This window comes from Staurois parvus, unplaced genomic scaffold, assembly GCF_062004578.1.
Source record: "Staurois parvus isolate SC_StPar_1 unplaced genomic scaffold, SC_StPar_1.0 ptg000151l, whole genome shotgun sequence".
In the NCBI taxonomy this organism is placed as follows: Eukaryota; Metazoa; Chordata; class Amphibia; order Anura; family Ranidae; genus Staurois; species Staurois parvus.
In genome coordinates, this window is record NW_028317947.1 from 1,992,022 (window position 1) to 2,252,181 (window position 260,160).

A 260,160-nucleotide genomic window follows, 5' to 3' on the forward strand; every position below is an offset into this window, starting at 1 on the left:
CCTAAATGCGGCCACAAAGATGTGAACCAAGGGCTTGTTTACATGTGAGGTTGGGGGGGCTATTAAACCACGCTGTTGAGCTTTTCTTTACTCCCCCCACTGCTTCCCCTTTAGCTGCAGAGGCAGCAGCTGGGGTGTATACATGCTGTGGCCACGGCGGGAAGTATACCCCCTGGTGAACGAGGCTGCACTTGTAGCAAGAAATTTAATAAATCTCCCAATAATGCTATAACTAGGCTGCCACTAGAGAGAGCTTTAAATGATTTGTAGTGTGACTTTAGGAGACTAACAACCAACAAGCTCATATTAAATACAGGATGAGCAAGTGAGCAAAAGTGTTGATACAGATACTGCAGGTTGCATCTCCTTCATACTTCACACTCAAATCGCCGATAATCCTGTAATATTTGGGGGCCAGTTACTGGAACCGATCCCCTGTATGACCCTCACTGCAGCAGCTGAAAACCAAAGAGAGGGAGATGAGAAGAAGGCAGCTTTCAGCTACTGCAGACAGAGTCATTAGCGGGTCAGTTCCAGTAACTGGCCCCCCATCCTCCCTGCTCACATCCTATTCATCCAGATGCCTGTGCCCCCCGGCTGGCCTAGGCTCCATACAGGAGGACTGGTGGTATCCCCTTATCCACAGCCCTGAACAGTAGCATTGTCAATTTACATAAGTGACAAACATTTTTTTAAGCAGTTACAAAAACATTTTTTTGTCTTTTGGGATAAAGATTCTGCCAAATGGAATAAAAGCTGACCCCCATTGTAAGCACCCCTTGTCAGTGTTTGTCTCAGCTTTCTAACTCCCACTTTTGCTGAAAAGCTTGGTCTGTTTAAATGACATTGAAAAATAACCGACTTACTGTGAGGATCAAAAAGCAAAAATAAAAGAAAAAAGCCCAAAGAGGAAAATGAAGGATAATTTCACCTTTTACAGAAAATAGTCTATGCAATCAAGGGACCCCAAAATATATTTTTTTAAAAATGTGCAGCTTTGTACAATGTTTTTTTATACATGTAGGCCATTTGAACCACACTGGAAGCCTGTCTAAAGAATTCCCAACTAGGAACCCCCATGCCCTGCCTTGTTGCTTTTTTCTTGTGTACAAAAATATAAACTCTTTGCTCCTTCTTTAATAGTATTGGAGGAATGTCGTACTTCACTTATGGTGATTTCAGTTCTTTATTTTGAGAGGCTTTGATTTTGCCAAAAGTATTTTATGGTTCAAAATGTAAAAATAACCAGTAATATTAACCACTTTACATCTGCCGTATAGTAGTTATACTGCTATAGGGCGGCACTCCTGTGCAAAATCACGTATATATGTGTGTGTCAGGAAGTCCATACTCAAGTGCATGGTCAAAAGAATTTCCATGTTCAAAGAAATGCCTGTGCTCAAAGAAATGCACATACGTGCAATAGAACTGTGCATAGAATTAGGACTCTGCGTGCATCTACACGCGCATGTGCACCTACACGCACCCGTAAGCATTAGCATGAGCATGCTTGTTCTGGCGCCCAATGGCCTATTTCAAGCCCTGCTGGACTTAGGATAATTGCTGAGTGGTTGTCAGCTCCCTTTTCTTGTGACCTGATCCTGTGTACTCCTGTATTCTTGCTGTTCCTGAACCCCTGTTGCTGACTTTGGCTTTTGATCCAACCTTGCTTTGTTTCTGTTGTTCCAGTACCCTCTCTGCTCATCTCATGATGACCTTGGCCTGGCTCTGACTCTGCTCCTGTTTCTGATCTGGCACTCCTGCTGTCTGGTTGTTGCTGACCTCTGCCTGTCTGACCAAGCATTCGAGATCCTGTGCCTGCCTGCTACCAGCTGATCTTCTTCAGCTCTGCATCTGCTATCAAGACATCGCAGATCCCCTGCAGGCACCCGCCCCATTCTGTGCTCTGTTATACCCTGTTACCATTCCCAGGGGAAACAGGACAAGAGGTGTAAGGGCAGCCCTCTCGTCAGCTAGGCCTCGACCACATACGTGACAATGTGATTTTGCAGTTCCACCTCATGTGGGCTGGCGTACACTTCTGGCAGATCGCTTCTGCTGCGAACTGTCACAGCAGAAGCTGATCTGCGAGTCCCGGCAAACAGATCATCAGCGGCACCCGCAGATTGTTGGGCAGGGAGGAAGAACAAAGCTGCACAAATGTTTACATAGGTACAGCTCTGTTGTGACAAGGGAAAAGTGATGAATCATGTGTCCCTGCAGAGCTGGGAACATGATCCATCACTTCCTCTTGTACCAGCACCACCTAGTGTACACCAGCACATAGCTAGGCACACATTTAACCCTTTGATCAACCTGGATGTTAACCCCTTCCCAACCAGTGTCATTAGTATAGTAATCAGCTTATATTTTTATCACTGATCACTGTATTAGTGTCACTGGTTCCCACAAAGTGTCAGTTAGTGTAAAAATGTCCACCACAATATCGCACTCCCAGTATAAGTCGCTGATCGCAAGCCATTACTAGTATATATTAAAAAAAAAATTCCAGTATATGTCTCATAGTTTGTAGACACTATAACTGTGCAAACTAATCAATAGTTTATTGGGATTTTTTTTATCAAAAATATGTACCAGACTACATTTTGACCTAAATTTATGAAGAAATTCAATTTTTTAATAAAAATTTTACTGGGTATGTTTTATGGCAGAAAATAAAAAATATTGGGTTTTTTTTCCAAAATTGTCGGTCTTTTTTTGTTTATAACACAAAAATTAAAAATCGCAGAGGTGATCAAATACCACTAAAAGAAAGCTCTATTTATGAGGAAAAAGGACATACATTTTATTTGGGTACAGTGTTGCATGACCGTGCAATTGTCTGTTAAAGTAACGCAGTGCTGTATCACAAAAATTTACCTGGTCAGGAAGGGGGGTAAATCTTCCCGAGCTGAAGTGGTCGAGTGACAAACTTAACTGAAAAGCAATTATTTCTGATCTTTAAAATATGCCCCCTAATGCCTAAAATAAGCCACGATATATATATATATATCCAGTGCTCAGCATAAATAAGTACCCCCCAACATTTATCAGAAAACCTTTACTTTCGTTTCAGAATCAACATTTTCTATGGGACACTATATTACAAAATACTCCCACAAATGCAGGCCATTGATTGCAAACAAGATTTGTTAATTTGCACACAGAAAAAAGTATTTTTCCTAAGAAATTAATTCAAGACCATGTTGCAAAAAATAATACACCCCAATGATAGTCTTAGGAGCAAAGCTAAATTTTAGACAACAAAATCCTAATGAACAAGAATTCAAATGCAGGTGAGTCTAATTATTCATTAAACAGGTTTCCAGCAGACAGCTGATTATAAAAGGGCATTACTGAAAGAAAACCCCTTCCCATTATATGCTGTCAGCAATGGCAGCACATGGAAGAGAAATGTCACAAGGCCTGAGAAAAAAAATCATTTCTTTACACAAGAAAGGTGAAGGCTACAAGAGGACCAGCAAAGCTTTACTTATCAGTCAAGCTGTAGGAAAATTGATACAAAAATTTAACAAAGATGGAACTGCAACCATCTCACAGAGATGATCAGGCCGTCCACGGAAGTTAACACCTCAGCATCTTCTGATGAGAGGGGTTGAAGAAAATCGCCATGCAAGTACACTGCAGTTAGCTAAGAAGTAGAAAGTGAAAGTGGCGTACACTGTCAATGGCATGCATGGGTGTCATCCACGAAGGAAGAAAAATGCATGGTGCCCACAGTGAAACATGGTGGTGGCAATGTCCTTCTGTGGGGCTGCATGAGTGCTGCTGGTGTTGGGGAGCTGCATTTCATTGATGGTATCATGAATTCACAGATGTACTGCTGTACATTGAAAGACAAGATGCTACCATCGCTCTATGCCCTCACTCGTCGTGCACTTTTCCAACATGACAATGATCCAAAACACACATCTAAGGCCACTGTTGCATTTCTGCCAAGTTCCTTCAAAAACTGTGTGCAAGTGTACCTAGAAGAAGGCAAAGGGTGGTCACACAAAAATTTATTTGATTTGGATTTCTCTTCTGTTTATTTACTTTCCATTTAGTTACTTGATGAAAATAAACTATTAACACTTCTATTTCTGAAAGCATTCTTAATTTACAGCATTGTATTCACAATTGCCTAAATCTTTTGCACAGCACTGTATATACAGTGCATTCATAAAGTATTCAGACCCCCTTCTTTTTTTTTTTTAATATGTTTTGTTGCAGCCTGATTCTACAATTGTTTAAATTTTTTGTCATTAATCTAAACTCAGTACCCCATAGTGACTAAGTGAAATCAGAATTTTATGTGTAATCTCATTTATTGGTGTTGCAGTCATAAGAAAACATATGGACAGATGCTATATAATACAAACAGATCAGAGGACCATTATCATTAGAGATGAGCGAATTATTCAAAAATTCGATTCGGCTGATTCACCGAATTTGCGGGAGAAATTCGATTCGATGCGAATTTATTCGCCGCGAATTTAACTTATTTAAAGGGTTTCTAGGCTTCAGAGAGCCTTTATATTAGTGCAGAACACTGTACCTTTAATTTAAATGCCCTTGGAGTCTGCTGGGGAAGAGAACTAATACTGTCAGTCAGTATGACATGCAGATGAGTGCCGTCGATCTTAGAATCACCGCACACTTCACTCATTTGGGCAGTCACGGGGCACGACGAAGAAGAAGAAGAAGAATGAAAAGAAGAATGAAAAGAAGAAGAAGAAGAATGAAAAGAAGAAGAAGAGGAATGAAAAGAAGAATGAAAAGAAGAAGAATGAAAAGAAGAAGAAGAATGAAAAGAAGAATGAAAAGAAGAAGAAGAAGAATGAAAAGAAGAATGAAAAGAAGAATGAGAAGAATGAAAAGAAGAATGAAAAGAAGAAGAAGAAGAATGAAAAGAAGAATGAAAAGAAGAAGAAGAAGAATGAAAAGAAGAAGAAGAAGAATGAAAAGAAGAATGAAAAGAAGAAGAAGAAGAATGAAAAGAAGAAGAAGAAGAATGAAAAGAAGAATGAAAAGAAGAATGAAAAGAAGAAGAAGAAGAATGAAAAGAAGAAGAAGAAGAATGAAAAGAAGAATGAAAAGAAGAAGAAGAAGAATGAAAAGAAGAAGAATGAAAAGAAGAATGAAAAGAAGAGGAAGAAGAATGAAAAGAAGAAGAAGAATGAAAAGAAGAATGAAAAGAAGAAGAAGAATGAAAAGAAGAATGAAAAGAAGAAGAAGAAGAATGAAAAGAAGAAGAAGAAGAATGAAAAGAAGAATGAAAAGAAGAAGAAGAGGAATGAAAAGAAGAAGAAGAATGAAAAGAAGAAGAAGAATGAAAAGAAGAATGAAAAGAAGAAGAAGAAGAATGAAAAGAAGAAGAAGAAGAATGAAAAGAAGAATGAAAAGAAGAAGAAGAATGAAAAGAAGAAGAATGAAAAGAAGAATGAAAAGAAGAAGAATGAAAAGAAGAATGAAAAGAAGAAGAAGAAGAATGAAAAGAAGAAGAAGAAGAAGAATGAAAAGAAGAAGAATGAAAAGAAGAAGAAGAAGAATTAAAAGAAGAATGAAAAGAAGAAGAAGAAGAATGAAAAGAAGAAGAAGAATAAGAAGAATGAAAAGAAGAAGAAGAATGAAAAGAAGAAGAAGAATGAAAAGAAGAAGAAGAATGAAAAGAAGAATGAAAAGAAGAAGAAGAAGAATGAAAAGAAGAAGAAGAAGAATGAAAAGAAGAATGAAAAGAAGAAGAAGAAGAGTGAAAAGAAGAAGAAGAATGAAAAGAAGAAGAATGAAAAGAAGAAGAAGAATGAAAAGAAGAAGAAGAATGAAAAGAAGAAGAAGAAGAAGAATGAAAAGAAGAAGAAGAAGAATGAAAAGAAGAATGAAAAGAAGAAGAAGAAGAAGAATGAAAAGAAGAAGAAGAAGAATGAAAAGAAGAATGAAAAGAAGAAGAAGAAGAAGAAGAATGAAAAGAAGAAGAAGAATGAAAAGAAGAAGTATTCCAGTACAGCAAAAAGTGTATCTGCAGAGAGCTCCGCTATTTCTGACAGTTCTCTGACAGTTCCTTCACATTTACAGCGGTTGAAACATTGTATCTATTTATTTCCGAATAAAAACATCTGTATCCTAAATGGAAACAAATAGATACAATGTTTCAACCGCTGTAAATGAACTGTCAGAAATAGCGGAGCTCTCTGCAGTGACACTTTTGCCGGCTGATCGGGAAAAATTCGATTCGTGCACCCGAAGTTGGCTAAAATTCGGATTCGATGCGAATCGAATTTTTCCCGATATTGGAAACGAATTCCACTTCGCCTGGTTCGATTCGCTCATCTCTAATTATCATATCTGGGCTTTCACATTTGGGTAATGCATATTAAGGGTACAAGTATCAAGCACAATCAATCCACATGTACATGAAGTAAAACATGGAAAACACCCCCCCCCCATTTCATAATACAATAAAAAAACAAACAAGATATGAAAACACGGATCATAAAAGCAGGTGGGAGAGCAGATCCATAGATCTGGGTGACTGGGGTCAAAGAGAAGGCAAATTTATTTAATGCCTTCTTCAGCTCTTTGTATACAAAGGAGCATGGGGGAGCTCTTGTCCATAATGAGCATGGTATTGACACAGCTCCAGATGATCCACATTGGCTCACAATAGATATGATCCAAAAATATTTAGACAGATTAAAGGTGAATAAAGCACCTGGACCGGATGGCATACACCCACGGGTCCTTAAAGAATTGAGCTCTGTCATTTCAAAGCCATTGTTTCTAATTTTTAGGGACTGTTTAATGACTGGCATAGAACCACTGGATTGGTGTAAGGCCAATGTGGTGCCATTATTTATAAAGTGGTCAAAATCTTTACCAAGTAATTACAGACCTGTTAGTTTAACTTCTATAGTTTGGAAGATACTGGAGAGTTTAATAAAATACCACATAGATGAGTTGTTGCTGGAAAAAAATATTTTAAGCAACAGACAACATGGATTCATGAAAGACAGAAGTTGTCAAACAAATCTGATTTCTTTTTATGAGGGGGTGAGCAAAACCTTGGACAGAGGGGTGGCGGTGGACGTGGTATAGTTGGATTTTGCAAAGGCGTTTGACACAGTTCCCCACACAGGGCTAATGTGTAAGGTAAAGTCTACAGGCTTGGAAAAATCTCTATGTAAATGGATAGAAAACTGGCTTAAAGATTGTATTCAGAGAGTAGTGGTTAATTATTCATACTCTGAATGGTCTGGGGTCATCAGTGTTGTACCCCAAGGTTCAGTGTTGGGACCCTTACTTTTTAATATATTTATATATGATATAGGGCCTGGGATTAAAAATCCCATTTCAGTCTTTGCAGATGACACCAAGCTGTGCAGTGGAATAACGTCCTTACAGGATGTCTCCAACTTACAAGCCGACCTCAATGCACTGTTTAATTGGGCAGCTATGTGGCAAATGAGGTTTAATGTTGATAAATGTAAGGTTCTGCACTTGGGGGCTAAGAATATGCATGTATCATACATACTAGGGGGGGTACAACTCAGGGAATCAATGGTGGAGAAGGCTCTGGGAGTTCTGGTAGATAACAACCAATGCCAAGCTGCGGTTTCTAAAGCGAGCAAAATCCTCTCTTGTATTAAAAGAGGTATAGACTCCAGAGAGAGATATCATATTACACCGGTACAAATCATTAGTAACACCTCATCTGGAATATGCAGTTCAGCTTTGGGCACCAATTCACAAAAAAAATTGGAGAACTTGAGAATGTACAGAGAAGGGCAACCAAACTGATAAGAGGCATGGAGGAGATCAGCTATGAGGAAAGATTAGAGGAACTGAATTTATTCTCTCTTGAGAAGAGGAGATTAAGGGGGGATATGATCAACATGTATAAATACATCAGTGGTTCGTATAGTGAACTCGGTGTAGAGCTATTCACCCTGAGGTCATCACAGAGGACAAGGGGGCATTCTTTACATCTGGAGGAAAATAAATTTAATCTCCAAACACGGAAAGGTTTCTTCACAGTGAGAGCTGTGAAAATGTGGAATAGACTCCCTCAAGAGTTGGTTCTGGTCAGCTTAGTGGATTGCATCAAAAAAGGTCTGGATTGCTTCTTAGATACACAGAATATAACTGGACACTAACATTTATAGGTAAAGTTGATCCAGGGAATATCCGATTGACTCTCGGGGGATCAGGAAGGAATTTTTTCCCAGCAGGAGCAAATTGGATCATGCTTTGCTGGGTTTTTTTTTGCCTTCCAATGGATTAACTGTGGGCATAGGATTATAACTTTTTTTTTTGTGGTTGAACTGGATGGACTTTTGTCTTTTTTCAGCCAGACTTACTATGTAACTATGTAACAATATATCGAGGGTGGGATATTAGCATAGATAATCCTAGAAATAGAGCACCTCTGAAATCTAGTATAATAACAGCTCAGCAGAGAGACCAGGAGCAGCAAAAGAGGAGGGGAGAGAAAAAAATGAAATAAAATTTGTGTGTGTATGTGTGTGTGTGTGGAGGGTTGAGGAATAAGAGGCCATGAGTATCTACAGAGACAACAGTAGGCGACATAAGCTGATGAGAGGATGCTGGAATAGCTCACCAAATTAAATCACGGTGGAGGCAAATGTATCGAAGGCAGATGAATACTGGAAATGGTTCCAGACAGTCCAAATGAGACTGAGAGTCAGATTTGTCTTCATCCCAAGCTACCATATTTGAAAACAGAATTTTAGAAATGTTTGCAAATGTATGAAAAATAAAAAAACTGTAATATCACATTGGTATAAGTATTCAGGCCCTTTGCAACATGAAATTTACCATAGGCGCCTCCCATTTCTCTTGATCATTGCTGAGAGGTTTCTACACCTTGATTTACCACATGTGGACATAATTTGGAAAGACACAGACCTCTCTATAAAAGGCATCAAAGCTGATAATGCATACTGTATCAGAACAAAAGCCTGCAGAGCTCAGAGCCAGGATTATTGCAAGGCACAGATCTGGGGAAGGCTACAAAAAAAATGTCTGCTGTACTGAAGGTTCCCAAGAGCACAGTGGCCTTCCTAAATCCCAAATGGAAGAAGTTTGGCACAACCAGGTCTCTTCCAAGAGGCGGTCACCCAGCCAAACTGAGCAATGGGAAGATAAAGGCCTTAGTAAGAGAGGTGACCAAGAATCCAATAGTCACTCTGACTGAGCTCCAGAGATTCTGTGTGGAGATGGGACAACGTTCCAGAAGGACAACCATCATTACAGCCCTCCATCAATCTGGGATTTATGGCAGAGTGGCTAGATGAAAGCCTCTCCTGCAAAACACAAGAAAGCCTGCTTGTAGTTTGCAAACAAGCACCTGAAGGACTCTCAGAGAGGAGCAGGATTCTGTGGTCTGATGAAACCAAGATTGAATTTTTTGGCCTCAATTCTAAACATTGAAGCATGATGGTGACAGCATCATGTTGTGGGAGTGTTTTTCAGCAACAGGGACTGGAAGACTGGTTAGGGTTGAGGTAAAGCTGAATGGAGAAAAGTACAGAAATATCCTCAATGAAAACTTGTTCCACAGCACTCAGAACCTTAGGCCGCAGATTCACCTTACAACATGACAACAATCCTAAACACACAGCCAAGACAACACAGGAGTAGTTTTGGGATAATGCTGTGAATGTCCTAGAGTGGCCCAACCAGAGCCGTGATTTAAACTGTATTGAACATCTCTGGAGAGACCCGAAAATGGCTGCTCTCCAACGGTCCCCATCCAACCTGACTGAACTGCAAAGAAGAATGGCAGAAAATCCCCTAATCCAGGTGTGCAAAACTTGTCATGTCATACCCCAAAAGACTCGAGGCTGTAATTGTTGCCAAAGGTGTTTTAACAAAGTACTGAGCGATGGGTCTGAATACTTACAGTGCCTTGAAAAAGTATTCACCACATTTTGTCATGATACAGCCAAAAAACGTAAAAGTATCATATTGGGATTTTATGGGATTTTTTCAGATATTTATTTGTAAAAAATGTTGAAAACCATTTATCATTTTCCTTCCACTTCACAATTATGTGCTACTTTGTGTTGGTCTATCACATAAAATCCCAATAAAATACATTTACGTTTTTGGTTGTAACATGACAAAATGTGGAAAATTTCAAGAATACTTTTTTAGGGCTCTGTAAATACATGTGATATTTCAGTTTTTTCTTTTTAATAAATTCACAGACATTTCTAAAATTCTCTTTTCACTTTATCATTATGGGGTATGGAGTGCATATTAATGAGAAAAAAATTTGAATTTAAAAAACTGTAGTATCATGCTGCAACATCACAACAGTGAAAAAAGTTAAGGGGGTCTGAAAACTTTATGAATGCACTGTGTGTACAGTATATACACACACACACATATATATATATATATATATATATATATATACAGTGAGGAACAGAAGTATTTGAACACCCTGCGATTTTGCAAGTTCTCCCACTTAGAAATCATGGAGGGGTCTGAAATTCACATTGTAGGTGCATTCCCACTCTAAGAGACAGAATTTAAAAAAAATTCAGGAAATCACATTGTATGATTTTTAAAGAATTTATTTGTCTTGCACTGCTGAACATAAGTATTTGAACACCTAAGAAACATCAAGAATTCTGGCTCTCAAAGACCTGTTACTGTGCCTTTAAAAAGTCCACCTCTACTCCACTCATTAATCTAACTTAGTAGCACCTGTCTGAGCTCTTTAAAGACACCTGTCCACCCCACAGTCAGTCAGACGCCAACTACTACCATGGGCAAGACCAAAGAGCTGTCAAAAGACACCAGAGACAAAATTGTGGACCTCCACAAGGCTGGAAAGGGCTAGGGGGCAATTGCCAAGCAGCTTGGTGAAAATAGAACAACTGTTGGAGCAATTGTTAGAAAATGGAAGAGGCTAAAGACGACTGTCAGTCTCCCTCGGACTGGGGCTCCATGGAAGATCTCACCTCGTGGGGTATCACTGATGATAAGAAAGGTGAGGAATCAGCCCAGAACTACAAGGGAGGAGCTGGTTAATGACATAAAAAGAGCTGGGACCAGTTTCAAAGGTCACTGTCGGGAGAACACTATGCCGTCATGGTTTCAAATCATGCATTGCACGGAAGGTTCCCCTGCTCAAGTCATCACATTTCCAGGCCCGTCTGAAGTTTGCCAATGACCATCTGGATGATCCAGAGGAGGAATGGGAGAAAGTCATGTGGTCAGATGAGACCAAAGTAGAACTTTTTGGTCTAAACTTCACTCGTCGTGTTTGGAGGAAAAAGAAGGATGAGTTGCATCCCAAGAACACCATCCCTACTGTGAAGCATGTTGGTGGTAACATCATGCTTTGGGGGTGCTTTTCAGTGAAGGGGACAGGATGACTGCACTGTATTAAGGAGAGGATGAATGGGGCCATTTATTGTGAGATTTTGAGCAACAACCTCCTTCCCTCAGTCAGAGCATTGAAGATGGGTCGTGGCTGGGTCTTCCAACATGACAACGACCTGAAGCACACAGCCAGGATAACCAAGGAGTGGCTCTGTAAGAAGCATATCAAGGTTCTGGAGTGGCCTAGCCAGTCTCCAGACCTAAATCCAATAGAACATCTTTGGAGGGAGCTGAAACTCCGTGTTGCTCAGCGACAGCCCCGAAACCTGACAGATCTAGAGGAGATCTGTGTGGAGGAGTGGGCCAAAATCCCTGTTGCAGTGTGTGCAAACCTGGTCAAGAACTACAGGAAACGTTTGACCTCTGTAATTGCAAACAAAGGCTTCTGTACCAAATATTAACACTGATTTTCTCAGGTGTTCAATTACTTATGTTCAGCAGTGCAAGACAAATAAATTCTTTAAAAATCATACAATGTGATTTCCTGAATTTTTTTTTAAATTCTGTCTCTTAGAGTGGGAATGCACCTACAATGTGAATTTCAGACCCCTCCATGATTTCTAAGTGGGAGAACTTGCAAAATCGCAGGGTGTTCAAATACTTCTGTTCCTCACTGTATATATATATATATATATATATATATATATATATATACAGTGGGGAAAATAATTATTTGATCTCCTGCATTTTTATCATAGGTGTATTTTAACTGATAGAGACAGAATATCAACCAAAAATCAAGAAAGAAAACATGATACAAATGTATTTGAAGTAAATTATTTGATCCCCTACCAACCAACAATAATTCTGGCCCCCACAGACCGGCTATATGCTCATGTGGTACACAGATTAGTCCTGTCAAGAAGGTGCTCCTGAAGACAAGTCGTCATGTGTATAAAAGACACCTGTCCACAGAATCTCTTTTTTCCATTCAAATGCCCATTCCATCATGGGCAAGACCAAAGAGCTGTCAAAGGATGTCAGGGACAAGATTTTAGACCTGCATAGGGCTGAAATGGACTACAAGACCATCAGCTAGAAGCTTGGTGAGAAGGAGACAACTGTTGGATCGATTATTCACAAATGGAAGAAATACAAAATAACCATACATTGCCCTTAGTCTGGAGCTACTTTCAACAGTTCACCTCATGGGGTAAGGATGATCATGAGAAAAGTGAAGGATCAGCCCAGAACTACAAGGGAGCAGCTTGTGAATGTTCTCAAGGCAGTTGGGACCACAATCATGGATTGAAAATCCTGCAGTGCCTGCAAGGTCCCCAACCTCAAGAAGGCACATGTACAGGCCCATCTGAAGTCTGCCAATGAACTTCTAAATGATTCAGAGAAGGATTGGGAGAAAGTTCTGTAATCAGATTAGAACGAAATTGAGCTCTATGGCATTAACCACTTGCCAACCGCGCTATAGCTGAATGATGGCTACAGCACGGTTGTCCAGTTCTGGGAGGGCTTCATGTGACGTCCTCCCAGAACGCACCCTCCCACAAGCCCCCAGGGGCATGCACCTGGTGATCTCCATAATCGCTGTGTCCTATGGACACAGCTGATCACGTGATGTCGTAAAAGGCCAATCACATCGACCTTTTACTACATGATCAGCTGTGTCCAATGGCACAGCAGATCACCGGGTAAATGCAGCTGCCGGTTATTGGCTGCACTTTCCTCACATTGTCACAGCTTTAGGAATGTACTGCTGATAACCAAAAATTGTCAGAGGACCGATTGGCACCAATCATCAGGGCACAAGTGCCCTGATGTGCCACCCACCTGTGCCCATCAGTGCCGAGAAGTGCTACCCACCAGCGCCCATCAGAGCCTAGTAGTGCCACCCACCTGTGCCCAGCAGTGCCACCCATCAGTGCCCCCCATCAATGCCACCCATCAGAGCTGCCCCTCAGTACCACCCATCAGTGCCGGCAGTCAGTGCCCAGCAGTGCTGCCCATCTGTGCCACCTATCAGTGCCCATCATTGTTGCATATCAGTGCAGCCTCATCAACGCACATCATCGAAGGAGAAAAATTACCCTTTTGCAAAATTTTACAATAGAAACAAAGAAAAACTTTTTTTGTTTTCAAATGTTTTGCTTTTTTGTGTTTTTAGCGCAAAAAATAAAACACCCAGCGGTGAGTAAATACCACCAAAAGAAAGCTCTATTTGTGTGAAAAAAATTATAAAAATTTCATATGGGTACAATGTTGTATGACTGCGCAATTGTCATTCAAAGTGCGATAGCGCTGAAAGCTGAAAATTGGCATGGACAGGAAGGGGGTATAAGTGCCGATAGGAGAGTGGTTAACTTTCATCAATTCCCTCTCCACCTGTCCTCACCGGCTCTTCTCCACTTTCAACTCCCTACTCTACCCCCCCCCCCCACCTCCACCCAGTACCTCACTCACCGCCCACGAGATTGCCAACCATTTCCAAAACAAGATCAACACAATCTGTAAGGACATCGCCAATGCTCAATCTACCTCCCCACCTAGCCTCCCTCCCAATATAACCCCTGCAACTCTCCCCTCCTCTGACCTCGCAATCGCCCTGACCCCCACCACACCTAACAACCCGCACACTAAAGCCTCCCCAACACTCCACTCCTTCAGCCCTGCTACCACCGAAGAGGTCACTAAGGTCTTCACAGAAGCCCGCCTCACCACTTGCCCCCTTGACCCTGTTCCTACACAACTCCTCCGGTCACCCTCCTCCACCATCCTACGCTCCCTCACCCACATCTTCAATCTCTCCCTCTCTACTGGCGCATTCCCCTCCCCCCTAAAGCACGCGCACATCACCCCCATACTCAAAAAACCCTCCATGGACCCCTCCGACCTGAGCAACCTTAGACCCATCTCCCTGCTGCCATTTACATCCAAGCTCCTTGAGCGCTTGGTCTACAATCGCCTAAGCTCCCACCTCAATGACAACCACCTCCTCGATCCACTACAGTCTGGCTTCCGTCCCCTACACTCCACCGGAACCGCCCTACTCAAAATCACTAACGACCTGATAACCACCAAAACTAATGGCCACTACTCAGTCCTCTTACTCCTCGACCTCTTCGACACAGTTGACCACCCCCTCCTCCTTAATAAACTATACTCCCTTGGCATCAGAGACTCCACTCTCTCCTGGCTCTCCTCCTATCTATCCCAGCGCTCCTTCAGCGTTACCTATAACGCTACCACCTCCCCCTCTCTCTCCCTCTCTGTTGGAGTTCCCCAAGGCTCTGTCCTCGGGCCCCTTCTCTTCTCCATCTACACCTCCTCCCTTGGCCAACTGATACACTCCCATGGCTTCAACTACCACCTCTACGCCGATGACACACAAATCTACCTCTCCACCCCTCGCCTCACCCCCTCAGTCTCACCCACCTACTGAATGACATTTCAGACTGGATGTCGCTCCACTTCCTCAAATTAAACCTTTCCAAAACCGAGCTCCTAATTTGCCCCCCCAGCCCGCGCCCCCACCCCCACCCTCTCCATCACGACCAATAACGCCACCATCAGTCCCACCCCGCAAGCCAAAGTCCTAGGTGTCACTCTAGACTCAAACCTGTCCTTCCAACCCCATGTCCAATTGCTGGAAAACTCATGCAGGCTCCACCTCCGCAACATCTTCAAAATACGCTTGTTCCTAACTCCAGACACTACCAAACAACGCATACACTCCCTTATTATCTCACGACTCGACTACTGCAACTCCCTCCTCATCGGCCTACCCCAACACAGGCTATCCCCGCTTCAGTCTATCCTGAACTCAGTGGCCAGACTCATCCACCTTAGCAACCGCTCCGCATCTGCCACCCCCTCTGTCATTCCCTCCACTGGCTTCCGATTGCCCAATGCATTAAATTCAAACTACTAACACTGACCTACAAAGCCATTCATAACACTGCCCCGAACTATCTCACCGACCTGATACCCAAATACCACCCAACCCACACTCTACGCTCCTCACAAGACCTCCTACTTACTAGCTCCTTGATCTCCTCCTCCCACGCCCAACTTCAGGACTTCTCCAGGACTTCCCCCATCCTCTGGAACTCACTATCCCAATCCATCAGACTGTCACCTACCCTTCTCACCTTTAGGCGCACTCTGAAAACCCATCTCTTCAGGGAAGCCTACTCCACCCTCACCTAACAGCCGATCTCCTCCACTCCTCCTACCACTCCATCCCCCACAGCCACTTCCTCCTGTGTCACTATCCCCTCCCTCCTAGATTGTAAGCTCGAAAGAGCAGGGCCCTCGAATCCCTCGTATACTATTTTGTTACTGTATTGTCTCTTGTACTGTCCCCCACTACTCTGTACAACGCTGAGCAAACTTTCTGGCGCTATATAAATACTGTATAATAATAATAATAATATCTGTTTGGAGGAAGAAAAATCTGAATATGACTCTAAGGAAACCATCCCTACAATCAAGCATGGAGGTGAAAACATTATGCTTTAGGGCTGTTTCTCTGCTAAAGGTATATTCCAACTTTGCGCATTCAGGGGCCAATGGATGGGGCCATGAATTGTAAAATCTTGGATGAGAACCTTCTTGCCTCAGCCAGAACACTGAAGATGGGTCGTGGATGGGTCTTCCAGTATGAAAATGACCAAAAACATACCACCAAGATGACAAGGGTGTGGCTCAAGAAGAAGTACATTAAAGTCATGGAGTGGCCTAGCCAGTCTCCAGACCTTAATCCTATAGAAAATTTATGGAGGGAGCTGAAACTTCGAGCTGCCAAACGTCAGCCAAGAAACTTTAAGAATTTAGAGAAGATCTGTAAAGAAGAGTGGACCAAAGTCCCTCCTGAGATTTGTGCAAACCTGGTAACCAACTGCAAGAAACGTCTTACCTGCATGCTTGCCAACAAGGGTTTCTCCACCAAGTACTAGTCATGTTTTGCTTGGGGATCAAATACTTATTTTACTCACTGACCAGCAACTCAATTTATAACATTTGTATCGTGTTTTTTTCTGGATTTTTGGTTGATATTCTGTCTCTATCATTTAAAATACACCTATGATAAAAATGATAGACCCTTCATTTCTTTGTAAGTGAGCAAACTTACAAAATCTGCCAGGGGTCAAATAATTATTTTCCTCCCTGTGCTTGGGAATACTTATTTTACTCACTGAACTGAAACTCAATTTATAACATTTGTATCACGTGTTTTTTTTTTTCTGGATTTTTGGTTGATAGTCTGTCCCAATCCTTCTCTGAATCATTTAGATGTTCATTGGCAGAATTTAGATGGACCTGTACATGTGCCTTCTTTGAGGAGGGGGGACCTTGCGGGCACTGCAGGATTTCAATCCATGGAGTTGAATTGTGTTACCAATGATTTGTTTGATGACTGTGGTCCCAACTGCCTTGAGATCATTCACAAGTCCCCCCTGTGGAGATCTTGGCTGATCCCTCACTTTTCTCATGATAATCCTTACCCCATGGGGCAAAATCTTGCATGGAGCTCCAGACCGAGGGCGATTGATGGTTATTCTGTATTTCTTCCATTTGTGAATAATCGCTTCAACAGTTGTCTCCTTCTCAACAGCCTTCTTGTTGATGGTCTTGTAGCCCATCTCAGCCTTATGCAGGTCTACAATCTTTTCCCTGACATCCTTTGACAGCTCTTTGGTCTTGCCCATCATGGAATGGGCATTTGAATGGAAGAAAGAGATTCTGTGGACAGGTGACTTTTATACACATAACAAGTTGCCTTTAGGAGCACCTTCTTAAATTGACAGGACTAACCTGTGTACAACATGAGCACATAGCTGGTTTGTGAGATTACAATTATTGTTGGTTGGTAGGGGATCAAATACTTCACTTCAAATACATTTGTATTGTGTTTTTTTCTGGATTTTTAGTTGATATTCTGTCTCTATCATTTAAAATACACCTATGATAAAAATGATAGACCTTTAATTTCTTTGCAAGTGGGCAAACTTACAAAATCTGCAGGGGATCAAATAATTATTTTCCTAACTGTGCTTGGGGATCACATACATATTTCACTGAACTGCAACTCGATTTATAACATTTGTTATCATGTGTTTTTTTTCTGGATTTTTGGTTGATATTCTGTCTCTATCATTTAAAATACACCTATGATATTATAGACCCTTCATTTCCTCGTAAGTGGGCAAACTTACAAAATGTGCAGGGGACCAAATATATATATATATACACACAGAGAGAGAGAGAGTAATATAGGTGGAGTGCACAACGATGATCAATCAGAGTGCATAGCAATCAGGCCCTTCCATAGCAAGGATACAGCGAGCACTCAAAACAAAGTAAATGAATAGATAAATCAATTAAAATTGTAACCAGCTGCATATGCACCAACGTAGGAACCCTAAAACCTCCCATAGGCCATATATAGAAAAAAGAAATTGGATTGCTGCACATAAAAAACTTATTTTGTTTAAAAATCACCATACAAAAAGGTGATCCAAAAAAATGGACAAAGCCATACATCATAGTGTTCAACTAACAACTATGAACACTATGATGTATGGCTTTTTCCATTTTTTTGGATCACCCTTTTGTATGGTGATTTTTCAACAATAAAATTTTTTTATGTGCAGCAATCCAATTTTATATATATATATATATATATATATATATATATATATATATAAAATTCCCTGTTTCATTTTACATTCTTAATATGTATATATATTTATATACTGACCCTGTATATCTCCTCTTGTTACTCCTCATATTACCGGCGGATTGCCTGGAGCTGCCGGTAACCTGAGCAGTTACTTCCTGCACATGTTGCACACTACACCACAAACACACACTTCAAAATAAATATGCTCAAAGCACAAAATGCCTTCCAGCAGAGACACATGCTCGGGGATATAAACATGAATGACATTTTGTATCTGCACGCTGCTTGCTGCCTGTAGCATGCTGGCCGACAAGGGCTGCCCTGTCACGGTCTGCATGCTATAGGTTTGTAGTGCTTGTACATTTTGCTGTTGGCATGTGTTTATACCTTTTTGTATTTTTTTTTTTACATGCCTATTATAGGTTGTAGAAGGGATACGAAGCTGACTCTGTAACTGTGCTCTTTTGCAGGTGGCCACCCAGTGAATGTGACGAAGAAACTTTTTAAGGCTCAGCCACCTCTGTAGGCAGTTTTAAGGGGGTGAACTGAACCAATCAGGGAAGAGTTAATTTCCCTGTGATAAAAGGCTTGAGGTGACAGAGCGACAGACTGGCAGAAAGCAGGCTGTGGTAGAGCAGAGTGACATAAAAAGACAGTGACAAGTGACACCTGCAGAAGATCTATAGTTATGAGTGTAATGGATACATGTGGAAATAAGGTGACAAGGTTACGCTAAGGAGCTAGAACGGTATGAGCAGAGAAAAATGAAGGACTGAGCACTTTGGGGTTCTAGAAGAAAGCCTCCAAGTTGAAACTGTGTCGAGGAATGAGTGACATGTGCCAAAGTGATGGGGAGATAATGACAGGTGCATAGGTGGAGGAAGGACATCCTCGCACGTGACTCTTATGTGACATCCACCTGGTGTCACAGTGACACCGGAGGGGTAACTCTGAGACACTTCCATGGGTGCAGCGGAGCATTACGCATCAGAATGCACAGAGGAACTCGAATGCACAACTTACCAGAAGAGAAGCACATGCAGTGCACAGCTGAACGACACAGCACATCGAGCATGCCAGGCATGGTGAAAGTGCTGAGCATAACAGGGGTTCAGAGCAAAGCACGATTGCAGAGGCCAACGGATATGCAGAACACAGAAGAGATAAACAGCGGAGCGCCGATGCAGAGCGAAACAGATGCGCAAAATATGTTGAGTAAGAAGAGCGTGATAGGGATCCAAAGTGACAAACTTATTCAGAGAACTGAAGAACTACATAGCACAGCAAGTGAGCAGAGCCTTTCCACCAAACTGCAACATAAATTTGATCATCTCGATTCTGGGGATGAAAGCTTACCTGCTAATTATACCTATCTCCACGGAGCCCGTCACGCCGCCACCGCTACCTGCCCCTACAGACAAGACTGTGACCCTGAGGTTGTAGAAACCGAAAGTTACCCCCAATGTGATGGACATCTCTCTTACCCCGTAACCCTAACCCACCCCTTCACTCGTACCCCTAGTCCAGGATGCCAGAGTTCAGAGAAGATACAGGTCACCCTAGCTAATCACCCCCTATGGAGTAAATTTCACAAGCATCACACAGAGATGATCATCACCAAACAAGGCAGGTAAGTAATCCCTGTTCTTTTTTAAGTAAATGTGTTATTTTATATTTAATGTACATATATATTTTTTTTAATAAAATTCTTTTTATTGAGTTTTACGTATGTAAACAAACACATACAGTGCGTATGCAAAACACATAACCAGCAGCCTCACAGGGCCAGAACCGGAAATAATAGCGTAGACCTTACTAATATTTAATGTATATTTAGTATTTATTTTTTATATAATTAAAGTTTTCTTAAAGAACATACATACATACCAGTGGGCCTTTTTAAGCTAACTTAACCTTAACCTAATTTACCCTACAGGGAAAAGTTGCAGTAAATATATTCAATAATAAACAAATGCTTTTGTAAAAAGTGATTATTTATTCATAATAGTAATATTGGCCCAACTGGTATCTGCAACTAATCGATATGCTGCCGATGGTATATATAAAATGTTTAAGTTTTAAGCCAATTACTGTCACACATACAAAACTTTATGAAACAACCACAAAAACAGTAACAAAAGTTGTGAACTCGCAAAAAAAACAAAAACAACAAAGATCGAAACTATAAGACAATAATGGTGACCAAGTCCATACCTGGGTGTCTGTTTTCTGTAAATGACAGTTATTTTCAGATATTAAACTATATCATTTGTACATTGATTCTGTTCAAAATATATACATATATATATATATATATATATATATATATATATATATATATATATATAAAACTTGCATATAGATAGATAGATAGATAGATAGATAGATAGATAGATAGATATCTATGTATGGAATTATATATGATATATATTATATATAATTAAAAAAATGAATAGATATTCACATATATTCATTTCTGCAACTTTAGATAAATATTCAATTTGTACTGCAACTCCTTTTTGGCATATTTCTGCATATTAGGCCATAGGCAGGGCTCTGGTTGCTGGCACCTATTATATTATAGCAGGTGCTGTTCACCTAACAATTGGCACATATATTTATATACACATACTGTGTATATATATATATATCTCAAGCGAACATGTATGCAGTAATGTTTCCCACAAGAACGCTCCAGCTGAGATTGGTTGACGTGACTTGTTGTCAGAATGATCTTAATTCTTACGTCATATCGTCATTAGATATATTTATTTATTTATTTCCATATGTTCGCATGCCATTTATTTAAAAAAATATATTTTTCCAACACAATTTTAACATTTTCTGTTCATTATGTCTAATCTTTTATGCAGCAAAACCAGCAAAAAAAAGCTACATAGGCTAAATTAGGGTAACATAAATAACCTCCTTTCAATTTGCTGGTAGGTTTCAATAATTATGAGTCATTTTTGGTTGTTCACTGTAAAATTCCATACAAGATCTGTGGTATTTTTTTTCTATGAACCTTTGCAAATTTACTGAAATCTTGCAGGGACATTTGAGGTTTATGTAAATCCTAATGGTGGTCAAATGTATACAATAAAAAAAAAAAAATTAAGAAGGCTAACTAAACTGGTGGGCATTTCAAGCATTTATTAATTATTAACGTTGTGAATAGGACTGAATAAAATCTGTAAATGGCAAGTACATTTTGTATGCATGTTTGCATTGGCTGGACTGAACCCACAAGATGAAGGAAAATAATTAAAAAGCTGTAATAGTGTTGTTTAGTACTAGAGTCTGCAATAGGCTATAGCTCTTGGTGCCAACACACAGCCCAGATCACACCATTAGTTATCAGCCTAGTTTAAAGAGTCTCATAACATATCCATAGCTTGTAACTGAGAAGCATCAGGATAGATTGTCCTCTGTTGAACCCAAATCCACCCTCCCCAACCCTCCTGAACAATTGTCCCTCTTATGTATACATTTGTATATGTCTGTGTATTATCAAAAATCAAGTTCATTAGACTCCCAACTTTATTGCGGCTTATTTTCAAAGACTAATATAAAGGAAAAGTATTTTTGAACAGCAACTGGCCAGAAAATTATTTTTTTAACATAAAAAATAATATTTAATTGGTATGGGCAGTACAAGCTTTTCATGTGTCAAGGGATTTGTGTTTTGGTTTTCTATGCTGTTGTCTAATACAGGAATTTATTAAGACTTATGTAGGCAGATGTTTTAAGGGTGTTCAGGCCCCGGGGTATGGGTCCTCTTCCTAAAAACTTTGGTGCTGCAATATGTCCCTCTTTTCCATCTTAAGAGTTCGGGAAGTAGGCCCATGCAACCCATAGCTCCTTCAAAAGACTGCACTGCTTTCCGAATTTAAAAAAAAAAGGATGGATGGCAATTTAGAGTATACCAACTGTTCTAATAAGTAACAATCACAATAGTAGTTCACCTATTAGTAATTGGTTATGCTAATGTCTGTTGTTTCAAAAATTCCTTGATTAAATAGAAGCAACATCTATTGCGATTCTGAAGTAAGTGGAGGACAGAAAAGACAGGGCAGAAGGTCGCAGGCCAACCTGGTAGGCCAGGCCCCAAATACTCTGCACTAGATAACCTTCGTTAATTGGTGGAAACACTATACTGAAAACTATAAACTATTTGTTTTATTCAGATTACATAGAACGCTCTTTATCACACACAGGCACATACATGGGTGCTTATCTGGTGAAATCAAAGACTTTTATGTGTGATTGTGACACCTACACCCTCACCCCAGTTGCACGCATGACTGTTATCACTTTAAATGATTATTTATTTATTATAGACAAGTAAGTACAAAGTATCTTCATACACAACAGCATAATAAAACCTTTAGGGCAACATTACAGTCTATATGAAGCATTGAATAGTTAGCCCATACCATATTGTTGACCAGAGAGTCAAGAATTGCATGTAATGAGCAGTCTTTTATAGAGTTAATAAATCTGCCCTTTCTAGGTTTTTTGCTGTTTTGATTTTCATGTATAAGGTTCAAGGAACTGGGGAGGGAGTCGTATGAGAAAATTGGGGAAGGGAGGAGACAGGGGAAAGATGAAAAAGAAGAGAAGCCAGGCTCACAACGAACGTCCATCAGGTCACCATATCATTGTGATTAGTATATAGTTTGGAGTTACCTTGAGGGAATCAACTTACCCGAGGCAAGCACCTCCAAGTATTCGATAGTAAACGGAATTTAGTTTCAGTAGAACCACTTTGTCCAAAGGACTCTTCTTTACCATTAATAATGGGTGATAGATGTAATGTCATTTATTTGTGCAAACCACTGATTCAGGGACAGGAGGTCTTGCCTACTCCAATTCACCGGAATACAGATTCTTGCTGTCTTTTCTAATGAGAGAGTATTTTTTTAGGCATAGTATTGAGGACATTTTTATTTTTTAACCTTGCTCAGGGGCATGTTCTAATTTGGCAGAGCGTGTTCTTTAACCAGCAGAGGGAGTGAAATGTATCAAGCTAAGATCTCACAATGAACTTGTCTCAGATACATTTCTATAACATTTTTGCATTGCTTTTTTGTGGGCCAAATGTTATAAGTTTTCTTGACATACGTTAAATGCTCTTTATTAATTAAAAATATAAAATGCCAGGAAATAGTGCACCTTTTTAATCATAGTGCTACTTAACTGGATTTTGCATGGACACAAAGTGTTATAATTTGGAACACTATGTTGGTGGATCATTAATGTACTTTCACTCTATATATTTTTCTGAGGTCAGTATACATGATGGCAAGAAGCTGAGCTGGGTTGTAGTTGGTTAAAACATATTACTGTAAATATGTTCAAAAGTTTCACACAATACAAATAGGAAACAGAGAAAAAAAGTTTTCTTCTTTAGCCTTTCATCTGACTTCCTGGTGGTCTGGTGGTTTGGACAAGCTGCACCCTTAAGAAAAAAGTATTTGCTCTGCTATGTCCATTGGTAAATGTGACATTTGCCAAATTATTATTAATATTTATTATTATACAGGATTTATATAGCGCCAACAGTTTACACAGTGCTTTACAATATATGGGGGGGGCAGCACAATTACAATACAATTTAATACAGAAGGAATAGGAGGGCCCTGCTTATGAAGCTTATAATCTAAAGAGTTACAAAACAAGCCAAATAAATTGTTACGTTCATAATACAATATTAATATTTTGTTTTAAATCCTGTAAGCAAAATAGAGATTATGTCCAAATTTGGTTTGTTGTCAAAAAGTTCAACTGTAATTGAAGGGCATGAATACTTTCAAAAATAATCATCCATGTTTTAACTCTCGCCTTGACTCTTTGGATGGTCCTTTGTGTAACACCACCGCAATTCTAAAACGCCTAGGATTTTACAAAAATATATTTTTTTTTTTATAAAAAAGTAATTATTCCAGATGGACAGTTACTGTTAATTGATTTTCAGAAGTGATTCTTGTTGCTGTGATTCTTAAATAAGTAAATTAGTGGTCCTTTTTTTGGACCCCTGTGATCCACATGAAGATATATCTAGCGTTAGTGAGTCACACTAGGCATAAAAAAATATAAAAGTAACACTGTGGTTAATATAAAACATAAACATTTATAGGGATGCGGTGCTATTTGTACACCTTGTCACCCACTTGCCACTTTCTCTTATCTAATAAAAAACATATTCAAAATAGTATTATTATAATATTTTTGAATTGGGTAAATTCTGTTTGAATGTATGGCTATCAAAAACACAATCAAGCTGGTTTCCAGGCAGGCTTGCTACAAACCACATCAAAAGATGCTAAGGGTCATTAGGTTCATGAGCGAAAAGCTGAGAAGTATAATATATATATATTCCTGGATATGAATCACTAAAGATATCCTGGGTATTATATAGAATATATAATTCTATATTTTTAAATTGTTAATTAAATTAAGTTAGGAATTTGGCGGAGACAAGAGTTTTCCATTTTTTCCTATATGAATACATGTGGATTTTTAAAAATGTAAAAAAGGAAAGCTGTAACATTTCTTTTGCACTTTTTATTATTGAAAAAAAAACATGTCCTGCAGTAGACAGCTGGAACTATAATCAACCTATTATGTTCTTACTATATTTAGTATCTCACATACAGAATTACAAAACTTTGCTGGGACTTACTTCATATTACAGCTGCAAAGAGCTCAAGTGTATATAACCAATGACAGCCAAATTTGTTTAAACTAGTCTATGATGGTTATTGTAGAAAGAAAATGAGCAATAAACCATTGAGATGTGATACTAATAAGCCAGTCGTATGAAAGTTCTAACACACCTAAGCAAAAATATAACCAGAGAAACTGTTGTGAGGCACAACAGAAGAGCGGGGTCACTATCCGACTGGAGAAGAGCTATTCACAGCTCAGATACTTTCTATGTACCAGATTGCTATGAACACAGTAGGTGGCACATCCAAGTTTGCCAAAGGCAAGTTGATTTCTAATGTAAATATGATTGTCCAAGTCAGTATTTCTCAACCAGGGTTCCGTGGAACCTTAGGATTCCTCTTGAATTTGCCAAGGGTTCCTTGAGCAATGAGCAACGGTGGACTGATTTCCAACGTACACTTATCCGCTGACCATCAATGTATGGGGGCAATTTTCCTCTAACTACCAATGTAGGAGCCTACTTCTACACTGACCACTAATGTTAAAAAACACCATATTTTTGTACATTTCTGTTCTGCAGTTATTTATATCAAGAATATTACTGAAACATTTTTTGTATGGAGTTGGTAACAAAATGAAGTGCCTGAGTGTCAAATACACTAGGTATGCTGCATTCATTATTCTTATTTAAAACTTTCTTCAAGTGATTGATCACGTTAATGTACCATGAGCTATAGGCAGGGGCGGACTGACCATTTGGAAATTCGGGCACTGCCCGAGGGCCTGGGGTCAGTAGGGGGCCCCATGAGATGCCCCTGGTACCTTTTTCATAGGCTTTTTTCAGTTTGGGCAAGGACACAGGGGCCGCATGATCCCCTATTGCCCCATGAGTTGTCAGTCCGCCCCTGGCTATAGGTATTACCTTCTTTAGCAAGGGTTCTCTAAGTACCTGAACATTTTTTCAAGGGTTGCTTAGCCGTAAAAAGACTGAGAAAGGCTGGTCTAAACCTTTGTGTATTTGTGTTGCTTGGACTGAGAAGAAGGAGATGGTAGACCCCCGAAAGCTGGTTCTGAAAATGTATCACGAGTATTACCCAACTGTCATGTGAATGCCAAAATTGTGCACTGTTAAAAATGTCACAGTCCTTGTCCTCGCTAGGTGACTCCTTGACAGTGGTGCATTGCAGTGCACGGACAGTAAAATGTTACTAATCCTTTTTCTATGCAAAAGACTGATTGATGTTCAGTTATAAAAAAAAAAATCAACATGCCATAGAAGCTCTTTGAGAAACAACAAGCACTTGCGAAGTTTGGTAGCACGTGCTATGTCTGGCTGAAAATGTATTGAAAGTGCAACTTTTTAATAATTTAAAGGGACATTCCACTCCCAGCAAGAAAGTGAAAACTCCTGTAATATTTAGGGCTATGTTTACCAGTGGGAGTCTCCTTCATAGTTTAGGAAAGTTTCTAAATGACAACCATGTTACCTACGGAAATTCTAAGTAGCTACTGCCGTGCTAATATCCTGTGTGGAAGGTTTCTATTTGGATGGAAGTAGAAAACTCATTCAGTAGTTGTTAAAGACTTTAGCACATTTCATTGTTTTCATGTTCATTTTTTTTACATTGTACAATAATTATTATTATTATTTTTACACAGTATTTATATAGCGCCAACAGTTTGCTCAGCGCTGTACAATAATGATATATTATGACCATGGAGCTCAATACCTTCTTTCTAGAAAGAGTTCTGGCTTTCAACCATGAAAACATTTTACTATTACAGTAAAAAAGTAATCTAGACATTGACAGACTCTTTGGTAATTGTGGAAGTATACATTACCAAAATTTTACAAAATGTTGGGGTTTTTTTCTTCCCAACAGTGCATCTAAAAACAAAAAACAGATACATAAAATTGATTTTCAGATGACCTCATATAACTAAATATGTTTTTTAGTTACTTATAGTTAATAAGGTTGATAGAGTTCAATTGATTGTAAATCTGTGCTCTCTAGGAATTCCTTGAACCACAAGCACTGTAAATCCATAATAATGTATTATCCTGTTTAAAATGTTGAAACATTTGTTCTGAATAGTTTTGGCAACACAGGAAAGCCAAGGTAATCTGCTATGAAAAATAAAGATTTACAAAATAAACTTTGCAAAATAAAATGCGGGGTGCCCAAGGGCTCTGTCCCGGACCAATTCTGTTTAACTTGTTCATAAATGATATAGAGGTTGGAATAAATAATTCAATCTCGGTGTTTGCTGATGATACAAAACTAAGCAAGGCAATACCTTCACAAGAGGAAATAGCAAATTTACAAGAAAACGTTGATAAAATAGAAGAGTGGGCAGCTAAATGGCAGAGTAGGTTTCATATTGAAAAATGTAAAATAATGCACTTGGGAGCTAATATGAATGCAAGTTAATCACTAGGGGGAGGACCTCTGGGGGAATCAAGGATGGAAAAAGACCTGGGAGTCTTAGTAGACCACAGACTCAGCAATAGCATGCAATGCAAAGCTACAGCAAGCAAGGCCAGCAGACTACTAGAATGCATTAAAAAGGAGACTAACTCAAGAGATAAAACTATAATTTTACCACTTTACAAAACTATGGTTCAACAACATCTTCAATATGCTGTCAGTTTTGGTCAGTGACCCTCAAGAAGAGGATTGCTTGATGTGCTTGAACTGGAGAGAGTCCAGAGAAAGGCAAAATTCTAATAAGGGGACTGGAGGACCTCAGTTATGGAGAACAACTACACACCTCAAATGTATTCTCCAGGGCTTTTTTTCTCAGAGAATTGGTGGAGGTACTCCCTCCTTCCAGGTAACCCTTTGTCTCCATCCCTTACCCACCTTGAGACAACATCCTTTGCATCCAGCAATAATAGACCCCCCCCCCGGCAACAATACATCTCCAGCCGGCTACAATAGACGCTCCCTCAAAAGTAGACCCCTCCCAGCAACTATTGACCCTCTAGCAACATAGGATTCCTTCAGCAAAAATAGATCTCCCACCAGAAACAATAGAGCTCTCCAGCATCCCCCTATTTTACCAATGATCGCCTGGTGACAATAGACCCCCCCCCCCCCCAAGTAGCCAGCATCAATAGACTCTCCAGCACTCCTTGCCATTACATACATTCAGTACAGAAAAAAATCCCTGGTATTCTTCCTGGAGAAAAGACGATTAAGAGGGGATATGATCATAATATACAAATCTTTAAATGGTGACTCTAGCATCAAAAGGAAATTGTTTAACCTAAGTGCTCTATAGAAGACATATGGCCACACAATTAAGTTGGACAAGAGGTAGTTCATTCCTAAAATATATAAGGGATTCTTTACTGTGAGAGTGGTATGGAGGTGGAACTCCCTTTCACAAATGGTGGTGTCAGTGGGGAGTGTAGATACATTTATTAAAAATTAAATTAAATTTATTAAAATTAGATGTGTTTCTTAGCGAAAGCAATATAGAGGGATATAGAGGGACATAAATACACACACTCAGGTTGAATTGAATAGACCAGTGTCTTTTTTCAACCTTATTGTTCTGTTTCTCCAATCTAAGCATTGATAGTGTGATCTCTGTAACTTACAGTTGTGATGAGATAGCGATAACTTCAACCTCAGCTGGATACCACAGTCAGTGACTCAATCGATAAGACATCTTGTAGATCTTGTGAAGTTTATTCCATAAACTGGGAGCATCTTACAACTATGAACATTCGATAGGTCAAAAGATCATAATGTTTCCTGCTCCATGACATGAGGCTAGATCTGCAATGCATTACTGGGAAAGGGGGAGGGCTATCTATACAGCATTAACTAAAGCAGAGGAAAGGGAGGAGCAGAAACAAAATATAGAAACACTTAAAGGCATATTGCAGTCAATATGACAGTCATATGAAACATGACACTTACCAACTGTGTAACTATGTAGGGGCACACTTTAAAGTAGAATAGTTTGATAGTCTAAACAAGTTCTAAAAGTCAGTTAACAGTCACAGTCAAAGGGTTTTGGCAACAAAGACAGCGCTCTCAATTAAGTGCTGTCAGGTGTTGATTGACAGGCTAAACACTACATGTTTGTTATTCGGTTGGGACAATGCACAGCCTACATGAAAGTGACAACTCTGCTCTGAATTCAGGAGCAGTGCAGCATTGTTGCCACATCACCACAAGAAGCTGCATTAAGTGGACCTCACCAGCAGTCCCATCAAGCATTTGTGCAGCAGCATGTGTTCAAAGTTTGCCTATACACAGGTCTGAGACTGAGACTAGGAGAACTACATGAGAGACTTTTTTTAAATGTAGAAATTTGAAATGTCATATTTTTCCTTCACAGCACCACAGAGGATTAATTGTTGAGAGATTATTTTAGAGTAATCTTACAGGGTATTCTAATATCGGGAAAAATCACCCAAAATTTAAAGTGGAGTTGAATTAAAAAAAAAGTCAGCAGCTGCAAAAACTGTAGCTATTGACTTTTAACCACTTCAATACTGGGCTCTTTTACCCCCTTCCTGCCCAGGCCAATTTTCAAGTTTCAGCGCTCTCACACTTTGAATGACAATTGCGCGGTCATGCAACACTGTACCCAAACTACATTTTTATCATTTTGTTCACACAACTAGAGTTTTCTTTTGGTGGTATTTAATCACCACTGGAGTTTTTATTTTTTGCTAAATTAACAAAAAAAGACCGAAAACTGTGAAAACAACCCCATGTTTTTCTTTGTTTCTGTTATAAAAGTTTGCAAATAAATAATTGGTCTTCATAAATTTACACCAAGATGTATTCTGCTACATTTCTTTGGTGAAAATAACCCAAATCAGTATTTATTATTTAGTTTGCAGGAATAGAGGATATATCTGAAAATTGATCAATCCTGAAGTAGTGACAGCCAATCCAATTTCTTAAACGCCCAAAAATGTCAGAACAGTACAGATATCCCACAAATGACCCCTTTTTGCAAAGTAGACAGTCCAACGTATTTCATAGGAGGCATGGCGAGTTTTTTGAAGTTGTAATTTTTTTGTAATAATTTTTTGGAAAATGAAGAAATTAAAAAAAATATTTTCACAAATTATTTTTCACATTCTGTCACCAGTGCAGTACAGCATCATCATATAACTGATGTGGCAGTGATCAGGGACACTGACTGGTGACCGTATGAAAAAAAAATTGATAATTTAAAAAAAAAATGTTTACATTTTGTAATTATTTTTTTATTTATTACATTTTTTTCTCTTTTTTTAAGATTTTTTTTTTCATATTACATTATGACCAAAGTAGTATAATGTTACCAAAGTAACACTGTACTACTGATTGGCCCAGCCTATGCATGTGATCACTGTGACCATTCACAGCTTGACACACTTGTATGCAATGGATGACATGAAAGGAAGCTATCCATTTTTTACAACTGTCATGTGACCCGCTGTGATTGGTCACAGTAAGTCACATGGTACTGGCAACGGGGCTGGTACACAGATCTGTCATTGGCCGTGTCCAAGGTACACAGCTGGTGACAGATCTCACCACAGCGCGGCCCTGTGGGCACGCATTCGGTGCGATTTCGGGAACGATGTCATATGACGCCCTCCCTGATTGATGAAGTGGTTAAAATACAGACATTTACATGTCCCTCGGTCCAGCGGTGTCCTCACCACCGCTGGTTTCACTGGCGATCTTCTCTCCCTGGTGCCGGAATCTTCAGTGTGGTCACCAGGTTGTGACAGCTTTACAGCCAGGTGCCCACTGTGCAAGCGCAAGAAGTGCTGCACTTCTGGGACCTGTCACGTGTCCTAGACTACGGGGAGGGAGGTGGGGAGGACGACTTCCTTAGGCGATTACACCGAAAGTGGTAGCAGGTACCTGTCCAATTTCACTTTAAAGCTTTTTCCCACACTCCCCGTTAAGGATTGACACCTTTGGGAAGCGGAGACAAAGCCTTAAAGCGGAACTTTAGTGTGGAGCTCTGCTTTAAGTAATTTAAACATCTAATACATTAGTGGTTCATATAGTAAACTCAGTGTAGAGTTAGTCACCCTGAGGTCATCACAAGGGACAAGGGGGCACTCTTTACGTCTGGAGTAAAAGAAATTTCATCTTTAAACACGGAAAGGTCTCTTCACAGTAAGAGCTGTGAAAATGTGGAATAGACTCCCTCAAGAGTTGGTTCTGGCTAGGTCAGTGGATTGCTTTTAAAAAGGCCTGGATCCTTTCTTGGATAACAGAATATAACTGATTACTATCTATAGGTAAAGTTGATCCAGGGAATATCCGATTGCCTCTCGAGGGATCAGGAAGGAATTTTTTCCCCTGCAGGAGCAAATTGCATCATGCTTTGTTGTGTTTTTTGCCTTCCTCTGGATCAACTGTGGGTATAGGATTATAACTTTTTTTTTTATGTTCAGTCTCCTGGCCGCTCCACTATAGTCCTCACCTCTTGAAAACTGTGTCTGCTCTTCTCTCACTTGGCCTACCAGATAAGTAATCAATCATTCTTAAGACCCCAGGGTATATCAATCCACCAGGCACAGCTCTGAGCCCTGGCAGCCCTCATGCAGGTGCTGCAACTATAGCCTAAGGCAGTAGCCTCCAAACTGTGGCCCATGGGCCAGATGCAACCTTTTTCTTGTCTTTACATGGCCCTTGGAGCACTAATCCTCCCACTGATATGAGGCACTATTCCTCCCACTCATATCAACAGTGGAACACTACTCCTTCAACTAATACCAACAATGGGGCACTATTCCTCCTTCTGAAACCAACGATGAGACACTATTCCTTCCACTAATACCAACAATGGGGCAATATTCCTCTGGCTGAAACCGACAATAGGACACTATTCCTTCCACTAATACCAACAATGGGGCAGTATTCCTCCCACTGTAACCAACGATGGGACATTATTCCTTCCACTAATGCCAACAATGGGGCACTATTCCTCCCACTGAAAAAAACACAGGGACATTATTTCACCCACTAATACCAATGATGGGGCAATGTTCCTCCTCCTACTGACCACAGGCACTATATTTTTTTAACCCCCACTGACCACCAAGCCTGAGACCTTGCCTACTCCCACTGACGCTAAAGGTATTTTTTGCTCCCACTGGCCACACTGGACAAAGCACTCGGGACAAAATGTATGTGAAATGGTTTGATACAGTAATGTTATACTGTGTGATTTTAGTGTATTTAGTGAATGTCACTTTTTCACATTTTTAACTTTCCTGCCGTTCCGTCCCTGTACGTCATGACGTCGCAGGGAAAGGAACCCAGAAGACAGATGCCGGAATCCGCCGGGGACACTGCAGGAGGGACATCGCGGGAGCGCAGGACAAGGTAAGTGAAGAAGAGATCCCGGAACAGAAGAGCTGTATTCCCGAGTGTAGCTTGGGGTTACCGCTTGTGGTACTGAAACTTTACCCCGAGCTACACTCGGGAATACCTCCAGGGAGGTTCAACTAAACCGATTGTTCCTCTCTTTTCTTTTGGGAATAAACCTCCCAGATACAAGCTCTCTACTCTCACCAGATCAAAATACTTCCTTGCTGCCCAACTGGCAACTGCACACTGGTGGCTACAGCTTGACTTGACCAACACCTCTGTTGTCCTGGAAGCAGCAATTTTGCAATCCTTGAAGGCCCTCCAGTCCATGTGTTCAGAGGTTTAAAATCGCCTCATAACCTTACTCCATCCATGTGTACCACTCTTTGGGCTTGGAGAGCTGGGCTTCGATTGGAATTGCTCCCTACCAGTACCTTATCCCCACATACTCTACTTTGGCTGAATCCTTCCCTTTCCCACAAAATAAAAACCTTGGAACATATCATTGGACATAATGGTTTACTCCCCTTCCCAATTCTCCAATCTAAATTTAATCTATCCCGGCATTATTACTACTGATACCTTCAGGTTTCTCATGCCTTCAGAAGCCAATTTCCAGGACAACAAATATCTCTCTTATACTCTGAGTTGGAGGATATCCTTCGAGTGCCAAATTTGGAGAAACCCACATTGGAGCTGTACCGTTATCTCCTAGTGGTGGCTAGCACAAAGCTACAGCTCTAAAGCAAAAATGGAGGGTGGATATCCCTCGCCTGGACAATGATGACTAGTCCAAGATTTGGGATTCTCCCTTTTCTCCCCTAGTCTCTGCCAGAGGTAAATTAAAACAATTTCAAATTTTGTACCAGGCCTATTTTGCCCCACATTTGCTGCACAGAATGAACCACTCACTCCCTTCAACCTGTTGGCATTGTTCATATCATACTGGGGAATTCTTCCATATATTTCATCCTGCCCTGCTATTGTGGTGTGTTGACAGGAGACGCTACAAACTATTGGAGGTATAGCACAAACTACAATACCCTTGACCGAAAATATTGCCTGTTGGGGCTGGTGAAACCCTTAGCTCCTGCAGCTGCTAAACATACCTTCCTTAATACACTGTTGTTTTATGCATATAAGACAATTTCTTTTTGTGCTGGAAGTAAGCCTCTCCTCCTACGACAAATTTCTGGAAGTGTTTAGTAAATTCCAACCTGACTATCACGTACCTGGTGATGGAGGCCAATGGAGAGAGGGCTTCCCTTGTGGCTAAGTTCCGGACTTCCCTGAGAGTGGGACAGCGGGAGTCTGGCCCAAAGTTGCACAGGTCACCTGTAGGAGTGCTGGTTGGTGGTTCACTCAGAAGCACAGCTGGTGCACGGAGATAGGTCTGCAGACAGGAGGCGCTTGTGCGTGGTACGTAAGCCCTTTCCGGGATTTAGATGTTTACTGGGTAGTCGGTTTAAGCCAAGGTCAGATACCAGATGGGATAGCCGAGATCATACACAGAGGAGTCAGAGAGAGAGTATCCGTAAGCCAAGCCGAGGTCAGATCAGGGGTAAATCAGAGTAGACAGGTCCAGGAGCAAGCCGAGTTGGTAACAGGAAATAACAGGTCAGAATCACAGGAAACAGGAACTGGGCACGGGGAGCTAGAGATCATCCAGCAACTTGAGGAAGTGAGGAGCCTCCTTATTAAGGCCGTCTGGCACCAAACTGAGGCTAATGTGTACTCCTGCGGCCATGCAGAGTACTGGCAGAAATGCCAGATCTTCCAGAACTTCTGCCATGGACAGGACCCTGACACTGACTCTATATCAAACCACCTACGCTAATAGAGGGTGCCCCCATAAATTTCACAAATGTTGGTCCTGCTGGTTAGATAATGCCTCCACTGCCACCATGGTGGATGATAGGAGGGCTTAGAAATGTGTGTATTTACTTGGGGGTCCCTTCATTATTTCTGAATTTAAATGTGTTCGTTTAAGCCTTGCATGTTCTGTGACTCCCCTCACCCCTCCCGGGTCTAGTTTTAGCTGTTTTCTGTGTTGGTTCTGTTGGGCTAATGGCCCTGCCCTTGTGTGGGTACTGTTTATTTTTCTTTTATTGTATGTGTTCTCTGTTAAACTCAATAAAACATTTTTCGAAAAAACAATTGGCAGTACACTCTAGCAGGAGCATAGAGAAAAGAAGGGCTCTTACCTAAAAAATAATAGTAAGAATTTGGCCAGGGGGCAATTTTAATCTCCATTTTAGAGGGCAATGACTTTTCAGGCTGCACCTGGCTACAGTTATTGCTCTTTCCTCTAAAATGCTCTCTATGATCTGACTCTGAGTAACGTGCTTCTCAAATGGAACTGCAATGTGATTCAGGCTCTGAAACCTGAAACCCTATGGTTTACCTCAGTCAGCTTGCAGCGGTCACAGTTCAATGTTTTCACGGGGCCAGCTTTCTGTGAATCTGACAAAAATAATTCAGCAATAATTTATGAACAACTACTGTATATGAGGTAATTTGAGGTAAACTTATATACAGATATGTGGGTATGTTTAAATTTAAAGAGAAGTATTGCATTTATCAAAAAACAAATGATGTACCTTGCTAAAGAGGCAACATTCTGGATGAAGGTGATAATGGATACCATGTTTGTTTACTGCTTCCTTTTCGTAGTTCTCCATTTTTTAGACAGTGTTAGAAATTTTACCAAAATTATATATCTAGAATCTAATCAGTTTTGTTTTTCCCCATATGTGACCCTTTTAGTTTTGGTCCTTTAGACACAACAGGAAGTGAGAGAAAATCTCTCTGATGTTAGGGAAATCCCCCGTTAGACAGCTGTCACCATTAGAAGATTTTACTTAACATAAAAATTTGCAGGCAGGCTTTTTATTCCAGAAGATGCATACTATGTGGAGCATAGTATGTAGGTTGCTAGATAGGTTAGGTAAATTTAGTTCTTTTTGCCCCCCTGCCCCCCCTTCCACAATCAGAGGAGCGATTTGTGATTGCTTTGGGCTGTTCTGGGTTTCACTGGCTGCAGGTTCAACAGCTTCCCCCTGCCTTCTGGAGGATTCTGGAATGTAGTGGGCTAGAGAACTCAAATTCACAGCCTGAATAAATATTTATGCAGTCCCAGACAATTCCTGGGGGAAGATGCCCAGTAGGTGGCTGGGGAGTGCATAAATAGTCCAGGCCCTGAGGCAGCCCTGTTCTTGTCCAGGAGGAGAGGCTCCCAGCCTGAAGAGCTTCTACCCTTCTTGAGCTTCTATCCTTCTTGAGGTCCCAGCTTCTACCCTTCTTGAGGTCCCAGCTTCTACCCTTCTTGAGGTCCCAGCTATGCCAAAGCTACCGGGGGACTGTTCTGCTGAAAATTGCTGGAACTAATTAAGGAATTTCATTGAGGATCAGGTCACGGGAGAAATGTCTGTCTAATATTGGAAGGAGGCATCCAAGTACCCAGAAACATTGTGAGCAAAGAACTGAGTGTAGGATCCTAGTGACTGATGCTACTATCCCTTGTGCACCAGAGCCAGTGCTTGCATGGATTTGGACATTCCTTATGGTGTCTCAAGTGCTGCTCATTCCTAGAAGGACTGTCCTAAGAAGACTCACATTTATGCATTTGTTTTGGGTGTTTGGAGCGTCATACATAGGGCAGTCCATTCACTTGAACAGGCTGCCCTACATGCAACAATTGCCCCGGAAAACTCCAGAACATTTTTAGAGCGGAGCCTAGTGCGTTACTGAAATTCTTGTAGTGTTTGCAGCACTTGCGGTGCCTTTAACATGTAATGGTAACACAAACACGATGCATATTTGCAGCATGTTTCTGAAACGCATGGCAAAGCGGGCATTTTCTGTGCAGATAGCCGTGCATTCGGAAACACACAGATGTGAATGGAGCCTCTTTGTTCTGTGTAAATGTTCCAAAATTAGTAAGATTCAGGCCCCATTCACACTGAGAGTATAGGGAGCGCATGTTTTTTGGCTAATTTTCCAGTGACGCACACAGGACTTCAATATATTGATTTCAATAGACTGCACTACACGTTGCAAAGTAGCTCATGGGGCATTTTGGCGTGATGCGTGTTGCACATTTTTTACTGTGCATTTTGCTGCATTTGTCACCCATTTTTTTCATGTGGCAAAATGTGAGCTTGTTTCTGTGTTTGGTGTGCCTTTAACAATTAGTGACAGTGAAAGTGCAAATAGGTAATTTTAGGTATATAAATGGGGCCATACACTATACAATCTGATTGTACAATCTCTGTACAATCTCCTTTAGATTTACCAAAAATATATAATAGGAGGACACAGCATCTATTCAATCACTCTGTATCCAATCAAGCAGGCCCTTGCATTACATCAGGTGTATCCCGTGGGCTGCATGTGGCCTGAGCCTGTCTGAAGGAACGCTGGGGTAGCCAGGCAAATGCATGTGGGTAGAGATCCCGGGGATGCTGTGAAAAAATAGTTGATGGGTGAAGGGTGTGTACTAGTGAGGTCAGTGCAGGATGTGTGTGCTATTGAGATCAGCTGGTAATCTGCATCTGGGGTTCTACTGGCTCCTCTATCTACATTTCAGGAATTTAAAAGCTTTCTAAGAAATTTACTAAGGGCTAAGGTGATCAAGAGAGCTTGAAAATTTTTGCAACTGAGGTACATTAATGGTACATAAAAAAGGTGAACTTAGCCTTTAAATGATTCAGATCACCAAACAAATTTTAATATTACACAAAGATAACCCAAGTAAATACAAAATGCAGTTGTTAAATGAAGATTGAATTTATTAAGGGAAAAAAACTGTCCAAACCCTCTTGGCCCTGTGTAAAAAAGTTATTGCCCCCTAAACCTGATAACTGGTTGTGCTACCCTTGGCACCAACAACTGCAAGCAAGTATTTGTGATAACTGGCAATGAGTCTTTCACATCGCTCTGAAGGAATTTTGGCCCGCTCTTCTATGCAGAATTGTTTTTATTCAGCCACATTGGAGGGTTTTCTATCATGAAAGGCCTGTTGAAGGTCATGCCACAGCATCTCAATGAGATTTAGGTCCAGACCTTGACTAGGCCACTCCAAAACCTTAATTTAGCTTTTTATGCCATTCAGAGGTGGACTTGCTGGCGTGTTTTAGGTCATTATGCTACTTCATTGTGTGCTTGAGCTTGAGGTCACGAACTGATGGCCGGATGTTCTTCTTCAGATTTTTCTGGTAGAGAGCAGAATTTATGGTTCCATCAATTATGGCGAGTTGTCCAGGTCCTGAAGCTGCAAAGCAGCGCCAGACCATAATACTACCACCACCATGTTTCACTTTTGGTATGATGTTCTCTTTATGAAATGCTGTGTTAGTTTTATGCCAGATGTAACGGGCCCGTTACACACACCTTTCAAAAAGTCCACAGAGTATTGGCGATAATCAAGATTTGTTTTGCAAATATGAGATAAGCCTTTGTGTTCTTTTTGGTCAACAGTGGCTTTCTCCTTGGAGCTCTCCCATGGATGTCATTTTTGCCCAGTCTCTTTTTTTATTGTTGAGTCTTGAACACTGACTTTAAATGAGGCAAGTGAGGCTTTCAGTTCTTTAGATGTTGTTCTGGGTTCTTTTATGACCTCCTGGATGAGTTGTCATTATGATCTTGGAGTAATTTTGGTAGGCCAGCCACTTCTGGAAAGGTTTACTACTGTTCTAATTCTTTTCCGTTTGTGGATAATGGCTCTCACCATGATTCACTGGAGTCCCTAAGCCTTAGAAATGGCTTTGTAACTCTTTCTAGATTGATACATGTCAATTACTTTGTATCTCATCTGTTCTTGAATTACTTTAGATCACGACATAATGTGTTGCTTTTTTAGATCTTTTAGCATGCTTCACTTTGTCAGATGACTTCTACTCAAGTGATTTCTTGATTCAACAGGTTTGGCTGTAATGATGCTTGGGTGTGGCAAGTGAAATTTAACTCAGCTTTCAAAAAAATGGGGGGGGGGGCAATTACGTTTTCACACAGGGCCAGGTAGGTTTAGAAAGATTTTTTCCCTTAATAAATGAGATCCTCATTTAAAAACTGCATTTTGTACTTATTCGGGTTATCTTCATGTAATATTAAAATATTTGTGATGATCTGAAACATTTAAGTGTGACAAATATACAAAAAAATCAGGAAGGCAGCAAATACTTTTTCACAGAACTGTATTTACAAAAAAAGTGTCAAATTATTTTTTCATAATTAAATTGTGCCTTGAATTCTTCTCGGCTTGTAAAATGAATAGTAACTCTGAGGGGTCACATTCTTGTTTTTATGAGAAATCATTAGTCAGGCTACCATGATCCTTTGCATAACTTGGCCTTTATGCTTCCTGGTGGATTAAGTGATGATTTGTGATTACACCTGCCAGTAGAGTCTTCCGCTATGTAAAATAAGATCAGCTAGTAATTCCTTTCTCAAGGCAACGCTGCCTCGTAGTTGAAGGGAAAACTTTGATCATGATTCTGCAACATTAGAGCCTGACGGGTACAGTATTTCACATATCACAGGTTATTTAACCAAGAGAAAAACAATATATAATATACTGTATATATGTAGTATATTATGATTATTTTTTCACAGGCATCCTTTTCTTATAAAGATACAAAGGCAATGATAATCTTTGAAATGTTCTACTTCCTAGCAGGCAATGAGATTTCAGATTTCAATCAATTTAAAATTGCTGTATTAAATAAGCCAGGCTACTTAATATGTGTTGTTATTTATGATTCCAAAGTTAATCATCCCACTGTTCTTATGCTTGAAAATTTTTATTAGGTGACTTTTTTTATGGGCTGGGGACATTAATAACCGAAGTTATCAAATTTCATTCATTTAAGCCAACAAGTAATTTGCCTTTCCTCTTTTCTCATATACTACATACCAAAATAAATATTCATTATTTTCTTACTAGAAGGCTTCTAATAATAACCCATATGGCATGACATGAAACAACAAATAATATATTTTATTGTGTCGTATAACATTTTATACTTGCTGCTTAGTTATCAAGTAACATCATAGAATAATACTGGGTTGATTTTACAACTATCACTACTGGTATATGATTCACAGAATCTACTTATTCTAAAAATAAAATAAAGCTTTGATAAAAGCCAGAATACTTAAAGCCTAAGTTTACCTAAAACAAAAAAAAGAAAAACAAAAAAGAAAATCAACACAAGGGACATTATTTACCTTGGGGGAGTTGTGTCCCTTGTGCTGCTGTGTCCTCCTTTTACCAAAACCTAACTGCTTCCCTACCCCCATCGCTGTAATCTTCCAGTGCAGCAGGGGTTATGCCTTCCCTTTGCAAGAAGCTGTTCCATTCATAGAAGGCATTACAGCTCCTATGAATGAAACACGATCTATGAATGGAGTGGGTGGACTTATCAATTATCTGCCTGTTGTCCATTCATAGATTGTGTTTCATTCATGGAGCTTGAGATGAAGTAGTTCTTGCAGAGCCCATACAATGGCCAGGTACTGGCGTGTGCCACCTCCCAGTCCCTCTGCTTTCTGTTAAGAAATGTGATAAGTTGCTCCTCTCCAGCCTTGTTTACCTGGCTGAGAATGGCCCAAATCCATATGTAGAATCTTCTAGGTCACAGGTGAAGGTGTCTTCTAGCTTTTCGAAGTCTGGCAGGTCGGGGTCCAAGTCACCAACTTGGGCATGGTCTTCTTGGTGAGGTCCTTCAGAGGATTTGCTATTGTGCTAAAAATTAGGAACCAAGTTAGCAGTGCTCAAGAAAGCCAGGACTCTCAGACTACTCTGAGAAATGGGCCAGTCCCTAATGGTTTCTACGGTAGTCGGTTCTAGATACAGGCTTATTCCTCCACTTGGTGTCCTAAGTAATGCATTTCTGCCATTCCTATCTGGCACTTATCTGGTTGGATGGTGAGCTTGGCATTTCCAATTTCATCTACGATACTGCTCACAAATAGGAAGTGATCACTAAAGATGGGAATATCATTGAGATGGTTGCAGGGAAAGTCCTAACAGTCATGTAACAGCTGATGGACGGTTTGCTAAAAGGAGACAGGTACATTTTTCATTCCAAAAGGCATGCTGAGGAAATTACTTATCATCTGAAGGGGTGCATGAAGGATAAGTATTCCCCATTCTCTGCTGTTTTTAGACCTTACATAGGTCTAAAGTAGTGATATAACAAGCCCCAGCCAGATGGTTTATCAGGTCATCGACAGGTATGAACTGATTGTTTGGTCCACATGTAAGTTCGGACCAAACGCTTACTGTTCTGGTGTTTGTTTAGGACATTTGGCATGGATGAACATGGCAGCATCTAGTTGACAATGGTTGCTAAGGAAGCCACAACCTTACCTTACCCTTACGGATGTCATCCAGGTTATTCACTGACATGTCTGGGAATCCCCGGCCACAAAAGCAAATGGGCAGGTACCAGAGGAGTTATATTATTATTATATATATATATATATATATATATATGCGTACCTCGTTTTACAAACGCCTTGGGTAATTTTCGATTTACAAATTAAAATCCATTGAAAATAAATTTTTTCGCAATACGAGCAGATTAATTGGTTTTCAATGCATTTACAGAATTTTTTCATCATGTCCCTGTACAGTACTATGCCTTTAAAGTGCACTTTATAAAGAGTTTTGAACAGATAAGATTGATAAGATCAACTTCCTTGATTGGTGGTCAGTGATATGCTCCCTTATATTGGTGGTCAGTGGAGAAGGGCCCTCTTAGATTGGTAATTTTTGGGAAGAATATCCACCTTCAGATAGTGGAAAGAATTTTAGTGTCAGTGGTTATCTATTGGAAAATACAAACTGCTCATTGCTCAGAGAACCTCTAGAGCAGTGATCTCCAAACTGCAGCCCGGGGGCCGGATACAGCCCTTTGCTTGCTTTTATCCAGCCCTTGTGCCACTTTTTGCCCCACTGTCAGCAACAATGGAGCATAGTTCCTGTCCTTGACACCTACAGTGGGGCATTATTTCTCTCACTGGCACCAAGGATGGGGCATTATTCCTCTCATTGACATCAAGGATGGGGCACTATTCCTCCCCCTAATACCAAAAAGAGAACACTCCCGCTGACACCAAGACATTTTCTGCTCCCACTGGCCACAGTCCGGCCCTCCTAAAGTTTAAAGACAGTAAACTGGCCCTTTGTTTAGAAAGTTTGGAGACCCCTGCCCTAGAGGAACCTTAGGGTTCCATGGCTGGGAAAGGCTGTGCTATGGGATGATGTTGGCCTAGAATTGACTAATCAGTCAGATCAACAATTCTTGTAATACTAAAGGCAATAACTTTTTTTAAATTCATTTGAAAGATCATGTTGTTTCAGAAAGATCATGTAATAGAAATAATGTCTTAATCCTCAATGGTTTACTGGGTTACAGTAGGCTCAGTACTATGCAAAGTAAAAGTTTTTTCCTGTACATATTTTTCTGCTTTCATCTGGGTATAGTATGCTGTACATAAAGATTTTCTATGTAATTATTTTTTCTGTTGGTTGAACTAGATGGACTTGTGTCTTTTTTCAACCTAAATAATTCTGTATACTTATCCAGGTTTCAGTTGTCTATTTTTTTACACACTTTTTCTTTAAGGGGGGAGGGGGTTCTGGATCAGGTAAAAAAAAAAGGCGTAAAAAACAAAAAATAATGCTAATTCATAATAATAAACATCAATCAATCCATAAAGAAAAAAGATTTTTCTCCAAATAAAACGTTCATATCAAAAGCCCACGTAGGAGAGTGCTATGTCATTCAGAATTTTAGAAGCTGTGGGTGGGTGGATTATTAGGTTTCACATCTTGTTGGCTGAAACAGCTTTCACAGAAAAAGAAATGAGGAATGTGTTGCTGGGTTCACCTCACTGCCCCAACTGACAGCTCCAGCTCACAGCTGTCATCTCAGGTGTTCCCGTACTTATTTACAGGTACCAATTTTTGCAGACAGAGCAGAAGATCTTTCAGAATGACCAGACAGATCCTGCTCTCTTTGAGATAAAGATATTAATTACAAAGTAAATCTCATGGATATTCTTTGCTACTTTAGAACAAAGAGTGCATAGCTGTTTTTTTTTACTAGTTAGTGCAACCTAGGTTGCCACTCCATCACTATCCTGCAAGATTAATTTTATTACGCTGCCCCCCCAAGGGATGTCTTAATGCATGGGTACTGCCCAGGGGTTCCCAGTGAATGGGGACCCATGATAATCTTGCAGTACATGATGTGTAGAGTAACATAATAAAGTGCAAACAAAGTCCAGAACATCTTAACCATGACTAACTGTCTGTTCAGTGACGTTTTTATATGATTAAAAAAAAAATCTGAAGAATATATTTAAAAAAATATATATATTTTAAAAAATTATATATTTTTTAAATATATTCTTCAGATTTTTTTTTACAAAAAAAAGTAATTTCAACATATAGTTTTACATATAATTGTAAACGCATTCCAAAAATGTAGATTTGTACTTTTAAAGACATACAGTATACCGTATTTGCCGGCGTATAAGACGGCTGGGCGTATAAGACGACCCCCTACTTTTCCTGTTAAAATATAGGGTTTGAGCTATACTCGCCGTATAAGACTACCCCTCTTCCAACGCGCCCCATCATTGGTGTCAGTGGGGAGGAGGAATAGTGCCCCATCATTGGTGTCAGTGGGGAGGAGGAATAGTGCCCCATCGTTGGTGTCAGTGGGGAGGAGGAATAGTGCCCCATCGTTGGTGTCAGTGGGGAGGAGGAATAGTGCCCCATCATTGGTGTCAGTGGGGGAGGAATAGTGCCCCATCATTGGTGTCAGTGGGGGAGGAATAGTGCCCCATCATTGGTATCAGTGGGGAGAAAAGTGCCCCATCATTGGTGTCAGTGGGGGAGGAATAGTGCCCCATCGTTGGTGTCAGTGGGGAGGAGGAATAGTGCCCCATCGTTGGTGTCAGTGGGGGAGGAACAGTACCTCATCGTTGGTCTCAGTATGGAGGAGGAATAGTGCCCCATCGTTAGTGTCAGTGGGGGAGAGGAGCGGCTGCTCCTTCTTTCAGTTCGGCCGCTTGATTTTCGCGGGGCCGTTCGGCTCCGCCTCCTCGCCGGTGATTGGTCGCCTGTGTGCCTTTCCAGTGCTGGCGCCCAATCACCGGTGAGGAGGCGGAGCCGAGCGGGCGGCGGGACCATCGAGTGGCTGAACTGAAAGAAAGAGCAGCCGCGCTTCCTGGACCGGATCGTCGTGGGACCGGGTCCGGAGCCAGGTAAGGTACAGCAGCCCCTCTGCCCACCCCTGTACTTGGTGTCCGTTGGAGGAGGAGGGGAGGCGGCGCCGCCCCTCGAAAAAGTGCCGCCCTGACACCGGCTCGCCGTATACCGGCGTATAAGACGACCCCCGACTTTTCAAAAGATTTTCACGGGTTGAAAAGTCGTCTTATACGCCGGCAAATACGGTATTTGAAATGTATTTTTAAAAATATTTTTCATATATTTTGTAATATAAACGCATTTCAACATACAGTATATGTATATATATATATATATATATATATATATATAAATATATTGAATATGGCCAAAATTGTAGCATTTCAAATATATGTCAATATATTTGGGAAGAATATTTTACAATATTTTTAAAATATATTTTTCTTCCAGATGGGCCACAACTAGATGCCCAATTATTCACTCATCAGGCTGATTATTGGCAATTTGGCACCATTCACAGATATCAGTTCACTCCATGAAGTGTACGCTTCCATGCCTTTTCAAAAATAACACTTTATATGCATGCTATTACTATAAGCCAAAAAGTTGTCTGACACCACTTTACATATTTGTGATTATTGATCATGTCTGCTGGCATTTGTAACATAGGCGTGTATTCTCTCTTACAGGCGCATGTTCCCATTCCTTTGTTACCGCGTGGTGGGTCTGGATCCTCTTGCTCAGTATACGTTACAAGTGGAAGTGGTTCTGGCAGATCAAAATCACTGGCGATTCCAAGGAGGAAAATGGATCCAATGCGGCAAAGCTGAGGGTAACATGCCAGGTGAGAAATAAAATACAACTTTGAAGGCCACTTGTCATAGGAAAGTATAGAGGTTAACTTCCCTCTGAAAATGCTATTTGCCTGGCTGCCATACTGAATCAGTGGCCTTCTAAAACACACAGATTAAAGGCTATTTCTCAGGTCTAGAAGGAAGGGGGCGGGGATCTGACGTCACATATTGCACATCATAGAACAGGGAGCTAAGTGTAATCTGAGAACTGAGTGGAAGGAGTGGACACACCCGTTTACACAGTTTCATAGAGACACATGCACAGTTGAGCTGTAAATCAACTTCTGTGTGCTGGAATGGACTACCCCGCCCCCATGTGAATGAGTCTGGGGTACATAGTACCCCTACTCATTCACCAAAAAAGTGTCAAATGAAAAAAAACAGCTTTTGACAAGTCCTTTATTTAAAAAACCCCAAAAAATAAATGTCGCTCCAAGGTAGATACAATGTATGAATGCTGGCCAATGTATGAATGCTGGCCGCTCACCCACACAATAGAGATATCAACAGGTGACTCTGCCATATATTAACTTGTCATTGAGCGAGTGTCTCTCCATAGGACATTTCACTTGCCAAATGACAGGGGATGGGGGTCACCCGATGATGTCACCGGCTTACCCCTGCCCCCGTGTTTACCTTTCATTTGGCAAATGACATGTCCTGCAGAGAGACACTCGTTGAATGACAAGTAGACATGGGGGCGGGGTCACCAAGTGACTCTGCCCCCATGTTTACCTGTCATTCAGCGTGTGTCACTAGATGGGACACGTCATGCTCGGCAGGCAACATGCTCGGCAGGCAACGGGGTTTTTCTTCTTTTTTTTCCGTCGGCATTCATGATTGATGTTGGATTTACTTGGGGGGGGGGGAGAGAGAGACATATTTATTTATTTAATAAAGGACTTGTCAAAAATTGTGTGCTTTTTTCTTTTTACTTTGGACACTTTTCATGAATCAGTAAGGATACTATAAACCCCATACTCATTTACATGGGGGGGTGGGGCATGATCTGGCTGCCCCCTTGTTAAACGGGGCTTCCAGATTCCAATAAGCTCCCTGCTTGCATACCCCCACAATCAGCGCCCAGGGTTGTGGGGAAGATGCCCTTGTCCCCATCAGATGTTAAAAAAAATCTGAAGAATATGTTTTAAAAAATATATTTTTAAAAATATCTATTTTTAAAATATATTCTTCAGATTTCAGATGTTAGATGTGGGATGTTAGATCTAATAAAGTTTTCTTTTTTTTTTTCTAGGGAACCGAATTTATCAACATCCTGATTCTCCTAACACAGGTGCCCATTGGATGCGGCAAGAGGTGGCATTCAGCAAACTCAAATTGACCAACAACAAAGGAGCCTCCAGCAATATGACGCAGGTATGCATGTATCTGTCATGTGACAGGCATATGAGTAATAAAAACACACGTCATGAAGCACAGGTTCTTCCTGTGTATCGCAAGGAAAATATATACCATGTAAAATGTGACATTTGAAATAGAGGTGGAATGTCTTGGTCCCCCAGTGGCTTCTTATATTTATTGGTGGTAAAATCTTCCAGCCAATCCTATCTGCATTTTTTCCTGTCCACCATTGGATTTTTGGACGTTCCCACCCACTTTGGGGTGTGCCCACTCTTCTTGTTACATTCCCAATAACATAGGATAGAACAAAGAGCATGTCATAGTATAATAATATAATATACCGTATATACTCGAGTATAAGCCGACCCGAATATAAGCCGAGGTACCTAATTTTACCACAAAAAACTGGGAAAAACTATTGACTCGAGTATAAGCCGGTGGTGTCAGTGGGGGGAGGAATAGTGCCCCATCGTTGGTGTCAGTGGGGGGAGGAATAGTGCCCCATCGTTGGTGTCAGTGGGGGGAGGAATAGTGCCCCATCGTTGGTGTCAGTGGGGGAGGAATAGTGCCCCATCGTTGGTGTCAGTGGGGGGAGGAATAGTGCTCCATCGTTGGTGTCAGTGGGGGGAGGAATAGTGCCCCATCGTTGGTGTCAGTGGGGGGAGGAATAGTGCCCCATCGTTGGTATTAGTGACACCAATGATTGGGCACTATTCCTCCTACTGACACCAACGATACTTACCTTGCTGACCCCTGCTCCAGCCTGGGCTCGCTCGCTCCCTCCCTCTCCCATGGTACACACTTACCGGTCAGATGTCTTCCTTCTCCGGCCGCTCTCCTCCTCTTCACTCGCTCGATCTTCGTGGTGCCGCTTGGCTCCTCCTCTCCAAGCTCCACCTCCTCGCCGGTGATTGGGCGCCTGTGTGCCTCTCCTGAGCTACAGTTCCGGCGGCCAATCACCGGCGAGGATTGATCCCGGGGGTGTGTCCAGATGACAGGGACGGCATGTCATCCCGCCCACACCTGGAGACGGATAGAGGAGCGGTGTCTCGGTTCCTAAGGCAATCGGAAATATGTGTTTTCCGATGGTCTTAGGTGACCCCTGTGAAAGTGTCGTTCAACCCCCAAAGGGGTCGCGACCCACAGGTTGAGAACCGCTGCTTTAGAAGCAGCGCCCCCTGCTAGACATCTGCAGACGTTGACTCGAGTATAAGCCGAGGGGGCCGTTTTTCAGCACAAAAAATGTGCTGAAAAACTCGGCTTATACTCGAGTATATACGGTAATACTTTTTTCTCTGTCAGCTCTGACAGTCCAAAAGGGTGTTTAATTAAACATCTGTAGAAAGACATCCATAGCGTTTCAGGGGCTTTATCAGGACTTGTTTTATTTATAATCTATAAAATGTGGCTGGATCTTTAAATGAGACTGGGCTTCATACTGTACAGACTGTCAGTAGCAGAAATTTGTTAGACAATATATAACATGTGTTACTTTTCAATGGAGTCCAGCCACATTTTGTAATTATACAATACACAAGCCCTGATGAAGTCCCCCTCATTAACTATTACGTTGTACAGTGACCTTTCTGAGTCTATTAAGGATAGTATTAGGGATAAACAAAAAAAAAAAAGTTTTGGCACCAATGACATACCACATTTTATACAATAAAACAAATACATTTTTATAAGACCAAAAAAAAACAAAATCACACTTATACAATAATATGAAGTGACCTGAAACCAATAAAAGCAAAGATTACCATTGGTCTAAGATATTTCATTCTGAACTCTGAAAATGGTGGTCAGGTGATCAGAATGAAATATTATAGTGCAGACCTCTGCAAATTTTTTTTCTTCTATTGGTGTAAATGTTTTTTTTGTATGGATTTCAGGTCACTACATCCTATTGTCTATCTGTGGTGGTTTTGTATTAATTAAAATGTATATATTTTATAGGTAAAAATGTGATATGTGATAGGCTCTATAACCATAATTACATAGTTGAAAATATTTAATAAGGGCATCAGTCCATCCAGGTCAACCTGTGTTACTGTGTGTGTATTTGTTTATGTCACTACCATTTCCCATATCCCTTGTATATTGCATTCTCTAAGATGCCCATCTAACAGGTTTTTGGAAAATACTGACACCACCTCCGACTTCCAACTGTGGAAGGGAGTTCCACTTCCTTAAATCTTTAGAATCACTTTTTAAGTTCATCTCTAATTTTATATACACTGCTCAAAAAAATTAAAGGAACACGTTGAAAACACATCAAATCTCAATAGGGAAAAATATCATGTTGGATATCTATACTGATATGGACTGAGTAATGTGTTAGGAAGGTAAGGATGCCCCATCGTTTGAAGGAAATGATAATTATCAATCTACAGAGGACTGAATTCATAGACACCCCGGAAATGATGCAGCAGGCTAGTCCATTTTGTTGAAATTTCATTGCAGCAACTCATAATGGTACTCAGTAGTATATATGGCCCCCACATGCTTGTATTCATGCCTGACAACGTCGGGGCATGCTCCTAATGAGACGGTGGATGGTGTCCTGGGGTATATCCTCCCAGATCTGGACCAGGGCATCACTGAGCTCCTGGACAGTCTGAGGTGCAACCTGGCAGTGTCGGATGGACCAAAACATGATATCCCAGACGTGATCTATTGGATTTAGGTCAGGCGAGTGTGGAGGCCTTTCAATGGTATCAATTCCTTAATCCTCTAGGAACTGCCTGCATACTCTTGCCACATGAGGCCGGGCATTGTCGTGCACCAGGAGGAACCCAGGACCCACTGCACCAGTGTAGGGTCTGACAATGGGACTATGGATTTTATCCCGATACCTAATGGCAGTCAGGGTGCCATTGTCTAGCCTGTAGAGGTCTGTGTGTCCTCCCATGGATATGGAAATTTAAAAATTGCTTTAGTCCATGGGGTATACAGGCATGGGAGCTCAAGTGGTAACTGTAATTTTACACCAATCAGCGATAACAATATGACCACTGCAGGTATAGTGAATAACATTGATTGTCTCATTACAATGGCACCTGAAAGTGGGTGGGATATATTAGGCAGCAAGTGAACATCTCCAAATTATCCCGAAAGTTGATGTGATGAAAGCAGAACAGGCAAGCGAAAGATTTCAGCGACTTAGACAAGGGCCAAATTGTAATGGTTCGGTGATGGGGTCAAAGCAACTCCAGGGATTTGAGAAGTAACCGGTCTGCAGTGGTAAGGACCTATCAAAATTGATTCAAGGAAGGAAAACTGGCAATAAGGTCATAAGCAGACAAAGCTCATTGATTCATGTGGGCAGCAAAGGTTGGACCGTGTAGTTAGATCCAATAGAACAGCTACTGTAGCTCAGAGTGCTGTAAAGGTTATTGCTGGTTGCATTATAAATGTGTCAGAACACACAATCCACAGTTTATTGCATATGGGGCTGCATAGATGCAGACTGGTCAGGGTATCCATACCTACCTGTGTCCACAGCCAAAAGTGCCTACAATGGGCATGTGAGCATCCAACCTGGACCACAGAGCAATAGAAGGTGTCTTCGAGGTGTTGATTGGCCTCCAGATTCTACAGATCTCAATCCAGTCGAACATGTGGGATGTGCATGTGTCAGATCCAGGGAGGCCCCACCTCACAATTTAGCGCCCTTCAAGATTTGACTTTGACTGCACTGCAAGGGCGTACTTACAGGGATCGCAGGAGTCGCAGAGGATGCAGTTGCGACCCAGCCCCATGCTCCAAGGGGCCCATGCAGCTCTCCTGTACACGTGGATAGGAGGGGTGGCAGGGGCAGTGGCATATAGAGGATCTGATGCCCTCCATTTTCCTCCTGCATCCGCTGAAAGCCTGCTTCTCCTCCTCTCACTCCTGCAGGTATTCAGTGGCTACAGGAGGAAAATGGATGGGATCAGTTCCTCTATATGCTGTCTCCTGGCCCCTCCTATCCAGGCCCTGCTGCCCGTGCCCCCTGTGTGCTCTCCTGGCCTCCCCTCATTCCCCCCCCCCCCCCCCGCAGTGCTAGAGTCCCCCTCTCCTCTTTAGCAGCTGCTGCGGGGGATTGTGTCTGGCTAAAGAGTAGGGAAAGGGTAGGTAAATATGTAATTTACCAGCCCCTTCCTTTTCTGAATGGGCAGAGTCGACTCACCAATTAATGATTCTGTCTATTCATAACTGAAGCATAGTAAACTATATTTATTATGCTTCTGTTTGTGAATGGATGGGAAGCTCTGTACAGAGCTATTCCTGTCTATTAATTCTGTGTTTCAGAGGCTGCAGAGGTGAAGATTGAAGGCTGCGTCTCAAAGGTGAAACATCAGAGGTCTGTTTAGACCCCTGATATCTCATCAAAGCCCCTAAACATTTTTTAAAAAGAAAAAAAATGAAATTGTAAAATAAATAAAATAGTAAAAAAAAACAAAATAAACAAAAAAAACTACTGACACCAGTGGCGGAAATACTTGGCATTCGCCTTGGCATTCCGCCACTGGGAGGAGGGGGCCCAAGATGGCAGGAAGGGGCCCCACTACAGAACATGTGAAACAGTCCGGCTGTGGGACTGTAATAAAGGTTCCTAAAATGGGAGTAAAGGGCCCCAGGATCAGTGGGAAAGACTCAGGGGGGCCCTTCATGGTTTCTTGCATTGGGGCCCTGACAGTCCTAGCTACACCTCTGCTGTGCTGTGTGCACTTACATATGTTTTATCCCTTTAAAAAAAAAAAAACAGCAAGTACAAAAATATCTGTTGATCTTGATGGAAAATTCACAGCATTTCAATCTTACTGTGCTGCAATGTTGTCAGCCCTGCTTGAGTTCTGTTCTGCTGGACTACAAATTTAGATTAGTCTTCTCTGTACTTCTCCACATGCATACATTGATTTATTTCTCAGCAAAATAATTCTGCTGTTCTTACTCCCAAAAGTCCACCCACACACTGTTCAAAAATTAATTAAAAATGTAAAAATGTTTTTGCACATTTGCCAGCCTACAATAAAAACAGAGCAGGTTTTTTTTTTAAACATAAAAGTAAATGGTTTAAATGTCCTAAATACAATATATACATATTATTTAGGCATGCATATAAGTCAAAGGGTTATTTTCAAGTTTGGTTTGGTTATCCAGGCATCAATGACCCCTGGTTATTAAAAAAAAAAGGTTAAAAGGAAATCGCATTTAAGGGTCTAGTAATGGTTTTGGAGGGCAATACACACTTTTTTTTTGATGAGGGCTTGCTAACTGGAATTTAAAGGGAAAATACATGCAAAAAAAAACAAGATCAAGTGGTCACTCTTAGTTCTGCAAATGCTGTTGAGTCACAGTCTCTGGTATCCATAGCCCTTTTCTCAGCTCTGAACCACTGGACCTCCGGTCAGCTTCAGCTGCTGTCCTCATTCACTCCAGAGGCTGTCTTTGAGCAAGCACTGCAAACTGATTATGTCTGGAGAAACTCTTACTGGGCCCATGAAATGCTGTACAGGGAGCATTTCTGGCCTAATTGTACAGATATAGCCAACTACTTTCGATCATGTGATAGCTACCAGCAGGTTGGCAAGGCAGGAGACTTTCATAGGACTCCACTTCAACCGTTCTTGTAATTGTTGAGCCTTTAAAGAGGGTAGTGGATCTCATTGGCCCACTAGCCATCTCCAGCAGTTCAGGTAAACAATACATCCTGTAAGTAATGGACTTTGCCTCCAGTTGCCCAGAGGTCATGGCACTATTCTCCCCGAAGGGTGGACAAGGTACTTGATGCCTTGCTGGGATCTTTAAGGGCATAGGGTTAGCTGCAGGACTCCTCACTGAGCAGGTTTTACCCAACCTCATGCATGTTTTTGCCAGGAAATACAGATGATGCGTATTGAGGCTAGCCCTTACCACCCACAAATAAGTGGCCTCTACAAGAATTTCAATGGGACTATGAAACTAATGCTGTGGAGGTTTGTGGGAAAGGACTGTGAATGATATTTGCTCACTTGCTGTTTGCCTACAGAAAGGCAACCCAGGAGTCTTCAGGCTTTTCACCATTTGAAATGCTATAGGGAAAGAGGACTCTTGGACTTAATCCAAGAGTTGGAAGGGCAAGATTGCTGTCCCTGAGGTCTCTGTGGTGTGTTATGCACTAATGTATTAATGTTCTGGGACTAAATGGAGACACTAGTTGGGATTGTATAGGAGAACATGATGCAGGCTTAGGTCAAGCAATAACACTGGTATAGTCAGGGCTGCTGTTAGACCTCATGTACACTGCTGCTCCTAAATGTGGAGTTTACTGTAGGATTTTTTTGCCAAAGACCCTGAACTCAACTCAATAAAAGCCTACGTGTTCATGCACACATAGGCTTTTATCAGAGTTTACCAGCAGCAGCGCTGAGGGGCAGTTAAACATCCCTTTCCTAAATACAGAAGAATTGCATTCAGGAGAGGAACGTTTTGGCCAAAACAATGCAAAACATGACAAAAACGTGTGTTAACGTTTGGACGTTTATTCATTTCAATGGCAAATGCTCTGGCCAATGAAATTAATAAACGCCCGAGTGCTATATGCAGCTAAATGTGGGTAAATGCGGTTAGGCGTGTTACCATGTTTACACACATTTTACCGCGTTTAGTGTTTTTCAGTGTCCAGGAGAGCTGGGCATCCAAGGGAGCTTCAGCGCACATGTAGCCTTAGAAACCACAGGCCCCAAACAGCCAACCTGAGAGATTCCCCCCCCAAAGAAAATCAGTTTACTATGCTTTAGTTATGAATGAACACAGTGAGTGATCGGTGTCCAGGAGAGCTGGGCGTCCAAGGGAGCTTCAGCGTACATGTAGCCTTGAAAACACAGGTCCCACACAGCAAACACGTATGGTGTACAAAAAGGGTGATAGGTGTGGTAGGGGGGCACTTACTGGAACCGTTCCTCTATATGGCTCTCTCTGCAGCAGCTGAAAGCCAGAGGGAGGGAGAGGAGAAGATGCCAGCTTTCAGCTGCTGCAGAGAGGGCAATGCAGGGGATTGGTTCCAGTAAGTACACCTTGCTGATCACCCAGCTGCCTGAACCCCCTGCTGGCCTGGGCCCCATACAGAAGGACTGGTGGTACCCCCTTATCCACAGCCCTGAGTGCAATGCCAGAAAGTAAACTTGCAACGTGGATCAGAAAATGTATGTTCTACTCCTGATGTGGCAGGACAAACTACAGGCAGCATTAGAAGGGCCATATCCCTTCACAAAATGCCTTGTAATGTAATGTATCTTGTAAGGTAAGTTTGAGAGAAGGATGTAGATGACAGAAAACATTCAATATGTACATCCTCAAAACACACCATGAAAGAAGAGCATACGTAATGCCAGTTTGCAGCCAACCTGAACAGGAAGAGGCAGGCCCACTGTTCAACTTGTTAGCTGAAATTCAAAAGTTAGAAGCAGACCTCAAGATCAATTCACACCTCTCATCCACACAGAAAACTCAGATATTGGAGGTGTTTGCGGCACACTGTGACCGTTCACAGGGAAACCTTCCATTTCACAAGGTAGACACAGGGGGAATCCTTCCATCAGTCTGCCTACTAAATCACACTGGAGGCGCAAGCAGATATGAAGAAGAAGACTAAGGAGATGCTGCTGTTAAGGGTCATTCAGAAGTCCCAAGGTGCATGGGCATTACCAATAATCATGGTCCCCAAAAAGGATTAGACGGTGAGGTTCTGCATAGATTACATATTAATAAATGACTACCTACTTCATGTCCAGGGTCGATGAGTTGTTGGTTAAACTGGTGGTGTCCTGCTCTCTAACAATCATGGACCTGAGCACCAAGTACTGGCTAATTCCCTTAGCACCTGAGGCTTGGGAGAATCAGCCTTTATCACCCTATTCAGATCATATGAGTTTATGGTAATGATGTTTGGGATATAGAACGTGCCAGCCACCTTTTAGAGGGCCATGAATCATCTGTTGTAAGCATTTGCAGTAACCTAACTAGAAGATTCTGAAGTGTTAAGCCCTATCTGGAAAGAACATCGTGTGCACCTGTCACAGACATCACATTGTGAGAAGACTTTCCTAGCCTTGGAAAAGACACTGGCCAGTGCTCCTATACCACAAGCTCCAGATTTCAAAACTTTTTTTATGCAAACCAATGATTCGGCCTATGGCCTAGGTGTGGTCCTGAAGCAGGTTGACCAGTTAGAGGAGGAACATCCATGGCCGGTACTACCACTAGGAGAACTAAGCAGCCGCCTACGGTGTACTGCCACCTAGCCATGGCCACTGGTTTCCCTACTCTCTGCCATCACAGGCCGGTCTTTCCATGGGTGCTGTGTCTGGCCACTGAATGCCTCACAACTGAGACAAGGGGAGAGCAGCCTGGAGCAGTGCTAGGAGGAAGGGTTGGAGGGGAGTTGTGCTAGGAGGGGGAATTGGGTGGGAATTTGTGCTAGGAGAGAGGATTGTGTGTGGATTTATGCTAGGAGAGAGGATTGGAGGGCATGTTAAGATGGGGGATAGGGGGGAAAAATTGTGCTAGGAGGGGGGAAAGGGAGGGGTTGTGTTAGGAGGGGAAAATGTGTGCTAGGAGGGGGGGATTTAGGTGGGAAGGAAAGATTTGTGCTGGGTAAGGTCATTTGGAGGGAGTTATGCTAGAAGGCTGGATTTTTGCTAGGAGGGGGGATTTAGGTGGGGAGGAAAGATTTGTGCTGGGTAAGGTCATTTGGAGGGAGTTGTGCTAGAAGGCTGGATTTGTGCTAGGAGGGGGGATTTAGGTGGGGAGGAAGATTTGTGCTGGGTAAGGTCATTTGGAGGGAGTTGTGCTAAGAGGCAGGATTGGGGGGATTTATATAAGAGAAGGGATTTAGGGGAGGTGAGTTGTGCTAGGGTTGAAAATTTGAGGGGAAAAACAATGTGTGCTAGAAGGGATAGTAGAACTACAGGTAAAGTTTTATTTTTTGGGGGAGGGGGGGGAATAATCTAGCACTGGCCCTGGAAACATCCATACTCCACCTGAGCAGGAAGCTAATACCCAGGGAGTTAAAATATGCCACCATTCAGAAGGAGTGCCTTGTGGGCACTACAGAACCTGCAACAGTTACTATATGGCCACAGCTTCACAGTGATCACCATCCACCCATTCGGTTAACCCTTTGAGGACCGTAAGATTTTGGAACGCCAACAGAATCAATTTTTTTGTTTTTAAAGTTCGTACACTTCAGTTGCTGTAACTAAGCCATTTCATGAAATAATTGGCAAAAAGATAGATCAATTTGTTGTTTGTTGATAAGAACTAAAATTTTGACTCAAACCAAAAAAAAAAAAGAGTTTTAAGTTCTTAATCAGATGATACACACAATTAAAAACATGGGACAAATACGTCCCTTGGTCCTCAAAGGGTTAAACCTTCTTGCTGGGGAGAACAGTAAGCTACTTTGTTGAAGTTTGATTCTCCAGCAATACAATTTTAACAGCACAAAAAGGGAATTACCCAAGGCAATAGGGATGGATTATCCCAGCAAGCAGAGACAACAAAAGTTACAATGCATGAAGTTAAAAAATCTCCAGCCGTTAGAACTACTTTAAAGTGATATATACATTATATTACCAGACGTATTGGGCCAGCCCTCCAAATCATTGGACGTAGGTGTTCCAATCACCTCCATGGCCACAGGTGTATAAAATCAAGCACCTAGGCATGCAGACTGCTTCTGCAAACATTTGTGAAAGAATGGGTCGCTCTCAGGAGCTCAGTGAATTCAAGCGTGGTACCGTGATAGGTTGTCACCTGTGCTATAAGTCCATCCGTGAAATTTCCTTGCTACTAAATATTCCACGGTCAACTGTTAGTGGTGTTATAACAAAGTGGAAGCAACTGGGAACAACAGAAACTCAGCCATGAAGTGGTAGGCCACATGAAATGACAGAATGGGGTCAGCGCAGAAGCGCAGAAGTCGCCAGCTGTCTGCAGAGTCAATAGCTAAAGGCCTCCAAACTTTGTGTGGCCTTCAGATTAGCACAACAACGGTGCATAGAGAGCTTCATGGAATGGGTTTCCATGGCCGAGCAGCTGCATCCAAGTGCAATGCAAAGTTTTGGATGTAGTGGTGTAGAAGCATGCCGCCACTGGACTCTAGAGCAGTGGAGATGTGTTCTCTGGAGTGACAAATCACACTTCTCTGTACTTGGCTGACTGCATTGTGCCAAGTGTAAAGTTTCATGAAGGGGGGATTATGGTGTGGGGTTGTTTTTCAAGGGTTGGGCTTGCCCCTTAGTTCCAGTGAAGGGAACTCTTAAGGTATCATCATACTAAGACATTTTGGACAATGTCATGCTCCCAACGTTGTGGGAACAGTTTGGGGATGGCCCATCAGTGCCTAACCTCACAAATGTGCTTCTGGAAGATTGGTCAAACATTCCCATAGACACACTCCTAAACCTCGTGGACAGCCTTCCCCGAAGAGTTGAAGCTGTTATAGCTGCAAAGGGTGGGCCAACTGAATATTGAGCCCTACGGACTAAGACTGGGATGCCATTAAAGTTCATGTGCGTGTAAAGACAGGCGTCCCAATACTTTTGGCAATATAGTGTACTGCACTGGAGTTTTGGTATTACATTCATGGCACGTGGAAGTATTGATTGAGTGTGTTTGGAGTCACAATGCACAAACTCTTCTTTTTGGGACTTTATTATGCATGATCATTTTCTGTGACATTTTTACCATTTATGAATTTGTTAAAAAAGGATTTGGTGTCAAATTTGCATATATTAATCACTTCACTACCAGGCACTTTCACCCCCTTCCTGCCCAGGCCAATTTTCAGCTTTCAACATGGTCACACTTTGAATGACAATTGTGCAGTCATGCAACGCTGTACCCATATGAACACGGTGTGCAGTCATGCAACACTGTACCCATATGTACCCATATTATTTTTTCAAACAAATAGAGATTACTGTTGTTGGTACCAACGGCGGACTGACAACTCATGGGGCAATAGGGGATCATGGGGCCCCTGTGTCCTTGCCCAAACTCAAAAAAGCCTATGAAAAAGGTACCAGTGGCATCTCATGGGGCCCCCTACTGACCCCGGGCCCTCGGGCAGTACCCGAGTTTCCAAATGGTCAGTCCACCCCTGGTTGGTACTTAATCACCAGTGGTGAAAATTTAATTGAATTAATCTTTCTTCATAAATTTAGGATGCTACATTTCTTTGGTAAAAATAACCCAAATCAGTGTTTATTATTTAGTTTGTAGGAAAGTTATAGAGTCTACAAACTATGGGATATAAATCTGAAAATCATCAATTCTGATGTATTGACGGCCTGATCTCATTTTGTGAGGCCCAAAAATGCCAGGACAGTACAAATACCCCCCAAATGACCCCTTTTTGGAAATCAGACAGTCCAAGGTATTTAGTAAGAGGCATGGCGAGTTTTTTGAAATTTTAATTTTTTTGTCACAATTTTAATAGTTTTTTCATTTTATTTTTCACATACGGTCACCAGTACAGTACAGTGTCATCATATAACTCGTGTGACAGTGATCAGGGACACTGGTGACAGTATGTAAAGAAAAAAAAATGTAACAATTTAAAAAAAAAATTTTTTTTCCTTCATATTAGATTTTTGTTTTTTTACTTTACTTTTTTTTTTAAACACTGTACTACAGTGGAGAGGTGATAGTGTGTATATATATATATATATATATATATATATATATAGTTTTTTTTTATTTTTTTAACACTATGATTGCTTATTACTAGTAATGGGCTGACCCCCCCTTCCCCTACCCATTATGAAGGCTTATATGCAAGTTATTGGCCATTAAAAGGAGTATGAGGACTCAGGTACTGCCCTGAGGGACATGGATCAGTGGAAAAAAAATACTATTTGTATAGGGGCAGTAATTCTTCATTGCTTAAAGTAAAAAAAAAAAGATAAATTCCTTTAAATATCATGCTGTGGGGGGGGGGGGTCCCCTTAAACTACCTGCAAAGTTGGACATCTGTACAATGTATAGAATCTGCTGCAGCAGGACTGACATTTTTTTTTAAATGACATGTTTATTAAAAAACAAAACAAAAAAACAGTAGGGGGTTCCCTTTAGGTCTGGTAGGAAGATTAGGAGGGACCCCACGGTAAAAATATGTTTTTAAAAAGTGAGGGGTTCCCCCTAAAAGCCTTTTAGGCCTGGTAGGACTTTTAAGGGGAACCCAATCCCCCAAAAATGGGGGGGAAGCATGGGGTTCCCCTAAATTCTCACCAGACCCTTGATCCAAGCACAGGGCTGGCAGGACAGGAAAGGGGGGGATGAACGAACGCCTCCCCCTCCTGATCCATACCAGGCCACATGCCTTTAACATGGGGTGGCAGGGGGGCTCCCCCCCAGAGCACCTTCTCCCCATGTTGATGGGGACAAGGGCCTCTTCCCTACAACCCTGGGCTGTGGGGTGACTTATCAGAATCTGAAAGCCCCCTTGTCAAGGTGTGAGGTCAGGTTCAGAGACCAGTAGCTGTAGCAGCAGACCAACCAACAAGATAGGTAAACAAGCAGGCCACCCTTGGAGATGACGCAGGCTCACCTAAGGTGCGGGGTCTAAGCACTAACTGATATTCACCAGAGCTCCTGATGGTGGAGATGGGTTTTGCTGCGTGTTAGTACCAGGTCGCAGTTCTCAGTCTCACAGCGACTTTGAAAAAATTCTTGAACTACTTTGATGCAACTTGAGTGCCAGAGAGTGTTAGTCCCCCGTCACACCTCTGCGTCTTGTCATGCGGTTTGATAGTTTCAAATCACATGACAAGTTGCACCCTATTGTCCACAATGAAAGCAGTCAAATGAAAGTAGTTCATGCACTACTTTTTACAAATTTAGGTGTGACTTGCAAAGACATCTCAAGCGAAGTCGCATGACTGAAGACTAAAGTCCCATCAAATTCACACTCAATGCTTTCCTATTGACAAAAAAATTCAAAACACATAAAAAACACTCCACTTGAATTTTTGGTGTGGTTCCATTGCAATCTGCTGTGGAAAAAAAAAAGTCCCTGACTGTTTCCAAAGAAGCAGCGGCCAAAAATGCACAGATGTGAACATTTCCCATAGGAAACCATGTTAAATGGACTGTAGTGCGTTTCTGCAAAACGCACTGAAAAAAATGCATAGGTGTGAGCCAGGCCTTAAGGAGAATTTGGTTTGCTTTTTCAGCTTTCTTTTTTCCTTTAAATTTTCAGGTATTATTTTATGGTGGTTTGGGGCAGGTTTGATTATAAGTACTACCTACCTTCTTGTTATCCACTTAGTCTATAGACCAACTGATATGATACATGCACACTGTCAACTCTTTGATCTCGAAGAAGTGGTGGTAGACTTCGAAACGCTTCTAGAAATTAATATCAGTTTGGATCTAGACTTACATTTTCAAAATTTTATGTATTTGCTATGTGTTTTATGTGTAACACTGTGCATTGTTACAGTGAATGCAGATTTGTATTTACCCACAAGATGGCAGTGTTTGGCACTTTTACACATCAGAGCCTTAGTACAGGTGTTCAGAGAATTCTGGGAATTGTAGGCTGAAAGCAGAACTTTATTCGCAGTTAAGCTGAAATTAAACTACAGAGCCCATGAGCAATCACTAAGGGGTGAGTGTGACAAACGCGGTGACCCAGTGGTGGAACTACCAGGGTCGCAAAGGTTGCACTTCTGGAGTAATGCCACTGTGGGGGGCCCCAAGAGCCCAGACTGTGGCTCCACAGCTGCTGGCTGCACTTGTGAGCAGAGAGAACTGACAGCTTGCCCCCTCCTCCTCTCACAGATGAGATCCTCCTCCTTCCACCCCTCTCCTACTGTGTGCTCCTATGGCCCCATCCACATTCAAATCTCAGCAGCACTGTGCTTCACAAAGGGGATGAGTGGGTGGGATTGGGAAAGCCCAGCAGCTAGCAGGTAGAGAAGAGGAAATGTGCACCCTGCCTGAACCTCCTTCCTGGGGTGAGGGATCTCACCATCCATGGTGTTTGTAATGTCCCCCCTCCCTTCTCTCTCCAGGCTCTGAATACACTAATGTAAGGGGAGCTCTGTGGACTGTAATGTAAAGGGGGACTCAGATGTAAGGGTGCTCTGTGGTCTCTGATGTAAGGGGGCTTTGATGAGCAGATACTCTCTTACATCAGAGTTCTCCTTAACACCAGAGGCCACAGCATTCCCCCTTCCATTAGAGCCCCCCTCAGGGTTCCCAGAGCACCCCTTACATCAGAGTTCCCCTTTTCATTACAGTCCACAGAGCTCCCCCTTTACAGTGTAGGTGGAAATTGTGCAGACTCTAATGTAACAGGGCTATGGGAACCCTGATTAAAGGGGAATGCTGGAAAATTATATAATTGGTGACCCCCTTATATCAGAGTTACCCTTTACACCTGAGTCTGCAGTGTTCCCCCTAACATCAGAGTTTGCAGTGTTCTTCCTCAAATCAGAGTCCTCAGAGTTCTCTCTTACATCAGAATTCCCCCTTACAGATGTTCAGATGTAAAGGGGAACTCTGCAGATTCATATTTAAAGGGGAGCTCTGTGAATTCAGATGAAAAGGGCAGCTATGTGAGTTCAGATGAAAAGGGGAGCTCTGCGGGTTCGAATGTAAAGGGGCACTCTGAGAATTCAGATGTAAAGGGGCACTAGGAGAATTAAGATGTAAAGGGGCACTCTGAGAATTCAGATGTAAAGGGGCACTTTGAGAATTCAGGTGTAAAGGGGAACGCTGCATGTTCAGATGTAAAGGGGAACTCTGCGAGTTTAGATGTAAAGAGAACTTTGTAAGTTCAGATGTAAAGGGGAGCTCTGTGGATTCAGATTTAAAGGGGAACTCTGTGGATTCAAATGAAAAGGGGAACTTAGTGGATAAAGATGAAAAGGGGAACTCTGTGGGTTCAGATGTAAATGGGGACTCTGTGGATTCAGATGTAAGGCTTAACGCTGCAAGTTCAGATGTGAAGGGAACCTCTGTGGATTCAGATGTAAAGGGGAACTCTGTGGATTCAGAAGTAGAGGGGAACTTTGATGTAAGGGGGACGATTGTCATTAAATCCATGATTGGAAGTATTATTTAATCACAAAATGTATGTGTAAGGGACCGCCTGGCGGTACCACTAGCACTCCACTGAATAGGCGTCCCCAGCGCACGGAATCTAAGTCCCAGGGTGCTTGTTCACCAGGGCCCCTGATGGTGGGGATGGACTTGGAGCCCCCCGAGACCAGGTCGTGGCTACTGGGTGCGTCCGGCAGTGGTAGTGGTATGCGCCAAGGGCTCCCATGGGGAAGAGTCTGATGTGAGGAGGTCAGAGGACCCCACTGCAAGGGATGGATGGATGAGCAAGGTCAGACGGGCCGGGTCGGTAACAGAGAGGACGGCAAGGTACAAGGCAGCGGGCATAGAATGGTCGGATCACACGCCAGGTCAGCAACAGCAGGTCAAATCCAATCAGGGGCATTCAGGAGAGAGGTCAGGCAAAGCAAGGGTCAGGATAGGAGAAAACAGCAAGGTCAGGTACAATCCGGGTCACAACTTACAAGGTACAGGTTCACAGGTTCACAGGTTCACAGGATGCAGGGAAGACCAGAAGGCACTGAATGACAGCTCAGGGCCATTTAAATATCCCGCCCTGCGCTGCCATTGGTGCCCAGCGGGCGGCCGCGGCTTCTACTGCGCATGCGCGAACTCGAACGCCGCGGCCGGCCCGGAACTAGTGCCCGTGTCCCTGCACAGGGCGGTGCACTGCGCCTGCGCCGGGACCATCGCGGCGGGGATCGGAGAGATCCCTGACATTGCCCCCCCCTACGGGCAACCTCCGGATGCCCACCCGATCTCTCCACCACGGGTGATCGCGAAAAAACCTCCGGACAAGTCTGGGTGCATGGACATTATGGGCTGGTTCCCAAGAATTGTCCTCAGGGCCATAGCCCTTCCATTTGATAAGGAATTCGGTCTGGCCTCCCCTCCTTCGACACTTCGGGATTGTTTCAACCTCAAATTCTTCTTCTCCCTCGACCGTTACGGCTTCCGGGGGTCTAGATTCCCGGTCAGGGAAGGCATCAGGGACTACTGGCTTCAGCAGGGACACATGGAAGACTGGGTGGATCTTGAGTGTGTCAGGAAGGACGAGTTCGTAGGCCACTTCGTTAACCATCCGTTTAATGCAGAAGGGGCCTATAAATTTGGGTCCCAATTTCTTTGACGGGCAAAGCATTTTTAAATTGTACGTCGCTAGCCAAACCTTCTCCCCAGGCCGCAACACCAGATCTCCTCTCCGTTTCCTATTGAATGCCTTCCTGTAGTCTTCCTGGGCCCGACTGATGGCCTCTTGAAGCTTCTTATTGTTCGCGGAGAAGAACGTCACCACATCTTGCGTTGCTGGTACTGGGCATTCCGAGACCAAATCCGGGAGGAAGACTGGGTGAAAGCCATAGTTGGCAAAGAACGGGGACTGTCCCATCGCTGAGTAGCGGGCGTTGTTGTACGCAAATTCCGCTAGGGGTAGAAGTGGCATCCAGTCATCTTGAGTAAATGAAGTGTAGCATCTTAGGTATTGCTCTAGGGTCTGATTGGTCCTTTCGGTTTGACCGTTAGTTTGAGGGTGGAACGCAGAGGAGAGAGACAATTTGATGTCCAGGGCTTTGCACAGTGCTCTCCAAAATCTGGACGTGAACTGGACCCCCCGGTCCGAGACAATGTCTTCGGGGACCCCATGCAGCCTTACTACCTCACGAATGAAGACTCGCGCAGTCTCGGCCGCCGAGGGGGTTTTCTTCAACGGGATGAAGTGGGCCATCTTGGACAAGCGGTCCACGACCACCAGGATTGCCGTGTGATCTAGTGATGGCGGAAGCTCGACTATAAAATCTAACGAGATCTTTTGCCAAGGCCGTTCAGGAATCGGTAAGGGTCGCAGCAGACCCCAAACCTTGTTTCTTGCTGGCTTGTTCTTCTGGCAGGTGATACAGGACCTTACATAGCCCTTACAATCTTTAGCCATGTCCGGCCACCAGAATGAGCGTCGGAGAAGTTCCAGGGTCTTTTCTGGGCCAAAGTGCCCCGCCATCGGGTGGTCATGGCAATGCCCCAAGACCAGGGTTCGGGCTTCCTCCGGCACCTCAATTCGATCTTCCCTCCATAGGAGTCCCCCCTTGTTCTGGAGCGGCCCTCCGCCTGGGGTAGAGATGGTTGTGGATGCCTCCATTAACTTGGAACGAAGGTCCGACTGAAGGGCCAAGAAGTTACCCGAGGACAGGATGGTGTCGGGTACTGGGATCTCCTTGGCGTCCTCGTACATACGTGATAACGCATCGGGCTTAGTGTTCTTTGATCCAGGCCGGTGCCTAATGTGGAAGTTGAATCTTGAAAAGAATAGTGCCCATCTTGCCTGTCGCGGGCGAAGACGCTTGGTGGTTCTCAGATATTCCAAGTTTTTGTGGTCAGTAAATATTAAGATGGGGTGCACCGCACCTTCCAGTAGGTACCTCCATTCCTCTAACGCCGTCTTGATCGCCAGTAGCTCTCGATCCCCGATATCATAATTCTTCCCTCTATCTCCTCTTTATCTTCCCCTTCTCTCTCTTTTGCTTTCTCACATCGTATGGGACTGCACACAAACACCTTCTCCAAGGGCTGCTGATCTCCGGGCAGCAGGAAGGGGGGTTGCAGCCCCATACGATCCGTCAGTGTAGGGAGGGAGGTAGGGAGATCCCAGAGAACACAGCACAGCTCACCTGCTCCGGGCTTATTCCTCTCCGACACTTCTCCTCTCCCTGCTCCAGGCTGTCCCCTGGTCCTGGCTCATCAGCTGCTGGAGGGAGAGGTACAGAAGCATTGCTCTGCAACTGCCCTCCCCCGCATCAATTCTTCTGCTGTTCGGGCCACTGCAAGGGTATCGGTGCCCCTGCCCTGGGGGACACACTCGCCCCCACCATAATTTCCACTCGCCATTGGCGAGCAGGCGAGTGGAAATTTCAAGCCCTGGTGTAAGTGTTAGTCAGCATGGACAGTAAGGCACAGATAGCAGTTAAAACTAGGTCAGATTTTCTAATCCTTCCCAACTCTGCTTAGCATATGGTTCTTGTTCTTGACTATGTCCCCTGTGAAGGGGTTTTCCATCGCTACCTGCGATGAAAGTGAGGGACCTCCCCCAATAAAGGCAATAAAAATCTGAAAGAGACTCTAACCCTTTCTTTCTCTATCTAAAATAAAATATCATATCTTGGGCTTTAAAAGACTTCTGATTCTGAAGACTGTAAGGGACCGCCTGGCGGTACCACTAGCACTCCACTGAATAGGCGTCCCCAGCACACGGAATCTAAGTCCCAGGGTGCTTGTTCACCAGGGCCCCTGATGGTGGGGATGGACTTGGAGCCCCCCGAGACCAGGTCGTGGCTACTGGGTGCGTCCGGCAGTGGTAGTGGTATGCGCCAAGGGCTCCCATGGGGAAGAGTCTGATGTGAGGAGGTCAGAGGACCCCACTGCAAGGGATGGATGGATGAGCAAGGTCAGACGGGCCGGGTCGGTAACAGAGAGGACGGCAAGGTACAAGGCAGCGGGCATAGAATGGTTGGGTCACACGCCCGGTCAGCAACAGCAGGTTCAATCAGGGGCATTCAGGAGAGAGGTCAGGCAAAGCAAGGGTCAGGATAGGAGAAAACAGCAAGGTCAGGTACAATCCGGGTCACAACTTACAAGGTACAGGTTCACAGGTTCACAGGATGCAGGGAAGACCAGAAGGCACTGAATGACAGCTCAGGGCCATTTAAATATCCCGCCCTGCGCTGCCATTGGTGCCCAGCGGGCGGCCGCGGCTTCTACTGCGCATGCGTGAACTCGAACGCCGCGGCCGGCCCGGACCTAGTGCCCGTGTCCCTGCACAGGGCGGTGCACTGCGCCTGCGCCGGGACCATCGCGGCGGGGATCGGAGAGATCCCTGACATTGCCCCCCCCTACGGGCAACCTCCGGATGCCCACCCGATCTCTCCACCACGGGTGATCGCGAAAAAACCTCCGGACAAGTCTGGGTGCATGGACATTATGGGCTGGTTCCCAAGAATTGTCCTCAGGGCCATAGCCCTTCCATTTGATAAGGAATTCGGTCTGGCCTCCCCTCCTTCGACACTTCGGGATTGTTTCAACCTCAAATTCTTCTTCTCCCTCGACCGTTACGGCTTCCGGGGGTCTAGATTCCCGGTCAGGGAAGGCATCAGGGACTACTGGCTTCAGCAGGGACACATGGAAGACTGGGTGGATCTTGAGTGTGTCAGGAAGGACGAGTTCGTAGGCCACTTCGTTAACCATCCGTTTAATGCAGAAGGGGCCTATAAATTTGGGTCCCAATTTCTTTGACGGGCAAAGCATTTTTAAATTGTACGTCGCTAGCCAAACCTTCTCCCCAGGCCGCAACACCAGATCTCCTCTCCGTTTCCTATTGAATGCCTTCCTGTAGTCTTCCTGGGCCCGACTGATGGCCTCTTGAAGCTTCTTATTGTTCGCGGAGAAGAACGTCACCACATCTTGCGTTGCTGGTACTGGGCATTCCGAGACCAAATCCGGGAGGAAGACTGGGTGAAAGCCATAGTTGGCAAAGAACGGGGACTGTCCCATCGCTGAGTGGTGGGCGTTGTTGTACGCAAATTCCGCTAGGGGTAAAAGTGGCATCCAGTCATCTTGAGTAAATGAAGTGTAGCATCTTAGGTATTGCTCTAGGGTCTGATTGGTCCTTTCGGTTTGACCGTTAGTTTGAGGGTGGAACGCAGAGGAGAGAGACAATTTGATGTCCAGGGCTTTGCACAGTGCTCTCCAAAATCTGGACGTGAACTGGACCCCCCGGTCCGAGACAATGTCTTCGGGGACCCCATGCAGCCTTACTACCTCACGAATGAAGACTCGCGCAGTCTCGGCCGCCGAGGGGGTTTTCTTCAACGGGATGAAGTGGGCCATCTTGGACAAGCGGTCCACGACCACCAGGATTGCCGTGTGGTCTAGTGATGGCGGAAGCTCGACTATAAAATCTAACGAGATCTTTTGCCAAGGCCGTTCAGGAATCGGTAAGGGTCGCAGCAGACCCCAAACCTTGTTTCTTGCTGGCTTGTTCTTCTGGCAGGTGATACAGGACCTTACATAGCCCTTACAATCTTTAGCCATGTCCGGCCACCAGAATGAGCGTCGGAGAAGTTCCAGGGTCTTTTCTGGGCCAAAGTGCCCCGCCATCGGGTGGTCATGGCAATGCCCCAAGACCAGGGTTCGGGCTTCCTCCGGCACCTCAATTCGATCTTCCCTCCATAGGAGTCCCCCCTTGTTCTGGAGCGGCCCTCCGCCTGGGGTAGAGATGGTTGTGGATGCCTCCATTAACTTGGAACGAAGGTCCGACTGAAGGGCCAAGAAGTTACCCGAGGACAGGATGGTGTCGGGTACTGGGATCTCCTTGGCGTCCTCGTACATACGTGATAACGCATCGGGCTTAGTGTTCTTTGATCCAGGCCGGTGCCTAATGTGGAAGTTGAATCTTGAAAAGAATAGTGCCCATCTTGCCTGTCGCGGGCGAAGACGCTTGGCGGTTCTCAGATATTCCAAGTTTTTGTGGTCAGTAAATATTAAGATGGGGTGCACCGCACCTTCCAGTAGGTACCTCCATTCCTCTAACGCCGTCTTGATCGCCAGTAGCTCTCGATCCCCGATATCATAATTCTTCCCTCTATCTCCTCTCTATCTTCCCCTTCTCTCTCTTTTGCTTTCTCACATCGTATCGGACTGCACACAAACACCTTCTCCAAGGGCTGCTGATCTCCGGGCAGCAGGAAGGGGGGTTGCAGCCCCATACGATCCGTCAGTGTAGGGAGGGAGGTAGGGAGATCCCAGAGAACACAGCACAGCTCACCTGCTCCGGGCTTATTCCTCTCCGACACTTCTCCTCTCCCTGCTCCAGGCTGTCCCCTGGTCCTGGCTCATCAGCTGCTGGGGGGAGAGGTACAGAAGCATTGCTCTGCAACTGCCCTCCCCCGCATCAATTCTTCTGCTGTTCGGGCCACTGCAAGGGTATCGGTGCCCCTGCCCTGGGGGACACACTCGCCCCCACCATAATTTCAACTCGCCATTGGCGAGCAGGCGAGTGGAAATTTCAAGCCCTGGTGTAAGTGTTAGTTAGCATGGACAGTAAGGCACAAATAGCAGTTAAAACTAGGTCAGATTTTCTAATCCTTCCCAACTCTGCTTAGCATATGGTTCTTGTTCTTGACTATGTCCCCTGTGAAGGGGTTTTCCATCGCTACCTGCGATGAAAGTGAGGGACCTCCCCCAATAAAGGCAATAAAAATCTGAAAGAGACTCTAACCCTTTCTTTCTCTATCTAAAATAAAATATCATATCTTGGGCTTTAAAAGACTTCTGATTCTGAAGACTGTAAGGGACCGCCTGGCGGTACCACTAGCTCTCCACTGAATAGGCGTCCCCAGCACACGGAATCTAAGTCCCAGGGTGCTTGTTCACCAGGGCCCCTGATGGTGGGGATGGACTTGGAGCCCCCCGAGACCAGGTCGTGGCTACTGGGTGCGTCCGGCAGTGGTAGTGGTATGCGCCAAGGGCTCCCGCGGGGAAGAGTCTGATGTGAGGAGGTCAGAGGACCGCACTGCAAGGGATGGATGGATGGATGAGCAAGGTCAGACGGGCCGGGTCGGTAACAGAGAGGATGGCAAGGTACAAGGCAGCGGGCATAGAATGGTCGGGTCACTCGCCAGGTCAGCAACAGCAGGTCAAATCCAATCAGGGGCATTCAGGAGAGAGGTCAGGCAAAGCAAGGGTCAGGATAGGAGAAAACAGCAAGGTCAGGTACAATCCGGGTCACAACTTACAAGGTACAGGTTCACAGGTTCACAGGATGCAGGGAAGACCAGAAGGCACTGAATGACAGCTCAGGGCCATTTAAATATCCCGCCCTGCGCTGCCATTGGTGCCCAGCGGGCGGCCGCGGCTTCTACTGCGCATGCGCGAACTCGAACGCCGCGGCCGGCCCGGACCTAGTGCCCGTGTCCCTGCACAGGGCGGTGCACTGCGCCTGCGCCGGGACCATCGCGGCGGGGATCGGAGAGATCCCTGACAGTATGTATAGTGTATACTACAAAAAAAATTTTGCAGTCCACCGCTAAAGTGTTCGGGTTTGGCTTGAAGAAAAGGTGGCAACCCTACCCAAGACAGCAGGAAGGGATCCTGATGCACAACATGTGAAAGAGTCCCAATGCGCAACCATAATAAAGGCCCCCACGACGGGAGTAAAGGACCCCAGGATCAGTTCTAAGGGCCCGGGCTCAGAGGGAAGGGTCCTGGGACCAGAGGTCAGGTCATTTTAGAATAAATATCTGTAAAACATGTGGTCACCACAGACAGCTATATATTCAGAGATTTACTCTACAGTAGCACTCGTCAAGAGACAGAGATTCTTTAAGTTTGCTATAGCGCATTAGAGATATTTCAAAATGTGGTCAAGTGGATTCACACGTGTGGTGTGAAGTAAAGCTCCGTTTTCACAGCTAATTGACAGAGTAGTTGTTCAGCCGTTCACTGACATGTGCAGTTTAGGAACGGTTCCCATAGAAGTCAACAGCGTGTATTCCGCACCTGAACCGGATCACACTGCTCAGAAATCGGACAGGACTCTTTTTCAATCCGCACTGCCAGTGCACCAGACATATATGAACAGGAACCATAGGAAGCAATGTTATTTGGCATGTCATGAGGATTGGATGCAGTTCAAACCACATCCGACTAGCATATATGTGAAACGGCACTTAATATTGAAAAGGTCAAATCAAATATTACAAACTAAGAGACAATAATGCAACAGAGAAATACAAAGGAGTTGAGGGTGAGGATACTTAACAATGTCCTGGTTCAGGAGAGTCCAATCAATCAAGTAAGGTGGTACATTGGCTCTCATATGACTTGACAGGTGTTCCTTGGTTTGCAGTTAATCAAGAGCTGACAACTTGCAGGCAGCCTCTTTTTCTTGCTTGCGAGGGGGGTGTTGTCAGAAATTATCTGACTAATTAAGAGGCTGAGGGGTGGCCATAGGATGTCTCTGTGTTTATGATCATGCCACAGATCCAGTTTTCTATAGATATTAATATATTAAAATACCTACATGCTACAGTCTGCTAACATGCATATTATTGTCAAGCACTGAATTACCTTCAGAATGAATATACTGTAGATCAGGGGGTCTCCAAACTTTTAAAAAAAGGGCCAGTTTACTATCATTTAGACTTTAGGAGGGCTGGATTGTGACTAATGGGGGTCAAAAATGTTCTGGACTCAGCATCAGTGAGAATTAACCTTACCTCAGGGTTAGTAGTCAGTTACATAGTGCCCGTGGTCAGCAGAAGGAGGAGATATAGTAGCCCATTATTGGTATTTTTGGAAGGGACTGTACCCCATCATTGGTATCAGTGGGAATAAGAGTACTCCAACATTGGTATCAGTGGAAGAAACAGTGCCCTATTGTTGGTGTCGATGTGAGGAATAGTGTCCCATAGTTAATATCAGTGGGAGGGATAGTGCCCCATTATTCCTATTAGTGGGTTGAATATTGCCCCCATCATTGATATTACTGGGAAGAATAGTGTCCCATCATTGATACTAGTGGGTTGAATATTGCCCCCATCATTGATATTAGTGGGTAGAATAGTGCCCCCATCATTGATATTAGTGGGTAGAATAGTGTCCCATCATTGATACTAGTGGGTTGAATATTGCCCCCATCATTGATATTAGTGGGTAGAATAGTGTCCCATCATTGATATTAGTGAGTTGAATATTGCCCCCATCATTGATATTACTGGGTAGAATAGTGTCCCATCATTGATACTAGTGGGTTGAATATTGCTCCCATCATTGATATTAGTGGGTAGAATAGTGTCCCATCATTGATATTAGTGGGTTGAATAGTGCCCCCATCATTGATATTAGTGGGTAGAATAGTGTCCTATCATTGATACTAGTGGGTTGAATATTGCCCCATCATTGATATTAGTGGGTAGAATAGTGTCCCATCATTGATATTAGTGAGTTGAATATTGTAGTGGGTAGAATAGTGTCCCATCATTGATATTAGTGAGTTGAATATTGCCCCCATCATTGATATTACTGGGTAGAATAGTGTCCCATCATTGATACTAGTGGGTTGAATATTGCTCCCATCATTGATATTAGTGGGTAGAATAGTGTCCCATCATTGATATTAGTGGGTTGAATAGTGTCCTATCATTGATACTAGTGGGTTGAATATTGCCCCATCATTAATATTAGTGGGTAGAATAGTGTCCCATCATTAGTGTCATTGGCAGGAATTATGTTCACTGTCGCTATTAGTGGGAGGAACAGTGTCCCAAGGGCTGAATAAAGACTAGCAAAGGGACGCGTCCAGCCCTTGGGTGACAGTTTGGAGACCATTGCTGTAGATAGGCAGTTTTTCGATGCCCAGTTTGCCTAGTGGAGGAATTGGTCTGATTCTGCTCCCAGTACTCCAAGAGTAACAGTTTTTGGACTCAAAATGTTACAAATGACTCGAGGGATGTAAATACTGTATGTCCTTATTCTGGCTGTACTGTTAATATTTTATTAACTTAATTTAATAATGATTTTAAATTAATAATTAATTTGGTTATGAAATACACTGGGATTATGGATTCTACCAAGAAGAGACAGGAATGTGTATCACTAATCCAGCTAAAGACTGTTAAATGACTGATGTGCCTGAGACCAGACCAAGCATCTGTTGAAACTCTAGTTACTCAGGCTGACAGTTTTATGAGCTACTGAGATGTGTATTGGGGGTTAGATTCTGCTTGTCCTATTAACAAACTGATAAGGGGTGTCAGGCATGCAGCTAAAAGGTTGTTAATTGTATAAACTGAAGGAGGAGGAAGGGCAAAGGTGACTGCAGCTATGTCTCTCCTTACGACAAAATGGCATAGTAATTTGGGACCTCAACAAGCAAATTGGCTTTTCGTGTGCTCAATGCGCACAACTATTGCAGCAGGTGCATATAAAAAGAAAAGCCAGGGGAGACATTGGAGGAGTGGGAAAGAGACTGTGTAGCTAGAAGGAGCATGTAAGAGTTCGTTCTAAGCCATGCTGTTCTGGTCCGGAATGAATTGGGTCAAAGAATACAGAGTAGCTGAAGAAGCTGAAGAGACTACAGTCAAGATAGTCATTCGTGAAAGAGACCATCCCAAGGAGACCTGTTAGCCGTAGGAGCACAAGAGTCACCACCATCACATCCACATCTCCAGTTAAAGGGCCCTCCCCCCACCATCGGGTGCCCATCTCTTCGCTGGTTGCTATACAAAGACTGGGTGAGAGAGTCGCCGACCTACATATCGTATTCAGTTACAATCAGAGTGCTGTCATTCAAGTTTTAAAGACATTCTTCTGCATAGGCCTTCATTGAATGACCAGTACACTAGTGCCCTTTATTGCTGCAGACTGCCATCACTCATCTGCCATCATGATCTCTGCCTGCAGGTTGCTGAGTTAATCCCTTGCTTCATGATAGGCAGATTGTGCTCCTTGTGACTTTGCTGTTAAGACCGAGTTTACCTTGCAAAGTGCATCAAGCCCACAGATTCACTTCCTTATAGTGACTTTGCCACACCGTAAAAAAAATTTGATCTACAGCTCCACATCCTAGAGTGACTTTTGTTATCAATTTTATATTTCTTAAAGTGACATTTACCTGCAATTCCCTATTGTAATTGAACTGTGCCAAAACAGCTTCATCTCTTAAAGTGACCTGTACCAATAATTGTGCCTCTCGAAAGATAATTATCCTGTTCACGCCACTTCTTAAAGGGAGAGCATTTTGTATTGCGCGCCAACGTCAGGGCCCCAACTAAGCCGGGCCTAAGAACCAATTATTTAAGACTGTTTCACATTCAGGCTCCATGCACACTGGCTTAAAAATTGCTGCTTCTACAGGAGTTTTCTGTTTTGCCTGTAGAAGCAGCTCAGTGTTATCCTATATGTTCATGAACATTAGGGCGATTAGAGACATATTTTACACTCCACGTTTTGAGGCAGGAAAAAAAAACTTTTTGTTTGCGTTTTTGATTGGTGCTTTCTGGCAGAAAAAATGCTAAACTCCTAAACTGTACAGAAAAACGCTCTATATCAGTGTTTTTTTTCTGCCAAAGGAACTGAAGTTTTTTTTAACTGCTTTTTTTTCTGGTTCACAGGGGATCTAGTAGATTCTCAGGCTTAAACCTACACTCTCCCGACTGAGAGCCCACAAGTGAGCTAGTCAGATTGATTCCTTGTTTATCCATACATGTCTCACTTGGGGAGCAATCTTCCAGTCTGAGAGCTATTGTTTATGTCCTTGGTCCTACAGGATATACTGTAAGTGGTCACACCCTAAAGGGCATTTTACAGCACTGTATTGCTACTGTCCTTATTTACTGTGCCTATCACATAACCCCTAAACTGTTACATTATTTTGACATTTTATTGCCACTGGTACAACCTGGTCATTTATTTTATCCCAGTTGGTGTGTATCTTTCTTCTGTAACTACCGAGAGTCTCCCAGGTCAGGTACTCTTGTGGTGACAATAAGAGTGGGGCTCCTGCTAGGTCCAAGGAAAGAGCAGAGGACCCAAATCTACCAGCGACTCCTTCGGAGGTAGCGCTACATATGGAATTGATTATTATCCTATTTAGCAATAATAAGAGAGTACATTCTTTAGGAACATACAAATACGATGTTGTAATTTTGGATCATTGTCTTCCACCTTGGTATATTTCACATCCTGTTATATTTGGTGGATATTTTTATTTATAATCAATAGGTATGGTACTGTTGAGGAAGTAAGTTGTTTCTAATTCTCCTTTATTCCAATATGTAATATATAATAAGGCCATATATAGAACTCTTTAATATTCTTTAAATCAGAAGCAATTCTGTCAGCAGTCACGGGTGTCAAACTGGCAGCCCTCCAGCTGTTGAGAAACTTCAAGTCCCATCATGCTTTTGCCTTTGGGAGTCATGTTTGTAACTGTCAATCTTGCAATGCCTCATGGGACTTGTAGTTTGACAAAAGCTGGAGGGCCGCCAGTTTGACACCTGTGATCTACTGTATATGCAGGGCTTTTTCCCCCAGAGAATAGGTGCAGGAACTCCCCCCTTCTGAGTCACCCCTTGTCTCTATCCCCTACCCACCTACTCACCATCCTTTGGTTCCACTGCCTACCCACCTACCAGTACCACCCCTTTTAGTGAATACAAAACCAAGTATACTTTTGTGGTGTTAAGTAAATTGTACGGAATATACTTAAAAAAACAAAAAAAAACATAAAAAGCAGTAAATAAGATCCCCTGTTGCCAGCAAGAAAAGCACACCCAGCAACAATAGAGCCACTCCTGCAACAGCAGACCCCACTAGCCACAATAGATCTCAACACACCCTTCCACAACAGTAAATCCCTTCCAGCAACAGTTGACCTTTCAGCAACAATAGACCTTTCCCTCCTCAAGAGATCCCCCCAGCAACAATAGATCCCCCAGCAGTGAGCATCAATAGACTTTCCAGCACATCCCAGCACTCACATACTTTCAGTGCTGGAGGTGCCGTAACTGCGTTCCCGCTGAAAAAAATCCCTGTGTATATGTATTAGCAGTCATACAACAGTGATGTGTTTAGGCTGCTCTCTACAACTTGCACCCCAGCTATAATATACTGGTACTTGGCAGGAGGTATGCTCTGGCTGTATATAACCCACCCTTGACAGCAGTGATAAGAGGAGTCAGTACATACAGCTCCTATTTTTTTTTATTCTTCCATGCATTCATCGCTTTTAGAAAAATGAGGACTCCATGAATAGTATGTTTCCATTAACCAGTTAATATGAGGATAAATTACATTTATTCTTTCATTTGACAGATGGTGGTACTGCAGTCCCTTCACAAGTATCAACCACGTCTGCATGTGACACGAGTGATGGAATCAGGAGTCGCAGAGAACCATAGTCATACCTTCACCTTTCCAGAAACCCAATTCATAGCTGTCACAGCTTATCAAAATGCTGAAGTGAGTACAGTCCCAATATTGGGACACATAATATATATTATCTTAAAGTGGTTATAAACTTTAATTTTTTTCCTTAAAAATACTTACTTACCTCTGCTCCTTATCTCCTTGTCGACTCCTCCTCTTAGGCTTTTAAAGCATGGCCTATGGAGATATTTAGGTACCGTCGCCATTCCACGGGTGTGGGCAATTTTAAAGCACGACATGGAAGTAGCTTTTTACTTGGTGTAACGTCATCTTTTATATTTTACTAAACAATTGAGTATTATAATATGTTTGTGCACACTAAAATTCATGAATGTTTTTTTTTTTAAATTTGCTTTTAAAAACCGGTGTAAAATGACGTGACAGAAAAAATTTAAACCACCACTTTTTTCTCCAGGGCCTTTGCTTTGAGAAAATATATAATGCTTGGGGGTTCTAAGTAATTATCTAGAAAAAACATGTATGTGAGAAGTGTCAGAACTGGCTTGGGCAGCAAGTGGATGAGGTCATTACAAAGGACAAGGGGGGGACTCTTTCTGTCTGGAAGTAGAGATTTAACCTCCAAATATGTTACATAGTTAGTCTGGCTGAAAAAAGACAAAAGTCCATCCAGTTCAACCAAAAAAATAAAATAAAATATATATATATATATAATCCTATACCCACAATTGATCCAGAGGAAGACAAAAAAAAAAACAGCAAAGCATGATCCAATTTGCTCCTGCAGGGGAAAGAATTCCTTCCTGGTCCCCTGAGAGGCAATCAGATATTCCCTGGATCAACTTTACCTATAAATATTAGTATCCAGTTATATTCTGTGCATCTAAGAAAGAATCCAGGCCTTTTTTTAAAGCCACTGAGCTGGCCAGAACCAACTCTTGAGGGAGTCTATTCCACATTTTCACAGCTTTCACTGTGAAGAAACCTTTTCATATTTGGAGATTAAGTCTCTTTCCCTTCAAATGTAAAGAGTGCCCCCTTTTCCTCTGTGATGACCTCAGGGTAAATAGCTCTACACCGAGTTCACTATATGAACCACTGATGTATTTATACATGTTGATCATATCCCCCCTTAATCTCCTCTTCTCAAGAGAGAATAAATTCAGTTCCTCTAATCTTTCCTCATAGCTGATCTCCTCCATGCCTCTTATCAGTTTAGTTGCCCTTCTCTGTACTTTCTCCAGTTCCCCAATGTTCTTTTTGTGAATTGGTGCCAAAAACTGAACTGCATACTACAGATGAGGTATTACTAATGATTTGTACCGGGGTAATATGATATCTATCTCTGGAGTCTATAGCTCTTTTAATACAAATAATAAAATATAGTTCTGGGCAGCTCAGTAGAGTGTTTAGAAAAAGAGCTGGATGTGTTCCTAAATACACAAAATATAACTGGATTCTAATATTTAGAGGTAATAACACCAGGGTTAGTTGATCCAGGAAATATCCGATTACCTCCTGGGGGATCAGGAAGGATTTTTTGCCCTGCTGAATAAAATTTGATAAAGAAGACAGAGAGCAAATAGGCTCTGGTGCAGTACCTTTTAATATGAACAATAAGAATTAAAGACTTAAAAAAAACTTAAAAACTCACACTTGTTGTACAATGACTTGTGCATGGCATGACATCCTAAGAACATCGCCGAACTGCAAGGTAACCAAGTCCTCTCATCGTATCCTGGGTAAAGCTCATATGACAGTATGGATGGTGTAGTTTATTTATTTTCAGGTACTTATATAGCACTGTCAATTTACGCAGCGCTTTACATATATACACTATGTTGCCAAAAGTATTGGTCGGCCTGCCTTCACACGCACATGAGCTTTAATGACATCCCAGTCTTAGTCCGTAGGGTTCAATATTGAATTGGCCCACCCTTTGCAGCTATAACAGCTTCAACTCTTCTGGGAAATCCTCAAGGTTTAGAAGTGTGTCTATGGGAATGTTTGACCATTCTTCCAGAAGCACATTTGTGAGGTCAGGCACTGATGTCGGACGAGAAGGTCTCGCAGAGAAGGCTCGCAGTCTCCGCTCTAATTCATCCAAAGGTGTTCTATTGGGTTGAGGTCAGGACTGCAGGCCAGTCAAGTTCCTCCACCCTAATCTCACTTATCCATGTCTTTATGGACCTTGCTTTGTGCACTGGTGCAGTCATGTGGGAACAGGAAGGGGCCATCCCCAAACTGTTCCCGCAAAGTTGGGACCATGAAATTGTCCAAAATGTCTGACGCCTTAAGAGTTCCCTTCACTGGAACTAGGTGGCCCAGCCCAACCCCTCAAAAACAACCCCACACCATAATCCCCCTTCACCAAACTTAACACTTGGCACAATGCAGTCAGACAAGTGCCGTTCTCCTGGCAACCGCCAAACCCAAACATGTTCATCGGTTTGCCAGAGAAGCATGATTCCTTACTCTAGAGCAGTGGAGACATGTTCTCTAGAGTCCAGTGGCGGCGTGCTTTACACCACTGCATCCACGCTTTGCATTGCACTTGGTAATGTAAGGCTTGCATGCAGCTACTCAGCCATGGAAACCCATTCTATGAAGCTCTCTATGCACTGTTGTTGTGCTAATCTGAAGGCCACATGAAGTTTGGAGGTCTTTAGCTATTGACTCTGCAGACAGTTGGCGACTTCTGCGCACTGTGCGCTTCAGCATGCATTGACCCTGTCTGTCATTTTACGTGGCCTACCACTTCATGGCTGAGTTGCTGTTGTTCTCAGTTGTTTACATTTTGTTATAATACCACTTACAGTTGACGGTGGAATATTTAGTAGTAAGGAAATGTCACGGATGGACTTAAGGCACAGGTGACAACCTATCACGGTACCACGCTTGAATTCACTGAGCTCCTGAGAGCGACCCATTCTTTCACAAATGTTTGTAGAAGCAGTCTGCATGCCTAGGTACTTGCTATTATACACCAGTGGCCATGGAGGTGATTGGAGCACCTGAATCCAATGATTTGAAGGGCTGTGACAATACTTTTGGCAATATAGTGTGTATGTATATATATATATATATATATATACACATACACATATTGTACAGTCACATCAGTCCCTAACCCTCAAGGGGTGTACAGTCTAAGGTCCCTAACTCACATTCATACATACACATACTAGGGCCAATTTAGACAGGAGCCAATTAACCTACCAGTATGTCTTTGGAATGTGGGAGGAGACCGGAGTACCCGGATGAAACCCACGCAGGCACAGGGAGAACATGTAAACTCCAGGCAGGTGGTGCCGTGGTTGAGATTTGTACCAACGACCCTAGTACTGCCAGGCAAAAGTGCTAAACATTTAGTTTGTATGTATTCTGTACGAGCAGCCTCCTCTCCTCCACTCACACGATGACAGGTCTCTGTAACAGGACCTCCTCCGGCACCTGGATGGACCGGCGCCACCCTCTCTGGCACGTGGGACGCGGTACATTACGCTGATTGGATGGCATTGCTGTTGTTATGACATGTTTTAGAGGGCGTGACCTCCTTTATCAAGTCCACCCACCACTCACCTAGTCAACCCAGGTCTCCGGGAAATTAACCCCAAATTGACTCCCTATAGGAGCCAAGTGTCTTCTAGCAACTTCTAATAACCTGTGTTATATCTCTTCTGTATATCTTTATAACATTAAAATTATCCACTGAAAAACAATGATACTTTTACATGTACATATGATTGATGTCTGCTACCCTATACATATTATTTGCATGCTAAAAAGAAGTATAAAATGTGAACAATAATATATGAAAAATAAAAATAGATAAGATAAAATAAGAAATAGACAATTATAATAGTGTAATTCACAAGTATGGCATTGCAAATTAGATAAAAGCGAATAATAAAAATTACTGTTGTATCAAAATCAAATTTGATCATGCTTTAATGTTTTGGGGTTTTTTTTTGTCTTCTTTTGGATCAACTGTGCTATACAATTGTGTATATGGAGGTTTTCTATTTGTTTTGTTTTTTCTGTTGGTTGAACTACATGGACTTTGTCTTTTTTCAACCTAACTGTAGGGTTCTGTAGATGTAGGCTATTTATTTTTCCATTGGTTGAACTAGATGGATTTGTGACTTTTTTTTCAACCTATGTAAAAAAAAAATCCAGCCAGCCATTTTTCAATAAGACTGACATTCATTTCATTGTTTTCTGCTGCAGATCACACAGCTGAAAATTGATCACAATCCATTCGCTAAAGGATTCCGGGACCACTGTGAAACACAAACAGGCACTGAAATGATGGGGTTAGTAGACATTATAAAACTCTGTAGCCATTTCCATAAAGGGAAGAGCCATTCAATTAACCTTGAACGTGACTTTTCAGAGCCAAGAGTCTGTAGTGCATTCTGTGAACCTTTAGTGTCCCATAGAGTTCTTAGAAGCATAATGTGCAAATTCTATTTATGTACACTAGCAGTAATATTCGTGCTGGTTTTGTGGACTGACAATAAATAATTTTTTTTCTTCTGGTAGGTTGTGTGTCCCATCTGTTGAACGCCAAACACCATCACCACCTGTCTGCTATCCTAATCCTTTCTTGCACAACCCTCTGCAGACGACACGTCTCTACTCTGTAGAACAGAAAGAACCACCACCTTGGTACTTATCGTCTCAAGGTATTGCTCCACCTCGGGACTACGCACCTTATGAAACCACAGGCAAAATGGCTGCAGCCTATGCTATGAAGTGTTATACCCAGCCACCTCCTCTGGGTTATTATGCAGATTCCTTGGGTTCAGCCTGGGCAGGACCAGCTCAATACCATCCGAAACCCAATCCTACACCGTCTACCTGGGTTTATCCCTTTCTAGATAACCGAGAAAAAGAAGAGCAATCTAGTCTTTGGGGAGACCATACAACGTATGCAGAGGACAGCAAAAGGCGGAGACTGTCACCATATAAACCAGATGCATCCCCCCACATGTATGACAGAGACACAGACTTGCCATTCTGTGGATTCTACAGCCAATAACATTACCGAGAGCATGAAAGTTACCACCAAACTACAAAAGAGAACAGTGCCTTGGGCAAGGGCATTGCTAATTATGTATGGACCCTAGTGCAAATTTTGCCCCATAATGGTGATTGTGATGTCACATAACCAAGGGCAGGGAAGGTATAGGGTGCTTCCAGAGCACCGCTCCCCAACAGCTCTGCCTTGAAAGACATTTTGCCAGCACTTGTCTGCTCAACATGTCCTGCAAACTGAGCAGGGCCCTGTCTGCTTCAAATGCAGCCCATTTGACACTGGCCCCATAAGTTGTGTACATTGACAAAGTCTTGTTTTTTTTCCACCTTTCTCAGTGTGCAACATGCAAATGTAGACAACTTCATAGGGGCCTGGCCACATTTCAAGGTAGAGCATATTCAGCTTCATAGATGCTAAAGTCACCAACTCAGAACCAGCATGTTGCCTATTTTATTTTTTCCCATATACACAGTTGTTAGAAATAGGATTTATACTCAGTAATTGCCTGGAAATTGAAAACAAGAACTCCCAAAATGTGGTCCATTCTTTAATTCCCAGTTTAAGTAGATTATATTTTGTACTACTAACACACAAACAATTGTACTCCTGTACGAAGACGTTTTTAAAACTTTCAATACACTGGTGTTTGTGTTATTTCTTACATGAAAAGTTTTCTTTGGGCTTATCATCTCAAAGGAGTTGAGGTTTGGTCTCTGGCTTCACAATTGCACAATATATGGTGAAACTCATGCTGAGCATCACTAGAGATCCCACACATGCACCAGGTTCTTCTATAGGAAACAATGGCCATCTTTGGGAAACCTTTATGGCCTACTGAAATCCTGGGCCACTGCCTTAACATCTTACTGTAAAATGTATTAATTTCATTTTTATTTGTTTGCTGTAATAGGAACGCAGCCCCAAACTATGATGCTCCTACAATGCTTCATGGCTACAGTGAGGATCTGGTGTTTGGTGCTTTATGTCTATGTACATCAAACTGTCCACAAAGCAATCACCTAGAAGCACTTTGGAATATCTAGCTCAGGGATGGTCAACTGGAAAATTATAGGAGGGCCTCATGTGTGGCCCCTCCAACACCTCCAGAATGCCAGCATGAGTTCAAACTTCACTGCCCAAAAATGTTGATTCTGCTGCATTACTTGCAGTGTATTGCAATGCACACTGAAGAAGTTGGAGTTTAATATGTCTAGTATTGGTATAACCCCCAACATTGGGGTCAGTGGACGCAACAATAACCCCCAGCATAGGTGTCAATGGATACAATAGTAACCTCCAGCACTAGTGTCAATGGACACAATAATAACCCCCAACATTGGTGTCACTGGATGCAATAACAGCCTCTTGCATTGGTGTCAGTTGATGCAATAGTAACCGTCAGAACTGGTGCCAACGGATGCAATAATAACCCCCAGCATTGGTGTCAGTTGACACAATAGTAACCTATAGCACTGGTGTCAATGGATGCAATAATAACCACCAGAATTGGTGTAATGGATGCAATAAAAATCCCCACAGGTAGCAATAATAACCACCACCACTGGTGTTAGTACTATTAACCCCCCCTCCCCCCACACACACACTGGTGGTAACTGGCAGTCAAATTTAAGTCTCCAAGCATTGGTTTCAATGGATGCAATAACAACACCCAGCACTGGTGTCAGACGCAATAATAACCCCCAACATGGCTATCAGTAAATGCAATAAAACCCCCCGCAGCACTGGTGTCAATACTATTAATCCCCTACACATTGGTGGTCACTTTTGAAATGTAACCCCCCCTTCCAACATTGGTGATCAGTGGCAGTGAGAATTAACCCACCCACCTGGATGGTCACTGGCAGTAAAAATTAAACCCCCATCCGACTCTTGCATCAATGGTTATGGCAGTGAAATTTAACACCCCAACCCCTCCTCCTGCATTGGTTGTCATGGCGGTGAAAGTTAGCCCCCCCCCCAAATTGGTGATTAGTCACCTATCACAGGCTCCCAAGCCTCTCCTCCCAGGCCAGGACTTCTTGGTTTCTTGGACTGTGGGCGGAGTTAACTCTTCCCAAAGCATAGTCTCTCTTTTAGTGCTGGAACACAGATCATTGCAGCCCCCATCTGCTTTCTATACCTGCAGGCTGTTGGGCACTAGGGACCTAATTGGTATTTAGCAACACAGTCGCTAAATGGTTAGCACTTCTGCCTAGCAGTACTAGTGTCGCTGGTTCAAATCCCAGCCATGACACCACATGCCTGGAGTGCATGCTTTCCGTGCCTGCGTGGGTTTCCTCGGGTACTCCGGTTTCCTCCCACACATGCTGGTAAGTTAATTGAATCCTGTCTAAATTGGCCCTAGTATGTGTATGAATGTAAGTTAGGGACCTTAGATTGTATGCCCCTTGAGGGTTAGGGACTGATGTAAATGTACAATATATATGTAAAGCGCTGCATAAATTGATGGCGCTATACAAGTACCTAAAATAAGTAAATACAGTTTCCAGAGTTGAGAAGTGCAGCATTTACTTTTGAAGTGTAGTAGATTCCCTTGTGGAGTCCTTTCATGTATGTTCTTGTTCAGTGTTCTAACACTGGATAAATGAATAGAGACTTTCACAAGCTAAGGGATTTCTGCAGCGGCTTTACTGTTCCCTTACAATTGTTTCATCACTTTCACCATTTCCAGGATGCCCACCAAAAGGGAGAGTAGTAACTGCCCTATATTTTCGTTATTTGAAGACAGTTTGTATTTTGTGGCTCGATGAACACCCAGGTCTTTATAAATACATGTGTACATTCTTTCACATCCTTGGATCTTGGCCTAAATTACATCAGCACAACTTTCTTGAGATGACCAGACTATCAGTAACTAAACACGGTGTACTTTTTTTTTTCTTCCCTAAATCAGGTAGGCTGCCATTACCACACCCTTAAAAACTGACTGACTCAAATACCAATGTACCTTATTTTTTAAATGTCATTATCCTGAAAGGTCAACTTTCAATCAAGGAACTTGGCTTTAAATGATTGGTTTAGTAAAGATAGGACCATGTAAAATAGTGTATGTTATTTGTTAAATAGGACTGTCTTATGCATTAGATGAGGGTAAGCCATATTTTAGGAGCCATTCCTACAGCAATCCAGCTAAAGATAGTTCAAACATTTTTTTCCTGCAACTGTACAATGCACTAGGTGCTGTATGATTCAAGTTAGGATTGGACTGGCTGTCTATTAAGGTGTTGAGATTAAACTACAATTGCTGTGCATTAAAACCGTTCTCAGGGCAGATGGACTGCTAGTCTAATACGGATGTTACAAACTGAACAGGTGTGCCATTCTATATCAAATGTAAAATAAGGATCATATGTTCTGATTGATCATGTCAATAAAAAGCATTTTATAGATACGGTGTTCACTACATGCAATTTTATTAAAAAGTCTTATCAATAATAAACAGGAGTTCCTCAGTCACTCTTGACATCCTCCTTGCTGTGCTGCTCCAGCAGCTTGGACAGATGTGATGAATGATGTGTCAACAAACAAGATGTTTGAGAAGTCATTGTTGTCAGTGTACCTACAAGCTGGCCCTGCAGTGTTTCCTTGCTAGGCAGCCTGGAATAAATTACCATTCCTTGTGGGCTCATCAGTTTGTTTTCAACACAGGCTCCTGAAAAAAAAAATACATAAAATATTCAGAACATCTTGTAACAGTAAGTATGCAGGTGTATATAAAACAAACAAAAAAATGATATATATATATATATATATATAAAATGTTTGGAAAGCACCTTAAAAAGTGCACCTATGCTTGGTCTATGGATGGAGGGCTGCTGTCCAAGACAGACTAGAAGGGCTTATTGTCATCGAAGAACATAGAACAGAAATGGGAATGTTCTAATTTTAAAAGACTCTTTAAAGTGATACTAAGCCCAAGAAGGTTTTTCACCTTAATGCATTGCTTGCATTAAGGTAAAAAAAAGTTCTCAAGTTCCCGGTGTGAAGAGGAAGAAAGGGGAGAAGAGATCAGCACCATGCATAGCTGCACCTCTTCTCCCCTCGCTTCCTCTTCACACAGGGACTAACAGCTGCAGGAGTCACTGGCTCTTGCTGCTGTCAATCAAGTGTGGTGCAGAGGAACTGGGGGCGGGGCTAAGTCCCGCTGTGGGCGTCTATGGAATGCAGTTCTGTAGACACCCAGGTCGTGAGTGAGCATACATTTGTCCTCATAGAAAACAACTTGCTATGGGTACACACAAAGAAGAGGAGGAGCCATGATCCCTGGCAGGGGACATAAGAAGAGGAGGATCGAGGCCCCTCTGTGAAATACAACTACACAAAACAGGTGAGTATAACTTGTTTGTTATTTTAATTTAAAAAAACAATTCTGCCTTTAGTAACACTTTAATGACTCTACCAACAGATTGGTGTAAGGCCGATGTGGTGCCTATATTTAAAAAAGGATCAAAGTTTTGACCAAGTACCTTCTTCAAGTAACTTCTATAGTTGGGAAGATACTGGAGAGTTTTATAAAAGACCACATAGATGAGTTTTTGCTTGAAAACAATACTTTAGGCAAGAAACAGAAGGGATTCATGAAAGACAGAAGTTGTTAAACAAATCTGAATTCTTTCTATGAGGAGGTGAGCAAAACCTTGGACAGAGGGGTGGACGTGGACGTGGTATACTTGGACAGAGGGGTGGCAGTGGACGTGGTATACTTGAACAGAGGGGTGGCAGTGGACGTGGTATACTTGGACAGAGGGGTGGCAGTGGACGTGGTATACTTGGACAGAGGGGTGGCGGTGGACGTGGTATACTTGGACAGAGGAGTGGCGGTGGACGTGGTATACTTGGACAGAGGGGTGGCAGTGGACGTGGTATACTTGGACAGAGGGGTGGCAGTGGACGTGGTATACTTGGACAGAGGGGTGGCAGTGGACGTGGTATACTTGGACAGAGGGGTGGCAGTGGACGTGGTATACTTGGACAGAGGGGTGGCAGTGGACGTGGTATACTTGGATTTTGCAGAAGCGTTTGACACAGTTCCCCACACATGGCTAATGTGTAAGGTAAAGTCCACAGACTTGGAAAAATCCAAACATAAATGGATAGAAAACTGGCTAAAAGATTGTATTCAGAGAGTAGTGGTTAATGATACATACTCTGAATGGTCTAGGGGTCAGTGGTGTACCCCAGGGTTCAGTGTTGGGACCCTTACTTTTAAATATACAGTTAGGTCCATATATATTTGGACACAGGCACAATTTTAGATTTTTTCAGGTATCTACCAAAACATATTCTAGTTATATAATGGATATGAGCTGAAAGTGCACACTCTCAAGTTTAATTTGAGGGTATGTACATCCAAATTGGAGGAAGGGTTTTTTTTTTTTTAAAAATACAGCTCTTAAGAGTAGCCATCGCCCCTTTTTCAAGGGTCCAAAAGTAATTGGACAATTGAATCAAAAACGGTTTCATGGCCAGGTGTGGGCTACTCCTTTGTTACTTCTTCATCAATTAAGAAGGTAAAAGGTCTGGAGTTGATTCTAAGTGTGGTATTTGCATTTGGAATCCATTGTTGTGAACCTACATCATGCGTTCAAAGGAGCTGTCCATGCAAGTGAAACCGGCCATTGTAAGGTTTCAAAAATGAAACAAATCCATCAGAGATATAGCAGCAACATTAGGAGTGGCCAAAATCAACTGTTTGGTACATTCTGAGGAAAGAAGAACGCACTGGTGAGCTTAGCAACATAAAAAGGCATGGACGTCCACGGAAGACAAAACAGTGGTGAATGATCACAGGATCCCCTTTATGGTAAAAAAAAAACCCATTCACAACATCCAGACAAGCAAAGGACACTCTCCAGGATTTGGGCGTCACGAGAGCAAATACAGAGGGTTCACCACAAGGTACAAACCATTCATAAGCCTGAAGAATAGAAAAGCCTGATTAGACTTTGCCAAAAAACATCTAAAAAAGCCAGACCAGTTCTGGAAAAGCATTATTTGGACGGATGAAAAGAAGATTAATCTGTATCAGAATGACGGGAAGGAAAAAAAAAAAAAAAAAAAAAAAAAAAAGTGTGGAGAAGGCTTGGAACAGCTCATGATACAAAGCACACAACGTCATCTGTAAAACATGGTGGAGGCAGTTTAATGGCATGGGCATGCATGGCTTCCAGTGGCACTGGGTCATTGGTGTTTACTGATGATGTGACAGAAGCAGCCGGATGAATTCTGCAGTGTTTAGAGATATACCGTCAGCCCAGATTCAGCCAAATGCAGCAAGGTTGATTGGACGGCGCTTCACAATACAGATGGACAATGATCCAAAACACACTGCAAAAGCAACCCAGTTGTTTTTGAAGGAAAAGAAGTGGAATATTCTGCAATGGACAAGTCAATCACCTGATCTCAACCCAATTGAGCATGCATTTCACTTGCTGAAGGCAAAACTAAAAGGCAGACCTACAAACAAACAACAACTGAAGACAGCTGCAGTTAGAGCCTGGCAAAGCATCAGAAAGGAGGAAACCCAGTCTTTGGTAATGTCCATGGGTTCCAGACTTCAGTCATTGCCAGTAAAGGATTCTCAACAAAATATTAAAAATTAACATTTTATTTATGATTATATTCAATTGTCCAATTACTTTTGGTCCCTTGAAAAAGGGGGGATGGCTGCTCTTAAGAACTGTAATTCCTAAATCCTTCCTCCAATGTGACTGTACATACCCTCGAATTAAACCTTAGAGTGTGCACTTTCAGCCCATATCCATTAAATAACTATAGCTTGGATATGTTTTGGTAAATACCTGAAAAAAAAAAACAAAACTAAAATTGTGCCTGTGTCCAAATTTATATGGACTTAACTGTATATAACATGATATATGGACCACATCATTTCAGTACTTCGGGAAATGTTTAATGGCACCTTACCGCATTAAAAATTGCAAATTGACAATTGTTCCAAAGTGCCATTATCATTTTCTGGAATTAGGTAGGTGCAGCCTCAGATATATTGTGGTGCCCTCTCTTTGGTCTACTCTAATCTAATTTAGACATGCCTGGTATAAACTAATTGGACCTAAGTAAGTTGTAAGCAGCCACCCTCCTCTTGCTCGCTCCTGAGATGGACTATGGGATTTTGTGTGCACAGAACAGTGCAAATGACTGCAACCAACGTGCACTTATAGCTCATGAAGGATATTACACGAAGGCAGATAAACACAGTAAAAAAAGATCACATGAAAAATAGATTACAGGGCCATTAAAATGGAACTTTAGTCAGAAAATTAAGTACTGATAGATCACTTCAGGCTGGCCCTTTGTGCAGACATAACTATGTAAAACATTAAAAATAAGTGCTTATACTGTCTAAAATCCAGTAACACACTGTTGCACCCTACTCTGCACATGCTCAGTTGTTCTCTATTTTTAGGCACGGTCATAAATGATCTGCAGACAGCCTAAAGATTTACTGCTGCTCAGGACTCTGGGCTTCAGCAAAATGGCAGCCTCCAGAAAGAAGGAACAGGACCAATGCTGGAGGCAATTTGCAGAACACACCAATTTTGGTAGCATAATTATTATTGAGGAATGTATGTTCCTTGCCAAAAAACATAACTTTTTATCAAATTGTTATGGGTAAAGTTCTGCTTTAAATTGTGGATGCGTATGGATTATTTTTGGAGAAGGATATAATTTAGAGTAACTTTAATGGAAAAAAGATACTTGATATACTGTATATATGATAAAATAATATTAACTCCTACTAGCAGCCACCATATAGCAGAAAGTAAAAACGTATCTTCAAATCTGGCAAGAATAATGTAGCACTGTGCAGTAAACCACTACTATCTGATAAAGAGCAAAGAAAACAATAAAAAGCTTGGTATCCAAACTCTCAAACTGTGTTTAAAAAATGTAACTATATTTGATGCAAATCCTGACTATGACTTCTCCACATACATCAAAGAGAGCATTTAATCCGCTACCACCACTATTCATCAACCCACTGGAGCATTCTTCTCCTACTGAAAATCCCTGGGGCAGACATTCAAACATCAAAAAAGTTCAAACTCAGATAAAAGCAATCTGGAAAAACAGAGGGACTGATGGCGAAAAATTGTTCATTAGAATGCTTCATAAAAACAAATGCTCATTTCTCTCACAAGAATCCCAATGTGCTAAGACTCGTGTGGGACACAAGAGCAATGTAAGATAAGAGCTGCAGTGGATGGCAGATTCTAAATATTCTGAATAAGTACCCCTCTTTGTTGCACAGAGAAACTCATTTATTTCCACCATCAACACAGTGTTGATGGGGAAATGTCTTCCGCAGCTCTATTGTGTTCTGCTGGCAGGGGGCGAAGGCGGGGAGCCTTCCCGAAAGGCAGAACATGCTGCATGTAAAAAAAAATCCAACAGGCTTGTTGTACCCAAGTCAACCGATGGACAGACTTGGGTACAATTAGCCTGCCCAAACATGGATCAAATTTTGGTTGGTCCCAGCTGAACTGGCTGAATTTAGATCCATGTATGGCCAGCTAAACCGCCTCCCGCCCCCCATATAAGGAAATGATGGACAGGTGGCGGTTATCTTGTTCTGGGAGGACGTCATATGACGTCCTTCCACTCCAACCGTACGTGCATGCCCCCGGGGGCACGCATCACGGCGATTGGTGGTGCGCTGTGTCCCTGGGATCAGCGGATCACCGATCAGCGGAAAGAGCCAATGACATCAGCTCTGTCATGTGATCAGCTGTGTCCAATCACAGCTGATCACATGTAAACAAGGAAACGCTGACAGCTTGTGAGGACAGGAGAGCCAGTAATTGGCCTTCCTCAGAGGGGACATCTACAATGATCATCAGGGCACTGATGATCAGTGCCCTGATGATCAGCGTAGCCCCATCAGTGCCCATCAATGCCACCTGTCAGTGCACATCAATGCCACATATCATTGCCCATCTGAGCTACCTTTCAGTGCCACCTATCAGTGCCATTCAGTGCCACCTATCAGTGCTGCCAATCAGAGCCCGTCAGTGCCGCATAACAGTTCCAATCAGTGCCGCCTATCAGTGCAGCCTCATTAGCGCACATTAGTGAAAGAGAAAGTACTAATTTACTAAATTTTATAACAGAAACTAAGAAGAAAAAAAAACTTTTTTTTTCAACATTTTCAGTTGTTTTTGGTTTGTTTAGCAAAATATAAAAAACCAGATACCACCAAAAGAAAGCTCTGTCTCAAAAAAATTATAAAAATTTCATATGAGTAGTGTTGCATGACCATGCAATTGTCATTCAAAGTGCAACAGCACTGAAAGCTGAAAATTGGCCTGGGTATACAAGTGGTTAAGAAACATACAAGCTCTGATAGGCCTAAATTAATTGTGTGGTCCCTCAGATATCTGGCAATTGCTGTCTTTGTATGATGTTGATGGATGGGTCACACTCAAAATTTGTGTTGTGAAGATCTCACATTTACAGTACATACATATACCAGTAGAAAATTATCTTTTTATGTTTTTTTAATCTTTAAAATTTTTTTTTTTTTTTAAATGCAGAGTATCGGTAAACTTGACTGCAAAACTGCACATTATTCTGATCCAGTGTTAAAATTAAAGTTAAAGGATAAGTTCATCTTTTAAAAAAAAAATGTGCATTTATTATTTTTTGTTTCTGGAGTCTCTAAAGCATTGCATCAGCGATCAGCTAAACGCTGGTGCCATGCAGGTCTCCTGCAGACCTGTCAGTATATCTGCTTGTCCGTACGGGATGTACGGGCAAACAGATATACTGACAGGAAGAATCTTTGAACTACTACAGCGCAGCGGTAGTTCATTGAGAACTACAAGCCAACAGATACTAAGGTCATGTCTTAAAATTGCATGCACCCAAAACCTATGGTGCCCAAAAATCACCATAGGCGACACTTCAAAAGCCTTTGCAGCTTATCAATTTAGCTTTAACTAGGACCTCTTGTGCTAGAATTGTTCGCAACAACATGTCATACGTGTGCTATGTGCACACCCTGGGATTGTGTTTGCGCAGGTGTACGGAGCAATGGGGGTTACAGCAATTATATATATATATATATTTTTTCTTTATTTTTACTTGATTGCCATCACAATGGGTCAATAAATATTAGGGGTCAAATAATCCCCAATGTCTCCCTTGCAACTTCACAACATCTAACAAAACACAGATCGGTTTGGTTAGATGTGTCCCCTGGCTGTACTGGCCAGGAAATGGTGCATCTGACACAGGAAGTGGCATCTCTTTTCCGGTTTCACTGTTTGCATGTGAGATCGAGGCATGGATTTGCCTCGGTCTCACAGTGCTCTCCTTCCCCTAGCCGGAGGTTGTGTCCACAGCTACAGTAAGAGCGGGAGACCCAGTAACCACAGGAGGAGGGGGCTGCCGGTGGGAAGAACTGCACTGCCGGCTCTGTGACAGTAATCAGCAGCTATGGAGCTGCCGCATCACTTTCAGGCCAGGAGGCGGCTCAACAAAAAGCTACTGCAGCCATCAGCATGGGATTAAAGGTTCACTCTTTGGAGCTGAACTGGTTAAATAGTTTGTTTGGGCCAAGTTCTCTAGAATGTGTACTGAATGTGTTATCAAAAGCCTCAAATGCTCAAAAGTGTTATTCCATCAGACATTTACTGGTCACTCACCTAAAAGCACTACTTGTGGCACTGCCCTTGCAGCCTGTATCATCTCCTTCACCTTTGGCTGGGGACTCACCACTAGAAAGGTACGTCCAATAAATAATGGCAGCAGGCCTTGGAGTTGGAACTGGACCAGAACCTTTTTAACAACCTGGGGACAGGGACAAAATCAAAGTTCACAAATCCATATTCCCCACCTTCCACACTGCATGTAAATATTTTATTTTTCATCAGTACCTGATTAGGAAAAATTTTAATATGAACGTTATGCTTGAATAGTCTGTGTCGAAAAAGTAAAAAGTCTTCTGATCTGATTGAATTGCGCTGGAATACTGCAATCATCTTACTGTCCTGGAAAACCGCACTTAGCTGGTTATACAGAAATTGTTCGTATAAGTTCTCCTAAAAAAAAAAAAAGCACACATCACTTTATCACACAAATACCTGCAACTAGGCTAAAAGAAATGTAATCTCTACAAATTAAAGAGTATATAAAAAGTCTTGAATGCAGTGCAGTGTGTACAGCAAGCTTTAAGGAATCTTTCAGCAAGCTTTTTCAATCCATTTCCAAAGCTTTCAATAAGCTTTGAGCACTTTTGCTGAAGCCTTCAAGGTGCAATTCAAGAATGTGAAACACAGATCCTAATTGGAGTGGTCACTTTAAACAAACTGTCAGCAGGTTTAAGGAGGCTTTAAGTAAAGCTGAAAGAAGTCTCGCGAACCTTTGACCCCCCCCCCCCCCCACTATCAGACCACAATGCTAGCAAGGAGACAAATAACTGATGAATCTTGATTGATGGCACTTGTCTCTGGCTACATGCGCTTGACTGTTAGAGGCGTTGTCAATAGAAATGAAGAGGGAGGAGCTCTGTTCCATCCATTCTATTTGGTTGCAAGGACATCAGTGGCCAGCCGTACAGCATCCTTGGTTGCTAGGACGCAGGCAGCCGGGCTGCACAGTGCCCTTTGTTGCTAGGATGCAGGCAGTCAGTCCACACAATGTCATTGGATGTTATGGTGTAGGCAGCCATCTGCACTATAACAACCAGTGATGTGTGGGCAGACTGCCTGCATCCTAGCAACATAGGGCACTGTGCGGCCAGGCTGCATCCTAAAACCAATGAAAATGCAGCTAGAAAGAAGAAAAACAACTTGTCTTGATTATCAACACTTTTCCCTGGCTCCTTGTGCTCACCCATCATAAGAAACATCACTAGAAATGACAAGGAGTGGGGAGTGCCAGTTCCCTTTTTCCATCCTCTCTTTTTCATCATCAGTGCTAGGATGCACAGTATCACTGATTGCTAGGATGCCGGTGACCAGACTGCACAGTGCCACTGGTTGCTAGGATGCAGGCAGCTGGGCAACATAGTGTCATTGGTTGTTATGGTGCAGGTGGCTGCTTGCAACATAACAACCAATGATGCTGTGTAGCCCAACTGCCTATGTCCTAGCGAACAATGATAAGGAAAAGGGGTGGAGCATGGGAATGCAGTGGGAGCCTTCTAGCTTTAAGTGCACTAATTCTTTAAAGGATTCCCTGGCTGCCAGCCATCATTCAACCTAGTACTTCGGGAGGGCAGGGGGAGGTTGTTGCTTTTTTTTTTTAACCACTTGCCCTCCTGAGGATTTACCCCCCTTCCTGACCAGGCCATTTTCTGACTGACGATTGCGCGGTCATGCAACGCTGCACCCAAATTAAATTTACGCCCTTTTTTCCCCGCAAATTGAGCTTTCTTTCTGTGGTATTTGATCATCTGTGCAGTTTTTATTTTTTTGCACTATGAAAAAAAAAGACTAACAATTTTGACAAAAAAACATTTTTTATTTTTTAAACAAGTCCAGTAAAAAAAAAAAAAATTAAAATCTAATTTCGTCATAAATTTACACCAAAATGTATTCTGCTACGTCTTTGCTAAAAAAAATCCCAATACGTGTAAATTAATTGGTTTACGTGAAGTTATAGCGTCTACAAATGGTGGTATATATAATGGAATTTTTTTTTTTCATTTTTTATTTTTACTAGTAATGGCGGTGATCAGCGACTTATAGAGGGACTGCGGCGAACATTCTGACACTGGCGGAACTGACTTGATGTCACTGACATCCCCAGTGAAACCAATACAGTGATCAGTGCTAAAAAAAATGCACTGACACTGTACTAATGGCAATGGGCAGGAAGGGATTAACATGAGGGGTGATCAAAGGGTTAACTGTGTGCAGGGAGTGTTTTACTAGGGGGCTGTGTCAGTGTGCTTTACTGTAATCACACTGCTCTGGATGGCTGTGCTGTGCACAGCCATCCAGGGCAGTGTGCCAGAGCGGACAAGGAGGAGGATTGTTAGTAAACAAAACAGTCCTCCTCCCCATTGGAGATCTTCGGAAATCACTGGGCGCCGGTGAGTAATTACCAGCCGGGACCCAGTGATTGACAGCTGCGGCTGCGAATGGCAGCACGGGTAGGGATCGGGTGCCCCCTACCCGGAAATGCAAAATCACGTATATATTCATGATTTTGCGCACCCGTGCCGACCTGTAGCAGTATTTTTGCTATAGGGCAGTCGGGAAGCGGTTAAGTTGCAAGGAAGAATTTCTTGAGCTCCAGGTGAATGACACTGCCTAGGATAAATTGATACCATCAGTCTGCTGCAGTCCACCCTTACCCAGTGATAACTCAACATTGCAACATTGTTAACAAGTCACAAAATTAGAGGCTGCAACAGGGGGCTGGTCTGTGTCAGTTATTTGTGAACAAAGCCAAGAACTGTGCTGTCAGATGAGACTCTAACTTGATGTCAGATGATAGACTCTAAGTGTGAATTAGAGACTGTAAGGGTCTGCAACAGAGGGTGAAAAAAGCATTTAAGGCAATAATCTCACTGATGCACACCAAAGACTTGTTAATTTTCATGCAAGGAATAGTTTGCTGTATGACTTTTTAAAGTGTATATCCAGCCAAAAATGTTTTCTTGATAGAGTGGTTAAGCATTAGAACCCACATCAGTTTTTAAATGCCATCTGGGACTCTATCAGAGTAATCCTGCTGACAATATTTTATTAAACAGGAAATTAGGGGAACTCTTCAACAGCAGCACAGACAAAAAATGATTTTCTTTATCAGAATAGGGGAAGGTTAGAATCCTGTTTCATTTGTATTTTTGTCAGTCTCTGATTTTCGTTCACTTTTTAACTAATGAAACTGTTGTCAGCAGGACAGGAAGTGAGGGTAGATCTCTAACGAGGCCCCAGACAACAGTGAGAGCCTGAAAAAAAGAAAAGGAGTTCATATCCTTATCCGCTCTATTTGAAACCAAAACAAAGCTGCTCCTGTCACCACGGTGACTCAAGGGCCCCCATGGGAAGGGGGCCCTTAGTCTACATTGGTATTCATGACACCTTAAAGCAGTGGTTCTCAACCTTTCTAATGCCGCGACCCCTTAATACAGTTCCTCATGTTGTGGTGACCCTCAACCATAAAATTATTTTCGTTGCTACTTCATAACTGTAATTTTGCAGTGGGAGGACTAGCGCCCCATCACTGATGTCAGTGGGATGAATAGTGTCCCATCGTTGGTATCAGTGGGAGGAATAGTGCCCCATCGTTGGTATCAGTGGGAGGAATAGTGCCCCATCATTGGTATCAGTGGGAGGAATAGTGCCCCATCATTTGTGTCAGTGGGAGGAATAGTGCCCCATCATTGGTATCAGTGGGAGGAATAGTGCCCCAACATTGGTGTCTGTGGGAGGAATAGTGTCCCATCATTGGTGTCAGTGGGAGGAATAGCGCCCCATCATTGGTGTCAGTGGGAGGAATAGCGCCCCATCACTGATGTCAGTGGGATGAATAGTGTCCCATCGTTGGTATCAGTGGGAGGAATAGTGCCCCATCATTGGTATCAGTGGGAGGAATAGTGCCCCATCATTTGTGTCAGTGGGAGGAATAGTGCCCCAACATTGGTATCAGTGGGAGGAATAGTGCCCCATCATTGGTATCAGTGGGAGGAATAGTGCCCCAACATTGGTGTCTGTGGGAGGAATAGTGTCCCATCATTGGTGTCTGTGGGAGGAATAGTGTCCCATCATTGGTGTCAGTGGGAGGAATAGTGCCCCATCATTGGTGTCAGTGGGAGGAATAGTGCCCCATCATTGGTGTCAGTGGGGGGGAATAGTGCCCCATCATTGGTGTCAGTGGGGGGGAATAGTGCCCCATCATTGGTGTCAGTGGGAGGAATAGTGTCCCATCATTGGTATCAGTGGGAGGAATAGTGTCCCATCATTTGTGTCAGTGGGAGGAATAGTGCCCCATCATTGGTATCAGTGGGAGGAATAGTGCCCCAACATTGGTGTCTGTGGGAGGAATAGTGTCCCATCATTGGTGTCTGTGGGAGGAATAGTGTCCCATCATTTGTGTCAGTGGGAGGAATAGTGCCCCATCATTGGTGTCAGTGGGAGGAATAGTGCCCCATCATTGGTGTCAGTGGGGGGGAATAGTGCCCCATCATTGGTGTCAGTGGGGGGGAATAGTGCCCCATCATTGGTGTCAGTGGGAGGAATAGTGTACAATCATTGGCGTCAGTGGGAGGAATAGTGCCCAATCATTGGCGTCAGTGGGAGGAATAGTGCCCAATCATTGGCGTCAGTGGGAGGAATAGTGTACAATCATTGGCGTCAGTGGGAGGAATAGTGCCCCATTGTGGGTGTCAGTGGGAGGAATAGTGCCCCATTGTGGGTGTCAGTGGGAGGAATAGTGCCCCATTGTGGGTGTCAGTGGGAGGAATAGTGCCCCATTGTGGGTGTCAGTGGGAGGAATAGTGCCCCATTGTGGGTGTCATTGGGAGGAATAGTGCCCCATTGTGGGTGTCAGTGGGAGGAATAGTGCCCCATTGTGGGTGTCAGTGGGAGGAATAGTGCCTCATCATTGGTGTCAGTGGGAGGAATAGTGCCCCATCATTGGTGTCAGTGGGAGGAATAGTGCCCCATCATTGGTGTCAGTGGGAATAGTGCCCCATCATTGGTGTCAGTGGGAATAGTGCCCCATCATTGGTGTCAGTGGGAGGAATAGTGCCCCATCATTGGTGTCAGTGGGAGGAATAGTGCCCCATCATTGATGTCAGTGTGGTGGAGGGGGGAATAGTGCCCCATCATTGGGGTCAGGGGGGGGGGGGGGGGGATAGTGACCCATCATTGGTGTCAGTGGGGGGGGGGGGAATAGTGTCCCACGTTGGTGTCGGTGGGGGGTGGAATAGTGCCCCATTCTTGGTGTCAGTGGGGGGAGGAATAGTGCCCCATCGTTGGTGTCAGTGGGGGGAGGAATAGTGCCCCATCGTTGGTGTCAGTGGGGGGAGGAATAGTGCCCCATCGTTGGTGTCAGTGGGGGGAGGAATAGTGCCCCATCGCTGGTATTAGTGACACAAATGATGGGGCACTATCCCTCCCACTGACACCAATGATACTTACCTTGCTGACTCCTGCTCCAGCCTGGGCTCGCTCTCTCCCATCTACAGCCTGCATACCTGGCTGCAGCAGCAAAATTTGCACTAACCTGTCAGCTGTCTTCCTTCTCTGGCCTCTCTCTTCACTTGCTCCTGCAGCTCCCTCGATCTTCTTTGATCTCCGCGGGCTGCCGCTCGGCTCCTCCTCTCCAAGCTCCACCTCCTCGCCGGTGATTGGCCGCCTGTGTGCCTCTCCTGAGCTACAGTTCCGGTGGCCAATCAGCGGCGAGGAGGCGGAGCTGTTGAGTGATCCTGGAGGTGTGGCCAGGTGACAGGAGCAGCATATCATCCCGCCCACACATCGCCTGAGACAGGAGCGGTGTCTCGGTTCCTAAGACCATCGGAAATATGTGTTTTCCGATGGTCTTAGGCGACCCCTGTGAAATGGTCGTTCGACCCCCAAAGGGGTCGCGACCCCCAGGTTGAGAACCGCTGCCTTAAAGAATACAAAAGTAGACTAAGTGCCCCCTTCCCACGGGTGTTCAATTTGTCCATTTTTTTACCTGTTCATTGTTGGATGAAAAACAAACAGCAATTTATTCCTATGTGCTTATGGATGTAAGCAAATGATCATGTTTTTATCCGCCTATATCCATGTCCATCCAGAGCCAGAGTTTTGTCTTAGATGGATCTGAGTGGATGTAAACAGATGCCGTTCTGTTCTGCTTATGTCCATTTTTAGGCAAGAAATACTTTTTTTTGTGCATACAACAGCAGCTAGAAAAAAAAAAAAATTAAAAAATAGGTACAAATTGATGCAAACTGAACCAAAGACAGATGCACAAAGTGATGTATCCATCCGTTTTTTGTAGCAAAAAAAAAAAACAGTTACACTTACGGTAACGCCTTTTCCTGGAGTCTTTCAGGACAGCAACTTGATAGACCTCGGCTCCTCCCCACCTGAGGAAACACCTCCACCCAGAATAAAAGTACAGCCTCCCCACTCCAACCTCAGTTCACGACTTAGCACCTCCAGTCACTTGGGGAGACACAATACAAGGCACAAAAAAAAAAAACCTATACCGTATAACCAAATGCTAAAAATGAGTGGGTAACTGGCGCTGTCCTGAAAGACTCCTGAAAAAGGTGTTACCGTAAGTGTAACTTTGCTTTTTCCCTTCCTCGTCTTTCAGGAAAGCACCTTGAGAGGATAGGCGACCACTCACCCCAAGGATGGGACCACCGCTTGTAGAACCTTGCATCCAAAGACCTGCTCCTCTACAGAGACCAGGTCAAGTTTGTAATGCTTAACAAAGGTGTTGTAATTGCACCAGGTAGCAGCCCCACAGATCTGTCCTGGGGTTGCACCAGCCAGCTCAGCGTATGTGGCCGCCATGGCCCGGGTGGAATGCGCCACGATGCACTCCGGGACTTCCAGACCCTCGGTCAGGTATGCCTGTCTAATTGCCAGTCTTAGCGACCTAGAGGCTTTACAACCCTTGCTTGCTCCTGAAAAGGGAATCTGACTTCCTGAATACTTTAGTTCTACCTAAATAAAGAACACCTCCTAACATCCAACGTGTGAAATTTCCTTTCCTGGTCACATGAGGGGTTAGAACAAAAAGAAGGTACAGTAATTTCTTGGCCTCTATGAAATCTCAAGGGCTATCTTGGGTAAGAAGGCCGGGTCTGTCCTAAACGTTACCCTATCCGCAAAAATCTGGAGGAAGTGGGCCCTGATTGATAGTGCTTCCAACTCACTCTCACAGAGACTTGCTTTGAGTCCCTCCCTGTCTGTTGACATACGCCACAACGGAGGAGTTGTCCGAGAGGATCCGCATGTGTTGACACTGCTTTGAGTTCTTTTCAGTTCGAGGATCTGTTCCTCTCTTCTGGTAGCCAAGAACCCTGCGCAATGGACTCCTCTAGGTGTGCTCCCCAACCTCTGGCGCTCGCATCCGTCGCAACGTCCCTGGAGATGGGAAAGGCCCAGAACAGCCCCTGGGCCAAGTTGGCTGACCTCCTCCACCACCAGAGAGTACCTGTATCAAGGAATCTAAAGACTCCTGCCAGCGATCCCAGACGTCCAGAATGAACAGCTGGAGGGGCCACAAATGCAAATCTGTCCACTGTACTGCCAGGATGGATGAAATTAGCAGGCCCAACACTGACATGAATTCTCTAAGGGACACAGCTTGGTTCCCTAGCAGCTGCCTGATTCTCCTGTCTAACTTTAGGATTTTCTCCTGGGGTAGAAAGGTTTTCTGAAGGGAGGAATCCAGTTCGTAGCCCAGGTACACCATCCTTTGGGCCGGGACCAAATTCGACTTGGATAAGTTTATTAGCCAGCCTAAATTTTCCAGGTGTCTCATTACCAAGGTTATGTCCCGCGACAGCTGTTCCTCTGAGTCTGCAAACAATAGGAGATTGTCCAGGTAAGCCACCAGCGAGACTCCCCTTAGATGAAGAGAACTGGGAACTGCGTCACCTGCCTCTGCAGGATGCAGCCCTATGACAACGCTAAGCTCCGCCGGAAGCCACGTCCCAGGATGAAGTCCCATCCCCTCCACCAGAAGTGACGTCCCCCGGCCCGGCCTCAATTGCCGGCACATTGTGGGGCAGCAGCACCTCTCCCTCCCTGTCCCCACCAGAGTAAACACCGTTACTGAGGTCGGAATGGGGAGGCCGTAGTTTTATTCTGGATGGAGGTGTTTCCTCAGCTGAGATCTCTCAAGGTGCTGTCCTGAAAGACAGGGAAGGGAAAAATAGTGTGAAAAGACCCTAAGGCTAGGTTTAGACATTAATTATTACAGGTACTTCTATAGCACCAACAATTTACACAGCTCTTTATGTACACTATATTGCCAAAAGTATTGGTTGGCCTGCCTTTACACACACATGAACTTTAATGGCATCCTAGTCTTAGTCCGTAGGGTTCAATATTGAGTTGGCCCATCCATTGCAGCTATAACAGCTTCAACTCTTCTGGGAAAGCTGTCCACAAGGTTTAGGAGTGTGTCTATGGGAGTGTTTGACCATTTTTCCAGAAACACATTTTTGAGGTCAGGAACTGATGTCGGGCGAGGAGGCCTGGCTCGCAATCTCTTCACTCTAATTCATCCCAAAGGTTATCGGGTTGAAGTCAGGACTCTCTGCAGTCCAGTCACGTTCCTCCACCTAGATAGTCGGGTGGCACTAAAAATTACTCAACCGCATGTTTTTAACACCTTCCTAACTGCTAGTCTAAAGGGGAATTTTACCAAAGTGGCTTCTTCTGCCTAAGCTGAGGATTTAGGTTAGTGTGAGGCTCATTTTATGTGATTATTATTATACAGGATTTATATAGCACTGACATTTTGCTCAGCGCTTTACATTATGGTGGGAGACAATACAGTAACAATACAGTTCAATACAAGAGGGATTTGAGGGCCCTGCTCCTTGGAGCTTACAATCTAGGAGGGAGGGGATAGTAGTACAAAAAGGTAATAACTGTGGGGGATGCAGTGGTTGGAAGAGTAGAGGATTCCAGTATTAGCTGAGGGGGGGTAGGCTTCCCTGAAGAGATGGGTTTTCAGAGTGCGCCTAAAAGTGAGCAGAGTAGGCGATCGTCTGAAAGATTGGAGTAGGGAGTTCCAGAGGATGGGGGACGCCCTGGAGAAGTCCTAGAGACGAGCACGGGAGGAGGAGACATGGGAGCTAGAGAGTAGGAGGTCTTGCGAGGAGCGGAGAGTATGGTTTGGGTGATATTTAGAGACAAGATTGGTGATGTCATTTGAGGCAGTGTTATAAACGGCTTTGTGATTGGTTATGAGTTAAGCTGACCCTACACAGTAAGTTTTGTTTAGCCAACAGGCTGAACAATAAAAAAAAAACAAAAAACAAAAAAAAAAACAACCACCCAAAATTCCTCAATAAATGATTTGGAAGGATTTCCCATCCCCCTACAGAGACATTGTATTATGACAGCGGGACCTGCCAATGTGAGAATACACTGATCAGTGGCTGCAGCTGATTGGCTGTGACTGATCGATGGAAAAATTTCCAAAATGTCCCTTCGAAAAGAAATTGATTGAACAATTGACTTCTGTCAGGTGTGGAACTCCACACACTGATAAACTTTAGCCGGTCCCTGCCGGACAGGCCAAACTTCAATTAGTGCATGACCATCTTTAGAGCTGGGGAAGCAGGATGGTAAGGGGAGTGTTAGGGCTTGCATTAAAAAGGAAAAGTTAAGGGTGAGGGTCTCAAATGAAGAAGGTAGGCACTGCACTATTCATATTGGAGCTTGTTTCAGAGATCCTTACACCAAGGTTCCTTGGGCTGAAAACTAATGCATCATTTTTACATACCTGTCTGATGATCTTTTTATAGTTTACTATTACCTTTTCAGTGTCTTCCGGTTTAAGCTTTGGCTTGAAACACTTGTCGTTGGAGGGTTTAGGTGGGATATACTTTGTAAGTGCCATAATCTTTTGCCTCTCAAAGTGCATAGCCTTCTTATGACGGGTAACTGCTTTGGAGCCATGGCGGACGCACTGCAAGGACGGAAGCCAGGCTGAGGAGAAAAAAAAAAAGTATACTGTTAATAATTCATTAAACAAGGTTGTAGCCACTGCAAAGTAAAGAGGGTTTTAGTTGGAAAACTAGAGTTTACATGTAACCAATGCTAGCCACTGAGAGAGGGTAACAGATACAGGGGAAGACAAATGGAAAAATAAAAAAGGAAACGTTTCAGATTCCTGAAAATGTCAGTCAGTAAAAATCTGACAGTGGTGCTGGATGGTGCACTGGAGCAAAAAATGCTGAGATCTCATCCACAGGCACTAAATGCCAAGCTTGCATGAGGTCTAAATGGTTGGAGCAGACACATATCTGAATCTGAATGAGTGAACATGTTAATGTATAAATAAAGCTAACCACAGGAACTTTGCCTTCAATCCCTATGATCAACGCTATGAACAGATCCTCCCATGTGTAAAAAATAATATACAGACATAGGAGTTGGGATTTGGGATGTATGGTGTTAACTCAACACAAAATGTAACTGCTAATGCTTAATATTTACACTGTATATCTCCAAGTAAAGTATCTGTGGGAGGTTTGACCATACCCTTTTGATTTAAATCAGGGGTGCTCAACCTGTGGCCCTCAGAGCCCTCTGATGTGGCCCTTGACCTCAAACCAGGGAAGTATATTTATATTTGATATCCTGCTGGTTTGGTGCACTTTCAGAAATTGCACCACACCTGCAAGATATTATAGAAGTATACAGCAAAACGCAGCTAACCCTCTGCTGCACTGACTGCACCTGCGGTGTGGGTAAAGAGCAGAGTATCAGTGAGAAAGCAGCCCTATAGGGATCTCAGGACAGTAAGGGCTCATTTACATTTGCAGTTTGGGGGCAGTAAGACTCCACAGTTGAGATGTGTTTTTACCCCCCCAACCACTGGTGTAGCATCAGGGGTGGCAATGGTGACCCCGCCCCATGCTCCAAGGGGGCCCATGTGGCCTTCCTGTCACATTCTGTTTTACAGTTGAACAGGAGGGGGTGGCATATACAGGAACCGATCCTCGCCATTCAGCAGCTGCAGGACGGAAATGTTCATTATGATATTCAAAATCCATTGTGTTGTCCCAGCAGGAAGGGGGAAGCAGGGCGGGGAAAGCTGTCCCCGCCAGAAGACAGTGATTACTGCTAGTAGCTATACCAACTGCTAGCGATAATCACATGCAAAATCCGGTAGGCTGGTTGTACCCAAGTTGATCAATTTGATATTACCGCAAAATGTTAGTAAAAAATACAAGTTAGCTAATTTTAGGGCACAAAAAAAGCAATAGATTACCCTATTTTTTTGTAAAATATAAAAGATGAGGTTGCAGTGAGTAAATAGATATCCAACTTGTCAAACCTTAAATTTGCGTGCGCTCATGAAATGGCGACGAACTTCAGTGCCCTATATTTTCTATAGGTGATGCTTTTAACCACTTAAGGACCGCCCTATAGAGCAGATATACAGGGCAGCACCTGTGCGCAGAATCACGTATACATAAGTTATTTTGCATTTCCAGTTAGGGGGTGCAGCCGCACGCCCTACCCGTGCCGCCATTCGCGGCCACGGATGTCAATCACTGGTAATTACCAGTGATCACCAATGAGGAGGAAGATTGTTTTGTTTACAAACAATCTTCCTCCCTGTCAGCTCAAATACACTGCTTGGGATGGCTGTGCACAGTACAGCCATCCCGATAGGTGTGCTTACAGTGAAGAACACCCCTGCCCCCTACTGAAACACTCCCAGTGCCCCTCGCATTAACCCCTTCCTGCCCAGTGCCATTAGAACAGTGTCAGTACTTTTTGTTTTAGCACTGATCACTGTATTGGTGTCACTGGGGTGTCAGTGACACCAAGTTAGTTCCCCCCCCGTATCAGAATGTCTGCCGCAGTCCCGCTAAAAGTCACTGATCGCCGTCATTACTGGTAGGGGGAGAAAAAAAAATCTCATTATCTAAATCGCCATTTGTAAACACTATAACTTTCATGTAAACCAATTAATTTACACGTATTGGGATTTTTTTTAGCAAAGACATGTTGCAGAATACATGTTGGCCTAAATTTATTAGATTTTTAAAAAATTTTTACTGGACATGTTTAATAGCAAAATCTCCAAAATATAGGTTTTTTTCTCAAAATTGTAAAAATGTTATTGGATATGTTTTATAGCAAAAATATTGTTTTATTTTTTTTTTTCAATTGTCGGTCTTTTTTTTGTTATAGCGCAAAAAATAAAAAATGTACAGACGATCAAATACCACCAAAAGAAAGCTCAATTCATGAGAAAAAGAGGACGTAAATTTCATTTGGGTGCAGCGTTGCATGACCGTGCAATCGTCAAAGTAACACAGCGCCGTAACGCAAAAAATGGCCTGGTCATGAAGGGGGGTAAATCCTCTGGAGGGCAAGTGGTCTGGTGCTAGAATTATTGCTCTCATTCTGGAGTGCGCGGCGATATGTAACATGTGCATTGCAATTGATGTTTTCATGCGTAGGAGCCCTAGCATGTGTTTTTATGTTTGTATGTGAGTATACGCGGGGGGCTCAATTTATTTTGGAGGGGATATTATGTGCTTGGGTGTAACATTAACTTTTTACAATTTATAACAAAAAACTTTTTCTTTTCTTTTTACATCACATACAGGACAATGTCCTCTATGTGATTTTTTTGGTGACAGGTTCTCTTTATTGAGACATCCAAGGTGTAAAAGACCCTGCATGTCTCCCGTGTGCTCCCCTGAATATAATGCAGTGCACATCGCACCGCATTACATTTTTTCCCGGCAGGCCTCAATTGCCAGGAATCTGTAAATGGGGACAAGCAGGGGAGGGGAGAGGACGTGTCCCACAGATGTGCAAGCGGAGCCCGGGAGACCGTGGGTGGGGGCAGCTTCGCACGGGGGGGGGGGGGGGGGAGAGGCTGGCACTGTGTGGAAGCATTTGGGCGGCATCGCTGCCGCCCGAATACTTCCACCTGACAGGTGAGCCCTGCTGCTTGAGTTCACATATATGCAGTGCCGTAAATCGCATGTGACACCGCACAGGAACCTCACCGCATTCCTGTGCAAATCACATGCGAATTGTGTGCGGTGTGATTGGAGCCGTACATTATGCATGGCGCTAATTGCACCACACCAAAAACATTTTTTTTTGGTCCGCACTAGAATCGGATCGCATGGGTATTCAAACCTATGCAATCTGATTCTGCACATTGCACCGCGTTTTGCGGACCGATTTCGGGGTCTTGTTAACATACACACCCGCAGCGGTTCGCATGAACGGGCTGCGATTCTGATGCGGTGCGGAATTTCACATAAAACGCTGCAAATTCCACAGAAAACGCTGCGAATTCCACACCACATCAGTGTGAACCAGGGCTAAAGGTAGCAAAAAAACTATCCCTGCCCCAGATGTCAACCCCTTCCTGCCCAGTGTCATTAGTACAGTGTTAGTGCTTTTTATTGGCATGTCAGTGGCAGCTAGTCACAGTTAGGTCAGTCCCCCACCGGTGTCAGAATGCCCACCGCTATAAGTCGCTTATCGCCGCCATTACTAGTATAAAAAAAAATAAAAAAATTTCCAGGATCTATACCGCCATTCGTAGACGCAATAACTTTCACATAAACCAATTCCTTTACACGTATTGGGACTTTATTTAGCAAAGACGTGTCGCAGAATATATTTTGGCCCCCAATTTATAATGTAATTTGATTTTTTTTTACTGGATATGTCTAATAGCAAAAATTCAAAAATATTCTTTTGTTTTTTTCAAAATTGTTGGTCTTTTTTTTGTTTATAGCACAAAAAATAAAAAACGCACAGGTAATCAAATACCACATTTGGGTGCAGCGTTGCATGACCGCGCATTTGTCAGTTAAAGTAACGCAAAAAATGGCCTGCTCGGGGGGGGGGGGGGGGGGGGAATTTCTATGGAGGGCAAGTGGTTAAGATCTGTCAGGTGTTTTAGTGTGGCACAATATAGACAAAATAAAAAAAGGGGGGGGGAGGTCAGACTCCTTTTGTGCGATTTCTGTCCCTAGGTGAAGAGAACGCCTTAAACACGATGAGCAAAATTGCGGAAAATTAAGCGCACCGCTGTGCCTGCGTAGATTGGAGCCTAAGTGCGCATTCACGAACTGTGCTGAAAACATGTTTTCCGTCTGCGGTGGTTAATGGCACCCCAAACGCAAAAAACAAGACGCTCAAAAGAAAGAAAATGGTGTTCTTGGGGCATGCCATTGAAATAAAAGCGTTGCTCTATGTCTGTAGGGCAGAGGTGACAGTGTGAATGGGGCCTGTCATGAGGAGGAGAGTTCAGGCTGGAGCCCCTACAATGCCATGTACTGCCAGCCATTACCCCACAGGTGACGCTCTACCCCATACTACACACACCCTAGAGGAACAGAACATGCACCAACACCCCAATATCATCGGCACACCCGCCACCGCTCACGTGACCTCCGTCCTCACCTAACTGCCGGGCCACCGACCTCACCAAGGCCGCAGCCGCCATCTTCCCGGAAGTCGCTGAGAGAGCAGGCGCACGGGATGACGGGAGCCGGCCGTATCCTAGCAACTGAGGACGCGCCGAGAAGTCAAAGAAGAGAACATTTACAGCGAGCGATCCAGGATGTCTGGAGGTGAGTGGTTCCTACCAGGGGCGGACTGACCATTCGAGCTCTCGGGCACTGCCCCATGAAATGGGCCTGGTACCTTTTTATAGGCTTTTTTTGAGTGTGGGCAAGGACACGGGCCCCATGATCCCCTACTGCCCGGGGGCCCCATGAGTTCTCAGTCCGCCCCTGGTTCCTACCCAGGGACCGTGTATAGGAGAGTGTACCCTGACTGATCGTCTACTCCTCTTCTACAGGCAGGGGGAACGGGGACACACCGCCGATCCTGGCCGCCATCCTCAGGAGGAATGCCACCCCCACCATACATGAAGCCACACAGGACGACTTGTGAGTGCACTCGGCCTTCCCAGTCTATGGGGGATATTTACTAAACCTGGAGAGGGCAACATCTGGTGCAGTTGTGCATAGTAACCAATCAGCTGCCAGGTTTTATTGCCAAAGCTTAACTGAACAAGCTGAAGCCAGAAGCTGATTGGCTGCCATGTGCAGCTGCACCAGATTCGGAGTGCTCCAGTTTTGTGCATTACAGCAGGAATCTGATCACAGTGAACCAGTGATGTACACATGCTGGCCACACTACAGGTCCACTTTAAAGTCTACCTAACCACTTGCCCTCCAGCGGATTTACCCCCTTCCTGACCAGGCCATTTTTTGCGATATACAGGGCTGCATTACTTTAATGGACAATTGCGCGGTCATGCAATGTTGCAGCCAAATGAGATTTATGGCCTTTTTTTGCTACAATTGGAGCTTTCTTTTGGTGGTATTTGATCACCTGTGCGTTTTCTATTTTTTACTTTATAAACAAAGAAAAACTGACAATTTTGAAATAAAAAAACAATATTTTTGATTTTGTGCTGTAAAACATATCCAGTAAAAAAGTTAAAAATGCTTCACCCAACTGAAATTTACGTCATTTTTTTCCCCACAAATGGAGGTTTCTTTTGGTGGTATTTGATCACCTGTGTGGTTTTTATTTTTTGCGCTATAAACAAAAAAAGACAAAAAAAGACAATTTTGAAATAAAAACAATATATTTGACTTTTTGCTATAAAACATGTTCAGTAAAAAAAAATGTAAAAAGTAAAATTTCATCATGAATTTAGGCCAAAATGTATTCTGCTCCATGTCTTTGCTCAAAAAAAATCCCAATACATGTAAATTAATTGTTTTACGTGAAAGTTATAGCGTTTACAAATGGCGGTATGTATACTGGGATTTTTTTTTATTTACTTTTTATACTAGTAATGGCAGCGATCAGCGACTTATTGCAGGACTCCGTCGGGCATTCTGACACTGGGGGGGAACTGACTAACTGTCACTGACATCCCAATGACACTAATACAGTAATTAGTTCTAATTAAAAGCACTGACACTGTACTAATGGCACTGCGCAGGAAGGGGTTAACATCTGGGGTGATCAAAGGGTTAACTGTGTGCTGTGTGTGTGCGTCACTGCAAGCACACTGCTTTGTATGGCTATGCTATGCAGAGCCATACAAAGCAGCGTGCTGGAGCTGAAAGGGGAGAGATCTGTATTGTTTACATACAGACCTCTCCCCCGTCAGTGATACTCTGCGATCTCCAGGTGCCGGCGGGGAATCACCAGCCAGGACCCGATGACCGACAGCTGAAGCCACCAATGGCGGTGCAGGTAGGGCACGCGCACCCCCTAATCGGAAGTACAAAATCACGTATATATAGTAGTAGTAGCTCTGCTATAGGGCGGTCGGGAAGCAGCCAAAGGCCAAACATGTTATTATTTTGGATAGAATAAGGAAGGGTTAGAACCCCTGTCAGCATCTGTGTCCCATTGCAGAGACTTTCCTTCACTTCCTGCCTCATAACTAAAACAGGCAGTGAGAGGGAATCCATGCTTGTCACCAGAACTAGTGTCCCCATTGGAAGGTTTCCTCTCCATTCCTGTTCATGTGTTCCTTGGGATTTTCTTTTACTCTAATTTGTAATGATAACAGTGAACAGGACCTCCCATTGTTTGTTTGTGTTTTTTTTTTGAGCTAATGGGAAAGTATGACGGTTCTGTTCATGTAGTGCAACTATGATGTGAATTTACACTCTCTGGCATTCAAGTCGAACTATATGAACAGAACCGTCATTCTTTCCTATTAGCTCAAAAATTTAAAAAAAAAAAATTCAGATGAATGTTAACGTTCTATAATTGAAGGTGGCGAGGTCGTGGGGTGACGCCACAGTCTCCACCTCATCCAATCAGAGGACACCTTGTATTCATTGAAAAAAAAAATTCAAGGTGTTCTGTGAATAGCACCTGCACCCAGCAAGCGCCCCCCCCCCCCCCCCCTCCCCATTTGTTCACCAAGCAGCAGAGCAGCCGCTTGGCATAGCACATGGAAGATAGCAAGGATCCTTGTAGTAGCAGCAACTACCACAGGGATTGGCCAGGTATGGAATATGTCTACTTACAATGGTTCAAAGTGGACTATGTAACAAAGCAGGAAAAAAAAGGATACCCGGAATCCAGCTTTAAAAAAAATTACATTTAGTAAAACTTTTTTGGGCATACAACATCAGTGTGACAATGCGCCTCTATTGATGTGTATCTCATGTTCTGGGACAGAGGCACTGCATGGGGTTAATAGCCGCAGCTGCAAATGAGAAAAGCTTCCCATATGGAAGAAAAATATATTTGAAATATATTTTTAAAATATTCTTCCCAAATATACTTGAAATGCTACAATTTTGGCCATATTCAATATATTTCAAAATATATTTCAATATATATACAGTATATACACACTGCATGTTGAAATGCGTTTTTATTACAAAATATAGGAAACTTTTTTTTAATATACACTTCAAATATACTGTGTGTCTTTAAAAATACAAATCTACATTTTTGGAATGCATTTACAAATATATGTTAAAATGACTTTTTTATATGTTAAAAAAAATCTGAAGAATATATTTTAAAAAATATATTTTTAAACATATATTTTTTAAATATATTCTTCAGATTTTTTTTAACATAAAAAAGTTTTATTTTAACATATATTATTACATATATTTGTAAATGCATTCCAAAACTGTAGATTTGTATTTTTAAAAACATACAGTATATTTGAAATGTCTGTTTAAAAATATTTTTCATATAATTTGAAATAAAAACGCATTTCAACATGCAGTGTGTGTGTGTATGTATATGTGTATATATATATATATATATATATATATATATATATATATAATTTATTTTTTGTTTAAACATATTGAATATGGCAAAAATTGTAGCATTTCAAATGTATGTCAATATATTTGGGAAGAATAGTTGTAAAATATATTTCATATATATTTTCTTCCATGTGGGTTGTATCACTTGTCCTCCTCTTCCTGCCCCAGTAATCTCCCAGAATGTTTTGTTAATGGGCAGGGGACTTCCTATCATTCACCTGCCCCTCCTCCATTCACAGAACATGTTGCAACACAGCTGCCCCCATGGAAATATATCAGTACATAGAAAATATCTAATAATGTTGTGTACATTAAGTGGATCTCTTTCACTTCTTCATCTAAAAAGAAAATTGAGTCTGTGCATGTCTTTCCAGGTCTTCAGAATTACAATGCCTGCAAACGGTGAGACTGGACAGAGAGGGGATCACCAAACTGAGCAATCTGGAGGCTGTAAACAAGGCGCACAGCCTGTACCTGCAAGAGGTAACCCAGTTAATGACTTCCAGAATGCAAAAACAATGTACTTGCTATATGTGTACACCATTTGTAAAATTTTTTAATTTTTTTTTTAAAATTCTATTTATAACATTTTTGTTGGATAACATATTTATGCAGGCTGGATACAGTGCCTTGAAAAAGTATTCATACCCATTGAAATGTTCCACATTTTGTCATGTTACAACCAAAAAACGTAAATGTATTTTATTGGGATTTTATGTGATAGACCAACACAAAGTTGCACATAATTGTGAAGTGGAAGGAAAATGATAAATGGTTTTCAAGCTTTTTTACAAATAAATATCTAAAAAGTGTGGTGTGCATTTGTATTCAGCCCCCTTTACTCTGTTGACACTGAACTACTCTGATGACAGTATGTAAAAAATATATTAAATGCAAATCTTAAAAAAAAAAAAACAATTTTTAAAAATTAAATACAAATTATTATTATTTTTAACATACTGCCACCAGTCAGTGTCCCTGATCACTGCCACACCAGTCCTATGATGTACTGGTGACAGTATGTAAAAAAAAAACTGAGTAAAACTATTCCAAAAAAAAAGTGACAAAAAAAGTACAACTTCACAACACTTGCCATGCCTGTTACTAAATTCCTTGGAATGTCTACTTTCCAAAAAGAGGCCATTTGGGGGGTATTTGTACTGTCCTGGCATGTTAGGGCATCCATAAATACATCCGGACTGATTGATTTACAAATATATATACCATAGTTTGTAGACTAACGTTCACACAGACTGAATAATATACACTGATTTGGGTTATTTTTTTACCAAAGAAATGTAGCAGAATACATTTTAACCTACATTTATGAGGAAAAATTATTAGTTTGCAAACTTTTACATTGTGCTTTTTTTTTCAGTTTTTTTAGAAATGGTCAGTCTTTTTTCATTTGTATAATAAGAAAAAAACCTAGTGTTGATCAAATACCACCAAAAGAAAGCTCAATTCTTCACCAAAGAATGTAGGAGAATATATTTTGGCCTAAATTTATGAAGAAAGATTAATAAATTAAAATTTCAGTCTTTTTTTGTTAATTTAGCAAACAAATTAAAACCCCAGTAGTACCACCCAGTACCACCGAAAGAAATCTCTATTTGTTTGGAAAAAAATGATACAAATATAATTTAGATACAGTGTTGCATGACCGTGCAATTGCCAACTAAAGTAGTACAGTGCTGAATAGCAAAAAAAATGCCCTGGTAATGAAGAGGGCACAAACTTCCAGAGGTCAAGTTGTTAAAGTGCTTCTCCTCCCCCCCCCCCCTTAACCTAAATGGGCAGTTAACCCTTGCAGTGTGGGTGCAGCCCACTGCAAGGGATAATCTTCACATTTTCCAGATTTGGGCTATTTTAGCCATTTCCACCTTTATCCACCAACATAAAATAATTACTTTTCATACCCTTTAATTAATCTTTTTGCTCACAGGACATTTGGCTAATACAGAAATCTCTGTTTAAATATTTCCTTAGCTGAACGTCGCGTACTAACTTGTCCTTTATTTACTGATCATTCATTTGACCATTCCTTCTTTTTTTTTTTTTTTAGAATCAAATAAAGACCATTGAAAATGTAGAGGTTCTCCAGGATCTGCAGTGAGTGTAATCAGCAACCTCTATATCCGCTCACTAGTGGATAGCGGCGTGATGGTCGTGATGGTCGTGTTTATCTGTTTGTAGCAGCCTACCCGTTGCTTAGCATAACTTGATATCTGGCTGACATTGCTGTCTATTGTTCACCACAGATGTGATGGCACCTGACTGCTTCCTACTTTGATAGTATCTATGCAGTACTTCATTACAGCTGACTAGGATTTCCTTTCTCTCTTTACTTCTCCAAACACTATGATAAAAAGGTGGAAACATAATCTGATCATTTATCCCCAGCACGTGATCTCTATCTGCTATGTCAGATTCTGAGCCCTATGGTTATGAAACTGGTTACTTGTCTGCATAATGTAGTATTGGGGTGGAAATCAGCACAAACTGGCTGTCTAAGGGCCGCTTCACACCATAGAAATGCAGTCTGGATGTTCTTCTGCATGCGCGTTTTTTATGTGGTTTTTTTTTTACATGTTCATGTGCATTCCAGATGCTTTTTTTTGTAATTTTTGGGTCATTTGGGGTCCATTGTGTTTTTGATGCATTTACATTACAATGCATTTTTGATGCGTGGTTTTTATGTGTTTTTTTTACATGTTCATGTGCATTCCAGATGCTTTTTTTTTTGTAATTTTTTTTGGGTCATTTGGGGTGCATTGTTTTTTTGATGCATTTACATTACCGTGCATTTTTGATGCGTTCCGGTGTTCTACTGCATTCCAGTACAGGTCTGTGCAGGAAAAATGCAGCATGTTCTACTTTTTTTTTTTTTTTCTGGAACTGGAAAGCACTGGAACTGCATGCACTAGTGTGCACCATGCCATTGACAACCATGTAACCTACTTTCTGTGTGTTTTGGATGTGGAAAAAAACACTCTGGACTGCATGTAGTGTGAACCAGCCCTAAAGCTGGATATACACTGGTAGAACTTTGTTCGAAATTACTTGTTGTAAGAACCTTCTTGTTTCTCTAATCATTAGTGGGGTCAAATCAATGTTTGTTTTTGACCGCAGTGACAAGAAATTTTGAAGGAGCAGAATGGAAAACTTTTCTTGAATGTATGAATTTCTAAAGGTGTACATGATTTTTTTTTTTTTTTGTTTGGTAAAGTCCATTCATTCCAAAACTGATTTTTTTTAAAGCAGTGGTCTCCAAATTGTGGCCCTGGGGCTGGATGCGGCCCTTTTCTTGCGTTTATCTGGCCCTTGGGGCAATATCCCTCCCTTTGGCACCTACAGTGGGGAATAATTTTTGCCACTAACACCAACAATGAGGCACTATTCCTTCCACTGACACCAAGGATGCAGCACTATTCCCCTTACTAACTCCAAATACTCCTCCACCTGATACTAAAGATTGTTCATTGTTTACTCTCACTGATGCCTGGACATTTTCTGGCCCCCCAAAAACCTTATGGACAGTAAACTGGCACTTTGTTTAAAAAGTTTAAAAGCAAACAAAATCTTGACTTACTTTTGAATGATATTCGAATGATATTCGAATGTATTGAGGATTTTTGTGCAAATGTTCATTTGAAATTTTACTAGTGTATGGCCAGCTTAAAGCTGTATTTGAGCTGAGCGTCTTTTGTTGTTTAACATGTTTTGGGTTTTTTTTTTAGCATTTTCACATGCATTTTTGCTTGTTTGTATTTTTTTATATATATATTATTTTTTTAAAAAATGTTTACGTTTTTGTTTAAATTTTTTATTTCGAGGGTTCTTCAAAAAGTTTGAGCACTTTTTCATGGGTAAAAGTGCATAAACGTTTTGAAGACCCCTCATATTTTGCTTTATCTGTCATTTGAGGCTTGAGCATCATTTTTTAAAATTATTTTTAGCCAATGAAAATCAAGTTACATAGTTACACAGATAGGCTGAAAAGAGACACAAGTCCATCAGTTCAACCAGAGTTCCATGGAACCCAAGGTTTCCTCCAGGAGGTTGCTAGGGGTTCCTGGAGCAATAAGCAATTTCTGGCTCACAGATAGGTTGCCACTGACACCATTGATCTTTTTTGATATCTATAAGGGCATAATTCTTTCCAGTTCAACACAGGGTTTCTCAACTAGTGTTCCTCTAGAGGTTGCTAGGGGGTCCTTGAGCAATGAGCAATTTCTGCCTCTCAGGTAAGTTCCCACTGACACTAATGATCTTTTTAATATCTGTAAGGGGGGTAATTCTTTCCGATGACAAGTGTAAGGAGCATTCTTCCCACTGATCATCATACTAATATATCATGAGTTGTAGATATAGTCATTTTAGTAGGGGTTCCCTGAGACGGGAAAGTTATTACAAGGGTTCCTCTGTGTTGAAAAGGTTGGGAAAGGGTGGTTCGGCCAATTAAAAAAAACTCCAAATACAAAATCCTATACCCACAGTTGATCCAGAGGAAGGAAAAAAAACCCCAATAAAGCATGATCCAATTTGCTCCAGCAGGGGAAAAAATCCTTCCTGATCCCCCAGGAGGAAATTGGTATTTGCTTGGTTAACTACCCCTGGTCAGTTACCAGGAAAAAAGTGTGCAATATGCATTTTTATGCAATTTTCATGCATTTGCACATTTTTCGTGGTGCTCCCATTGAAATCTATTTGAACCAAAACCAACTGAAGCTTGTAACTCATATCTGATTGCCTTCTGCGGAATCAGGAAGGAGCTGTAGCAAATTGGACCATTCTTTATTTAGGTTTTTTTTTGCCTTCCTCTGGATCAAATGTGTGTAGAGCAGGGGTAGGAAAACTACAAGCCCCATGATGCATTGTAGCCATAAGCATGACTCCCAGAACTGGATGCATGATGGAACAACATGTTAGGCAACAGTCAAAGGGCCAAAATTGTCTACCTCTGGTGTAGAGGTTTCTGTAAATGGAGGATTTCTATTTATTTATTCCTTATTTTTCTTGTTTGGACTGGATGGACTTGTGTTTTTTGTTTTTTTTTCAACCTGGCTAGATGTGTAGCTCATGTACTTTTTTGAGCTCTAAGCTTCAAGCGACACTAGGCTCAGGTGTGAACAGGCACAATTGAAAACCATGGGATTCTGGATGTTGATGGTTTTGGAGCTACAAAATGCTCAGCTGTGAATGGCGCCCTAAAAACACTAGATGTGACACATTCAGTTTTATATGAGCAACATCAGAAGTTCCCAACCTTGTTGGCTGATATAGCTTCTTGCATGTCACCCCCAAGTTCAAGAGCCTCCTAAGAATTTATAAACTTAAAATCTTTTTTTTTCTCATTAAAAAAAAATAAAAAATGAGCAGCTCCCAAATAAGAAAGCAACAAATTCTGATCTGTCCTGTTGTCTGTACTTGTGAACACTGCTTCTTTGAAGATCTAAGCTTTGCTGAAGAATGCTAAGTATTAGATCAGGGCCGTTTTAATAGCATCATGGGCCCCTGGGCAAGGTAATGCACTGGGGTCCCTACAAGCCTGCCCCAATTTACGCACCTACTCTCAAGAATTAAAGTATAAATAGTTGATATAATTAAACAAACATATATTCATTAGTACTTTCAATAACATTGATTTTAAAGAACACGAAAACATGCCATAATCAAAAACTAATCAACACAAAGGGCACAGTATTGGGGGTGGGGAGCAGAAGGGCACAGTACAGGGGGAGGTAGGAGGGCACAATACTGGGAGATCAGGAGGGCACAGTACAGGATCTGGGATGCTGCCCGGGCCATTCTGGAACAGCTTGGTAAAAACCATGAGTATCCAGGCAAATTCAGTTGGCAAGTATGATGTAATGCAAAATAATCATGTGGCCCCCATGCACCTGGGGCCCCTGGGCACTGGAGTTTTTTGATAATGGTGCAACATGCTTAAAGAGGTTGTAAACTCTTACATATACCCAGTGAAGTGACTGGCCTCAGGCGATACAGAGAGATGAAACAAATCCTCCTACATATGTTGTAACTGTTTATCTGCAGTCTTCTCTACATCCATTCAAAGTGCTGAATTTATAAGCTTGTTTAAGAGTTCACAAAAAAGGGAGCGGAGAGCTCAAGTTACACTCTGCAGAGCTCAGTGAGGAGAGCTCTGAGATCTGATTGGAGAGAAGGGACTCACTCCCTTCACACAGCACACAGGAACAGAGCTGAAGCTGTCAATCTGCTGGAGCTTCCTCCCCTGTCACCATTTTTCTCTTAGTGTCAGGAAAACTTGTCAGAAGTGATTCATGCTGATAGCAGAGGAATGCATCAGCAGCCAGAAATGATACTTAATGCTCTTAATTGAGACAAGTACACACTATAGAGGGATATACTTTGTTCATATTTCATGTCTGAGGTTTACAACCACTTTAGTGATTGTGTAATGGGATTATTCTGAATTGGTTTGCATTTACATACACTTTATATTTGTCTGTATGTCTGAGTTTATTTAAATGCTGTTTGAATGGGTCGCGTTCAGAGTTGATATTGTCTGCTGAATGCAACATGCCATTTAATTTTTTCTGAAGCCACAGCATAGGTACAGCCCTGAGTGTCTGCATGCCCTTGTTTAGGTGGCCGTTTGGGTGGGGGTGGTGGTGGTGAAACCATGGCTTTTTCTGCCTCCTGCCTGCCTGTGTGAATGAGCCCTAACACACAGCAATTAATCAGATTTCTTCTATCGTAGCTAGAGTTGAACATAACAATCACAAATAATTGATGGTGGACTGTGATGAGTGCTACACCCTGTCTGTTTGACTTAAGCAAGCCATAGATTGTACAATTTGTCTTTCCTTCCACCACGGCTGGCTTAAGCCAATAAAGTTAACAGCATTTTTGTTATTTAACAGAGTTGGCATTTGTATGTTCGCATTTGTATTTCAGGTTCCTTAATCTTTCTGGGAACAAAATTGAGAAAATCCAAAATCTTCGCTGCTTACAGAACCTGCAGTTCTTGGCCCTATCTAATAATTTGATTCAGAAACTTAATGCTGGTGAGGTTTATAAAATGTTAACATCTCCTTGCGCTTCAAACTTTATGATTTCAGTGACCATGTGCTTTTGGATTTCAAATGCCAACTTCTCTTATCTGAACAGGGGAATTACCCCAGAGTCTCCTCATCTTAGATCTGTCTGGCAATCCATGTACAAAGACAAAAGGTTACAGGTGAGATATTGGAGGTATATCATCAAACAGTGTATAGAACCATTTTGTGTTTAGAGCTATCAGAATGTTCTCATCATTCTGTGCGAATATGGGGGAAAATAAAATGTTCTCGGGCTATATTATCTGCAATTCGAATGTATAAATGCAGAAAACACTGTATTATGGCCAATAGATGGAGCTGAGGAGCATCCTTATTTCCTATTATAGCTAGTGCCATCTAGTGGCCATAATGTGGTATTGTATGCATTCACACATTTGAAAGGCTGAGAACATTTGACTTTTCTCCATTCGCACAGAATGAATTTAGATGCAGTTTCAACAGACGAACAGCTACAGGGAGGAAAATAATTATTTGATCTCCTGCAGATTTTGTAAGTTTGCCCACTTACAAAGAAATGAAAGGTCTATAATTTTTTTATCATAGGTATATTTTAAATGATAGAGACAGAATATCAACCCAAAATCCAGAAAAAACACATGATACAATTTGAATTGCAGTTCAGTGAGTAAAATAAGTATTTGATCCCCTACCAACCAACCAACCAACCAACCAACCATCCAACCATAATTCTGGCTCCCAGAGACTGGCTATGTGCTTATGTGGTACACAGATTAGTCCTGTCAATTTAAGAAGGTGCTCCTAATGACAACTCATTATGTGTATAAAAGACATTCATCCACAGAATCTCTTTCTTCCATTCAAACCTCACCATCATGGGCAAAGAGCTGTCACAGGACTTCAGGGACAAGATTGCAAGTGGAAGAAATACAAAATAACCATCATTCTCGATCTGGAGCTCCATGCAAGATTTCGCCTCATGGGATAAGGATGACCATGAGAAAAGTGAGGGTTCAGCCCATAACTACACAGGAGGGGTTGTGAATGATCTGAAAGCAGTTGGGACCACAGTCACCAAACAAACCATTTGGTAACACAATACGCCATCATGGATTGAAATCCTGCAGTACCCGCAAGGTCCCCCTTCTCAAGAAGGCACATGTGCACGCCCGTCTGAAGTTTGGCAATGAACATCTAAATGATTCAGAGAAGGCTGGGAGAAAGTGCTATGGTCAGGTGAGACCAAAATTGAGTTCTTTGGCATTAGCTCGACTTGCCCTGTTGAGAGGAAGAAAAATGCTGACTATGACCCTAAGAACACCATACCTACAGTCAAGCATGGAGGTGGAAACATTATGCTTTGGGGCTGTTTCTCTACTAAAGGTTCAGTCTGACTTTGCTGCATTGAGGGGCCAATGGACAAGGCCATGTATTGTAAAATCTTGGATGAGAACCTTCTTCTCTCAGCCAGAACACTGACGATGGGTCGTGGATGGGTCTTCCAGCATGACAATGACCCAAAACATATGGCCAAGGCAACAAAGGAGTGGCTCAAGAAGAAGCACAATAATGTAATGGAGTGGCCTAGCCAGTCTCCAGACCTTAATCTTATAGAAAATTTATGGAGGGAGCTGAAACTTCGAGTTGCCAAGCAGCAGCCAAGAAACCTTAAAGATTTAGAGATCTGCAAAGAAGAGTGGACCAAAATCCCACCTGAGTTATGTGCAAACCTGGTAACCAACTACAAGAAACATCTTACCTCTGTGCTTGCCAACAAGGGTTTCTCCACCATGTACTTTGCTTGGGGGATCAAATACTTATTTGACTCACTGAACTTCAACTCAATTTATAACATTTGTATCGTGTTTTTTCTGGATTTTTGGTTGATATTCTCTTTATCATTTAAAATACACCTATGATAAAAATTATAGACCCTTCATTTATTTGTAAGTGGGCAAATAATTATTTTCCCCACTGTATGTGATTTTAAAAGTACCCCATATCGTTATCCAGGTGTGAGTGAAAATACTGGCAAAAAGTGTACATTCACATGTTGCAAACAAAACAGCATTTTCCAAAGAAAGATTGCGCTCTGGTTGGTGCTGTTTAAACAAAGTCTAACAAGTAAGCAGCAGTACTTGGTGCCCTTGTTGAGTAATATGTAAGAGATTAATTAGTTCCCACATTATACTCCTCTGAAATGCAGCAACGGGGCTGATGCATGAAAACTGGAGAAAAGAAAACAAGCACAAAGATGGAATTGTTGTTAAAAGCAACCAAGCAGGTTTCGCCTTTCATTTTATGGAGAAATGTAATATGAATTCTGATTGGTTGCTGGGTGCAACAACTCTCATTTTAGATTTCTTTCCACTTTTAATGCATTGGCCTTGGTGTTTCACCTGCCATTGAAAAAAATAGTAGCTGAGCGAATATTCCTAGTAAGGAGTGAATCATTTTGAAAATCAGACAAATTGGGAAATATCAACTTTTTGTTCTCCTAAAAAAAAATGCTTCTTGGTTTGTCCAAATCTGCAGAAAAACATACAATTAATGAATCCTGATTTCCTGCTGTTCTGATTTGCAAATCAGGAACATCCAAAAATGATACTTCTGCAATTCTCCTAATATAATCCACATCCACCCTAATCTGTAACTTTTCCTGCCCTTACCCGAATCGGTGTTCATCCCATAAAAGCTTTTTATTGGACTGGACCTGGACTTTCCCCTCCCTTCCTCCACAACTTGTCTGTTTAAAGAGACTCTGTTATATCTTTGAAGGTTTAGGGCTTATGTACACAGGGCGTTTGGAAAACTCTTCTGAACAATGGAAACTGCTGGAAAACGTAGGTTAAAAATAGTCAGTTTAGCCGCGTTTGCATACCGCATTTATGCGCGTTTGCGTTTAGAAGCATTTTTAAAAGATAACCTCAGGAGACCTTCCCAAATGCCCAGAATGCACTGAAAAATAGTAAATAATTAACTATTTCAGACATTTTGATTGAAATGGAGAGAGAAGAAGCAGAGAGAGCAGTGTGTGTTGAGATTAGCTGTCTTTTCTGGTTGTATTCACTATGGATCCCATCATGAGCATAATGCGGCACGTTCTACGATTTTTTTCCTTCACGCGAAACCTGGAACTGACTGTGCTAGTGTACCGGGTCCATTTGAATACATGGGAAATGCTTTGCATGCATTTCCAAAGATGAAAAAAGGCTCTGGACAGCATCTGGATATGGAACAGTTAGAAAACGCTTAACCATGTTTACAAGCGTTTGAAACGCCGGTAAAATCTACTCCTGAACACAAGTTTGGTGCGTTTAAAAAAACGACTGTAAACTCAATTGCCTGTAAATGACTGTAAACGACTATGTGTACATGGACACATAGGAAAACATTAGGGAGAGTTCAGGGGCTGCTGAAAAAAATGCTGAACAGCTCCTGAACATCAGTTTAGCAGCTGCAGTGTACATGAGCCGTTAGTGTCAAATGCCAAAAGATGCTCTACAGCGCTGCTGCACGGGAGCAGAAAAGAGGTAGGACAAATTAGCCACTAGAGAGGCAAGTATATGATATCTTCAGGCAGGGGATAGCCTGATTTTAAACATTTAGAGATATGACCGTGTCTCTTTAAAGTAAACCTGTTATGCAGCTAGCTTCTTCTTTAAATGCTAGTTGCTATGCTTCAGCACACGTACAGGGTCTGCACATAGTAATGTAGGTGTCATCTGTCTGGGACCATTTAAAGTTGTGTGAAAATGGGATGGTCCCCATCTGCGCTGGGTTCCCTTGCACCAAGCCCTGTAAAATTGTCTACGGTTGTAAGATATGCATTTATTCACAGACAGCAAGTACTAGATGCCTTGCCCCTCCTGCAAGAACTAGACGGAGAAACTGTAAGAGCCCCAAACAGCCAGCAGTCTGTCAATGAAAATGAAAAAGATGGCAGTGACAGTGATGACTCCAGCCTACTGTCTGAAGATTCAGGTACAACAAACTGTTCTAATGATGTGACCTTGACAATCATTTTTTCTTTACAGAAATCCCTTGCAAAAATAGTAAAAGAGCCTCAGCTATGACAAAAGGATTTATAAATAAGACAGTGGTTTCATCAATCTCAACATTTTCCTTGGTGATCAAATGCAGAAACTGTCATATTAACTTCTATCTCCTCTATTTCTGAAAAAGCATAATAATTGTATAAATACATAACACATAAGGTGAAATACAAATCCATTTATAGGACTGTTTATTCCGGTATAAGTTTTGCTACATTGTTCCAGTTAAAGAGACGGTCCATCTTCCCCCACAAAAATTCTAAGTCAGTAGCTACAAATACTGTAGTTCCTGACTTTTAATATAAGGACACTTACCTGTCCAGTGATCCAGTGATGTTCTCCCTGAGCCAATTCTTCAGTCTGCTTCAGGTCCAGGTCTTGGCATCTTAACTAAGGGAAGCCAGTAGTGAAGCCTTGTGACAGCTTCCAACTTTAATAACATTAAGAAAGAACTAAACTCTTGAGGCTGTACCCCAAAAAAGGCAAGCATAGGATAAAGGACTAGTCACCATTATTACCCGTGATCTACCTGTAGCTGATCTTTTCCCCATCACTGACTTACTATGCCTTGTTCTGTTCTGTGCCTTTCTGTGGAGGCCACCATCTTGGTAGAGTCAGGGCTGTGTGTCCCCATGTCAGAGACTACAGCAAAAAGGGCAGTGAGTAATGAATCTCAGTCAGATGCAGCAATGCCTTAGATCTCATACTGCAGATATAAAGCTACAGACACAGGATTACCCTCACATAGCAGGAAGTGTATTGCTGTTTCTTAGGAGTAACTTAACCCAATGGGTACATTTTCAGGGTATTGTTTAGGCACCGTGAACATTTCTAAATGTTAACTATGACACCGCAGATCTTTGTTTTTGTGAGATAAATTTGGAGGCTGTCATTGATAACTTATATCTAAAATGCTAGCTGCCCGACTTTCATACTAGTTTAACTGATTTCAGTACTTTGACGAGTTGACCTAGAATGAGGTTTTGGGGTTGATTTACTAACACTGGAAAGTGCAAAATCTGGTGCAGCTGTACATGGTAGCCAATCAGCTTCTAGCTTGTTCAATTAAGCTTTGACAAAAAAAAAAACTTGGAAGCTGATTGGCTTCTGTGCAGAGCTGCACCAGATTTTGCACTCCCCAGTTTTAGTAAATCAACCCCTTTGACTTTACTGGCTGCATATTTGTTCCAGGTCAGTGACATGAAAAGCACTGAAACAGGTATAACCAAGCAATGATAATTTTTACAAAAAAATGTCAGCTTCCAACTTCTCCTAGTATGGGACAACTTTCTGTATTTAAACTTCCCATATTTTTGGTTTGTAAAATTAATCTACACATCCTTGTTTTTTGCATCCACTGTATGTTGCATTTGCAGCCTGTGTCCCATTACATTCATGCCTAGAACAAAACTGTGATCACTACTGATAAACGGTAAAATATTGTGAAAGGTATTAATGAACTGAGGAATACTGTGAAATATTCTTCCCTTCCAAATCCCACACTTCTCTGTTCATTGGCTGAGCCAAGTGCTGGGCACCGTTGATATCAGAAATTCTAGGTAATGTGAGTATAAATAAAGAAAATGTAAATTTAAAAAGTTATATATACTCACAAATGGTAAACGGATTTGGGAATCCAATTATCACAAGATCACTGTCTGGCTATATGGACTGTTACTGAATCTGCATCACAAAATGTTATGGCCCTCAAAGTGAATTACAAAGTCCTTTTGCACTGGAACCTGCCAGAATATCCAAATACATTCCCCTTTATCCATTGGTCGGTTTCTGTGGTTGTGGAAATCCATGCTACCACCTTCATATCTGGTGGTCCTACCCCATTGTTAGTGTTATCTGGGCAGACATTTTTTGGATCATCTCTATTCTGTTCAGGCAGAATGTGGCCCTTGACCCATTAGTGGCTCTTATGAACATAAAGCCTGATTGTCTCACCAAAAAACTGTTTTTTCTTTCTCTTCAAGAAGCAATGGCTGCTAAACAAATCATAGCCTGTCCTGGAAATCTTTTAAATTGAACCTCATTGAGGTAAAAAATAAAGTGACACTAGCTGTGATCCATGCCAAACTGGAGGCTGTTCTGAGTGTTAAAGTGACATGATACACTCAAATCTGGTAGCCGTGGGTGGATCAGTATTTTCCTCCACATTCTGACACCACTTTTTTGCTCCCTTGTTGACGGCTCCCTCCTACTAGATGTTGTGCCTCAAATTGACATTGCCTTCTGCCTAACCACCAGGATTCTGACCCTATCCTTTTCTCATCCCCCTTAAGCTCTCCTCCCACCTCCTTTCTTTCTCTCTCTTTTTAGTTCCCCTTAATTCTCACTCTATTTACCAGTATTTAGACATCTGGAGTTCCCCTGGATAAGCACAAGTTATCACCATTGGTAACTAACAGTGTTCTGCCTTCTTTTTCTCCTGAACAGTTAAGCTCCCACGTTTATATTTGTTATCCACATTTGAGCAATTGATCAACAGTTATTTTTTGGGCTTAGGTGTAACCTGTGTACCATGGCTTATTACTTGCACCCTTGTTCGTTATGTTTGACATCCATGTATTGTACAAGGTGGAAACCTTTTTCAATAAATATATTGAACAAAAGTTATTTATACCATACTTCATAAAATGATTAAAATGATGGAGTACTGAAAATTAATATCACCACAGTTATTTTTTATTAAAATGGGTCTGTGGCCCAAACTAGTAATTTCTATTGATTAGGAAAGAGGTGCAAGTCACACCTATCCCCAGAGTCACTATGTAAAAATTCACTGTTATTAATTTCTTATGCCCTCCTCTCACTGCATTAACACCTTTAATGGGCTGCAGAACTGTAATATTAAGTGCCTTCAACAAGTGGCATAACGTTGTATATCAATGCCCGGGCCACGGCAAGTAATTTGCACCCCCTAACAAGAGAAAAAGAAAGCAGTGCTCTGATCACATCCTCCGCACACCGTCCAATGTTCTCCAAGGACCTGACCAGGATCAGACTGGTGGAATGTCTGGTGTGAGCTGTGTGCCACCGCCTTCTCCTCCTCCCCCCTTCTGCTAAACATAGCCGGCTCCTCTCCCTACACGTGGGCCAGACAGAGCAGGGAACTGCAGAGGAGCCGAAACTGGGATTGCTGGGGCACCGGCTGAAAGCCTGGCCTGGGGTGGAGAGGGTGGCAGCACAGCGCCAGGCAGCCAATGCCATGATTGGACAAAGGATGACAGTTGGTCACAGTGTGGCACTCAGGACAGTACGGGAATAATTTATACGCCCCTTTAAATGTTGCGCTCAGGATGACCACCCCCAAACCACCCCTCTACACCACTCCCTTCAATTCCTTTAGTTTGTGAAACTTGACTTGCCTAAAGTTTGCTTCTAACCCACTTAATTTTAAAACTCAATTCGTTTTACCTATTTGTAATATTTTTACCCCATTGTTGTACCCCTTTTCAAACACAAGTTGATTCATAATGCTGACTGTGCAACCATTTATCCCATTCTATTAGGATTTCTCTAAACTGTGGCTCACTTTTTACATTTTGTACCTAACTTCTCAGTTCAAACTTTTTATATATTTTTAAAATAACCTATTATACTGCTCATTTATCTATCTTTTAAAAATGCATAAAGAAAACCTTTTAGAAAGGGAAGAATGGTTGCACAGCTGGCATTATGAGTTGGCATGCATATGAGATATACAGAGTTTGGACAAAAAAATGGAAACTTTACATGATTTGCAGATGTGAAAGTGATGACATGTTTGGCGTTGAAAGCTGAAGTGATGTAACACTCTTTTTCTTCCCCTGTGCAATGAGACGCCTATCTAACAGGTGGGAAGCCTCACTTTTCTTATTCACTGCGTGCGCTGCTAGTAATACGGAGTCATGTCAGAACTTACTGGGCTTCAAAGAGGACAAATTGTTGGTGCCACTTAGCTGGTGCCTCTGTGACTAAAGTTGCCAATTTATAAGCCACGTTGTGAGGTACAGTATCAAAGGTTGTGACAGCATATACAGTCATGACCAAAAATATTGGCGCCCGTGCATTTCTTTCAAATAATGCACCACTTCGCCAAGAAAATTGTTGCAATTACAAATGTTTTGGCATTCTCATGTTTATTTCTTTTGTTCGTATTGGTATGGCACAAAAAGGTAGAGAAGCAAAAAGCCAAATCTGGCACATTCCATGCAAAACTACAAAAATGGACTGGACAAAATTATTGGCACCTTCTCAAAATTGTAAGAAATAATTGCATTTCAAGTTTGTGATGCTCCTGTCATTTTGTAATTAAACTCACCTGTATTAACAGGTGCTGGCAATATACAAATCACACTGGCAACCAGTTAAAATGGTGAAAAATTGACTCAATCTTTCTGTTGTGTGTCTCTGTGTGCCACATGGAGCATGGAGAAGAGAAAAAGCAGCAAAGAATTGTCTGAGAATTTGAGAACATAAATTGTGGAAAAGCATGGGCAATCTCAAGGTATAAATCCATCTTCAGAGATTTTAATGTGTCCTGTGTCCACTGTGTGCAACATTGTCAAGACGTTTACAGCCCATGGCACTATAGCTAATCTCCCTGGAAGTGGACAAAAGAGAAAAATTTATCAAAGATTGCAATGAAGGTTTGTTCAAATGGATAAAGAAGCTTGATCAACTTCCAGACAAATTCAAGCTGACCTTCGGGCAAAGGGTACAACTGTGTCAGCTTGCACTATACGTCGGCATCTGAATGAAAAGGGATGCTATGGTCGGAGACCCAGGAGGACCCCACTGCTGACACATAAAACAAAAAATCCAGATTGGAGTTTGCCAAAACTTACCTGAAAAAGGCAAAATCCTTTTGGGAGATGTGCTGTGTACAGATGAAACAAAATTATAGCTTTTTGGTAAAGCCCATCATTCTACTGTTTTCAGAAAAAGAAATGAGGCCTTTAAAGAATACAGTCAAACATGGTGGAGGTTCACTGATGTTTTGGACTTGCTTTGCTGCTTCAGGCACTGGATGTCTTCACCGTGTGTGGCAGTATAAAATCTGAAGAATACCAAAGAATTCTGGGCTACAATGGAGGGTATGTGTCAGAAAGCTGGGTCTCCGTCAAAGATCATGGGTCTTACAGCAGGACAATGACCCAAAACAAATGTCAAAAAGCACCCAGAAGTGATTTTAGACAAAGTGCTGGAGAGTACTGAACTGACCAGCAATGAGTCCAGATCTCAATCCCATAGAGCACTTGTGGAGAGATCTCAAAACAGCAGTTGGGAAAAGGAACCCTTCCAATTTGAGAGACCTGAAGCAGTTGGCAGAAAAAAAAAAAAAAAAAGAGTGCTCCAAAATTCCAGTAGAGAGGTATAAGAAATTCATTGGTGGTTACAGGAAGCGATTGATTTAAATTATTTTTTCCAAGGGGTGTGCTACCAAATATTACATTGAGCATGTCAATAATTTTGTCCAGTCCATTTTTGGGGTTTTGCATGGAATGTGTCAGATTTGGCTTTTTGTTTCTCCACTTTTGTGTGTCATACCAATACAAAACAAAAGAAATAAACATTAGAATGTCTAAACATTTGTAATTACAGTAAATTTTCTGGGCAAACTGCAGGGGTGCCATTTTTTTTGGCCATGACTGTATACAAATTTTACATATATTTTTCTAATTTGTGGGCTGTTGCACTAGTTTAGGTCAGTGTTTGTCAGGAATGGACTGGCCAGCAATGGTGGGACTCACCTGCCTTATGAGCTGCAGTACCAGGGCTGGCCAGCGGGTGCTCCCAGCAATCAGAGACTCAACCTTGCAGCCAGTCAAACACCTGGAACTGATTATACTGGTGTATTTAAGGGATGGCCAGACCTGCAGACTCTGCCTTGGTGTGTGTTTTTCCTGGGCCCTGTATCCTGTTCCTGTTCCTGTCTTGTCGCTGACCCTGCCTGATCTGACCTCTGCTGACTTCTCCTGCTCTGACCCCGGCTTGTTCCTGACCATTCCTCTGCCTGACCCTCTGTACCACGCTGCCTGCTACCTGCTGAACCTGGCTTGTGACCCCGACCATTCTCCGCTTGCTCCCCCTGTACCTACCTGCCCGATTGATATTGACCCGGCCTGCCTGACGACGCTTGCACTGTATGTACTGTTATCTGTGGGTGGTTTGGTTTGTTTGCACTGTGTTATGTTTTAGTATTGTACTGCGTTTATGTTTGTATTGTTAGTGTCAATAAATTATATTGTTTATAACATATCTGAAGTCTGCGTTTCCCTGCGTCATTCACACACCTCTGGTCATACCCGGGAGCCCTGACAGTGTTTCTCAACCTTTTTTCCAGTTGCGGCACTCCTATGTATGCAAAATATCAAGGCACCCCAGTCTAAAATGTAATCAATGTAAATGTTACTTCTCAATAGGAAACCTGAACCTGCGATGATGCATACAACCACCTTAATGAAAAAACATTAGAAGCCCCCCTTTACATCAAATTCCCTCCATCATATCAGAGTCCATCAGAGACCTTCCTATACATCAGGAGCCCCCATCACATCAGAGTCACCCCATCTTAAAGTTCTCTTGTCATATCAGAGGCCCCCCCCCCCCCAAGTCACACAGTCCCCCCCATCAAAAGGCTCACCAATCACACACTCCTCCCAATCATCCCCCCTCATCATGAGAACCCACCAGTCACACACTCCCCTGTTCACATCAAAGCCCTACCTTTTTTGCTCTGGCAGGAGACGGAGTAGGTCTGTAGGAGGTGGACCTCTAAATGCTGTGGGCAGGCCTGCATAGCGCCTGCCCAGGATCAATGTCATGCATTGCCATGGTGCACGCAGGCCATCCTCCAACACCATAGCACGGAATAATGGCATGTTTTGTGGCCCTAGAGTATCAATGGTTGTTATGGTGCTGGTGGCCAGGCTGTCTGTACCATGGCAACTCAAGTTGCCAATCCAGGGCAAACTGGGTCCCATACTTGTGGCACCTGGTTGAGAAACTGTGGCTTAGGTATATGTTTAATTCTTTTGATGAACAATGATTTTTTAAATAAAGCAAATCTATACAAGCTGTAGTAGGAAAATAGCATTCAGGTTCCTAATGGACATTTACACTTAACATTTGAATTCTCTTCTCAGACAGTCTCTCAAATCTGACTCAGGACATGCTGCAAAGGTCTCATCAGAGGAGGCAGAGGGCACTGAGAGAACATGAGGATCGTCTGGCAGAACTGAATGAGAGCAGAGATGGCCAATCCTTGGTTTCATCCCAGAAGCTGTGCAGTGCTGAACTGCCTGGAACCTCTCCTCATAAATTAGACTCACAGGACAAAACCTCTTCACAAACGCAGAACACCATTAAAGCTAACAAGGACCATCAGACTGCCTCTTTACTTGAAAAGAATACCAAAGATCTCCGTAAGGTTGGCAAAGTTGTATCTAAGAATCAGACAACAGCACCTGCTACTGCTGCAGTTTCAGCTGAAAAAAGATCATACACAAAAACTATCACAATTAAAACAGCACCATCGTCTAACAACCAATCAAAACTTCAGCAAACAAGTAAGTGTTCCGCAGAAATAACACGAGGTTCAGCTTCTTGTAGTCTGAAAGAAAGACAAACTACACAGAAAATACCACGGCACATCTCAGAGAAGGCCACAACTTCTAGTAGATCAGCCATGAGTGCTCCAAATCAGAGAAGAGCGGTCTCATCACAAAAATTGTAGACTGAGAAATATCTGCAGTCTATACAGAAACCAACCAATGTAAATGTCTGCATGCTAAGAGAAAATGAAACATCATGCTTGCCACAACAGTTTGGATTTGTTGATTGCTGTAACAACATGTTTATTGAAAACATTTACTATTGCTGCCATTAATTTGGAGAATGATGTTAGACGGGGCAGTAATGCACTTGAGGCAGGCATGGTTCATAAACTGTTAGTGGTTGAACTCTTTGTATAATGCGAGCTCTTTCTCCACGCTGAGATGAAATAGGTCAGATAGTTCCATAAAGTCAGGGTTCTTGGATCCATCAAGTAAGTTATTGACCACTAATAAATTCTCCTTCTCTGTTTCTCTTTGTTTCTTCTGTAGTGTCTCTAGAGCCTCCTGTACATATAAATAAGGCTTATATTAGAACAGAACAAAAGTCTTTATAATAACTTGCAGCACAACATAAGCACTGCATAAATGTAGTTCAAATATCAGAAAGACATAGCACCGTCCCAGGCCTGAATCTCTCACTCGCTAAGTACGGCCAGGGTGCCTGCTCTAGATGCCCCTCTCCACTCAACATGGAAGAACACTGATGAATGATTGGTGTGCGGCTCCCATTCATCAGTGTCCTACTGCATAAGTATAATTTGGTAAAACACAAAGCAAGCATCAGTTGAGGAAAACTAATTTTTCCAAAGCTTCCAAATAAAGTGGCCATTGTACAAATTTTGGCCTCTTACTTAAGGCAGTAAAACAAATGGTCAGCTTCAATATAAGTAAAATGTTTTCCCCGCACCTAATCAGCTACTGGAAAGACAACAAAACAGGAACACAGGTTCCCAATTAAAATTCACAGTAGTATTTATTTAAGAAAAAGCACACTTACATCTAGATCATCTAGGTAACCGTATATCAGCAGGGAATGTAGAGACCGGGATGTCAAATCAAGGAGACTGTAAGGAGCAGCAGCAGCGAACTCAGAGGGACCTGCTCAGTGTAACCAGATGTCTGCCAAATTACAGCGCCCACTGCCACCGTGCTGCCTCGTGGCAATGCTACATTCCCTGCTGATATACAGTTACCTAGATGTAAGTGTGCTTTTTTGTAATTTAATAAATACGACTGTGAATTTTAATTGGCATCCCACGCTCCTGTTTTCTTGTCTTTTGAGCACTGGTGGATCTGAAGGAAGCTGCACGACTGCTGAAATTCACATTATTTGGCTATCCCCCTGCTCCCCTCTGGACATATCCCTGTTGCCAAGTTTATTTTCCTGTTGTCAGGCTTATACAGCGACTATTGGAAGCTGGGACTGATTGTACGTTTTGGTGGGTTTTTTTTCTGTAGTAGGCTGCTGGGGAGTATGAAAATGCTGCTTTTAACAAAGGCTTCTCAGAGTGGTGTTCTTTGTAAAGCTTGATTTTCCTCCCTATACATCCATGGAGTCCCAGAGCATTCTTTTTTTCCCCAGAGATGGCTTGCTCCCACACTTTATGATTTCTAACATTGCCCTAACATACTGTACTTCTAGTTTCTGGGGACAGATAAGACTTTAATATGGTAGCAGATTTGGGTGGATACACTTTTATTTCCTAGGTTTTAATTTGCAAGAAATTCGAAAAAACATTTCCTAGTAGTTTTTCTCAACACAACTTTTCTGTAATTTGCACATCCTCAGATACTTGCCCTAAAATATCAACAAGAAAAACTTTTGATAAACTCATAACATAAATGAGATTTTTATGAAACATAATTAGTCAGGTTGAAAAAGCCCATCTACAGTAGTCCATATCGTAGATTGGTGGAAGCTTGTGTTTTAAATTAGGAGAGTTTTTTTTTATATTTTTGATGCTGCTTTGCAAAGCATTTAGAAAAAAAAATTATTTGGTAAATTTCTTGTATAACAATATGATAAGATCAAGTCAAGTTTGCATGTGATAAAATTCTGAATGATGCAGTAAATGTCAAAAACATCCAATGTGTCAGTTGAAATCTAGGGATTAATATGTGGCAGGAATATTTTTGCAGAAGTGCACTGCAGCAGGATTGCAAGTTCAGGAGCTGGTTTATCCTGGCCATCACTGACAGCCTCCACCAGAACCCACCTACACTATATTGCCAAAATAATCGGGACCCCCCTCCAAATCATTGGATTCAGGTGTTCCAATCACTTCCATGGCCACAGGTGTATAAAATGAAGGGCCTAGGCATGCAGACTGCTTCTACAAACATTTGTGAAAGAATGGGTCGCTCTCAGGAGCTCAGTGAATTCAAGCTTGGAAAAGTGATAGGTTGCCACCTGTGCAATAAGTCCATCTTTGAAATTTCCTTGCTACTAAATATTCCACGGTCAACTGTTAGTGGTATTATAACAAAGTGGAAGCAGCTGGAAACAACAGTAACGCAGCCATGATTGGTAGGAAACGTAAATGACAGAGTGGGGTTGGCGCATTCTGAAGCGTGCAGTGCGCAGAAATCACCAACTGTCTGCAGAGTCAATAGCTAAAGACCTCCAAACTTCATGTGGCCTTCAGATTAGCACAACTGTGTATAGAGAGCTTTATGGAATGGGTTTCCATGGCCGAGCAGCTGAATCCAAGTCTTACATCATCAAGTGCAATGCAAAGCGTCGGATGCAGTGGTGTAAAGCACGCCACCACTGGACTCTAGAGCAGTGGAGATGTGTTCTCTGTAGTGACGAATCACACTTCTCTGTCTGACAATCCGATGGATGTGTCTGTGTTTGGCAGTTGCCAGGAGAACGGTACTTGCCTGACCGCACTGTGCCAAGTGTAAAGTTTGGTGGAGGGGGGATTATGGTGTGGGGTTGTTTTTCAGGGGTTGGGCTTGGCCCCTTAGTTCCAGTGAAGGGAACTCTTAAGACATTTTGGACAATTTCATGCTCCCAATTTTGTGGGAACAGTTTGGGGATGGCCCCTTCCTGTTCCAACATGACTGTGCACCAGTGCACAAAGCAAGGTCCATAAAGACATGGATGAGGGAGTTTGGGGTAGAGGAACTTGAGTGGCCTGCACTGAGTCCTGGCCTCAACCCGATAGAACACTTTTGGGATGAATTAGAGCAGAGACTGCGAGCCAGGCCTTCTTGTCTGACATCAGTGCCTAACCTCACAAATGCGGTTCTGGAAGAATTGTCATTCCCATAGACACACTCCGAAACCTTGTGGACAGCCTTCCCAGAAGAGTTGAAGCTGGTATAGCTGCAAAGGGTGGGCCAACTCAATATTGAACCCTACAGGCTAAGATTTGGATGCCATTAAAGTTCGTGCGTGTAAAGGCAGGCGTCCCAGTACTTTTGGCAAAATAGTATAAATGATGGCACTGTATTTATTAAGAAAAAATGTAAGTACCTTTTTTAATAACAAATATACAGCTGTCATGTGACCAAGCTTTTTTCCAGCCTGTATGGGAAACAGAAGGGCTGTGTAGCAGGACTGGAAGCTCAGGAGCTGGTTGATCCTGGCCATCACTGACAGATCTCCACCAGAACCAACCTATCTCAATCCCATTTTAAAATGCTGCTTGGACGAATACGAATAACTGTTGTCTAGGCTAAGTTTTAAAATGTCACCTGGGACTCAAGTGGTTAAAGCAAAATAACTACCTAAGTTGGAAACGAACATTGGAATATAAAATGAGGCACCACTGTTCATTTACCACTTCAGTGCTCACACCTGCAAATCCGCTATGGACCAGAGCAATTGTTAAATTTCTAGTAGGGGCCTATTTGGCAATGACTTTGCTATAACCTAAAGTGATGCTTTAATAAAATTGAAAATGTGCAAACAGGCAGGCTTTTTACTGGGATTTATTTACTAAAAGTTGGTTCACTGAGATTCTCGTGCACTTCTGCATAGAAACCAATCAGCTATCCTCCATTCACATCAAGCCCGACTTTGAAATCATGCAACTTACAGTGAAGTCGCACGATTTCAATGTCGGGGGACCCGCCATTTTCAGGTACCATTTGCAAGACATCTGATACAGATGTCTATGCAAATCGCACCTTAAGTAGTGCATGTACTACTTTTAAAACCAATGTTGGAACTGCACTGATAAGACCGGTCCAATTGCGGACAATAGGGTGCGAATTGGCATGCGATTTGCAAGTCGCAGGGATGCAAAACTCATGCCAAGTCGCACCGGTGTGAACGGGGTGTAATTGCTAAAGCTTAATTGAACAAGCTGAGGTTAGAAGCTGATTGTCTATCATGCACAAGTGCATGAGATTCTTCCCTGCCTGTTCCCAGTCTGTACATCAATGTACACTGAGCAGAGCATGCTGCACAGCAGATCAGTCATGATGGCCGAAGATTCTGAACCTGGAAGAAGACCAAGTGAAGATCCTTGCACCTGCGAGGGAGCGCATGGCATTGCTGGAAGGCAGATGAGTAAACTTCCACTATATAATTTTTTTTAAGGACAAACGAGGCTTAATTTTGGTGAAGTTATTCTAAAAAAATGATTTTATTTTTATTCTGCAATCCACAGACAAGAACTTCACCAAAAACATTTTTCCTGCTTTGATCAGTGTTCATTTATGAAAATAGTGTTACTGCAGATAAAAAGTAATACTTTTAGGCTAATTTCAGCCTGAGGAGTTTTTGAAGCATTTTTGCGTAAAAAAAAAAAAGCGCCTGAAAAGCTTAAGAAACATGCTTCACTGTGTATGTGAGTGTATGTGAATGTATATCTATGTATGTTTTCACACTGAGGCGTGGCGCTTGCAGTGTGGTGTAAAAACTCCTGCTTGCAGCATCCTTGGGGCATGTTTGTTGAGTTAAAAAAAAGCCTCTTCCCATTGAAATCAGTTTTGAAAACGCCTGAAAAGCTCCTCAAAAATGCCCCTGGGAAGCGTTTTTGGTGCAGTTTAAGTCACGTGCCCTTTAAAAATGCTCAGCGCGGCAAATGCGTGGTGAAAATGCCTATTCGTTTGTGCGGCGGATCAGTGTGAAAGTAGCCTTATTCTATAATTTGTTTAACACAACCCTAAGGGTCGATTCACACTAGAAACTGCACATCTACAGTGCGCAATTGCGTGCAATTTGATACATTTGCATGCAGTTGATGTTTGAATGCAGTTGATGCGTGTTTTTCAATCTGCATTTGTCCTGTGAGGTCACATCCTACTTTCTTTCCTTGGGCTTCTATGTGCACTGTAATGTATTGCAATGTGTTTGCGTGCGCTCACATGCGGTTTTGCGATGCAAAAAATGCAGCATGCTTTACTTATTTTTGACTGCATTGCAGTGATGTGAACTATGCTCATGGGACAGTTTGGATTTTGGACTGTCTATGCAGTTGGAGTGCAGGCAAAAATGCATTCAACTGCACCTGGCGTGAAAGAGCCCTTAGTTGATGATTCAATTACAAAGCAGTGCAAAGTTTACAAATGAAATAAAGGCTGCTTTCAATATTACCCCTTTTTAAACACAAGGGGAGAAAGAAAACAGTTAATTAGGTCTACTGTAATTATGGTAAACTAAGGGTCAATAGGGTGTTAAATTGGAACAAATTACTAGATATCTACACAGCAACTCCAGCTGTCATTTTGACAGCTGTGAATTGCTGACAAATGAGGAATGACATGTACCAGCTAGAGAGGACAGGGCATGCTACAGATACCCTGTGTACTTCGATGACTTTTTAAACTGTCATTTCAAGAGTTGCCTACAACTGTTCTGCTGCTACTTTTAAACACGGCCAAAGTCGCACTTCTGTATTTGAATTGAATGGAAAAAAATCTAGTCCTATGATGATATCTGTTCATGTGGTTATTATAAGACTTATTGCATGGTTCTCACAGTATGTGGAAGTTATCTGTAATCTGATAAAGCAGAACTCCAACCAAAGATTACAAAAATAAAACTCCTACCAAACATAAAAATGAAAAGCCTAAAAAAGATTTAAAAAACCCAGCTTTTGCTTCAATATTCAGTTTCAATCCCGAGATTTCCCCCGGAATAATTTCTGCATCCTCAGCATGTGATTGGACCGTGAAAGAAGAAGCAGCACAGCGATGAGCTAACCTCTTTGTTACTCTGCTTTCCTCTTTCTATCAGCATACTCTTGTCAGCATATGCTCCTTGTACTGCTTTTTTATCTCACACTGCAGCCAGTACATTGACTGTAGGAGGCTGACACCAGGTAAAATTCACATACTTGCACTGCTTGGATTTACAAATACATTTCAGTATTTATTGATTAAGTTTCAAATACATGTTTGTGACTAACCAGTTCTCGCCCTGCCTATTGTCAAATGACAGCTTGGTGGGACACTCATTGTTCTGGATGGATGTCATATGGCATCCTCCCCGTAACGTGCCTCACTCGCGCCCTACAGGCCGTGCGATCTAACCCCTGCTGTGTGCACCAGTGTACCAGCTGCTGCCAGTACCATGTGATCGCTGTGACCAATCAGAACAGATCACATGATGACTGTACACAATAGATAGCGTTCTTTGTGTTGATCTCTGTGTTTGGTCACAGTGATCACATGGAACAGACAGGGCCAATCACAGCTAACAACAACAGTAATACTGAATGAATTGATTTCTTTCAGTAAAAAAGGTTGCTTATAACAGTGAAAATCACTGGCATAAGCAATCACAGTGTGTAAAAAGAAAAGAAAATCCTTATCACTTCCCCAGAGTAGTACAGTGTAAAAAAATAAAAAGAAAAAAATAGTAAAAAAAAAAAAAAAGTTAAAAATTGAAAAAAGTTCTCAAGTCGACTTTACTTCCATTTTAAGGAGCAGACATTGACATGTAAGTCAAGTAGGATTGCCCAATATTTCTCTTCTGGCCAACTTTATCCACCACTCCCCACGATCAGCCTGTCTCAGTTACTTAGTGGCCTCCATCATACCTCATTGCCCTTACAGGCCTCCAGTGCCTTCTGGTGGTGCTTGTACAGTTCATGTCTTCTGTCCACTTGGGTTTTAAACCGAGGAATTTGCCTGAGGGGGTCTTTTCCACCAAATACAGGGGACAACAACCAGGGCACTTGTGTGACTTGTGTGCCAAACACAAACGGCTTGAACACTGACCTGTATCAAACATAAGAAGGTAGTGTTATACAATCAGTGATCAAAAGGGCATTAAGTAAATGCATCCTTGGAGAAACATGAAGCCAATCGTTGTTGACTGCCTGAAAATGCTGGTTGCCTGGCTATTAAGCTAACGACATGGAGGATCAGTAAACTCAAATGGAGGACTGAAGTGCTTATCTGAACGCTTGTTCAGGGTCAGTGACACAAAGTACTGAAGGCAGAGGGTCACCATGGCAGCCTTCAAATCTCATCCTTTGCAGAATTAGAAGTCAGCAGTAGGAACCTTTCATATTTTTTCCTTTAGTAGCAGGGAAATTATTACAGAATCAAGGTAGCTATTCTGAGACTAAACTATCAGATCTGATCCGAGAATGGATCTTTAACAGATTCAGTCACATGATTATACTAGGCCCACAGGGCTCATTTCACTAAGCAATGTTGCATGTGATATTTTGGTCACGTGACACATTTAATCCAAACATTGCATGCGATATTGAAAATCCCAAATCACTATAGGTTTATGCTGTATTTAACCAATTCCCTACCAGGCCAATTCTGACATTTCTCTCCTACATGTAAAAATCAATATTTGTTTGCTAGAAAATTGCTTAGAACCCCCAAACATATATATAGCGCTAGAGAATAAAATGGTGGGTGTTAAAATGTCATACAATATTTGTGCAGTGATTTTTCAAATGCAATTTTGTTTGTTTTTTTAGAAAAAATACACTTTGATGAATTTTATTTCACACAAACACTCTATAATACCTATTTTTTTGTTAAAATATAAAAGATGATATTACACTGAGTAAATAGATACCTAACATGTCACGCTTTAAAATTGCATATGCCCATGGAACGGTGCCAAACTACGGTACCTAAAAATCTCCAGGGGCAACGCTTTAAAAGCCTTTACAGGTTACCAGTTTGGAGTTACACAGGAGGACTGGAGCTAAAATGATTGCTCTCACTCTGATGTTCGCGATGATACCTCACAAGTGTGTTGTGGTCACCATTCACATATTGGTGTTGGACTTATATATGCGTTTGCATTGAGTAAGCGTAGGGGGAAGGGGGTGCTTTTAATATTTTTTTTTTTAATTACACTGTTCAACAGGTAAAAAGTTTTGGGCATAAAATTAGCTAATCTTACATAATTTTGGGGTGCTGAAAACGACCCTAAAAAATGTTGATTGGCTCTAGTTTCCATGATATATTCACCCATCTAATGACGTAAGCCATTCAAAATTATGATGCAACTTCAGCTGCATATTGCGCAATTGATACTGGTGACCAATAGAAAATTGCATGTATACTGAGATAATGCAATATTAGCCTTTAATTGCATCACTTCACTGCATAAAAGCTGCAGTATCTGTAGCTGATTGTAGTTCCACAGCGTCTTTACATTTCGTTTTATGCTTATATAGGCTACTCAGTAATGCCTCGAACTTGTGTGAATAAAGCAGATAATTTCTGCTATATCTGCGGTGAAATAACTTTTATCTCACAAAAAAGGAGGATAACAGAAATGATTAAGAAAGCCTACAACTTGTATTTTGGCTGCAAGATAGGAGACCAGGACAAGAGCTGGGCACCACATATATGCTGCAATTCTTGTGGGATGGCACTGGAGCAATGGTTGAATGGAAAGAAGGCATCTATGCCTTTCGCTGTGCCAATGATTTGGAGAGAGCCAACAGATCATGTTAGTAATTGTTACTTTTGTATGGTGCCTCCAATTGTAAAAGGGCTAAATAAGAAGAAAAAGTTATCTGTGCACTATCCAAATATTCCATCGGCAATACGTCCAGTTCCTCATGGAGAGGGGCTACCAATTCCTAAAGCACCAGAATCCTTCGTGGTTGAGTCAAGTGAGGAAGAACCTGAAGCGTGTAGTCATCAACCGTCAACCTCACATGACCCAGACTTTCTTCCATCCACACCCACTGAACCACACCTCATTACACAAGTGGAATTGAGCGATCTTATCAGAGACCTGGATCTTCCGAAGAACAAGGCAGAGCTTTTGGGGTCAAGACTACAACAATGGAATCTCCTAGCAAGTGATGTTCGTACGTCTTTCTACCGTCATCGTCAGAAAGATCTGATCCCATTCTTCGTCCAGGAGGGTGATATTGCTGTATGTAACAATGTTCATGGTTTAATCTCAGCCATCGGCGTATGCTATGATCCCGATGAGTGGAGGCTGTTCATTGATGCGTCAAAGGCGAGTCTTAAAGCTGTTTTGCTCCATAATGGCAATCAGCTGCCGTCAGTTCCAGTTGCTTACGCAGTTTCAATGAAAGAAACGTATGAAAACTTGAAAGAGCTTTTAAGGTGCATCAACTATGATGAACATCAATGGTCGATTTGTGGTGACCTGAAGGCGATTGCTATCCTACTTGGACTTCAAGGTGGATATACTAAGTACTGCTGCTTCCTCTGTGAGTGGGACAGTCGTGCGAGAGAAATGCACTATGCCAAAAGAGACTGGCCATTACGCCAGTCATTGCAGCCTGGAGAAAAAAATGTTAACTATCCAGCACTTGTAGACAGCAATAAGATCTTATTACCTCCATTACACATCAAGTTGGGATTAATGAAAAACTTTGTTAAGGCAATGGACAAGAATAAAGCAGGTTTCAAGTACCTGATTAGCAAATTTCCAGCACTTAGTGCTGCAAAAATAAATGAAGGAGTCTTTGTTGGGCCACAGATTCGTAAACTTATTCATGATGATGAGTTTCTTTCTCTGTTGCGTGGAAAGGAAAAGGCTGCCTGGACAGCATTTGTATCAGTGACATCAAATTTTCTTGGAAACAATAAAACACCAGACTACAAGAAAGTGGTAGAAAAACTCATCCAGACTTACAGAAATCTGGGTTGCAACATGTCTCTAAAAATTCATTTTCTACATTCGCATCTGGATTTTTTCCCACCAAACTGTGGAGCAGTGAGTGATGAACCCGGAGAGCGCTTCCATCAAGACATTGCAGCTATGGAAAGAAGATATCAAGGTAAATGGAGCCCATCAATGCTTGCTGACTATTGCTGGACAGTTGTAAGAGATAGCCCTTTCCTCGAATACAAGAGAAAAGCCAAGAGAAGCAAAACCGACACAAACTGAAGACAAAACTAGTGAGAATCCTAAGTATTAAAATGATTCAACTTAGCTTATGGCTATAATTTTTCTTGGTAATCCTATGCAATATATTATGCAATTTAGGCTTTGTTATGTAGTCAATATCACTTGCTTTATATTTGTGGAAAGACATCTATCTATATAATTATTGTGCATTATGTAGTCATTACGCCTATAGTAGAAAACTTTCCGTTTACAGAAAAACTAGAGCCAATTGACAAATTTCATTGTTATATTTGAACTCAGAATGTGAAATTCATTAAGAAATGGATCCTTTTGTTTCCAAAACTGGCAAAAAATAAAAATTTGTTGAACAGTGTTATTATTATTACCATATTTTTCGCTCCATAAGACGCACTTTCCCCCCCCCCCAAAAAGGGGGGAAAATGTCAGTGCGTCTTATGGAGCGAATATTGAGCGGCCGGTCCGGTATTTCCACCGCCGCGTCAGAATACAGGGCCGGTGGCTCAGCTCTGCAGCGGGACCTTACCTGTTCCTCTATCCAGCGCCGCACTGTTTTCCTGGCTTCTGTAGTGTGGGCGCTCGGCTTGACAGCTGGGTGCCCAGTGAGCATGCGCGAGAAGCGGTGCACTTTGTGAATGGTAAGGCGGCACCTGGGACACATGACAGGTCCCAGAAGCCGCTGGACCAATCACAAAGCGCAGCGCTTCTCGCTCATGCGCACTGGGCACCTGGCTGTCAAGCCGAGCGCCCACACTACAGAAGCCGGGAAGACAGCGTGGCGCTGGATAGAGGAACAGGTAAGGTCCCAGTGCAGAGCGGACACTAACCAAAGAACAACTCCGCGGAAGTAAGAGCGGGTACCTGTCAAATTCAGGTACCCGCTCCCCCCCTCCCCAAAGGACAGCAGTCATCTCCTGTACTGTCCGCAGTCTCTGGTCATCTCCTGTACTGTCCGCAGTCTCTGGTCATCTCCTGTACTGTGTCCGCAGTCTCTGGTCATCTCCTGTACTGTGTCCGCAGTCTGTGGTCATCTCCTGTACTGTGTCCGCAGTCAAGCATTTGTACAGGGCTAACTTCTTTGGAAAGTAATAAACATGTTATACTTATCTGCTCAATAGTATAGCACAGAGCAGCCCCGAACCACCTCTTCACTGGCACTTTTGGCTCCTCCTCTTCTTTGTTTGCCCCAATAGCAAGCCGCTTGCTATGGGGCCACACCTGCGGGCTTGATCCCGAGCTGCGCTGTGTTCGTCTATTGTCACACACAGCACAGATCAGTCTCACCCCACTCTCTGCTCACAGGATTTGGGTGGCAGTCAATGGCTCCCACTGCTGCCCCTGTGAGTAGAGGGAGAGCTGTTCCAGATGGGCACAGCGCTGGATCAAAATAGGACTCTAGGAAAATAGGAAATGTTTTACTTTAATACAGGGAATGCATTAAGGTAAACAAGTGTTGAGCCTTGAGAACTACTTTAAATTATGGCTTGCAATTTTGAAGGTGACTTCTGCACGTGCAATTATTTATTATATGATCAGTGTCAACTGTACAGGTTTAGTTTAATCAGCACATTTTTTCAGGTATAATCTGGTAACAGTGTAAAAAGAAAAACAACATTGGGCCCAAAAATGTTTGCAATTATAGTACTCCAATTTTTGTTGAGGTGGGCTCTTACTTGGATGGGTCTGGTGTGGCAGTAAGCAAATGGATACATGGTAACTGAGACTGGGGTAGAATAGATATCATACTGCCTGTAGTGCGAAATCCACCAGAATCCATACAGATGCCACTGTCCTTATCCCGTAGAACGTGCAGCATTGATTCAACTGTGATGTGCCCTGAAAGGGAATTGGATATATTAGAACACTGTTTTATACTTTCTCTCTTAACAATGTAAAACTGCACAAAATGTGGTGGTGTGGCATAGGGAATGTACAGAATGGTGTACAGAATGAGGAGGTATGGATTAGGGAATGTATGGAATGGTGTACAGAATGAGCAGGTGTGGAATAGGGAATGTACGGAGTGGTGTACAGGATGAGGAGGTGTGGCATAGGGAATATACGGAGCGGTGTACAGAATGTGGTGTGGAATAGGGAATGTACAGAGCGGTGTACAGAATGAGGAGGTATGGAATAGGGAATGTACAGAGAGATGTACAGAATGAGGAGGTGTGGAATAGGGAATGTACAGAGAGATGTACAGAATGAGGAGGAGTGGAATAGGGAACGTACAAAACGGTGTACAGGATGAGGAGGTGTGGAATAGGGAATTTACAGAGCGGTGTATAGAATGAGGTGTGGAATAGGGAATGTACAGAATGAGGAGTTATGGAATAGGGAATGTACAGAGAGATGTACAGAATGAGGAAGTGTGGAATAGGGAATGTACAGAGAGATGTACAGAATGAGGAGGTGTGGAATAGGGAATGTACAGAGCGGTGTACAGAATGAGGAGGTGTGGAATAGGGAATATATGGAGCGGTGTACAGAATGTGGTGTGGAATAGGGAATGTACAGAATGGTGTACAGAATGAGGAGGTATGGAATAGGGAATGTACAGAGAGATGTACAGAATGAGGAGGTGTGGAATAGGGAATATATGGAGCGGTGTACAGAATGTGGTGTGGAATAGGGAATGTACAGAATGGTGTACAGAATGAGGAGGTATGGAATAGGGAATGTACGGAGAGATGTACAGAATGAGGAGGTGTGGAATAGGGAATGTACGGAGCGGTGTACAGGATGAGGAGCTGTGGAATAGGGAATGTACGGAGCGGTGCACAGGATGAGGAGGTGTGGAATAGGGAATGTACGGAGCGGTGCACAGGATGAGGAGGTGTGGAATAGGGAATTTACAGAACGGTGCACAGGATGAGGAGGTGTGGAATAGGGAATTTACAGAGCGGTGTATAGAATGAGGTGTGGAATAGGGAATGTACAGAATGAGGAGGTGTTGCATAGGGAATGTACAGAATGAGGAGGTGTGGAATGGGGAATGTACGGAGCGGTGTACAGAATGAGGAGGTGTGGAATAGGGAAAGTACGGAGCGGTGTACAGAATGAGGAGGTGTGGAATAGGGAATGTATATTTACTTGGGAAATAGACATTGCAAGACAATGTAAAAAAATCCCTGGACTGTCCCACAGAATCCAGGACATTTGGTAACTATGGTTAAATCACACAGCAATAATAACATGACAATACACTGTAATCCCTTCCCACTTCATTCCAAACAAAAGAAAATTTTGGCCTAGAGTGGGGCTTTAAAGACACAGAATCTCATGATCTATATATTTCCTCATATCACCCCCTCTTCCTGCTTTCAGGTGCAATGCATACATAAGAGCTTATGTAGGCAAATGCCTATTGAAGATCATGCTGGCTCTGTGTAAGTATGCTCACATGTCTCTGCACTGTACCCACTGAAAACTGGGAGCAATTTTACAGAACCAGACCTATTTATGTAGCACTACCCTCTTAGGGATTGCTGATGAATTTGGGTTTCCCTATAGCCCTGCACAGCCAGTCAATTAGCATTTTCCACACAGCTTTCATCCATAAACAGAAATCAGGCCTTGAGCATTAGTTTTGTTGTCTCATTGAGGGGATATTAACTTGGATGGGGTAAGGGGTGCATAGGATGCCCAAGGGAACCGAAATCTGAGGACAAATTTCCTGAACTATTCACAGCTTCTCTCTGACACAGTCTCTGTTTGAGTACTAGCCAGCAGCTTCAGTTGTACTACCCCAGGAGGCCAGTGAATCCTGAGCTTTCCTCCTTTCCAGCTCCAGGCTCGCAGGCAGGCCCCATCCCACTAATCCCCCTGGCAGCCTTACACCTCTAGTTTCACATCTTCCTGCTTCTCACTCCACTCCCACCACCACACTTCTGCTACTGAGCAGGCTCCAACACTTTTTAAGGGAGTTCAGCCCCTTGCCAAGACTTCAGTTGGGGATTGGCCAAGGTCCCTCAAAAGTGCAGCCAACCACTTCTCAGATCCACCCACCGCCTCCAAGGCCCTCCTCTGAAAGCTTCAGAGCAGTGGGGAATTCCAGAGGGGCTGGCCTGCAGAGTCTCTCAGCCCTTATCAAAATTTGACCCCTCTGACTATCTAACCTGAACTGCTAATCAGCTCCTCGCTAGACATTGGGGTCTAGCTAAACTAGGAGGGTGCTACTTTTATATCGAAACATTTGGCACATTTTTTGCCTTGGCCATCAGGATGAAACCTATGGAACTCCATATGAGTGCCTGTCTGTTCAGAGAAAGGAGAAAATGAGTTGGAGGGTAGTTGTGTTGGTGGATCCCAGGCAGGTGCCTCAGCAAGCTTCATGCTATGATTCCAGGACACAGCATTCATGGGATAAATAACTGAAAATCTGATCTGTCCCGACAAATCAGGAACAGCTGGCAAGTATGCTTTAACATTCAACTCATCTCAAAGTACACTGTGCTGGGAACAAAACAGTTACATAACTAGCTGTGCAAACCTTTGGCATTACGTGAGACTGAGAACTGCACCTTGTAAAGTAGGATTTTGCAGTCTAAAAGATCCTTATAATGCCAGATTATTAAGAAAAACTGAGCTATTCTTTAAGACAGTACCACTCGTATAATAAAGACTATATATTTCTATCTTCGCAAGAAGCAAGACGTCAATCTGATAAGTGAGCGGCAGCAATGAATCACAAAGCATGGGGCGGTATCCTCTGATCTGAAAGCATTATATTGATATATCAGAAAATCTGATTTCAATCTGACAGAACATACAGTATCTCTGCTTACCTTCTTGCCTCCGCAGAAGCTCTTGCCCAGCCTTGCATCGTTCCTTTGCTGCCTCCATCCGTACTGGCTGCTTCTCTAGAGAATAGACTTTTTTAAAGCTGAACTCTTCATTCTCATTCCACCAGCCTTGAGCCAGGGCATTTGAGCAGAGCTGCGGGTGTTTCTGCCATATATCTGTGCCCACACTCAGTTGGTTAGAGATGTTTCGTGCTCCCTCTATGTGAGATATACAATATACATGAAACTGAGCAGAACATCTACCATTCCGGCTTCTACAACAATGTATTTTTTTAACTGAATAAATAGCACCATGAAATACATACTTTTTTTTTTTAAACTACTGGATTACAGATTACACTGAATCGACATTAAGGCTGCTCTCTTCCGCTTTTGCGTAAAAAATAAAAAAAAAAAAAGCAGAAAAAAGACCCTTAATTTTTACAAGCCATGGTCTCGAAACCTCTTTATCTGTGTATTCCATATATATATATATATATATATATATATATATATATATATATATAAACACATACATACACACAGGTGAAACTCGAAAAATTTGAAAATCGTGCAAAAGTTCATTTATTTCAGTAATGCAACTTAAAAGGTGAAGCTAATATATGAGATAGACTCATTACATGCAAAGCAAGATAGTTCAAGCCGTGATTTGTCATAATTGTGATGATTATGGCTTACAGCTCATGAAAACCCCAAATCCACAATCTCAGAAAATTAGAATATTGTGAAAAGGTGCAATATTCTAGGCTCAAAGTGTCCCACTCTAATCAGCTAATTAAGCCATAACACCTGCAAAGGGTTCCTGAGCCTTTAAATGGTCTCTCAGTCTGGTTCAGTAGGAATCACAATCATGGGAAAGACTGCTGACCTGGCAGTTGTGCAGAAAACCATCATTGACACCCTCCATAAGGAAAGGCTCAACATTTTTAGTGCGAATTCCACACTGCATCAAAATCGCACCCTGGCCATGCGAACTGATGCGGGTGTGTATGTTAACACCCCAAAATCGGTCCGCAAAACGCTGTGCGATGTGCAGAATCGGATCGCATAGGTGTGAATACCTATGAGATCCAATTCTAGTGCGGACTAAAAAAGGGTCCTGCACATTTTTGGTGCAGGTGCAATGCAAACAGAGCCATACAAAATGTATACACCGCATACAAATTGCATGTGATTTGTACAGGAATGCGGTGCGGTTCCTGTGCAAATCACAAGGGATTTACCACACCGCATCAGTGTGAACATGAGCTAATTGAACAAGCTGAAATTAGAAACTGATTGGCTACCATGCACAGCTTTAACAGATTCTGAGTGTTCCCATTTGAGTAAATCTCCCCCATTGACTATCGCTAGGTCACGCATTTTTGCATTGTTTCACCAAAATTCCTGCATGCTGCATCTAAAAATACTGAAAACTGCTTTGAGGTATGAAGTGCAGACAGCCACAGGTGACTGCAGCAGTTTTCTGTATCTCCAACTTCACCTAAATACCAGGCTGTTCTGATTGGGCAAAGCTTCAACATTTGTTCATAATGCTGAAGCCTGTCCAAGCCTTCTAGCCTCCCTAACACACCTATTGGACAGTAAAATAATCCTTCAGAGCAATGCGGCAGTAGGAATGCATGGGGCCAAACAATACCTGGAAATCTTGCCCGATCAGCCCAACATTCAGGAATAGAAGAGGCTATTGATAGCTGCAAGTATGTGGAAGGTAACTGCATCTCAATTAAATCCTATGGAGAGCTCGTACTTGCATTGGACTGCAGACTGAGCTTTCCATAGAATTGGATGGTGATTGTAGAGCACCACACTGTTGAGTAGGATTGCCACCTCATCCCTTTAGAACTGAACATATTAATTACACAGGTGCTGTGGCTGATTAAGGTGATTGATTAAACTCACTTAATGCCTTATATGCATTAAATTAGCCTCAGAACCTGTGTAATTAATATGTGTTTGGTGTTAAAGGGATGAAGTGGCAACCCTACTGTTGAGCTGTTGCTGGAATGTAGAAAGGTAATTATAAGACTGCTTTGGGAGACTGGAGAACGGGGAGGGGGTTAAAAAGTGTAACCTACTAAAATTTCAGAGTTATATCAGAATGGAAAAAAAAAAGCATTCACCCACGTTTGCATGCATTATGCAATGTGCTGTTTGTTTGTATGTCTTGTAATGCTTCTCTGCACCCTAGAAGATACATGACCAGGGGACTAAAGATGGCTTGTAAGTCCCACTAAACCAATACCTACCCCCCCATACTTAACGTAAGTAACCACACTGACAACAAAATGGAGTTAATGGCCCCAAACCGGCCTTTTATCACAACCATCAATGATTAACATTTTTTAAATAACAGAAAACACAGTATAAACATACGTTCTTTCAAGGTCCCACTAGGCATCAAGAAAAACGAATATCTGCGTCCTGCTTAACTAGGCCTCCAACCGCAACATCACTGACTCGGAGACACCACCACAGATACTCCCACCAGAACAACTGGAAGCCGTACCTCAGACGGGTTTCTACAAAATGCCTTTTCTTGTGCCCACATTAACCATCAAGGACCTTGCACTCCGCTGGACGTCCCCCAGCACCAATATGGCACAACCACCAGCAAGACAAACCATTAAACAACGAGCGGGCGGGAGGGAAGTTTGCCCTGTGAAAACTTTTCAGACTGAAAAACCCCCTGCCACACCCTGTAAGACCACCCCTTGTGGCTCCCCCCACTCCTTCCTTAACTATTTGTAACTCCCCCTTATGCTAATAGGACTCCAGCCCAACCCCCATTAACCCCTGTCATGCCTGCCCTTCGTTTTAAACCCAGGACCCTGCATTCACTATACAGTACATGGAAATGCAATTATTTTAGTAAATATAAACTGCTAAATCCCTTTTCTTATCAGCAGTTAGGAGCATTCTTGTGACTTCCATCAGTGTCCAACACAGCACTGGTTAAAGCTTGTAGGAGGAGTTTTCATTCTCCCCTAACTGTCCTGTTAGGCTGCACCCTCACCCTCTGTCTGGACAGTGCTGATTGTCCCTATGCTGATCACATGCACTCTCCTAAGAAAAAAAAATACACACTAAACTAAGCATGTGCAGCTTGCCCCCCAAGGCTCTGTTCTGTTAGCAGATGGATTGGGGACAGTAGAAGAAGGGGAGGGTCAGAGAAGACAGGATCAAACAGCCTTTTTACACAATGCAGAGGATTAACCCCTTAGGTAACAAGCATGCTTTACTGCATATATAGACTGATTTTACTGTTGTGGGTTTAGTAGCACTTCAACCACACATCACTGCAATGCAATGGTGTGAACAACATTAATTTCAATCCTTCCATTTTATCGTCTATGCATCTGTAATGCATTTATGAACACATCTGTTGTGAACAGGCCCCAGGTTTTTGGTGGCAGATTAAATGTTGAGTTAATTTTTTTGTACAGGTAGGGTAAATCTTAGGCTGCAGATCTGTTCAGGGTTAAATGTTAGTCATGCCAAGGGCTAGGAAAGGTTTTATATTGAGGATATACCCACACGCATCTTACTTACAAAAGCCTTGTACTGAGAAGAACCAATGCTGGAAATAAGAAACTGCCTGGAAATACCCTGCAATACGTGATAAGGCCATGTTCAAAGCAATATTCTGTAACTCACCAGTGATCTTCTCAGCTGCCCAGTACTGCCCAGCTGTCTCAAGCACATAAGCTTCTTGGCGATCACACAGTAGGAATGTGTTGTGGTACATGAAAGGCTCAGGCTCCTCTCTACAGCTGCCCCCCTGACCATAACATGCCAGGAGTTCAGTTATAACCTGCACTGCGGCTTTGGCAGAAGTGGCACGCTCCAGTGCTAATCTGCAGAGAAGGAGAAAAGCACAAGGCTATTATTATTGTTACATAGCTTTTTGCAATCATAGTTTGTCTTCTTTATCTGTTACATTATGAACAGACTTCTTGGACATAGGTACATACAGTTAAACTAGCCTTGTTTCAGCATTGTAGGTGGCTTAATTTCCTCTTACCAATCAGTTTTGTATGGGGGATTGCATTTAGTGGTGGGGTGGGGTTTGGTTAATAAGAGGGAGGCATATGCCAATATGGTTTAAAAGTCAAGGAGAAGTAGACCTAAAGGGGTTAGGACTGATAGGTAAGTGGGATGCAGAGAAGGGGAGCAATGAAGAAGTGAGGTGCAGGAAGAAGAATAATTCCTAGGACACATGATGAGAAAATTGGGGAAAAAAAGTTTTTTGTGCAATCGTTCGATAATCCGATCATTAGTACACTTTTTCGTGAGCCAATCACGACAGTTCATGTGAAATTATCCAAAGGGACAAGCATGAATATTTTTCTTAAGATAACAGAATGAACAAATTTTGTTTAATTAGTACAGTATTTGTCCATATAAAATCAAGTGACCAAGATCGCGCAGGCTCAGAAACAAAAAAATACATTATACTACAATACAATTGTAGCACGACCAGGGGTCACCCTATGCTCTGCATGGCCAGGCAACACACATTATCTGCACTCTGAAGCAGTGAACAGCCATTGAGCTTGGTTTTATGTTTTTCTATTAAGGTTTAAACTTGGATGGAGTCTGGGGGTATATGGGATGCCCAAGGAACTGCAGAACTTGAGGACAGCTCCTTAGCAATATGTACAAAAATGCGGATCAACAATAGCAGCAGTCTCTTTAAGGGGCTCTAAAGTCCCCTTGGTGTACCTCTTCAGACCCCGAATGATTCCTCCTCTTCACCCAGCTGGACTGAAGGTATCCCTGGGCAAGGGGGCAAAAGAGCTGCCAATTGAACTGTCCTGGATGAGAAGCTAGTTGGGTCTTACACCTGACTGGCTTCTCCCTTTATCTGGCCCAGGGGGTGTAGGAGTACTCACACTGTCCTCTCCTGTTAGCTTAGTGGGTTGGTGGCTGTTTAAACACTTCCAGTCCGGACACTTTCACCCCCTTCCTGTCCAGGGCAATTGTCAGCTTTCAGCGCTATCACACTTTGAATGACAATTGGGTGGTCATGCAACACTGTACCCATATGAATTTTTTACCATTTTTTTAAAACAGATAAAACTTTATTTTGGTGGTATTTATTCACCGCTGGGATTTTTATTTTTTTTTGCTATGTAAATGAAAATGTCCAAAAATTTTGAAAAAAAGTGTTTTTCTTATAAAATTTTGCAAATAAATAATATTTCATCATAAATCTTGGCCAAAATTTATTCCGTTATCTTTTTAGTAAAAAAAATAAGCCAAATTAGTTTATAACCATGGTGACACTGTACTACTTTTGGGGGGTGATGAAGATTTTTTTTTTTTTTTTACACTGATTGCTTTTACACCCATATAGGATATACAAGCAATCATTTCTCTTTCTCTCTGTATGCATTCTTTCAGTATGCATTCTTGCAGCCATTGAGAACTGAGTGAGCTGTGATTGGTCACAGCTTGTCACATGGTACAAGGCTGTTGTGAATAGCCTTGTACCATGTGACCTCTGTGATCATTCACAGATTTCACACGTAGTAAGCAATGATGTCAGAAGTGACATCTTGCTTACTATTTTGCATGTGATCACTGATTGGCCAATCAGTGATCACATGATCGGGACCTCGTACAGAGGTCCTGTCCGACGATCGGTGTTTCACTGTGTCCAGAGGACACAGCGGGCACCGGATCGCGGGGAGCGCGCACAAGCAGGGTGCGGGGAGGCCGTTTATAAACGGCCACCCGACCCTGCAGTGCCACCGTCCGGCCGTTTATATACAACGGCCGGTCGGGAAGTGGTTAAAACCTTACACTGGGCTGGCTTCTTCCCTGTTGCACAGGTTGTCCTCCCCAGGAGACGTTGAGGCAGTGGAGAGCCTCCTCTCCAGCATCCTGCCTGTAGGTAGGGTCCCCTCCGTGGCTTCAAACTCCAGCCTTACTCAATCCACCTTCCATCCAACACTGCACACTGCTCCCTAGGCTCTGTCAGGTTTGAGGGTTGCCTTGGTCACCATGCCCATCCTTCTTCCAGGGGGTTGGCCAAGGTCCCTCAAACATGCAAATCTGGGACTCCCCTCTCCTGAGTTCTAGAAAGTTCTCAAATTTCTGGAAAGGTTGGAGGGCTCCAGAATCCCTGAACTGTTAGAGTTGCCTAGCCTGTACTGAGGCGATCTCACTCCCAGGTTGACTCATCCCACGCTGCTACTCAGCCTCGATCTAACAGAAAATCCTATCTAACTAACCTGGAGAGCATTACACAATACATTACATCATCGCAGGATGTTGTATTCTGTCTTACGAGAATTGTTGTGACTCCAGTAAACTATTAGTTTTCGATATGAGACTAGCATGCAAAAAAAAAACTGATGGTCATTTATCCGATGTGTACGAGGCTTAACAAAAGTCAAAACTGTTCAACTGCATTTTGTTTTATCTCAGGATCTTTAAAAGTATATTAGTGAGAGGGTCAGCATCACAGGCAGACATTAGCATTTTTAGAAAGAGTTTAGGGAAGAAAGCAAGCATTTTTCTCAAATTACAGGTTACCATTTTATGTTTTTCTGTAATTTATATATAATACCTAAGTGCCACTTTCCCTTTGTCACGGGGGATTCTGCCTTCAGTCCTAAATTTAGCCAAACAAAGCATGTTCTAGGAGTGAAATCCCACCCACCAACACACACTGGTGTTTCCCCAGTAAGAGTTTACCTTCAACACCCACATCTTCGTCTTTTTCCAATGAGATCCATCCTCCAGTATACACTACAGTTTATTATCCAGAGACTCAGTGTGTAATATACACACTCTCACCACACACATTGCATATTTAACATATTCCATGCCCTTTGCTCACTGATCCTTGAAGCAAAGACTGAATATTTAGGACCTAGAGTGAGGCTCAGTTTCCTTTCTGTGCAGTGTGTGTTTGGTGTAGGACATACATTGATCTTTCCCTGTATTCTGCCCCCAATACTAGGGATGAGGTTTGAGTTGGCCACTATCATAGGTTTGAGGTGTATACTCAAGAGTCATGGTACCCTCACTTTAAAAGTAGGTGCGCAGAGCAACCATTGTGTCGGTGAATTGAAAGCTGTTGTAAGTGTAGCTAAGTGCTGGGCGACAGCAATATGGAGAAGGAGACATTGTCTTAAATTCTTCCCTTTCTCTACTGAGATGCTGATGTTATGTTGCACCATTCTCCTCTGGCCAGTGGGGGAGAGCTAAAGCAAAGCAAGCCCATAAATTTCTATGCAGAGTGCTGAGAATCCAGGGTTGTAGTTTGAGATGGCAGCCACGTCCTGGGACGAATAAACTCCTTACAATACAGATCCCAAAAGGAACTGTGCAGTAGGAGAAGTGGAGAGATAAATTTCATTAAACTGCCTAGAAACGTTCTTCCTCGTGACACCAAGAGAGTTAGAGAGAGCAGCTTTGTCTGAATATTTGCCTGCAAATGTGAGACAATATCAACGGAGATCCGAGCCTGAGACTGGAAGTAAGAACATTTGAGGGCAATGCAGCACTGCCCCCATGACAGCATCTGCACCACTGCCACAGGGAGACTTGAGCGTCCACTCACCTTTTGCTTCCCACCGCTGATCACTGGAGGCCTTTGGGGAGAAACCGAGGGGCCCCCCCCTTCTACATCGAGAGGTCACAGCTGCATCCTGGAGACTGTTGAGAGAACTCTTGGCTAGGTATACTGAGTATTTTCATTAACACAAATCACACTGCAAAGATTAGCATGCGATTTGAACAGGAATACGATTCCTGTCCAAATTGCATGTGGTTTCCCCACTGCTTGTCATAGCCCGAGTTCATACAGGAGAGGTACGGGAAATCTCCCTGCAGGCATCCCATGCTGAGTCTTAGTGGTAGGTGAGGAAAGAAATCAGCAAGGATTTGAAATCCCCGCCACTTTCTTTCCTCTCCTTGCAGGGATGACAGTTCAGGCTAGAGGGCCGTTGATTGGCCCGCACCATCAAATGAACGGTGCTGACCAATCAGATGTCATCTAGCCCATGCTGTCACCGCTGCAAGGAGCTGATTTTATGCTTGCCAGTTACCAATCATACTGGGTGGCAATATATTAAAGTGGTTGTAAAGGCTCAAGGTTTTTTACCTTCATGCATTCTATGCATGAAGGTAAAAACCTTCTATGTGCAGCAGTGCCCCCTCAATACTTACCTGAGCCTCATAGTGATCCAGCGATGTGAACGACAGCCTCGGCTGTTCCGGGTCTCTGCCTTCTCATTGGCTGAGACAGCAAGCAGGAGTCATTGGCTCCCGCTGCTGTCAATCACAGCCAGTCAGCCAATGAGGAGAGAGAAGCGGATGCCCCGATAGCAATTCTTGCTGTGGGGGCACCCGACAGGAGGGAGGGGCCAGGAGAGCCTGCAGGGGACATGAGAAGAGGAGGATCCAGGCTGCTTTGTGCAAAACCACTGCACACAGCAGGTAAGTATAAACATGTTTGTTATGTTCCCCCCCCCCCCCAAAAAAAACCTTTAGAATCGCTTTAAGTTTGCCTTTACTACCTGTTTTTTCTTTGATATAGCACAAATATTTGGTACTGAGTAGTACTTTCAGCTATTTCTTGTGATATTGGATGTTGTACACTCAACCTGGTGAATCAGAAGGGCTAAGGCAAAGAACAGAGGACACATTCCACCTAACGGCTCTTACAAGGGTAGCGCTACATAAAGAATGCATCAAACAAACTACATAAGGAGAGATTAGGGTCAGTTCGTAAACTACTTTAATTCTGATTGTTAGCTCTTTGGATAATCAACCCCTTTGTGAAAAGAAGCAACAGATATATGTGAAGAGAGAGACTGATATGAGAAGACAAAGTAGTGTTTGTTATTTTCTCTGGTCCACCACAATGCGTTTACAGGCCTCACCTTACCAAATCCATGCCCAGCAGAGCCTCATGCTCTACAACTGGTTCTTTGGTCCACACTGCTTCATTTCCAATGCAGACCCCCATCTCATTAGCTCCCATCTCGGCCCCCCACAACCAGGATGGGCGACTCAGGATCACAGCTAGTGTCTTTGGGGCCTCCTCCACTTCTATGTAGGTGCACTGTAACAGAGAAAGGCTTGCTAAATTTATTTAGTAGAAAAATATGCCTAAAGTAAAATCAAAAGTTGTTAGACACATTTAAAGTAAATCTGTTAAACCTGGGTGAATGTGCGGCATGGCACCAGCAGAAACAAGAAATAATAATTTCACTTTTTTTACCTGGAAAAAAGGTGAACTTATCCTTTTAAGGATCATATTCCACCCTTTGCTAACAAGGCGCACTCTGCTATGTCTGCGATTGCCTGCACTGGGTGTTTCAGCGGATGTGTGTCCGTTCTCCTCTCCACCCACTGGCACCCGCCATGTCACTCTCCGAGCCTGCAGATGGGCAAGCGGAGCCTGAAATTCATGGTGGGAGCGCCCGCCTGTCACTGGGGGCTGTGGAAGCAATCAGGTGGCATTGCAGCTACCCAATTGCATCCACATGACAGGTTGAAGCCACCGGATTGTGTGTAAAACCCCCCGGTGTCAGGCCCTACAACGTACGGACCTGGCAGTGAAGGTGTAAAGCAAACCTGTCACATGAAGAAAAAAAAAATCAAGTCTGCAGCATTCTGTGATAGAAACTCTATAATCAACCCTCTGGTGGAAAGTGAGTTAAATTTTTGTTTATTCCACAATTACCACTGCTGCTGCTATTTGACACCTCCAGGAGTGTCAGATAGTGTCCACCCCTGGGGGGGCTGTGGTTCCTCTGTTGGCCACTACATGGATTGTTGCCAACTGCCCAAGAAAGAAATACATTACAGCTTCTTCTTTCACAGAATGATATAGGCAGCATTTCTTGTAAAAGTGACAAGGTTCATTTTCAAGCTCGATTCCAGCCAAAAACATTCTATTTCAGTTTTGAATTCAGTGGAGGAAAGGACCTGGAAGCTTATGTAAGTTTTTATAACTGATGTCAGTTAGCGATTTGGGAAGGGTATTTTCTCTTTTTTTTTAACACTGTGGCACCAGGAAAAAGAAATCAGGAAAGTAACGGTCACCAGAAACAACAATAAAACCTACTAGGATTTTAAAACCTCCCCCACTCTACTATCCTCCGGATTTCATGTCACTGGGACAGTAAGCGAGAGAAAATCAGATAAGTGAAGACTAGGGTTGCCACCTTATCCCTTTAAACCCAAACACATATTAATTACACAGGTTCTGAGGCTAATCTATTTCAGATAAGGCACTGAGTCTATTACCACCCTAAGCAGCCACTGAACCGTGTAATTAACCAAAGAAATACTGCTACAGGGCGGCATGGGTGCGCAATTCACGTGTATATATAGGTGATTTTGCAGTTCCCTTCCCGCACCGCCATTCGCAGCCTCAGGTTTCAATTACCGGGTCTTGGCCGGTGATTACTCACCAGCACCCAGTGATCGACAAGTATTTCCGACGGGGGAGAGATCTGTGTATAAACAACACAGATCTCTTCCCTGTCAGCTCCTGCACACTGCTTTGTATGGCTCTGCATAGCACTGTATTGGTGTTACTGAGGATGTCAGTGACACCAAGCCAGTTCACCCCCCCATGTCAGAATGCCCACTGCAGTCGCTGATCGCTGCCATTACTAGTAAAAAAAATTAAAAATCCCAGTATATATACCGCCATAACTTTCACGTAAACAAATTAATTTACACGTATTGGGATTTTTTTTTTAGCAAATACATGTAGCAGAATACATTTTGGGCTAAATTTATAACGAAATTTGATTTTTACATTTTTGTTTTACTTGATTGTTTAATAGCAAAAAGTCAGTATTATTGTGTTTTTCGCAAAATTGTCTCTTTTTGTGTTTATATTTAAAAAAAACAAAACACACAGGCGATCAAATACCACTGAAAGAAAGCCCTATTTGTGGGGAAAAGAACGTAAATTTCATTTGGATGCAGAGTTGCATGACCAGTTTTGAATTGTCAGTTAAAGTAACGCAGCCCCGTATCGCAAAAAATGGCCTGGCCAGGAACGGGGGTAAATCCTCTGGAGGACAAGTGATTAATATATCCTCGGTTGTAAAGGGATGAAGTTGCAACCCTAGTGAAGACACAGACAGCAAACTTGTTGATCCACTGAAATCTTCGATAAAACCATTAGTTCTCTAAAAAAAAAAAACAAACCTTCTCTGCTTACATAGCCTTTGCAGATGAGAAATTATTTTGGGTAGAGTTGGGCTTTAAACCTCAATAACAACTTGCAATTCAGCCAACATGTATAAATCTGAAAGTGTGATTGTTCTTACCATGACCTTTGACCCTGGTGGATATGTAGCCGCAGGATAGTATACAACCTCCTGGACCTCCATATAGGGTCGATCTGAATTCTTTGCAAATATAACCACATTGGAGCTTGAAGCCGGTGGAAGTGACACAAAACAATCACATGAGTTAGGGTACGATTTGTAGGACATGGCACTGCAAAAGATAAAATGTTAGACTTATGTTAGACTTATAGGCAGAGAATAGGTGCAGGAACTCCCCCTTTCCGAGTCCCCCCTTGTCTCTGCCCCCTACCCTCCTCTGAGCACTGTCCTTTGGTTCCACCCTCTACCCACCTCCCAGTGCCGCCCCTTTTATAGAATACAGAACCAAGTATCATTTTGTGGTGCTAAATAATTTGTATGGAATTTGTTATTGATAAAAAAGGCAGTACGACTGATAACCTGCAGCCAGCAACAGATCCCCCACGCAACAATAGTCCCCCCCCACAAGAGACCCCACTACAGCAACAATAGATGCCCTGCAGCAACAATAGACCCACACCAGCAACAATAGATCTCCCATACAACAGTGGACCACCCACAACAAAACTCCACCCCAAGCAACAAAATATCTACCCCAGCATCATTAGACACCCCCAGCAGCAACAACAGATCTCTCAGCAGCCAGCAACCCCTCCCTCAACAGTAGATCCCTACCAGCAGCATCAGACCCTAAGCAGCAATGGACGCCCACCAGCAACAATAGACCCTCACACAAAAATAGATCCCCATCAGTAACAATAGATCCCCCAGCAGCCAGCATCAATACATCCTCCAGCACACCCCTTGCCATTACATACATTCAGTTCTGGAGGTGCCAAAACTTTTTTCCCGCTGAAAAAAAGCCCTGCTTATAAGTTAATTTATAGTCTTTGAGGACAGCGCATGAGAGCGGCTCTTCTCACTAGGAACTGGAACACGTCAACGATTAAATCTGGAAATGTGAGCCTTGTAAGCTGCTATGCTGATGTGCTCTTGTTTTAAATTTAAAACCTCTAAGAAGCCCCCATCTACAACATGTTCACTGAAATCCAATTAACCAAGGTGTTATTAGTCCTCCAGTGTAAAATCCTTCAAGTGCTATCAAACCAATATTCCATCAATCACATACACATAAAAACATATGGAAATGAATATAAATAAAATTACAAATATTTGTGAGCTTTTTAATGAGGGTGGCTGGAGCCTTAAAAGGCCAGTGTCTGGAAAATTGGATGAGAAGGAAAACCTTTCCTGCTGTGTATCCAGCTAAAGGATTCCAATAGGAGCTGGGGAATAGTTGCACTTTTTGAACTTACATTTAGTTGGGGGGTCAAAGCTGTCAGGTGAGAGTACATCCGGTAAAGAGTAGCACAGTGGTGTATAAAGTTGATGCATGCACAGCATTGGTGGTTGGGAGAAGCATAGAAGGAACTATTGAAGAGACAATTGACAGTTTTTAATGGAGACTTTTTTGATTTAATGTGTTTTATTTTTTGATCGATCACTCGCATATCTGCAAATCAAGTATACACATTATTGGTGGCCGGAAGAAGTATAAGAAACATTGTTGAAGATGTTGGTTATGTGTTAGAGAAGACACTGGTAGCTTGTGATGAGGCAGAACTTGGTTTACTTGTGTGGCTTAAGTTGCAAACATACAAAACATTTCAGCAACTTGTAACAGCAGACATCTTGGTTATGAGAGAGAGAGAGAAGAGAGAGAACCAACAAGTTTACAGATATGCACAACTGGTAACCTTAGTGTACAGTGCCATCTACTGGTCAAGTGATATTAACACACAATACTGTATATAGTACATGCTGTTGCATACCCAACAGAAGACACAGTGGATATTTCTTTAAAAGAGACGTTTATGAGTTTATTTGATTTTTTACTTTCAATGTTGGTTTGATTTCTCACAAATATTTGTAATTTTATTTTTATTCATTTTTATATGTACAGTATTTATGTATATTTGTTTGATGGAATATTGATTTGATAGCAAGTGAAGGATTTTACACTGGAGGGCTAATAGCATCATACTTTGGTTAGTTAACCTCTTCCCGCCAACATGGCACATATATGCAGCCTCTCGGTGGGTGGGCTTCAATACCGAGAGGCCAAAAATAAACAACTCTATGTGCTGAGAGGAGAGCACACACCCTGAACAGACACTGGCGGACTGGCAAGCTCCTGATGCATACTAGCGATCAGGAACTTTCCGATCATGTGACCTCTGAGACAGCCAATCATAGCCATCACATGACCCAAATGCCTGCTTCTGCTTCCCGGCATTTAAAATCTTGTAAAGGGCCAGGAGGCAGTAACGGAAAGAAGTTAACATCACTGAATAAATACAGTACTTCTAGAGAACCAGTAAGTAGTGGATAAGAACTGAAGGATGTAATCTGGACAAAACCAGAAAATACTGGCCTCAAAGACTACTAGAAATTGAGTTAGTGGTACGTTTAAATACAAGGTTTCCTAGTTATGTTCCTGGAAAGTACAGAGGACAAACAATTTACCAGATTATGGAGAAACCACAGCTTGATGAACTTTCACCCCAAAAGAACTTAACATGAGCTTGCATAAGGTCCAATCAATAGTGCTGGATAAAAGCATAAAAACTTAACAATATAGCAGTCTTACAAGTCTACTGTAGGTGTGCTGCCTCCACAGTATATAGAAAATGCAGTTGTATTTGTGTATGCAGTGTATACAACCTCTGTTGTGGCTGGTGATGTCTCTTCTTGCTGAGCCATCTGGAATGCTGGATCTACCTGGACATTTCCTTGAATGATGCTTGACCTTGAACTTCCAGATTTAAGCCACATCTCTACACTTCCTGTTTGCCAGCCAATATCTCGCTCTTGTCTCTCCTGCTGCTATCTGTACCTTCACTACCACTCATTACCAACCTTTGGCTTGTTCCTCGACTACGCTTTAGCCTGATTCCAACCTGCAACCACTTGTTCCTGACCTTTTGACTTGTTTACTGACTACGCTTCTGTTTGATCCCTACCTGCTATATCTGCTATGGGGCCCTGGCTTGCTCATCTTCTGGTGGGGCGATCCTGAGGACTGCGACCTGGTACTAACATGCAGCAAAACCCATCTCCACCATTAGGAGCTCTGGTGAACATCAGTTAGTGCTTAGACTCCACACATCAGGTGAGCCCACGTCATCTGCCAGGGTGACCTGCTTGTATACATATCCTGCTGGTTGGTGGGAGCCTCTGTGCTGCTATAGCTACTAGTCTCCGAGCCTGACCCCTGACCATGACAAGCTGTCCCATTGCTTTGCTGCCAGTGTGTTGCATGTGTTGCATTCAGAGTGGCGGGCCAAAACACACCATTCCACCAGCCAGTGTACCACCGCTACTTCACTCCTAGTAATGGAATGAAACCCTGCTGGACCATATGTACTGGCCAGGATGGTAACCTCTGTAATTCTGGTCTGCTCCCAGTTGCTATGGGAGATGGCCTGCTGAGTAGGGAGCCCGACTGGCGCCCCCTCACTATCAGAGGATACCTCACCTTCCCCATGTTCCTTAACTGCAAGGTTAGTTCTCTTATCCTGAGCAACTTGATGGGGGAGTGAGAACATCATCTCTGCTTAGGTGTTCTGCTTCATTGCAAACAAAGCTTCCCATAGGATTTGCCCTCTACCCTCCACTGGAGTGTATTTGCCACCAACAAAGACTTAATCACCCAATCCAGAGTCTCAGAATGAACAGTATTCTTCCACTTCTGGAGGTCCAGGACCTCGGGTCAAGGATACCCTGTCTGTGGGTGATAACCATCAAGTTGGATGTTGAGTCCCGCTTCCCTGCAAGGAACGTTATGCCCACAAAATGTTCTGACTGTTTTGTGAAGCATTATTTTTGTTAGGTATGTTAATTTTTCTGCTTTCTGTCATACTGCAGTTATTTGTTATTGCTGGTTATTTATTTTTGAGGGCTGCAGTTTGTAAGCTTGTTTGTGTGGCCAGGTGTTGGGCTGCGGTATATCAGCTGACTTAAAGGTGGCACCGTGATGTTTCTTCAGGCTGGCAGGAAGCCATTGAAGACTAATTTGTCCCCTGCTATAGGCTCCAGGCAACCATCTTGGGGAGGACTGCATCTCTTTTTGGATTCTGAAATCCTGCGAGATTTAGGTGGCCATCTTAACATAGTTGTCCCTAAATTGGAGATTCTGCACTATTTGGTGCATCCGCAGTGTGGAAATAAGCCAGGCACAGAGCCTCTGCTGGTTAATGAGTAGAAGTAGCATTAGGGAGATGAACCTGTTGAGCAAGGAAAGAATAATTTTTTATTACAGGGTGTTTCTTCTGTCAGCTTCTTGGCACAGTCTATCACTGGCAGCCAGATATTCACAGGGACTTGTTGGTTTTGCAGTGTCACTCAGTAATACTTTAACCCCATCAGAGGAAGTACTCATCTAGCATTCTGTGATCTGTAAGTGTATCTCATAACACTACTAGAAAACTGCCTTGCTGATTATCATAACTTCCTCTTCCTGAAGAACTGTAGCCTCTGCAACATATGTAGTACTAATGCATGACTGCCTTGTTCGTGCTTATACAATTTCTACAATATAACCAATGTTCAAATAACTGAGTGGTGATTCCGCACAATCTTTGGGTACACTGATTAGACCCCATCTACAAACACACATATGTTTCTGGGAGCAGGCTTCCATCAAATCAACTCTGTCTAGAAAAAAAATGCAAAATAAAGTCCTTCCTGCAAAGCTGATAGATAATACTAACTTCTCCTGCTGCAGATCTCTGCTTTAATGAAAAGAATCCACCACCCCAAGACTCTTCAGAACTTGGCACGTCTAGGAGTGTCTGATTCCTGCTGTGCTTAGTGGTCCAAATTGCTGGCCCAAGTGGATTGTGAAGATTCTTCAGGCAGTGGTTTCTCTGTATTAGAGCAAAGATCAACATCATGGACAGTAGGAGAGGTGAACAGTAAAGTGCTTGTAGACCCTTACATATACCCAGTGAAGTGACTGGCCTAAGGTGATACACAGAGATGAAAAAATCCTCCTATATAAATTGTACCTGTTTCTCTGTAGCCCACTGTCCTCTACAGCCATCTAAGCATGTAAAAAGTCTGTGTACCTTTCCAAAAAACGCATTGCAGGAAACTGCATAGATGTTTCTGGCCAGCTATATCCGATTGCCTCTTGGAGGAAAAGGAAGGAATTTTTTCCCCTGTTGGAGCAAATTGGATCATGCTTTGTTGTGTTTTTTTGTTTTTTTTTTTGCTTTCCTTTGGTTAAACAGTGGGTATAGAATAGGAAACAGGATTGTATATATTTTCTCCCCTTCTGTTGGTTTAACTAGATGGACGTGTGTCTTTTTTCAACCAGACTATGTGAATAAAAGCTATAGGAAATAAGAAAAAAGTGTGTTTCCACAGGGCCACAGGGTTCAAAACCTAACTTTTGAGGTCTGCATTAAAAAGAGGCTATTCCCAACAGTATATGAGATTTGTGAATTTATACGAGGAGACTGGAATATTCCAACAGCATTAGTTCATCTGCATACACAGTGTTGTCAGTTTCAGCTCTTTGTGAAATTGGTTGAACGGGAGCTAAGTACCCTTTAGGAAAAAGTGCTCCGGCAAAAATAAGAAATGCATTAACCTCACGTTCTCTGAGTGGAAAGCCCTGGAGGAGCTGAAAGATAACAAGAAGTTAAAAATGATTGCAGAAGACAAGGGTGGCAATATATTCCTGATGGAAAGATCCTTGGGGATGTGCTATGATATACTTAGCAAAGAAGCTAACTATAAGATATTGTTAAAAGATCTGACCCAAGAATATTTGGGAGAGCTCAAGCCCATCCCAAAAGAAGGGGCAGATGAAAAGGTTCGGTCACAGGATTAATCTGAATTTATAATTAATTACTACCCAACAATTGCCCCTCTGGGATGTCCCATTGTCTCAGGGAATCATAATTTAAGTGAAACCATTAGCAAGTACATTGACTTTATTTTGAGACAATATGTGTATAGTCTTTCTGGTGTGGTAATGGAAGATGATGTACTGCCTGCCAGTTTGGACATTGTGGCTTTGTATAGCCACATACAGCATGATCTTAGTTTGTCTGCATGTGAATGCTTTCTAGGCATTAGGGGGCAGGTGTTTAAAGCCCATACAAAGCTTGCCCTTAAGCCTCTTAACTTTGTACGTGAAAGGACTTTCTTCCTTTTTGATGGAAAGATCAGGCAGAAGAGGGGTATGGCGATGGGGACAGCATGTGCTCCCACATACATCAATTTATTTTTGGGGTGGTAGGAGCACACAATTGTATTAACCACTTGCCCTCCTGAGGATTTACCCCCCTTCCTGAACAGGCCATTTTCTGCGTTATGGTGCTGCGTTAATTTAACTGACACTTGCGTGGTCCTGCAACGCTGCACCCAAATGCAATTTACATCCTTTTTTTTCCCCACGAATTGACCTTTCTTTCGGTGGCATTTGATTGCCTGTGTGTTTATTTTTTGCACTATAAAAAAAACAAAAAAACGACAATTTTGAGAAAAAAAAAACTTTTTGCTATTAAACATGTTCAGTAAAAAAATGTTAAAAATCATATTTCGTCAAAATGTATTCTGCTACATGTCTTTACTAAAATAAAAATCCCAAAACGTGTAAATTAATTGGTTTACGTGAAAGTTATAGCGTTTACAAATGGTGGTATCTATACTGGGCTTTTTTTTCCCTGTAAATATTATTACTAGTAATGCCAGCGATCAGTGACTTTTAGCGGGACTGCAGCAGGCATTCTGACGCTGGGGGGAACTGACTTGGTGTCACTGACATCCCCAGTGACCCCAATACAGTGATCAGTGCTACAAAAAAAAGCACTGACACTGTACTAATGGCACTGGGCAGGAAAGGGTTAACATGAGGGGTGATCAAAGGGTTAACTGTGTGCTGTTTCACTATGTCCTGTGTCCGTGTGCTTCACTGTAATCACACTGCTTTGCATGCCTGCTCTTTGCACAGCCATCCAAAGCAGTGTGCATGAGCCGACAGGGAGGAGAACTATTTTGTTTACTAACAGTTCTCCTCCCCGTCGGGGATCCTCGACCATCACTGGGCGAGTGGCCCCTACCCGGAAATGCAAAATCACGTATATATACATGATTTTGCGCACCTGTGCCGCCCTGTAGCAGTATTTATGCTATAGGGCGGTCAGGAAGCGGTCGGGAAGCAGTTAATGGGGAACCTGGAGTTGTTTACATCCCATATATTGCTATGGGTATGCTTCATTGATGATATTTTCATCTTGTGATGGGGCCAAAGGAGAACTTTGATAGCTTTGAGGAACATCTAAACACAAACAATATTGGGACGTTTTTCAAGAGTGAGGTGCAAAAGGACAACATTAACTAGAAAAAAAGATGGTATAAGTAACAGTACCACTGTTCATCGAAAACCTACTTCCAAGAACAGCTTACTCCACTGGAAGAGCCACCATCCTACCTCCCTTAGAAAGGGAATGCCAACTGGCCAATTAATGAAATCCAGGAGAATTTTTTCTACAGATAAAGCTTTTAGAATGGAAAATGCTTAGTTATTTAACTGATTTCAGAGAAGAAGGCTCTGTGATCTTAAAAAGTCCTTCCATAGAGTGAATGACATCCCTAGGGAATCGCTTTTGCCCCGAGACAGAATAAGACGGATGATGTGGGAGCAATGCATATAACAGGCATGTACCCCAGACAATCTGGCCAAATCTATAATATCAGAAGATAGTGGCATGTATTGGTGCATAGCCACCTTGAATGGAACCCCAAACCAAGGACTGTTTCCACCATGGCTACTAGAACGACCGATGGGTAGCTTTAAATGGGGGCATTGCAAAACATGCATAAATGTCCCTACAGTTTCAGAACCCCAAGAATGGGGACACGGTTAAGATCCAGTCATTCTTTAACTGTAGTACTGAAGGGGTCATCTATGTGGAAAGATGGCCCATGCCCTTTGCTATATGTGGGCAAACGATCCATCAGTTCAGGCGTTGGATGATAAGACATGTCAATGACATGATATTAACCACTTGCCCTCCAGAGGATTTACCCCCCTTCCTTTTTTTGTGATATGGCACTGCATTATTTTAACTGACAATTGCGCGGTCATGCAAAGCTGCACCCAAATGAAATGTGTCATTTTTTTCCTACAAATAGAGCTTTATTTAGGTGGTATTTGATCACCTCTGCATTTTTTTATTTTTTTGTGCTATAAACAAAAACAAAAAATTACAATTTTGGGAAAAAACAATATTTTTGACTTTTTGCTATAAAACATATCCAATAAATTTAAAAAAAAAAAAAATCAAATTTCTTCATAAATTGATAAAGCAATTAATATACACGTTTTGGGATTTTTTTTATGTGAAAGTTATAGTGTCTACATATGGCAGTATATATACTGGAATTTTTATTTATTTTTTTATATTAGTAATAGCGGAACTGCGGCAGGCATTCTGACACGGGGTGGTAACTGACTAACTGTCACTGACATCTCCAGTGACACTAATACAGTGATTAGTGCTAATAAAAATCACTGCCACTGTACTAATGACACTGGGCAGGAAGGGGTTACCATCTGTGCTATGTGTATTTTACATTGTGTGCTGTTTTACTTGGGAGACATGCTGCTTTGTATCTCAAGCGCGTGCATGCTGAAAGGAGAGGGATCTGTGTTGTTTACACACAGGTCTCTCCCCTGTCAGCTTTGCCAACGATCACCAGTCTCTCCCCTGTCACCGAGTCCTGGCCGGGAATTGCCAGCTGGGACCTGGTGATTGACATCCCTAGCAGCCAATAGCGGCACGGGTAGGGCGGTGCATGTCTTCTCCCCCTACCTGGAATTGCAAATCACATATATATACATGATTTTGCAAAGCCGTGCCACCCTGTAGCAGTACATCTGCTATAGCGCAGAGCGCAAGCAGTTAGAGAGACAGACATGTGTGGCATAAACATAACGGGAAACTAGAAAGCCTGAATTTTTGGGTCATTCAACAAATTTGTTTAGGTCAGAGGAAAGGTGACCTAGATAACATATTGAGTTTCAGTTTTATTTGCAGACTACTATTTCTATGTGGTGGCTGCGTTAGTTTTTTTTTCTTAGCCATTCTTCCCTTTATTTTTACCTATGATCCTGCCAGTAACACACTGGTAGGGTAATAATGCTCACTCACTGTATAGTATCCCTGGAGGAACGGTGTTGCTGCCTAGGACAGAAGGTGCTTAGGACTACATATATTTTTCTCCTTCCCTCTTTTCTATAACATAAGGGGAGGTGTTCTGTAGTTCTGTATAAAACATTGGTACAATGCTACCTGATAACAGTCAGCACAGACAGAGAACATATAAAGTCTTCAGCAGGATTAACAGGTTTTACAGGACAGGTATTTTCTTGCAACAAAGAAAACTAAGCTGCATTCCGTGTACCCTCAAAATACTCTTTAATTACAATGGCACAAATGAGAGTCTTAGAGACATACATTTCCCTGAGCACAAAGGATCATTTTTAAAAGAAATGTTCATTATATATACCTTTCTCTGCACAGATCATAGGCTGACCATTAACACTTTGATGCCACCTTAGAAGAACTTTATTAAAATAGGCAATTAACACCGTAGTCAGGAGGGATGAGTTGCAGAATTTTGCTTTTTTTTTTCAGGGGTCTGACAAACAGCCGAACTAAGCCGGCGTTCGACCGAGTCGATCCACTGGCTACAGAGGCAAGTGGTACATTTAGTAGCAGTGACGCCAGCGTCCTAACAACCATATCTCATCCCTGCCCGACCCATTCAGCTGTCAACTGGGGAAGCTGAGACCAGAAAAGGAAAAGCAAGATTTTCAACTGTTTAAGTGGGGTTTCCCTCACCTTGAAGCAAATTCTACTCTTTCAGCTCAGGCGTGCTCCAGACATGCCCCTTGCATACGTGTAGCTGCAGGGTGGGAACGCCTTCAGAGCCTATGAATGGCTGTCAGATTTGACAGCTTCCTGGCAGGATAGCTCAGGCAGGTTGGAAGTCGTGTCTCTTGCTCATCCCTACTCACTTATCTTGACTCTCTCAGACTCTCTTTGGATATATAAAGTCACATGACAAGTTGCAGCCCATTGTCTTCAAGGGCACCTGTTTGGATCTAAATGACTAAGGCTCAGTTCACACTAGCTTTGTCAGAAGGCCTCAGACGGGCGTTTGGGAAGCATTTTTAACGTTTCTCAAACGCCTATGAAAATCCTGCACATGGCAGCACACAGTGCTGTTCACACTGAAGCGTTAACGTCGCATCGCGTTGTGTCACGGCAAAACTGACGCCTCGTGTCGAGTCAGGGGGAGTTGAAGCCTCCCATTCAAGTCTATGGTGCCACTCCACAAACGCCTGACAGGCGTTTGCGGTGCGGTTGCGAGGCGGTTGCAGAGCATTAATGCCATTTACCTTCATTATAGGCATTTGTGGTGCGGTTCTAACGCTTGGCAAACACCAATCAACCGCCTCAAAACTGCGCATGGGGCATTTGGGGAGCATTAAAGAGGTTTCCCAACCACCTGTCTAACGCCTGTCAAATGCTATAGGGGCGTTTAGCAAGAGTTAGAAATAAAGTCAAGTGTGAACGGAGCCCTTAAAGTTGCAGTGACATTGAAAAGGTTCCTGCACTATTGTGATGCGACCAGGGGCGGACTGACAACTCATGGGGCCCCGGGGCAATAGGGGATCATGGGGACCCTGTGTCCTTGCCCAAACTCAAAAAAGCCTATGTAAAAGGTACCAGGGGCATCTCATGGGGCCTTCTACTGTCCCCAGGGGATCATGGGATCCGTGTCCTTGCCCAAACTCAAAAAAGCCTATGAAAAAGGTACCAGGGGCATCTCATGGGGCCCCCTACTGACCCCGGGCCCTCGGGCAGTGCCCGAGTTTCCAAATGGTCAGTCCGCCCCTGGATGCGACTTTGATACAACTTGAGTGCCAGAGAGTGTAAAGATGCATCAAAGTCGCACAAGTGAGAACAGAGCTTAAGGTCCCTTTCACACATGCAGACCGCGGGTTTCATCAGTTCAGTAATGTTTTTTCAAAGAACGTTTAAATAGGTTTTCATCAGTTTACCATCAGTTATTCATCAGTTTTTACATCCACTACCAATGCAAAAACGCATGCAAAAATGGACTGTTTGTCTGTTTACATCTGTTTTTCATTCTGAAGAAAAATAAGGCTTTGAGCCATTTAATAAAAACAGATGTTGATGGATGTGGATGTAAACGGATAATCATCCATTTACAGTACATCCGTTTTTCCATAGAGGTACATTGATGTCCGTTTTTCATCTGTCAACAGATGGATAAAAAAAAAACCGACAAACAGTCCTCATGTGTGAAATGGCCTTATTCTTACCTCCTTGCTGCAGTGCTTCTCCTAGACTAATAGACTCCAAACTGTGGCCCTTTGCTTGCTTTTATCAGGCCCTCGGGGGGGTTTTCCAATTCACTAACGAAGGTGCACAATTCCTACCAATGATGGGGCACAGTTCCTCCCAATGACACCAACGATGGGACACATTTCCTCCCAATGACAACAACAATGGGACCCAATGATACCAAGGACGGGGCACAATTCCTACCAATGATGGGCACACTTTTTCCCAGAGACAAAATTAATGGGGCACAGTTCTTCCCAATGATAACAACAATGGGGCCCAATGACACCAATAATTGGGCAAAATTCCTTCCAATGACACCAACAATGGAGCACAATTCCTCCCAATGACAAAAATGGTGGGGCACAATTCCTCCCAATGACACCAATAGTGGGGCACAATTCCTCCCAATGACAGCAATGATGGGGCACATTTCTTCCCAATGACAACAAACATGAGACCCAATGACGAGGCACAATTCCTACCAATGATGGGGCACAATTTTTCCCAATGACACCATTGATGGGGGCACAGTTCCACCCAATGATAACAACAATGGGGCCCAATGACACCAATGATTGGGAAAAGTTCCTTCCAAGGACACCAACAATGGGGCACAATTCCTCCCAATGACACCAATGGTGGGGCACAACTCTTTCCAATGACACAAATGATGGGGCACAATTCCTCCAAATGAAACCAATGATGGGGCACTATTCCTACTGATGGCACCAATGATGGGGCACAATTCCTGCCAATTATACCAATAATGGAGACCAATGACCTCAAGGATAGGGCATAATTCCTTTCACTGTCCCCAAAAATGGGGCATTGTTTACTCCAACTGATGCTGGGATATTTTCTACTCTTAATGGCCACAGTGCGGCCCCCTAAAGTCTAAAGAATGACAGTAAACTGGTCCTTTGGTTAGAAAGTTTAGAGACCCCCTGTTCTAGACTTATGATTCCTTTCACGTATTGTTTGTATTCTGTGCTCACCTATGGGCATCACCAGCTATTTTGTGGGTTTATATTTCCTTTCTCTTCCATCACTTCCTAGCTTGCCTCTCAGTTTGCTTCTCTATAGAAGACATGTTCAGCGCAGGTCATGTTGCATGAGCAGCTTCCCAGTTCTCTGAGCTCCTGTTTGCCTGCTATCTTGTGTATTCAGTGTCTGATTTCCCATGTGCCGACACCGACTTTGTCCACAGCATGTGCTTGCCTGCTGCCTGCCCTGACCTCAGCTTGTTTCCTGGATTTCCTTCTGCCTCCTGCTGTTTGTACTCTGCACACATGGGTGGTCTCTGCATCCTCAGCTGGGCATACCTGGTTCCAGCTTGCTGCAAGTCAATCCCCACCATGAAGTGCCCTGGTGAAGAAGTAGGCTGGGGCTTAGACTCCGCACCCTGGGGAACCCTGAGTTGGCAATCCACAAGGGCTCACTCTCATAGACAGCTGTCAGTTTGCACATCTGCTTTCAGTTTAGTTCGGTTTGCATCTGTTTTTGCATTCTTTGTTTTTGACTTTTTTTAATTAGGTTTTGAAGAAGAAAGTCATAGGTGACAAAAGTATAAACAAAAATATGTTTTTTGCCTAAGGGCTGGTTCACACCATGTCTGCACATGAATCGCACAGGAACGCACCGTGCGGTGCAATTTCAGCCCATTAATTTTGAATGGACTAAAACTGCACTGCATCAAAAATAGTGCATGCACTACTTTTTTAAATGCACTGCAAATGGTTTGCCTGGTACAAAAGTACCATGAGATCTGGTGCAGGCAAACCTGTTTGGGGTTTTATTAGCTTTCTATTGACAGCCACTGCAGATCGCAAAGAGTACGTTTTGTATGTGGTCTGAATTCATATGGTGTGAACCGTCCCTAAAAACAGACATAAATGGAACATACGTAAACTGATGAGATCTGTTTATGTCCACAAAAACAGAAAACGATGCAGACCTTTCCCATTTTTTGTATCTGCTGACATAGTTGAATGTAAGACTTTGTTAACATAAAGCATACATAAACGTATGCCTGTGGAAGGCTGTGTTTACCTACACGGGCATGCAAATGTAGAGCACTTCTAGTTAGCTAGGGAGAGCTAGTGTTCAATTGATAGAGAGGAGGGCTGAGTAGCAGCCTGGGTGTGATAGTCAGAGGGTCAAATTGTGGTCAGGAGCTGAGAGGCTCTGCAGGCCAGCCCCTCTGTAATTTACCCCTGGATCTGAGGAGTGGCTGACTTGCATTCTTGAGGGATCTTAGCCAATTTCCAACAGAAGGCTTGGCAAGGGGCTAGGAAACCCTTAACCACTTCAAGTCCGGACACTTTCACCCCCTTCCAGTCCAAGCCAGCTTTCATCGCTGTCACACTTTGAATGACAATTGCGCGGTCGTGAACTTTCTTTTGATGTTATTTATTCACCAATGGGATTTTTATTTTTTTGCTATATAAATGAGAAAAGACAGAACATTTAGAAAAAAAACAAAAAATTTTTTTGCAAATAATCTTTCTTCATAAATATTGGCCAAAATGTATTCTGCTATCTTTTTGGTAAATATAAAATAACCCAAATATGTTGATAAAAAAATAATTATAATTTTTCAAAACTTTTTTTACTTATTTTTTTTTTACCATCACCCTAGCAGTACAGTGTCACCTTAGTGACACTGTACTACTTGTGGGGGTGATCAAAAATTTTTTTTTTTTTTTTACACTGATTGCTTTTACACCCATAAAAGCTGTAAAAGAAATAATTTATCCTTCTCTCTGGCTGCATTCCTGCAGCCATTGAGAAATACTGTGAGAGCTGTAACTGGGTCACAGCTGTTGTGAATGGCCTTGTACCATGTGACCTCTGTGATCATTCACAGAATTCACAAGTAGTAAACAATGATGTCAGGGAGTGACATCTTGTTTACTACTGTTCATGTGATCACTGATTGGCCAATAACATGAATCGGGACCTCACACAGTGGCCCTGTACAGCTGTGTTCCGCTGTGTCCAGATCACGGCACTGTACGCTCCCAGGGAGCACGCACAGGTCATGGATGCCGGGGGATGTTTAGAAACATTCCCCTGCATCAGCAATGCTCCCGTCCTCCAGTTTATTGACATGGGCCAGACAGAAAGAGATAAAAATGCTGAAGTTTGCTCAGCTGCAGGAGAATTCCGGTGGAAGATAGTAATGAAGATGTGAGGCTAAAGAAAGGAGGCTGCGAGGAGGCCCAGTGAAAAGGGGCCTACCTGCAGGCTTGGAGCTAGAAAGGAGGAAAGCTCAGTGCTCAATGGCCCCCAGAGCAAGGACCACCTGCATGACAGGGAAGGAGCGGTCCAACTGATAGGCCTGGTAGCAGCCACCAACCCACCAGCGATACAGGAGAGGATCTGAGTACCCCTGCACCCCGTGGGCAGATAGTGGAAGGAGCAGTCTGGTGGGAAACCAGAATTGCAACCTGCCAGTGACTGTCCAGCACTTAGGGCCAGTTCACACTACATCCATTTCAGTTGCTTTTTTCTGCATCCAAAAGGCACAGAAAGTAGGTTATATGGTTGTCAGTGTCATAGTTCACATCGGTGCTTGCAGTTCCAGTGCGTTCCAGTTGCAGAAAAAAAAAGTAGAACATGCTGCATTTTTTTGCACAGAACTGTACTGTAACACGGTAAAACTAATAAAAAATGCACCGGAACGCACCAACGCGCATAGAAAACGCACTGGAATGCACATGTCTCTATTTAAATTGAAGAAAAAGAGAGGGGAAACACTCAACTGGAATGCATTAAAACGCATCAAAAATGTGCATGCGGAAACTCATCCAGAATGCATCTGGACTGCGTTTCTATAGTGTGAACTGGCCCTTAAAGTGACAGGGATTGGATCCCCTGTACAGGGATACCTCCAGATTGTGGGGTGAAGAAGCGGAGAAGTTCATTCAGGGTCTGATAAAAAGAGAGAGCAGAGGGATAGATCTCTTTATCAGTTCATTGGTTGTTAGCACATGAACACTACATCACAACTGACTGGCTCTTTGTGCTGCTTCTCTTTCTCCCAATCTGAGCTCTGCTGTACAGTGGAATGCTGGTGGCAGATACCGAGCAAAATTCAGGGGGCAGCAGATTGGCCTCATGTGTCCTTTGATGACAGCAGAAGTGTGTTTTATCTTCTTCCCCCATCAGAGGATGGAGTGATACGGGCTTTCCTTAAGGATTGGAACCCCATACACAGCAGGAGTAGGAGTCTGAGAAGTAACTACAACACCTGAGTGTTCTTTGTTAAGGCTTGAAATTACTCTTGGGAGGATAATTGTATACATTCTTGCACTATAGAAGTGTTCACGGAGTGTTCACTGTTTTGATTTATTTAATTTTTATTATTTATTATTTTATAATATTTTATTTACTTATTTATTTATTTTTAGTTTGAGTGTACACTGTTTGTCACATTTATTTATATTTATTTATTTATAGTGTACACAGAGTGATCTCACGATTCACATGTTACTCATGTTTTGAATCTTGGTTTGTTTTTGCACGGATTTGTTATAAGTATATACTTATTGGTTGTTAAAGTATATACCGATTTTATTGCGGTAATACACTATTTTAGTTTCTTTTTTTTGAGGTACTCACCTGATCTGGATTTATGGGAATATTGAAGTTGGACACAGAGGATTAATTTATTTTGGACTTTATTTAATTTTTGTTATACGCATTGACAGAGGCTGTAAATATTTCCAGGGACGTTATCCTCAGTTTATCAGTTCCCACTGGGCATCCTGTACACCCCTAACGCTATCCCAGTTCAAATCCCCAAAATAAAACAACAAAACCAAAGCTCAAGGACTGATTTCTGACTCTGGATGCAAACCTGTGTGAAGATGTGTGATGCCTGGCTGTGCAGGACTATAGGGGGACCCAATTCTTCTAGTGACTCCTAAGGTGGTAGTGCTACACACACAGATGTTTCATGCATCCCTGTGTAGGCAATCCCTTTGATGTCAATTGAGACACAGTGGTTGTATGGACACAGCTGCTACGCCCATTGTGACATCTGTGCTGGTGTCTGTGCAGCTTCTGCAATGGAACTGTCTGCACGTGGATGCATGGAACACTTGTGTATCCCCATGTGCGTATACATGGCCCTCCACAGTTATGTATACCCTGTGTGAACGAGGCCTAAACAGATGTACATCCACCCACCCATAGACTTGTTCTTCACTCTGGGTCAGGGGCGGACTGACAACTCATGGGGCCCCCGGGCAATAGGGGATCATGGGGCCCGTGTCCTTGCACAAACTCAAAAAAGCCTATGTAAACGGTACCAAGGACATCTCATGGGGCCCCCTACTGATCCCGGGCCCTCGGGCAGTGCCCGAGTTTCCAAATGGTCAGTCCACCCCTGGTCTGGGTCCATCTGACAAACTGACAGATGGATCCAGACTGAAGGGCCCTGTGAATGCACATTAAGACCTCATACTTACTTTAACCATTTGCTTTTTCTTGGTTGTGCTCTTTGAAGGGAGAATGTAAACATACGGGCCTGCAGCAGGAAATGAAGCCTGACTCTAGAGTATTCAGCTGAGTTCATAATTGTAATACATGCACATAATTTTATATTCATTCATTGTGTCCTGTTGATCATTCGTATTTATCTATACACACGTTACCTGGTAGCGTTGCTCCGGGTCCCACGCTTTCTAAACTTTTTTTCTTCTTATGTAAATGTGAGCTGAGCACCTGACTGAACTATGCGGCCTTCAGGGACTGGCATATGCCACAGGCACCTTCTGCCCTCCAATGGACACAACTGGGATTGCACTGCTGTTCACTGTTTTCACCAATGAGAAAATACATGAAAATTCATATCATCAGTTACTGGCTAAACCGGCAACTTGCACAATGTCTGAGGGAACCTGAAATCAGGGGTGGACTGACCATTTGGAAACTCGGGCAGTGCCCGAGGGCCCGGGGTCAGTAGGGGGCCCCATGAGATGCCCCTGGTACCTTTTTTCATAGGCTTTTTTGAGTTTGGGCAATGACACAGGGGCCCCATGATCCCCTATTGCCCGGGGGCCCCATAAGTTGTCAGTCCGCCCCTGCCTGATATATTTTATCTTGTCTATCATTAAGACCCCGGTCGCACTGGGTGTGACTTGGTATGCGATTTGCATGCCATGCGGCTTGAAAATTGTATGCCAAGTCGCACCCCATTGTCCTCAATTACATCGGTCATATCGGTGCGGTTCTGACTTGGAGCCTCACCGATTTCTAAAGTAGAGCATATACTACTTTTGGTGCGATTTGCATAGACATCTGTGTCAGATGTCTATGCAAATCGCACCTGAAATTGGCATGTCCCCCTACTTTGAAATCGTGCGACTTCACTGTAAGTTGTAGGATTTCAAAGTCGGGCGTGATGTGACCGGGCGGTGAGGCTGGTTTCACACACTAATGTGCACGTTATTGCAACATGCTTTACTGCAGCATGAGTGTGTAAGGGTCCTTTCCCGCCAATGTATTTTAGTAGTGAAAGACTGCAATAGTTACAATGTTAACAAACAATGTAAATAGCTGGTTGTTAAGGAGCGGGCAGTCGCTGGCATCCCTAACAACCAGTAAACAACATGGTTTTTAACCACTTCCCTGCTGCCCTATAGAAGATATGCTGCTACAGGGTGGCAGGGGTGTGCAAAATCATGTATCTATACGTGATTTTGCATTTCCGGGTAGGGGACACGTGAGCCCTATCTGCGCCACCATTCCAGCTGGTGATTACCCGCCGGCGCCCGTCGGTTACCGAGCATCTCTTACGAGAAGGAGGACTGTTTTGTTTACTAATAGTCCTCCTCCCTGTCAGCTCGGGCACACTGCTCTGGATGGCTGTGCACAGCATAGCCATCCAAAGCAGTGTGCTTCCAGTGAAGCACCAAAACACGGCCCCCCAGTAAAACACTCCCTGCACATAGTTAACCCTTTGATTGTCCCTCATGTTAACTCCTTCCTGCCCAGTGCCATTAGTACAGTGTCAGTGCTTTTTTTTAGCACTGATCACTGTATTGGTGTCACTGGGGATGTCAGTGACACCAAGTCAGTTCCCCCCAGTGTCAGAATGCCCACCGCCGTCCCGCTATAAGTCGCTGATTCCCACCATTATTAGTAAGAAAAAAAAATAAATTCCAGTATCTATACCGCCATTTGTAAACACTATAACTTTAACATAAACCAATTAATTTACACGTATTGGGATTTTTTTTTTAGCAAAGACATGTCACAGAATACATTTTGGCCTGAATTTATGAGGAAATTTGATATTTAAATTTTTTTTCTACTGGACATGTTTAATAGCAAAAAGTAAAAAAATATTGTTTTTTTCTCAAAATAGTCTTTTTTTTTTTTTTATATCGCAAAAAAGAAACCGTACAGGCGATCAAATACCACCAAAAGAAAGCTCAATTTGTGGGAAAAAAGGACGTAAATTTCATGTGGATGCAGTGTTGCATGACTGCACAATTGTCAGTTAAAGTAACGCAGCATCATAATGCAAAAAATGGCCTGGTCAGGAAGGGGGTTAAATCCTCAGGAGGGCAAGTGGTTAAGGAGCAGGCAGCCACCCCATCCTTAGCAACCAATTAGTTATCAACTGTCATCGGGGTTCCCCACTGACAGGTGAATGTAAAGAAAAGAATTGCCAGCATTTAAAAATTGCTGAAGAGAAATGGTGTGGGGTTCCGCCCCAATTCACACCAGGCCCTTTGGTATTTATATTGAATTTATAATGGTTGCGATTAAATGTGTCATTTGTTTACAATATAGTACTGTAGCTGTTTGATAACATTTGACCCCCCCAACAAAAATACACACACATTGTATACATTCAATCCTTTTTTATTCTTTTATTTATAACAGAAATTTGGGTCACATCACAGGGTATCAGATCAAAAAACAAGCACAAAACAGGTGCACATGAAAGATCATAGATCATTGTGACCTCAGATATATCTATAACCATTTGGAAACTCGGGCACTGCCCGAGGGCCTGGGGTCAGTAGGGGGCCCCATAAGATGCCCCTGGTACCTTTTTCATAGGCTTTTTTGAGTTTGGGCAAGGACACAGGGGCCCCATGATCCCCTATTGCCCGGGGGCCCCATGAGTTGTCAGTCCGCCCATGTCTATAACTGAAAAATCACATCATATAAAGTAACAAAATGGGCTACATCATACACCCTAAACAGGGGTATTCATTGGAAGTGGGTTGCACCCTGAAAATGCCCAATATCCTATAATATAAAACACTATTTCTTTTTTTGTTTGTTTAAAAAAATTGCACTCAAAAAGCATTAAGTTGCATGCTTAGGACCAAAAATGGTCTTGTCTTTGTTTCACAAATGATAAACTGAGGAAAGAGACTGTGAAATCTGGGTGGGATGGCTGGAGGAGTTCCCATGGCTTCCTAGGCTCTGTGATTGAGAAGAATCGTAGGCGTTTGAAGGGGGGTTGTAGGAGCTCTGATAACTATCGTGGGTGGCCTGACTTGGTAAGGCATAACCAGGTGGTCGCTGTAGTGAGCTGTGTGGCTGGAACTGGAGCTGCTGTGGATTAGTGATGGGATGGACACCCCCCTGTTCAGTTTGCGGTCAACATTCAAACCTACCAAACATTTCACCGGGAACTTCAAACAGGGACAATTTACTTCTGAGTATATAGTAAGATACCGCTCAGTTACTAAAATACTGCATGAGTTATATTATTAAGTCATGGGGTATTTTAGTAGTCAAACATTCTTTAATGTTTCAGCTGTTAGTGGGGTTCCACGCAGACTACTGAATGTCAAAAGAACTGTCGGCATTGCCAGACAAATATAAAAATTATTTTAAAAAACGGTGTTGGGTCCCGCCTCCCATCCATACCAAGCCCTTTGGGTCTGGTATAAATTTTGAGAGGAACCACCCCCACACCAAAATTTTTTTTTAAATGGTGTGGGGTCCCCCCCAAAATCTATACTAGACCCTTATCTGAGCATGCAGCCCGGCAGGTCAGGAAAAGAAAGTTAGGGGGATGAGCGAGTGCCCCCCCTCCTGAACCATACCAGGCCACATGCCCTCAACATGGTGGGGTGCTTTGGGGCAGGGTGGTTCCCCCCCCAAAGCACCTTTTCCCCATGTTGATGCTGACAAGGGCCTCTGCCCCACAACCCCGGCCAGTGATTGTGGGGGTCTGTGGGTGGGGGGCTTATCGGAATTTCGGAAGCCCCCTTTACCAATAGTGGCCCCCAGATCCCGCCCCCCCACGAATGAGTTTGCGGTACCCATTCACAAAAAAAAGAATAGTGTAAAAAAAGTCAGGAGACAGTCTTTAACAAGTCTTTTATTAAAAATAAAAATGTAAAAAATGTCCCCCGAAGAAGATCCGTCAATCACCATGGCCACCTCCGACCCAAAAAAAGCAAAAAAAAAAACTCTCATCCCTCGATGCTGGCTCCCGCCATCTGACAGCTGCGCCGCGATGACAGTTTTTTAAATAGGGTGATGACGTCACAAGGGGGCCAAGTGGTCAGGTGCAATGCTTGGCCAATCACAATGCACTGTCAGGGCACAATGCATTGAGGGATGCGACAGGTGAACAGCCCGCTGAATGCCCATGTTTGAGTCGAGCATACGTTCACCTAGAACATGCAGTCCATCACTACTGTGGATAGGTTTGTTGTTGCTGCTGTGGAATGTCCATGATGTATGAATTAAAGAAGAGTACAGTACCAAGTATAGTTTTCCTGTGGATTCTTTCACTTTCAAATAAAGCTCCTTTATGTACAGCTCCTCCTGTACACGTATGCTTTTTTAATGTGGAGCTCCTATATCTTCGTCTGTATACAGATGCCTTTGTACTGTGAAGCTTCTTTATCTTCACCTGTATACAGATGCCTTTTTACTGTGCTGTCCTACTAACGCTTAGCGTACAGTTCTTTAACAAACCTGACAGAAGCAGCGTTGTGTTTCATTCCAAAACTGAATTTACTTCTGTGAATAGTTCTGTAAAACTGCAATACAATCACATAAACTAAAGTTACAATATATTTGTATACATGTCTCTCACAAATGCATGCAATGAACACATTTCTTACAAACAGCTACTTACAAATCACAATGAATACTTTGATCTAGATATACATATATGACTTTGATAAACACAATGAAAGAGCTTACGGGCATATGAGTATCAAATGGGGAAGGGAAACCTTCACTGGGGTTCTTCTGGAAGCTAAACTGGAACTTGACTGATGTGTGAGTGAAACTTCCTGTTTCAGAAAAGAATAGACTGCAGTTGCAGTGAATGCCCAATAAATGGCTCCCTACTCAATGATGATATACAGAATGATGATATACAGAACAGGGTTCCTGCTGCTGTGCTGGAACACACTGGCCATCTTCCTCCACGCATTATTCTTCCTCTCTTTCTGAGATGTTTGATGTGGTACTATAGAAGAGAATGGTAGATATATGGTATCCATATGTTTAGTTGATCTTAGCTGTATCTAGATTTGGTTGTTTCACGACAGGACATCAGAATTTAGTACATGGTGTGCTGGATTTCAGAGTGTGAAACTTACAATCTCAAGTCCATGACGCTTTTTAAGATTTCCATTATTTCAATATGTAAATTTTTCCTTTTTTGGAATGTCCTGCACCACTGTGACTCTCCATAGCCTCCTCATTTAAGTCACAGTGAAAACAGACATGTACATCTTATGATGTTTGCTGCAAGACCCAATTGAATAAAAATGTTACTATGGATAAGATAATGTTTACGAGGTCCCTAAGCCTTTCCCTAACCCTATCACTAACTCTATCCCTAACCCCATCCCTAACCTTAACCCTAACCTTAACCCTATCCCTAACTTTAACCCTAACCTTAACCCTATCCCTAACCTTAACCCTAACCTTAACCCTATCCCTAACTTTAACCCTAACCTTAACCCTACCCTTAACACTATCACTAAATCTATCCCTAAACCTATCCCTAACCCTAACCCTAGGGAATAGGGTTAAGGTTAGCAATATGGTCTTTGATATGGTTAGGGATATGGTTAAGCATAGGGTTAGGGTTAGAGTCAGCGATAGGGTTAGGATTAGCGATAGCATTAAGGATAGGTATAGGGTTAGGGTCAGCAATGGGGATAGGGTTTGGGTTAGGGATAGGGTTATGGATCATTTTAGGGTTATTGTTTGCAACTGGGACAAGGTTAGGGTAAGCCATAGGGTTAGAGATAGAGAAAGGGGTTAGGGATAGGATTAGGGTTAGCAATAGGTTTTAGGAATAGGGTAAAGGTTAGGGGTAGGGATAGGATTTTCTTTACTGATAAGCAGGGATATCTTTGATGTTCAAATCAGTTAGGGGTAGGGATAGGGTTTTCTTTATTGATAAGTAGCGATGTCTTTGATGTTCAAATTGAAGTTCGCAGAACACACGAATGGTTAGGGCGTTCAGCAAGCTGTTTGCCCACCGTGCCCCACAATGCACTGCACTCTGACAGTGCATTGTGATTGGCCAAAGCAATGCACCTGACCACAGGTCAGGTGCAATGCTTTGGCCAGTCACAGCACACTGCACTGTGAGAGCTATGATTGGCCAGTCTCTGTGTGACTTTGGCCATTCATGGCTCACGGGCTAAATCCATGCCCCACACTATATAAGGCTGCTTACACAGCAGCCTTGTGTAGTGTGTTGGCAAGGGCGGACTGACAACTCATGGGGCCCCCGGGCAAGAGGGGATCATGGGGCCCCTGTGTCCTTGCCCAAACTCAAAAAAGCCTATGAAAAAGGTACCAGGTGCATCTCATGGGGCCCCCTACTGACCCCGGGCCCTTGGGCAGTGCCCGAGTTTCCAAATGGTCAGTCCACCCCTGTGTGTTGGTGTTAGTAGTGAGGTTACTTAGTGGTGTGTTAGGAGACACTGTAGTGTAGTCAGTGACAGTGTAGTGCAGTATTGAGAAGAGCAGTGTAATGGTGTCATTGACTTTGTAGTGTTTTTACAGCACTTCTGTATCACCGTTGTTCCCATTTTTTTTTCTTTGTTTTTTTTCTGTTGCTGCACCATTGCTGTTCCCCCTTCTGTGTCCCAGGTGTTCCTTCTTCTACGTCAGCAGTGGTTCCCTTTTTTATTTTTTTTGGCTTTCTTATTTTATATTTATTTATGTTTGCAGCATCCATAATTGCAGTACCCCCTATTTTCCTTTATTAAATAATAAATAAAATGGTTTATAGTGCACCAAGCACAAAAGTATTGCACCCAAGCACCAAATTCCCATCCCTCACTTCTAAATAAAAAGTTATAATCATCCCCGTCCATGTCCAAAAGGCCAGCATGGAGAGATAGATGTTCACAGGTAGCTAAAAGAGGGCAAGCAGCTTCTGTGTCCCCAATGAAAAGTGGTGGTCGTAGACATGGTGCATCCTCAGCATACAGAGCACGCGTGTCCTTTTTTCCCTGGTGCTGGCTGTGTTATTGAGCCACAAAATGCAGAAGAGATGGTAGAGTGGATAACTAAGCCATACTAATCCTCCTCATCCTCTGTCACCCAGGCTCATACTAGTTCGCTTTCCTCCACAGTTGCCAAAGCAGCCTATTCTAAAGGCTCTTTTTCCACAGCTACTCCTTCCGTAGCCCCACCATCATGAACAGAGGCGTCACCTGAATTATTTGATCATAGTGTCAGTCTCATGCTGCTGGAAGATGCTCAGCAATTTGAATGCTCCAATGTTGGTTCCCAGGTTGAGGAAGAGAGTGATGTGAGCTTAGAGAGGGGGGTTGCCAATGACGGACAAGAAATTGGCAGTTGTGTTCCCCCAGCCACAGCACACTGCCAAGTTGGCTCCAGTGACAAGGAGGGAGGGGATGATAAGGTCAATGTCTGTACATGGGTGCCTGAGAGAACAGAAGAGGAAAGTGAGGAAAATCCAATGAGGTAGGATGTTTGCCAGGGGCAGGGGTAAGAGCAGCCATCCTATTGCATCACACGACAGAGCTCCACAGGTGCAGGGTGCTGCTGACTCCCTGCTGACTTCCAAAAGTTCATTGGTGTGGGCTTTTCTTGACACATGTGCAACAGACCACAGTGTTGCTGTTTGCAGTCTCTGTCTGAAGCAGGTCAAGCATGGCCAAAACATCAGCTGCTTGGGCACCACATGCTTGACAAGAAATATGACGACCTGCCATGCAGCCCGTTGGCAACAGCACCTGAAAGACCCACATCATAAAGTACAGACTTCTCCTTGCTCCTCATTTGGGATCCCTACCTCTACTATACTTTCAACAGCCTCCACTGAGAAGAATGATGGTATAGCAATGGGTGCCTCAGGTCCTTGCACCCAATCTGCTAGCGGTACACCACCTGTTGATTTCACCAGGCAAATATCGCTACCCCAGTTGCTGAACCATAAAAAAAAATACTGTCCCACTCATCCACATGCTCAGTGTCTAAATGCTAGCTTGGCCAATTTGCTAGCATTACAACTGCTGCCTGTCCATCTGGTGGACTGTGCTGTACCATAGTGGCAGGTTTGAAAAGAAATTTCTTTTCATGTAAGCTCTGTACCATCATGTGGAAGGCAATATTTTGGCCTCGTTGGACAGGGCGGTCAGCAGCAAGATCTACATTACTGTTGGCACGTGGTCCAGCAGACATGGTCAGGGACATTACATTTCCTTCATGGCGCACTAGGCAACTGGCAGCTGGGAAGGATGAAGGACAGGGTTCAGTGCTGGAGCTTGTTCCACCACCACGCCTCCAAAAAGCTGGTGGTGATTCTGCCACATCTGTCTGCTCCAACCCCTCCTCTTCCTCTTCCCCGTGGCCTATTCTGCTGAATTGTCTTTTGAACCAGCAGTGCTCCTTAAGCGTTCAAGGGGCTATGCAAGCAGTCAAGTAAAAGATGCCATGCGGTGCCTCAGCTGGTCTGTCTAGGGGACAGGAGCCACTTGGGGGCAGAGATTCTGTCTGCTCTGCAGGGGCAGGCTCAGAGGTGGCTGATGCCATGGCAGCTTGAGCCAGGAATGGTTGTATGCAACAATGGCACCAACCTTCCCTCCGCCCACCGACAGGGACACTTGATACACGTTCCATTCTTGGCACACGTCCTGAATTTGGTGGTGCAATGTTTCTTGAACAGGTACCCAGGTTTTCAAGATCTTTTGAGGCAGGTCAGAAAAGTCTGTGGTCATTTCTGGTGGTCATACATGGCCAGTGTTCAGCTGCTGACGGGAATTCAACCTGCTCACCAACTGTCTCATTTGTAACATGCCTACCAGGTGAAACTCAACATTAGCAATGCTACAGCGGCTGCACATGCAGCAGAGGGCCATCAATGAGTACCTTTGCGAGTATGGCTCAAGGACAGGCTCAGGGAGCTTGGCTTCTTTTCAGCACGCTGGTGGCTGCTGATGAAGGATGCATGCACTGTCTTGTAACCATTTGAGGAGGCCACAAGGATGGTGAGCCGTGACAATGCATGCATCAGTGACACTATCCCTTAAGTCTTCCTGCTGGAGCACACGTCGCATGGAATCATGGACAGGGCACTTGAGGCAGAACAGCGGGAGGAAGAGGAGAACTTCCTTTTCTCTCAAAGCTCCCTTTATGCAGATACCATTCCTGAGGGGCCGCAGAACACACAGCAGGAGGAGGAAGATTGTGGCAGCATGGAAGTAGAGGATAACACATGGCAGTCTTCAAGGGATGGTTTTCAGTTCCTAGAAACCCAGCCAGGAGCAGTACGTGGCTGGGAACAGGTAGTTCCTGACAGTGTCATCCTAAGTGACCTAGAGGACTCAGAATCTCATGCCTCCTCAAACTTATGTTGCATGGGCTCCCTGGTTTTGCAAAGCCTGCAAAAGAATTCATAGTATCGAGGAGAGGGATCATTACTGGTTGGCAACTCTTCTTCATCCAAGTGACAAGGGTAAAGTTGCAGAGCTCATCTCGCCTTTGCAGTGGGAGTAGAGGATGAAACATCTTGTGTGTAACACCTTTTCAGACACTGGGAGGTTACCATTTCCTGGACAACGTGTTTTTTTAGGTTTTGTTCGGTCAAAGGAAGAGCAGTGGAGAAGGCAACCATCTGACCAATGCCTTTGAACAATTCTTCAGTCCTCAGCACCCAGGACTGTTAGGTTTAAGCACCCATCTGCATAATATGGTGCAGGATTATCTAGAGGCAAGGGCAGACTTTGAGACCTTTCCAACTGAGGATCCACTGACTTACTGGGTCTTGAAGATGGATCACTGATCACTGGTCAGAACTTGCTCAATATGCAAGTGGCCTACTGGACTTTCCTGCATCCAGCATGCTTTCCAAATGGACATTTAGTGCTGCTGGAGGTTTTGTGATGGATAAAAGAGTGCGCCTGTCAACCAACTCCTTTGACTGGCTGACATTTACCAAAATCACAAAATGAATCAGTCCTGGATCAACAGCAGCTATCAAGCCCCTGATGATGATGTAACTGATTAAATTTGTTAGGGATTTGGGATCCCTTGAAGACTGGCTATGCTGCCTATCCTATTCCTGATTATGCTAGCCTCTGCAAATCTTTTTGGTTTAGGGCACCACCAACACCCAAGGCCCAATTTTTCTGCAGCTGTTTGACAGGTGCATGTAATTTAATTTTTTTTACAATTTACTTCTAATTTTTAACCATTTTTAACAGCAGGGCCCATTCCTGCGCTCACCAAGAGTAACTGTGAGGGGTTACATTATTCAGGCACCATTAACACACAAGGCCCAATTTTTCCACACCTGTCTGACAGGTGCATATCATTTCAGTTTTTTAGACCAGTGCCAATTCTTGCGCTCATCAAGAATAACTGTAAAGGGTTACAGTGCAAAGGCACCAACACCCAGCACCCATTTTTTCAACACACTGTGTGACAGGTGCATATAATTTTCAGAGCAATGTCCAATCCTGCACTCGTCAAGAATAACTCTGAAGGGTTACAGTGTGAAGGCACCACCAACACCCTACAATGCACTGCTCTCTCACAGTGCACACGTTCATCCAAATCCCTCTGCTTCATGGTTGCCCAATCTAGTGCCACAGCCTCAAAGATCTCAGTCCACAACCTATGTTTTGTCACCTTGTTGCTGTATTCTCTACACGTGTTGTCCCACAGGCCAGGCCTGGCATTCACAAGGTTGATGAGAGCCATGTTGCCAAATGTGAAAATAAGGTGCATGCCACTTCCTATGATGACCACTACCTGGGTCATAGGTTCACTTTTGTTTTATAAAAACAATAACAATTGGTTAAAACAAAATATCTGGCATAAAACGGATCTTAAAAAAAAGATGTAAACGGACAGTCACCTCCAGTTCATGTGTATATCTTCTGGGAGTGTCTGGTGCAGACGTCACATCTGGTGCACAGCGTGGAGCAGCAGGAAGGTGAGCCGGGTCCAGAGAAGAGCGGAGCAACTAGTAGATGGCACACATGGTGTACAAAACTAGTGAGTGCCAGCAAGGAGAACAGTGAAGTATGTGGTGGTGTGCAGGGGCGGACTGACAACTCATGGGGCCCCCGGGCAATAGGGGATCATGGGACCCCTGTGTCCTTGCCCAAACTCAAAAAAGCCTATGAAATAGGTACCAGTGGCATCTAATGGGGCCCTCTACTGACCCCGGGCCCTCGGGCAGTGCCCGAGTTTCCAAACGGTCAGTCTGCCCCTGGTGGTGTGTGTACTACAGACATTCTCTTGTTTTTAGAAGTTGGTAATGGTGGTATAGAATAAGTTATTTTAATCACTTTCTAATGAAATGTGTTAAATATTTTTCTGATTGTCTCTTCAATCTTTATTTGAATAAAGCTGTATTTGGACCTTCTGACAGTGGTTTGGCACTTCAGTTTTCATTTTTGGTACATTGCACTACAAGCCAAGAAGAAGGTGGAGATCCTCTTGGCGTTAGATGCCACCTGCTTGGAAACCAGATCACCTACATTGATATTAATATCTTAAGATGGAATAACAACACCAATAAGATAACCTTATGGGTCCAGCACTTTTTTTTCCATTTTCCCTTAATTAGAAGAAAAGCTTAACTATATTTAGTCTTTAAAATGTTCCCTCTCCTCCTCCTCCTACTTGTCTTACCTAACATGTATAAAAAAAAAAAAGGACCTATATGCTTACCTACATTTAATCCGCTCTGGTCCGGTCAGCTTCCCAGTGTTAGTGAGAGGCTGCTGCAGGAGAGAGGAGGGAGCATTTTCCCATGCATGGAAATGCCTGGAACTGCAGGTACTTTATGAAGGTGCCAAAGAACCATGCAGTTTCCATGCAGCTGCAGTTTTCGAAAAGGGTCTGGTAATTTTTCCCTGTGTTTCCTGCAGGTATGGCAGCCCATTCACCTACACATTCTCGGCTGTATGGAAATGCATAGATGTCACCCAACACTTACATAAACCTGCAGCATCACATGACCAGACTGGAGAGGATTAAAAGTAAGTACACAGATCTTTTTTAACCACTTCACAACTGCGCTACGGCTGAAAGACGGCTACAGCACGGTTGTCCAGTTCTGGGAGGGCGTCATATGACGTCCTCCCAGAATGCGCCCTCCCAGCACCTGGTACTGTCTGTGATCGATGTGTCCTATGGACACAGCAGATCACATGATGACATAAAAGGCCAATCACAGTGGCCTTTTACCACGTGATATATATACTGTAAAGTGATCAGATCCTTCAGGGATCTATGAGTGAAAAAATTGTGACAAAGTGGTAACAATACAAACAATCATGTATATCCATGAAACCGTTTGTATTGTTGCCACTTTGTCACTATTTTTTCACTCATAGATCCATGAAGGATCTGATCACTTTATTGTATATATATTTATTTTCACATAGTATATATTATATAGCGCTGCACTACATTGTATTTTACTTAAGTCACATACACCTTGGTTTTAGGTTTTAAGTGTCAGCAGCTTAGGGTTAGGGAGGATCCTTATACGCGCAGGAGGACCCTATATTAACATTTGAGAAAGAACAGTCTTTATATTACAAAGTTTTTGTTATATCTAAAAAAAAAGGTTTTTTTTATAAAGACTGCACAATCTGATCGTAACTAGTGTGGTGAGTCCTAAATTGATTAGATGTATCTAGAAAGAATTTGTCAATATTTAAAAAAAATATTTTGGTCAAAATTTTCTATTGAGCTTGTGAAGCTTTATTTATTCTGCAAAAATAGCCTTAGAGAACAACAGAACACAATTTAAGTGGATCAGTTCACTCACAGTGGTTATTCCAATTTCCTGGCACAGCATGACAGCATACAGTGGGTAGTAGCCCTGCCCCCCTCCTGTTAGAACTGATCTGGTTGTGGAAAAACCCTTACTGCATATCTCTATCAGGCAGGCTGATTTGTGATACCTCATGTTCTAAAAAATGGTCAACCAGCGCCAGCAGGTAGTATGGCATCCTGGACCATCAAAGTAATCAAAAAGGCTTATTCCCTACAAGGCCTTCCCATTCCAGGTGTCCTAAAGGCACACTATATGAGATCAGTGACAACCTCCTGGGCTGCATATTGCCATGTACCACCAGAGACGACCTCCCCGGCAACCTGGTCTTTCCGGAACACCTTTATTGCACACTATAAGACAGATCCAGCCTAGCTAACGATGGTAAATTTCAGGAGATCTATTGTACAAGCTTGTTCTACCAATCCTGGACAATAAAGTTTTCTTGTTTCTGCACCCTCCAATCTGGTGAGTTACTTCTCATTGTATGCTACCCTGATACCCCACGAAAATGGAAAATAGTGTACTTACCATTCCATAATCTTCCTTTCCTGGTGCATCTTCATGGCAGCATACAGATTCCCACCCTTGTGGTGATAGTTACATAGAATGCCGTGGGCTGGATCGTTCTCAAATTTATAGTTAACAAGTCCTGTCAAGTTGAAAAGCGGAGCTACAACCCATTCTATGCTGCCATGAAGTTGCCAAAACAAACTAAAATTCCCAGCTCACTTACCAGCTAACTGAATTGACCCTGTCTAACAGTTCACTTTAAAAAGAAGCTGTGCTTTTGCTGGGTGTCCAATGGGTCCCTGTACCCTACCATGTGCTCCTTGCTGCAAAGGCTAGTTATAGGTAGGGTGGTTTCCATTTGTTTGCCACAAAGATGTACTAGGAAAAAAAATTATATAGAGAAAAATATGCAATTTTCAGTTTTTTGGTCTTATCTAAGGCATGGGATGAAGCCTAAAAAAATGTTTTGGCCTGGAATAAATTTTAATTTACATATTAAATTGTGTTAGGTAAGAATGTGAAAAACCCTGAAGTATAGGCAGGGTTGGGGGGGGGGCAAAAGGGGCACCCGCCACGTGCGCTGGTTGTAAGTGTAGTGCAGGGGGGGGGGGGCTGCTGGGAGCTCCCCTCTCTCTGTCTCTCATTGACAAGTGACTGCAGTGTCAGGGCAGGGACTTTGTTTTTTAGTGACACCACTGACTCAGGAAATCTTTTCATTGCAGTCTCATCACCAACTCTAGGACATTTTTTCATTTCAGTGACACCACCAACCTAGGGACATTTTTTCCTTTGCCATATATTTGTGCACCTATTTTATTTTTTTTACTGTACTTGCCACTATTGGTCCCACTGTCCCCTTCTCCATACAACGAGGGGAAAGGATGGTGCAGTTTCCCATCTTTATTCTGGGAATCGTTTGACCCAGTTCCAGCACTGAGTATACATATACACTACATTGCAAACATTATTGGGACACCTGGAAGGCTGTCCACAAGGTTTAGGAGAGTGGCTATGGGAATGTTTGACCATTCTTCCAGAAGCACATTTGTGAGGTAAGGCACTGATGTCGGACGAGAAGGCCTGGCTCGCAGTCTCTGCTCTAATTCATCCCAAAGGTGTTCTATTGAGTTGAGGTCAGGACTCTGTGCAGGCCAGTCAAGTTCCTCCACCCCAAACTCACTCATCCATGTATTTATGGACCTTGCTTTATGCATTGGTGTGCAGTCATGTTGGAACAGGAAGGGGCCATCCCCAAACTGTTCCCACAAAGTTGGGAGCATGAAATTGTCCAAAATGTCTTGGTTTGCGGTAAGGCCTTAAGAGTTCCCTTCACTGGAACTAAGGGGCCAAGCCCAACCCCTGAAAAACAACCCCACACCATAATCTCCCCTCCACCAAACTTTACACTTGGCACAATGCAGTCAGGCAAGTACCGTTCTCCTAACAACCGCCAAACCCAGACATGTCCATCATATATAAGTACCTGAAATAATAATAAATAATATTGCCAGACAGAGAGGTATTGTCACTCCAGAGAACATGTAACATCTGTTAAAAATGAGAACACAGAAAACGAATAAAAAGGAGAAGTAAGTAACAGGAAAATAAAATAGGAAAGACTTTATTTTTCTCTGGATCTTGTGCAAACGAATGGTCATATGGCTTGTACCATGGTGTAGCACCATCTGATGTTCATCATATTGCAGTCCTGTCTGCCCATCCCAGGATCACATCAACAGAGACCACAAATCCTACAGGAGACGCTGATTCATGGATTATACAAAGTGTTCACCCTTGAGACGCCTGCTGAGGAGAAGACTGAAACGTAGACTCCTACCCCCCTCCTCGTGTCTGCCCCTAAATAAAAACACACCGCAAATTTTACAATGTTTTTATTCTTGCTGCCATCAAAATGTCATTCTCCTTACTAACACTAGGAGATGAATCATCTAGATCTCTTAGAGAAGAAGTGGGCTGAAGAGTTCTGAAAATAAGTGTTTGTACCAAAGAGCATTTTCTGCACCAGTTCTAGGTCAGGACTTGGTGAAGCCAGACACAGACCAGGGTCAAACACAGGAACATAGAAATCTCAGGGAATGCCAGTTTCCATAACACAAGCTTAGAAAAGAAAAGCAAGAAAAGCTCCATGAAGGGTTACTTGAAGCAAAGTAGGAAGCACCTGTAGGTCACACTTCAATCTGGGCCACCAGTCACAAGAACTCTTGGGGCCATTGTCAACCAGCTTTAGTTACGTAGTTAGTCTGGCTGAAAAAAGACAAAAGTCCATCCAGTTCAAACATAAAAAAAAAGTTATAATCCTATACCCACAGTTGATCCAGAGCAAGGCAAAAACCCCAGGAAAGCACGATCCAATTTGCTCCTACAAGGAAAAAAATTCCTTCCTGATCCCTCAAGAGGCAATCAGATAGTCCCTGGATCAACTTTACCTATAAATGTTAGTATCCAGTTATATTCTGTGTATCCAAGAAAGAATCCAGGACTTTTTTACAGCAATCCACTGAGCTGGCCAGAACCAACTCTTGAGGGAGTCTATTCCACATTTTCACAGCTCTCACTGTGAAGAAACCTTTCCGTGTTTGGAGATTACATTTATTTTCCTCCAGATGTAAAGAGTGCCCCCTTGTCCTCTGTGATGACCTCAGGGTGAATAGCTCTACACCGAGTTCACTACATGAACCACTGATGTATTTATACATGTTGATCATATCCCCCCTTAATCTCCTCAAGAGAGAATAAATTCAGTTCCTCTAATCTTTCCTCATAGCTGAGCTCCTCCATGCCTCTTATCAGTTTGGTTGCCCTTCTCAGGCTCTTTAGGTTCATGTTGATGGCAGTTTGACATCAGTTTGGGTAATTCAGTATTTATTGATGGGGCATTTTACTTACTTCGAGTGGGTTTTACTTTCCCTTAGACTTTATTATAGGGAGGCAAAACCGATTTTAAAGCAAACAAGACCCCATCGACAAAGGCCATTAATCATAGAGCTCTTATGGACATGCACATGTTGTCACTCATTTCAGGTTCCAGTGCATTGTTTGTACTACATAGTAAGCCTCATATATTCATTCTGCCAGGACTGGAAGTGTGAACATTCTGTATCTACTGCCAAGCCCCCCTTTGTTGCACAGGTGGCCTGGAGGTACTGTAAGTGCAAGCTACAGGTTTACACTTACCTTCTGCAATACCTTTATTACTTTGACCATAGAATTCTCAGTAGGGATGCAAGCACTCCATTATACACTATAAAAGGGAATTAATGCATGTTTATTACAACAAAAGTGTGAACTCATGATATAGACAAATATGGGGAAACAACAAAGGTTCCTGAGCCATTATAATGGCATAGGAAACTGGTATTTGTGGTGTGCACCACATTAACTAACAAGATAGACCTGTTTCAGGTCTATCTGTGCCACACATGCCAGTTTCTTTTTCAGAGTGAAATAGAAACTGGCCCAAGGTCTGCTCCAAATTATTAAAGGGATCGCGACAGTTTTCAGTATAGAAAACTGCCACAGATCTCTGCCAGGTTGGGCCCCAACACACTTGGGTCACATACCACTCTCCTCTCCCTGCATTATTCTTGTGCCCCTTTTTTTTAATTACACATATACTGTCCAACCATGGTGTAGACAATGAGCATCTGGGGGAGACAATTCTGAATTCTGGAATCTGTTATTTATATGACACCTTTGAAGAGGATATATGCTACTAACATGTCGGTAGGTGCAGTTTGTTTTCAATCTGCATGTGGCAGGTGGTCTTCAAATAGTGTCATAGCTGATCACATGTGCAGCACCATGACAACTGCAGGTCAAACAGAGGATACAATGGCAGCGTCTTTGGCTATAAAGGATAGGAGAGTTTAATTCCACTTTAAAGTATATGTGAACCCTCACCATGTAAAACAACCCATTCAGTTGAAAATAGAAACGAAAGGCAAAACATTTGTGAATTGATATAAAAAACATTCTAAACACCTTTTTTCCCATTTTTTTTATAAGTGATCACATTATCTCTGTTCTCAGCTGCATAAGAAGCTCAGAGAGATGGGGAGTAGAAATAGCAACACACCGGTCTTCCCAGTGAATGGCTGTGTAGGGGGAGCATATCAGGACAAGTCTGATCATTGGAGAACAGCAGGCTGAGTTCTCAGCAGCTAGCTAGAACCATATCATGAATAGGAAATGTTGGGATTTATATTCTTTAAGCTTTGATATGTCTCTTAGCAAAAGTTAATTTAAACATAACAGTGAACAGTGTTGTAACCCGGTTAAAGAAGCAGACAAATAACAAATCTACTGGCAGGATCCACAGGTAGTAAAATTATGTAATAATTATTCAGAAAAGTAAAAACTGCCGGGGGTGATGCTACTGCTACTGATACTGCAGCATATATTTTTTTTTACCATAGTTGCACGTTGTGAATATACACTATATTGCTAAAAGTATTGGTCGGCCTGCCTTTACACACACATGGACTTTAATGGCATCCCAGTCTTAGTCCGTAGGGTTCAATATTGAGTTGGCCCGCCCTTTGCAGCTATAACAGCTTCAACTCTTCTGTGAAGGCTGTCCACAAGGTTTAGGAGGGTGTCTATGGGAAGGTTTGACCATTCTTCCAGAAGCGCATTTGTGAGGTCAGGCACTGATGTCAGATGAGGATACCTGGCTCGCAATCTCCCCTCTAATTCATTCCAAAGGTGTTCTATCGGGTTGAGGTCAGGAATCTGTGCAGGCCAGTCAAGTTCCTCCACCCCAAACTCGCTCATCCATGTCTTTATGGACCTTGCTTTGTGCACTGATGCGCAGTCATGTTGGAACAGGAAGGGGCCATCCCCAAACTGTTCCCACAAAGTTGGGAGAATAAAATTGTCCAAAATGTCTTGGTATGCTGACGCCTTAAGAGTTCTCTTCACTGGAACTAAGGGACCGAGCCCAACCCCTGAAAAACAACCCCACACCATAATCCCCCCTCCACCAAACTTTACACTTGGCACAATGCAGTCAGGCAAGTACCGTTCTCCTGGCAACTGCCAAACCCAAACACGTCCATCGGATTGCCAGACAGAGAAGCGTGATTTGTCACTCCAGAGAACACATCTTCACTGCTCTAGAGTCCAGTGGTGGCGTGCTTTACACCACTGCATCTGACACTTTGCATTGCACTTGGTGATGTAAGGCTTTAATGCAGCTGCTCAGCCATGAAAACCCATTCCATGAAGCTCTCTATGCACTGTTGTGCCAATGTGAAGGCCACATGAAGTTTGGAGGTCTTTAGCTATTGATTCTGCAAACAGTTGGCGACTTCTGCGCACTGTGCGCTTCAGCATGCGCTGACCCCGCTCTGTCATTTTACGTGGCCTGTGTATATGTGTGTATATATATATATATATGTATATATATATATATGATATGTGAAATTAATGGATGTATTGCTAACAAGTAAGTGGAGTTATTTGTCTGATGCACCTTGTCATAGAAAGAAAACAGTTTGCAAGCATTTCACTGGACCATGTACATGAAGGTGTTACAGGAAGAAAATACAGGAAATTAATGAGTTAGTCATTCTCTATTGTCTTCTGAAATTCTACTTTTAATGTGTCCTTATTTGCACAGCAATACCTGTTTTATGACCCCCAAACATAAGTAATGATCAAAATCAAATCTGACTCAAGGATTTTTACATTTTAAGAAAGCACGCACACTTTGGCTAGAAAAAACCCTTTATTTTGGCTCCATATATCCGAATGTATTTTTAACCAAACCAAACCCAACTTTTTAGCTAAAGATAGCTAAGTGGGCAGCAGCAGATACAGATATGTGTTGGCAGAACTGGATGCAGCTGAACTCCAAAATGGTTAAAAAGCAAAACCATCATTGACCCTTCTATAGAGGTTTAGGGTCTTAGGGATGAAAGATTTGCAGAAGCAGATTAAACAGTCAGACTAAAGTCAAAACTCCTGATCTGCGTATTCGTTCCAGAGCAGTGACTTCAAAAATATTGACGCCAGTAGAACAACTGTCATTTTCTGATGGAGAGGCAGTTTCTATATTATTATATTATCTCACTAAAAGCTTCTTTTAAGAAAAACAATGCAAAATATTTTGCCAAATTTGCTATTAGCCTGAAGCAGCAGACATCAACCCCTCAACTACAGCCCTTGAAAGCAACAGAGGGCTACCCATATTATTCAATATATGAAATTATTATTATAATACAGGATTTATATTGCACCAACAGTTTGTGCAGCACTTTACATTATAGAGGGAAACAATACAATTCAATACAAAATGGATCGGAGGTCTCTTCTCCTGAGAACTTACAATGTAATGCTACAGAAGACTGTAAGGTGTTAATATGGGTGGCAGCCCTAGTCCTCTGAAATGTGATCTGTGGTGGTTTGTGTTTCAGAGGGTGATTGACGGGTGGCTGGGAGGTGATATCTCACCTCCACAGTTACTGTTTTAACCCTGAAATGCCTTACCAATTCACTTGAATAAGTTACGTTTGGTGGCGGTACTGCTACAAACTTGTCAGGGGGGGTTAGTTTTTGCTGCAGCATGTGGCTGCCTGTTCTTCTTTAGGCAGGTGGTATGGCGGGGTGCAGTAAGACCACAGATCAGCTGTTTGCTTTTACCGCCCCCATGGCCACCCATGTGAAATGAGGCTTTAGAAACTGCAGGTATGAAAGAAGATTTGGTCAGAGACTGCAGACATGCTATAGGTGTTGTTGATTGTAACCCACATGGAAGAAAAATATATTTGAAGTATAGTTTAAAAATATTCTTCCCAAATATATTGACATATATTTGAAATACTACAATTTTGGCCATATTCAATATATTTCAAAATATATTTCAATAAATATATGCTTAAAATATGCACTGTCACTGTTCTAAGGACACTGGCTGGGAAGGGGTTAAAAGTCTTGGGCGATCAAAGGGTTAAATGTGTGCCTTACCAGTGTTTATGTGTGTACTGTGTGCCGATTTCACTAAGCAATGTGCTAGATTCCAGCACATCCCCACTGACAGGACACAGCTCTGCACTTTTTATATATGCAGAGCTCCGTCCAGTGTGCCCCACCTGGAAGAAAAATATATTTGAGATATATTTTAAAAATATTCTTCCCAAATATATTGACATTTATTTGAAATGCTAGAATTTTGGCCATATTCAATATATTTCAATATATATATACTGCATGTTGAAATGCGTTTTTATTACAAAATATACGAAAAAATGTAAAAAAAAATAAATTTTTAAAAATGTTTAAAACTCAAATCTACATTTTTGGAATGCATTTACAAATATATGTAAAAATATATGTTAAAATGAAGTTTTTATATGTTAACAAAATCTGAAGAATATATTTAAAATATATATTTTTAAAAATATTTTTCATATATTTTGTCATAAAAACACATTTCAGCATACAGTATTGTAACGGAAGCATAGGCAGGACAGAGCACACGGAGAAGATGGGGAACACACAAAACTTTATTGAAACAACAAATTGACAGACACTCAATAGGGAAATGGCAGGGAGGGTGATGTGTGCGCAAACCAGGGACAATTCCAGGCACAGGGGGGGTCTTCAGGCAATCTCCCCCCTTTAGGCTTGGGGCCTCAGCCGGGCTCCCTCCGTGACTGGACAGCGGATTGGAGACTCGGGCAACAGGCGACAATCTACCCCTGGGCAGGGGCTCGGGCAACAGACGGCAACCTACCACTGGGCAGGGGCCTCGGGCAACAGAAGGCAATCTACCCCTCAACAGGGGCTCGGGCAACAGACGGCAACCTACCACTGGGCAGGGGCCTCGGGCAACAGACGGCAACCTACCACTGGGCAGGGGCCTCGGGCAACAGAAGGCAATCTACCCCTCAACAGGGGCTCGGGCAACAGACGGCAACCTACCACTGGGCAGGGGCCTCGGGCAACAGACAGCAACCTACCACTGGGCAGGGGCCTCGGGCAACAGACGGCAACCTACCACTGGGCAGGGGCCTCGGGCAACAGGCGGCAATCTACCCCTGGGCAGGGGCTCGGGCAACAGACAGCAACCTACCACTGGGCAGGGGCCTCGGGCAACAGACGGCAACCTACCACTGGGCAGGGGCCTCAGGCAACAGCCAGCAACCTACCACTGGGCAGGGGCTCGGGCAACAGACGGCAATCTACCCCTCAACAGGGGCTCGGGCAACAGACAGCAACCTACCACTGGGCAGGGGCCTCGGGCAACAGACTGCAACCTACCACTGGACAGGGGCTCGGGCAACAGACGGCAATCTACCCCTCAACAGGGGCTCGGGCAACAGACAGCAACCTACCACTGGGCAGGGGCCTCGAGCAACAGACAGCAACCTACCACTGGGCAGGGGCCTCGGGGACTCAACGGGACTCTAGTTGTGGAGGCTGGCCACAGCACAGCTCCCACCCAGCTTTCTAGGGTCATTGGGTTCACGGGGACTCAACAGGTAGCGATGGCTCAAGCACTCAGGGGCACCACAGGTAGCTATACTCTGGGCATGCCATCAGGACACGGGTGGTCAGTGCACACACAGCGGGGCGGTTCGGAACACGGGTGGTCGGTGCACACATCGGGGACAGTTCAGGACACGGGTGGTCAGTGCACACAGCAGGAACAGTTCAGGACACAGGTGGTCAGTGCACCCAGCGGGGACAATTCAGGACACGGGTGGTCAGTGCGCACAACAGGAACAGTTCAGGACATGGGTGGTCAGTGCGCACAACAGGAACAGTTCAGGACACGGGTGGTCAGTGCACGCAACAGGAACAGTTCAGGACACAGGTGGTCAGTGCACCCAGCGGGGACAATTCAGGACACGGGTGGTCAGTGCGCACAACAGGAACAGTTCAGGACACAGGTGGTCAGTGCGCACAACAGGAACAGTTCAGGACACAGGTGGTCAGTGCGCACAACAGGAACAGTTCAGGGCACTCACGGTAAGCAGCTTGCAGACCCTCAGCGGCAGGCGGCTCCAGACAGGGATGACCAGCGGTCAGCGTTCCAGGGACAACCAGCGATCAGCAGACAGTAGCAGCTCCCAGGGCACTCAGCAGAAGACAGCCTCCAGGGACACGCAGCCACGGATAGTATGCAGGCCCCCTCAGCAACAACTCCCAGGGCACTCAGCAGCAGACAGGGTGCAAGGGTGCTCAGTAGACAGGCTTACAGACTGGCAGGGTCTCAGTTGTGGGGTCTGACCTTTGAGGAGAAGGCTCATGCAGAGCTGTGGAGACTCCCAACCCCGAGGTATTGCAGAGGGCTACAGTCCTGACCTTTTGGGGGTCTGCAGAGCGCGCAGGGGGGATGGCTGGGGAGACTCGGTCCCCCTCACCCGAGCCTCCCAGCATCTTTCTGGGAGCAGGATGATTCTACTCACATGGCCAGGAACAAAAAGGGAAGGCTGCTTCCTGTGTGGGTCTCTTGAAGATCATGTGGGACGCGGCTAGGTTGCCTCGGCAACGGCTGGCCCAGCCCTGTCCATGGAAGCCCCACAGACCTTCTAATGTATAAGGGGGAAGGGAGGGGTGGAGGAATATGGCGGGGGATGGGAGAGGCACTGGCAGTCCGTGACAACTATATATATATTTATTGAAATATAATGAATATGGCCAAAATTGTAGTATTTCAAATATATGTCAATATATTTGGGAAGAATATTTTTAAAATATATTTCAAATATATTTTTCTTCCATATGGGAAACCAGCTGCAGAAGGTAGTCATAGACTGGGGACCATCTACAGCTCCTTTGTAAATCAATTCCCTCACTATTGGGCTCTGCAAAAGGACACAATGCAAATACCAAAGAGCCGCAATTTGGGCATCAGGGGTATAAAGGATGCCAGGGTGCATTATAATAGGCCCTGAACCCATATAAGACCCTGAACCCATATAAGGACTAAACATGCATTCACAAATATTATATAAAGTAATGTGTAAAAAATACAAATCATTGGGCAGCATTTTTATTAGCATGGGAAGATAAATAGGTGGAACAGGACACGTTGCAGAAAAGTAAGCATTTCTTCCATCTAATTTTTGTTAAAAAGTTCCAATGTATTTTGGAAAGCTTGGCATGTACAGTACAGTAGGCTTGTATAGGATCAGTGAGAAGAAGGCAACTAAGTTAAGAGTCACTTCCATTGTCTGCTCAAGAAGCAGCAGGGAAATAGTTAATGCAGCATAACAGAGGGTCTAGGGCAGTGGTTCTCAACCTTCCTAATGCCGTGACCCTTTAATACAGTTCCTCATGTTGTGGTGACCCCCAACCATAAAATTATTTATCCAGTAATTATAATTCATGAGTGTAGTTTTACCTCCAATACTGCTGCTTTCAACACAGTAGCTGCTTTCAACACAGTAGCTGCTTTCAACACAGCAGCTGCTTTCTACACAGTAGCTGCTCTTTACACATCGGAAATATGTGTTTTCTGATGGTCTTAGGTGACCCCTGTGAAAGGGTCGTTCGACCCCCAAAGGGGTCACGACCCACAGGTTGAGAACCACTGGTCTAGGGTCTCTTTGCAGCAGGTACGAGGGCAAATGCAGCACCCTACAGGTCCCATGTGCAGCCATTGATTTACTGGGTGTGTAGCTCTTCTCTGCCCATATCCCCTTAACATTAGAAGAACCTGTAAGTGGGAGCAACAGCCCCTTGCACCAATAATGAAGATCAGAAGTTGTTTCATATGCACCCTATGCAAATGTCATAGTAAAAATATACTTTTACATATTAAAAAAAAATCAACATTTCAAATTTACACACCTAGCATCCATTATGAAGCATCCATTAAAAAAAAGCTAAGTTTATCTCCACCTGACAAAGCAGTAAAGTGTTAAAGCAGTATCCAAAACCCAATGGCAAACGTGGTTTATTGCGGCTTACCAAACTTTAAATGTGGTGGCTGTATTAGTTTTCTTTTCTAGGATTTTTTTCTTTCATTTACACCTGGTGATCCTGCCAGTAACCCCTGGTTTACATATCTGCAGCAGTGCGGGCCGCGTTTTGCGTGGACATGAGAGCCCATTCATTTGAATGGACTCCCGTGCCCTGGGACACGCAGGGAAGAAGTACCTGCACTTCTTTGGAAACCGCAGCCTGCATGGGAACAAAGGTTCTCAGTACGGTTGCATTTTCCGGTGCGGGCGGCATGCTATTATTATTATTATTATTATACAGTATTTATAAAGCGCCAAAGGGTTTGCTCAGCGCTGTACAGTAGCAAGGAGGACAGAACATGAGACAAGACAGTAACAATACAATACACGAGGGTTCAAGGGCCCTGCTCTTTCGAGCTTACAATCTAGGAGGGAGGGGAAAGTGGTACAGGAGGAAGTGGCTGTGGGGGATGGAGTGGTGGGAGAAATGGAGATCAGTTGTTAGGTGAGGGTGAGGTAGGCTTCCCTGAAGAGATGGGTTTTCAGGGTGCGCCTGAAGGTGAGGAGGGTAGGTGACAGTCTAATGGATTGGAGTAGGGAGTTCCAGAGGATGAGGGAAGTCCTGGAGAAGTCCTGCAATCGGGCATAGGAGGAGGAGACCAGGGAGCTAGAAAGTAGGAGGTCCTGTGAGGAGCGAAGGGCATTAGACTTAATGGCATCCACCCGGGGGTCCTTCATTGCTCTGTGCGGGTGGTGCGGCTGCAGGCATTATTGTGCGGGTCCCGCAGCTGCACCACCCGTACATATGTGAACCTAGCCTAAAACTGGCTGGTTAAAAAACAGATTCCTACATCCATGGTATACATTATATTATTATTATGGTATACAGCACAGACTGGCAAATCTCCCACTGCAGCTATTGTATTCCCAAACAGTGTCTCATTTGATAAGGCTGAAATTCGTTCAGTGTATGGTGAGCTTAAACCTGGTCATAGATAGAACAAAATTATGCCAGGTCGGTTTCTGGTAGCCATTTTTGGTTTAACCACATGACCTCCATAAGATTTACCCCCCTTTCATGACCAGGCCATGTTTTCCTTTTTGGCACTGCGTTAATTGCGCATGCAACACTGTACATAAATTAAATTTATATCAATTTTTTCCCACTAGTAGAGCTTTCTTTTGGTGGTATTTGATCACCACTGGGTTTTTTATTTTTGAAAAATGTTGAAAATAAACAATATTTTTTACTTTCTGCTATCAAGCATATCCTGTAAAAATATTTAAAAAGATCAAATTTCTTCATAAATTTAGACCATTATGTATTCTGTTCCATATTTTTTGTGAAAAAAAAATCCCAATAAGTGTATTTTGATTGTTTTTTTTTCAAAAGTTATGGCATCTACAAACTACAGTATACTGGAATTTTTTTTTAATACTAGTAATGGCGTTGATCAGAGAATTATAGCGGGACTTCATTATTACGGTGGACATTCTTACACTAACTGACACTTTGTGGGAACCAGTTACACTAATACAGTGATCAATGCTAAAAATATGCACTGTCACTGTACTAAGGACACTGGCTGTGAAGGGGTTAAAGTCTAGGGCGATCAAAGGGTTAAATGTGTGCCTAACCAGTGTTTATGTGTGTACTGTGTGCCGATTTCACTAAGGAATGTGCTCGATTTTATTTCCTGCTTTGCAGGGAAACAAAATGCAGCACATCCCCACTGACAGGACAGAGCTCTGCACTTTTTATGTATGCAGAGCTCCGTCCAGTGTGTCCCACATGGAAGAAAAATATAGTTGAAATATATATATACAAATATATGTAAAAAGATATGTTAAAATTACTTTTTCATATGTTAAAAAAAATCTGAAGAATATATTTAAGAAATATATATTTTTAAAAATATATTTTTTTAAAATGTATTCTTCAGATATTTTTTAACATATAAAAAAGTCATTTTATATTTTTACATATATCTGTAAATGCATTCCAAAAATGTAGATTTGTATTTTTAAAGACATACAATATATTTGAAATGTATTTTTCATATATTTTGTAATAAAAAAACGCATTTCAACATGCTGTGTGTGTGTATATATATATATATTTGTGTATATATATATATTTATTGAAATATATTGAATACGGCCAAAATTATAGCATTTCAAATATATGTCAATATATTTGGGAAGAATATTTTTAAAATATATTCTTCCATATGGGGTCTTCTCACTGATCAGCAGGTGTCTGTGCTTATCTATTGGTTGTCACCTGCTGATCGGCGTCTGCTGAGATTAATCACAGTACAGCCAACATGCCAGCCGCGCGTGCAAGTGCTCTCTACCTGGAGATGTTTGATCATATACTGGGTACATGATCCAGCCCAAGAGCACCACTCTGCCACCGTACTCCTACATATCAGGGGACGTGGCTGGAGCTGCACTGACTGAGGCCACACTGATCCACATATTCATGCACTGAGTCGGCGAGCAGTGCTCTTTCCTTTCTCTGATGAAAATTCTATCCTATTCTTTAAATTTGTCACTATGGTCAGAAATGTGTTCTTAATATCAAAATTTTCTAATGAAAGTCTACTGGTATATAGCCGGCTTTAGTCATAAAGGGAAACAGAGCAGTAGTAGGTAAGTAAGTCAGGTAAGCCGGAAGTTTGTTGTTTATTGCAGGGAGAAGCTGATATCAGGGGCAAAGCTGATGGCAGCAGAAAGGGGCCAGCATATCTATATCTAAGCATCGGACACTCCAAGAAGTCAAGGACACCTATTACATTTTGATCACTGATTTTAAGATATACAGATAGCAATTGACAAAAAAAAATGTAGAGCAGAAGTTTTTTACTCATTTATATTTACTGTTTGCATGGAGTAATTCAGAAACTTTGATCGGATGGCCTTTTTACGTGGGGGACGATTAATGGTGCTAAACCAGTAGAATGTTGGCAATCACAAAAAAAAAACATTTTACAAATTCCACAAATACTCATGAATGGCAATAAATATGCAGACGTAATTCTATCTTCTACTACAACAACAGAAAATCTTGATGAATAGAAAATAATGAACTTTATTATGTGCACGTAAGAAAACAAAAATGCAGTATATGAGCCTTCAGGACTGCATTTCTACTGTACATCCTGAATCACTTGCTCTCCAAACTATAGCACGGCATCCTATACCGACCCCCTCCCCATACACACCTTTCTTGGATAAAACTAGTTAAAGCCAAGACATAACTGAAATATGTTTTGGGGCGTGGCCCTTCATTAGACATAACTGAGAAAGAGCCACACCCTGAAACACTGCACACTTATGTCATGCTATGCTTTGCAATAAATGGGATATTTCCTGATGGTTGACCTCTAGATGGTCCCTTGTTTCCAGGTATCCCTTTTCCATTTTCGGTACCTAAATGATACACCTTTAAGATATCAGTTGGATTTTTGTGCCAAGATCAGCCAAGGACTGGTTGGACAGTGGTCAACTGCTGGCTACTAATATGCCTCCAGGACTTTCCAAAATCCTGACTATGCCCATCATTGATTATGAGATAGGACCCATTGTTGAGTTTCACATATACAGAATTCAATAGGAGAGAATCTGACTACTTTGCTAAGCTTATAGACAAAACAACAGATTTGTTCGCGAATGGGATGGTTTGGCAAATGATTCAAGCTTTGAGTTCTGCTGCTTGGATCCCAGAGAGACAGAAGCAGACCATTGTTTACTTTGACAGCAATCACCCATCAATGAAACATCCCTTTTCAAGCAGACATTTATTCTCTTATTCCACAAACAATTGTCCATTAATTTTATACTGCCTAGTAAGACTCATCTGCATTTACTGGCCCATCTTCCCATTTCTTGCTCTACTACTACACCAGAGTATGTGCTAGAGGCAGTTGTCTATCTACAAATAAATTAATACATAAAATAACCTAATCCAGTGGTGCTCAACTTCTTTAATCATGGCCTACTAAACAGTGCATTTTTTGCCCACTATCAGGTAAGGGCATTAGTTAGTGTAACATATCTTACACATTCAAGTTCAAAAAGAACTAAAAAAATATATACTCTTTTTTTGGCACATTCATTATGCCAATAAATAGCCCATTTATTTAGAAAGGCCTCTACATATGCTTCAATGCATGAAATAAATTCACCAATACAACTCGATGGTGCATATGCTCATTTTGCTACTGCATATGTGTTGGGTTGCCACTTAAAATTAATTGCAGCACACTGCGATGCACATATACCCATGTGTTATTGTGCTTTGTGCTAACACATGTTAAAACCTGCATTTTAGCACAGTTACGGCAACGCAAAATTATTATGTGCCCTAAAGGGCTCTTAAGTGCTGAAGTTGAGCACCACTGGCCTAATCCACGCTACTGTTTCTTGAATGTGGAGGATAATGTTACAGGGGTAAAAGGCCCTGCCCTACTAAAGATCTTCAAGAATGGCTACTAGTGCTCTCATCTGGCTCTCTCTTGGTCTTGACAGCTGTCTCTGAGGTTCCCCGGGTTTCACCTTCATGGGTCTTCATGTGCTTGGTCAGATGATCACTCCGCATGAAGACACGGCTACAGGAAGGACAAGGATATTTTTTTGCCCCAGTATGGGTCTGTAGATGCCTTTGTAGCTCATCGCTTCTAGTGAACCTCTTCCCACAGAACAGCCAGTTGCAGACAAAGGGACGATCTCCACTGTGCCAGCGCAAATGAGCCTTCAAATGAGACGTCTTGGCATATGCCTTTCCACAGCCAGGTATGTGGCAGTTATGCATAATTTTGCGCTTTGCTATATCACTATTTGAGCCAACTCTTTCTGCCTCTTGGCAGTTGGGGCAACGGCAAGCAGCTTGAGCAGCACTGCGTGGCATGGCTCGCCTTGCACCCTTTGGACGAGGAGAAGCATCTGAATTGGGATCAGCAGCATGAGGTTCCATTGTTGCATCCAAATTTCCCATAAGATGGGGTGCAGGAGTCAGCATATGTGTAGGAGGAATGCAAAGGTCAGAGCCATATCCTCCTAGAGGGGCTTGGTGGGGTGAAGGAGTTGTAAAGCCTCCTGAGCTAGGTTGCATATCCATCCAGCTGGATCCAGCATGAAGATCCCACCATGAAGGAACCCCACTCTCCTCCCCAGGGCCTCCAGGGGCTGGAGGTCTCATCCATGACTCATATGGATGAGACATTTCAAGTGGTGGGTGCAGAAATTTGGTGAATGATGTGGTTTCTGAGGACTCCCGTCCTGCAAAAGTTTGATATGGCAGTCGTACAGAGGACAGTGATGTATACCGCTCAGCGGAGGAATAGGTTGAGTCTTGAGCAGTGTCCTCATGAAGAGGCAGACTGGGGTCAGCTTCTGAAGGGATGGTATATGGTTTTAAGGGGAGTTCAGAGGTGGATGGAGATCCAGGAGCCTCTGATGGTTGGTTTCCCAGAGAGCTACATACAGCAGTCAGCATTGCAGAGAAGGTTGTGTAGACAAGGGTGTTCTGTAAAAAAAAAGAGAACAAAGTTAGAAATAAAGTATAAGTAATACATTCTCTCACTTGTTTTATAAAAAATGTATTTCCCTTTCACATGTAGCCAGTTGTGTGTTTTTAAATCTTTATATGAGTGGCATATTGATAGATATAAAAGATTTCAGAACATTTTTGATTGAATATTGGTTATTTTGTTCACTCGATTCCACTACTACATCTTTTATATTTGATCATACCCTGTAAAAATCCACATGCTAAAAATTATGTTTGGGCATATACCTTGCTAAATTTCTCAAGGGCAGTTCTTTAGATTTCCCTTCACCCCATATACCCCCAAAACTCCTGGGGGTTGCTTATTCTAAAGAGTGAAGTGTTGTGAAATTAGGTAAAGAGAATTGAACCCTTATGTTCCTCCTATGGTGCTGTCTGTAGCTGAATCATTCCATTTTCCTTTGGTCATGTTTATACTACAATATTACTCCTCACCTCTGCATTAAAACAGTTACTCTGTCCCTTTGTGGTCTTGAACCCTTTCGTCCTGTGGTGCTGTGTGTAGCAGAGTAACACCCCCTTTGTTTGATCATGTTTACACTATATTATTATGCCTTACTTCTGCAATAAAACCCCCACTTGGGCCCTGTTTGCTTTTGAACTGTTATGTTCCTCCTATGGTGATGTGTGCATCAGAATCACGCCACCTTCCTTTGGTTGTGTTTACATTGCAATCTTACTCTCCACCACTGCATTAAAGCCAGTTTTTGGGCCCTGTGTGCTCTTGAACACTTATGTTCTTCATATAGTTCTGTGTGTAGCAGAATATTACCACCTTCTTTTGGTCTTGTTTACAGTAGAATGTTACTCTCCACCACTGCATTAAAACATCTACTTGGTTCCTGTATGCTCTTGAACCCTTATATTCCCCCTATTTTACCATCTTCCTTTCGGTCATGTTTACTCTAATATGTTATTCTCAGCTCTGTATTAAAACCCTACATGGGCCCTTAGTGATCTTGAACCCTTATGTTTCGCCTTGATGCTGTGTGCAGCAGAATCATGCCATCTTCCTTTGGTCATGTTTACACTGCAAAATTACTCTTTAACTGTAAATTAAAATCCCTACATGGGCCATGTGTACTTTAAACCCTTATGTTCCTCCTATGGTGCTGTCTGGAGCAGAATAATACCATCTCCTTTGGTCATGTTTACATTAGAATATTACTCCTCACCTCTAAATTAAAACAGTTACTTGATCCCTTTGTAGTCCTGAACACTTATGTTCCATATATGGTGCTCTGTGTAGTCATACCACCTTCCTTTGGTCATTTTTACACTAAATTATTCCCCACCTCTGCATTAAAACCCCTACTTGGTCCCTGCATGCTCTTTAACCTTTATGTTCCTCCTATGCTACTCTCTAGAAGAAGGGATGCCCTTCGAAAACGCGTTCTGAGTGTCTACTCCTATGATGGGACTCGCGCAGGCTGATTAATGTTCAAGTCATTTTGAGGACTTACATGCTTGAATTACTTCGCTGTTTGTGAGTATCATTTTGTATTGAATTTGGTTATTGAGGTAATGCGCAAGGTTGGTGCGCTTTTTGTTTCGTTTCGCTTTGCTGTATTTACACTAGGTGTCAAACTCCATTTCACCGCGGGCCCTATCAGCACTATGGTTGCCTTCAAAGGGCCAGTTGTATCTGTAAGACTAGATGTCCAGAGCACCCAACCCCCCATTACATCAGATGTCAAGAATCCCACACCATCCCTAACATCACCGTGCACCTCCTTTGGGGGAAGAGCTGAAAAGCAGAATGTGCAGGGTCTGGAGGAGGACTAGAGGAGTGGATTCAGTTACAAGAGTCTGCTGAATGCTGAGACCAGGGGAGTAAAAGATGAGGGGGTGCGTGGATGAGGAGGATTTGACAGATTTGTTCTTTTCTCCTCTGTGCTGCTGAGGGCCGTATTCGGCCCGCGGGCCTTGTGTTTGACACCTGTGCACTAGAATATCACTCTCCACTAGGGATGCACCTCGTTGCTGATACCGAATATTTTCATGAGTACTTGTACTTGTGAAAATACTCCCAATAACTGATATTTTGTGGTGTGATTTACGTTAATGGACACAAATTGCACCACAAAGATTAGCATGCAATTCCTGTCCAAATCGAATGCGGATTCCCCACTGCTCCTGTGTGAACCCAGGCTTACCATAGCCCGAGTTCACACAGGAGCAGTGTGGGAAACTTCCATGCAGGCATCACTTGCTGAGTGTCAATGGTAGTAGGAGAGGAGAGATAATCCCCCTCCGCTTTCTTTCCTCTCCTTGCAGTGATGACAGTTCTGGACCAATCAGCTGACCAACTAAATGCCGTCTAGCCTGAACTGTCATCGCTGCAAGGAGAGGAAAGAAACTGGTGGGGGGTTCAAAGCTGGCAGTTCTTGACCCCAGCTTTGTTCCTGACCAAGTTTCTGCCTTATGATTCTGTACCTCACTGCCTGCCTGCTGCTGACCTCGGCTATTCCGGCGACCACTCTTCTGTGCCTGGTTCTGTTCACAAATCTGGATGAGTGCCTACCTGGTTGCTACAGTGCATCCAGAAAGTATTCACAGCACTTAACTTTTGCCACATTTTGTTATGTTACAGCCTTATTCCAAAATGGATTAACATAATTTTTTCCTCAATATTCTACAAACAATACTCCATAATGACAACGTGAAAAAAGTTTGTTTTGAAATCTTTGCAATTCATTAAAAATAAAAAACAAAACAAAAATCTACATAAGTATTCCCATCATTTGCTCAGTACTTTGTTGAAGCACCTTTAGCACCAATTTCAGCCTCAAGTTGTTTTGAGTATGATGCTACAAGCTTGGCACACCTATTTTTGGGAAATTTCTCCCATTCTTCTTTGCAGTACCTCTCAAGCTCCATTAGGTTGGATGGGGAGCGTTGGTGCACAGCCATGTTCAGATCTCTCCAGAGATGTTCAATCGGGTTTAAGTCTGGGCTTTGGCTGGGCTATCCGTGACATTCACAGAATTGGTCCGTAGCCACTCCTTTGTTATGTGGGCTGTGTGCTTAGGGTTGTCCTGTTGAAAGATGAACCGTCGCCCCATTCTAAAGTTCAGACTGCTCTGGAACAGGCTTTCATCAAGGATGTCTCTGTACATTGCTGCATTCATCTTTCCTTTGATCCTGACTAATCTCCCAGTTCCTGCCACTGAAAAATATCCCCACAGCATGATGCTGCCACCACTATGATTCACTGTAGAGATGGTACTGGCCAGGTGGTGAGCGGTGCCTGGTTTCCTCCAGACATGATGCTTGTCATTCAGGTCAAGAATTCAATCTTTGTTTTATCAGACCAAAGAATTTTGTTTCTCATGGTCTGAGAGTCCATCAGGCGCCTTTTGGCAAACTCCAGGCGGGCTGCCATTTGCCTTTTACTGAGGAGTGGCTTCCGTCTGGCAACTCTACAACAGGGCTGATTGATGGAGTGCTGCAGAGATGGTTGTTCTCCTTCCTCCACAAAGAAACGCTGGAGCTCTTTCAGAGTGACCATAAGGTGCTTGGTTACCTCCCTGGCTAAGGCCCTTCTCCCTCAATGGCTCATCTTGGCCGGGCAGCCCGCTCTAGGAAGATTACTGGTGGTTCCAAACTCCTTCGATTTATGGATGATGGAGGCCACTGTGCTCATAGGGACCTTCAATGCTGCAGAAATGTTTGTGTACCCTTCCCCAGATCTGTGCCCTGATTACAATTCTGTCTACAGACAATTCCTTGGACTTCATGGCTTGGTTTGTGCTCTGACATGCACTGTTAACTGTGAGACCTTATATAGACAGGTTTATGCCTTTCCTAATCATGTCCCACAGGTGGACACCAATCAGGTTGTGGAAACATCTCAAGGATGATCAGTGGGAACAGGATGCACCAGAGCTCAATTTTGAATGTCATGGCAAAGGCTGTGAATACTTATGTACATGTGTTTTTTGTTCTTTTTTTTATTAAATTGCAAAGATTCCAAAACGAACTTCTTTCCCGTTTTCATTATGGGGTATTGTTTGTAGAATGTTGAGGGAAAAAAAATGTAATACATTTTGAAATAAGGCTGTAACATAACAAAATGTGCCAAAAGGTAAGTGCTGTGAATACTTTCTGGATGCACTGTATCTGTACCAGCTCTGCTCACCACAGTATATTCCTGTCTCAAGTCTGCTGGGAGCTCTGACAAGCCTCGCATCTGGAACCTGCAGCCCAGGTGGAGTGCCCCTTTAAATTTGGCTGGATCTCTGTGCTCAGTTACTGTTCCTGACCTGATGTTCTGCCAGCCTGCCTGGGACTACATCATCTGCTGCAAGCACTCCTATCAACACCTGCTGGCACTGCTGTTCCTCCTGTCCCTCAGAACCCTCTGTAACACCTTCAGTGGGAGATGGGTTGGTGACACAAAAGAGGCCAACATCGTAATTTCAGTCTCCGATCAGGTACATGATAAGTGCCCACCATCCAGGCTCCTACAACCTACTCCTAGGCTGGTCTTGGGTCCTGTGTCATTTTGAAGCCTTATGATCTTCATATAGTTCTATGTGTAGCAGAATCATACCATCTTTCCTTGGTCATGCTTATGCTAGGATATTACTCCCCACCCCTGCATTAAAACTCCTAATTGGGCCCTGTGTGCTCTGGAACCCTTAAGTTCCTCCTATGGTGCTATGTGTAATGGAATAATGTCACCATAGAATATTACTCACCACTTCTTCATTAAAAACCCATATTTGGGCCCTATGTGATCTTAAACCCTCTTAATTCTCCATTGATGCTGTGTGTAGCATAATAATACCACCTTCTTTTGGTTGTGTTTATACTAGAACAGAGGTCTCTAAACTATGACCCTCCAGGTGTTGAGGAACTACAAGTCCCATGAGGCCTTGCAAGACTCTGACAGCCCAAGGCAAGACTCGCAGAGGCATGACAAGACTTGGAGTACTTCAACAGCTTAAGGGCCATAGTTTGGAGACCCCTGTACTAGAATATTACTCCTTAATTCTGCAATAAATCCTCTACTTGGGCCTTGTATGGGCAAGTGAACCTTTTTCTTTCAAAAGTCTTGTGTCTAGTGATGTCCTTGATGTTTGAGTCGAATGTAAGTTGGACTCAAACATTGGCCGTTCGTGTGTTTGGTGATCACACGAACAGTAAGGGCATTCGGCAGGCTGTTCACTCACCGCGCCCCACAATGCACTGCACCCTGACAGTGCATTGTGATTGGCCAAACCACTGCACCTGACCACGTCAGGTGCAGTGGTTTGGCCAAACACAGCACAATTGGGCGGAGCTAGCAGTGATATCACCACTAGCTCCACCCAATTGTTTACATCTGGAGAGTCATCGTCGTTGTGACAGTGCGGGATGCCGTGGTTGACGATGGAACCATTTTTGGGTTTTTTTGGGGGGGGATTTTACATAAAGGACTGTTGTGTTTTTATTCACATTTTACACTTTTTTAATGAATGGGTAGGGGTACTATGTACTCATTCACAAGGGGGGGACTGGGGTCTGGGGGCCTCCCATGTTAAAGGAGGCTTCCAGATTCCGATAAGTCACCCCCCACAGACCCCCACAACCACAGCCCAGGGTTGTGAGGAAGAGGCCCTTGTCCCCATCAACATAGGGACAAGGTGCATTGGGGGGTGGGAGCCCTCCGTACCCCAAAGCACCACCCCCATGTTGAGGGCATATGGCCTGGTATGGTTCAGGAGGGGGGGATGCTCACTCGTCCTCCCCCTTTCCTGGCCTGCCAGGCCTGTGCTCGGATAAAGGATCTGGTAGGAATTTTAGGGGGGACCCCCACGCTTTTCCCCCCTATTTTTTGGGAATGGGGTTGCCCTTAAAATTCCTACCAGGCCTAAAGGGGTCCCTCCCAACCTTCCTACCAGACCTAACGGGTCTGGTATGGATTGAGGGGGACCCCACGCTGTTTTTTTTTCTTTTATTATTATTATTATTATACAGGATTTATATTGCGCCAACAGTTTGCGCAGCACTTTACAAAATGAAGGTAGACATTACAGTTACAATACAATTTGGTACAAGAGGAAACAGAGGGCCCTGCTTTCTTTTTTTTTTATTTAATAAAAATGTAATTTAAAAAAAAAAAGTCAGCCCTGCTGACAGATGTACAACTTTGCAGGTAGTTTAAATTGTTACTAAACTCACAACCGTAAAATCAGTCTGTATATGTAGTAAAACATGCTTTTTATACTCGCTGTGGAACCTAAGAGGTTAATCCTCTGAATTGTGTAAAAAGACAGTTTGATCCAGTCTTCTTTGCCCTTCCTTTTGTTCAAATGTCCATGTCTTATTTCCTGATAAGACAGACTGAGCCCGTAGCCACATGCGCATGCTCAGTTTGGTGTGTATTGCTAGAGAGGTTTTATTTTTCTTGGGAGAGTGCATGTGATCATCACAGGGCCAATCAGCACTGTCCAGACAGAGGTCAGGGGTTCTGCATCCTCCTAGAGCAGGAAAAAACTCCTCCAACAAGCTTTAACCAGTGCTCTGCTGGACACTGATAGAAGTCACAAGAGTGCTCTAAAAGGTATTTAGCAGTTTATATTTACTAAAATAATTGCATTTCCATGTTCTGTGTACTGTGGGAGACCAGATATAGTGAATGCAGGGTCCAGGGAGACCAGATATAGTGAATGCAGGGTCCTGGGTTTAGTAACACTTTAAGGGGACCCCCCCAGACATCATATTTAAAGGAATTTTTCTTTTTTTGTGTTTTTTAACTTTATGCAGTGAAAAACAGCTGCCCCTTTTTTTTTTCACTGATTCATGTCCCTCAGGGCAGTACCCGAGTCCCCATACCCTTTTTATGGCCAATAACTTGCATGTAAGCCTTCAAAATGGGCACTTTACTCGTTCGAGTCCCATAGACTTGCATTGAGTTTGAAGTTCACGGTCGAACTTTTGTTAGGTTCGAATGTTCACCCGCAAACCGAACACGGGGGTGTTCGACCCATCACTACTTGTATCTTTTTTATTTTCTGTATGGGATATACTTCATCCTTCCCTTTCTATGCTAAACATGCTGGTATGAAATTCGGTCAGCGTCTGTTGCTATCATCGAGGAACCATTCCTTGCAGGCTGTAAGCTGCCAGACTTCCAGCCCACGTCACCCACTCTGATTAGATGTTTTCAAACATACAGAGGAAATGTAAATATAGTTTATCTTTCATCCTAAATATCCCAGGAGCCAGCAGCTGTAATAAAGGGCTGCAGGATGCAAATTACAGTAATTATTGTCTGAGCTCCAACTAGATGTGGAGGCTGACAGAGACCCCAAGGATATTAGGGTCAGAAAGTCTGGGGAACAGAGAATTTAACCTGTGCACTGCCGAAAATTGTCGCACGGCTTACCTTTGTAATATTGCTAGTGTATACATTGTATATTGCAGAATAATTACATAGTTGTATATATCAAATACAATGCACACATGCATACCTCCTAATGAAATGGTCTTATCAGAATGTTTGGTCTTTACCACTTACGGTAATCGACATACACACTAGGAGAATATCAGACGAATGTTCGTCTGTTTTTGTTTTTTTTTGCCTGTAGTCTCATATTAAAAATGAAGAGGATACTAAAGTTCTGAAAAGTTTTCTACGACAGAATAAAAATTCAGAAGTGATGTAATGTATTTGTATTGTATTGGTATTGCATTTTCAGACAAAAACTGTACCAATTAAACAAAAATCGTACAAGAAAAATTTTTGCGCTTGTCCCTTCGAATAATTTCAGAAGAAAGCTCTGTACTAACGATCAGATTATTGTACAACCCTTTCAAAAGCAGTATTTTTTGTACGATTTTCTGATCAAGTCTACTAGACTTTACTTTTTCAGATAGCAAACACTATCTGAAAAAGTTCAGCAGCCCCTGAACTCACCCTAATGTTTTCCTATGTGTCCATGTACACATCTTCGTTTACAGTTGTTTACAGGCATTTGAGTTTACAGTCATTTTTTTGAACGCAGAAAACTTGCGTTCAGCAGTTGATTTTATCAGCATTTCAAATACAAAACGCTTGTAAACGCGGCAAATCGCATTTATAAAAAATTTTTTGAATTCTTCCAGTGCCCGATGCTGTCCAGAGCCTTTTTCATTATGAAAAATTAATGCAAAGAGTTTTCAAGGTACTCAGATGGACAAAACACTGAACACAGGATGTTCCTACCAAGCTTGTCACACATTGTAATGACCAATTCACACCTCAGACCTCTCCCACTCTTGGAAACAAAAGATATGTTAATGCCCATTCACACCTCAAACTCCTCATTAAGACCACCTGCCAGGTGGCCTTAATGACTCATTCCACCAGACACCTGTCCCACCCTTGAAAACAAAAGAAATGTTAATGAACAACTCGCATCTAAGGTAATCTCAACACGTACTGCTGTCTCTGCTTCTACTCTCTGTATTTCTCTGAAACAGTCTGAAATAGTTAATAATTTGCCACTTTTCAGGCATTCTGGGCATTTGGGAGGTTCTTCTGGGCTTATCTTTAAAAAACGCTTCTAAACGCAAACACACATAAACGTGCATAAACGCGTTATGCAAACACGGCTAAACAGACATTTTTTAACCTATGTTTTCAGAATTATTCAATAAGAAATTACAGAAACCTATAGCATGCAATAATCCCTTTTTAATCAATTTTACTTTCATTTTTTATGTTTTTAAAAAATGAAATCTTATCTAATTATATTATTAATTGTACAAAATCCTTATTGTACAAATAAGTATTTACTACAAGGTGCTACCATGCTTCAGTACGATCATTGCTGCCCAGCAGCATCTCTACACTAAGTCCTCATGCACACTGGACATTTTTACAGCGGGTGTTTTTGGCTTTTGACGTTTTTTTCTACAGCCAGTAAACTCCCCCAGCATGTTATCCTAGGTGTCCATGTACACATAGAATATAATCAGTCTTTTTTGGCAGGGACTTTTTTTGGCTGTAAAAAAAATCCAGAACTAGTGGGTTTCTAGAGGAGTTTTTTAGCTGTAAAAACGCTCTAATGCTGAAAAACGTGGCAAAATGCAGTAAATCATGGCAAACCAGCATTGTTGGACTTTTTTTGACTAAAACATTTTTTTTTTCTGATAAACAAATCTAAAAGAAATGAAAAAACGCGGCAAACATCGCTAAACACTAATACAAAAATGCTGAAAAACTCACGCTAATGTTACCAGCGTTACTAAAACGCCCCGTGTGCATGGAGCCTTAGTGGCACTGTATACACCATCATATATAGAGATACATTCTGAAGTCTTAGTTTTACTGAGGTTCAAGATGAAAACAAAATATGAAAACAATAGGAAAATGCATTCAGTACTGCATAAAAAAAAAAACATGACATATCCTGCCTTCTAAAGCACATCTAAACCCAAGAATAAACATTTAAATGGGAAGTTTGAGGTTTGTAAAAAATAAACCTACATACTCACCTCTATGCTGCAGCATCAGTGTGATTCTGCAGCCAGGGCCGTGTATAAGGGGGTACCATCAGTCCTCCTGTACAGGGCCCAGGCTAGCAGGGGGTCCAGGCAGCTGGGTGAATCAGATGTGGGCAGGGAGGGTGATCAGCACGGAGGGGGTGCAAATACTAGAACCAGTCCCCTGTATGGCTCTCTACAGCAGCTGAAAGATGGCTTCTTCTCCTCTCCCTCCCCCTGGCTTTCAGCTGCTGCAGAGAGAGCCATACAGGGGACTGGTTCTAGTATTTGTACCCCCTCCGTGCTGATTACCCTCCCTGCCCACATCTGATTCACCCAGATTCACCGAGCCTGTATGGCTCTCTCTGCAGCAGCTGAAAGCCAGCTTCTTCTCCTCTCCCTCCCCCTGGCTTTCAGCTGCTGCAGAGAAAGCCATACAGGGTATTGGTTCCAGTAATTGCCCCCCCCCATAGCACGTTATCACCCTCCCTGTGGTGGGGAAGCATACGCTTCCCCCCTGTTTGCCCCCACCCCCGCAGTGCTGCTTGCTTCCCTTCCCTCCATCCCACCAGCAGCTGCAAGCACACAATAGGATCCTTCAAGATGCAGAGTAGAGGAAGGGTCCTGTAAATATGTAACATTTTACCAGCTCCTTTCCTTCCTGAATGAACACAATGAGTGCTCAGTACCGATCACTCATTGTGTATATTCATAACTGAAGCATCGTAAACTGTGTTTTTTTGGGGAGGAGGGGCCCTGCCAGGTTGGCTGTATGGGGCCCCGTGAACTGAGCAATCATATGAGCGCTGATCACATGAGTTCTCGGAGCATAGAGCAGTGACTGTCAGTCGCCGTTCTCCACTCTGCTAATGCAGTGCTCACTTGAGCACCAGACAGGGCAGGGCTCTCAGCTAAGAGGCAAAGCAAGCTGTCAATCAGGAAACCTGGTGGATCTCAACAATATTGTAGGGATCCTTATAGAGCTCCTTATAGAGCTCTTCTACATCCACTGATAATGGGCAATAGCACATGCTCTTTGTCGCCGCTTTGGGCCTACAATTACTATTTAAAGTTGTCTTGCTGCTGGCAAATTTAAACTACTGTATCCTGTGCAGTTCTCTCTTAGATTGTAAGCTCCAAGGAGCAGGGCCCTCCTAACCCTCTTGTATTAAACTGTATTGTTGCTGTATTGTCTCCCTTTATATTGTAAAGCGCTGAGCAAACTGTTGGCGCTATATAAATCCTATATAATAATAATAATATTCTAATTCTTGTAGTAAATCCCTAGTCTGTGCTCTTTGTCTCTAGTAAATTTGGGCCTAGCCTTGCTATGTAAATTGTACTCCTGCTGTCCAATTTCCAAATGTGTCATTTTTCTTCTAATTTAAGTAGCTAAATACTTGTCTGTACTTTTTGTCTCGAGTATGTTTCAGCCAATTCTCCCTAAGTACAATTGTTCTGCTGCTAAACCAATTTTTCGCTGTTGTAACTTCTGCAGTTTCTTAATTCTTGAAGAGAATCTCATAGAAACTCCCTAGATCCCTCATATGATGTACAGTATAAAGAGTAAAAAAAACCTCAAAAATTAGTAAAAATCAGCTTGCGTAAATAAACTGACACTTGTTTAAAATAGCTGTGTTGCCCTAGCAACTAAAGTGTATTACATTTCTGGACAAAAAACACAAATGATTGATTTGGCTACCATTACTATTGTTTTTTTATACAGAGAAGCAAGTGTTTGAAAATGTGCAATATAATAATATATACTTTGTAGTTATATAGTAAACTATAAAATAGGGTCCAAAGCCCAATGGGACAGCTTGAAGCTATGAATATTTCTCCTACTGCCTGAAAACGACTGGAAAGTGGGGCTTTTTAAATTATAGTAACTAATTTTGTGGGAGTGTCAGGATGTGAAGAGAATGTGATTGGAATTCCACACTTGATATATTTCTACTTTATTAATACAGACATCAATGAAAGGATGAAACAGTCTGCTATTTATCTGTCAGGGGCACAGCTTTCCTCTGCAATTTACTGCATTCTTATCCAAGTACTAGACAGAAGTAAAATATTTATCATGCAAGATTCAACAGACCAAGGCACATGTGAAGAACATCCTAATGTAGAAACCAGTGCATTTGTATGAAAATTTGTCATTTGAAAATTTGTAGAAACATCCATATGAAAATTCTCAGTACATTCAAAAACTTTAATAATGTATTTCAAGAGCACTTCTAAACGGTGATTGCTTTTAACATTTGGTTTTGGAATGAATGGACTTTCCTGAACAAAAAAAATTAACTTTTAGACAATTTTTTCTCTCAAGAAAAATGTTTTCATCCTGCTCCTTTGAATTACCTCATCAATGCATTTTGAAAAAGAATAGCAGTTTGAACTGACTAGCGATTAAAAGAAAATCAAACATTCATAAAACTAATAATTTTGAGTAAAAGTCTAGTAGTGTTTGGCCAGATTTAGGCTCCTTTTGTCCACATTTTGTAGAACCGGCTTGGTGAGCAGGCAATTATGGACACTCATCTACCATCTCATTTCAACCTTTTTGGGTTGCCCCCACTCTCAACAAATGCCTAGGAAGCCCTACTCAGCAAAAAACACTTCCACTTGCAATAAAATCAGGATATTTTTATTCATATATATATATATATATATATATATATATATATGTTCAAGACAACTAAACAAACAGGCCCGGAGAAAACCCTTTCCATTTAATGAACAATAGTCCTGTGTTCAAATAGAGAGGATTATCCAATTTCATAAAATTTGGGGTCTTTGTGTAGCACCCTCCTAGTGTAAGATGCTAGGCAAATTTAGATTTTGGCTGATCTGTTCAGGGTTTCATAGGCTGGGAGATTAATTGAATGATTCATTGTAATTTTCTTTCAAGATCAAAACAAATATTAATTTTGATTCATTGGCGCAGGGCCCATAGCCCAGTGTCTACTCTGCCTCTTTGGTAATCCAGCACTGCCAGCCAAGGACAGCTGACCATGAGGGCAGAAAGTAGAGCATCTATTTTTATGCTGATACCAGCCTTTGTGACCGTTAAAAAAAAAAATACAGGTTCAGCACTATGAGTGTCCCTTTAAACAATTACTGCATTTTGCCAAAGTAAAAAATGAACCCAAATGAAATTTATGTTACAGTAGAATAATAAATTAAAACCTTGCGCGAAAGAAATAACAATCAATCAAAATAAATGCTGCTGTTCAAAAAAATTACAAAACATCAAACAAGACACATAAGGTGACACAGCGCAAATAATAAAGAATAAAATTTAAAATTATAATATATAAGTCCAAAAAAAGTCCCAAATTAAAGTCCAGTGTCCCAAAAAAATGTGATAAAGTGAAAAAAAAAAAAGTTTAATCAGTTGTCACTTTACGAGTACCACAGTAGAATGTTAGGTGATCTATGTGAAAGGATTCATTATAATAATTACAGAACTATTGCCTTTAAACTAAGGGGGGGGGGGCTAATTCTTCTGCTGCCTGAGGTCCTTCTTGTCCATCTACAAATTAATCATAAATGCTGTATCAGAATTAGTGATTAAAGTGTTACTAAACCCAGGACCCTGCATTCACTATATCCACTGTCTCCCACAGTACACACAACATGGAAATGCAATTATTTTTGTAAATATAAACTGCTAAATACCTTTTCTCATCAGCCGTTAGAGGAGTCTGGTGACTTCTATCAGTGTCCAGCATAGCACTGGTTAAAGCTTGTAGGAGGAGTTTTCTTTCTGCTCTAGGAGGATGCAAAACCCCTGACCTCTGTCTGGACAGCGTTGATTGGCCCTGTGGTGATCAAATGCACTCTCCCAAGAAAAAAAAAAAACTAGCAATACACACCAAACTGAGCATATGCAAAATGCCTACTGTTCTGTCTATCTTATCAGGAGATAAGAGGTGGTCGCTTAAACAAGGGGAGGAACAGAGCAATCAGGATCAAACAGCCTTTTTACACAATGCAGAGGATTAACCCCTTAGGTTCCATAGTGAGTATAACAAATATGCTTTACTGCATATACAGACTGATTTTACTGTTGTGGGTTTAGTAACACTTTTACACTGTTAGTATACCAATGTACTAATTTTTGGCATTTATTAGATAACAGGGAATATGATTTTTTTTTTTTGTAGGTGCAGGATATGCTAACTTATTTGTAAAGATCAAAGGAGGGGAAAGGACGATTCCGCAGAAACTCATCTGACCGTAGAAAAATGCGTGTAATAGTTTTTTAACTACAAGACTCCATGCACACGGGGTGTTTTAATAACACTGGTAGTGTTAGCGGTGTAAAGTTGTGTTAAAAATGTATGTTTTTCAGCATTTGTTAGCATTTTTGCATTAGCGTTTAGCTGCATTTTTTTTTTTTTCCAGCCAACAAAACGTTGATTAAAGCCTATGTGTGCATGGACACATAGGATATCATGCTGGGGAGTTTACTGGCTGTAGAAAAAACCTCCAAAAGCCAAAAACAGCCGCTGTAAAAACATCCAGTGTGCATGAGGACTAAATTAGGACCCTGTAATACTTCTTCCTTCCACTTGTATTGCATTCACGGGGCCAGTGATTACTCGCCGGTGCCCGGTGATTTCCAACGGGGAGGAGAACTGTTTTGTTTACTAACAGGTCTCCTCCTTGTCAGCTCGGGCACACTGTGCACAATCATCCAAAGCAGTGTGCTTACAGTGAAGCACACGGACATAGCCCCCTATCTGAAACACTCCCAGCACACAGTTAACCCTTTGATCGCCCCTCATGTTAACCCCTATATGCCCAGCGCCATTAGTACAGTGTCCGTGCTTTTTTTTTAGCACTGACATCCCCAGTGACACCAAGTCAGTTCCCCCAGTGTCAGAATACCCACCACCAGGGGCGGACTGACCATTTGGAAACTCGGGCACTGCCCGAGGGCCCGGGGTCAGTAGGGGGACCCATGAGATGCCCCTGGTACCTTTTTCATAGGCTTTTTTGAGTTTGGGCAAGTACACAGGGGCCCCATGATCCCCTATTGCCTGGGGGCCCCATGAGTTGTCAGTCCACTCATGCCCACCACAGTCCCCCTATAAGTCACTGATGGCCACCATTACTAGTAAAAATAAAAAAAATACACAAAATTCCAGTATCTATACCGCCGTTTGTAAACGCTAAAACTGTCACGTAAACCAATTAATTTACACATATTGGGATTTTTTTTAGCAAAGACATGTCGCAGAATACATTTTGGTGTAACTTTATGACTAATTAGATTTTACATTTTTTTTTTTACTGGACATGTTTAATAGGAAAAAGTCAAAAATATTGTTTTCTTTTCTTAAAATTGTCTGTCTTTTTTTTTTGTATAGTGAAAAAAATTAAAAACACAGAGGCGATCAAATACCATCAAAAGAAAGCTCAGTTTGCGGGGGAAAAAAGGACGTAAATTTAATTTGGGTGCAGAGTTGCATGACCGCGCAATTGTCAGTTAAAGTAACGCAGCGCCGCAGTGCAAAAAAGGGCCTGGTCAGGTAAGGGGGGTAAATTCTCAGGAGGGAAAGTGGTTAATAGCATTGAATTTTTGTTTCTGGGGCCGAACAAAAGGTCAGTCTTCGTGAAATGCTAATGCAAGTGCACATTCCTTCATTAGGCATTTCTCATAGCAGACTTGTGTATGTGCCACTTTGTTAGAATTGCTGTTGGTATTGTAGAACAGGCACTATCATGTACCTGCATGTCACCTCTTATTCCGAGTGCTCCAGAAACCCCGCAAGCTGGGGAAATGTTTTATGCACGTAACTCCCTGGTCTCCAGCTCTGCCAACTAACTTTTGGCTAGTAAAGCCCTCTATCACAGCAATGACATCATAGCAGTGTGTAGGTGGCAGGTAGTTGACAGAACTAGCTTGTTAGTTATCATTACTACTTTGTTTTCCCAGCATTTTAAATAGAGGGTCAGTAACAAAGCACCGCCATCTAGAAATGCTATATCTGCTATTATTTTAAAGGGTAACGCCACTGCAAAACTAAAGTGTGGTGTTCCCTTTAATATCCATACCAGACCTTCACGCTGAAATAATGTCTGCTATGATTACAATGGGAAACTACATGGCAAAACTAAAGTGTGGGGTTCTCCCACAATATCTACTGTATGCCAGACTCTCATCCAGTATTTGGGTTTTATATTATTTATTTTATTTTATTACAGGTACTTGTATAGAGCTGAAAATTTAGGCAGCGCTTTACATATATATTGTACATTCACATCAGTCCCTAACCCTCAAGGGGCGTACAATCTAAGGTCCATAACTCATATTCATACATACACATACTAGGGCCAATTTAGACAAGAACCAATTAACCTACCAGCATGTCTTTGGAGTGTGGGGGGAAACCGGAGTACCTGGAGGAAACCCATGCAGGCACAGGGAGAACATGCAAACTCTAAGCAGGTGGTGCAGTGGTTGGGATTCAAACCAACGACCCGAGTACTGCCAGGTGGAAGTGCTAACCATTCAGCCACTGTGCTGCCCATAGGCCCTTGGGCTACATAGGTTTTAGTGGATATGAATATAAGCGGTAACTGTGCCGCAAAAATAAAGTGTGGTCTTCCCCTTTAATATCCACACCACACCCCCATACAGGATTAGGGTCTGCTATGGTTATAAAGTGAACTCCATGTCAAAAATTAAAAGCTAGTGGTGTTCCCCTTTAATAACTCAACCCTCATGTGGGATTAAAATCTGTTATGATTCTAAAGGGTAATTCTGCTGCAAAAGTGTGGTGTTCTCCTTTAATATCCATACCAGACCCTCGTCCAGCATTAGTGTCTGATATGAATGTGAAGGGGAACTCTGCAACTTAAAAAAATAAATTGGTGGATTCCCCCTCGATACCTGCCCACCATATAGGATTATGGACTGCTATGATTACAAAAGGGAACTTCGTATCAAAAATTAAAACTGTGCGGGGTTCCCCTTTAATATCATAGCAGACCCTGATCCAGGATAATTGTTTGATATGAATATAGAGGGTAACTCTGCCACAAAATGAAATTGTGGGGTTCCCCTTTAACCCCTTTACACCTAAGGGTAAAACAAATCGTAATGCCTAAGCACAATTTTGCAACTTTGACATGTGTTAGCAAAACCGTCCATATCATCACTACTTTGTACATCCAGGTGAATTATACCGTGTTTTTTTGAGGACAAATTGGGCTTTCATTTGGTGGTAAATGGTAATGGATATCCCCTGATTTTTTTTTTATTACCAAAGGAAAACTGGCCAAAAATAGTAACCCCCCCCCCCCCTTTTATTAAATTTAGCTGTATATTTCTTGCTACTACCATACCCTACCACCAAAGAACAACCCAAAATAATTTCTCCTGCTCCTGACGATTGCAATGATACCACATGTGTATGTTAGCAGTTGTTTGTACCCGTAGTACAGCCCAGAAACCATAGTACGCAATTTGCTTTTTCTTTTTTTTTTCTGCCACTAACTGACACTGATACTAATGTAAAAATTAAAAAAAAAACCTGACCCAAAAAAAAACCTGACCTTGACCAAATAACAAACCCTGCCACAGACCTAGATCAAACCTTGATCTAGGTATTTTTGTTTATTTTTTTAATATTTGTATTTATTTATTTTTTTTACACACACTTTTTTTTTCCTCTCTGAAAGGACAGAGATATACATTGTATCTCTCTCCTCCAGAGAGAAAAAACAAGGGGGGCGGGCTTCACAGTGACTGATCACTGTAACAGCCAACCAGAGGCTATCACAGCAATCAGGTGACCCAGAATTGGGAGTTCTGGGTCCCAATCATTAGAATGACACACCAGTCTTTGTGCTGGGCGTGGCGCGCTCTCAGCAGAAAGACAGGTATGCAACTTAGTGGCCCCATGGAAAAAAGTCCAGTTCTGTGAGGCCGCTAATTTGCGTGCGGTCTGCATCAAGGGGTTAATATCTATTCCAAGCCCCAGAAATGGGGTCTGCTATGATTATTAAGTGGAAAGCTCCCACTGATGTTAACCTCCCTGGCGGTATTCCTGAGTGTAGCTCGGGGTAAAGTTTCAGTACCACAAGCGATAACCCCGAGCTACACTCGGGCTTACCATGCGGCGCTGCTCCGGAATCTGTTCTTCTCTTATCTTGTCCTGCGCTCCCGCGATGTCCTCCCTGCAGTGTCCCCTGTAATGTCCTCCGGCGGATGCCATCTGGGTTCCGTTCCCTGCGACGTCGGGACATACGGGGACGGAACGGCGGGAAATTTGAAAATGACAAAAAGTGACATTCACTAAATTCACTAAAATCACATAGTAAAACATTACTGTATCAAACCATTTCACATACATTTTGTCCCTACTGCTTTGTCCTGTGCCCTGCCTACATTTTTACTGTTCTTTCTGCCTGGAAACTGAGAAACGGCATCCAAAAAGCGTCCCTTTAGGTCAAAAGCGGTTTTAGACCGGCTAGAGAACAGCGATAGTAAATCAGAACCCCTTGCAGAATTGAGTGATAATGATTCGTGGGGAAATTCGTCATGAGACACTGAAAAAGATTTTGCGACTTTGCTCAGTAATGTGCGAACTTGCCGCTATATTTCAAATTTCAGTGTTTTTGGTTTGATTACATTATTGAATTAAATTTATTATTATTATACTATTATTTTTTATGATTATTTATTAAATTATAATTTATGATTTCGTGTTTCAAATTTTAACATACCCGGGATGTTTACTAGACTCTTGTTCGGACAGATTTCAGTGAGTTATTCCTAAAAATTACAGGCCTACAATAAAAAAAATACATATTTCCATGCAAAAAAAGTACCGCTTTGAGCACAGAAATATGGACATAATCAAACCGCTAGGGAGGTTAATCACATCCATTGAGAAAGGGAGCGGGGGGTAGGGTTGAGATGCACTTTGTGTGTCTATGGATACACAGAGCTGACTCAGGAGAAAGCATGCATGAATGCCCCCATAGCAAGTGGCTTGATATGGGGGCACTCAGCTGGGAAGGGGGGAGAAGCCAAGAGCGTTTGTGGCATATCAATCAATTGGGTCAACTATAGATTGGTTATTCCTATTATGAGAGATTGATTAGAAAAGTCAATCAATTATCAAAGCATGTATGGCCATCATAACTTCTTAACCTGGCACTAGACTGTCACCTTCAGCTTCCAGTGCTGTCACTGAGTGTTTGACTGATTAGACATGCTATCTGCACTGAATACCATTGGCAGAGTGACAAGAAGAACAGGTCTTGTTACCTGTTTATAGCACTGATGCCATTTTCTGCAACTCCTCCAGTTTTTGTCCAGTTTAAACATCAGAATCTTGTTTATGTCATGTGGCAGCTTCTCATCTGATGTGTGTTTTATATTTCCCACAAGAGCATACCCAAGTCCATCTTATCATACATGGACATTTTGGGTGCTGGCTACTATAGTCCGTCTCCACTCTCCATCAAAAATAATAAGAAATGTCAGGACTTCCCCTGTCCTATTGAGCAAGCCAAGAGCGGTGAAATGCTGTTTGTCTTGGGTGGAGACATGTTGTATGCAGTCATTTTGCTGACAATCAATGAACACAGCAAGAGGAGCTAAGTTTGGAGTGCTGCTGCTATTTTTTCAAATCTTTGATACTTCCTATATTTAAAAAAATTGACCTTTATAAATAAGGTTGGGTAGAGCACGTAGGCTCCTCCCAACGCGTTTCGTGCGCATGCATGTCCTCAGGGGTACACCCATTGCCGACATCAAGAACAGACTCCATTTAAATAGTTACCTTCAGAAAACCAGAGGTTATGAAGCTGGGATCAATTCACAACATCTTTAAAACATTTGTCCTATGAAGAAAATCACTAATGTCAAAGACCTTTGATGAAGGAGGGATGTCCCTCAGAAACGCGTTACCGCCTGCTTCTCTCACAAGTGTGTCTGAGACACCGGGCATTGTTGGATTTTTGACAGCTGTCAAAAGCTAGTTCACTTATTACAGCTGAATATACCATCATTGCTAATGTCCATTGACAGTTCTGTTGTGCTCTCACCCACTCCCATGCTGGATGTCAAACACCTAAGATGTAAGTGTACTATTTTTTTTACCAAAATAGTATAGGGCGAGCACTGTAAGAAGCAACAAAGCAGTTAGCACAAAAGTGCAGTGCTAATAAAATATGATGAATAATATAGATATCAAAGGAATCATACTAAAACGCCAAGTGTAAAATAAACACACTAGTGCAAAATGAATTACATATAACTCAGTGAAACAATGAACAAATAAAGTCCATCCACTGTACTTTGGAGAACTGGAGAAAGTACAAAGAAGGGCAACCAAACTGATACGAGGCATGGAGGAGATCAGCTATGAGGAAAGATTAGAGGAACTGAATGTATTCTCTCTTGAAAAGAGGAGATTAAGGGCGGATATGATCAACATGTATAAATACATCAGTGGTTCATATAGTGAACTCGGTGTAGAGCTATTCACCCTGAGGTCATCACAGAGGACAAGGGGGCACTCTTTAGGTCTGCAGGAAAAAAGATTTCATCTCCAAACACGGAAAGGTTTCTTCACAGTGAGAGCTGTGAAAATGTGGACTAGACTCCCTCAAGAGTTGGTTCTGGCCAGCTCAGTGGATTGCTTTAAAAAGGCCTGGATTCTTTCTTGGATACACAGAATATAACTGGATACTAACATTTATAGGTAAAGTTGATCCAGGGAATATCTGATTGCCTCTCAGGGGATCAAAGAGGAATTTTTTTCCCCTGCAGGAGCAAATTGGATCATGCTTTGCTGTTTTTTTTGCCTTCCTCTGGATCAACTGTGGGTATAGGATTATAACTTTTTTTTTAATGGTTGAACTGGATGGACTTTTGTCTTTTTTCAGCCAGACTAAAAATGTATATTAGTGCTAATGTGCAGCACAACAACAACGTGACAAAGTACGGTCCAAAAGGTGAACAAATATGTGTCAGTGACACTGCAAGACACACCAGCAAGTGTCCAATTCCAAACGGTGCTGAAGGATCCAGTGAACATTATGTCACCACTATGCACTCACCAGAATGCTACTGCTATAGTAGCAGTAATTGTTGATCACTCAGATACAATGCTCACAATCTTTGGCCAAAAAGACTTGTCCTAGGAGGAAAACGGACCACACGGAGCCTAGAAAGCGATATATAGTGTAGTAGTTTTATTAAAATGGATAAAAAACATTCCACGTGGAGAAATAAACAAGCATGGGTGAATTCACATACCAAGTTGGCCACCGCTCCGAGTCGCAGACACGGCGGCGTGACGTCAGCAGGTAGGCTCCACCCAACGTGTTTTGTGCGCATGCACGTCCTCATGGGTATGCCCATTGCCGATGTCAAGAACAGACTCCATTTAAATAGTCTGCGAGGCACGCAACTGTTTACCAAGCGCCATTTTCTTGTAGCTCACAGATTAAAGACACTCACATTATAAATACAAACTAGACCATGACTAGACAAGGAGCCATTTTCTCAGAGTCAAGGTCGCTGAACACTCACCGCTGACATCAAAGTCAGAACAGCGGTGAAGAGAAAAATAAACTACTATAAAAATCACTCTTTTTGAGACCAAAAATGCCTCAGCACAGAGACACAGATATTAAAAAACCACTAGTCTGTTAATATATGAAAATAATGGAAACATTAATATAAGGCGTTTTGGATTCAGGCCTAGGCGATCGGAAGAGGAAGTTGTCCTACCCTCCCTCCTTGTAGTCTTCTGGGACACGTGACAGGTCCCAGAAGACTACGGGGCCATTCAGGAAGCTCAGCGCTACTCGTGCATGCGCAGTGGGTACCCGGCTGTGAAGCTGCAAGCTGTCACAGTTGGGTGCCCACACTGGAACACCAGAAGGCTGGGGAAACGGGCTGTGGGGAGGACACTGCGGGATCGTGGGACATGTGAGTAGCTGTTTTTTAAAAGTCAGCACCTACAGTTTTTGTAGCTGTTGAGTTTTATTTTTTTCACAGTGCAACTGGAACTCCGCTTTAACAGCTAGGCACCTAGACAAGTCTTATCAGTATAGATAGTACTCATAGGAATTCCACACCCTGCCTCTCTTGTCTATGTGCTGGAAAACATGTCCACAATAAATCTAGATTAGCCAGGGTGCCCAGAAACAGTTCCACAGTCCCAGATACATAAAGTACATTACACCACTCCTTTCTAAATGTCCCACCCCAGATCCAGCTCGGATCTAGGTTGCCAAGTGGCACATTTTTGGCGAATATAATATAAAAAGTTAATATAAAGTTGGTAGCAGCCGGGGCAAAATAAGCAAATGCATTATGCAGCTCTCGAGGACCAGCCAGGGCAAAATAAGAAAAATGCCCATAAGGAGTTAAATAACCCTGGCTGGTAAAGAAGCATCTGCACGATCTGATATAATGTTCCCACAAACGTACATATTCACCAGCACACCACGGATCTCAATGTGGTCCAAAAAGATTTTTATTCCAAAAAGATCACAATGAAATCTGCAACATATCTGAGCCGCGCAGGACCACTTTGTCAGGCAGTCACATGGCATATCAAGATCCATGGTGTGCTGGTGAATATGTACGTTTGCCTATGATGTTTCCAGTCCCAGCTGGTAGTCGCTACTTCACACTCTATTGATAAGCCATACTTCCAGGAATGTGTGCGAAGGGAATATAGTTGTAAAGTTCCCACAGACACACCGCTGTTATGGGAACTTCCTGGGCGCAAAATCCTGGTAGAAACTCCTGACCAGTCAAAAGGTTTCATAACCCAGCTCCTCACTATTCTCTGACTGGGAGAGGCCGACATAATCCCCAGTCTCCTCCATGAGCCATAATCAGTCGGTAGAAGGCTAGCCCATAGTCCCCTCCAAAAGCCCCTGTTCTGGTTGGGTCTATCACACAAGTTATCTCCTCAGAGATAGAATGATGTATGGATTTGTCCAGAATTGGCATTTACCAAGTAATCAGTTTGGAAGGCCAAGGAAGTAATTAAATCTTGATTGGTGTTTAATAAGTAGGAGCAGATCTGCCCAGGTTCAATTCATGCCCAGTTTTGTAAAACATCCTCAAATTTCACTAAAAATTCAAACTTTTACTAAACTCCATTGACGTCTCAGGTGAATCTTGACATTTGATGTGTTCCTTTTGTGAAGGTATAGGAGGCCAGACACTGCCGTGAGGGATTGTACCAAAGCCAAAATGAAAAAATAAAGTACAGTGGTAAGAGGGCCATCTAATGCAGATTTGAGGACAACAATGAAATACAGCATATCAATGCACATATCTTCCTATGCTCTACATCCACAGATTTTTCAGCTTCCATAACCAGCTTAAACACACACTGACAATATATCTGCTGGGAGCCAACCCTTTTATACTGAGGGGCTTGTCTGTTACTTCAGATAACTGGCCCTTATGGACCCATCTGACCTGGGAAAAAATGCAATGCATTATGTGTTTGAATGCAGATATTGGGTGATAAATTTGGAATATGTCTTATACACAAATCAGAAGATCCACCTTAAACCCAAAGTGGCGAAAACCAGTAGAGCTTTGAAAATCTTTGTTTTCAGAACATTTTTTCCATTTTCTAATGGTTAGTAGGGTCAAATCAAAGCTTGTTTTCAAACATTGACAAGAAAATTTCCAGAAGCAGAGTGAAAAATTTTTCTTGAACTGTAAATGTGGTTTTTGTTAAGGAAAAATAGTACATATGGTAATGAAAACTGTTTAATATATCTAGAATTCCATTCAAATAGCAGGTCTTTTGAATTAAATTAGTTGACTAATATTATGAACAATTGTGTGACCAGCTTAAGACTGCACTGAACTCAAAGCTTAGCAACCCAAAACAGTTCACATTCATCAAGTTTTCCACTGCCCTGAAATCATCCCATGTCTTCTCATTGAATTACACTAATCTGCTTTATTTGTCTTTTCTTTGCCCTTTTTCTCTCATTTTGGTAGTCAACGGACGTGAGCCACATTTGAAAAATATAATGTATGCCGAAAATAATAGGAATTTAAAGATATTAAAACACATAAACATTACAGCAGTAAGTTTACCTACTCTTTTATTGAATTATTATTATTATTATTATTACTACTACTGGTATTTAGCACTAGATTATTCCACATTCCTGGCATTGAACATTCTAGAAGAATTCTGGTGTAAAAGGAAGCTGGATTTTTAGTAACACAAATCATAGCTCCCTGTTACTGTTATTGTAACATGCAAGTGCTACCTATGCGCCAAGTGAAAAAAAAAAAAAATCAGGGATTTTCTACTATGGCATAGGCTTCCTCAATAGTCCCAGATCTATAATACTACCTGTAATTTTTTTTATCTGAATCTATTTGGTAACCTGTCTAACAGGCCCAGACGCCTGGACACATTTGTGTGTGGCCGGCGTGAAGAGGTTAAGAAAATTCGATACAATTCAACCACCAATGCATAGAAGGTTGTGCGGCCCTAAACAAGGCTGGGAAAGCCCGACCAGTACTGTGAAGTGAAACAAAAAAAAGCACCCCAACCTTGCGCATTACCTCAGTAAAATATGATTTTATTAAATAGAGAATAATACTCACAAACAACAAAGTATAACAAGCGTGTAAGGTCCACAAAGGAACTTGGGAGCTCTGATGAAGAAGGGACCCCCTTCAAAACGCGTCAGCCTTACTTTCAGAGTCTACCCTCGTGATGTGACTCGCAATGGTTCTATATTCCCAAGTTCCTTTGTGGACCTTACACGCTTGTTATACTTTGTTTTTTGTGAGTATTATTCTCTATTTAATAAAATCACATTTTACTGAGGTAATGCACATGGAAAGGTCAGAACCTGTCAAGTTTTCATTACCTTGTCCGCACTGGGGAGAATTCCATTCCCTTCACCTCTCAATGAGATATAACAGGAAGTTAGTAGACATCTCCCAATTGAGAGCTTAAGCTTGCCTTGTAATCAAAATGGGTGTCCCGTTGAACGATATCACCATAATGTTCCATTGACAACCTTGAAATGTTTAAAATTCTCATGACTTTCTTTCCTGGTAAGAATATTGGCCATGACACATTGGGTGGATCTCCTTTCCCAGAATACAGACCACAATAAAAACATGATGGAGGTTGAGAGAACAGAAAACGTTTGTCCTGGCCTTTAAAGAAAGTGAAATTAAATACAAATAAGTAATTTTAAATTCTTTAAATGGAAAAGATCAGGCATGCTGTAAGCGTTGTCCAGAGGTTAAGATCATGGAGTGCAGTAGCTGACTTTATTCAGAAATCATTACTGAATGTTTCAAGTGATTTTTTTTTTTCTACAAAGTTGTCACTCACATTACAATAATATACTCTATGCGGCAAAACTATCATCCTTTTTAGCACGCCATCTTCCAACATACTAGCCTGGTATTTGTCAGATCCAATGCTAGTAACAATGCAAAAATATCTACAGTAAAGGTCAATTATTTGGGACAATGAAGTATCTGGTGGAGCAACACCATATGACACCTTGGCTGGATTTAGTGCCTGCATTGCAAAATTCCAGTGCTAGTAAAAAAAAAAGAAGCCTGTTAACTTTGGCTATCAAATTGGTGCTGCCATTAGTCACATAATCGATGACTGCAGTAAGATCTTTTACTCATATTATATCTGTAAGTGCAATTATTATAGTTGCCTGAGAAATTTATAATTGGTCATAATAACCAATCCTTTGTTTGCTTAATATACAGCTGACCATATGAATTATCTATTATAGGTTACATGGACTACCCTTGGCAATTAGAGGCATATGTACTAACCAGGTAGACACCCAGCTAATGAATTAAGTGGTAGGTGTCCTTTATTTAACCTTCAATCACTTATATTTTAAAAAAATGCGATACAAAGCACTAAATTACCCACTATGTAATTGATTTGTGTAGATGATCGTGGCAGTCTAACATTAAATGCGTGGAAGTAGAACTTTGTACCAAACAGAAATAGATCATAGATTCCTAGGGTAATGAATCAAATAATGCCACTTAATGTATGTGGCTGTGTATATTCTTCTCCTACAGCTGTGGATAACTTTAGGGTTTTATGAAAAACTTGAATAAACAGTAACATATAGTAGGATGTTAAAGTGTTGCTAAACCCAGGACTCTGCATTCACTATATCTGGTCCCCCCACAGTACACTGAACATGGAAATGCAATTATTGTAGTAAATATAAACTGCTAAATACCTTTTCTCATCAGCAGTATATAGCAGTTTTGTGACTTTTATCAGTATCCAGCTGAGCACTGGTTAAAGCTTGTAGAAGGAGTTTTCATTCTCCTCTGACTGTCCCATGAGGCTACATGACCTCTAACCCTCTGTCTGGACAGTTCTCGTTGGCCATTTGCTGATCACATGCACCCTCCCAAAACAAAAAAACCTCTCCACCACTACACATTAAACTGAGCATGTTCAGAGTGCCTCCTGGGGCTCTGTACTATCAGCAGATGGATTGGGAACTGAGGAAGAAGGGTAAGATCAGAGAAGACAGGATCAAACAGCCTTTTTACACAATGCAGAGGATTAAGAGTATAAAAAGCATGCTTTACTGCATATACAGACTGATTTTACTATTGTGGGTTTAGTAACACTTTAATTAAATTATCTAGATGTATACTGAGCAGATGTGCTCCCCTCTATCACCCTTTGTACCCCATTATGTTAGTTGACCAGTGAAAACTCACACAGCCATCAAAATAAGTCAGCAATGATGACTTACCAAGAAATTTTGCAACTTTATGTAATATTTATTTTTTAATATTGGATTTGATCATTTCTTTAAATACTTTAGATTTGTACCATCTCTACACCCCTGAAGAAAATTATATTCATACCAATATATAATCTGAAGTAGTGATACATTTATAATATATGTCTTAAGAAAGTGAGGACACCAGAAAACGCACATTGCAGAAATTAATATTTAATGGTGGATTTTGGACTTGGAGATGGGCAAAGTTAACACAAGAAAATGTATATTGAGGAAATTAATCATTAATGGTGGATTTTGAGCTTGGAGGTAGCCAAAGTTCATTTTAACTGTATATGCATGAAGGTGGATTCTAAATGTCTGAGATTTTTTTATGGATTTTAATAAAATGAGCAAAATATATTAAAATATATTAAATGATTAATGTTTATTTAGGCAGCGTTCTGGTAAAGTCTCTAATATTTAACTTCTACTTCTATTCTAGAAATGATGGGCTGTTGGTACTATGTGGACCTACGTTTTATATATAGGTGTGAAGGAATACCTTTCTGCATATAGATATGTACTTCTACTCAGTTATAATGTTTCTTGAAAAAGTTTGCTGAAGACTGACACTTGTAGCTGTCTTTTGCAGGTTCTTAGAATTTTTTATGTGTTGATTTTCAGACTACATCCCTTATGTTCAGTCCATTATCTACAATTAACCACAGTAGTGACAAAAAAGAACATCTGTCATTTCAGCAGCTCAAATGTATCAATTTGCTTGGTTTTCAAAAGCTCAGGAAACTTTCTAAGTATTTATAAGAACTTTGATAAGAAGCAGTTCCATCTAAACAAGCCTCCAAGTGAGTTCCTATTGTGATTTAAAGTGGAACTAATGCCCTGTAATAAAATATTTCTATGAGTTAAGCTGGCTATAGGTGGATCGAACCTCAGCTGATTCAACAGCTACCAGAGAAATTTCAATTCATCTATGGCGTTCCTGCTTAACAGAAGTCAATCTAATGATTAACTGGCTGGTCAAAAAAAGAAAACAACCTATCTAAGGGGAAACAAAATTTTTGAGCATGTAAAGTCATTCTTGACGGAAAACTTTTTTCACCTGGTTCCTAGCAGTTTTTTAGTTTCTTTGTACACTGGATGGTGCAGTGTACAGTCCTGGCTCAATTCTGTGCCAAAAATGGACCTGGGTGCCAGGAACAATTTATCTTCAGAGCACAGGAGTTACATCACCAGTGGCTGCCAAGTGACCGAAGAGGAGCATTTTGGGATCTGCATTATATTTCTGTGGATGAAACAGTGGCTTAATTCTCTGCACCTGTCATTGTTGAAGTAGTGCACTGTGTGAGGCACTTTATGGCCACAAAGTTGACTTTATTTCCACTTAAAAAGAGGCCCCTCTTCATGGCCTCTGGGTATGGCCTTCATTCTTGTAAGTATGGCTTACAGTTAAAAAGGTCTGAAAATATAGCTTCCATGATTTATCAGTCTCAGGGGCACCCGAGCTTATGAACCGACAAGGGTTGCTTTACTAATGGCAAACAGGCTGTTCACTTTGCAAAAGAAAGTTGAGTTTTGCAAGGGAATTTTTCCCAGAGCTTAAAACTGAACATCACCTGAGGCGTGGTTCACATTAGTGCAGGCCATGTGGTCCATGCTTACGTGGGCATGGCAGCCCATTCATTTGAATAGGCTGCTGTGCCCATGGTTCGCCGAAATGCATCTGCATGGAAACCGCATGATCTTTTTGACCATGTGGTTTACGTACGGTTCCGTACCTGCGATCATGCAGGAATGCATGAGATGCAGGAAGGTGTCATTCAGAATGAATGGCATCCCCCTGCATCTCACAACAGAAAGGCAATGTGGTTGTGGGTGCATGAACAGCAGCGACACCTGCACCCTCAACCAGCCCCCAGTCCCCCACCACCACCCCAGCTGGTACCTATCTTTGAAAGGTACCTGCTCCCACTCCGCTTTTCCCACCTAGGCAAAAAAGGTTCGCCCCCCCCCCAGCCAGAACCTTATGGGACACATTACACATACCAGGAGGCTGCATCCCAACATGTAGCATGCATGGTGGGGATCCCAAAGACTGGCAAAGAGCGGGCCTGGGTGAAGATGGTGCTGGACTCCTGGACTGGTCAATGTCTGTTTATTAAAAGTCAATGGCTACAGTATTTGTAGCGCCTGACTTTTAATTTCTTTATGTGACCAAAGATCCTCTTTAATGAATATGGTGAAATTTTATTTTGCAAAGAAAATACAAAAAATGCATTTTTGCTTATACCCGAGTGGATGAAGGAAGTCAGCGGAGATTTACCACATTTATTACGCTCTGGGAAAATTTGCTTGCAAACTGCAACTTTCCTTGTAAAGTAAACAGCCTTTATGCCATTAGTAAATCAACCCCATAGTATCAAAGTGCCTAGTGTATGTTTATAATAAAACTTTATAGTGATTAAGATACTGGAGAAATTATGCTGCAATATAATATATATGGCCTGAAAATGGAAAATGTTGATGAGACTGTGCTATGGACCAGTTCATCCAGTAACCTGGTGACCTATGAAAATGTACCGTATTTTTCGCTCCATAAGACGCACTTTTTTCCCCCCAAAAAAGGGGGGAAAATGTCAGTGCGTCTTATAGAGCTAATATGGAGCGGCCGGTCCGGTATTTCCACCGCCGCCGTGTCAGAATACCGGGCCGGCCGCTCAGCTCTGCAGCGGGACCTCATGGAGGTGACTGCTGACCTTTGGGGAGGGGGGGGAGCAGGTACCTGAATTTGACAGGTACCCGCTCCCACTTCCGTGGAGTTGTTCTTTCATCTTACCTGTTCCTCTATCCAGCGGCGCGCTGTCTTCCCGGCTTCTGTAGTGTGGGCATGACAGCCGGGTGCCAAGTGCGCATGCGCAAGAAGCGGTGCTTTTTGTGAATGGTAAGGCGGTACCTGGGACACATGACAGATCCCAGAAGCCGCCGGACCAATCACAAAGCGCAAGTGCTTCTCGCTCATGCGCACTGGGCACCCGGCTGTCATGCCGAGCGCCATTACAAAAGCCGGGAAGACAGCGCGCGGCTGGATAGAGGAACAGGTAAGATGAAAGAACAACTCCACGGAAGTGGGAGCGGGTACCTGTCAAATTCAGGTACCCGCTCCCCCCCCTCCCCAAAGGTCAGCAGTCATCTCCTGTACTGTCCGCAGTCTCTGGTCATCTCCTGTACTGTGTCCGCAGTCTCTGGTCATCCCTGTACTGTGTCCACAGTCTCTGGTCATCTCCTGTACTGTGTCCGCAGTCTCTGGTCATCCCTGTGCTGTCCGCAGTCTCTGGTCATCTCCTGTACTATGTCTGCAGTCCATTAGTTCAGAATTTTTTTTTCCTGTTTTCTGCCTCTAAAACCTAGGTGCGTCTTATGGTCAGGTGCGTCTTATGGAGCGAAAAATACGGTAAGTTATTTGGTTGTCTCTAGCTTCAAAACTTTGAGCCACTTACCCCAAAAAGCATGCAGCAACTGGCCCACTGTAAAGAATTCCTAATATGCATAGATGTTCATGGACAATAACTCTGAACAGAAGCCAGTTGACCAACATGACAGCCAAGCCACTAAAATTTTCAGAAGGCAAAGTCAGCACTGGCAACCCACATATTTCTCACATTACCAGTTCTCTTTATTTCTTTTTCACTCCAAAATGGGCAGGAATAGACCCAAGAACTATGGGTGATATCTCACTACTCAATTTTCTTACAAAATCAGTGAAGCCAACAGGTGACTCAAACCACCAGACTGCAGTTATATTTCAAGGAGTTACTTAGTGTAACGTTCATTGAAGAAAAAAATATCCAAGAGGTACTGGGACTTTGATGAAGGTTCATACAAAGATGTAAGAGGACAAAAACATTTGCAGAGCTCACTGGATCCGGTTAGGCTGCTCAAACCAGACAAGGCCATCATCCTTTGGGTACCCAGCAGGTTACCAAAAAAATGCACCAATGGAAGGAGCACCAGACCAAAAGGTAAAAGAGTCCAAATTAATTTATTGGTTTGCACTAATGCTTTTGATACACACTATTAATTTTTATTTTTTTTATTCAACCCAGCGGGCTGAAAGAAAAAAATTAAAGAGCTCGGAAGGAGCTCGCTGTACTAACTATCCATTGTTAGTACAGCAATCTCCCCGCTGAGCTATTGTGTTCTGACGGGGATCACCCACCTGCCAGAACACACCGGTCAGCACTCACAGCTATTGGCTGCCAGCACTGATCAGATGATGATTGGATGCTGGTTTTCCAGCTGAACTGCCAGCTTCTGTTGGACAGGCTGGTGTACACACAGGCCCAATGGTTTCCGTTGAACCAGCCAATATTCGTCCCATGTGTACGGAGCTTTAAAAAAAGCCATTTAGCCATTTTTAGTGTAAACCAATAAATTAATTTGGACTTTGGTCTGACACTCCTTCAATTGGTACACTTTATGTAGAGTGACCCTTTTATAACACTGTTCAACAGGTAAAAAGTTTTGGGCATAAAATTAGCTAATCTTACATAATTTTGGGGTGCTGAAAACAAAAATGACCCTAAAAAATGTTGATTGGCTCTAGTTTCCATGATATATTCACCCATCTAATGACGTACGCCATTCAAAATTATGATGCAACTTCAGCTGCATATTGCGCAATTGATACTGGTGACCAATAGAAAATTGCATGTATACTGAGATGATGCAATATTAGCCTTTAATTGCATCACTTCACTGCATAAAAGCTGCAGTATCTGTAGCTGATTGTAGTTCGACAGCGTCTTTACATTTCGTTTTATGCTTATATAGGCTACTCAGTAATGCCTCGAACTTGTGTGAATAAAGCAGATAATTTCTGCTATATCTGCGGTGAAATAACTTTTATCTCACAAAAAAGGAGGATAACAGGAATGATTAAGAAAGCCTACAACTTGTATTTTGGCTGCAAGATAGGAGACCAGGACAAGAGCTGGGCACCACATATATGCTGCAATTCTTGTGGGACGGCACTGGAGCAATGGTTGAATGGAAAAAAGGCATCTATGCCTTTCGCTGTGCCAATGATTTGGAGAGTCTCTAAAAATGTCTCTAAAAATTCTCTAAAAACATGTCTCTAAAAATTCATTTTCTACATTCGCATCTGGATTTTTTCCCACCAAACTGTGGAGCAGTGAGTGATGAACACGGAGAGCGCTTCCATCAAGACATTGCAGCTATGGAAAGAAGATATCAAGGTAAATGGAGCCCATCAATGCTTGCTGACTATTGCTGGACAGTTGTAAGAGATAGCCCTTTCCTCGAATACAAGAGAAAAGCCAAGAGAAGCAAAACCGACACAAACTGAAGACAAAACTAGTGAGAATCCTAAGTATTAAAATGATTCAACTTGGCTTATGGCTATAATTTTTCTTGGTAATCCTATGCAATATATTATGCCATTTAGGCTTTGTTATCTAGTCAATATCACTTGCTTTATATTTGTGGAAAGACATCTATCTATATAATTATTGTGCATTATGTAGTCATTACGCCTATAGTAGAAAACTTTCCGTTTACAGAAAAACTAGAGCCAATTGACAAATTTCATTGTTATATTTGAACTCAGAATGTGAAATTCATTAAGAAATGGATCCTTTTGTTTCCAAAACTGGCAAAAAATAAAAATTTGTTGAACAGTGTAATTTGGGGAAGTATTGTATCTAAAGGTAAAATGAGTAATTTCTAAGGTATAAACGCACACATATATATATATATATACATATATATATATATATGTCTACTCATTGTAAGGAAACAGAGGAAAAAAGCACACTTTAGAATGGACTTTACTATGTCTATAACTTCACTTTCTTCTAACTACATAGTCTAAACTATTGGCAACTATAGGGATGGTTACTAGGGCTAAAGTGTATTTAAAGCCCAAACTTTTTACAATAGTTTTGGTAAAAGTAGAAAATGGCAAAGGTGCTTTCAAGTCTTTTATTTTTTGGCTTATGTTCTGCTGGGTAGATTTCACTTCACTTTCTATCGCAGAGACAAAGCTGGACATAAGAGGCGAAACCTCCACAGCAAGAGGCTATCCCCTTTCAGACATTTGTCACCAGAGCAGGTTAATTTGTTTGAAGATTTCCCCTTACTTTCTGTTCCTGTGACAATTCAAAAATATTGGATTTCCCCAGTATGGGGCGACAGGAAGCTTTGGTACTTGGACAATGTAAAATATTTATCCATTTCTCTCAGCCTAGGCCCAATCCTAGGGTGTTTCAGTAGGTAACTGGGAACCGTATGTCCTGCCAATGAGAGGCTTGAGAGTGGTACCAGGGAACAGTGCTGAAAATTTTGGAAATGTTGGGGGACATCACACTTTTCAGTATCCTACGGCATTGTACTTTACCTGTAAAAACTGATCGGTACTTAGACCAACACTGTTCATATTGGATGTTATTACTCCCTGGAGGGAAAACACTGTATAATTGTTGGATGTGATGTGACCCTATTTAAAAAAATACAGAATTTCTCATGACTTTTATTTGTATAGAAAGTTAATAAAGAGGGCAAATCAACCCAGTGGGGACACAGACAGCAATACCAGCCAGGCAAAGGTCCTAACACTTTCACATTAAATCCAAAACTAAAAAAGTTTAGGCTTTACACACACACATAGTTACATAGTTAGTCTGGCTGAAAAAAGACAAAAATCCATCCAGTTTAACCATTAAAAAAAAGTTATAATCCTACACCCACAGTCAATCCAGAGGAAGGCAAAAAACCCAGCAAAGCATGGTCCAATTTGCTCCTGCAGGAGAAAAAATTCCTTCCTGATCCCCTGAGAGGCAATCAGATATTCCCTGGATTAACTTTACCTATAAATATTAGTATCCAGTTATATTCTGTGTATCCAAGAAAGAATCCAGACCTTTTTTAAAGCAATCCACGGAGCTGGCCAGAACCAACTCTTGAGGGAGTCTATTCCACATTTTCACAGCTCTTACTGTGAAGAAACCTTTCCGTGTTTGGAGATTAATTTCTTTTCCTCCAGATGTAAAGAGTGCCCCTTGTCCTCTGTGATGACCTCAGGGTGAATAGCTCTACACCAAGTTCACTATATGAACCACTGATGTATTTATACATGTTGATCATATCCCCCCTTAATCTCCTCATCTCTAGAGAGAATAAATTTGGTTTCTCTAATCTTTCCTCATAGCTGAGCTCCTCCATGCCTCGTATCAGTTTGGTTGCCCTTCTCTGTACTTTCTCCAGTTCTTCACATGTCAACTCACAGTTGTGACCATCTGACTCATTTGACTGCAGTGGCTCAAGGGCATAATGATCTCCAGCACCAGGGCTGTCTTGTCTGTGCTTATATATACAACATATGGATTATTTAATGTGCAATATTGTGTAGAATATAACATATTTTTTTATTGCCAAAACAAAATGTAAATCACATAATTGTTTAATAGAGTTCTGCTTTAAAATATCCCGAAAAATATAGACGAGAGTTATTAACTGTACTTTTTAAAACATCTTGCCTGAGAACATTCTAGGCCTGTAAGAGCAAGTGAAAAATCTTTATGCAGGCAATTATACATAGATAGAAAAAACACATAAGAGACTTTAAGATTTTTCTAAATGCTCACAGTATCTTCCTAGCTTGATGACGCCACTTTCTGCATTTGTATTGGGTATATTTTTTAAACAGATTTTAAATAGATTCCATAGTTATAGATTTCAAACGTATGCTCAAGCAATACAACCAGTTTATGCATCCCTAGAATACCAAGACCATATATTGTCAGCTCTCTTTAGCATTTTCCACTTGTATTTTCAAATTGACAAACCATAGGAACTGAAATATAAGAAGATGAGGAGAAAATTAATTCCAATGGTAATAATCCTAATTATCAGGGGGCAGGTGGTAGAGCAACCCCAAAACAATATTTAGAAACTTTACCATTATAATTAATTTTGAGTCCTCTCAACCTGTAGAAGTGATCAGAGAGCATCAAAACATTCTTGTGCAAGATTTACTTTTTTCCACAAAGTCTCCAATGGCTCTCATCTCTGTATTAATAAATGTTTTTTGATGGCTAACTACAAAATGAGTCCATCGACTTCTACAAAATACTGGTAGGCCTCTGATTACTAATTTTGGGAGTTTCCTAGAATTCAGCTCTCTCCCCAAGAATTCTGGGAACTTGTTTTCCATAACCTGAGACCCTTCTCAACAACCTACATTAATCAGCAAGCTGCATAAATATAATAATAGAACGATAAGAAAGTTAACGCCCACACCTATATACAACAAAATCATTTTTAGTATCATAAGATGAAATAATTTTAATAGTCAGTAAGGAGACAGAGGCAATGAAAATGGTCGTGTCCGTTTACATTGAGTGCCTTGTTATGCTGGTAGGCAGTATAGTGGCCATGGCTAAGGCTGGTCGTAGACTAGTAGAATTTGGTTGGAAATGTTCGTTTTAAGAATGTTTGTTCAATTTTGTAATTGTTAGTGGGGTCAAATTATTATTTGTTTTAGTGTAGAGAAGATTTAAAGGAGCAGGATGGAAATTTTAGCACAGAATCTCTAATCATTACTGTAATTTGCATTCTGGAAAATCTATTCATCCCGAAATTGAACGTTAAAAGTAAACTAAGTTTTGAAGTACAACTTTCTTTAAGTCATTAAATGTCCTGAGAACTTTTGTACAAGTTTTCGTACAACTATTTGTGTAAGCAAGTCTAAGGCACATCAGTACCAGAGCTACGTGGGCTCCATCAGGTATGAAAATCAATTGATCAATCAATTGATCACTGTTCAAAGAATACCTAGCAATTTCTGGAAGAACTGCAGGATATGTTGTATCAAAGTGCGCAACCTGTCTTCATTTTAAGTATTATATTTACAATTGTCCTCCTGTTTCAGTCTTCTTTTTCCTTGATTTGCAGGGACATCCATATTCCCATTAGAAAAGAACAGTCAACATTGGTCCAATGGAATATAGTCAAGGAATACTTTTTACATTAAGGCATAATTTCTACATTGCCCTTGTTGACCTTTGTTGACAGTAAAACACCCTCTAATCAAGGAATTCTTTTAAAATTCAAATGCCACATAAGCATGGTCGGCATGCTCCATAGTAAACTCACTTTGCATATATTTGAGGACATTCCAAAATTGTCTTTTTCTCTCCTTACAGGTCTATTGAATACACATAGTTGATTTACAAAAACTGGAGACTGCAAAATCTGGTGCAGCTCTGCATAGAAACCAATCGGCTTCCATTTTTTTACAGCTGATTGGCTACCAAGCACAGCTGCACTAGATTTTGCACTCTCCAGTTTAAGTAAGTCAACCCCTATATTATACAAAATGGAAAAGGGGGTCTCCTTTAGGACTGTGTATGTTAAATCAGTATTTCAATCAATAAGGTTGCTGATCTCTGAGTCATTAGGCCATAGTTATTGTATCCAATTTATTGCTATATAAAAAAGTTACACAACTCAAAACAAGAGGAGGCAGAGCTATTGAAGAAATTAAAGGAAAAATTGTTTTAAGTTCAAGGCTTAGTTATTCAACAGATACAATCTTCACCAAGCCAAATAAGTGAACATCAAAGTACCTGCTTCCTTACATACCCCAATAAAATCTCTCTGACTATCGTCTAATATCTATCAGGATTCAGTAAGGACTTTGCGAGTCACCACTGAAGTCTACGTTCACTTATCTTTTATATGAAATGCCATATTTGTTAGGAGCTGGCAACTACTGTACATACAAAAGTGGTGCGATGATTAGTGAATCTTGCTCTGCAAAACAAAGCTGTCTTCCTGTAATAAGAGCAATTGGCAGGGAACCCTGCCATGTGTCTTCCTTTAATGTGGTCTTACAGATAGCCAGCCTTTGCAGGTATATAAACTCTTGTATGGGTGTTAATTAAACAGGACTATTAGTGTGCAGACATTGGGGCTGACATCAAACTAGCCAATCTGTCATTATTTTGCTGTCCTAAAACAGGGCTAATGTAGTCTCTGGCACAATTATTTGGGTAATGTTAACACTATACTCTTCATGTATTCAAAATATTTTTCCAGCTATAAAAAGGGTCAAAAACACTAGACTCATGAAATCAGCAGAAAGTTCACGTAGAAAGTAAGGAGATTCTGCAAGGATCATTCTACTGAATTTGGCCAATGGACAATTGCCAAACTATGTAAGTAGTGGTGAAGTTCAACATCTGATTGTAATCATATTAAGCAAGACTGATCATGGATCATGACCCTTTAGTAACTTTCTATTATCAGAATTCTTGGCCTTAATATGAGTCGAAATACCATTGGATATTTGGAGACCTTGGAAGCCGGTTGAGATACTCTAAATGTAAGTACCAAGCAATTCTCATCTCCCTATCCTGTGCCTTTGCTCTCCTTTTTCCTCTTCTTCTCCTACCCAAACATTTTTTTTATTTTGGTAACTTTATTCTTTCATCAAGGAAATTTTTTATATATTAAACTATATTCTCAAACTGATCCCAATTAAGATCTCCTTTAAATCGGTAACCTTCTTTTTCACACTATTCATTGCTCCAAAATATGTTGCTAGCTATTGTGTTAGACCACCTTAAACATACAGTTTAAACATTTTCTTTTTATGATCTCATTTTATAACTTATTTTTCATCGTTAAACATTATAGTGATTGTATTATTTAGGTTAAGTCTCCTACTACATAGATGAGATTGTACAGTCAGATTGTAAGGTGTGAGGCCAGATTTACTTTACCGTATGAAATGACGTATAATTCAATGAAGCAGACTCTGGAAGAAAAGAAACAAAACACAAAATTCACTCACTCGATTTGCAAAGTGGTATAAAGAAAAAATGTGGATATTATTTTCACTATTTATTTTTAAATAAAGTTTTTTGTTAGTTGAGGGGGTTATACATTTGTGGCTATAGAATTGCTGTATGACCCTATTAGCACACTTGTGGAGTAGTGTGGACTCATAACCTGTAGAATACAAATTACATTTTTTTTTAATTACCCATAGCAACCAACCACTTTTACTCACATTTAAAAAAATAAATAAAAAGGATTTTCTGATTGGTCACCAATCAATGGAAAATAAATAAAAAAGATTTTTTTCATCACGGGCAACAATGCCGGTTTTGTTCTCATTTCTTTTCTTCAACTTCAACAAATTAGTCGTGTCAACTACATTAGCTACCTCAATCCTACATTTGAAATGTTTTACATGTAAACAAATTTGATTGTGTTTGCACTTGGATATGAAAACTTAAGCACGTGCCCACGATTCTTATCTTTTAAAATTGACATCAGTGTATTTCAGAAGCCAAAGAACCACAGAAGTCTGAAAAGTGGAGTAGATTTGTACGTATCCAAGGAATTAATCTTCATCATTTGTTGTAAAGAAGAAGGGAAATGGTAGAAAACCAATTTGAGAATTTTCCTTTTAACATTTTCTTACTCTACATTAAAAATGCATGCTTACGCCATGGCACAGTACATACCTTCACAATCCAGTCTTGATACTGCCCATAAAAGGTTTATCTAGAAGATGTTGCAAGGTCAGCAGGATGGTCCTTTCTAAACAGTCACGTCATCGGGGACCTGAACATTGGTGTCAACCATCACTGTGGTGAAAGTCCATCTGTGATCTGATCTGAGGTCCACCTGGTCAATGGAACTTGACAGCTGGAAGATGTCCAAAACATAAAGACGGGATTTCCTGATCTCAACAACTCTCTGATCTCCTTCTTCAAGTTAAGAGATTAGGTATTTACTTAGGTCCATCATCCATAGAGAGCTTGACAGCCAAGAGTAATCTAGCCTTAGTGATAAGCAGCCTCAGGCCATCTACTGATTACCAGTGATGAAGGGAGCTTGTGCTATCTGTGCCTGTCCACTTGACACCTCCACAAAGCAGCAGCATCTGGTCTCAACTGCATGGAGCTCCTGTAATGTCTTCAGACCCAGACTGCTCCTCTCACACACCTAAACTTTTCCTGTCTGCACCTCTGCCTTATTTCCCAGCCAGCTCCTCCTCCTCCCTCTGATAACTTTAACCCTTTGATGCGGAGGAAACAGCCCAGCTGGCATGGCTTCACCCTGTGAAGTTACTTGTTAAAAGGAGGGGTGTGTCAGCCGGCAGACAGCTCAAGCACACAAGAAAGGAAGAGGGATTTGTGGGATTACCTGGGAGATGTACATTAGTGGAGGAAGTCGCAAGCGCCTGACAGTCTGCAGGATGTAGACCTCAGGAAGGAATAAAGACTTCTATCAAATACAATACCACATACTGTATATAATACAGGTTCTTTTAATATCCTGAAAGGTACCTGATCAAGTCAGGTTACTGCAATCCACAAAATAGTTGAGTACTGTCCAGGATACTTTATATTTGCACTTAGTCTAGGTTCACACCTGTATGTGCGCACTTGCGCGCACATGTTTCGGGGACAGCAGACCCTTCATTTTGAGAAATGCGGGGAAAGAAGCACCTGACCCTTTTTTTAAAAATGCGGCACATAGAACAGCAGCACCAAGCTGTTTTGCACACTCAAAAATGTGGGTGTTTTGCTGATGTGTGGGGGTGCCATTAAAATTTAATGGCACCCCATTAAAATTTAATAGCAGCCCTGCTCATTTGCTAAAGTGAAGTGCATTTTTGCTTGCGGGTTGGAAATGCGTGCAAGTATGCTCACATTCCAGATTTGCACATATGTGAACCTAGCCTTAGGTTCTTTGTCTGCATTCACATCTGCAAGTTCTGGAAATGGGAGAGTTCCAGGAATGCACCAAATACACGAGTTGTGCTCAGGGGCGGACTGACCATTTGGAAACTCGGGCACTGCCCGAGGGCCCGGGGTCAGTAGGGGGCCCCATGAGATGCCCCTGGTACCTTTTTCATAGGCTTTTTTGAGTTTGAGCAAGGACACAGGGGCCCCATAATCCCTTATTGCCCGGGGGCCCCATGAGTTGTCAGTCCGCCCCTGGTTGTGCTTGCAGTGACATTAATTCTTCAGCAGATGCATGTTTTTTGCACATGACAAAAGAGCTACAAATGTACCAAAACATGCTGTAAAGAACGCTCTAAGCTCTATGCCCAAAAAATAGAGAATCTTCTTTGGCGTTTTTTTCGCGCATAGGGCAGCCCATTCAATTGTGTTGCACAAAAACTTGCATGCAAAAACACTTGTTCCTGCTACGTTAGGTGTTAATGGTGCCGCTGCATTCATATTTGTGCATCCTAGTAAATGCTTGCAGAAACACATGAAAAACCTGAGTTGTGCTTGCAGTGCGATAAATTCTTAATGGCGCCCCAAACACAGCCAGCAGACACCAAAAAAGAAAATCTCTACAAACAACTCTACCCTAGCTGTAAATGGGCCTTACATTCAATTTTAAGGCCAAGCTTTCAGAGTATACCCCCTTCTTCTAAGGTCCAAAGAGTACCTTAGAAGAAGGGGGGTATACCCTTAATGCTTGTGCTGAAAATGTAATTGTTAATACAAATAAAAAATGTATCCAGGACAGTACTTATATGGCTTATACAGCTATAATCACTTTATGCATTCCACATCAGTCCATAGCAAAATATTGTAACTGTAAGGGTACAATAAACCTATCATTGGAGAAATACATGGATTACCATTGCTGAACTCTCGATCAAAAAATTCTATTTGTCGGATTGTGGTGCTTTTGATTTGGGATCTATAATTTATAAGTCACTGACCAGGATCAAAAATGAACACAGGGAATTCTGAGTTTGCTTCGACTTTCATTTGACACATGCTTATTATGGATTGGCATAAGATATGTGAGGTCAACTAGCATTTTCAAAGGGAGGTCAGCAATGGCAACTCACATAATTCTGACAGGTGTTACATTTTGAGTCAACTGAAATCCGGTGTTTAAATTGAATTATATCCAGCCAAAATTGAAATGGCTGGACTAAATGGACACCGATTATGTAACCACTTGACGACCAGCAATGTACCGGTACGTTGCTGGACTTCAAGTGGTTATACCTGGATAATGCCTGCAGCTGCCAGCTATGGATTACTGTTCGATTGATGGCCTATCATAGACTGATTTGTGTTGGATCCTTAGTAGTTGTTCTGCCTATCTTGCTGCCTACCTTTTTCATGTACTTGATCTTTATTTTTCTAGGATTGTGTTTTATATTACTATTTATTACCTATGTAACTTTTTCTTGATGTATGATATACCTCATGAAGTTGTGCGATTTTTGTAATAGACTACAATTAAAAAATGTTTAAAGCGTCTTTGTCCCCTCATACTCATGTGCAAAGGCAAAAGCACACACCAGTCCCACAGATGGGCAATTGGGGGGGGGGGGGGGGCATGGCAACAGCAGCTTGAACAGTGTAAAATACAGAAATACAGCACACTGTGAGGAGCTGGCCAGGGGGAGGAACAGCAGAACACTGATCTTCCCAGTGAATAGCTGTGAAGGTGGCTGTGCCAACAGAGGTCTGAACACTGGGGCATAGGCAGACACTGCTCTCAAGTAGAGTAAAAAGATGTAAACTGACCACGAATAATGAATGAATGTGCTTCCATGCCCTGGCATGGGCAGTTTGAAATAGGAAAACCAGGGGACTGGCAGGATTACCAGGTTTTTCACAAAAAGGAAGCAGCACAAAGATAATATAATACTTTTTAATGCAAGTAAATAGTACAACAGACATATCAGAAATCTAAAATGTTGAGGTTGTAGGTAGGTGCCTATGAAATGGTTTGTTTTCTGCTGTTGTGTCTCATTTTCTGCAGTTGTCTGGGTTCACTGTGCTGGTTCTAAGCTGAATTGTTACAATGTCTTGATGTTGCATTGTGTCCTTAGGTTGGAAGGGTTAATGTCCTTCCATTTTTAGCAAGGTTACCACTGCAGGTCATACTATATAAAAAGGGCTGGGGAGAGCTCTTGCTGAACTACTGCCAAGATGTTGGCTATTACTATGCTGGATGGTGCCTCCCATGAGGGGGCCCATCAGGGTTCCCTGTGGAGGTGGAAACCTGAGGGCTTTATAGCTGCCAGCTATGGATGCATTGCCTTTATGGATTATTGCCAGACATAGACCTTCAGGATACTTGCTACCTCTGTAGATTCAGACATAAATAAATGCTTAGCTGCCAGTAGTGAGTAAATGTGCCACACTACATATGTGATGGAGGCCCACAGGTAGATCATGAATATCAATTCTCCCAATATACTGATTTCAATCAAAACATGGAAACATTAATATACATAAACGCAGTGCGCTTGTATATGAATATTAGGGTCTCAATCCACCACTTTCAACATTCAAATATGTAAAGTCCCAGTGTAAGACACTTCCACATTCACATCCCCTGTGAAATTAAGTGATTCCGTGATCAGTCTTCTTATCCGTAAAAATCTTGTGTTGAGTGGTACTCTTAGTTCTCCCCCTCCAGAGCCCCACTCACCACAAGATGTTGACCACCTGCATAGGTAGGTCAAATTGCGCGTTTGGTGCTTCAGCACAGCCCTGCAGCGATCAGCTGCCTCTGTGATCTTGATGCTTCTACATATACATATACTCTACATATAGAGTCTGCTGGTTACAGACTCTATATGTAAAAAAACACTCCAGACCATCCATAATAATCCTCCACCGCCGTGAAAAACATATTTTTATTAGGTAAAAACACTTTAAAATTGCACTTACATGTGAAACATGTGTATGACACTTTAAAAATCCTAGGACACTGCAATCCTGTGTAATCCCTCCTAAGAGAAAAAAGTGGTGCTGTCAAGCCCCACCCTATGCATTTCGTCGTATGACATCACGTGTTGGGCGGGGCTTGACAGTGCCACTTTTGTGCCGGTACAGGCTCGGCGGTACCGGTTTCTAGATGCTGCACACCTGGAAAGTGGTGATCTATAACTGTTGTGTTTGTATAGAGTGCTTAGTGTTGACAATAGAACAAGTTAACCATGGGTTAATAGAAGGGTAACTGTGTTAGTGTTGCTTGCTTCTAAGTCTGGAGTTGTACCTTAATGCTGATTCTGCATGACTCCTGCATAATATTTAGGCAATTAGCGCAGTTTTTTGTGTCCCCTACTAGGTGCCTAAGCCCCACCCACAAAGTAACATACACTTTAACCATTGTGCCACCACATATATTGCATATTAAACGCAATCTAGTGTGATCTATTTCTTTTTTTTTTTTTGCACAATTGAGCTTAAAATCATGTGCTGGGCACTGGATGCTGAGGGTTATAATTGTCCTCAGTGCATGTGCATTAAATTGTTACTAAACCCACAACAGTAAAAGCAGTCTGTATATGCAGTAAGGCATGCTTGTTATGCTCACTGTGGAAACTAAGGGGTTAATCCTCTGCATTGTGTAAAAAGGATGGTTTTAAATCCTACTCTTTTGCATCCGTCTCCTGCATATATTGCTCATCATCATACCCTCCACACTCCTCTCCTGCATATACTGCCCACTGTCACACCCTCCACACTCCTCTCCTGCATATACTGCCCACTATCATACCCTCCACACTCCTCTCCTGCATATACTGCCCACTGTCATACCCTCCACACTCCTCTCCTGCATATACTGCCCACTGTCATACCCTCCACACTCCTCTCCTGCATATACTGCCCACTGTCATACCCTCCACACTCCTCTCCTGCATATACTGCCCACTGTCATACCCTCTACACTCCTCTCCTGCATATACTGCCCACTGTTATACCCTCCACACTCCTCTCATTCACATACTGCCCACCGTCACACCCTCCACACTCCTCTCCTTCACAGACTGCCTACCATAATACCCTCAACACTTCTTTCCGGCATTTACTGCCCACCAGGGGCGGACTGACAACTCATGGGGCCCCTGGGCAATCTTGGATCATGGGGCCCCTGTGTCCTTGCCCAACTCAAAAAAGCCTATGAAAAAGGTACCAGGGGCATCTCATGGGGCCCCCTACTGACTCTGGGCCCTCGGGCAGTGCCCGAGTTTCCCACTGGTCAGTCTGCCCCTGCTGCCCACCATACTTTTTAATATTTATTAATTTCAGGCACTTATGTAGTGCTGTCAGTTTATGCAGTGCTTTATATATACAGTATATTGTACATTCACATCAATCCCTAACCCTCAAGGGGCATACAATCTAAGGTCCCTAACTCACATTCATACATACACATACTAGGGCCAAATTAGACAGGAGTCAATTAACCTACCAGCATGTTTTTGGAGTATGGGAGGAAACCCACGCAGGCACCGGGAGAATGTGCAAACTCCAGCAGGTGGTGCTGTGGTTGGGATTTGAAACAATGACCCTAGTACTACCAGGCGGAAGTGCTAACCATTTAGCCACTGTGCTGCCCAATACCCACCACACTCCTTTCCTGCATATACTGCTCACCATCTTGCCCTCCACACTCCTCTCCTGCATATACTGCCTACCAAAATACCCACCACACTCCTCTCCTGCATATAATGCCCACCATCATACCATCCACACTTCTCTCCTGTACATACTGCCCACCATCATACCCTCCACACTTCTCTCCTGCATATACTGCCCACCATCACACCCCTCTCCTGTAAATACTGCCCACCATCATACTCTTTACACTATTCTCCTGTACATACTACCCACCATCATACCCTCCATACTCTTCTCCTGTGCATACTGCCCACCATCATACCCTCCATACTCATCTCCTGTATATACTACCCTCTGTCATACCCTCCACACTACTCTCCTTCACATAATGCCCACCATCATACACTCCTCTCCTGTACATACTGCGCACCATCATACCCTCCACACCCCTCTCCTGTACATACTGCGCACCATCATACCCTCCACACCCCTGTCCTGTACATACTGCCCACCATCATACCCTCCACACCCCTCTCCTGTACATACTGCCCACCATCATACCCTCCACACCCCTCTCCTGTACATACTGCCCACCATCATACCCTCCACACCCCTCTCCTGTACATACTGCCCATTGTTATACACTTTGCTTTCCTCTCTTGCACATATTGCATGTGTTACAGGATTATTAGTGATCTGAGTGCAAGGTATGACAAAGATGCAGTCTGCAGTATCTGTATCAAATAAGACAGCAGCAAACACATGTTGCTCACTTGCATTCTCAGTTTAATGTGAGCTTGTTGGTGTAGTCTCCTGAAGTCACACTACAAATCATTGCAGCTCCCTCTAGCTGCAGCCTAGTCATAGCATTACTTGGAGGTTAATTCATGTACGTGTTACACGTGCCGTTATACCCTTTATACTTACCTCAGCAAATACTGCCTGGCATTATACCCTCTCCATTCCTCTCCTGTACATACTACATGCCATCATACACTTTGCAGTTCTCTCTTACATACTGTCTGCCATTATACTGTTCACACTCCTGTCCTGCATATGCTGCCCACTGTCATACCTTCCACGCTCTTCTGCTGCACATAACATACTACATACAGTTATACTCTCTGCACTTCTGTTCTTCATATACTGCCTGTCATCATACCCTCACACTCCTCTCCTGCACATTTTGCCTGCTGTCGCTGCTACCAGGACACTGCTAGGACACTTGAACAGTGTTTAATATGTCCCCAACCTTGCCGGAATTTCCTAGTCAGGGATAATTTGTCAATTCAGACAAGAACTCTTGCTGGTAGATAGATAGATAGATAGATAGATAGATAGATAGATAGATAGATAGGTATAGATAGATAGATAGATAGATAGATAGATAGATAGATAGATAGATAGATAGATAGATAGGTATAGATAGATAGATAGATAGATAGATAGATAGATAGATAGATAGATAGATAGGTATAGATAGATAGATAGATAGATAGATAGATAGATAGATAGATAGATAGATAGATAGGTATAGATAGATAGATAGATAGATAGATAGGTATAGATAGATAGGTATAGATAGATAGATAGGTATAGATAGATAGATAGGTATAGATAGATAGATAGGTATAGATAGATAGATAGATAGATAGGTAGAGAGAGATAGATAGAGAGGTAGGTAGATAGATAGATAGATAGATTTCAGTTCAGGGGTTTCTAATGATTTATGAAAAGCCATCTGACCAGCCTTAAATCTCCAAAAAATTGCAAAAAAAACTACCCTGGCAGTGCCCACGTCTCACTGCATGGGTTAAATACTCATTACCTCTAGCAAATGAGAAAAAAAGATGTAATTCTTAAATTATTTTTCACGGTTGCAGGGTCCTGTGCTCCCTCCACTCTAGCTTGTGGACCATCCCTCACCATCTTCATGTACAATGCACGACTATTGGCTCTGCATTGTACTTGATGATGTCATTGTGTAACCTTCAGCCTGAACATTGTATGGAAGAGTTATTGGGGGACCTATCACACAGATGGAGGAAGCCTGTGGAATGAGAAGTATTTATTCCGCATCCCTCAAGACTTAACAAACACTTAACCCTTGCAGTTTGAGGAGCCCAGCAGCAAAGGGGATTTTTTTTTCCTTGAGCTGGGTTTTAGGTAAACATGAAATGTGCATTTTTTGGCTCAGTTGGCACATACTTGGCAAAATGACAAGTTCACTTTCCTATATAAAGCATACAGGGGCAGTACTGTACCTAGCGCACCTATTCTTCCCTTCTTTTTTGTCTTTGCTTCACAGTATTGGTCGGGCTTCCCCAGCCTTGTTTGGAGCTGCACAACCCCATATGCAAAGGTGGTCGAATTTTTTCAAGTTCTGGTTCCATCTATCCACCTCCTTTGGGTCTTAGAGCGCAGGAGAGTTTGTTTCTATTTGGGCAGTACATACATAACCAGCACTCATATGGGGTCAAAACTCACAGTTTGCTCATTCAAGAAACATCCTGCACTTAAGTGTAGCCGGGAAAAAAGTGTCACTCCCTCTGCCTACACACAATACAGCATTCAGTACTGAAACAACCAATGATGGGGAGCTGGGGAAGCATGGACAACCCATACCAAGCAAGTTAAAAATTACACAACATCTTGTTCAGTTTAAAAGTTGAGCAAAATAGCTAAAAGAAGGGAGTGGAAGGTAAGTACTGGCTGTGTATTCTCTATTCAGTAAAGTGAATCTATTACTTTGCCCAGTATGGCTAAAGCATAGGTTCACTTTAAGCCCTATTTCACACTGATGCGGTGTGGAATTTGTAGCATTTTCTGTGCAAATTCAGAATCACACCCCGTACATGCGAACCACTGTGGGTGTGTGTGTTAAGTTAACAACACCCCGAAAGCGGTCCGCAAAATGCGGTGCAATGTGCAGAATCGGATCACGTAGGTGTGAATACCCATGCAATCCGATTCTAGTGCACCAAAAAAAGGGTCCTGCACCTTTTTGGTGCGGTGTGATTAGAGCCATACAAAATGTATGGCTCCAATCGCACCGCACACAAATCGCATGTGATTTGCACAGGAATGCGATGCGGTTCCTGTGCGAATCACATGCGATATACCGCACCGCATATATGTGAACCCAAATATGGGATCTGGAGACACAGCCTACCTGCTGAGCATATTTCATTTTCATTCTGGTATTTCCCTACATCTGTCCGCCCTGCCAGACAAATGCTCCTAGATGACGATATTTATCTTTTTTTTTTTATGGTTTGGAATATGAACCTCAATGAATACATGTAAGGGCCTGTGTCAATGAGCTTTTGTTCTCCTCGGAACGGCTTCTCTCCTCATACAAATGGATGGGAATGCTAACGCGACTTATAGCAAGTTGATGCAGAAGAACATATAATGCAGGTCAGAAAGTCAACTGCAGGTCAGATACAGTCAATGAATTTGGGATGATTTTAAAAGCATCTTAAAGCAGAACTATACTCTGTCAATCAACAATAACTATTTTTAATCCTTATGCAGCTAGCATTAGTAAATTGATAGGAAGGTATATTATACCGTAGTTACTTGTTTTATTTTTATTTTTTTTATATTTCTTCAATTGCTTCTCGGTTTCTGGCCTACATAATTAGTCTGGCTGAAAAAAGACAAACGTCCATCTAGTTCAACCATTAAAAAAAAAAAAAAAAAGTTATAAGCCTACACCCACAGTTGATCCAGAGGAAATAAAAAAAAAACCCAGCAAAGCATGATCCAATTTGCTCCTGCAGGGAAAAAATTTTCTTCCGGATCCCCCGAGAGGCAATTGGATTTTCCCTGGATCAACTTTACCTATGAATGTTAGTATCCCGTTGTATTCTGTGTATCTAAGAAAGAATCCAGGACTTTTTTAACCTCCCTAGCGGTATAATTGTGTCCATACTTCTGTGCTGAAAGCGGTACATATTTTTGCATGGAAATATGTATTTTTTTATTGTAGGCTGTAATGTTTAGGAATAACTCACTGAAATCTGTCCGAACAAGAGTCTAGTAAACATCCCGGGTATGATAAAATTTGAAACACGAAATCATAAATTATAATATAATAAATAATCATAAAAAATAATAATATAATAATAAATTTAATTCAATAATATAATCAAACCAAAAACACTGAAATTTGAAATATAGCTCCAAGTTCGAACATTGCTGAGCAAAGTTGCAGAATCGTTTTCAGTGTCTGATGACGAATTTTCCCACAAATCATCACTCAATTCTGCAAGTAGTTCTGATTTACTATCGCTGTTCTGTAGCTGGTCTAAAACCGCTTTTGACCTAAAGGGACGCTTTTTGGACGCCATGGACTTTTCTAAGTTTCCAGGCAGAAAGAACAGTAAAAATGCAGGCAGGGCACAGGACAAAGCACTAGGAACAAAATGTATGTGAAATGGTTTGATACAGTAATGTTTTACTATGTGATTTTAGTGTATTAGTGAATGTCACTTTTTAAAATGTTCAAATTTCCCGCTGGTTCCGGCCCCGTATGTTCCGTACGTCCCTACGCTCGCAGGGACTGGAACCTGGAGGACGGATGCCGGCATCGGTCAGAGGAGATGGCCGGGGACACTGCATGGCGGACATCGCGGGAGCGCAGGACAACTTAAGTGATAGAGGGAATCCAAGAGCAACGCTGCAGGGTAATCCCGAGTGTAGCTTTTGGCACTGATAATTAACCCCGAGCTACACCTGGGAATACCGCCAGGGAGGTTAAAGCAATCCACTGAGCTGGCCAGAACCAACTCTTGAGGGAGTCTAGTCCACATTTTCACAGCTCTCACTGTGAAGAAACCTTTCTGTGTTTGGAGATTACATTTCTTTTCCTCCAGATGTAAAGAGTGCCCCCTTGTCCCCTGTGATGACCTCAGGGTGAATAACTCTACACCGAGTTCACTATATGAACCACTGATGTATTTATACATGTTGATCATATCCCCCCTTAATCTCCTCTTCTCAAGAGAGAATAAATTCAGTTCCTCTAATCTTTCCTCATAGCTGAGCTCCTCCATGCCTCTTATCAGTTTGGTTGCCCTTCTTTGTACTTTCTCCAGTTCCCCAATGAAATTTTGGCCTAGGCCAAAATTATGTCATACATCCTAGGAGTCTTCATGGGCATGTTTTTCCTTCATCTAGATGAGAAGAGGAAGGGTTTTCTCACCTAATCACATCCTCTTGCCTCAGCTATGGGCAGATGGATTCCAGGAAGTAAATGTTACATGAATATTTTGCCCTTACTTAAGATGGCCATTGCTAGAAATGCTAATGGAGTGTTTTGCAAAGTGATTTCTCAACAAAATGAAGCATGGAGACATGGATAGATGGTTGGATTTGCTTTAAATGTTAAAAATGGATGAAATAGTGTTTTCATTTTGTGGTGCTCAGATAGAGTTTAGTTCCACTCGCAAGCAGAATGTGCCTGAAAGAAAGCTGCATTTGCCCATCAACAGATACCCAGTGCCTGTTGACGCAAGCCTTTTATGTCTTCTCCAGTTCCAGATGGTACTCTGGTTTCATTGTAAACCTTAGTAACATACACTGAAAATTTAAAACACCATGGAGTCAAGTGACAGGAGCCTACACTGCCGCCCTAAATTAGGTTGCAAGGGTCTGGATCATTGTACATCAGCACAGGTAAAACAATTCCAGTTTAGTGATGATGTTAACTGTTGACCAGAGCTGCCCTTTAATGGAGCACTAGCTTGCTTTCCTATGAATTTATAATTAAGGATCTGGGCTGCAGAAGTTTCAGGTATGTTGCAGTTCTTCGTTTGTCAAAGCAGGTAACAAGCTGGAGATGAGTAGATTATTGTATTGGGCATAACAATTTGGATACGCTGCCCTAGCCTGTATGCATGTCCCTGGGTGGTAGCCTTGGATCAGACCACACACAGACTACAAGTCAGTCACCTAATTACATGCTCTCGGTTCATGAAATACCAGGCTATAGAACCACAGAGACTCAGCGTGCGCTAATGAGCTGACTGGACGCACATTACTTTGAATTATCGAGGATGCCACAGGATTACAGGTGGCGTAAGAGCACACAACAACTATAATACAAATTACATTTCAAATTAAAAAAAAAAGAAACCACAGAAATATTGGCAATAAATATGGCCAAGGAGCTTTATTTGATCAGAAATAAATAAATCTGTAAACAATACTTATTAAACAATACCTAATACAGCACAGTGGTCAAGTGGTTAGCACGTTTGCCTAGCAGCACTAGGGTTGTTGGTTCAAATCCCAATGACTGTACTATCTGCATGGAGTTTGCATGTTCTCCCTGTACCTGTGTGGGTTTCCTCCCACACTCCAAAGACATGCTGAGAGGTTAATTGGCTTCTGTCTAAATTGGTCCTACTATGGTGTCCGTTTATGAACCAGCAGTAATAGATCGCTGCTCAGTTCTCCGGCATTCTCGGAGAACACAGTTCTCCTGAGAGTGCAGTTTATGAAGCAGTTCTCCGAACGAAGGGAGAACGGTCTCCAAACGCTGGAGAACGGTCTGGAAAACGGCTGATTTTACTATAATCTCGCGAGATTACAGTAAAAGATCAGTTTACTAAACAGAGGTAAATTATCTCTGCTTAGTTTGCGGTCCCTCTGATTCTCCAGCTCTGGGCTGGAGAATCTGGAGGGAGAACACAGATCTCCAGTGAAGGGCTGACATGATCTCCTGAGTGTCATAAACTGTGAATGACCAGAGAATAGCTGAGATCTGTTGAATCGCAGCTATTCTCTGTGTCATAAACGGACACCTATGTGTATGTATAAATGTGAGTTAGGGACCTCAGATTGTAAGCTCTTTGATGGCAGGGACTGATGTGAATGTACAATATATGTAAAGTGCTGTATAAATTGATGGTGCTATATATATACCTGTAATAAATTGTGTTGCATTGATATCATTTTTTCTTACCAGCGAGTTCAAGTACAGATACTTTAGGTCAAGAACTCACCGATACCAAGAACTGATACCTTTGCGGTGCAATTTGAGCCTATACAAAATGAATAGACTGAAATCACACTGCAAGGAATTGCAAGAAGCGCAGATTGCGAAGCTCTGGCTCCAGATCCGACTGCGGACATCAGCGGCTGCGGTTTTGGCTCCTCCTGCCTCTCCTATGGCTTTGTTCCTGCAGTGACTCTTTCCCCCCAGCCTCCAGTGGCTCTTTCTCTCCAGCCTCCAGCGGTTGAAGCCATCCACTCGAAAAACCCTCCCAACCCCCCTAGTCCCGCTGTACCAGATTTTTGCGATCTCCAGACACAGCAAAGCCAATTCACCGGTCCAAGGATTTGAAACCCCCGTGGCCTAATCTCCTGTCTGTATTGCTTAGCCAGTACAGACTACAGGGATTCTAATTGGTCATCACCATCACATGGACATTGCTGACCAATCTGAGGCCATCTAGCCTGTACTGCCAGCACTGCGAGGAGAGGAGAGAAAGCTGTGGGGATTTTAAATCCCGAGGCCAGTAAATCGACTTTTTGGTGACTGACAGAGGGGGATCGCGACAATCTGTACAGCAAGACCAGGGGGGATGGGGAGGGGGTCCAGTGGATTAGCTCCAACTGCTGGAGGCTGGGGGGAATGAGCTGCTGGAGATGCAGGGAACAAGGCCATGGAAGAGGCAGGAGAAGATGACGCTGCAGCCAGATCAGTAGCCGGAGCTTCGCTGGTGGAACCCATCATCAGATTTACTCAGGCTCAAAGTCACTATGACAATCCTGGGTTCACATAGGAGCTGTGCGGGAAACCACATGCGATTCAGATAGGAATGGCACTGCATTCCTGGTCAAATTGCATGCAGATCTTTGCAGTGTGATTTTAGCCCATTCATTTTGTATTGTCCCAAATCACACTGCAAAGGTATCAGTTTCGTATATCGGGAGCATTTGCACGAGTACGAAATACTCGGTATATATGCACAGATAACGATATTGGTGCAACCCTAGTAATAAATAAATACATACAATCAGGGCTGCTGTTAGAAACCACGTTGCCCCATATAGCAAACCTGACAGGCCCCCCCTCCAAACCGCCCCCCCAAAAAAAATACAGTTTACTATGCTTCAGTTATGAAAGAATACAGTGAGTAATCAGTACAGATCACTCATTGTGTTCCTCATCTTGAAGGATCCTATTGTGTGCTTGCAGTTACCAGTGGGAGGGAGCCCAGGAACACTGGGGGGCTGGGGGCACACAGAAGGACCTGGACAACATGTGGTGCACAGGGAGGACGATGGGTGCTGGGGAGTAATAACTGGAACCGATCCCCTGTATGGTTCTCTCTGCAGCAGCTGAACACCAGAGTGAGGGAGAGGAGAAGAAGCCAGTCTTCAGCTACTGCAGAGAGAACCATACAGGGGACTGGTTCCAGTAATTGCCACCCCACCACGCCGATCACCCTCCCTACGCACATCCAACTTACTCAGCTGCCTGGGCCCCGTACAGGAGGACTGGTGGTACCCCCTTATCCATGGCTCTGCATACAATTGCTAAGACATGAGGACTGTGGCTCCGGAAGCATGGACCCAGAAGGGTCTAAAAGAGGCACTCTTCTATTCTCCGTATCTGTGAGATAGGTAATTCCTATTAACCCTAAATACATAGATGTGCTCCAGAAGGACCACTGCAAAGCTATGATGGTTGGGAGCACCCTTCACCTGCGCAGGTACCTTTCACAGAGTATATTTGATTTGGGTCATGCTCATCCTAGATAATTTGTTTGAAAATGTCACATTTGTGCATATGTGTTCCATAAAGTCAAATCAGCAATTTCATAAATTTAATGTTAGAGGCCAATTTATAGGAAAGCTATATTGATGTAAATACAGTATGTAAATTGCCATTGCATACCTCCTTTTTTTACATTCTTTATTTATTGCAAAACAAGAAAGGCGCAGACAGGAACAACAATATGCAAAATATGACATAGGCATTTGAAATGATCATATCCTATCCAGGTTACTCCTGAAATAACAATCACCAGTTAACCAGCCGAATAATGATGTTTTGTTTTGTATATGCGTAATAAACCAAGATATTTCCAAAGGTTTGTCTTGACTGAATTTGATCCATCTTTTATATCATAGTAAATACCTAAGGCGAAAGGGAAAAGTATAAAATGTGAGTTAGAATAAGGTTACTTTATACAATGGAAGGGAAGAGAATATTTTTTTTGCATTCTTTAATTGTGAGGCTACTTAGATGTCGAAAAAAGGTACAAAACAAAAGGAGAGGTGTGTGCATGGTAAGTAGAGAAGAGTAGGTATAAAGTGGAGTGTCTATGGATAGGAGGGGTAAATGGGGTGAGTTGCTCGGTGTGAACCAGGGGAGAGAAGGAAGGGAAATAGTGTGAAGGAAACAGAGGGTAAATTAATTAAATGATAAGTGTAAAGTCTATCAGGTAGGAATGGAACTCTTTGTGCGAATAATAAAGATAAATGAAAATCCCTAAAAGACAACCCTGTAGAAATCTCCAGAGGTGTAGAACAATGTTCACAAACTGCACAGACTAAACAAAAAAATGCGATGTGATTTAATGTAACTCAGATTACCAAAAAGAACAAAACAAAAGATTGTTAAAGCTATAAAGCCACCATTACACAGTTATCTCTCTGTACTACTCGGTCCTTTAGGTTTATCTCCCCACTTCCCTGTAAATTAGACTCATTCTTCAATCCCCATATAAATTATTTTTGACAAATACTGTATATGTCCTAAAGGAAGTGAGATGCTTAAGTTGAACTTGACAGGACAACTTTAGCATGGCATACCTTCTACCCAGATATGCTAGGGAGGACTCCCTTATCCCCAATGGATTCCTCCACATATTTGTGAATTAATGTGACTTGGATTGGTATGAACTAATTTTGAGTTTTCCATATTTTTGGGTATCCTTGGTCTCCGAAATCATCTATCAGGAGTATTAACTTGGACTAACCGGGTCTCCTATGTCAAATGAACATTCAAGGCCACTTATCTATTTCTTTACTTACATTCATATTCAATTAAATGGGTGGCCAACAATATCCTCATTTATAAGACCAAAACTGGTATGAGCAATACTGTAACTAATGTGTGAAGTCTGAAGATATTTGACTAAAGGCAATCTCAATTTAAATAAAAAAGTGCCCTTATTTAAAAGTTAGCATGGTCAAGAACATCATCTATCCTGCTTGACATTACAGGTAAACTTCAAGTTTTATTTGAAGTTAGGTCATTTGCATAGTTAAAATGCTTGGGAAGTCACTGTGCTAGGAGGGATTCTTGGAATTAAATATTGTCTGAAGTATAGTGAAGTATGGGATAGATCCATCTCCACAGAAAATTAAGATGTCATACCCATATTTCGATTTTGCCATGGTGTCTAATGTTGGATGTTACTATTTTGGACCACTTTTCCTTTGATATGAAATATTCTTTACCATTTCCCACCAAATGATGACAAGGAATAATTCTCCTGGATACACTAAGTAGTTGCAATGATATGTACATTTTTACCAACTCATGCTAACGTTTTAAAACTGATTTCAGATGTTAGGGTTTGTTTTAACTTTTTCAGGAAAGGGATAATATGCATGCCGCAGTATTCAACATTCAGAAATGTTCTGGGCAGCAGGCATGTGCCTGCAGCAAGCCAACATTTAGATATTTAAATTAGATTGCATGTTTCTTGATAACAGGCAAAAAGGTAACCCACAGCTTTACACTTACATTTTCCAGCTCTACAGATTTGCTGTTCTTCTTTAACCACTTGCTGGCTGCTGTACATATACACTATATTGCCAAAAGTATTGGGATGCCTGCCTTTACACACACCTGAATTTTAATGGCATCCCAGTCTTATTCCGTAGGGTTCAATATTGAGTTGGCCCACCCTTTGCAGCTATAACAGCTTCACCTCTTCTGGGAAGGCTGTCCACAAGGTTTAGGAGTGTGTCTATGGAAATGTTTGACCATTCTTTCAGAAGCACATTTGTGAGGTCAGGCACTGATGTTGGATAAGAAGGCCTGGCTCATAGTCTTCACTCTACTTCATCCCAAAGGTGTTCTATCAGGTTGAGGCCAGGACTCTGTGCAGGCCAGTCAAGTTCCTCCACCCCAAACTCGCTCATCCATGTCTTTTATATTGGTTGCTTCCACTTTGTTATAATACCACTAACAGTTGACTGTGGAATATTTAGTAGGAAGGAAATTTCACAGATGGACTTATTGCACAGGTGGCAACCTATCACGGTACCACGCTTGAATTCACTGAGCTCCTAAGGGCTCGTTCACACTAGGCTGTTTTGCCAACGCTTGCCAAACGCCCCTATAGCGTTTGGCAAGCGTTGGTCCGGTGTTTGCGGAGCGTTTTTAACGCTCGGCAAACGCTCCGCAAACGCCGCATGCGCGGTTTAGCGGCGGTTGCTAGGCGTTTGCCGAGCGTTAATAACGCCCCACAAACGCCTATAATGCATTTGAGTGGTGTTACCGCTCCGCAAACGCCCCGCAACCGCGTCGCAACCGCACCGCAAACGCCGGCCGGGCGTTTGCGGAGCGGCACCATAGACGAGAATAGGAGGCTTCAAAGCCTCCTGACTCGACCAGAGGCGTCCGTTTTGCCGCGACGCGACGCAAACGCTCCTGTTAGAACAGCACCATGTGCTGTAATGTGCAGAGTTGGCAGAGGCGTTTGGGAAGCGGTAAAAACGCTTCCCAAACGCTTCTCTGCCACCTGCACACAAGGCTAGTGTGAACGTAGCCTAAGAGCGACCCATTTCAAAATGTTTGTAGCTGTCTGCATGCCTAGGTACTTGATTTTATACACCTGTGGCCATGGAGGTGTTTGGAACACCTGAATCCAATGACTTGGAGGGTTATCCCAATACTTTTGACAATATAGTGTATATTATATATGGCTTGTCAGCAACTGGCCATGACTACAACTGCAGCCATGATTCAGTTTCAGAGCTCTCATTCCCTTACACCGCCAGAGAAGCAGCTAATCAAGCACAATCTGTGTTTTATTTATTTATTTGTTTAAAGAAGCTCTATTTCTTGGCAATTTAAACTATACAATTTTTTTCTTTGTAAATGTCACTGTAAACAGTGGGTAGTCCTACAAAAGAGTGAAACATTTGAATAGAGTCCTCCTCAAAATGCATACCAGACCCTTTTGAATGTGGTATGGATTTTAAGGGGGAACATCACACATACAAAAAAACAAACAATCCATATCAGACCCTTAAACTGAGCATGCAATCTGACCAACAAGCAAAGGGAGTGTGCTGCCCTTCTCTTCTGAAACATACAGGCCACATGCCCTCAAATTGGGGAAGACATGAGTGAGGATGGAATACATAGTAAACCTACTTATCCCCCCCCCCCCCATAAAAAAAATGTCACCTATAAATAAAGATTGCCAAATGTTTAATATGTTCTTTATAAAAAAGAGACCCTAATTAACATTCAGCCACTACATCACTACATGAATAACCCCCCCACACACACCACACAAATCATCAAAACATATAAACATAAGATTGCATATGAATCAATAACTAAACATACGGTTGCTGCATGCACCATGAAGTGGTTTCAGTCCACCCTCAGTAAATAATGCAGCAAAGGATGCCGAGCAACCCACAAACCTTCACTATAAAATAACAATAAAGTCCAAAACATAAAGTCCAAAGTAGTAAGATCTTCTGCCAAATTATCCATGTGTACCACCAAATGATCCACATGTCCCAATAGCTCCGCGCAACAATATCGTCTATAACCGATCACCAATCCTACTCATGTATACATCTCCCATGAACAATATATGCTTACCTCCAGATTTGACCCTGATGGCTAGTCAAGGGTGATATGTTCTTGTACGCCCTTTCAGGGGCTGCAAACCGTATGGTTCCAGATTCACTACACCACAGATGGCTTCCACTGTTCCATGGACCCTCCACTCACATAAGACTGACCCTGCTCCACCATCTTGTCAATAAAACAGCAGAGAACCCAGCACACATGACCAATCCCTTACACTACTTATAGTTGATTGACAGCTCCTGATTTGTCATCAGATTTATAATGAAAGGGGTGGGGATAGTGGTGACATCATTAACTAAATATGGCCATGGCCATATTTGGTCAATGTCATTGCCCAAATATGGCAATTGGATTTATCAATGTTCTCTCCCTTTTGCTTATATGGAGGGAATTCCTGGTGACATCATAAATTCCTAGGAACAACTAACAGCGGAAAGCTGTCACAAGAGGACCTTAAATGCCAATCGGGCAGAAGTCATGTTAATAGAGCATGATGTGACTGTGTGCCAAATTTGTTGCTAATCCTCTTCAGTTTTATTGCCTTTAAGATCAATTTCCAATTTGAAAACATAATTGTGAGCTTTAGAACTTATAAAACATTTGATTTTGGAAAATAAGATAGCAGTTTGGGAGAGAGTGGGAGGTACATGATAGAAAATATGCTAAAAGACCAATAACTGTGATGAGGTCTCTATTAGATGCCAGTGAGGCAAGCCAACACTTAATTTGCAACACTGAGATGGAGCTTGGAACTTGTTCCTGAGCTGTATATAGAACTACCACTGATAGATGAATATACAGTAAGTATTCAAATTTGTTAGAGCTCCACTAGCTAGTAAGCTAGTAAAAGGTAAATGTGGTGAAATGAGTGTGCTGAAATATTTATTGGTGTCCCATATGGCTAAGATGTGTCACATCAAGGGATTACCTCTTGGCTTGGTCCCGACACAGATTCAGACTGAACGTTATTTGTTCGATGTTCAGCCAAGCGCTGGACTTTTAACTCTTTGGTGGGAGCCAAACATCATATATAGTAGCATTTTGTCTCCTGCTGCTTTATCTGACAGCTTCCTTTTACCACTGTTAATGATGTTAAGGAAGTGGGTGTCAGCACCCACCACGTCCTTAGCAACCAGTGACGCCAACTGGCCCCAGTTATTTGCTGGCTGGGAATCTTCAGCTTGGTAAATACAGGAGCATCGAAAGTGGTTGACATAATGGCCCAAAGATGGCCCATTGCCATATTTAGGCAATGACATTGACCACAAATGGCCACAACCATATGTATAGGTTTAAAGGTAGAGACTGGAGCTGCCAATCATGGTGAGTTTAGCTATGTCTGTCGATCGGTGGATTTTTTGTTTTGGTGAGTCACCAGGTGTCATTCATTGTGATTAACAAGGATCTGAATCACTAGATTATGTGATTGATGATGGGTTTACATTGGTGGGCTTTTTTTTTATATAAAAAACTTTTGAAAATAGTGGTACTATGTACTGCACTTCTAACTTTCACAAAGCGGGCTAGGCTGGTATATGGGAGCCACCTTGTTACTAAAATGAAAGCCACCGGGCCAGAGTTGTGAGGAAGAGGTCCTTGTCCTCATCAACATGGAGACAAAGTGCTTTGCTAAGGCGATCCCATTTGGCAAGGTACAGCCCCTATGCTGAGGGGGGAAGGGTACTTGCACCCCCCACCTTTCCTGGTCTGCCAGGCTGCATGCTGATAAAAAGATTTGGTAAAGAATTGGGGGGGGGGCATGCTCTTTATTATTGTTTGTTTTTTGTTGGGTTCCCCCTTAAAATACATACTAGACTTAAAGGGTCTGGTATAGAATTTGGGGGAGACCCACTCCTTTTGTTTTTTTATGTGGTCCCCTGGACATCCATACCAGACCCCCACCATCCTATTAGCCTAGAAAATGGCCATTACTGTTTTTTTAACATTCAATGCCATTGACTTCAATGGGATTTAGATTTGGCACTTGAACTTCAGTAAACTGAACCCAGATTCAAGGGGCTTGTAGACTGAGGACTTGATTGGGGTGGAATCCAAGGGAGTGCCAACTGCCACGGGAGTGGATGTTCACGGGTAAGCAACAGCAGGATTCCAGATCTACCCACAAAGGCTAAGACAAAGTTAGGAACTCCAAGTCCTCCCTGGCATTTATGTACAGTTGCAAGAAAAAGTATGTGAACCCCTTGGGATTACGTTGAGTTTTGCATGAATTGGGCATAAAATGTGCTCTGAACGTCATCTAAGTCACAATAGAAGAACACAGTCTGCTGAACATAATACTACACAAACATTAGATGTTGCCATGGTTTAATTGCATATAACATGTAAACATTCACAGTGCAGGGAGGAAAAAGTATGTGAGGCCGTAGCTTAATGACTTCTCCCAGAGCTAATTGGAGCCAGGAGTGAGCCAACCTTGACTCCAATCAGTGTGATGATATTGGATGTGTTGCTGACAGCTGTCCTGCCCTTAAAAAACACACACCTGTTTTGGGTTTACTGGTTTCAAGAAGCACTGTCTGATGTGAACCATGCCTTGCAGAAAAGAGCTCTCAGAAGACCTACGATCAAGAATTGTTGATTGCATGAAGCTGGAAAGGGTTACAAAAGTATCTCCATAAGCCTTGATGTTCATATGTCCATGGTAAGACAGACTGTCTACAAATGGAGAAAGTTTAGCACTGTTGCTACTCTCCCTAGGCATGGTCGTCCTGTAAAAATGACTGCAAGAGCACAGCGCAGAATGCTGCATGAGGTAAAATAGACCTACAGAAATCTCTGGCACATGCTAACATTTTTGTTGACACAAGCTACAATAAGGAAAACATTAAACAAGAATGGAGTACATGGGAGGACACCACGGAGGAAGCCATTGCTGTCAAAAAAGATAATTGCAGCACGTTTGAAGTTTGCAAAAGAACACCTGGAAGTTCCACAGCACTACTGGCAAAATATACTGTGGACAGATGAAATCAAGATTGAGTTGTTTGGGAAGAACACACAACACTATATGTGGAGAAAAAAAGGCACAGCACACCAACATCAAAACCTCATCCCCATTGTAAAACATGGCGGAGGGAGCATCATGGTTTGGGGCTGCTTTTCTGCCTCAGGGCCTGGACGGATTGTTGTCATTGATGGGAAAATGAATTCCAGAGTTTATCAAGACATTTTGCAGGAAAACGTACGACCATCTGTCCGCCAACTGAAGCTCCGCAGAGGATGGGTGATGCAACAGGACAATGACCCAAAGCATACAAGTAATTCAACAAAACAGTGGCTGCAACAGCACAGAATACGCCTTCTGGAGTGGCCCAGTGAGAGTCCTGACCTCAGCCCGATTGAAATGCTGTGGCATGACCTTAAGAGAGCGATTCACACCAGACATCCCAAGAATATTGCTACACTGAAACAGTTTTGTGAAGAGGAGTGGTCCAAAATTACTCCAGATCGTTGTGCAGGTCTGATCTGCAACTACAGGAAACGTTTGGTTGAGGTTATTGCTGCCAAAGGAGGGTCAACCAGTTATTAAGTCCAAAGGTTCACAAACTTTTTCCTCCCTGCACTGTGAATGTTTACATGTTATGTGCAATTAAACCATGGCAACATATAATGTTTGTGTAGTATTATGTTCAGTAGACTGTGTTCTTCTATTGTTGTGACTTAGATGACATTTAGAGCACATTTTATGCCCAATTCATGCAAAACTCCATGTAATCCCAAGGGGTTCACATACTTTTTCTTGCAACTGTATATACATCATATGTTTGGTAATTAGAGGTTTGTTATTGAACCAGATACATTTCGTAACATGGTTTTGGAATGGGTTGAGTGTAAAGGTCAGGATGGGGTTAGGGAATGTGCGAAACAAATACATTACCTTCTATAGGACCGTCCTCTTTATTGAGTTAATTTTCCCTATCCACAAGATGTGTTTTGACAAGGACGATACTGAAATATTGACTCATGGACTTGCGTTACAATGGGTACGCAGGAAAGCACAACCATTGTATAGCTCTCTAAATCAGAAAACAGAGCCTGCATACAGAATTTAAAGAGCTTTCTTTGCATTAGGCTGATGTCTTCTGAATGTTTTTCTGAATATAAAATACACTTTGAAAATGTCTTCCCTTTAATCCAAAAATAACTTTAAAATAAATAAAAAAGAACAAAGACCCAGGAAATAAGACAATGTCAGAATAAAATGCTATATTCTTCAAGGTTAATGGGTATTCACTGTTTCAGAGGTCAGCGAAAATAAGTTGGGAAGAGGCACAGGTGAAACCATGCCAAGCCACTACTTGTTCCTCCCTGCTCTGAAAATATAATGCTGCTGTACATGGCATATTACATAATACAACAGAGTACCAGTCACACTCATTTCTGGAGGTGGAGGGGTTACCGCCCGGGTTAATTATCTATACCTCTGGCAGATTTATTGATAATAATTAACACCCCTCCTGCCCTCCCGCTTCTAGCTACCTCAGGGGAGGGCAGGACTACAGAGCAGGGGTATTGTGTATATCAAGTAGCAAAATATTTACGATATTTTCCAAGAAAAGATCAAAGCATATGAACAAGCTTAAGATAAGAATCTATATTGTGTGTTG

At 42.4% G+C, this 260,160-nt stretch overlaps 5 protein-coding genes across 6 annotated transcripts; 2 read left to right on the forward strand and 3 right to left on the reverse strand.

Annotated features, from left to right (window-relative positions):
• Positions 1 to 18,546: 18,546 nt before the first annotated feature.
• TBX21 (T-box transcription factor 21) lies at positions 18,547 to 81,997 on the forward strand. The gene is made up of 6 exons (XM_089674318.1): positions 18,547 to 19,682; positions 43,987 to 44,141; positions 45,407 to 45,528; positions 73,468 to 73,614; positions 77,770 to 77,855; positions 78,085 to 81,997. Exons 1-6 carry the CDS (start codon positions 19,045 to 19,047, stop codon positions 78,581 to 78,583), a joined length of 1,647 nt encoding a protein of 548 aa, XP_089530444.1. The 5' UTR covers positions 18,547 to 19,044; the 3' UTR covers positions 78,584 to 81,997.
• MRPL10 (mitochondrial ribosomal protein L10) lies at positions 81,991 to 103,801 on the reverse strand. The gene is made up of 5 exons (XM_089674322.1): positions 103,717 to 103,801; positions 99,077 to 99,249; positions 89,500 to 89,664; positions 89,269 to 89,413; positions 81,991 to 82,253 (listed from the first exon to the last, which is right to left on the reverse strand). The coding sequence occupies exons 1-5, from the start codon at positions 103,757 to 103,759 to the stop codon at positions 82,051 to 82,053; spliced, it is 729 nt and encodes a 242-aa protein (XP_089530448.1). The 5' UTR covers positions 103,760 to 103,801; the 3' UTR covers positions 81,991 to 82,050.
• Positions 103,771 to 126,285, forward strand: LRRC46 (leucine rich repeat containing 46). The gene is made up of 8 exons (XM_089674321.1): positions 103,771 to 103,886; positions 104,117 to 104,207; positions 107,462 to 107,570; positions 109,153 to 109,199; positions 114,030 to 114,139; positions 114,243 to 114,312; positions 117,993 to 118,135; positions 125,346 to 126,285. Exons 1-8 carry the CDS (start codon positions 103,877 to 103,879, stop codon positions 125,933 to 125,935), a joined length of 1,170 nt encoding a protein of 389 aa, XP_089530447.1. The 5' UTR covers positions 103,771 to 103,876; the 3' UTR covers positions 125,936 to 126,285.
• SCRN2 (secernin 2) lies at positions 126,026 to 169,466 on the reverse strand. 2 transcript variants are annotated; one of them, XM_089674319.1, is made up of 8 exons: positions 169,341 to 169,466; positions 152,225 to 152,396; positions 149,813 to 149,994; positions 144,570 to 144,769; positions 140,895 to 141,110; positions 137,781 to 137,943; positions 132,815 to 132,995; positions 126,026 to 126,320 (listed from the first exon to the last, which is right to left on the reverse strand). In XM_089674319.1, the coding sequence occupies exons 2-8, from the start codon at positions 152,390 to 152,392 to the stop codon at positions 126,150 to 126,152; spliced, it is 1,281 nt and encodes a 426-aa protein (XP_089530445.1). In that variant the 5' UTR covers positions 152,393 to 152,396; positions 169,341 to 169,466; the 3' UTR covers positions 126,026 to 126,149. The 2 variants fall into 2 exon arrangements, with proteins under 2 accessions (XP_089530445.1, XP_089530446.1); XM_089674320.1 differs by having other exon boundaries at positions 126,176 to 126,320; positions 137,854 to 137,943.
• A 27,021-nt stretch (positions 169,467 to 196,487) lies between these two features.
• SP6 (Sp6 transcription factor) lies at positions 196,488 to 237,257 on the reverse strand. Its single transcript, XM_089674323.1, has 3 exons — positions 236,785 to 237,257; positions 236,035 to 236,069; positions 196,488 to 198,943 (listed from the first exon to the last, which is right to left on the reverse strand). The coding sequence occupies exon 3, from the start codon at positions 198,911 to 198,913 to the stop codon at positions 197,897 to 197,899; it is 1,017 nt and encodes a 338-aa protein (XP_089530449.1). The 5' UTR covers positions 198,914 to 198,943; positions 236,035 to 236,069; positions 236,785 to 237,257; the 3' UTR covers positions 196,488 to 197,896.
• Positions 237,258 to 260,160: the final 22,903 nt, after the last annotated feature.

What these genes read in the sequence shown, in the direction of transcription:
- LRRC46 (XM_089674321.1), top strand. An exon ending in GAGGTTCTCCAGGATCTGCA is followed by an intron (nt 109,200 to 114,029) that starts GTGAGTGTAATC and finishes TTTGTATTTCAG; the next exon opens with GTTCCTTAATCTTTCTGGGA. An exon ending in GATTCAGAAACTTAATGCTG is followed by an intron (nt 114,140 to 114,242) that starts GTGAGGTTTATA and finishes TTATCTGAACAG; the next exon opens with GGGAATTACCCCAGAGTCTC.
- SP6 (XM_089674323.1), bottom strand. Translation starts at nt 198,913, where the DNA reads ATGCTGACTGCTGTATGTAGCTCTCTGGGAAACCAACCATCAGAGGCT.
- SCRN2 (XM_089674319.1), bottom strand. Translation starts at nt 152,392, where the DNA reads ATGTCCTACAAATCGTACCCTAACTCATGTGATTGTTTTGTGTCACTT. An exon ending in CACCAGGGTCAAAGGTCATG is followed by an intron (nt 149,995 to 152,224) that starts GTAAGAACAATC and finishes TCTCTGTTACAG; the next exon opens with TGCACCTACATAGAAGTGGA. An exon ending in GCCACACCAGACCCATCCAA is followed by an intron (nt 132,996 to 137,780) that starts GTAAGAGCCCAC and finishes TGTTTGATACAG; the next exon opens with GTCAGTGTTCAAGCCGTTTG.
- TBX21 (XM_089674318.1), top strand. Translation starts at nt 19,045, where the DNA reads ATGCACAGAGGAACTCGAATGCACAACTTACCAGAAGAGAAGCACATG. An exon ending in AGCTGAGGGTAACATGCCAG is followed by an intron (nt 44,142 to 45,406) that starts GTGAGAAATAAA and finishes TTTTTTTTCTAG; the next exon opens with GGAACCGAATTTATCAACAT. An exon ending in CCTCCAGCAATATGACGCAG is followed by an intron (nt 45,529 to 73,467) that starts GTATGCATGTAT and finishes TTCATTTGACAG; the next exon opens with ATGGTGGTACTGCAGTCCCT.
- MRPL10 (XM_089674322.1), bottom strand. Translation starts at nt 103,759, where the DNA reads ATGGCGGCTGCGGCCTTGGTGAGGTCGGTGGCCCGGCAGTTAG. An exon ending in GTCGGTGGCCCGGCAGTTAG is followed by an intron (nt 99,250 to 103,716) that starts GTGAGGACGGAG and finishes TTTTCTCCTCAG; the next exon opens with CCTGGCTTCCGTCCTTGCAG. An exon ending in AACCGGAAGACACTGAAAAG is followed by an intron (nt 89,665 to 99,076) that starts GTAATAGTAAAC and finishes TTTTTTTTTTAG; the next exon opens with GAGAACTTATACGAACAATT.